General features: G+C 35.0%; 1 protein-coding gene across 1 annotated transcript; it reads left to right on the plus strand.

The window, feature by feature from the left end:
• Positions 1–2,319: 2,319 nt before the first annotated feature.
• Positions 2,320–148,514, plus strand: LOC150105987 (cholinephosphotransferase 1-like). The gene is made up of 9 exons (XM_090394607.1): positions 2,320–2,556; positions 25,147–25,294; positions 33,997–34,138; positions 41,978–42,062; positions 61,960–62,091; positions 74,495–74,653; positions 93,629–93,754; positions 124,464–124,638; positions 148,384–148,514. Exons 1-9 carry the CDS (start codon positions 2,320–2,322, stop codon positions 148,512–148,514), a joined length of 1,335 nt encoding a protein of 444 aa, XP_090250733.1.
• The last annotated feature ends 139,844 nt before the right edge of the window (positions 148,515–288,358 follow it).

Genomic DNA, 288,358 nt, shown 5'->3' on the forward strand with positions numbered 1-288,358 from the left:
CACTTTGTAAAAATTATAGATGCGTGTCAAGATTTCAGGTGATTCTTGTGTGGATGATTATTAAGAGTTGTCTTAAATAGGAGAGATAATTTTATTTTAGAAATTATATTCTCAATGAGAGCTTTGAATGAATATTTTAATCTCTTATAAAGTCACTTTCTATTATCAACTGATAGTGATGATTATCTTTTCATTCAGTCAGTAATGGCGATGCCTTTGAGTTCTGAACGTCTTGGGTTTAAATTCCGTCTCTGACGCGAAAATCCTTTTTAAAGTTTCAACAGAAGATGAGTAGCTAGTCTCATATGAACTGGCAAGGCGTCCCTGAAACTCGGGTTTTTCGACCTGCAATCAGTCACATGAGCATGAAGAACATACGTATGCAAGTGATAGATATAATACACTGGCTTTCGCTTTAATTCAAAAGGATCACAACTGCTTTTCATGCTAGGTGCATTTTGTATTGCTAGCAGTTTTTCATTCATGACTAAAAAAAAAAAAAATCAAAGCTATTATTATTATTTCTTAAACATAAAAATTAGAAGAAATCTTTCCTTTAGAATACTGAATTGTTGTTAATAGATTCCAAGATATATTAATATAAAAACATTAAAAATATTTAACTGGTTTCATCTTTATTCCGATTAATAACATTGCGCATATTCTTAGTTTTTTTATTCAGTATTTTTTTTTTAAATATTAGAATTAACAGTTTAAAAAAGTAACAGTTTTAATATTGTTTAATGCCTATAGCTTTGTGGTGTCATCATCTTTGTTGGATTGTCATAAGTTCTCTTGTAGATGCTGAAGAGAATAACGTTTTTTTCTGGGCCTTTTTCATTCACGTTCCCAATTAGTCGATCTTTGGTGCAGGCAAGTAGGTTTTTCTTTGGGCAACACTGATTTTTAATTCCACAAGTCAGAAAATTTTATCACAGAACTCACATTATTTCAGACAATAATATACAAACCAGGGTTCAGGATTCACGAAATGATGGTAAATATTTCAGTGCGTGCTTTTTTAAGGCCGATATGGATAAAAATTAACTTAGACTGGTTGACTGCTAAACTTGGAGACTGGCTGTGCACCGATTTCTAATTAAGAATGAACGACAACATAGTACTTCATTTGGAGAATAAATAGGTGTTAGATGATTTATTTATTTTTATTATTATTGTTATATAACGCCTCCAAGGAGTCCAAAGACTCATAGAGGGAGGGCACCTGCTCTACAATTCTCCGTCTCCACCACTCCATTAACCGCAACTACCGTCATATACACCAGCGCCATCTACCGCTGACCACCACCACTATCTTCACAAATCACAAACATCCATGCCCAGGCGGGTGAACAGATACGCTAACCACTCGGCCAACCAGGCCGGCTAGAAACTGAACCGGACGTTTTTATTTTAGTATTAAACATAATTTCTTTACTGCTGTGCTTATCATAATATTACAGATAATAATAACACTTGTTCGCCTCAGAACTATCGATCTCTACTAGTATTATTATTCTTTGTATATAACTTACCCATTTGAAAGTTACTTTATTGACTGGTCATGGATACCAGAATTCACAATTCACTGATGATAAATGAGAAATTTTCTACCTATTATAACATGACTACCCAGTTATCACTAGGAAAATGATAAAAAATTAACAGAAATGAATATCTTATCGAATGAGTTTTATTTGGAAACGAACAACATACCCTTATTTTGTCTCTCGATTTAACATCACATTTAGATGAAGTAAATGATGATCAGCTTAAATTATCTATGTTTTTGAGTTAAGGTAGATTAGAATGAATCTTGTTCAAATATCTTAATTATAAGACAAAAATCTACTAAATCCGCTTTCTTATTTTTTATTTTTTTTAATAAAAATCTTTCTCTACGAAAGTGATAGAAACTTTCCATACATAATCGTATATACACACATCCACAAGAAACGATGAACCCAACCTTCTTTTAATTGCAGTCTCATTGGTTTTTCCTTCATGCTTAAAATCACAACGGCTGTTACACTAAACTTTGATTAGATTATCACATCTCAGGAAACAAGATATCGAAGCGACCTACAAGTGACGTATAAGTAAAAAGCTTTCACGACACTGCACCGACCATTCTGATACGTGAGCTGCCACTTTGCAGGAGCGCCCCTAACGGAAAATGCTTAAAATTTCACAAAAAATACTGTATTATGTGTTATGCTGTACGGCGTAGGTTTTTGTGCATTGTGTTTGTTGTGTGATAGTAAGGGTTGTACCTTTGACAGTGTACAAAAAGAAAGAAGGAGAGAGTAAATCGTGACAATGATATTTAGTTCGAGTGACATATTATCGCCAGCTCAGTTGAAAAAAATAACAGAACACAAGTATAGTTCTTCAGGTTCTACGTTATTAGACCCGTGTATGCAACCCTTCTGGAACTGGCTTGTAACAAAGTTGCCTTTATGGGTTGCACCAAACTTATTGACTGTCGCCGGTCTTATAGTAAATATTCTTACATCTTTATTACTCGTATATTACAGTCCTGACGCTTCTCAGCCGGTAAGTTAGCATCCTAGATAAACATTTCGCTATATTTCTTTGCAGCGATGTGAACTATAATAGCTTCGAAAATGATTTCACATGCAGGAAGGGATTGTGGATATTAAGTGATATATATTATAGCGCGCCATTCAAGTTTGTTAACTTGCACTATTAGCACATGTTACAAAAGTAATGTTGATGCATTGATGCTGTTGACTGCTTTAACATAAATATATTGATGAAGTAATACGTTTAAATTCTTTTTCCCTATATAGTATATAGAATCGTTAATTAATAAACTTAATAATTTTTTAAATATACCAAGTATTAGTATTGTAGATATTTTGAAAACCAATTAAAAGGCAGCGTATTAAAAGTTTACCACATGAAAACAAGTGGAGACCTTTAAAAACAGAATCACCGGTAGAAGGCCTTTTTTTGATAACACGTGACGTCACATATGTTACTCTCAGTGTCGTGGTCTTGCTGTTGACAGTTTTTTTATTTATTTATTTTGATACATTTGAATTAAAATTTAGTGTTTACATAGTGTTAAATTAAGCAACTAATGATGTAACAATGTTTTAAGGAAGACTAAAGCTTACATGTTATTGTAAGAAAGTACACGCAGTGTTCTTGCTGTATATTGTGATAATCAGTCTCACGTAGTTCAGAATTAACCACTATTTCCGAACTTGCTAGATTTATCAGTCACCGGTGCTCATAAAACTAATATTTCCCATTTTGTTTTTATTAAGAGTAAGTTCATTAAATCTGGAAGTTTGACTTCATTGGGAGTGCAGCAGGAAAATGAATTTTCATTAGTTTTGACCAATTGTACTTATTCGCCTTTCCTGAATAATTCCCTTTCACGTTAAGCTTCATTGCGTACTGGGTTGGCAACTGCAATAATCCATTCTTATTTGATTTTGGGTCTCGTGCACTGCATAATCTTACGTAGCCTACTACCTCATATGCAAGGAAGCAACTTGCATGTCAACATCAGAACACAGAATTCTCAAGAACAACGCGCCTTTGATTATTTCATATAGTCATCAACATTAAAACTATCGTTATTACTGTAATGTATCAACTTTTCACTAAAAAGGTGTTGTTTATGAATAAAACAGATCAACAATTGAAAATGAAACTTTTTCATAAGTAAACAAAAGAATTTCACATAAAGGTATCTTCAAATTACAAGGATACAAGTTACACTAAATTAGTACTTTCTAAATATATCTAGGCTTCCTTGAATTTGCTTTGGTATTTATTATTATTATTACCCCAAGACCTCATGGAGTCAAAGACTCATCTAGGAGGTTATCAAACAAACAGCTCCATCATGCCATGCTTTAAACACACTGAAATCCTTTGCAGACACCACACTCTCAGGCAAGGCATTCCAATCATTCACAACTCTGCATGAAAACAACCTGCCTTTCATTCCCCTACTCACACTCTCCTTGTACAGCTTCTAGGGATGACCTCTGGTTCTCCCCAGATCTCCCACTGTTTTCTGTAGAACCTCTCCAGCATTGATCCTATAACAACCCCTTAATAACTTGTCTCTATCATATCTCCCCATCCTCCTCCTGTCCACAAGACTCTGCAAGTTGCATCTTCTCAATTTTTCCTCATACTCAACATTCCAGAGGTCAGAAACTAAACTACCTTAGTCAGTCACCTCTGGACCCTCTCCAACATCTCTTTATCCTTCTGAAAACCAGGTGACCAAATCTGGACACAATAGTCCATGTGTGGCCTAATCAAAGCCTTATACAATGGAACAAGAATCTCCCTACTTCTACAAGTCAGTGTCCTCTGCAACATTCCCAGAAGCCTTTGTGTTGTCTTCACAATTTTTGCTATGTGTCCCCTAAATTTCAGATCCTTATCCACTATCACCCCCAGATCTCTTATTTCCTCCACCTCCGACAATATATCCTCACCAAGCATAAATTCTACATCCTATTTTTGTTTTCCAAATTTTAAAACCTTACATTTGCAACATTGAACTAGCATTCCCATTCCCGTGCCAATCACTCAATTTATTCAAGTCTTGTAAGGCCACAACATCCCCTCTACTCTTCATGGTTTGTCCCAACTTTGCATTAGCAAAGTTGGGACAAATAGTTATAAGATTCTTTTTCCATTGCAATATGAATTTTGGGGTGGGCTGTTTAGATAAGTAACAAAAGAATTCAATATGTCTTGTCTATGGGGGCCAAATGGCAAACACATCAACAAGGTGTAACCACACTAAGGGCTTGTGTTATGCCTGTGGTAAGTGACTTGTTAGCAGTACCATTAGTCTGTGTGTAGATTTTCCTTGGCATGTGAAGTAACTTGCATGCATAGTAAATTTGAATAAGTTGAAGATATTAGAGAGGAAATTAGACTTTATTAATTCAAGAGTCTTTATTAGTGGTACATTAGTTAATAGATATAACATTGTAACTAACCATTATGTCATATTTTTTAAGGATGTGATTTTTAATTAGTGATTTGAAATGGACAGAATGTTTTTATGAAAGTAGAGGAGTTGCCAGTAAAATAAAGGGAGGGGGGGACAAGCTACTATTCTAACTTTTGAGCAAGTTTATAAGTAGGACTCTGTATGCTATCAACTACAGAGCATAGGGGAATATTGGATTTTTGAAGTTTAGGTACCCTTTATCTCTTCCATGCATCAATGACCTCAGGAGCTCTGCCATTGGTAGCTACATACATTTTGTATGGGTTAGGTTTGTGCAAAAGAAAGATAAAAATAGAAAAGTGAAAATATATATGTATATACATAAAATATACTAAAACTAATTGCTAAAAAATCACAAATTTAAGTTCAATTTTGTCTCTAATCCATTGGATTGTGTCTAGCCTGCAACAGGTCAATCAGTGTGCTCTGAAAACTCTGCATTGGTTAGTCCTGAGTAATATGATTGATGGTCTGTTGACCAGCACCACAGTCACATGTTGGATATTGATGCAGGCCCCACTTGTACATCATGGTAGCACATCTGGCATGGCCTGTCCTCAGGTGGTTAAGTGTGCTCCATTGCCATCTAGACAGGTCAAAGCCAGGGCTCTCTATTGTGCGCCCTGTAATGATGTGTCCATTTTTTATTTTTGTTTTAGGAGAATATGTATCTGGTTGCTGATTTTTCCAGTTGCAGGACTTTAAGCGAATAGGTAGTAGATTTTGGAGGTCCTCATGGATGAGTAAGTTATTTCCCATACATTTTATCCATTCACTGTTAGCAGCAGCTTTCCTCCTTATGTCTAGTGGTATGATGTTCGAGAGTGTTGGTAGCCAGTCAACAAGTGCAGATTTTATGCAACCCGTGATGATTCTCATGGTATCATTAAGTTGCATGTCAACGTTGCTGATGAATACCACACTAGAGCACAGTATTCTTCACAAGAGCACACTAGGGCATGGGCAGCAGATTTTAAAGTGTTGGCTCCTGTCCCCCCCCCCACCCTGAACGCACAAGCTTCCTGATGATATTCCTAGTTTTTAGCGCTTTTGGCCGACATTTTCCAGGTGTTTCTTGAAGGTTAAAGAGCAATCTAAGGTGACTTCAAGATATTTTGGGTTAGGGTTGTGTTTCAAAGTCTCCCCTCTGAATGAGCCCTTCAGCTGTTTATCAGCTTGATGATTGTTCAAGTGAAATGTGCAAACTTCAGTCTTGGAGGGATTTGGGCAAAGACACCATTTGGTGTAATACTTGTACAGAACTGAGCACAGTCTCAGCCTCTTTCAGGTGTTTAGTCTGAGTTGCCAATGCCAGATCGTCTACGTATGCGAACTTTTGGGAGGGGGTTTGTGGCATGTCACTAATGTATAAATTAAAGAGGAGCGGAGCTAGCACAGAGCTTTGTGGTAATCCATTTTTAGTACTTTAAAGTGGCTATTTTTACCATTCAGTTGTACCTTGAATTTGCACTTTGATGTCATGTGCTTTACAATCTTAATCATCTTTGGGACTTGTATTATAATTGTAAATTTCAGTTTAGTCATTTCACCCAAACTCTGTCGTATGCAGTGCACATATCTATGAATGCTACTGAGGTTTTAAGGCCTTGTTGGAAACCAGTTTCGATATGTGTAGTAAGGGAAAGTACTTGGTTACAGCAGCTGTGAGGGTCTCTGAATCCAGCTTGTTCATTTGATGCTATGTCATTGATCAAAGGGTAAATTCGATTATAGAGTAATCATTCAAAATGTTTATAGGGAATACTTAGTTAACATATTGGTCAGTAGCTTGCTGCATCAGTAGGCTCTTTTTCAGGTTTTAGGATGGCTATAACTTTGCCCCTCAGGAACTCCTTTGGGATGTACCTGCTTTCTAGAATTTTACAGAAAAACTGTCAAAGCCACTTATGAGCATTATTTCCAAAATGTTTAATGAACTCAGGGTATATACCATCCAAGCCTGCTGCTTTGTTATTTTTTCAGTAATTTAAATGCTTGAATCAGTTTGTTTTCAGTGAATGGCATTGAGAGGTGGTTATTTTGTTTGACACTTCTATAACATGGATATATTTGGTCCTAATTTCTTTAGAATAGGATGCACTAATCTTTATGTTTAGATGTTTGCTGGATTCTAGTTGCTATGTCTTTAGGAGTGATCTGTATGACTTTCTGCTTAGAAACTGATGCAGCTCCAAGTTTTTGGAGAAAGGCCCAAGCCTTGCAGCTAGAGTGGGTGAAGTTTTCGGTTGTGGTTTTCTAATGTTGCTGTCATTGTTCATTAAGCATTTCTAAAATTATTTTTTCTAATTTCATTATCTAGATCTTTTTTGTATTTTTAGAATAGTTCCTCAGTTTCAGGAGACCAGCATGGGATGTGCTGTTTCCAGAAACCTCTTGGTGTACATTGTTTTGCAGCACCTATCAGTACTCCTACAAAATATTTGTAATTTTTGACTTCAGGTTGGACCCAACAGATTTCATTTTTTAGATTTAATGTTAGATTTAATTTGTTTAGAGTACTGTTCCCAGTTAGCTTTGCAAATATTGCATTTTTGGTCTTTCCACACACATTGTATAATCAGGATTTGTGTTTCTGTAATGATAATAACATGTTTATGTTGAGATCATGGAAAGTTTTCAAGTACTTTCCTATCAGTGGGTAAAGGATTATCCTCGGTGTTGCAAGTGACAAAGCAGAGGTCAGGGTTTGAGTCTTTCTTCCATCTACCTGATTTAAAAGTTCCAGAGGCGTTTGCATCAAAAACCAGTGATAGCCCAAGGCTTTCAGCCATTCCATCAGTCTAGTACATTGATACAATAGCCCCAGGAGTAATGTTGACTGTTAAAATCTCCTATGTAGACTGCTGGTTGTTGATGAGCAGGAAGAGCTGGGAATAACCAAGTCTGTTTTGGTTGTTTTGTAAACTGACACTATGGTTGTGCCAGCTGCCTTTGCCATGATAATCTCAATGTTATGATTAGAAAAAAAGATAGTATTTTGTTTTCCATGTTCTCTCACACATAGATGGCAGTACCATATATTGGTGACAGGATGTAGTGTACTGACCTGTAGCCAGTGATGTTAGCTCTTGTGGTAATCTCATCTTTGCTGATATGTTGCTCCTGGACAGAGATTACATCGATGTTATTGTCTGCAGATTTTTCCAATTAGTTCTTATAGAAGATCCTGCAAATTAATATAGAAGGTTCCTCCCGAGCCAAAGCTCGGGAGGTACCTTCTATATTAATTTGCAGGATCCCTAAGGTGAATTCAGTTCCCTTATTTTTTGGTCAGTTTTGGAACCTTTTCAAAAAGGTCTACTTCATTTCTTCCTCTTACACTTTCCTTTCATTTTGCACATATTAGCTGGGAGGTCAAAGAAATGACAGCTTCCAATAGTCGTGAAAGTTTAGCTGCCAAAGACGTCACCATGGTGCACCACAAGGAGAAAATATTTCACGACAATTTAGCACCCATTGGTAGCTAAACTACTGGTAGGGCTTCTCTAGCTGGACAGGTCGATAGGTAGGTGTCAGACTGAGATACTCTGATCCTCTAGGGTGAAGGTTTTGTTTAAGGCTGGTTACCTTACTGTGTAAAAAATTTCTACAACTCAGATGCTTTAAATGGAAAATTAATCAGACAGAAACAAGGGATAAATGTCCAAGAAAGGATAAAGGTAAACGATTAGGAATCTTAGACATTTTAAAAGTAGCCACATGGAATGTGCGAAGCATAATAACAAAGTAATTAGAATTGGCAAACAACTAAAAATATTATTGTCATTATTATTTTGAGACAGGGCACTTCCACTGAGTCCTTTGCTCATCAGAGGTCTATTTAAAAAAAAAAAAAATAGGTATTGACAATTATTGACAATCAATAATTGTCAATACCTACACAGTTGTCTGTCATATTTGCCTTGAAATCATTCACTGACATAGCACACACAACTGACTCTGGCGATGTATTCAACTCATTCACCACTCCAAGCAAAAATCAAGTCCTCACTCCCTTGCTAACCACACTCTTACTCAATTTACATGCAAGACTAGTTTTCTCACATTATTCATGTACCAAAATATTTCATAAACCTGCTAAGTAATTTATATGTCTCTGTCATATCTCCTCCTATCTGATAATCTGCTAATCAACCTAACCCACAAATCTTCAATCTCTTCTCATATGGAGCATCCTACAGTTCTATCACCATCTTAGTTACTTGCATCTGAATCCATTCCACTTCATCCACATCTCCAAGAAATCCAAGTAACTAAATTTGTGCGCAATAATCCAGATGAGGCCTTATCAAAGCCTCTGTGTGTTCCTCAATAAATGGATAATCCCACGAGCTGTTGTAGCCACTTTTGCAATATGTTCTCTAAATTTTTTCCCTATCCACCAACACCCACAATTCCTAGCTTCATTAAGTTCCTGGAGTACAAGCTTATCAATATGGTGAAAAGCTAGTAGTCTTTTCACTCTGAAATGCATAATCTTACACTTTGCCACATTCAGTTGGCATCCATTCTCATTTGCCCATACTCCAGTCTATTTAAATCATCCTATAAAATATCAACATCATTTTTAAATCGAATTTCGATTTAAATATCAACATTGAATTTAAATTCGGTTGATACAGGTAGTGCACCCTCTATGGCCATTTTCTTTTTACATCCTAAGCCACCTACAAAAATTTAGGTTAAGAATTTAGGGATACACAACACGTTAAAATAATTACTTGACTTAATATTAGGAAAGTAATATTTGATGTTTTGACCTCTGTATTGAGGTCATCATCAGAAAAATACATATGTATAAGAACCAAGCTGCATGCTACTGCACTATGCAACTGTATTTATTTAAATTTGATTGATTTCAGTTCGATTCAGCCGAATTTAAATAAAAATACAGTTGCATAAAATTTCCCAAAATTTTGAAAACATTAATTATCAGAGGTCCCACTTTACATCCTATGCTACCTACAAATGCTCATAGGCTCACCACCTAGATAGGACTTTAGAGTCACCCATGTGTTTCGCTTATTGTGTTATATTTGAGTGTGTTACAAATTATTTGTACTCCCTGAACATGTCTCAGTGACTGAGATGAAACATTGGGAGCATTAAAATTTAGTTTTTAATTCTTTTATAGTGTTGTAAATATTCTATCAAACCTCCAGCTTGAAGAGTTGCAAAGATTATGTTAAGATTATGGGATTTAGATTGAGAACAGATTGTATGTGGATTACAGACTGGTTAACAGGAGAAAGAAGGATGATATGATAGAGATCTATAAACTTGTGAATGGGTATTATAGGATATCGTCTGATGAAATTTTTCATTATATGGAAGGTGGGGAGAGAACACGGGAGCATCCATGGAAGTTAAGTTTGTTTGCAGTCAAGAAAGGGGTAAAAGCTAGGTTTTCTCTCACAGAGCAGTAGGTGAGTGGAATAGTTTGCCTTTAGGGGGAAGTGAGTGCATCTAAGTGTGAATGAATTTAAGAGAAAGTATGACAGCTGGTTTTTTTTTGGTGATTTATAGCCTTCCTCGACTCCCTGAAGATTTCAGATAATAATAACTACATAAACAGTTAAATGAATGTAATAAAAATGACATTCGTTTATGCATAAACGAATGTAATAAAAATGACATTCGTTTATGCATATTAATAGCAGGAGATTGTATGTTAGAGTTGAAAATAATCTAATCCCAAATGTCTTAGCAAAATATGGAGACATTTACATGAATAACAATGGTCAAGAACTATTAGACTTCTGTATTTTCAATAATGTTAAAATAAATAATACTTTTTTCAAAAAAAAATAATATAAATAAATATATGTGGAATGGCAGAGGAACAAGATCAATAATTGATTATATCATTACTGATCTGAAACTAGCTCCACATATGTGAGATGTATGTTTACAAAGGAAATGAAATTTTCTCAGATTATTACTGGAGAAAGGAAGTAAATAAGAAAAATCAAGAAATAAAACAAGTACATCTGTTACAAGAAGAAAGCATCAGAATGTTATATCCATCACGATTGACAGATTACCAAAAAGAAGCCAAAATCAATGAAGATATAGTATAATGGAAAATGGAAAACCTTAATAAAGTTAATTTATAAAACTGCCTTTGCCTTGGAAAGACAAACTATTAAAGAGAAAAACATTAAACATTTGGAACACAGATATAGAAAATCCAATAAAAGAAAACCAAATGGCCTGTGAATTATTCTTTAAAAATATGCAAAGGAAACAGAAAAAAATATACAAAAAACAAAATATAGGTAAAACCATAGCACAGAAAGCTCACCAAGATTTTTGGGACAGATTTATTAATAAAATAAAAGACATATTCTACAGAATATTAAGGAAATTAAACAACAAAGAAAGAGATATAGCACAAATCAACTTAATATAAGGAAAACAACGGATAGAACATTATAAAAATTTATGGTATAACCCAAATTTAATAACAGAAAATAATAATCAAGAAATCACTACTGTCAGCCTTGTTGGCCTAGTGGTTAGTGCAGGGGTGGCCAACCTATATGATTTATATATATATATATATATATATATATATAAACACACAATTAACCTACCACTGAATTCTAGAGTGCGCACTTATTATACTTGTTTGATCTTGAAGCAACAGGCACCGGCAAATGCTGATATGCATCACCAGTTACTCGATCAGTTTACAGCTAACTGTCGTCATAATGTTCGATGAACTTCTGATTCGATGTGAGTGAACAATTCTGTGTTTTCAAACTTATGTTTTTATTAACAGTTCTTTAAGTTTAAGATAAGATTTCTGTTTTCATGAAGGCTTAATATAGTTCTGTAAATTATTATTATTATTATTAAACAAGACCTCATGGAGTCAAAGACTCATCTAGGAGGTCCTTTTATCTCACACACATCTCATCATACTGGGTCTTAAACACATTCAAACTCCTTGCAGACACCACACTCTCAGGCAAGGCATTCCAATCATTCACAACTCTGCACGAAAAAAACCTGCCACTCACTCCCCTATTCACACCCTCTTTATACAGTTTCCAGGGATGACCTCTGGTTCTCCCCTGATCTCCCACTATTCTCTGTAGAACTTCTCCACCATTGATCCTATAACAACCCCTTACCAAATTTAAAAATAATTTTTTTTTCATTTTGAATGCGCATGTCAAGTTCTTGCCTGCTCCCTTAATTTGCTGATACTGAAACCTGCAGTTATTTGGTGTATTTGTATGTGTGTGTTTTTATGTTTTTTTTAATACAATCTCTTTCCTTTTTATTTATGTATAGTAGATTTATTCCTAAAATTTAACTGATCATCAGCAAAGCTTTCGTAATGAGGATGTTTAGGTTGTGTGTGTGATTGCCAGTTGATTGACTGTTTTATGGCAGGAAGTGATCTCGTATTTCATTTGACATAATATATTACAAGAGAGAGACGAAAACACTCTATGAAAAAAGATATATATATAATATTTTTAAACTTATTGAGCTTATAGAAAATATTAGGCCTTCATGAAAACAGGAATCTTATCTTAAACTTGTAGAACTGTTTTTCATAATGTTTAAAACCATAAAATAATTTAAATAAATTATTTAATAATAAGCTTTACTTTTTGAAATAATTTTTTTTTACAGTCAGTTACCCATTACTTTGCAAAAGAAAATGAACAGAAGAAAAGCAGAAGGTGATAGCAAATGCCAGTTTAATGAACTGTGGGAAAATTAGTTCTTATTTAAGCACTCTCTCAGATAATAGAAGACATGATCTTAACAGACACTATAGAAAACATCAAGCTGAATTAGAAGAAAAACTGAAGTTGGTTCCTGGATCTGAGTTGCGGAAAGAATAGGTGGTTAAGAAAAAGGAAGAAATAAAAAAAGAGACAAAATATATTTGTGAAACAAAGTTGTGAAAGTGTGGCATTGTTGGAGGCGTCTTATGAAATTGCCTTTGTGTTGGCTAAAAAACACAAGCCTTTCTCTGATGGAGAGGAAGTTGTTAAGCCCTGTCTCGAAAAATTTACAAAATGTCTTGGTGATAAGAATGTTGTAAGAAAAGTAAACCAAATTGCTCTGTCCATGCAAACAATTACAAGACGCATTGAAGAACTTTCCCATGATGTTACTGAGCAATTAAAAGACCATGTTCATGCTTGTGCTTTCTTTTCTTTAGCCTTGGACGAATCCACTGACATATGTGATGTAGCCCAATTAAGCATTTTTATAAGAAGAATTGATGGTAATTTTAACATCTTTGAAGAACTTATCAGTCTTGAGTCACTTCATGGAAAAACCAGAGGGTCAGACATATTTGACAAAGTAAAGGCATGTCTAGAAAATCAACAACTAGATTCTAGTAAGCTCATCAGTGTGTGTGCACTGATGGAGCACCATCAATGATAGGTAGAGTTTCTGGGACTGTAACTTGACTTGAAAGATTTTTAGGTCGTTCTCTACTAAAGTATCACTGTATTATACATGAAGAATTTCTGTGTGGAAAAACTCTAAATTTGAGGCATGTTATGATACCAGTTGTAAAGTGTGTGAATAAAATTAGAGCAAGAGGGTTAAACAGAAGAGAATTCAGAGAATATTGTGAACTGCTAGATATGGAATATGGTGATCTCATCCTTCATTGTGAGGTGCGCTGGCTTTCTAAAGGACAAGTTCTCAGTAGATTTTGGAAGCTGAAAGAAAGTGTTCGTAATTTTCTGGAAGAGAGGATGAGCTGCATGAGGAAAAAGCCCTGTTGTGTGATGAGAAATGGCTATTTGATTTAGCATTTTTAGTTGATGTTACCAGCCACCTCAGTTATCTAAATTTGAAACTGCAGGGCAAGAACAAATTGCTGCCTGGTTTAGTAAATGACATCAGTGCATTCAAAATAAAATTAAAACTGTTCCTCTCAGTTAGAAAATGGGGATTTAAGTCAATTTCCACATTTAAAAGAACATAGTGAATCTGTTGAAAATAATGACAACTTTACAGAATATGCTGAGAAACTCAGATTATTACAAGAGTCCTTTAACATTCGTTTTAGCGACTTTGCCGAAGAAGGAGACTGCATGCTTGCATTTATAAATCCCTTTTCACTTACTGAACAAAAAATCTTGACGATGCCTAGTAACATACAAATGGAACTTATTGATCTCAGAACCAATTCTTTATTGAAAATGAAATTTAATGAACTTCCATCACTCCCACATGCTTTTGATATAATTAATTTCTGGCAATCGTTGCCCTGTGAACATTTTCCAGAACTAAGAAAATTTGCTCAGAGTTATATCTGTCATTTTGGAACTACATACGGATGCGAACAAGCATTTTCATAAATGAAAATGATTAAGAACAAACTATGGTTGCGACTGACTGATTCAAATTTGAAAAACTATTTGATGCTTTCTGTAACTGATTTAACTCCAAACATTACAAGCTTAGCAAAAGCAAAGCAATTTCAAAAGTCAATAAAATAATTAATGTTTATCTTGTCTTTATATGAAATCCTTTTATTTAAAACTGCTAAAAGTGTCTATATTATCATATATATAATAAATTATTTTATGCATAACTGTTAAATATATCCATATTACCATATTTTAAAAGCACTGAAAAGTGGTATAAGTTTGTATGGCGCATCTTAACTAAAAAATGAAAAAATTGACGCATGAACTATAAAAGGTTGGCCACCCCTGGGTTAGCATATCCGCTTTCCAGCCAAAAGGCTGCGGGTTCGAATCCCGCCGTGGGCATGGATGTTTGTGATTGTCTGTGGAAATACTAGTGGTGGTCGGCAGTAGATGGCATTGGCGTAGTAGTGGTCAGTTGGAGGATTGAGTGGTGGAGACAGAGCTGTAGAGCAGGTGACCTCCCTCGATGAGTCTTTAGACTCCCTGGAGGTGTTAAATAATAATATAGAACACCAGTTAGATTAGAAAAACTAAAAGAAGCAATAAAGGTATAAAAAAATAGAAAATCATCTGTGAATAAGATGGCATAAATAGTACTTTGGAAATATAGTGGAGAATATTTAATCAAAGATTCTTAAATTAATAAATAGCTCTTGGTGGAAATGTGAGGTTCCATCAAATTGGTCAAACGCTAAGGTTATATCTATATTTAAGAAATGAGACAGATAATTGTAGAAATTACAGAGGAATAATATTATTAATTACTGGTTAGAAAAGTTACACTAAAATTCTGAATAAAAGACTTAGAAACATTGCATACCATTTACTTGCAGAAGAACAAAATGGTTTGAACATGGAAGATCATGTATTATTATTATTATTATTATTATTATTATTATTATTACTACTTAGGCCTCCAAGGAGTCAAAAGACTTTTCGTGGGAGGTCCTTCCTAGGAAACACAAGTCTATCAAGACTCATCATGGGAGGTCCCTCCTAGGAAACACCGTCTATCATACCGCTCCTTAAACTCATTGATCGTTCTCGCTCTCACCACTCCATCAGGCAATGCATTCCACGGTTCAACCACCCTCCATGCAAAGAAACCACTCCTCACCCTCTTTCTCATAGTTTCCTTTTGTAACTACTAGGGATGGTCCCTTGTCATGACTCCTTCCCGCTGTTCAACCAAGCGAAAGAACTCCCCAGTGTCAACCCTGTAACCACCTCTCAACAGTTTAAAAGTCTCAATCATATATCACCTATCCTTCTTCTATCCACTAAACTCTGCAGTCCACATCGTTTACCTGGTAATAACCAGGTAAACGTCTATTACCTGCCTTTGTACCCACTTCACAGTGAATTTATCCCCTTCAAATCCTGGGGACCAAATCTGAGAACAATAGTCTAAGTGTGGTCTGATCAAGATCTTATACAATGGAATGATAACTCTTTTATCTCTGCAGGTCAGCGTCCTTCTTATTATTGCAGCAATCTTCTGTATTACCTTCACCACCTTTGCAGTATGTCCCATGAATTTCAGGTTTCTATCAATCATCAACCCCAGATCTCTTGTCTCTCCTACTTCCTCCAGTATAGCTCCTCCAATAAGAGTTTGCAGCATCCCATCGATGTGTTCCAAACCTCAAGACTTCACATTTTGCTGTATTAAACCGATATTCCCATTCATTTGTCCATCTGTCTAGCTTATTCAAATCCTCTTGCAGGACTACTACATCTGCACTATTACTAATAACCCTTCCCAGCTTCACATCATCTGCAAACAACTGAATATCCCCCCCCCCTGCAATCCACTGACAATATCATTGATATAAAGGTTAAACAATATAGGTCCCAGTACTGAGCCCTGTGGGACCCCACATGTAACCCTCTGCCTCCTTGAAACTGCCCCACCATACCCAACTCTCTGATACCTATCGGACAGCCAAACTGACATCCAAACCCATGTGCTGCAACTTAAATATCAGCTTATCATGTGGCACCCTGTCAAATGCCTTTGCTAAATCCAAGAAAATGGCAGTGTATGCCTTTCCCTCATCTACTGCTCATGTAACTTTATTATAAAAGGTTAGCATATTACTAAAAAAAAAAGAGCACCTCCCTCACAAATCCATGTTGACTCTCACAGATAACGTTACCCTCATCTGCCCAATGTTGTATATGGTCTCTAACTAATTTCTCCAATATAATAAATTTAGTTTAATCCTTTATCCAAGTGTGAGCAAACAAAGTTTGCGTCTGAAAGTATCTTCCGGAGGGTAAGGTGGTACAACACCAGGGCAACTCCTTGCAAAGGTGGAGCAAGATACCAACACTCCTATCTCAGTATCTCCCATAATGCAAAACACATCTCCTTGCAGATATGTCTAATGTTATGCATTAAGGGAAGGGCCACTAAATAGTGGCCCTTCCCTTAATGTATTTCTTTGGATTTTAGGGCCAATCTCTTATCATATTCCACTTTTGTCTTTCTTACCATACTAGTCACTCTCCTGGCCTGTGTATTATATTCTTCATGCGTCTGCTGTTCACCTGTCTTCTATAGCCTCTTTTTCACATGCAGTTCCTGTTTAATATTGTTTGTCATCCACTTTACACCAAATTATGTCCTCTTCTTCACTTTTGGAATACAGCTTACTATTGCTGCTAACAAATATTCCTTCACAATTTCCCAAGCACTAATTATATCCCCTCCTGGCCTTCCAATTCCCCCCCTCCTGAAACTTCTCCAAGTTGATGTCTAAGAATATTATAATCAGCTGCCTTATAATTCCACATATGTTCCCCTTTTTTTTGATACTCCTGCATGTCTATTCATCTTCCAAGACAAAACCACATGATTACCTGGGTGGTTGATGGAGAGATATCAAAGGGTAGTTTATTCAGGAGTAGAGTCCAAAAGACGGCCTGTGACTAGTGGTGTGCTACAGGGTTCTGTTCTTGGACCACTGCTGTTTAATCTGTTCATTAACGATATAGGGAACGGTCTAAGTGGGACAGTTCATCTGTTCGCTGATGATGCAAAGTTGGGTAGGGCGATAGTGAATGCAGAAGATGTCAAAGTCTTGCAAGATGACTTAGATCGATTGGAGTTCTGGACTAAGGAGAATGGATGTCAATTTAATGTGACAAAATGTAAGGTTATGCATTTCGGAGTGAAAAGATTAGCAGCAGTATACCACATTGGTGGAACTGTACTCCAAGAGATTGATGAGGCCAGGGACTTGGGAGTGTTGGTGGATAGGGAGATGAAGTTTAGGGGGCACATTGCGAAAGTAGCTAAATCAGCTCATCAACTCACTTGGTTGTTGAAAAATACCTTGACAAGCAAGAGACAAGCAAGTTATTGTACCTCTGTACCGAGCCCTGATAAGACCTCATCTCGACTACTGTGCCCAGATTTGGTCACCTCGGTTCCTTCTTGATGGGGAGGAGGTGGAGAGGATCCAGAGGCGAGTGACTAAGATAATAGCAGGTCTATGGAATGAACCATATGAGAACAGGTTGAAGATTTGTGGGTTGCAGAGACTAGTTGATGGGCAGAAAAGGGGAGATATGATTGAGACATTCAAATTGCTAAAGGGATTCTATAGGATTAATTCAGAGGATATTTTTGAGATCAGGACTGGTGGTGGGAGAACTAGGGGACACCCATGGAAGCTGGGCAAGAGCATGGGTAGCAGGGGTGTTAGAGCTGGGTTCTTTACTTTTAGAGTGGTAAATGAGTGGAATAAGCTGCCAGAGTCTGTTGTGGGTGCTATGACAGTGAGCAAGTTCAAGGCAAGGTATGATAGATACTGTGAGAATGTTGAACAGTTGTGTGAACATGATGTTTAGGGCCTCCCTCGATGAGTCTAAGGACTCCCTGGAATAGCCCGTAGTAATAATAATAATTACTCTCTCCAACTGGTGGGAGAGATGTCATCTCAGTTATTATCAACTCTTCTGATGCTATGACCAAATCCAACACTCTTGAACCGCTTGTTCCCTCTATTACATCTTGCCTAAGACATTTGTCCCTCAAGAATTCTAGAAATTAATTCCATTCCCTTATTGATACATGCATCTTCCTCTCCCCAATTTATACTGCTGTAGTTAAAATCTCCCATAACAATCATTCTTCTTGCACTTGCTAAGCTCAACTGTCTGAACATCTCCTGTTCCCCACCCTCTGTGCTCCTTGGTTCGTAGCAACATCCCACTGTATATCCCATCTTGCATATCTCCACCTCACACCATATGCTTTCAAAATCATTAGTGTCAATGCCTTCCAAAGCCTCCACTCTTAGAGGACATAAGTCGTCAATTATAATTGACGACTTATGTCTCAATATTATGGAGTACTGCCTATGATAATTATCATAGGCAGTACTCCACCACCACGCTTTCCCTTCCTATCGTGCTGAAAAATGTTGTATCCATTTTTCAGTACCCATTCCTACCATGTGCCTTCAAGGGGGTGTACAGGACATGATAGTATTACATGAAAAATTTACATTACTAACTTCTTATCTACAATTTTCCTCCATATAAGTCTGTTATATCAAGACTCCAACGTTCTTCTTCTTCTTTAGCATTCTGCAATTGATCAGGTTCTTCTTTTAGTAACAGCAACTTTCCTTCCACTCTCTTCTGTTTTGAGCCTTCTCTTTCAAGGTTGTGTACCTGTCTCCATTGAGCATGTCATCTAGCATTGTTTTCCTTACTCTTCCTCTGTGTCTTTTTCCTTCGATGGCATCTCTGATGATTCCATTCCCTCTCAGAATATGTCCGATCCAGTTTCCCTTGCTTCTTTTTATCCTCCTTAACAGACTTCTTTCTTCTTCTACTCTTTTTAAGACCTCTTCATTAGTTATTTTATCTGTCCATTTGATTTTTTCCATCCTTCTCCAAATCCACATCTCAAAGCTTTCCAAAATCTTAATTTCTTCTTTCTTCAATGTCCAAGTTTCAGATACATAGAGGACAACACTACACACATAACATTTTATTAGTCTTTTCTTTAGGTTTCTATCCATTTTACTTCTGAATAAATTCCATTTTCTATTAAAGGCATCTCTTCCCATCGCTATTCTTGCTTTTATGTCACTTTTACATCTTCCATCACTGCTAATAACACTTCCTAGATATTTAAATGTCTTTACTTGATTCAGTTTTTCTCCATTTATTCTGATATCCATATTTGCCTCTTTCCTTACTATTTTCATCACCTTTGTTTTTCTGATGTTAATTTTCATTCCATAATTGATACAGGATTCCAGTAATCTGTTCAACAGATGTTGTAGTCCTGTTTCAGTATTTGATAGTAATGCCTTGTATTTTATATTTCTATCTTCTAATGCACTTTTTACCATATCAATCCACCTATATATTGGTCCTCCTCTTGGTCTTTTTCTGCTACCTGGTGGAGAAAACTTGTTTTGCTAATCTTTCTTTTCCCATTCTTTTTAAGTGACCATATCAAATGAAATTAGCTCTGCTAATGCATTCCTGGACACTGATAATGTCAAGTTCTTTCCTAATATCCTTGTTTTTAATATGATATTGTCATTGATGCCATCTGTTCATGCCCCTAATCTTACTCAGGACTCTCATATCTGCAGTCTCTAGTCTTTGGTCAAGTGTTTTACTTCTAACCCAGCTCTCAGATCCATAAGTTAAAATTGGCTTGAACACTGTCTTGTATACAGCTGTTCTGACTGATGTGTTTTGACTAATTTCTCTCTTATTCCATATAAATTTATTCAGTTGACTTCCTACCATACCAGCTTTGTTGATTCATCTATTTCCCTATTTAATTTACCATCTTCACTAATAAGTAGCTGAAATGTTTCACTTGTTCTTTAGGTTCTCCATTCACAATGCAGTTGATATTTTCAATGTTTCTGCTTATCTTGATTGTCTTTGTCTTGTTATTGCTGACCTTCATACCATATCTATTACAACAATATTTCAATTTAGTCAGGAAATCTTGCAGACTTGTAGATGATTTATTTAGAAATATAACATCATCTACATAAAGCAAAGAGCTGACATTAGCATATCGAATTTTGACATCGGGTTTAATACCACTTTCTTTCATAATGTGATCCATATAGATAATTAATAACAGAGGGGATAATGTACATCCTTGTCTCATACCAGATTTAACATTAAACCATCTTCCTGTACTTCCTTCAATTCTAACTTCTGACTTATAACTCAAATAAAGACTAAATATTGCATGATATAATGTCCCATTGTCACCATATAACTGTAGCATATTGAATAGCATCTCTCTTGGCATCTTGTCATATGCCTTTTCTAGAACAACAAAACTTAAATACAGATCTTTGTTATATTCCCATGATTTCTTTAATATTTGTTGTAAAGTGAAGATCTGATCTCGACAGTCTCTATTTTGCCTGAATCCAGCTTGTTCTTCACCAAGCTTTTCTTCCACAATTCTTCTAAAGTATACTTCCGTAAATCTTACCAGGAACACTCAGTAGAGAAATACCTCTGTAATTCTCGCATTTAGTTTTATTTCCCTTTTTATATATGGATACTATGAGAGCTCTATTCCAATCATCTGGAATTTGTCCCTCTGTCCAGGCCTTCTGAACTATGCAGTGCAGCCACTGTAAGCCTTTTACAGTGGCTGCACTTTCATAATGTGAGCATTTCTGGTCAAATATCATCTACCCATGCTACCTTTCCACATTTCTGGCCTTTGTTTTTTCTACTTCAAGTATAAATATGTATTCCTGATTGCATGCCTGGTCAGGTTTTTTTTATTACTGTGCTGTCATCACTGCTACTTTCATTTAGCAATTTTTCGAAGTAATTATTCCATACTTTAAGGATATCTTTTTCTCCAGTTTTCATGTCACCTTTATCATCTCTAATTCCCTTTACAGCACCCTTTCTTCCATTTTTGAACTTTTTCAATAACCTCCAGAATATCTTGTGACCTTCTTGATATTTATTTTCTATGTTCTTACCAAAGTCTTCCCATGACTTTTGTTGAACCAGTTTTACACATTGTTTAGCTTTCTTACATTTGTCTCTATATTCTCTAAGAGCACAAGCTGACTTATTTGCCAGGAACTTTTGATATGCTTTCTTCTTTTCCTTCACTGCCTCTTTAACTTTTTGTGTCCCCCATGGAGTTCTGATTTTTCTATCCTTGCAGACAACCTCACCATATGCCTCTCTGGCTGAATCAATCAGTGCTTTCTTCATGACTTGTCACTGAATCACCAAGGTTTGATTCCTGTTCTCAAACTCTTTAATTTTTTCTTGAATAATGTTTGTGCATTTTAGTCTACAGTTCATATCTGAGAACTGCTGAACTTCTATTCGCTTTAAAACTTTCTTATATGTTCTTCTTTTTGATATGAAATTCAATTTTATCCTGCTCAAGACTAAATGGTGATCACTTCCAATTTCAAATCCTCTGTACTCTCTGGTGTCCTGCACCAGGGAGAAAACATCACTATCAACAGTAACATAGTCAATGAGACTTTTCTTATTCCTTTCCTCTTCTCTCCATGTGAATTTGTGTAAATTTTTATGTTGGAACATGGTGTTAGTAATAATTAGTCCATGTCCTGATCAGAAATCCAACAGGTATTTGCCATTATTATTAGCTTTGCTCTTTTCTCCAAATTTTTCTAAATTATTTTTGTATGTCTTATAATCATTTCCTTCTACACTATTTAGATTCCCAAAAAGGACCAAGTTTTCCTCTTTCATTGTGTCAGTTGCTTTCCATAAGCCTCAAAAAATTCCTCCACGTCTACCTTAGTAGAACCTTCTGTGAGACCATTGGCACAAATAACTCTCATTGGACTTCCCCATTCTGATATTGCCCACATCGCTCTACTTGAGACTGCCTGCCATTCAAGAAGATTAGCCTCGTATTTAGTATTGAATACTATGGCTATGCCTTCTTTTCCTTGATTGTCATTGCCTGAATATAACATTTTGTATTTACTGCTCAGGAACATCTCACTAGTTTGTCTTTTTTGTTTCAGTCACCTCTATTCTGTCAATCTGGTACTTATCTAATTCCACAACTAACTCCATTTCTTTGCCATTCAGGCTTCTTATGTTGATAGTACTGATCTTGAACTCTGGGATGTTGAAATGGGGTGGGTTTTAGGATTTGTTCCAGTAGCTGACTTTTTGCTGTTTGTTCTGGTTCTCTGGTGAAAACAAAGTAGTGTCAAACTATAGGCCACTGTATGTATACCAAGTGTAGTGGTGAAATTGTTAGAGAGACTGGTTAGGGACAGAATGTAAATATGGATTAATGAGAATGGAAGGCTTGGCTTTTGAGAGAGAGCAGCATGGATTTGTTAGAGGAAGGTCATGCTTTAGTAACTTAGTTACATTTTATAATAGAGTGACAATCATATTGGATGGCAGGAGATGCTTATACCGTGATTTATTTGGATTTTGTTAAAACAACATTTGATTGAGTACCACATGATTAACTGCTGTGGAACTTGGTCAGGATGGGGTTGGTTGGATAGTCATTTGGTAGCTTGGTTACCAAATGACTGTTATGGGAGATTATTATGTAACTATTATCCATTATGGGAGTTATTAAGACAGTTAGTGATGAGAGCTTGGTCCACCTTTACTCTAGTCCCTCAGTCCTGAAGATACTTCAGGCACAACTTTGTTTGCTTACACTTGGATAAAGGATTAAACTAAATATAAATGCATTTCTGCAGGATGCTAACCCGCAGAGATAAAAGAGTTATCATTCTGTTGTATAAGACCCTGATCAGACCACACTTAGACATTGTTCTCAGATTTGGTGCCCTTGATTTGAAGGGGATAAATTAACTGTGGAAAGAGTACAGAGACAGATAACAAAGATGGTTTCAGGACTCTACAATGTTAGTTTTGAGGATCGACTGAGGGACTGTGGACTGTAGATAGAAGGAGATGTGATGTGATCAAGACTTTTAAACTGTTGAGAGGCAGTTACTGGGTTGACAATAGGGAGTTCTTTCACTTGGTGGAATAGCAGGAAGTAGCGATGACAAGGGGCCATCCCTGGAAGTTACGAAAGGAAGCTGTGAGCAGGAGGGTAAGGAGTGGTTTCTTTGTGTGGAGGGTAGTTGAATCGTGGAATGCATTGCCTGATAGAGTGGTGAGAGCAAGAGCAGTCAATGAGTTCAAGGAGTGATATGATAGACTTTGTGTTTTGTAGGAAGATCCTCCTATGATGAGTCTCATGACTTCATGGAGGCCTGAATAATAATAATATCTGTTGGATTCACAGTGGTATCCTTTATCTTGATGGAATCTTTTGAGTTCTTCTTGATGACAGAAGCTGTTTTTCCACTGAAGGGTTAGAGATTTCATTATACACTTTGCTAGATTTTATATAAGAATGCCTAGCATGTAAATCAGTCTTAATAGGATGATAAACTTCTTTATGAATTTTAAGTGGCCCATAAGTTCATTTCACAATTGAGTATTTCAATGTTATTAGTATGTGACACATCCAAGGACTTGTTGTGGGAGGGTAATCTACTCACTACAACTCACTCTTTTAACTACTTAATCCTTCCAACTACTCGACCATAATCAGCACACGATGCATTTATGATTCACTGCCACCAATAGTATTTTTTGTCTGTAAATTGTGTTTTCATGGCCAGTTAACCTGTATATGGAATGAAAAACTAGAGTTAATAATAACTGATATGGAGTTAGTATGCTACTAACTCCATATCAGATTAGGCTAGTTGTAAAGACCCTTGGTCAGGTTGTTTTGTCTTATTATTAGTACTCCATCAATGTATGTTCATCTTCTAAAGTGTTGCTATTATTTAGTAAGTTCATCATCTTATTTTGATCATTGTTAGAATTCTAGTTTCTTCAATTTCACAGAATTAATTGAAGAAAACAGGATACTTTCTTTTCTGGATGTGCTAATCTCAGTCATGTCATATAAAACAGATCCTCTCTCTCTCTTTATACAGGAAAAATATTTCAACACTACCATATATTTACATGCTACTTCTCACCATCACCCTGCCCACAAGCAAGGTATCATAAAGATCCTTAAAGACAGAGCATGTATGATATCTAGCATGTATGGATTACCTTAGATATTTAGAATGTCTTTCTAAAATTTGGTGAATAATTTGAGTTTGGTTTTAATTGGACCATTTGTAGTGGCCAAATTACCCAAAATAAAATGTCTAGAATGCACAAGCCAAAAATTTGTCAGCAGGTCAAAAACACACCCACCCAAAACTTCGACACACATCGGATTTTTCAAAACCGTTTCATAATTTTTTTCCCTGAGGAATAACCTAATGGGATTAATAAAATTTAGGATAACTTTGTCTTTTAATAGCCGTTTTAATGGTTCAATTAGGCAAAACCAAATAATTTTTGTAGTTCATATACTAAAAGCAGCTGTAGGTTTAATGTAATAATAAGGAATGATATTACTGTATTAGAATGGTTTTACAAAACACTCTATTTTTAGATTTTTTACACACATTCATTTCTTTACTTATTTCTTTTGTTTCCTGTTATATATTTTCTGAAGTTCATGAATTCTTTATCCTATTATTTGTTTTAATATTTTAATTCATATTGAAATAATATAATAAAACAACTTTTTGATAATAATGTTTGTTTTTATATTAGGTACCAAGATGGGCATTTATACTTAGTGCTTTTGGACTTTTTATTTATCAAACTCTAGATGCTTGTGATGGAAAACAAGCAAGAAGAACAAATACTAGTTCTCCTCTAGGCGAGTTGTTTGATCATGGCTGTGATTCAATATCTACAGGTGAGTGATCAGTAATTATATGAAATTAACTTTTTAAGCTTTATCACTATTTAACCTAAATCAGCTAATTAACTTTGCGACCCAGCTGACCAAATTATACTCAGTATTAGCTTAAATCACATGCATATGATGGTTATAACATAATGAGAATAGTTTTTGCCATGAGTGCAGCATGTGCATGTCTGATGGAATGTGAAGGATGTGTTTGTAGAGAGAATAAACAGGAGATGAGACATGTTGGCCTGTAGAAAGTGTGATGTTTTGTTGGATTATAAGTTATTACAAATATGAAACAGACTGCCAGAATGAAAATTAGCATCATTGTGGGAGCAAAAGACTATATGAATCATGGAAAAAAAGCATTGAAAGAAGAGACAAAAGCAAGTGAGACTGTGGAAATGAAAGAAAGTAAGAATGAGAAAGCCAAAGCAAGCAATGAGGTGGAATTGAAAGAATGGAATGGAAGAACAACAGGGAGTGAGACTATAGGAATGACAGAGTACAGTTTTCTGAATGCAAGATCTAAAGAGAAAGTTGATCAGCATGAGAAATGAGATGAGGAATACATGCAGCGAGATTAGACTTTTGGTGGATAGGAATGGAAAGTTAAATGAGATTTAATGCTGCTGGGGCATCACCTGGTTAAACAAGGTCCCCACTGTTTTTGTCAGGGAACCAGGGTGAACAGTTAAAAATCCAATACTGGAACAAGCTCCAACTCAAAATATAGAAGAAGAATAAATCCAACATCAGGAGAACCAAAGATAGGAACCATCAATATAAGGAGTATTAATGGAAAGAAAATCGAACTGCAGAAGAATTGAAAAAGCACCACATGGACATAATTGGCATTACTGAGACAAAGAAGACAAAATATAGGTGATATCTTATTAAATAATAAGTATAGGATGTTGTTTTCAGGCAATAATGATCATGGAAAGGATGGAGTAGCAATAGTATTCAACACCAAACATGCAGATAATCTTCTTGATTAGAAGGCAGTTTCAAGTACAGTTATGCAGGAAAACTTCAAAGTGGATAAATGACCAATGAAATTTATTTGTGCCAATGGTTACACAGAAGGTTCCCCTAAGGAAAAAAGGAAAGAAATTTTTTTGAGTCATTAGAACAGGCAGCTGACATAAAGAAAATGGAAAAATTGTTCCTTGTTAGAGATCCGAACAGCAGAGTAGGAGATGAATCCTGCCAGGCATATTAGGAACATTTTTATTTGTTAGATGCTGAATGATACTGATCTGCATATAGAGAAATTTATATTATCCTGCACCACCCTATATTCAGACTAGTCTATATAATATAGAGGAGTCAATCATCAATTAACTTTTTCACTTTATACAGGCAGAGGTTAATATTATCATTTGAGGCTTCCGCAAGGTCCGATATTTTTTTATGAGCGGTGCAATAAAGGAGAATCAGGCAAACACCAAATTAGAATCAATAAAACAAAACATTTAATGGAGGGTTATGTAACATGTACATTAAGTATAACTTTGAAAACAAGATAATGCAAATCAACTTAGTTCAGGTATTCATAACAAACATAAAACATTAGGCATCAGACATCCAGCTATCAATTCTACATTCTTCCGAATAATTAAAATGGTTCACACAGTTCAATGTTATAGAGTCTTACAGTAAATACTCTTATAGTAGAACTCTCTAATTCTCTCTTAGTCAACAAACACTTAATTCAATCATGAGGCAGTTATCACTTCAAAGGGGGAAACAATTTAAAGCTCCATACTTCGGCTAATTTTAGTAGAATGCCACAGTTAATGTTAAGATATATCAGGCAGAGCTAACTCTTATTTCTTCACGCTGAAATATAAAAAAAATGGACTGCTCTTACCGGGTTACATCCTTTGCACATCGGATTCACTATAGGCATACTTAAAACTGAAGTTAACTATCACTTTGAAGTAACACTATTCAAAGGGAATCTTCACTATATAACTGAAATATTAAACATAGAGATTCACAAGTCTTGATGCACTCGTTTTAGGTAATCTATTTATTCCTTGTTTTCTTTTATGCATTAAATTTAGCCTTCCACTATTCTTACTCAGAACAATTGGAATTCGTCGTAATTTTAGAATTCCGTGTAAATATTCCTAATTGCCTATTAATTTCCCAGTTCCTTCCTAATCTATTTACAACATATCCAATTCCCTTTGCTGCCACCCGTTACTTTACTCCTTGCTGTCCTGAATGCTTCTCCCCTTGTTTACTTTCGTTTTCCAATAAAATACCTTCATTCTTCCCACCAAAATCTGGTTCTAGCCAGTTCAGCTCATATCAACTCCTTCTCCCTTCGAATACCGTAGCTCATGCTCCATGCACGCGCTATCTAAAATTAACTCCGTTTCCTTGACAACAGCCTATCAAATGCATTCAGAAGAATTACATAAAATTATATTTTGCATACAGAAACAAAATAAAAGGATATTTTACAATTCAAATAATATACATTTAAATATGATAAACACAAATTCTTATAATATATTTGCACAGCTTCTTATAATATTAACACAGGAATAAATAGAATAATTTGAATGACATTTTAACACAGAGTTCTTTCATTACTAATACATATCTCAAAATTATATAATTAAACAGCAATAAATAAACTCAAAGTAATTATATGAATACTAATTTACAAGCAAGAGATTAAAATCAAATAATATTTACAAGTCTTATGACATGGTGGATTATGTTAAATGTGAATGAAGTATTAAAACATACAAAATATCTTCATTCACAATTTAACAATATCCATACTTGAAGTAGAAAAAGCCATCAAAGGCTTGAAATGTGGAAAGGCAGCAGGAGTAGATGATATTCTACCAGAAATGCTGAAGTATGGTGGTATAAAAGTCTTACAGTGGCGGCTGCACTGCATAGTTCAGAAAGCCTGGACAGAGGGACGAATTCCCGATGATTGGAGTAGAGCTCTAATAGTGCCCATATATAAAAAGGGAAATAAAACTGAATGTGAGAATTACAGAGGTATTTCCTGGCAAGATCTATGCAAGTATACATGAGAAACAGTTAAGAAGCTGGATTCAGGCCAAATACAGGCTGTCAGGATCAGATCTTCACTTTACGACAAATAGTCGAGAAAGCATGGGAATATAACAAAGATCTGTATTTATGTTTTGTCGATCTGGAAAAGGCATATGACAAGGTGCCAAGAGAGGAGCTATTCAATACGCTACAGTTATATGGTGTCAGTGGGGCATTATATCATGCAATACTTAGTCTGTATTTGAGTTGTAAGTCGGCAGTTAGAATTGAAGTACAGGAAGATGGTTTAATGTTAAATCTGGTGTGAGACAAGGATGTACATTATCCCCTCTGTTATTCATTATCTATATGGATCACATTATGAAGGAAAGTTGTATTAAACATGATATCAGAATTGGAGATGTTAATGTCAGCTCTTTCTTTATGTGGACGATGTTATACTTCCGAATAAATCTGCTACAAATTTTGAAAGATTCCCTGACTAAATTGAATAACTGTTGTAATAGATGTGATATGAAGGTCAGCAATAACAAGACAAAGACAATTAAGATAAGCAGAAACGTTGAAAATATCAACTGCATTGTGAATGGAGAACCTAAAGAACAAGTGAAACATTTCAGCTACTTAAGCATGATTTTTAGTAAAGATGGTAAATTAAATATGGAAATAGACAACAGAATCAACAAAGCTGGTATGGTGGAAAGTCAATTGAATAAATTCATATGGAATAAGAAAGAAATTAGTCGGAACACTAAATTAGCTGTATACAAGACAGTGTTCAAACCGTCTAGACTTGACCAAAGACTAGAGACTGCAGATATGAAAGTCCTGAAAAAGATTACTGGCGTGAATAGATGGCATCAATGGCAATATCAGATTAAAAACGAGGATATTAAGAAAGTACTTGACATTGTCAGCATCCAGGAATGCGTTAGCAGAGCTAATCTCAGGTAGTATGGTCACTTAAACAGAATTGGTGAGGAAAGATTAGCAAAACAAGTGTTCTCTGCCAGGTTGGCAAGAAAACGACCCAGAGGAAGACCAAGATATAGGTGGATTGATACGGTACAACGTGCCTTAGACGATAGAAATATAAGATCCGGTAACGATAATATTGGAGTCTTGACAAGTAATAGACTGATTTGGAGGAAAATTGTAGATAGGAAGTTAGTAATGATGTCAATTTTTCATGTAGTACTATCATATCCTGTACACCCCCTGAGGGTATATGTCAGGAATTTGATGATGATGAGAAAATAAGGTAGAATGTAAAAATTATAGAACAATTGCCATGATAAGTCACCTTAGTAAAGTGATGATGATCATATTGACAGAAAGATTGAGAACACAATTGGAAGCATACCTTGCAGACGAGCAAGCAGGATTTAGGAAGGATGGAACTACAATTCAACAGATTTTGACAATGAGGGTAATAGCAGAGAAAGCTAGGAGAAAAAACAAAAACATATATACGTGCTTTGTTGATTTTCAGAAAGCATTTGACAGTATTGACCAGAAAGTGACATTAGCAGTTCTGGAATCCTATGGAATTGATTACAAAAACTAAGAGCTATATTAAAAGATGTTTATCAGAATGCATTTGCAGCAGTTAGAATAGGTGATGATTTGGAGAAATGGTTTAAAACAAGCAGAGGTATTAGACAGGGAGACCCAATATCACCAAGCATTTTCATCGCACATTTAGAAAGAGCAATGGACAAACTGAAGGAAGATGCCAAAGGAATATCTGTACACGGAATGAGAATTAACAATCTGAGATTTGGAGATGGCATTGTTATTATTGAAGAAGACGAAAGAGAACTACAAAAAACACTGAAACTGTTAAACGAGGAAGGAAAGAGATTTGGACTTTGAACTTGGAAAAACAAAGACAATGGTATTTGGTGAGAAGAACATGAAACAAAAGATACAAGTGGAACTGATATAGAAAATGTAGAACAATTCACATATTTGGGAAGTAAACTGACATATGACTTGGACTGTAAAAAAAGAAATAAAGATAGGATTGCAAAGGGAAGAACAAATCTGAAGGCCATGGATAACATCTGGAAAAGTAAATGATCAGCCTGCAAACAAAACTAAGAGTACTGGAAACATGCATCTTCAGTGGTGTACTGTATGGATCTGAAACATGGGTAATAAATAAGGAATCAAGAAAAAGAATTTTGGCATTTGAAAGAACTTGTTACAGGAAGATTCTAAGAATAGAATGGGTGCAGAAAATCACCAATGAAGAGCTCTATCAGAAGATACAACCAAAACAGAATCTAATGCAGAAGATTATAAAACGGAAGCTGCAATTATTTGGACACATCTGTAGAATGAGTGAGGACCAGAAGATAAAGACATTTATGTTTGGTATTTTGGATGGTTTAAACAGAAGAGGTAGACCATACAAAGAATGGATAGACGATATAAAAGAGTGGTGTGGAATGGGTGTACAAAAACTGCGAATAATTTAAAAGAAGCAATTCAAAAACAGAAAAAAAAAGTAAACAAAATCACAGTTGTAGTAGGTACTAACAACTTAACTGGCGATAAGTTTAGTATGAGAGAGGACATGAAAGGGTTGTTCGAAGAGGCGAGAATGAAGAGTGAGAAAGTGAAAATCATCAGTATTTTACCTCGGTATGATAAAAATGAATTAAGAAGGGCTATGATGGCAAACGATTCAATGAATAGGCTGTGTAGAAGGAATGGATGTAAGATTTTGGATATGTGGAGTGAGTTTGAGAGACGATTGGATTTGTATAAGAGGGATGGCCTATGCCTGAATGTGTTCAGTATCAAGAGTTTAGAAAAACTAATAACTGGTATGAGACAATCTAAAACAGAGAGTCAGGGAAACTAAATTATAAGAGAGGAATGGTGTGAACGTGAGTCTAAGAGCGACAATGTTATATAACTGTGTGAATGGGCTTTGTTATGGAAATGTTGACAAGGAGAGAATGATTTCAGCTTTGTGTTTGTCAAGTTCGGACCCATCAAACATGTGCAAAGATGTCTACATGTATAAGTCATTAGAAAATAATAGAGATCTGCAAGTTGTCCAACTGTAATAGGCAGACTGCAGACAAGACTATAGAAAAGAACAAACAGGTAGATTATTATGTCTGTACACAAATGATAGGAGTATGAAACAAAGGGGTAGTTTGTTGTTTGTAGTTTGTTGATTGTAGTTTGTTGCCTTAGTATGTTGCTACCTCAGATTGTAGGTATTAGTGAGACCTGGCTATCAGAATCAGACTGGTATTGAGTATCAAGGGTACAGTATTTTTAGGAAGGGTAGAGAGGATAGGAGAGGAGGGGGACATGCTGCTAATGATATCAGATGACTTGAATCCAGTTAGAGTTGAGACCTATGATTGTAATACTACTACTACTACAGGTGCAAACAAAGTTTGCACCTGAAGTATCTTTCAGGACTGGGGGAACCCGTGGCAAAGGTGGTATGACTTCACATCACCTGCCTTAGTATCCCATAATGCAAAGCATATCTCCTTGTGGACATGTATAATGCTATGCATTATTATGGAAGGGTCACTACCTGCCACGAGTTGCCCCAGTCCTGAAAGATACTTCAGGTGCAAACTTTGTTTGCTTACACTTGGATAATGGATTAAACTAAGTATATAATTTCTTGGTATCTTTAATTTATACTATAACCAAGTGAAAACCTTTCAACTATCGATCTCTAATCCAGAGTATTTTATTAATAAGGTGTGATACCTTTTGGTAACTCATATAGGAAAGTATAACTTCTGCATTACTTCAACTTTAGTATCTCACCTCTGGGTCTGGCTCCCACTGATGAGACCTCAATAAAGGTTGAAACCGGTTGGGGGACTATTATGAGTTCGCTCTCTTAAGGTTTTTGCCTTAAGGGAGCACTTTGAGTCTCTGGGGAAAGTGTTTTCCAGCACGGCCCGGTGAGGGGCTTTGTCGGTGAATGCTTTTCTTCGGAATATGAGTGGTTCTGCTCGGTGGTGGTGGTGGGTGGAAGGCCATCACTGTGTGGAGCCAACGCTGAGATGGACAGTCTTTAGCCCACAATTGAGTGGCCTAGGGATCGTCCGAATTTTTAGAGACGCCTTTACTTATTCATAAGGTTGAAACCAGTCTGGGTAGTGACCCTTCCCATAATGCATAGCATTATACATGTCTGCAAGGAGATGTGCTTTGCATTATGGGATACTAAGGCAAGTGATATGAAGTCATACCACCTTTGCCATGAGTTGCTCCTGTCCTGAAAGATACTTCAGCTGTAAACTTTGTTTGCTTGCACTTGGATAATGGATTAAACCAAGTATATAATTTCTTATCTTTAATTTATAATACATAGTGGGGTGTTGTTACAGACCTGGTGGATTTGTTGAGGTTAGGATAGCTTCGTAAGGTAGAAGCAGATTTAAGGAAAAGTAGTAATGTAGTTCCGGCATGCATAATTGTTATGTTTTTTTTTATTCCCTGATAATGGCAATTTGACTTTGCTAAAATGTTGGAAGTATTAATTAAAATTATTTTGGTCAAGGTAGTAGCCTACATTGTAATTTCCTTAAAAAAAAAAAATGCAGCTATGAATAGTGAGCATATAAGCTATTGTATGTATAAGCCTTACCACTGGTACATAAAGCATTGAACATCTTCATTATTTGTTTGGTAATTATGCAAAATTGATTATGGTAATAGTTAAAGTGATATAAAGAGCTTGCAAGATGATTTGAAGAACCTCTGTAGCCCAGTTGGTATAGACCCTTTGGTTGAAAAGACCTGGATTTGATTCCCATCCATGATGCAAGGATCTTTTATCAGATCTTTTTGACTAAAAGTGAATTAGCCGCTTTCATAGGAGGTTGAGAGTTTTTTTCTCCTGGAAACTCAGGTTTTTCGTACCTCAAAACAGGCAAACTGGTCCTGTGAACATGCACATTTACAGACATAAATACTTATTGTAGGGCAAAGAGGGCAACAGGTAACCATCTTGTTCCACAATCATTATTCCTTAGTAAAATAGCATATTGCTATCTAATCAATTGTCGACAAAGTGCAAGGTTTAGGTGAAGAGAAGGATGATTTCAATATGCTGTAACAGTATGGACAAAAGATAATGGGCACCAGTTATTCATGTTAGAGGCTTAACATATTTTTGTCTTATGTTTATTTAAGAATGAGACATTCTCAGTTTGAAATCATTGATATTTAGTATGTAGAATATATATATATAAATAAATATATATATAACATAAGTTTAATGACTATTACCGAGAGAAAAGATGGCAAGATATATTTAACAAGATACTACTAGTTTACTAGTTTCGTTACAAGAACATCAAGAAGATGTTCTTGTAACGAAACTAGTAAACTAGTAGTATCTTGTTAAATATATCTTGCCATCTTTTCTCTCGGTAATAGTCATTAAACTTATGTTATAATATTCCAACCGAGTTAAAATTAATTGTCAAAATATATATATATATATATATATATATATATATATATATATATATAATTTAAAGTGAATATTCAGCGCTAATTTATGTATTTGTTTTGTCGCTTTTATGAGGGAAAATTTAATAAGGAATTGTGTGACAGAATTTTAACTAATACTGTTTTTTTTCTCCTTTCTTTGTGTCTAGTGTTTGTTTCTCTTGGAGTATGTGTGGCTGTTCAGTTAGGAACTTATCCTTCATGGATGTTCTTTCAGTGTATTATAGCAATGACACTTTTTTATTGTGCACATTGGCAGACATATGTATCTGGAACATTAAGATTTGGAAAGTAAGTGAAGCACTTTCTTGCATTTTTTCAGTAAAATTTGAATAATTTAATTTTAATATTATTATTATTATTATTATTTAAGCCTCCAAGGAGTCAAAAGACTCATCGTGGGAGGTCTCTCCTAGGAAACACAAAGTCTGTCATACCACTCCTTAAACTCATTGACCGTTCTTGCTCTCACCACTCTATCAGGCAATGCATTCCACAGTTCAACCACCCTTCGTGCAAAGAAAAAACCACTCCTCACCCTCTTGCTCACAATTTCCTTTCATAACTTCCAGGGATGGCCCCTTGTCATCACTCATTCCTGCTGTTCAACCAAGCGAAAGAACTCCCCAGTGTCAACCTTGTAACCACCTCTCAACAGTTTAAAAGTCTCAGTCATATCACCTCTCCTTCTTCTATCCACCAAACTCTGCAGTCCACATTCCCTCAGCCGATCCTCATAACTAACATCGTACAGTCTTGAAACTGTCTTTGTTATCTGCCTCTGTACCCTTTCCAAAGTTAATTTATCCCCTTCAAATACTGGGGACCAAATCTGAGAACAGTAGTCTTAAGTGCGGTCTGATCAGGGTCTTATACAACAGAATGATAACTCTTTTATCTCTGCAGGTCAGTGTCCTTCTCATTATTGCAGCAATCCTCTGTGTTACCTTCATCACCTTTGCAATATGTCCCTTGAATTTCAGGTTTCTATCAATCATCAACCCCAGATCTCTTGTCTCCCCTACATCCTCCAGTATATCTCCTCCAATAGAATATGCAGCATCCCATCGATGTGTCCCAAACCTCAAGACCTCACATTTTGCTGCATTAAACTGACATCCCCATTCATTTGCCTATCTGTCTAGCTTATTCAAATCCTCTTGTATGACTACCACATCTGCACTATTACTAATAACCCAGCTTCGCATCATCTGCAAACAACTGAATATCCCCCTGCAATCTACTGACAATGTCAGTGATATAAAGGTTAAACAATATAGGTCCTAGTACTGAGCCCTCTGGGACCCCACTCGTAACCCTCTGCCTCCTTGAAACTGCCCCACCATACACAACTCTCTGATACCTATCAGACAGCCAATCCTGAATCCAGTTGACCAAACTGACATTCAAACCCAATATAAATGACTTAATGAAAATTCCAGATTTTTGTTTTGTTTAGAAAAGAAAAATGCATCGACTCTCACTATAGCAAATGCAAGTATAACAAACTATCTATAGCAAAGATCCAAGGAATGATCTCTAGGGTACACCACTGGTCACCTAAAATCTGAAGATGCATATCAGGAAATGATGTATGAATGAATTGTGAATTACTTCTCTGATGTCTTCCTTTTTTCTTATTTATCCCACTGATGCCACCTGTTTACTCTCTTAATGTTCTTGAGAATTTTAGTGCACTTTCTAATATTCAGTTAACTGTTTTATTTCTGACAGTTAACTGTTTTATTTCTGCTAACAGATAACAAATAAGCTATACTTATTTTGTTATCTGTTACTATATTTAATTTGCCATCTCTACTAAATATTTTGCATAAATGGTTGTAATGTTTTACATGTTCTGTATTCTTCCTACTAACAGTACAGTTTTTTTTCTTCATGTTTCTGCTATTTTCACAATTTTCATCTTTTTTTTTTGTTTATTTTTGTACCAAAATTTTGTTATTACATTAGATATTCCATTTAATTTAGATACTAGAGATTTGTACTGGATTTGTTTAGGACTCTAACATCGTCTGCATAAATAGCTGAGTTTAATATCTCTGATTTTTATATCATATTTAATCGATGTTTTTTTCATAATATTATCCATGTAGACAATGAATAACACAGGAGATAGGTTGCACACTTTAATTGATTATCATATCACACCATCTTCCTGTATATCTTTTCACTTCTAACAATTGACTTACAATTCAATAGAGGACATATACTGTTTCTGATATAGCTATCTGATCGATAGCTAGGTTTTACTAAAACCAGCAATCTTTGGTCGCAACTTATTCATCAAAGCAACAAACTCAACCTCTTCGTTCCTGATTCTTGTGGCATTTGTATAACATAACAAGCTACCACGTGGCTTTTTCTTATACTTACATCTATAGTCTGTTTGTCCCAGTTGTGCAATTATCTCTTCCCCCCCCCCCCCAGATACACACTCAAAACATTTCTGAACCTAAAGTGTACATTTCCATCCTTCTGTCAGATATGGAACCATGCTATGACATTCATATCATTATAATGTTTGCATACCATAGCTGAACTTGCACACATACTCTTCCTCCTATGAAGATCTAGTTTCCCTCACTCTCTGCATTAGATCTCACCCAATAACTATTTTCTCCAAGTTTCTGATACTAAATCCATTCAAGTGCATGTTCTCTCTCTCATACAAGACTTTCCTCTCATCACATCAAATTAGTTTATTATTATATTGGCATCTCCATTGAGTTCAAAGACTCATTGCAGGAGACTCAATCTATCATACCTCTCCTTGAACCCATTAACATTCAAAGTACTCGTAACTGACTCTGGCAACCCTTTGACTCATTCACAACTCTCCAAGCAAAAAATCTAGTCCTTACACCCCCTACTAGAGGAAAGTATAACCATACCTTTAAATAATAATTATAATACCGGAATTTACTCATGTAAAATATTATTTATTAGTATAATTTTCGCCTGAGTATCACAGGCATCTTCAGTACAAAGCTGATAGAACATTTGTCAGTTATGGCAATTCCAAAAGGCACCACCTTAAGTGGCTAATGTAAGATAACTGAAAAAGGTCATTAAATTTCCTAACTTATTAAAAAATAATAAAATAAAATAAATAATTAAGTAAAATAATATATATATGTAATTTGTGTGTGTGTACACATACACAAATTAAAAAAAGTTAGTACTTTTTAAATCAGCTAATCTTTCTTATCTCCCACAAAGGGGATAGACATAGACCATCGGGTCTGTTTAAGTTAGGAGAGTGAAGTAAAGTTTCATGTTTCTTTATAAAGTTGTTCTATGAGGAACTATTTTTGTGAAGGACTTTTGTCTTGTTCCAATGAACTCTGTGGCTAGTATTAATGGCATGCATGGTTATTCAAGATAGAATAGAACATGAGAGAAAAATGTCTCTATTACTTTGAGACTATTCAACTTACAGGCCCCTCACATCAGATCCTCCTGGTAGTCAATTGAAAAGACTTAATTCTCTTATAGATAATGTCTACATGGGATGAAGATCAAAAGAAAAAACTTAAAACCTTCTTTGGTCGTCCACCTAGATTGTATGGTTTTCCAAAAGCTCATAAACCAGGTATTCCATTAAGACCAGTTGTAGACTGTATAGGTTGTCCCACTCATAAAATTTCAAAATTTTTATCAAATTTACTCACTTCTTCAACTAGAAAAACTGCTACTTATATAAAAAAATACTTTGGATTTCAAAAATAAAATTTCGGATCTTCATTTGAATGCTTTGGATATTATGATTAGTTTAGATGTTGTTTCTTATTTACTAATGTTCCTTTATCTGACAGCATTGAATTACTACAACAAGAATTTCCTTCAGACATTGTTAAAATATTTGATTTTGTAATACATTCTGGTTATTTTTCTTTTTAAAAACAAGTTATATCATCAAATCGAAGGAACAGCAATGAGCAATCCTCTTTCTCCTGCTATCGCCAACTTCTTTATGGAGCACTTTGAACAACGTATTTTTGACAACATTTCACCTAGATCTATTCATTGGCTCAGATATGTACATGATATTTTTGTTATCTGGAATGGCTCTTCTTATGAATTACAACAGTTTCTCTCTAAATTAAATAAACTTCATCCAAGGATAAAATTTACCCTAGAGGAATCTTCGCCAACCAGATAGTAGCCTATATTTCTCTGTTTTTAGGAAGAAGACTCATACAGGCCATTATATCCATGCTGAATCTCATCACCATCCCAGTCAAAAGGCTGGAACTATTAAAACACTGGTTCATCGGACCCACACTGTTCTTCAGATGAGTTATTACAGAAAGAATTGCAAATTATTTTTTCAACTTTTTTGTCTAATGGTTATAAGAATACATTCATCAAAAGAGCTTTTAGTAGTTTTGGTATCTCTACCTCTTCAAATACAGAAGAAATAACTCATATTCCTGTTCCTTATGTGCAAGGCATTTGCGAATGCATAGCAAAAGTTTTAAAACCACTAAATATTTTTGTTGCCTCTTGCCCAATCAGAAAAATCTCCATCTTTTCACTTCTCTAAAGGACAAGCTTCCACATCTCAGTCATCCAGGTGTCTACCAGATTCCTTGCTCTTGTGGATTATCTTATTTTGGAGAAACAGGAAGGTCTGCTTTTGTTTGGCTAGAAGAACACAAGTCTTATATTGAATACCTTGAACCTGAACAGTCTGGACTTGCACTTGTTCATAGTGGAGGGGACCTACCAGTGATGGTACTGGTCCTTTTCATTCTTCCTCTTTTCTTTGCTTTTCTTTCCATATTCTTTGCTCTACTTCTCCTGAGTCTGAGTCTTTTTGACTATCCTTTTTTCAGACCACCATGACTGGGATCCAACGCCCTGCTGCCATATTTGCCATGCGGTGCAACTTGTGGACATATGGAAAGGGGGATCCTGGTAGTCTTGCATGACTTTGGACCCTGCTTCGGCAAGACAGGTGGTCCTGGATGGCCCATCCAGGATCAATCAGCTAGTAGGCTTGCCTGCAAGGGTCAATGGTGTTGTAGTAAGTCTCTCACCCCATGGTCGGGGGTCAGGATCCTAGGCTTGCTGTAGTGCTGGTATAGCGTCCAGGTTAGCCCTGGCGTTCCACTCCTGAGTGCAGTCATTGCTTGCCAGGTAGTGGGCATCCATGTGTGGCTCCGTGGTGGGTGGGGAACTCTGGCGCCGAACCAAAAACTCCTTGAACATGAATCCATCATCCTCATATGTTTCAGGGACCCTAACAAAGTCCCAACCAAGTACTGATACTGTAGATATGGCATATGGAAACAGAAGTAAGAAACAAAAGGTACACAATACTAGAAAAATGCACCAACATTTTTAATCATTTATGCTACAGGTGAAAAACCAATAGGGAAAATGTCACCTTTTTTTATTCAAAAGGTTTTAGGACTGGCAGGACCCCAAAACTTAAGAAATTGCATGTCAGCAACATTCCGAGAAACTGCTGAGAGCAACAACAATGGGTGGAATGGAAATTACAATAACACTCATAAAACACTCAATTCATGTAGAGGAGTGATATCAGAATGGGATCTCCTTGATGTTCCTGATGAGGAGATATGTTCATAACTTAAAGATCAAGAAGTGGTGGGTGAGGCGCATTCTGATACGTAGGGATGGTCGTAGGGATCATCCTTACTTTTGATATACCTAAACCTCCAACATCTGTAAAAGCAGAGTATCTCAGCTGTCCTGTTAGAATGTACATCCATAACCCACTGAGATGCTTTAAATGTCAGAGATATGGACATGCACAAACTGTCATGGTTCTACTACCTGTGCTCAATGTGGTAGTAAAGAACATGTCAGGGAGATCATCCAGCTTACTCTCATGCATGTCAGAAATAGAAAGACGAAAAAGAAATACAAAGAATGAAAACAGAGCAAAACATAGCATATCACTATGACATCATAGTGCAAAACATATGTGTTTTGCATTATGGGAGATACTGAGATAGAAGTGATGTTAGCTTGCCCCACCTTTGCAAAGAGTTGCCCGGTGTTGTACCATCTTACTCCAGTCCTGAAGATACTTTCAGGCACAAACTTTGCTTGCTCACACTTGGATAAAGGATTAAACTAAATATATTATAGTCTAACCAAGTGAAAAATAAACTTTCAACATGATGACCCTAATATGAAGGTCAATATTGGGAAATTAAAATAGTTATTTATAACACTGTTGTAAAGTCCATAATTTCTAAAATGAATGCTGATCACCATGCAACACTAAAAGAAAGTATTTCTTATTAACCTATAATATTGTATCATTATAGGTTAATAAGAATGTGATATCTTGTCATGTAAAACAGGATTATAGCATTGGATTTTTTTTTTCTTCACCAAAGGGTCAGGCCAGTAGAATAATGGGTGATGAATTAGTGTTACTTTGGCATACTATTTGAATCATAATGTAACTTCTTTCTTTGTATGTATGTGTGTGTGTGTGTGTATATATATATATATATATATATATATATATATATATATATGAGTGTGTGTTTGTGTGTACTTCACAAGATGACTGTAATATGAAAGTCAGAATGTCAGAAAATTAGTTATTTTACTTAACACGGTAGTAGTTTCCATACTTTCTGAAACTTTAAAAGAAAGTATGGGAAAACTTGTCTAGTTTCATTTATGAAAGTATTATTCTAATTGCATTTGACTTATTCTTATATAATAGAAGTGGGAGATAAATGAGAAACTTGTTTTAAATTTGAATATTTTTGAAAGATATAGTGCCCATCTTACATTTATGATTAGCTTTGATTTGAAAATTAACATAACTTAAGCAAAATAAGCTAGTAAAAAGTAAAAGAAGGAAGGAAAATGGAAGAATCTTTTCCATATTCATGCAGGTCATTCATATGATGGAGCTATAAACCCTAAGGATTGTCTATCATCATTTATCTGAACAGTAATACCCATCTTACGACACTTTGCTTTACAATGATCTGCTCATGTGACCGTTTTCAATTATGACTAAGCCCATTTATACGACATTTCATTCAATCATACAATGGTTTAGTGATATGATGCTCTTGCAAATGAACCGATGCACAGTTTTTGTGGACTGTTTATGACATCATAACTTGCTACACGTTTCTTTATTTTGGTTCAGTGAAACAAATTTCTTTGTTTCACTGTGAATTATAAGCTGTCTATAACTATTATTTTATTGTTGTTAATAATGGCAAAAAAAACCAACAAAAAAATCAAAATAAGGGCACTGTTATTTCTAGTGAAAAGAAGAAGGTGCGTATACCTATTACATTAGTTACTAGGATTAATATGATTAAATTCAGAATAGTGGCATGTTGAACACCGAGATAGACTGCAGGCTAAATTTACCTCATGCTACTCTTTAAAGTGAAAAGTGCTACAGTAGTTAATACTATAGTTATCCTCCTTAAAACTGACAATCTTATTGCCAAAGTGGGAAAACTTTTGATGGTGTAGATTGATGACCAAACTGGTTGGCACTGATCCCTTCAGCAAAGCTATTCTGAATAACTTATTCGTTTGCAAAAAAGTATTCTAAATTTTTCATTTGCATAACTGACCTAAATAAAGCATTTATTACATCATTCATGCACTTATATGACTTGCATAACTTAAAAATGTTATTAAATCATTACATGCAGCTACAAGTGGGCGGGGGGGGGAGAGGCAGTGATTTGGTATATGACGATGGTCTGGAACCTAATATTGTATGACCAGGGTATGCCTATATTTATAAAAAAAAAATAAATAAGCTACATAATTTACCAAGCTCTACTGATAACCATATATATTTTAATGATTATTAGTATTAATGATCTCATAAGTGCATTTAATACATATCTTGAAGTCATTTTAAGATAATTGTCAATAAAACTGTTTCTTTTACATGTTAAAATACAGGTCAATATCATTTTATTTGTATTGTTAGTGATACTCATAGTTTTAATGCCTCTTCATTATTTTGAAATGCCCTAGCATCACTATATTTGTTCTTACACAGTAAAATTTAGGTCACTGTTTACATACTGACACAAAATACATTATGCAGGCTGTTAATTAATTTTTTTTTTTCAGATTTGATGTTACAGAAGCACAATTTATAATTATGTTAATCCATGTTATATCAGCAGTTTTTGGACCAGCAATATGGGAAATACAGGTAAGAATTTCTGTTATATTAAAACATTAAGTATGTTGAATAGTTGTATAAATTTTCACCGAGTCTGTAAAGAGCTTTTGTAATAATAGAAAGATTTTTATACAGTGTTCTCCTACCTACAAAAGGTTTTTGTAAACATGTAGTACATTCATACTGTGAGTAGACTAAGGATTTTTTGTTTTATTAATTTTATGTTTTTTGTATTTTTTTATGGGGAAGGAGATATAATTAAGGGTTAAGAATAATAACTGAGCTTAAAAATGAGTAAGCTAATTTTGATTTATGTGTTAGCGTATTTTTAGTAAGATTGGCATCTAAACTGCTTAAGCATAATTTTAATTGTTATGAAAGTATTCCTTTCTTTTTTCTTTTAGAATTTTTTTCATACTGTTAATTCTTTAAACCTTTATGTGAAGAAGGAATTGCTGTTTTATCTGATAGAATTTGGCTGGAGATTAAGAACAATATTTTGCGGTCAATCATGTTTTCGTTCTTATTCAGAATTATGGCCGTAACAGCTGAGGCTATGAGGACAGTATATCATGTTTGCTAATTGCATGTGCTATTCTGGGGGAGAGTGCTGTTTTTTGATGAAAAACCAGACTTTCCAGGAGGAAACACCCTTGTATGAAACTGGCTAATTTACCTTCAGTTGAAAAGTTCTTATAAAGATTCTTTGCATCCTAGATGGGTTTGAACTTATTTTTTGGTTGTGTTTCCAACTAAAGGGAGTCACTCACATAAGAAAGAATGATAAAAATGGAAAAGTGTTTTGTTTGGCAAAGTAATATATTATAGTATAGAAGAAATTATATTCTTAGACATGTAGAAAGGTTTATGTGTTGGCAGTATATTTTAGTTTATTTTAATGGTATTGATTACAACATAGAATGATAAGAAAATAATTATTATTTATTAACTTATTAGCTGATATTTTGTTGGTATTATATCCAGCATCTTAAGTGCACAAGAACAGTTTGTCACAGTATATGATACAAAACAATTTGGTGTAACAGTGGGATTAGTTTAAAAAAATTGTAACAAACAACACAGGGAACTTAAGTCCTAATTGGCACCATGTCTTTTTGGAAAAAGATAGAGAAAACAAATATTAATTATTGAGGGTTTATTTTTCACTTGGTTAGACTATAATAAGTTTAGCTTAATCCTTTATCCAAGTGTGAGCAAACAAAGCTTGCACCTGAAAGTATCTTCAGGACTGGGGTAATGTAGTACAACACCAAGGCAACTTGTTGCAAAGGTGGAGAAAGCCCTCATCACTCCTATATCAGTATCTCCCATAATGCAAAACACATCTCCTTGAGGACATGTGTAATGCTATGCATTAAGGCAAGGGCCACTACCCATACCGGTTTTGACCTTTATTGAGGTCTCGTCAGTGGGAGCCAGGCCCGGTAGTGGAGACACCAAGGCAGAAGCAATGAGAGGTCATCTCAACCTATAGGAGTTGCCAAAGGGTGTACAACCTTATATAAGGTTGTACTTTCAGGCGCAAGCTTTGTTTGCTCACTTAAATATTAATTAGATCTTAAATTGACTGTCTCCCAAATTTTTGGTAAATTTATACAGCCTTACTTGTTGAGGTTTGGAGTATGTTTTAAAGCTGCTGCTGATTCCAAAAACAATCTCCCTGACATATGACTTCTGTGTAGCACTTTGGTTTACTTCCATTTGATCCTGTGTAAAGGGCTATCCAAGGCATGGTCTACTAGAACCCAACTTGCCATAATGATAGTGTCAAATTTATTTTGTGTGTTCACCAAGGCAGATGTCAACATTTCTTCCTTTCAGTCCATAGTAATCTAGGTCATAAGAACAGGGTACTTCATAAACTCCTGGATGTGATAAAGAAGAGAGTTTGTTCTTAGATGAATGGATGGGAGTTTTCAATTTGACATATGGTTTAAATATGGTGTGTAGCTAATATTTATTAAGCACTCTAGATATCTTTTCAGATGTGCTTTGAATGTATGGAATGGTAACAGTATTGTTGTACTCTTGTGTAATAGACAATAGAGGTGATTTGCATGGAGCATTTAGTATTTTTGCTATCCTGTGGGATTATAAAGTGTGATGCAGGTGAATGAGTTCAGTGGTAAGAGCATTGTCATTGGAACAGATAGCTCTAGCTCCGTGAGTTAGTGTTTTTAGGATACCATACTGTTGAGCTGGGTGATGGTGTGAATGTTTGTGCAAATATCTCTCTCTCTATGCATAGGTTTTCTATAAACGTGAAAAAAGATAATGAATTATCAGGAAGCCATGTGATTAGTGTATCTAGAAAGGGCAGACAGTCATTAGTTTCCTTTTCCATTGTGAAGTGGATTTTATGGTGTTGGCTACTTAAATGCACTAAAAATGTATCCAATGTGTGTGGACCATGTTGCCAAATGACAAACACATCATCAGCATAGCACAGCCAAACCAATAGTTTGAGAATGGCTGTATTTATAGCTAAGTTTTCCAAGTGTTCTATGTAGAAATTGGCTGAAGGAGGAGAAAGGGAGGGGGGGGGGCATTGCTGGCCCATTTAGTTATTTGTATATTGTCCCTTTCCATGCAAAATAACCTGCATATACTGTAACTTTAAATAATTCAAATATATCTGCAGGAGGGGGGGATGTGACTTTAGCAATCAAGAGTTTCAATTAATGGTACATTGGTAAATAGTTAAGTAATATCAAAACTAATCATTACATCTGGATTTTTTTAAGATATGATTTTCTATTATATGTTTTAGGTGAACAAAATTTTTAACAAAGGAGGAAGAATTATTTGTGTGTGTGTGTGTGGGGGGGGGTTGCTAGTAATTTAGCTAAATGTTTAGCAAGTTTGTATGACTGTTTATATTATCCACAATTGGGCATATAGTACCTTGTTTGTGAATTTTAGGTGCTCTATATATTCTGGGTGTTTTAACATGAAAAAGCATGAATCTTTTAACTGTGTCTTTTGGCCAGGAAGTTACTTTTTTCAATAATTTGTGAACTTTTATTCTTTGGAGAGTTAGTAGGATCATGATCTATGATTTGGTATGTAGACTAATCTTGTAAAAAGTATGTGCATTTTGTTTTCATATTCAGCTAAATTCATCACCACAGTTGCATTACCTTTTTCTGCTTTAGTTGTAACAATATTGTTACAACTAGTCCCGCTGTTATACCAAATTGTTGTTTCATGTTCTGTGACAAACTGTTCTTGTGTTCTGAAGATACTAGATATAATACCAGCGAAATATCAGCTAGTAAGTTAAGAAAAGAATCAATATTTATTATCTATGTTGTAAATATTACCATTAAAATAAATTAATTATATTATTGTTGTGTACTGTATTCTAACCAAGCATATACATTACTAATATTATTAACACCAGGAATAAGGAGGAAGGGGTTTTTGGTAATGGTTATTCTATTTGGCTGTAAATTATAGACATTAATTAGACTTAGTTGACAGGTAGATACATTCATGATATAATACCTTCTATTTTCATATATTGTATTTCAGGACAGAGATAATAGGAAGGGGGTATTTGTTGCTGATGATAGTAGAAGAATTGTTATGAATGAGAATATAGATTTGGCCAGATGGTATTAGTAGAATTATGGAATAGTGCATTTAAGGTAATTGATATGAGATAGCAGCCAATAGGACAAAATATATAGTTTGCATTGCTTTAGGCCTGAGATGCAAAGGAAGATTTAGGTGGAATGTATAATCAAATTAGCCCATTGAGCACAGGACAAGTCATTTTTATACAAGATTTGAACTGTGGGAATGTAGATTGGAAGGAGTAAAGGGAACACTGGATGAAGAAAATAGAATTTTGTAGCTACAGAAGAATAATTCCCTAAAAGAGCATGTAGTGGTGGAACCTTAGGTTTAAATATAATGGATTTAGTGCATCGGTCTCCCTTTCTTTTATGTGAATTCCATTTTCAAAAGGTTCTAAACCTGTTGTAAGTTAGTACCGTGCATGTGTGTGTGTGGGGGGGGTGTAAAGATTAGATAATTAGGAAATACCACTCTAGTGACCAAACATGAAACTTTGTTTAAAAAAAAAAAAAACTTCAGGCCTCTAGTAAGCAGGAGTCTCACACTGCACATAGTTTCCACCACCTAAAGAATCCACAGACATCCATACCTGTGGTGAGATTTAACTTATGACTTATTGGTTTGAGAGTTGAAGCACTATGTTTGGCCATCTAGGCTTCAGAGATTGAGAATAATGATTAGGCATTCTCGACATGGATGTGTAAGCTGCATTGAAGGAGGAGCAGACACGAAACTGCAGATCAGATAATGATGACAGACTTAGAAAGCAGTTCTAAGAACTACAGTTTTCTGTAGTTCTTAGAACTGCTTTCTACAATTAAATTTCTACAAGTAAAGAAACACCTATTCTCAACAGTCTGAACACCGGATCTATAATTGAACTTCAGTGAACATCATTTCAACATTACCTCCAAGAAGCATAATCAGTCTGGAATAATAATAAGCTTGATAACAGAGCATGAAATTGCAAATGCTATCCACAGGATAACTGCTGGATGATACTAAATTATTGCATGCATTCCTATATATACAAATATCTTTTAAAAGTGCTGAAATCCTTCCACATCAGCTTTATCTCAACCTTAATGATGGATTTTACATGACAAAACTTTGGAAAATTATTATCAATAATTATACCTTTTAATTGCTATCCTTCTGAAATTTTTTCATGTGACTGCTCTAAAATACAAATCAATACAATATAATAAATGCTTATATTCTTAAGGGGCACTCCTGATCAAACGTTAATTCATTTTTTTGTGAAATTCCCTTTATGGTGGTACCACAGTGTTATTCCTGTTTTTAAAAATTTTCCTCCTCATCATCAAATTCTTGACATGTACCCTCACGGGGTGTGCAGGATATGATAGTACTACATGAAAAATTTACATCATTACTAACTTCTTATCTACAATTTTCCTCCAAATCAACCTGGTACTTGTCAAGAATCTGATATTATCATTATCAGATCTTATATTTCTATCATCTAAAGCACATTGTAAAGTATCAATCCACCTATATCTTGGTCTTCCTCTGGGTCGTTTTCCTTCCAACCTTGCAGAGAACACTTGTTTTGTTAATCTTTTCGTGCCCATTCTGTTTAAGTGACCAATACCACCTGAGATTAGCTCTGCTAACACATTCCTGGATGCCGACAATGTTGAGTTTTTCCTAATATCCTCGTTTTTAATATGATATTGCCATTGATGCCATCTGTTCAAGCCTCTAATCTTTCTCAGACTCTCATATCTGCTGTCTTTGGTCAAGTGTTTTACTTCTGACCCAGCTCTCAGATCCATAAGTTAAAACTGGTTTGAACACTGTCTTGTATACAGCTAATTTAGTGTTCCGACTAATTTCTCTCTTATTCCATATGAATTTATTCAGTTGACTTTCCACCATACCAGCTTTATTGATTCTGTTGTCTATTTCCATATATAATTTACCATCTTCACTAAAAATCGTGCCTAAGTGGCTGAAATGTTTTACTTGTTACACAGGTTCCCCGTTCACAACACAGTTGACATTTTTAACAATTCTACCTATTTTCATTGTCTTTGTCTTTTTAATGCTGACCTTCATACCATATCTATTACAACAGTTATTCAATTTAGTCAGGGAATCTTGCAAACTTGTAGTGGATTTATTCAGAAGTATAACATTGTCCGCATAAAGCAAAGAGCTGACATTAACATATCCAATTTTAATATCATGTTTAATACCACTTTCCTTCATAATGTGATCCATGTAGATAATGAATAACAGAGGGGATAATGTACATCCTTGTCTCACATCAGATTTAACATTGAACCATCTTCCTATACTTCCTTCAGTTCTAACTGCCAACTTACAACTCAAATACAGACTAAGTATTGCTTAATATAATGCCCCATTGACACCATATAACTATAGCGTATTGAATATCTTCTCTCTTGGCACTTTGTCATATGTCTTTTCCAGATCAACAAAACTTAAATCCAGATCTTTGTTATATTCCCATGCTTTCTCAACTATTTGTCGTAAAGTGAAGGTCTGATCCTGACAGCCTCTGTTTGGCCTGAATCCAGCTTGTTCTTCACCAAGGTTTTCTTCCACAATTTCATGCATTTTTAATCTTTACTTGATTCCCTTCTGCTAAAAAAGAAATTTTTTCCCCATGCATTTTAATCTATTTTATGCTACAGTTTAGTCTTAAATTCCTCTTGTAATTTATTATTATTTTATGAGTTCGGTTTATAATTTTATATTTACTAACGATGTATCATCAAAATTTATGTTCCAAGAAAAGTTTATTAAAGTTAACAAGACAAGAACATGAAGATCTACCCCAAGGTACGTCTTGAGTATACATCATTTATGTTATTATTTTTGTAGGGTATGTCTGATTATATGTAATTTATGTTTAATTTTTATTTATAAAAATCACACGAAAAGCCAGCATTTTTATACCAGGTGTGCCTTTAAGAATATAAGCATTTGCTATATGGTATCGATATCTTTTAATATTATATAATTAATAATGTTTTTTAAATATATCTGTTCTCAACACACTCACTCTCTCTTTATTTATTTGATTCTCATAGTATCATTTCACCTGCCTATATTACGACTGCATACAAAAAAATAAATAAACAAATAAAAATTAACGATCCTGTTCTTCATGTACAGGTTTTCGAATTTCCCACTGTAATATACTACACTGAAGATGATTCACAATACATGTATCAAATATCTACTATAATTAAGGCCTTAGCCAATTAAATGTTTAACAGTGATTAAGTTTTAACTCTATTTCAGCAAATTGTTCAGGTCTCAGCATTGACAGGGTTCCAAGGGAGTGGAAAGAGGACATGTTAGTTCTTAGATAGAGGATCCAAAATAGAATTAGGAACTTATATAAACGAATCAGGATTTCTGAAATGTTGAGGAACAAAACAATGGAAGTGGCAGGAAACAGAACAAAGTGAATTGTGGGATATAGGACAATGGAATGGTGGAAAATCATACACTGATAATAGAACACAAAGAATTGGCAGGAACGAAAGATAACGAACACAAAACAATACACAAAAGGTATAAATGAAAAAAAAAACAAAAACAAAAAAAACCCAGAAGAGTATGAAAATGTGGAACTGTTATTTATATCTTTAAATAAGGTTAGCTTAAATTAATGTCACTTACCTTAAATCTTCATAATGTGCTAAATATGTGACCTCTGTATACCATTCATCAGAAATTCTGAATCAGAGTAGTGTTTACCTTATGGATAACGAATCTTTAGAACATACAATGAGCTCTTATCCACACAAACTTCATAACTTTTAATTAAGCTTTAAATTAAGGAAATACTGTATATTGTTCCACTTTCTTTAATTTAATTGACAGAGTAATATATTATTAGTATAGAAGATATTATATTCTTCTTTTGAAGAATATATTTTAAAGTCTGTCTGTTTTAAGAGAACAGTATCAATTTATGCTGGCTGTCCATTATTTGGTCACAGTTTAATTAGAAGCTAACTTGTTCACTATCTGCTCCAGTCACTTTCAATATCTTCCTCCACTCCTTAAGCTGACTAATGCAGATTAATATTCATCACTGTGATCCTCTCTTTCTCTTTATAATTGGAGGAGGCCGGTTATAAAGGTACCCGACTGCTGAAGCTTTTAGATTATTTTTGATTTTTAATGGTACAGACTTGCATGTGTTTAGTTCTTTATGAAGATTCCAGGTAAGTAACATGCTGAAATTTAAATGCCAATTTTGAATTTTTATTTTTTATAATTATATATACTTTATTTTCTTTATTATTGTTGGCATTTTTGTTTGTACTTTTCACATAATTTTGCATTCTTTTCATATGGTTCTTGGCAATCTTTTGTGTTTTGCATCAGTGTACGATTCTGTACTATTTCTTTTGTTCTGTTTCCCACTATTTCTTTTGTTCTGTTTCCCACTATTTCCTTTGTTTATGTATGGTTTCTGCCATTTCCATTATTTCATGGGAATGGAGTTTGGTGTGGGAGGAAATCAGTCTTTTTTCCCTAAATCCACTGTAGCAAACCTTTCATTAAAAAAATAAAAAATTTCTGGTCCCTATGAGTTTGCTATAGTAATTGTTTACTGTAATAATTTAAAAAAAAAATATATATATATATATACGTACATTCTTTTAACTTATTTTTAATTTATGGATCTGAGAGCTGGGTCAGAAGTAAAATACTTGACCAAAGACTAGAGACCGCAGATATGAGAGTCCTGAGAAAGAATTAGAAGCATGAACAGATGGCATCAATGGCAATATCATATTAAAAACAAGGATATTAGGAAAGAACTTGACATTGTCGGCATCCAGGAATGCGTTAGCAGAGCTAATCTCATGTGGTATGGTCACTTTAACAGAATGGGAGAGGAAAGATTAGCAAAACAAGTGTTCTCTGCCAGGTTGGCAGGAAAACGACCCAGAGGAAGACCAAGATATAGGTGGATGGATATGGTACAAAGTGCCTTAGACGATAGAAATAAGATCTGATAATGTTGGAGTCTTGACAAGTAACAGACTGATTTGGAGGAAAATTGTAGATAGGAAGTTGGTAATTATGTAAATTTTTCATGTAGTACTATCATATCATGTACACTCCTTGAGGGTACATGTCAGGAATTTGATGATGATGATGATAATATATATATATATATATATATATATATATATATAATCATAATAAAATATATATATATACATATATATATATTTTTTTTTTTTTTGTTTAAAAATTGAATGACTAGAAACCAAGAAAAGTTAAAACAAAGTTTAATAGCACAACTAGTTTCAGCTTGTATCAGTCTTTTTTAGGTGCACATTAAAAAAAGAAATAACCAGTAAAAACATAGAGGAAATAACTATGAATACCACGAAAAGTTAGCGTAAATATTTCAATGTTGAAGCATTGAAGTCTGTGCATTCAAAACTGTTCTCTCGTTGGCTTCATTGTTGGCCATATGCATGTGTATAGCATCTCGAGAATGTCAGTATTGGATCGTAGCACAATAACAGTCTGAAAGGTTATAACTCAGGTTGTTGTTGAGATGTAAGGGGTTGAGAATGATTTCTTTAGATTCTGTTATCTTCCTATAGTATTTCCTCTGTTTTTTACTGATTATTTCTTTTTTAATGGGCACCTGAAGGCTGATACAAGCTAAAACTAGTTGTGCTGTTAAACTTCGTTTTCACTTTTCTCAGTTTCTAGTCATTCAATTTTTTTAAAAAAATGTATATCAACCGAGTAAATCAATCTTCCTACATATATATGTATGTATGTATGTATGTATATATATATATTCTAAGGACAGTTCAGTTTACTACTTGTTGCCATGCATATCCACTGCGATGGAATGCTCCAGGGAAGCATATGTTGGTTTCAATAATAATAACAATTTACTATATAGATAACTTCACAGGTGCCCCCTAGTGGGCTAAATTGGGTTGTCTTGGCTGTTGGGCTGAAGATCTCATGATGCAAGCTTCCCAAATCATGCACCCAAATTTGTTGGTTTGGGAAGTTTTTTTAGAGCTGAGGCTGATTCCATGAACAATCTTTCGTATTTATATTTACTGTGGTATAGTGAAGTGGTTTTCTTCCAACATATTCTGTGGCGGATATCCAGAGCATGGTCTGCAAGCCCAGAATGGCTTTATTGGTGAAACCTGATGTAGTCTTTGTGTGTTCAGATATCCTGATATTAACTGTTTTGCCTGTTTGGCCATAATAGGACAGTTCACAGCTCTCAAGGGACCTGGTATACACCAGGTAGCTCTAGGGGAAGTGGCTGGTCTTTGGTGGAGCGGATAAGGGATGCCAATTTCTTATGTGGTTTGTAACAGGTTGTCAGGTCATATTTTTTTAGGATTTTGGTTAACTTTTCGGAGGTGCTCCGGATGTAAGGAATGGTGATAGATTTAGTGTAATCTTTGTTATGAATGGGGGGGGGATGGGGAGGGTTGTCGTTAACCGGTTTTAATATTTTCTGGACTTTTTTTGGGTTGTAGCCATTGGCTTAGAACGTGTTAAGGATGTGCTAAAGATTTCAGTGTTAACCCAATAGCAGAAATTGATCAAATTTTCTTCAATTTTTGATATTTGATTGTTTCATTACCGAAGTCAAGTTTTCAGCTTTCCTAAATCTGTGAATAACAAATAGGGAGGTCCATAAACATATCAAATGGAGTCACTGTAAAAAAAAGACCTCTGTTTATTTTACCTGGCAGTGGTCTTGTGGTTTTTGGTAAGACAGAGTGATCTTATTTTCTTAAATAGGTTCTGTCCTAATTTTTAGAAAAGTCTTCAAATCTATTAAAACTGGATCACTAATTTTTTCCACAAAGACCAGCAGATCCTCTTTCACATTCAGGATATATAAATTCTACACAAATGCAACACTGCATTCTGTAAAAATTTTTTATTTAAATTTTGAATAAAAATTCTGATTTAATTTTTTACAGTTTGGTGTAATAATCTTTATTAGTCTAATAACTGTTTTGCAGCCTGACTGCATAATATTTATTTGACATTTCCTCTCATAAAAAATAAAATAAAATAATCAAAATAAATAAAAAAGATTTCTAAACAATAAATTGCATGATAACCACAGTAATCGACTTTAATGAAATGAAAGTACAGATATTTCATACTGAAAATAACAGTACATCATCAGTGTGTAGAAACAAGCAAATCAAAGGAATAGGAATACAAGGTACATACAGCAATTGGTGGTTTACCAATTAAACCTGTTGCTGCATGCTAGAAATTAATATTAATAAATAATATTGTTAAAAATATTATTAAAAACTGTTTTTGATGGTTACATAAGATAAAAATCTCCGAAACTTTTGGGAGAGAGAGAGAGAGAGAGGCAGTAGTTCTGATTCAGATTTGGCCAATGTAAAACTGCTTCACAACTTTCTTTGAATAGGCATTCATATTTAAACTTGCTTTTATGGAGAAGATGAGCTTCATCCCACTGGATACTGTGTTTTCGTGTCAATACTATGAATAACAAAAGACCAGACCAGACTTTTGAGGTTTCATGTATTCAATATAATATTGATGTTCATTAATTCTTTTTTTTTCCACAGAATGGCCTATTTGTTCAAAATATGTTAGATTACATTCACAAGGTATCGAGTAAATCCAGCTAATGATAGAGGTGACAGTTTGTCTTTTGTAGATGGCAACAGATGAGAAATTTTGTTGATAAGAAAATATGTAGGAATGAGATGATGATACTTCAGAATTCTTCCAATCCATTTAGAGATGCCAGAAATATATGGGATTGGAACCCTGCAGTCTTGAAGAATCCTGAGGTGTTGGAACATAGGAGTCAATTATCTGTGGATTGATTAGGGTTGTTGGAACATAGGAGTCAATTATCTGCTGGATTTGATTAGGGTTGTAACTATTAAATTCCATTAACGTTATGATAGTGAATTGTTGTAAGCTTGAGGAAGAGGAGCACACCTTATGTGTTCTATTAATTATAAATTATAAAGACTTGATAACACCAAATTTTTGAGAGATGTGAAGAGCAAACTTTTGGTGAATGTTACTGCCAGTAAAAGTAGGTTTTCGATAAACACTGGTTGATAAATTACCGGAGGCTATGCATGTAAGAAGGATGTCCAAGAATGGTAAACTACCAGCCTTTTCTTTTTTTCCATGGTGAATTGAATGCATGGGTGAAGGCTATTGATCTGTTGTAGGAAAGTGGTAAGTTCATTTTCAGAATGAAGCCAAACAGCAAAGACATCATCAACATAACCAATGAGAGGGTTAGGGATGAATGAATGAGAACAAGGTATCTTCTGGATGGTTCAAAAAATAGTTTGCTAAAGGTGGAGACAGAGGGCTACCCATGGCAGTACCTTCAACTTGGCAATAGATGTTGTTTTTCCAGCTGAAATATCCTGATTGTATAACAAATTCAAAACCCTTTGCAATATCAGGAGGATTATCATCATATAATAAATTAATAGTGTCAGGAATGTTGATAAAGAGGGAAACAATGTCAAAGTTGACTAACAAATCCAACTGTTGTATTTGAATATCCTTGATTTTCTCAAGAAAATGTGTGGAATTCTTGATTAATGATCTGGATCAGTTTCTCAAACATTTTTGATGACGGAACGCTTCACAAATCCTGAAAATTTCACGGAACACCTTGGTTATTTTGTAATGTATAAATTAATAATTAATTGGTAATTTAGCTGTTTTTTTATTATTAATCAATAATTGATAATTAATTAAATATCAATTAAACCATTAAATTAATTTGTGCTGACAAATTAATTTAAAAATGACAAATTCCAGAACTTCTAGTGGAACACCTATTCACCTTCCACGGAACACTAGTGTTCCGGGAACACCGGTTAAGAACCACTGATCTGGATTGTCCAGTATGGGCAGTTAATAAACGTGACAGAAATTTAGCAATTCTGTAGGTAGGAGTCAGTACAATTCACGATGGGTCTTACTGGATAACCTTCTTTATGAATTTTTGAGAGAAATTTTTATATTCCTGTTCCTTTGATTTGCTTGTTTCTACACACTGATGATGTATTGTTATTTTCAGTACGGAATATCTGTACTTTCATTTAGGTTAATTACTATGGTTATCGTGTAATTTATTGTTTATAGTCATGTCACAGGTACCTTTTAAAGATCATGTTTTTTCTGCATGAAAACTCATGTTTGACTGACTATGCTGTTAATAACAAATAATGTGAACTTATGGGAACAGAACAAGGTGATACATATGAGGTTCCATAAGTTTCTGGCCTGACTAACATTTAGAGGTGATGGAAAGAAAACAACTGTGTCACTTTTCAACATAGTCTTCCTTTACTTCAACACACCTTTCACATCTTAGAATTAACATTTATATGCTCTTGAAAAAATAGTCTGTACTTTTGTCTGCAAAATGTCTCTAAAACTGCATCATTCACCTCACTGCATCTGCAAATTTTCTTCCTTGAAGGTCTTTCTTCAATTTCGAGAAGAGGTAGTAGTCACTTGGTGCTAGATCTGAGCTGTAGGGGTGTTCAATCTCCTGGAAGCCACAGTCCTTCACTGCAGCCTTCGCAACAATAGTGTATGGACTGGAACATTGTCATGAAGCAGGCGAACACCATGACTCAGCATTCCTCGCCTCTACTCCTTTATGACGTCACGCAGTTTGTGCAGGAGTGAAGCATAATATTCTGCATTCACAGTGGTATTCCTTTCCTTGAAGGTCAATGAAGAGAATTCCCCAGCAATCCCAAAAGATTGTTGCCATGATCTTCTTGCCATACTGAGTGACTTTGGCTTTTCTTGGCAATGCTTTTTCTTGTTTGCATCATGTCATGAATTCCCTTTTGGAAAGAGGGTCAAAATGAAGAACCATGGTTTCATTCCTGGTGACAATGGATTCCAGCATTTCTCTCTGATTACCTTGGCAGAGCTCTAAAACTTGCAGGAACAGTTCACACGATACTCCTTCTGAATTGAAGAGAGAAGTTGGGCATCCACCTAGCACTGACCTTTATCATGCGAAGCTTCTCATGAGTGATTCAAAAGAAAGTCGACAAGAGACTTGACAAGAGAAACATTTTCCTCAGTCATCACTTCCACAGGCCGAACATCATGAGGATCATCTTCGATGCTCTCTCTTCCTAGGCAAAACTGTTTAGCCCATTCCTTCACGGTGGAATATGAAGAAGCTTCTCCCATAAAGACCATCCAGTCGCTGTTTGATAGCACGTGGAGAAAGCCCTTCTTTGGGGAAAAGTTTATCATCGTCAAATTCCTGACATGTACCCTCTAGGGGTGTACAGGATATGATAGTACTATATGAAAAACTTACATCATTACTAACTTCCTATCTACAATTTTCCTCCAAATCAATCTGTTACCTGTCAAGACTCCAACATTATCGGATCTTTTTACTGTATCAATCCACCTATACCTTGGTCTTCCTCTGGGTCTTTTTTCTGGCAACTTGGGAGAGAACACTTGTTTTGCTCATCCGTCTTCTCCCATTCTATTAAAGTGACCATACCACCTGAGATTTTCTCTTAACGCATACCTGGATGCTGACAATGTCAAGTTCTTTCCTAATATCTTCGTTTTTAATATGATGTTGCCATTGATGCCATCTGTTCATGCTCCTAATCTTTCTCAGGACTCTAGTCTTGGTCAAGTGTTTTACTTCTGACCAGCTCTCAGATCCATAAGTTAAAATTGGTTTGAACACTGTCTTGTATACAGCTAGTTTAGTGTTTTGACTAATTTCTCTCTTATTTCATATAAATTTATTCAGTTGACTTCCTGCCATACCAGCTTTGTTGATTCTGTTGTGTATTTCCATATTTAATTTACTGTCTTCAATAAACATTGTGCCTAAGTAGCTGAAATGTTTTACTTGTACTATAGGTTCTCCATTCACAATGCAGTTGATATTTTCAATGCTCAGGGAAATCTTGCAGACTTGTACTGGATTTATTTAGACATATAACATCATCCGCATAAAGCAAAGAGCTGACATTAACATCTCCAATTTTGATATCAGGTTTAATACCACTTTCCTTCATAATGTTGATCCATATAGATAATGAATAACAGAGGATAACGTACAATCTTGTCTGACACCAGATTTAACATTAAGCCACCTTCCTGTACTTCTTCAGTTCTAACTGCTCCCTTACAACTCCAAGACTATGTATTGCTTGGTATAATGCTCTATTGACACCATACATCTGTAGTGTTTTGAATAGCTTTTCTCTTGACACCTTGTCATACGCCTTTTCCAGATCTATAAAACTTAAATACAGATCTTTGTTATATTCCCATGGTTTCTCAACTATTTGTTGTAAAGTGAAAATCTGATCCTGACAGCCTCTATTTGGCCTGAATTCAGCTTGTTCTTCACCAAACTTCCCTTCCATAATCCTTCTGAACTGTTTCTTAAGTATACTTGCATAAAATCTCACCAGGAATACTCAGTAGGGAAATATCTCTTTAATTCTCACATTGTTTTATTTTCCTTTTTATACATGGATACTATGAGAGCTTTACTCTAATCATCTGGAATTCGTCCCTCTGTCCAGACATTCTGAACTATACACTGCAGCCACTGTAAGACTTTTATACTTCCATTCTTGAACATTTCTGGTCAGATATCATCTACTTCAGCCACCTTTCCACATTTCAGGTTTTTGATGGCTTTTTTCTACTTCATGGATATGTATTCAGGACTCCATGCCTGTTGAGTGTTTTTTACCACTGTGCTGGCACTGATTTTTTCATTTACTAATTTTTTGAGTTATTACTCCATACATCAAGGATATCTTTTTCTTCAGTTTTCATGTCACAGCAGGTACTTAATTTTTAACATTACAGCCACTTAGCTTGTGAAATGAGTGCTTCCAACTGAATGACGCAGGTAAGGAGTTGAAACTGGTACGCTAATCTCCCAATAGATGGTGCTTGTCATGTACGGCATTTTAAAATTGGTGCAAATTTTGTATGTCAGGCTGGAAACTTTTCAATCTTAACTTGTACAACTAAATTCAAATTTGAATGCCTTTTCAAGGAATCACTTGATGCTCTTATCTTATGACTACTGGTTAGAGACATGGTAGCCACTTCAAACAAGTTACTTAGTCTCTAATCAGTTGGTAGTATGAATCTGTGGTTGAAGGTCTGTAGCAGATACTCATAATCCGTCTGCTTAGCTTGTAGCATACTGAGTAATGCTTTCTAATTTGCAAAATACAGCAGTAACCAACTAGGGACTCCAGGCTTGATCCACTTGTAGTAGTACAATCCTATTATACCTGCAAAAAATCCTTATGTTTGTATAACTATTTTCCAAAATGCTTCTGTATCATTTTTTTTTTTTTTTTTTCTGTGTTCTCAAAGAGATTTATTAGGCACTATAATAATACAACACAGTTACTATGTTATTTCTAGTTTACAATAAGCAGTTTTCTTTCAAACTGGCCTATTATTTATGACGACTCTTCCGTAATCAACCTTATTTTCTGGCTTGTAAAGTATACTCGTAACTGTATCAGATGCACAGAGAAGATCAGATATCAGAGCTGTTTAATCTTCTGTAATTTTTGCATTAAAGAGCTGTTTTACTGTAGTCATTTCTTAGTCTGTGTTTTTAAGTAACCATACCAGCTTAGATATCTCTGCTTATGTCCATCTTTTAATATTAATACCAGTGAGCTGTTTTGTTTAACATAAACAATATCAGACTATTTTCTGATATCTTTGTTTTTAATATATTCTGTTCCTGGGGCCATCTATATTACCTTTTTTTTTTCCTCCTCAGAACTTCCATTGTGGTCTAGAGTCTTTGATCAACTGTTGTATTGCTAACCATTTTCTCATCATTATCAAATTCCTGCCGTGTACTCTCACAGGGTGTACAGAATATGACAGTGCTACCATTTTCTCAGAATTGGTTATAGTACTATCTTTCATACTACTGGTTTGGCATTTTGCTGATTTTTTATCTTGTTTCCATTCAACTACCTACAGTATAACTAGAATTCCATACTGGTCTTATTTATTTTATTATCTACAATTAACTTTCACCGTAGCAGACTCATGGAGACCAAAATAGTGTTTATAATGGAAGTTTTACCGTAGTGAATTTTTTTTACTTTCATGATATTGGAAATTTGGCTTGGATTTTTTAATGATTTGTTATATTTGTTATTTTTAGTGATTCACTTGTTAACATGTTTGCTATAGCAAGAACTAATGAAATTACTCTAAAAATTGTTCATTGAGATAAGCAATGATAGAGCAAGGATAGAAAATATTCAGGAGAAGTACATTTATGAATATCTATCAGTACTTGAAATAAAAAAAGCTATCAGAAATCTACATCATGGAAGTGCAGCTGAAGGTAGATGATATTTGGTCAAAATCTACAATTATGGAAAAAGTTATATTTTTCAATGATTGCAGAATGTCAGGTGTCAGAAGGTTGAATTCCAAATGACTGGAGCTCAGAGGATTCATCATCTATAAAAAAAAAAAGGAAAAAAGAATTTCAGTTCCTCCTTATTTAGTGTTCCAGGTAAGATTTATGCCACTATAATTTTTGAGAAGATACTAAGAAAAATTATGAAAGAGAAACTTTGAGATGTGGATTCAAGTAAAATAAGGATTGTCTTGATCAGATTTTTACTTTACAATATGCAGATGAGAAATTGTGGAAATATAACAAGAATGAGAGCAATTAGCTATTGGCTTTTATAAACTATCTTCTTGTATCCCCTTTCATTTCAGCTCTTTACTTTACTTTATGCAAATATTATGGGCATAAATCTAATACAAGACTTTGAAATGCATTAACTAAATTGAATCACTGCTATAGCAAATTTAGTTAGAAAATCAGCAATAAAATGGCAGATATTATAAGATAGTCTGGAAAACATCAAGACTAGAGACCAGATAAGAGTGTTCTGAGTAAATTAATTAAGGGAGTAATACATGGTATCAGTGACTAAATTGTGTTGCAAATTAAGATAATAGAAATGAACAGAATATCATTAGCTTGAATTCAAGAATGTGTGAGTATGGCTAATCTTTAGTGTTTGGTCACTTAAGCAAAATATAAGTTATGAAAAAAATGCTTAATACCAGAAAGACCAGAAAAAGGCTTAGAGGAAGTTCTACATATATGCAGATTGATGTGCTTAGTAGATGCAACTGAAGATCTGAAAAATAGCAGATTTTGAAAAGGAAAAAAAAAAAAATATATATATATATATATTGCATCATGGTAATTAATGATGGAAACAATTATAGTAGATATGCACTACAGTGAACAAAACTATAATAAAATGATGTGCTCTGATGAACTATGGAAAAAAAAAAAAAAGACAACTTAAGTGTCATAGAACCTGCTATTTTAAGTTCACTGTTGCAAACAGTAACAGCATGAAACCTTCAGGAGAATGAACTGAATTTCCTCACAAATGATTTGCAATCTTTATCACAAAATACAGCTGTCGGGACTAATGTGAGAAGTTATGCATAAAACTATTTGGATTTTGTATTAAAACTAGAAAATAAAAGAAAGGAGAAAGTTATATCTTCTTCCTTTCCATTAATTAAGCCTAGTGGCCTGTTATGGACTCTTCCCATCTTCTTTTTCAAGTCCATCCTCTATTCCTTTTCCCTTGAGGTCTATATTTCTGTATCTCTCTGGGGAGTCTTCATTCTTTCTGTATGTTGTCTCCATCTCACTCTATAAAGATCAATGTTGTCTAAAACATATCACCTGAAGTTTCTTTAAGATATTATTTCTTTTGAAGTCTAGCTATTACATCCAGCTGTTTTGCACTTGAAGCTCAATTTAGAGCTTATCAGCCTTTTTTTTAATTTTTTTTTTTAATCTGCTTGAGATTAAATATCTGATTAATAGTTTTTGTTATCCCTATCTAATTGGTTATTTTATGTTGCATGTCTTTTTCTCTTTCATAAGATAAGTGGTAGCCTAGATATTTGAATGTATTAACCTGTTCTATAATATCATCATTGATGCAAATTTTGCTTCTAATTGGGTCTTGGCCTTTGAATGCCATGACTTTCGTTGACTATTATTTCCCATTCTTAATTCCCCTTGAAATTTCAAAATTAGCATATCATGCAGTTTTTTATCTTTTAGTGGTAACAGCGCAACTCGATAAAATTTCCGCTCGTTACTGGTTTTGGAATTAATTCATTTCAAAAATTGGACTCCTTCCCTTCCAATAGGCAGTTCATTGACATGGTAGTCTACGGGAGACCACAGCGGACCCATTAATGTGCAAGCAGGCACCTCGGCTACCCTCACATCCCCCCTTCTGGTGGCATCACATCTGGTTGCAAACAAAGATGAGATACCTGCTCATGCATCGATGTGTCCGCTACAGTCACCCCATAGACTTCCATGTTACAGAAACGACCGTTGAAGACAAAAGAGTCTGATTGAAGATTTTCATTAATTCAAAATCTAATGATTCTCCGAAAGTCTAGTTGGTTGCGCTGTGAGATAGATAGATAGATAGAGATAAGATATTCTTTGGGATGCAATTCTGAATTTTTCCAGGGGAATTAAAAATGGGAAATCATAACCAAAGAGGGGTAGCAATAGACGACATCCTTGTCGGACACCTGCATATATGTTCTGTGATTCATATTTGGTTGGATTTTGTTGTTCTTGGAAAGTTATATCTAAAGTCACTAAACAAAGTTGTGGTAAATAGAGCAAAGGGAATGCTAGGAAACAGAACACGAAATTGTGAGAAATTGTACATTAATAATAGCAACCTACATAATGCACACAAAACAACAACATGGAAAAAGTGCAAATGCAGACAGTAATGGGAGATATACCTGGAAGGATATGATATTTTAAAAATTTAAATCAAGGATTAATATTTAAAGTTTGTATTGTTCGATCAGCCTAAATTAATGTTACATACCCAAAATCTTTATAATGAACTGTCTTGTAAGAACTTTATTATACTGCCACATCCTGATTTGGACTGCATTTATAAATTACTCCACACACACATTATATAAAAAACAATTAAAAAAAACCTTAGCACATTCATGTCATCACTAGTACCTGGCTTTCTACCTTTTGTGGTGGGAGTCAATAAAAAATAAATATTATTCTGATTTGTTAATTTCATTATGGTTATAAAATCTGCATTGTGCATCCACACACATATTATTACTTTTTTTCTTTCTTTTTTTTTAATTTTTTTATTCATAGATTCCAGCCATTTATTTAGCAACAAAGTTAATACCTGTATTTATTGGAATAATAGCAGCTTCGGTGGCCTTTTACAGTTACTTTACTACAATTTTTACCGGTGGAGCAGGCAAAAATGGATCAACCGTGGCAGTAAGTTTTATTGAATAATCAGTTTGCTTAAAAAAATCCTTTTATCAATTGCCTTTATCCTGATTTCATTCATTGACCAGCCATAAGAGGTCTAAAAACATTCCTGTTAGTATTCCTGTTAAGTTCTAATTCTTGGAAGGAGTTTTTTTGAATTATTTTATCTTTTTAAACATAAGAGTTCATCTGTGACAGTAGCACGAACTCCATTAAGTACACAAATTTCACCAGTACTAAATTTATTTTGAGGCTGTTTTTATGTTTGCTTGTCTCAGTGCCCAGAGGGAAACCAAATCTACTGACACAACTTAAAACTAATTAACTCAGAGCTTGGGGTGGGGGGAAATAGATAACAAGTGAGACAGGTACTGACTGATCACCACTGTGGCCAGCATACATAATACAAGATTATTAATACTGACTAACATAATGCATATACAAGAAATTACTATACATGTAAATTACCTAAAGACAAAGAATTTCACATAAAAAATATATATATTTCATCACCATCATCTCATTGCATTGTCATAGCGAATGCCCATAAAAGAATGTACAGTTACAGAGTTAATTCTTTCTATCCCTCCCTCCACTCAGCAACTTGACACTGTTAGGAACCCATGAGACAAAATGTAAACAGCCAGTAAGCAGCAGAGTACATGACATGTTATGACAATTTCTTTTTACTTTTATGTAATGTAAAAAGAAATTTCCTAAAATAAAAATTAAATTGTGATATTTATATGAAAATTGCCTTATTGCGCATATAAAATGAATACATTATTCATGTACAGTGAATATAAAAAGTGTATGTAAAAAATATAATGAAATAATAAATAAACCTATGAATACACACATGACTGTTTATAAGGCAGCAAACAGGAGTTATATGGAAATAGTTAGTTTACTGAAAGACATATTTCATCTTTAAGACTTCTTCAGGTGTAAGAAAAGAAAACTAATAGATCAACAAACAGTAAAAGATTGGCAAGGTATAGACCACTATAGACTTATTGTTTGATTTCAATGATTGAAAATTAGGACCAGACATGTCTTCATTGTCCGGCACATTGAGTCTGTTCACACGTGTTTGACTAGCTGTATCTAGGAGGTATTCCAGCAAATCAGTATTAGGATTTAACCCTCTCATGCATAAGGACCTCATATGAGGACACATAAAAATGATGTACTCTGATGAGGACATCATTTTTAACATATACAGGGCACAAATTTAGCAAAATAAATAATTCATGGTAATACTGTAAGATTAAATGGTACTGTTATAAAATATATACACATTTACACAAGAATATTATTTAATTTGCCAAATATTTCAGTCTGAATATTACAGACCATCTTCAGTGGCTACATAGGAATAGTTTTAAAAAACAAGGCGGAATATGAACAATGATCATTCACAAATAGAATGAGCTGCGTGATGTCATATCGCTAAGTATTAAAAGAGTAAACATTTTTTTATCAGAGTCATGATTAAATTAAAGATATTAATACAGAAATTCATGTAATAATCTTAAATAACATTAGACTAATATAGGAAATAATAAAATAAATAAAATAAATTTATGTGTTATCCTGATTAAACTTTCCCAAATTTTTGATACAGATATACAGTCATTACGATTCAAGTTAGGACGTTGAAGTAAGGCCTTCACACTTTCTTTAAATAAACATTCAAATTTATAGCGACATCTGTGTAGGAGGCGAGTCTTGGACCAAAGGATGTTGTGGCTTGTTTCTATTCTGTGCTGAATTAATCCAGTTTTCTCGGGTTTGTTGTGTTGAATGGATGATTGATGCTCTTGAATTCTTTTTTCTATAGAGCATCCAGTTTGTCCAAAGTAGGAAAAATTACAGTTACAAGGAACTTGATAAACATCAGGTAGAGACATAGTTGAGCGTTTATCTTTAGAAGAAGGAAAATGAGTAGAGATTTCTGTATAGATAGGTGTATAAGTGGCTGTTGAATCATATTTCTTCAGAATTCTTGAAATTGGTTCTGAAATCTCGGAAATGTCAGGAATTGGAACTCAACGTATTGAATCTTTGCTGTTTTGTGTTGAATTGTAAGAATCGAAAAGATGTTGTGTACTCTTTTCAGAGAAGTCATTTAGTTCCATTTGATGTTTGATAGTCAAAGGTTCTTTCTGTAATAAATGAGAAGTTGAACAATTAGTTTTGGCTCGTCGGATTAAACATTTTATGATTCCTGTTTTTTGACAAGGATGATTGGCAGATTCTTTAAGAATATAACGACCTGTGAAAGTTGGTTTTCTGTAAACTGTTGTTGTAAGAATACCTGAAGGTGAACGGATGAGGAGGATTTCTAAAAATGATAACTCGTTGTCTTTTTCAATCTCCATGGTAAACTTTATACGAGGAAGTAAGGAATTGATACTACTTAAAAAGGAAGGTAAGGAGTCTCTGTTATGAGGCCATATAGCAAAGATGTCATCTATGTATCTCATGCAAAACGATGGTTGAGGGAATATAGATGAGAGCAGGACTTCTTCTAGATGTTCCAAATAAAAGTTGGCTAGAGCAGGAGAGAGAGGACTTTCCATGGCTGTTCCTTCCACATGGTTGTAAAGTTTGTTTTGACATAAGAAATATCCAGAGTTCATTACGAAATCAAATAACTTTATAATGTCTTGTGGGAAGATGTCAGCAAGTAATTCTAAAGTCTCATTGAGAGGTACATTCGTATATAAAGATTCTATATCAAAGCTAACCATAAGATCTGTAGGTTGGAATGCGATATTTTTCAATTTATTTAAGAAATCCGAAGAGTTTTTCAAAAAAGAGCATGAGTTGCCTATGTGTGATTTCAATAATTTAGCTAGATATTTGGCTATGCGATAAGTAGGAGAATCAATACAATCCACTATAGGGTGAAGAGGAATATCTGTCTTATGTATTTTAGGTAGACCATGAAACCTAGGAGGCCTTGCAAAATGAGTATTTTGTCTTTCAATCGTGTCTACATCCAAACTTATGACCTCATCTTGCAGGGAGTTTAATTTCTTCAGTTGTCTGTTGGTTGGATCGCGATTGAGTTCTTGGTAAGTTGAGCGATCTCAAAGTAAAGGGGAAAGTTTTCTTCTATAGTTTGAAGAGTTCATAATTACTGTTGCTTTCCCCTTGTCAGCTTTAGTAATGATGAGGTGACTGTTGCTTCTTAAGGAATGTAGTGCTTTCTTTTCAGAAGGAGATATGTTCGAAGGAGGAAGCTTGGCTTTAAGTAGCGAAGAAGCAACTTCTAGGCAGAGCGCATTGGCTTTTTCACTTGAAAGATGAATGAGGTTCAGTTCGATGTTAACTAAGCAATCTAGATATGGAATCTTTTTAGGGACTATACAGAATTCATATAATTCATATATATAATTGAGTTTTGATTATATATAGAGAATCATTGTACATAATGTACTTAGATGAGATAATGTTTTAGGAGTGTTATTATGAGTCTTTTGAAATGTCATTGGATCCTAAACATTTAAATATACTTAAATTTAAACCCTAGTATTAATTTGTTATAATGCCTCCTAACTATAGCTAGCTAATGTAAGTGTGAACATGCACAACGTGCAGAACAATGAACGTGTCTAGATATAATTTGAAATCATTAGAATTCTACATAACTCTATAGTGGTTGTTATTTTGTTAATATTTAACTGTTTGTTTGCCTGTTTGTATTTTTCACACCTGTAGGTCTTATGTAAATAAGACAAAACATGTTTTTCAATAAACTAATTATTTCTGTATAACTTCAGTTTACTGCCTTATAAACTGTCATTCACATCCGAATAAAGTTTACATGCAAATATAAAATATATACATAAATAGAAACATAGGGAGCCTCTGTTGCTCAGTTGGTTTTAATAAGGCCCTTTAGTTTGGAAAGTTAGGGTAGTATCCCAGTTAGCCAATCTCATATGGAGGAATTGTGTGTGTGTTCTCCTGCAGATCAGGAGAACGCACACACAATTGATGTAAAGTCATGATCCAGCAACTCGTATATAGAGGCTAATCTTTACATCAATTGCCTTAGTATCTCATAATGCAATGCACACATCCTTAGACATGTAAGGATATGTGCATGTCATCATGGGAGCCACATCTAGAAGTGATAGCAAGGTTGAAGTTTTGCAGAAGTCATATTTCAAGTGAAAAAACTTTCAACATCTATAGGTGTGACACCTTTTTGCTACTTGCATATGGAAATATCACGATGTTAGTATCACGGTCATGAAGTTACTTCATGTGCAAACTTTGCTTGCTTACATTTGGATAAAGGATGAAACCAAGAATATAATTTCTTGGCATCTTTAATTTATAATATAACCTAGTCGTAAAACTTTCAACATCTATTTCATTCTTTATATCAGGCATGTCTGAACACCTCAATGTTTTTTTTTTTAAAAAAATTTGATTTTCGTATAATTTTTAAGCCAATAGAGTAATATAATTTTAGCCTGAATAGAGCAACTGTTCCTGCAGTTGCTCTATTCAGGCTATAGACATATCACACTATAGACATCTGATAATCAGAACCTAAGGATTACATTCTTTTTCTTCAAGCTGAAAAATCTGGCCTTGCGGAACACAATTTCTGTTAGCTGCAGGACTCTATCGAACAAATTTATTATTTGCAAGCCATTTCAAATTTGAGAGACTCTTCAAAGAATGCTATGAAGCCCTTTTTATTCAATCTAATCTAAGTTGCAATGATGGTTTATAAAACTTTTGAAATTTTGGGAAATGGTGGCTCAAATTTTTTGGCATCTTTAATTTATAAAGAATGAAAGTTCTCTTGACATCTTAGGTGATCGCCTTCTCGCGTTCATCATGCAATATATTCAAATCTTTAGCAACAGTTAGCATTGTCGCCAAAGATTCAAATTAGTAAATGACTAATGAGAAGTGAAAGCCGAGTGCAAAGTGGACAGCAGTGGTAGGCTGGTAGAGATAGCACTGCTATGAAGACGTGCATATGATTGGTGTGGTATTAACAAAAGATCGCACGACTCAACGACAAAGGCAAGCCCACTATTGTTGAGTTAATATATTGATTCTCTTCAACTGAATTCCAAAATATCTGCAACTGCCATAACAACATTCAGTATCTATTTCTTAAAATCTTAAACTTTTTTTTGTGTGCGAGGTATATACGAAACTTTTGAATTTATTTTTTCATAAAGTAAAATCAGGGGTGCAAGGTATACATGAGGGCGAGTTATATTCGAGTAAATACGGTATGCGTAAAAAAGAAAGTCTCTTTAATGTATACATTATTCCACTGTTTACCTATGAAAGTGAGATATGGGCAACAAGTAAAATACAGGAAGACAGGTCACATGTGGCCCAAAGAGACTTGAAGAGAAGAATGCTCCACATAACAAAAAAAAAAAAAAAAAAAAAAAAAAGGAGGAGAATAAGAAATATTAGAATTAGAAATATATTTTTTAGAAATTAGAAATAGAATTACAATTATATCCCAAAAAAGATGACAAAATACAAGAATGGGTGAAATATATAGAAGAATTCTTTACTGATGACAGACAGAACCCAGAAAATACTTATGAACACAAATCTACACAAATGGCCCTGAGTTACTGGAGTCCCTTAAATGGGACCAGGGTGCGAAGAATCCCCAGGCTCAACATGGTGCGCTCAGTAAAACTAGGAACCTGGAATGTCAGAACCTTGTATGAAGCAGGTAAGCTAAGAAATGCTATCCAAGAAATGAAAAGACTTGAAATTGGAATTTTAGGAATGAGTGAAGTTTGGTGGCCAGGATCAGGCAAAACTCAAGTCGATGACATGACAATGTATCACTCTGGAAGTTGTGAAAACAACCATCAAAACGGATTTGGAATAATAATAAAGAGATCAATAAGTCACTGTTGAGCTTCATCCCTTACTCAGATAGGATGATGTTATTAAAACTGAAAGGACAACCACTAGATGTTAATCTTATACAAGTCTATGCCCCTACTGCTGACAAGAGTGATACCGAGATTGAAGAATTTTATGATCAATTAAAAGAACTAATGAAAAATACAAAAAAGCATGATATTAACATAGTCATGGGTGATTTCAATACTAAAGTTGGGAAAGGTAGAAGTGGAGATGTAGTTGGTGAACATGGACTGGGCACAAGAAATGAAGAGGTGACCGTCTTTTTAAATTCTGCCAGGAAGAGGAGCTAATAATCACAAACACATGGTTTAAGCTACCACCTCGAAGATTGTATACTTGACGATCACCATAGGATAATAATGGGAATATAGTCAGAAACCAAATTGATTACTTACTAATTAATCAACGATTTTGAAGTTCTATAAAGAGTACAAAAACATATCCTAGTGCAGATATTGCTTCTGATCATAACCTACTGGTGGCAGAGTTACAACTTAGACTGAAAGCTATGCTTAAGAAACATCAATAAAAAAAGGTTTGATTTGGGAAAATTAAAAAACACAGAGATAAGAAGCAAATTGAGTCAAGATCTGAATCAAGTGCTAGCACGTATCAAGAATGATGACATTATGAGGGTTGATGAATCGTGGGACAAATTGAAATCTGTCTTCATAGAGAAATGTACCAATACCTTATGTCCTAATAGAGCAGTAAAAAAGAAAGATTGGATGACTGATGAAATTCTTTCTCTCATGGATCAACGCAGATCATATAAAAATCATAATCCAACAAAATATACAGAGGTTCAGAAAATTATTAAACACAAGATCAAAAAAGCAAAAGAAATCTGGATGAATGAAAAATGTAAAGAAATAGAAATTCTACAGAAAAAACATGACAATTTTAATCTACACAAAAAGATGAAAGAGACCTCAGGTATATATAAGAAAAAACAATTCTGTATCCTTCGAAACAAAAAGGGAGAAATTATATCCAAAAAGGATGACAAAATACAAGAATGGGTGAAATATATAGAAGAACTCTTTACTGATGACAGACAGAACCCAGAAAATACTTATGAACATATGGAAGGTCCATGCATTCTAAAATCAGAGGTAGAATGTGCATTGAACTCAGCTAAAAATGGTAAAGCCCTAGGACCAGATAGAATACTGGCAGAAATAGTAAAGTTATTAGAAGGTGACAACATTAACATATTAGTAAAGCTATTTAATAAGATCTACGATACAGGCATAATCCCTCAAGACTGGTTACAGTCGACCTTCATCATACTACCTAAAAAAGTAAATGCGAAAACTTGTAATGACTATAGAATGATCAGCCTAATGAGTCATGTTCTCAAAATGTTTCTGAAAATAATTCAAAAAAGAATATACAGAAAATGTGAAGACACCATCAGTGATACCCAATTCGGCTTTAGAAACGGCTTGGGAACAAGAGAGGCTCTTTTCTGTTCTCAGATCTTATTTCAAAAATGTATTGACCAAAACAAGGTAATATTCATTTGCTTCATCGACTTCGAGAAAGCATTTGACAAAGTCCAACATGCTAAAATGATTGTACTATTAAAAAGAATTGGATTAGATGGTAAAGACATCAGGATCATTGAAAACTTATTTTGGAACCAAAAGGCATCTGTTCAAGTTGATGACGTTATTACAGACTCCATTAACATCAAACGAGGAGTAAGGCAAGGATGTGTGCTGTCACCACTTCTTTTTAACATCTACTCAGAAGCCATATTTCAGAAAGTCTTGGAAGGAAGAAAGGAAGGGATTAGTGTAAATGGTGAAATCATCAGTAACATCCGATATGCCGATGATACAGCTCTTCTGGCTGACAATATTCAGGATCTTCAAAATCTTTTGGAGCTAATAAATGCAGAGAGTGAAAAAATGGGATTAAAAATAAATATCGCCAAAACTAAATTCATGGTCATAAGTAAGAAACCAATTCTTAATTTAGCACTTTCTTTAAATAGGAAACAAATAGAAAGAGTGGCAAAGTTTAAATATCTCGGATGCTGGTTAAATGAAGATTGCAATCCAGAAATGGAAATCAAAGTTAGAATTGAAATGGCAAGAAAAAATTTTCTCTTGATGAAATCAACACTGTGTAACTGCAGTTTAAACTTAGAGCTTAGAGTACGCATGGTTAAATGCTATGTATGGTCTGTACTGCTGTACGGTGCAGAAACTTGGACCTTGAAGACAACATCAATAAAAAGACTTGAAGCCTTTGAGATGTGGTTATACAGACGAATGTTAAAAATCCCATGGACAGCAAAAACGTCCAATCAGGAAGTACTGAAACAAATGGGGAAATCACGTGAACTTTTAGATACCATAAAAAGAAGGAAAACTGCATATCTTGGTCACCTACTTCGTAATGAAAAATATAAGATACTTCAATTGATTATAAAAGGGAAGATAAATGGAAGAAGAGGACAAGGAAGACGAAGAAAATCTTGGCTGGCAGATATCAGACAGTGGACTGGTATGAACTCTGAGAGACTGCTCAGAATAGCTGAGAATCGCTCAAAATTTGCCAAGGTGGTCGCTGACCTCCGATAGGAGATGGCACTCAAAGAAGAAGAAGAATTAGAAAGATGACTTGAGCAGAAGATATTGTGAAGTGTTGTAAAGCATGTAAATGGAGATGGGCTGGCCATATTAGTAGACTTCCAGGTGAAAGATAGAAAAAATAAGTACTGAGTGGATACCAAGAACAGGGAAGGTTACCAAGGAACAAGTGGAGGGGGATGATCTACAAAGGTTTGACTTGAGATAGTGAACATTGGCTAAAGACAGAACTGGAAAGTTAAGGGAGAGGCCTATATCCAGCAGTAGAGGGGAAAGAGGCTAAAGAAGAAAATGTCAGTGAGAATGTTGACCTCCTTCAGTGTCTTACTCCTTGGAGGACTGGCATTAACAATATCAAAACATTACTGCATGATTTATAATTTGATACACAGAGAGAAAGACTCGTAGAAATTTGAAAGAATGTCTGATATGATGTATTGCAGAGTACAGTGTAAGCTCTAATAATTTTATCTACCTTAGCTTTATCTGGGGGTGCTTAAGGGTCAAAGCTGTATAACTGAGAGGAGACCTCCACATAGCCTTTAAAAGAATGCAGAGAACCGACCAAGGCTTCTGACCTAAAGTCCAATCCTCACCTTCTCGTGGTGCACCCTGTTGGGTATCTACCTGGATTCTGAACGAACGAGGATGGGCTGGCAATTTGGGATTTAGCTGACCAAACTGTATTCTTATTGGCTTAAAACAAAATACAAAATGATGGTACAACATGACAAAATTTCATGCTGACTGGGGCATACTATCAACATAACAAGCCTGAATGGCAAAGAAATGGAGCTAGCTGAGGAATTAGATAAGTACCGGATTGACATAAGGGTGATTAAAACAAAAAAGACAAAAACTGATGAGATCTTCCTGAGCAATAAATACAAAATGTTATATTCAGGCAATGACAATCAAGGAAAAGAAGGAGTAGCCATAGTATTCAACACTAAATACGAGGCTAATCTTCTTGAATGGCAGGCAGTCTCAAATAGGGTGATGTGGGCAAATATAAGAATGGGGAAATTGACAATGAGACTTATTTGTGCATATGGTCCCACAGAAGGTTCTACTAAGGGAGAAGTGGAGGAATTTTTTGAGGCTTTAGAGAAAGCAACTGACACAATGAAAAAGGAAAAGTTGGTCCTTGTTGGGGATCTAAATAACAGAGTAGGAAACGATTGTTAGACATACAAAAATATTTTGGGAAAATTTGGAGAAAAGAGCAAAGCTAATAATAATGGCAAATACCTGTTGGATTTATGCTCAGGACATGGACTGATTATTACTAACACCATGTTCCAACATAAAAATGTGTACAAATTCACATGGAGAGAAGAGGCAAGGAATAAGAAAAGTCTCATTGACTATGTTATTGTTGATAGTGGTGTTTTCTCCCTGGTACAGGACACCAGAGTGTACAGAGGATTTTAAATTGGAAGTGATCACTATTTAGTCTTGAGCAGGATAAAATTTAATTTCATATTGAAAAGAATAACATGTAACAAAGTTTTAAAGTGAATAAAAGTCAAGCAGCTCTCAGATGTGAACTGTAGACTAAAATACACAAAGATTATTGAAGAAATAATGAAAGTGTTTGAGAACAGGAACCAAACCTTGGAGATTCAGTTGCAAACCTTGAAGAAAACCCTGATTGATTCAGCCAGAGAGGCATGTGGTGAGATAGTCTGCAAGGATAGAAAAATCAGAACTCCATGGTGGACACAGGAAGTTAAAGAGGCAGTGAAGGAAAAGAAGAAAGCATATCAAAAGTTCCTGGCAAATAAGTCTGCTTTTTCTCTTAGAGAATATAGAGACAAAGGTAAGAAAGCAAAACACTGTGTAAAACTAGCTAAACAAAAGTCATGGGAGGACTTTGGCAAGAACATAGAAAATAAATATCAAGAAGGTGATAAGATATTCTGGAGGTTGTTGAAGAAGCTTAGAAATGGAGGAAAGAGTGCTGTAAAGGGAGTTAGAGATGATAACAGTGACATGAAAATGGGAGAAAAAGATATCCTTGAAGTATGGAGTAATTACTTCAAAAAATTGCTAAATGAAACAAGCAGTGAATCCTGTACACCCCTTGCACTCAACAGGCATACAGTCAGGAATACATATCCATACTTGAAATAGAAAAAGCCATAAAAGGCTTGAAATGTGGAAAGGCAGCAGGATGATATTCGACCAGAAATGCTGAAGTATGGTGGTATAAAGGTCTTACAGTGGCTGCACTGCATAGTTCAGAAAGCCTGGACAGAGGGAGGAATTCCTGATGACCGGAGTAGAGCTCTCATAATACCCATATATAAAAAGGGAAATAAAACCAAATGTGAGAAGCACAGAGGTATTTCCCTACTGAGTGTTCCTGGCAAGATCTATGCAAGTGTACTTGAGAAACGGTTGAAAAGAATTGTGGAAGAAAAGCTTGGTGAAGAACAAGCTGGATTCAGGACAAATAGAGGCTGTCAGGATCTTCACTTTATGACAGATAGTTGAGAAGTCATGGGAATATAACAAAGATCTATACTTAAATTTTGTTGATCTGGAAAAGGCATATGACAAGGTGCCAAGAGAGAAGCTATTCAATACGCTGCAGTTATATGGTGTCAATGGGGCATTATATCAAGAAATACTTAGTCTTTATTTGAGTTGTAAGTCAGCAGTTAGAATTGAAGGAAGTACAGGAAGATGGTTTAATGTTAAATCTGGTGTGAGACAAGGATGTACATTATCCCCTCTGTTATTCATTATCTATATGGATCATATTATGAAGGAAAGTGGTATTAAACCTGATATCAAAATTGGAGATGTTAATGTCAGCTCTTTGCTTTATGCGGATGATGTTATACTTCTAAATAAATCCGCTACAAGTCTGCAAGATTCTCTGACTAAATTGAATAGCTGTTGTAATAGATATGGTATGAATGTCAGCAATAAAAAGACAAAGACGATGAATATAGGCAGAATCATTGAATATGTCACCTGCATTGTGAACGGAGAACTTGTGGAACAAGTAAAACATTTTAGCTACTTAGGCGCGATTTTTAATGAAGATTGTAAATTAAATATGGAAATAGACAATAGAATCAACAAAGCTGGTATGGTAGGAAGTCAATTGAATAAATTCATATGGAATAAGAGAGAAATTAGTCAGAACACTAAATTAGCTGTATACAAGACAGTGTTCAAACCAGTTTTAACTTATGGATCTGAGAGCTGGGTCAGAAGTAAAACACTTGACCAAAGACTAGAGACTGCAGATATTACCGTCCTGAGAAAGATTACAGGTGTGAACAGATGGCATCAATTGCAATATCATATTAAAAATGAGGATATTAGGAAAGAACTTGACATTGTCAGTATCCAGGAATGCGTTAGCAGAGTTAATATCAGGTGATATGGTCACTTAAACAGAATTGGTGAGGAAAGATTAGCAAAACAAGCGTTCTCTGCCAGATTAGCAGGAAAATGACCGAAAGGAAGACCAAGATATTGGTGGATTGATACGGTAGAAAGTGCCTTAGACGATAGAAATATAAGATCTGATAATGTTGGAGTCTTGGCAAGTAACAGACTGATTTGGAGGAAAATTGTAGATAGGAAGTTAGTAATGATGTAAATTTTTCATGTAGTACTATCATATCCTGTACACCCCTTGAGGGTACATGGCAGGAATTTGATGCTGATAGTTTTATCTGATAAAAACTACTCTGTAAAAAACATGCTGTGAAACATGTATTACGTTATTGTATTCAGTTAAGCTTATTTGTTGTGAATGCTAGAATCTGGTTCTTGTTTGTTAATTTATTTTATGATGATAAGTGCCAACTTCTTTATTTATTTATTTATTTATTATCTTATAGGGAACAAGTATCCTATCACCATTCATTCCTATGGGACTTGTAGTAATTCCAGCCTTCATCATTTACCAAAAATCAGTTACAAATATTTATGAGAACCATCCATGTTTGTATATATTGGCATTTGGTATGGTGGCAGCTAAAGTTACAAATAGGTTGGTGGTAAGTACCATTGTAATTTGTAGAATTTCTTCACTGCACGTTAATCCCTCAAGTTTACTTTGGATTTGAACGATTACAGTGATTTCTCAATTATTTTGTAGTATTTGTTGAGTTGCAGGTAATTTAATCAAGAGTATGGTATGGCTAACTGTGTGCTCAATTGGATGGTGCTGTTCTCGGAGTTACGTGACATTCCAGTCCATTCAAGAGTGGTTAATTACGTTTCTGGTTTCTAAGAGTTGATAATTGAGAGATCACTTATTGTAACTGCACAGTCATGATCTAAATCTGTCATCATCCTTATGCCTATCTTACATTAAAATATCATAAACCTTATATTGTCATTGGAGATGGAAATAACAATGTTTTCTTTCTGCAAATCAAACAAACTGGGTTAAAAGTTATGTGCATCTGTAGATGTAATAAATGAGCATGTCATTAATTGCCTCATCCATTGGGTGACAAATGACTCGCTATAGAGACCTGATAGAGACCAATGGACTACTTTCTAGGTGAAAGTTCTACCACTGTGAATTTCCTTCGTTATTATGGGGTTTGATTGGGATGTTTAGGTTCCATGTTATGAATTCCTCAATTCTAATTCTCTAGTGAGAATTAGAATTGTCTGTAAAATACTGCTAGATTGTATGAATTAATGAAAGAAGGTGATTATCTCTCCGAATTGTACTAATGGTGGCAAATCATTGTTAGTATTAATCAAGTGATTCTAGCTCATGGAAATATATATAGATGATGAGGTGATGGCCTGATAATGTGAACTCCCTTCAAATTGGTGTTGATTTAAGCTCTACTGGCCGAGGTGGATGAAATAGTGAGACCAACTTGCACTTCTTATCCATGTTATTCAATAGGTGTTACAGAATCGTACCCAGATTTATATGGGCTTATATATACGATGTGGCCTGTTGAGGGGTTAATGATATCAGTGACCTTCAAATGAGTGTTGCTGTTATCAATGTCTACAGGAAAAAAAAATTGAAATTTGCCTTCTATCTCATGCAGTTTGTTTAGGACGTGGAACAGCATGCTTTGCACAGGAGACTTGCAGTAGCAAATTCCTCATGATTACAAACCAGTATATGTGTAATTTTTTGGATACATGCATGCCTTCCAAGGCCTATGGTGATAGTTTTTAATATGTATTTTGATATGTAATTCAGTTATACGTTAAATGCAAATGTATCAGGGATGCTTAAGGGTTAAAATAGGATAACTGGGGAGCATCCTGCATCTCCACATAGCCTTTTAAGGAATATGGAAAACTCACTGTGGCTTCTTACCTGATTTCCAGTCCCTACCTTCTGGTTGTGCATCTTATTAGTAGGTATCTACCTGGATACTGAACAAATGAGAACAGGCTGAAAATTTAGGATTTAGCGAACCAAATTGTATTTTTATTTCTTAACCAAAATACAGAATGATAGAATATAACGGAGTTTCATGCCAGCATACACATTGCTCAGGTAAACTCAGCCCACTGTTTCCATAAGGAAACCGTGGGCTGGAACACTAAATTAGCTGTATACAAGACAGTGTTCAAACCAGTTTTAACTTATGGATCTGAGAGCTGGGTCAGAAGTAAAACACTTGACCAAAGACTAGAGACTGCAGATATGAGAGTCCTGAGAAAGATTAGAGGCGTGAACAGATGGCATCAATGGCAATATCATATTAAAAACGAGGATATTAGGAAAGAACTTGACATTGTCAGCATCCAGGAATGCGTTAGCAGAGCTAATCTCATGTGGTATGGTCACTTTAACAGAATGGGAGAGGAAAGATTAGCAAAACAAGTGTTCTCTGCCAGGTTGGCAGGAAAACGACCCAGAGGAAGACCAAGATATAGGTGGATGGATATGGTACAAAGTGCCTTAGACGATAGAAATAAGATCTGATAATGTTGGAGTCTTGACAAGTAACAGACTGATTTGGAGGAAAATTGTAGATAGGAAGTTGGTAATTATGTAAATTTTTCATGTAGTACTATCATATCATGTACACCCTTGAGGGTACATGGCAGGAATTTGATGATGATGAAAGCTTAATAAGTACTTGATGGATTCCTGTTGATGTTGTGGATATCACTCATCATCTATATGGATCACATTTTGAAGAAAAGTAGTATTAAACCCAATGTCAGAATTTTAAATGTTCATCTCAGCTCTTTATTTTATGTAGATTTTCAATAAATTCAGTATAAGTCTGCAGGATTCCCTGAGTGAACATAACTGCTGTAATAAATTTGGTATGAAAATTACCACAGAGAGAGAGAGAGAGAGAGACTGAATATAAATAGAAACATTGAAAACATCAATGCATCTTGAATGGAGACCCTATAGAACAAGTAAAACATTTCATCTAGCACAATTTTTATTGAAGATGGCAAACTAAATATGTAAATAGACAATATAATTAGCAATGATTGTATGTCAGGAAGTCAACTGAATAAAATTGTATTGAGTAAGAGAGAAATTAGTCAAAAAAATAAATTAGCTCAGTGTTCAAACCAATTTTAACTTATGGATCTGAGAGTTGGGTTAGAAATAAAACACTTGATCCAAGATTAGAGACCACAGATGTGAGAGTTCGGAGTAAGATTAGGGGCATCAGTGGCAGTATCATATTAAAAATGTGGATATTAGGAAAGAACTTGACATTGTCAGCATTCTTGAATGTGTTAGCAAAGCTAATCTCAACTGGTATTGTCACTTAAATAGAGAGAGAAGATTAAGAAAACAAGTATTCTTTGCCAGGATAGCGGGGAAAAAAAGATACAGAGGAAGACCAGGATATAGGTGGATTGGTACAGTAAGAATTGCCTTAGAAAGCAGAAATATAAAATCTGATAATATTTCCGGGTTGAGAGATAACAGATTTAGCAACAGTTTTCCTAAGAATTGCATGATATGCCTATGAATAGTTTTCCTGAAAATTGTTAGTAAAGTCAGGAATTTGATGATGACATTATTATAATTATTATTGTTATTACGGGCAACTCCAAGGAGTCCTTAGACTCATCGAGAAAGGTCCTAACATGTCAAGAACAACTATTCAACATTCACACAGTATCTATCATACCTTGCCTTGAACTCATTCATAGTCATGGCACCCACAACAGACTCTGGCGGCTTATTCCACTCATTCACCACTCTCCAAGTAAAAAACCTAGCTCTAACTCTCTTGCCCAGCTTCCATGTATGGGGCCCCTAGTCCTCCCACCACCAGTCCTATTCTCAAAAATATCTTCTGAATTAATCTTATAGAAACCCTTCAGTAATTTGAATTTCTCAATCATATCACCCCTTTTCTGCCTATCAACCAATTTCTGCAACCCACAAATCTTCAACCTGTTCTCACAAAGTTCATTCCATAAACTTGCCACCTCCCCACCTCCTCCCCATCAAGAAGAAACCCTGGTGCCCAAATTTGGGCATAGTAGTCTAGATGGGGTCTTATCAAGGCTCGACACAGAGGAACAATAACCTGTTTGTCTCTGCTTGTTAAAGCATTTTTCAGCAACCAAGTGATTTGATGAGCTGATTTAGCCACTTTTGCGATGTGCCCCCTAAACTTCAACTCCTTAAAAAATCACTAAATGGAGGCGTGGGCATGGGCTAGTCATTACTAATATGATGTTAGAGCATGAAGATGAGTACACAAGTTCACATAGTGAGAGAGAGAGAGAGAAAGAGAGAGAGAGAGAGAATAAAGAAGGTTCTCATTAACTATTTTATTGTTAATAGCAATATTTTCATGTGTTGGACATTAAGGAGGGAAGATTTAAACACTGATTCAGCCAGGAAAGCTGGTAAAGTAGTTTGCAAGGATAGAGAAATCAGAAATTGATGGTTGACCCAGTAAATTAAAGAGGCAGTCATGGAAAAGAAGAAAGCATATTGAAAGTTTCTAGTGTATATATCAGCATGTTCTTGGAGAAAAGAAAGGGAAAAATGTAAGAAAGCAAAGGAATGTGTAAAGACAGATAGTCACGGGAGGACTTAGGCATGAATAGAAGATAATATCAAGAAAATAGCAAAATGTTCTAGAGCAGAGGTCGGCAACGCAGTGCCATCGTGCCCACAGTGAATTTTTAGTGCGCCCTCAGAGAAATTATTGTAAACTGCTTTGGAGCATGCAGCGGTAATTTTGCAGCATAGATCGCAGTATATCTGAGAGATACATTCATTACTAGTATGTGCTACAATGCAAGAAAACATAAAGAAAATACACTGCAAATATAATACATGATGGTACAAATTAAGTGAATATTGAATCCAACATTATTTCATAGCCGAATATAAAAACTACAAGAGTTTCATGCCAAATATATAGAAACTAAAAGTTTTGGCAGATGCAAGTATAAGTAGTGCCTTACGGGCAACTCATAATAAAGGTGGAGCAAGCTCCAGACCTCTTTCCTTAGTATTTTCCATAAATGTAAAGCACATTTTGCAGAGGTCAGCAACCTTTTTAATATGAAGAGTGCAATATAAAATTTGAAAATTACGGAGGACTCATGACATAGACAATTTTTTGTGTCTTGTCTATATCTTTATTTTTTTCAGTGTCTGTCTTTATGAAACCCTATTAAGTTTTGATCATATCACTATATGTATAGTACATAATATGTACTACATATTATGTTCACTGTGTAAAAAATTAAATTTATGATTTTTCTTTTCGACTTTTATGTATTTATATTTATGGGTTCTATTAGTCAATCTTAATTAAACAATTTTAACTTTTTAAAAATTTATTTGATCTGAAATTTCGACATTGATTTATAAAATATGGTGCCTTATGGGCAACTCGTAGTAAAGGTGGAGCAAACTCCACACTTCTTTCCTTAGTATTTTCCATAAATGCAAAGTACATCTTGCAGAGGGACATGTATGATAATTATTGAATCCAACATTATTTCATAGCCGAATATAGAAACTACAAGAGTTTTGTGCCGAATATATAGAAACTAAAAGAGTTTTGGCGGATGGAAGCATAAGTAGTGCCTTATGGGCAACTCGTAGTAAAGGTGGAGCAAGCTCCAGACCTCTTTCCTTAGTATTTTCCATAAATGTAAAGCACATCTTGCAGAGGTCAGCAACCTTTTTAACGTGAAGAGCACAATATAAAATTTGAAAATTACAGAGGGCTCATGACACAGGCATTTTTTCTCTCATTTCAGGTTTAGAAATTCTATGATTAGTTGTTTTTAAGAAAAATGAGATTTCAAATTTTAACATTATTTTATTTACCTCGCTTTTACAACATATTTTTGTCACATATGAATGAATATAAAATACTATAAAAAATAAAAATAAAAAATGAATACAAAAAGAATATTCATGTTAACAATTAGCATGTATCTGTCAGATCAGATGCAAGCGCCTTGCTTTATCAATCATAATGGCAAATGTATTTGTTTATTATGCAATAATAGTGTGGCTATTTCTAAAAAAAGTAATATAGAAAGATATTTCAAAACCATTCATGCCATTTGTAATTTTAAGTTTAATTATTTAAATCAGGAGGAGTCGGCAGTGCAGCACCCACGAGCATCATGGTGCCTGCAGTATTGTGCCCTTCATATTAAAAAGGTTGCCGACCACTTGTCTAGAGGCTATTGAAAATGCTTAAAAATGGAAGAAAGAGTCCTGTAAAAAGAATCATATAATAAAGATGAGACATGGAAACAGAAGATAGATATTCTAGATATGTGGAGTAATTACTTTGAAAGATTGCTGAATGAAACAAGAAGTAACAGAACAGTGGTTGAAAATAATCAAGCAGAATGCAATCAGGAGCACATATATACTTGGGTAGAAAAAGCCATCAAAAACCTAATCATCATCAAATTCCTGATATATACCCTCAAGGAGTGTACAGGATATGATAATACTACATGAAAAATTACATGATTACTAACTTCCTATCTACAATTTTTCTCCAAATCAGTCTGTTACCTGTCAAGACTCCAACATTGGTCTTCCTCTCGGTCTTTGTCCTGCCAACCAGACAGAGAACACTTGTTTTGCTAATATGGTCACTTAAACAGACTGTAGAGGAAAGATTAGCGAAACAAGTGTTCTCTGCCAGGTTGGCAGGAAAAAGACCCAGAGGAAGACCAAGATATAGGTGGATTGATACCACCTGAGATTAGCTCTGCCAGCCTGGTTGGCTGAGTGGTTAGCGTATCTGTTCTCCAGCCAAAAAGCTGCAGGTTCGAATCCCGCTGTGGGCATGGATGTTTGTGATCGTCTGTGAAAGCACTAGTGGTGGTAGTCGGCGGTAGATGGCATTGGTGTTAGATAATGAAGGTTGGTGGAGTAGTGAGATGTAGAGCTGTAGAGTTGATGCCCTGCCTCGATGAGTCTTTGGACTCCTTGGAGGTGTGATATAATAATAATAAAAAACTCATTCCTGAATGCTGACAATGTCAAGTTCTTTCCTAATATCCTCGTTTTTAATATGATATTGCTATCAATGCCATCTGTTCATGCTCCTAATCTTTCTCAGGACTTGCATATCTTCAGCCTCTAGTCTTTGGTTAAGTGTTTTACTTCTGACCCAACTCTCAGATCCATAAGTTAAAATTGGCTTGAATACTGTCTTGTATATAGCTGATTTAGTGATTTGGCTAATTTCTCTCTTATTCCATATAAATTTATTCAGTTGACTTCCTTCCTACCAGCTTTGTTGATTCTGTTGTCTATTTTCATATTTAATTTACCGTCTTCACTTAAAATTGTGCTTAAGTAGCTGAAATGTTTTACTTCTTCTGTAGGTTCTCCATTCACAATGCGTTTGTGAATGGAGAACCCATTCCGAAATTGAATTGGAATTGTTTGCTTATAATAATACTACAGTCTGCTACTTGTCATGTCACAAAAACATGAGGTGAATATTATATTAGGTCATGAATAAAAAAAAAAAAAAAGCAAATAATAAAGAATTATAACTTAATACCTGAACACATTCATCTGATTTTTTATTAATTTGAACCCCCCCCCCCCCCACATAATAAAAATGATCTGATGAAATCCAAAACTTGAATCACATCGATATATTCTAGTATACATCGTAAATCCCAAATTCTATTAAATTATTTTTAGATAGAGTTGTATTGTTGTAATTTATAATTTGAGACATTTTGCTCTTACTGTAAATGCATATTATAAGTCACCTGACAATGAACAGATAGAAATGGCAAAGAATGGTGAAACAAGCATCAGTCACCAACAGGCATTGGACCCATGGGCAGTGATGCTCATGTTGGTGCAAAATGCATCTAAAAAGTCAGTATTGTAAGCTTTGGCCATCAGTTGCAAATGCAGGATATCCATAGGTCCAATGGCTGCATTTTGGTGAAAATTTCATGAAAGCTATTTTTAGTTTCAGTATTTTTAAGTTTTTAGCATTTTTTTAAACCTGTACCCATGTCACAAGTGGCATCTTGAAAACTATATATTATTATTATCTGAGACCTGCAAGGAGTCAAGAACTCATTGAGGAAGGCTATAAATCATACACACCAACTGTAATACCTTCTCTTGAATTCATTCACACTACCTCTAAGGGCAAACTGTTCCACTCACTCACTGCTCTGTGAGAGAAAAACCTAGCTCTTACCCCTTTCTTGACTGCGAAGAAACTTAACTTCCCTGGATGCCTCTGTGTTCTTTCCCCACCTTCCATATAACGAAAAATTTCATTAGATGATATTCTATATAACAAATTTACGTTTATAAACATTTATAAACCTTTATCACATCACCCCTCTTTTTCCTGTTTACTAGGGTCTGCAATCCACTTACAATCTGTCCTCATAATCTAAATTCCACAAACTGGATATAATCTTTATAACTCTTCTTTGTATCTTTTTAACAGCTTCTTTATCCCCTTGGAACCTGGCAGACCAAATCTGCACAGAATAATCTAGTTGCAGTCTTATCAAGGCCTTATAAAGAGGCAAATATGATTTTCTTATCCTTACATGTCAAGGATAAGGATAATTGTGATGTCACTTTAACATCGCAATTATCTTCTGAGTTCTCATATTTGTAAATTTAGGGACACAAAAACAGACTTGTTGAACAGATTATTTTATTAATTACTAACAAAATAAAACTTGACGTTTCGACCCCTGTATCGAGGTCATCATCGAAAGAATACAAGTGTATAAGGACCCAAGCTACATGCTCATGCCTTATATACCGGTAAACTCCTTGAGTTTACCGGTATACACTTGTACACTTATTCTTCCTTATGCACTTGTATTCTTTCGATGATGACCTCAATACAGGGGTCGAAACGTCAAGTTTTATTTTGTTAGTAATTAATAAAATAATCTGTTCAACACGTGTGTTTTTGTGTCCCTAAATTTACAAATATGAGTGCTGATCACAATGTAACCTTAAAAGAAAGAATTTTCTGAGTTCTATTTGCAACGTTTGCTATGTGACCTTTGAAATTCTAAGTCCTATCCATAATTATGCCTAGATCCCTACCGTTATCAGTTTCTTGTAGCATAACCCTGCTAATTTAATATTCTGTTAGAAATCTCATCACACTAAATTGCATAACTTTACACTTACTAATATTAAACTGGTAGCCATTTTCTTTTGCCCAATTTTCCATCCTATTCAAATCAGTTTTAAGTGCTGAATATCAGTAGCATCCTTGATTGCCCTTGCCTATCTTCTCATCATCAGTGAAAAATTGCATGTCACCTGTTAGACCCTTCCTAATGTCATTGATGTATAAATTGAACAACAATGGCTCAAGGGCTGCACCCTGAGGTTCACCACTGGTTACCTTTTAAATTTTAAATCACTTCTTATGGTATCATTCCTGAACTGAGAGTCAAGTTATATCATATTTATTGGAAAATAATTCACACTTTTTTTCCCAAAATTAAAGCTAAAAAATCTGTCGCGAGATATATGCGAGGACTTTCGGAAACTAAACTTTTCAGAAAAAAAAATGAAAAAATGGGTATGACTTACCAAAAATCTCCTACTTGCTATCCCTACTTCTGGCCTCCAGACTGGTTTCCTTGTGTGCATTGTCAAAGTCATCATCATCAAATTCCTGACATTTACCCTCAAGGGGTGTACAGTGTATGATAGTACCACATGAAAAATTTACATCATTACTAACTTCCTATCTACAATTTTCCTCCAAATCAGTCTGTTACTTGTCAAGACTCAAATATTATCATTATCAGATCTTATATTTCTATCATCTAAGGCACATTGTACCATATCAATCCACCTATATCTTGTTCTTCCTCTGGGTCGTTTTCCTGCCAACCTGACAGAGAACACTTGTTTTGCTAATCTTTCCTTGCCCAATCTGTTTAAGTGACCATACCACCTGAGATTAGCTCTGCTAACGCATTCCTGGATGCCGACAATGTCAAGTTCTTTCCTAATATCCTCGTTTTTAATATGATGTTGCAATTGATGCCATCTGTTCATGCCTCTAATCTTTCTCAGGACTCTAATATCTGCGGTCTCTAGTCTTTGGTCAAGTATTTTACTTCTGACCCAGCTCTCAGATCCATAAGTTAAAACTGGTTTGAGCACTGTCTTGTATACAGCTAATTTAGTGTTCTGACTAATTTCTCTCTTATTCCATATGAATTTATTCAATTGACTTCCTACTGTACAGCTTTCATAATTCTGTTGTCTATTTCCATATTTAATTTACCATCTTCAGTAAAAATCGTGCCTAAGTAGCTGAAATGTTTTACTTGTTCCACAGGTTACCTGTTCACAACACAGTTGACATTTTCAGCAATTCTACCTATTTTCATTGTCTTTGTCTTTTTAATGCTGACCTTCATACCATATCTATTACAACAGTTATTCAATTTAGTCCGCGAATCTTGCAAACTTGTAGTGGATTTATTTAGAAGTATAACATCTTCCACATAAAGCAAAGAGCTGACATTAACATCTCCAATTCTGATATCATGTTTAATACCATTTTCCTTCCTAATGTGATCCATATAGATAATGAATAACAGAGGGGATAATGTACTTCCTTGTCTCACAATTGATTTAACATTAAACCTTCTTCCCGTACTTCTTTCAATTCTAACTGCTGACTTACAACTCAAATACAGACTACGTATTGCTTGATATAATGCCCTATTGACACCATATACCTGTAGCATATTGAATATCTTCTTTCTTGGCACCTTGTCATATGCCTTTTCCAGATCGACAAAACTTAAATATAGATCTTTGTTATATTCCCATGCTTTCTCAACTATTTGTTGTAAAGTGAAGATCTGATCCTGACAGCCTCTATTTGGCCTGCATCCAGCTTGTTCTTCAAGATTTTCTTCCACAATTCTTCTCAACCGTTTCTCAAGTATACTTGCATAGATCTGCCAGGAACACTCAGTAGGGAAATACTTCTGTAATTCTCACATTCAGTTTTATTTCTCTTTTTATATATGGGTACTATGAGAGCTCTACTCCAATCATCGGGAATTCCTCCCTCTGTCCAAGCTTTCTGAACTATGCAGTGCAGCCTCTGTAAGACTCTTATACCACCATACTTCAGCATTTCTGGTCGAATATCATCTACTCCTGCTGCCTTTCCACATTTCAAGCCTTTGATGGCTTTTTGTACTTCAAGTATGGATATCCATTCCTGACTGGTGCCTGTTGAGTGTTTTTTACCACTGTGCTATCACTGCTTGTTTCATTTAGCAATTTTTTGAAGTAATTACTCCATACTTCAAGGATATCTTTTTCTCCCATTTTCATGTCACTGTTATCATCTCTAACTCCCTTTACAGCACTCTTTCCTCCATTTCTAAGCTTCTTCAACAACCTCCAGAATATCTTACCACCCTCTTGATATTTATTTTCTATGTTCTTGCCAAAGTCCTCCCATGACTTTTGTTTAGCTAGTTTTACACAGTGTTTCGCTTTCTTACCTTTGTCTCGATATTCTCTAAGAGAAAAAGCGGACTTATTTGCCAGGAACTTTTGATATGCTTTCTTCTTTTCCTTCACTGCCTCTTTAACTTCCTGTGTCCACCATGGAGTTCTGATTTTTCTATCCTTGCAGACAACCTCATCACATGCCTCTCTGGCTGAATCAATCAGGGTTTTCTTCAAGGCCTGCCACTGAATCTCCAAGGTTTGGTTCCTGTTCTCAAACTCTTTCATTTTTTCTTCAATAATCTTTGTGTATTTTAGTCTACAGTTCATATCTGAGAGCTGCTCAACTTTTATTCACTTTAAAACTTTCTTACATGTTATTCTTTTCAATATGAAATTAAATTTTATCCTGCTCAAGACCAAATAGTGATTGCTTCCAATTTCGAATCCTCTGTACATTCTGGTGTCCTGCACCTGGGAGAAAACATCACTATCAACAATAACATAGTCAATGAGACTTTTCTTATTCCTTGCCTCTTCTCTCCATGTGAATTTGTGCACATTTTTATGTTGGAACATGGTATTAGTAATAACCAGTCCATGTCCTGAGCATAAATCCAACAGGTATTTGCCATTATTATTGGGTTTGCTCGTTTCTCCAAATTTTCCTAAAATATTTTTGTCTGACAATCATTTCCTACTCTGCTATTTAGATCCCTCCCTAACAAGGACCAACTTTTCCTTTTTCATTGTGTCAGTTGCTTTTTCTAAAGCATCAAAAAATCTACCCAAATAATATCATCAGGGCATTAGAGATGCCAGTTTTTAAAAAACTCTTTGCAATCATTTCTGACAAAATGATTTCCCAATCTCTCAGAATCTGGTTGCACAACAACTCTAATGATGGTCTCTTAATCAGAAGCTATCCCATATGAGGAGAGATCATGTTGAAATAAGGCCACTGGCCATTTGTCCCAAATTGTTCTAATCCAATCTTGAATCAATCTAGTACCGTCGATCTTTTTTCTTGGACTTTTACATGAATTTCAGGAGGAAATTTCCCCTTCAGCATTGTTTTCCTTTTGAATATTATGTAAGGAATATTATCTACTTCATCATCTGCAGTAATTGTGAACATGATTGTGTATCACTGTTTTTCATTTCCAATTGTGCCTGTTATCACACTTTTTTTCACTGTTTTTTGTTATTGTTGTTTGGTGCACCATGTCAGAATCATACTCAAAATCTTTCTAGCATTCTTTGGCAAAGGGGTATTCTTCAACGAAGGAAAAGACTTTTCTCTTTCATGAAGCTTGTGAACCAACCTTGGCTCACTTTCAGGTCTGTGCAACTAATGCCTCATTTTGTAGCTAAATCACATGCTTTGAAATATAACATTTCATGCGAAACACAGCAACCATCTTTATGCAAACCTAACAGATGTCCGAGGACCACGTTTAGGTCCTTGGAATGCTTTTCTTGACTTATTGGTGCTTTCTAATGTTTGTGTTTACACCAATATCGCACATTAAAGTCAGTTATTGTAAACTCACGCCGTACTGCTCGATTGCCATGTTTTTCTGCAAAATCAATAACTGAGTTTAAAACCAGCACTGTAACTTGAACATTTTGCCATATTAATTTACAAGACTTGAGATAGATAATGAATAATTCTTCATGAATGACTAATGAGAAGTGAAAGCAGAGCATGAAACAGACAGCAGTAGTAGACCAGTAGAGATAGAGCTGCTAATGAAGATGTGCATATGATTGGTGCAGTATTAACAAAATATCGTATGACCCATTGATAAAGGCAAGAGCTGACAGTTGTTGATTTAAAATGCTAATTCTTTTCACCTGAATTCCATAATATCTGAAACTGCATAACAACATTCACTGTATATTTCTTAGTTTTAACACATTCACGATGGGATGGTGTTGCCTTTTATTATTCCAACGGAACTTCTCATTTTCAATTTCTTTTTTTGTAAAGTAAAAGGGGGGGGATACGGGAGGGTGAGTTATTCGAGTAAATAAGGTACAAAGAAGTGAAAGGCCTAGCCAGTTCGGCTGAACATTCCTTTAGCAAACATGCTGATATTCCATCAGTTCCTATTGACAAATTCTTATTCAGGTTATGCGACAGCTATTCAACCTAATTTTCCTTCACCTCTAACTCTTCATCCATTGCAGCAGTAGTACTGCACCATTTTACCTACACTTGGTTGTTATATCTTATCAAAGTGAAGACTCATTAATTGAGCAATGTCAGCTTCTGATACTAGAGTATCAGAAGCTGACATTCTGCATTCAATAAAGTTATTCTTCCAAATTCATTCTTTCTTTTGCTTGTGGCATAAAGGAAAAATTCTTTTGGATTGCCTTCGGCCTTCATAGCCAGTTTCTTTAAATACTCCGATTTAGCTTTCCACACAATAGTCGTTGCTTTTCTGACCAGAGCTTTATATATTTCATCACTCCTCTCACTCTTATTGTTTCCACATCATCATCTTGTGGATCTCTTGCTTAATAAGATTGCTCATCCATTTCACTCCCACCTATTTATTCTTCGAACACTGGGGGGTATATTCAATACCACCTCGTTTGAGCACTTTTTCAAAAAATTTCCATGCATAATCTGACATTTTTCCTATTCAGTAAGTGATACCATGGGACCAAAGATAATATTCTCCTGAGTTGATCATAATTCCCAGCTTTGTAGTTCAGCATGTAACCTGTTCTAATGGGAACATCAATATAATTGGATACTTACCAAGAAAGCATAGCATGATCACTGTCACCAACTGGTGATAAAATAGTCGTATTCTTAAGAGACCCCTTCTGATGCTATGAATAAATCCAACACTCTTTGACCTCGAGTTCCTTCTTTCACATGCTGCTTGAAAAAGTTGTCTCTTCATTCTTATCACGAGATTTCTCTTTTGCTCAATCAATGTTTGATTAATTAAAGTCATCCATAATGATCACTTGTTTATTACCCATAAAGCTGAATTGTCTATGCATTTCTTCGTTCCTGCAACTGATCCACCAGGTCTGTAGTAACACCCCACCGTATATTTCATTCTTTTAGCCTCCACTTCACACCAGATAGCCTCAAACTCACTGCTACATGGAACATTTACTGTCATTGTTTTCTTGCATTTCTACCCTAACTGGACTTAAGTTGTCTGATATTAGTAGTACTCCCCCCCCCTTCCTATCCCTTCTGTCATTCCTAAAAACACTACACCCATTACACTTGATCCCAGTTACCATATCTGATTCTGATAGCCAGGTTTCGCTAATGCCAACAATCTTAGGCCACATTGTGTGCAATACAGCAACGATCTCAACTCCTTTGTTTCTGATGCTCCTGTCATTTATGTACAGACATAACAAATTACTATCTAACCTATTCATAATTAGATATGCAATCTATTTTGCCTTGTAGAACTTTATCTTTTCCTTCCCCAGACGTATTTAAAAGGTCCAAATCCAAAGCATATTTTCCACCCCTTTGCCAGAATTTTCACATACATTTTTCCCATTCCTTCCTTGATGATCTAGTTTTACTGACTCTGCATAAGGTCTCATACCAATAAGTAATTTTTCCAGGGTCCTGATGCCAAATGAATTCAAGTGTAGGCCATCCCTCTTATACAAGTCTTTTCTGCCATTAAACTCACATCTATTTCTTCTGTACAGCCTGTGCACGGAATTATTTGCTATCATTGCCCTCCTTGTTTACTCAGTACTGTCGTATCTAGATAAACCTACAATTTTTACTCTCTCGCGCATTTCTTTCTTGCTTCTTCCAGTTCCAGTAGACCTTTCACATCTTTTCTCATATTATATTTGTCGCTATACAAATTATTAGTTCCTTCCAGAACTACCATCTCTTTTACTTTTCTGTTTTTCAATTATTTGTTTACATCTTTAATTTTTGTCCCCAGGAAACTAGTGACTCCTTTGGCAAGTGCAAATTTTAAAATTGAATCACCATAGCATATTACCTTTTTTTGTAGATTTTAATTGACTCACCTTGTTGTTATTAATGTTATAGGCCATATATTAAGGAATATATTGTCAATGGAAGCATGGTCATCACATATTACTTTAAAATATAACCCATTATATGAGATTTGTTTGACAGTGCAAGTAAAGTTTCTAGAGGTCTTGGTTAGATTTACAATCCCAAATCTTTATTGATGCCCATGTAAAATAAGGTCTTTTGTGCCAGCCATTGTAAAATAATGTTAATTATTTAAATTTAATTAACTATGTCTGAACTTAACTTTTACTTTACTTTATTCAGCTTCACTAAGTTAGGACTATAAACTTCTTTAACACAAACTTCTCAAGGTTAGGCTTAAGTTCGCTTAACCTATACCTCACAATGTTAATCTTCACTTTGACCAATTTCTGTCCTCCCCTGCTATTAAACAAACTTTGTGTTATAAGTAAGTCTAATGCATGCAGTTCCTCACTCTTGCACAAAATCAAATTAGGAAATTTATTATTATTTTTTCTGACTGCACCACCTATTTTGATTAAATATTGTTTGAAAGATAGGGTGAGGAAAACAGGAATTAATCACAAAGTAAATATATATATTAATTCTCTATATGCAAGTCGTGACTTGTATCTTATTATGCCCGCAGGTTCGTTAATTTTTTTTTTTTCGAGATAATGCATTGGCTAAGGAATAAAACCAGGTAATTACAAAACAAAACATTTATTTTTGATCTAGAGCAATAGCTACGGAGCACATAATTACTGAGAATTTCACTCAAAAGTTTTAACACACTAAAAATTGCAATTTTAGCAACAGAACGTACTGTGTGTTCACTACCAAAAGAAACTCATTGTACATTAAAATTGGCTTGCAAGCTAATATAATTCTTCCTATCACACTTAAGCTTACAAGTTAACATTATTCTTCCTATAAGAATTTGTAACATAATATTCTTCCAGCCACATTCCCGATTTTATCACATACACTCTCTTAAATTAAACATACTTAACAACACATAATCTTCCCTCAACTTATAACCAAGTTACCACCTGTTTGCATGTAATATCTCGCAATCACACATGATTCCAAGGCACGTTCTCTTAGCAAAATACAATTTAAATTATTACTTACTTGCAAATTATTACTTTCTGGGGTTCTGCTGTAGCTACCCGGAATCTAGAGAGAGGGCTGGCAGCTGAAAAACATGAGGCGTCAGTGGAGGGAAGAACAAGCCTCCTGGATGAAAGGAAGGAGCCCCAAGGAAGTTGAAAGTAAAAGGCCTAAAAAGTCCCGAGCCAAGAGGCGCATTCGCCTTTTATGCAGATTTTCAGCCATTTGTTCTCAATGATGAATTACCGGGTTTAGCCAGTAGCGAAAATGACGGCAATGCTAGCCATTCGACCATACGATCTTTGAATGGTACTTATCACCACTAATTTGGCTTAATCCCTACTAGCTTTACTAACAGGTCAAATGTATGTGCATTCTTACAGCAAATTTTATAACATATTATTTAATACATTTTTCTTTCATAATTTCAATTAAAAAAGTGGAAAATCTATAGCGAAAAATTTACAAAGTTTAATTTCTTGCGAGAGATTTTGCACTCAAATAAATATCTATATAGAAGACTGGAAAGCTATTTTAAAAAAAAAAAAATGGATAAAGTTAAGGTAAGAATACCCAGCATTCGTACTAAAATAAAAATTGTGTGGACATGTAAAAATGAACTTAGCTTAGCAACCCTGAGGATGCAAATTAGGGAAGGGAAGACTGACACCCGCTTAATCTCAGAGCTCTACTTTTACTGGAAGAGTAATTATTAAAATTTTCCTACCATATTCTTACTACTTACCATAGAGTGAATGAAAAGAAGGAAAGCATTAATGTATGTGAAAAGTGTATTGATAGGTTAACACAATTAGAAATGGGAGCTAGAGTTAGGACTATAGTAGAAGAGCTTCGGCAAGAGTTTGTGAAAATGAAAAGTGAAATGAAACATCTGGAAATGAGATTAAACACCAAAGGAAGAAATTGGCTGATAGGAATGAGAAGGAGGAAGTTAGTTTGTGTTATAAACAGAGTCAAAGGATAATCATATATCCTTGTATGGGGACTCAATCATTAGAGGTGTTTTGACTGTAAAGCACACAAAACATGCTTTTCTGGTGGAACAATGAAACAAATAACTAATGCTTTGCAGAGAAGGAAAGAGTGAGCATCACAATTGGTGGTAGTTGTGTGAAAAAATGACTTAGTTTGTGAAAAAAGAATGTTGATAGAGACTTGAGGTTTCTATCAGCAGATAAAGAATAACAGTTATAGAAAAGTCATTAGTGTGTTGACCATATATGATAGTGTTGAGAAGGAGAGCAGAGATAATAAATAGCAAGATGGCTAAGTTGTGTGAAGCAAAATGAGGTGGGGGGGTTCATTTTGTGAATCTGTGGAATGAATTTGAAGGAAAGTTAGAGTGTTTTAAGCTGATGGATTGCATTTGAATAGGTTTGGTGTTGGGCATTTAGAAAGGTTTGCTGAGAAGCACAGAGTTGAGAGGTTAACGTAGTAAATGATTTGAAGGTACTAGTGAAACAGGATAGCACAGCTAAACTGGTTGTATGACAGGAGGAAGATGGATAAAGGTTGAAGATGTGGTTGTAGCAGCATAAAGTGATGGAATACATAAAGGTAAGGATGAGAGAGATATGAATGGCAATCAGAGTCAGGATTAGCATGATTTGTCCCTCACAATTAGCATTATTTAGTGAGTGGTCAGATCGAAGAGAGAGGTCTGGTATAGCGGCTAGAATAGAGAATGTTGGTGCTGGTAGAATGGCTTCAAAGACACAGCGATTGTTATATTTTGTATACAAATATAAGGAGTATTTGAAATGAGAGAGCTGAGTTTGTTGCATCGATTGAGTCAGCATGCCTAAATATAATGGGTATAGGTGAAACTTAGTTGTCTGAGGATGATGTGATGTCAGGAATTGAAATTTAAGGATACACAATTTTCCAGAAGGATAGTAAGGTGAAAAGATGAGAGGGAATATTGTTTAGTAATTGCAGAGGAATTGTGCCTACAAAGTGTTGAAGTTGATAGTGCATGTGCAGATTTTGTATTCTGTGTGGTGTGAAGTTGAAATTTACTGGCTAGTATATCTGATAGGATGCTGTCATAGGCCAGGGAATGTAGAGAGTACAGACTGAAATGCTTAGGCAAATTGGTTGGGCATGTAAAAAGAAGGTGATCCTGATGGGAGACTTTAATTACATGAATATAGAAGGGAAGGAGGAGATAGTATATGGGAACAAGGAGAGTGAGCTTGTTGAATTTCTGAGGGATAAATATCTTAAGCAGCATGTGAAGCAATTAAGAGGCTTTAGTGTTTTGGATTTGGTGATAACTTCTCATATCACCGATGAGGTATTGACACTGCCGTCAGTTGGTGAGAGTGATCATGTGGTGCTTGTTTTGGAAGTGGTGAAACAAGAAAAGGTTACTGCCAAAAACGGATATATGTGAAAGCATAAGATCGGTCCAAGTATGGTCTGACCTATGTTAACACAGGGAGTGTTAAGGATTTTAAGATTCATTCAGTATGATAGATATGTTGTCAGTTGAACTGAACCTCCCATAATAGGTTGTAGTAATAGTAGTAGTAATAATATGTTGAAGCCAACTAGTTTTCTCTTTCTTGGTCTTTTTTTTTTATATTATACTTGAATGGGATGTTATTTTCCATACTACATCTGGATTTGTTAGTATTTCATCATCCTCGTTAAAAGGCATCAGTTATTAGAATGTTAGATTTAAATGATAATTGCAAATAACTAATTTAAAAGTAATTAAAATAATTTTTGAATATTTTTGCTTGAGTTATGCATATGCAGGAATATTAATACATTGAAATGCTGTGGATGTTAATTTGTATAAATTCCTATATAAAAATTCATTTGTGCATTTATATATTATTTTATGGAAGAAATGCATACATGCATATTGCTTCATATTAATTAGTTCATCTACTTCAATTTCAGATTGCCCACATGACAAAAAGTGAGATGGACTACCTTGATTCAGTGCTTGTTGGTCCTGGAATGCTGTTTCTAAATCAGTATTTCAACACATTTTGTAATGAATATATTGTGTTATGGCTGTGTCTGGTAAGTTTCTGCCATGATTGGTATTAATAAGAAGAACAATACAACAGTAATGTTTTGCACTTGTTAAAATTTCTCACTTAAACTATGAACTAAACTCGGATATCTTTGTAAATGGCTTGAGACAAAAGCTCCAGTCTTCATTCACAGCCTACACTGAAGGCTGTAATAATGGCAGGACCCCTTATTAACAGCATTAAGTTTGATTGGAAAAGGCTAAATGTAGAAACCCACCTTTTGCAGCAATGCCAGCCATGTCTTTTAGCCCTTTTGAGAAAATAAAAAAATAAATAAAAAAAGTAGGGATATAAGTGTCTATTATCAAGACTATTAACCTATTGCTCCCACCTCATTGCTATCTGAAGTAATGAAGGAGGTTACCAACAATCAGCTTGTTCAACACCTTGAAACCTGTCAACTAATCAGTAACCACCAGTATAGATTCTGTTTATCCACAGCATCGCCTTGCCTATATCATCACCTGCCTCTGGACATACCATGGAAAAGTTTGGATATACTCGTGATATTAGTTTTGCCATTTTGAAAGTATTTGGAAGGGTCTGATATGGAGGACTGTGCAGCAGATTGCCATCTTATGAAGTGCATCCATCTTTTGTGATTGGATTACTAGATTTCTCGTGTTGTTCACGTATCGATGGTAGAGAGTATATTCAGTCTTTAGATTTTACTGCTTATGCATGTATTTCAGTATGGATGTTGATACAAAGGTTGATCCCACATTCTCACAACTGCAACATCCCTGCACTGTATGATTTGCTTGCGATCTCTTTAGAGTGAATCAAAAAAGAAAAACAGATTTGGACTTGCTCCTGAGGACATGATAAAAATTGTGATAACTACCGAAAAGAAATAATGAAAACCTTTCTACAGTGGAATTGTCATGGATTTCGATAAAATGAAAACATCATGGCTCTTATAGAAGTATAAACTGATATGCTTCTGTCTGCAGGAAGCATACCTGAAGCCCAGTGATGATCCAGTATTATGAAACATAATTAAAAGAAACACATGTATTAACCACAGTGAAAATTATTTAATTGTAAATATTTCCTCCTAAGTATCTTAGGACATCATCAGTACAGTAGTTTAAAACAATAATAGGAATAATATACAGTTAGGGCGCATGATTACAATAGAATCTCATTAAATGTGCGTAATGTGTTACAGAAGTAAAAAAACATGAACATTTATACAAAGAAAATTCTGAAGCCCTACTACACAGACCAAACTTAAACTGCAACGACGTTCTTACTATTCCTAAAGTATGGGAAATTGTCATACAAAATTGTGTTAAATAATTTATTATTTTATTTTATTTTTATTATTTTTTTTTTTACTTCTGTAACACGTTACGCACATTTAATGAGATTCTATTGTAATCATGCGCCCTAACTGTATGTTATTCCTATTATTGTTTTAAACTACTGTACTGATGATATCTTAAGATACTTAGGATGAAATATTTACAATTAAATAATTTTCACTGTGGTTAATATGTGTATTTCTTTTAATTATGATTGCACCACAGGTTTCTTTATTTAAAAAAGTATTATGAAACATAACTATCATCCCTAAGGAGAGGACAAGGAGGAGTCGCCATTCTAGTGTGCAACTCTTCCTGCAAGTCCCACTGAATACCAACGTACAGGCAGTTGCCATCCAACTCTTTTGGAACTCTTATAACATTATGCTACATTTACCTCTTCCTGCAACAGATATCCCTCAGGATGACCTTGATAATAATAATGTCATACTTTTAATGAGAAATTTAAATGGACATGGAGTAGTGCCCAAACATCACAGGAAGAATTTTGAAGTGTATGCTTGACGACAATAATCTGCCTTTTGAATACTGGAAGCAACATCTTCCTTATGCCTTCCTGAACATTCACTGCTGTTGACTGAACCATCTGCTCACCTTCTATCTTCCCGCTGTTCAAGTAGGAAACTGAAGACAATTTCTATGAGAGTGACCATTTTCTCGTGATATCTACCTTTTTACATGGGCAACGTGTACTACATCTTGGATATCATGATGGAAAATTGAGCAAGCTGGCTGCCTTACCTTCTCTGCTTTAGCAGCTCATTTCCTATCAAGTGATATAGTGAATCCCAATAAACCATCATTCAATTGCTCCGACCTGCTGCCCATGTAAGATCATGGGGGGAAAAAAGGCTAATTCTTGTCTTTTATATTTTCCAGTGAGAAAAAAAAACTTTTTTTTTCTTTCTTTTTTTTTCCCCCAAGAAATTGATCTGACTTCTGTGAATATCATTCTATAACTAATCAAGTCCAACTGGAAGCAAAAATGCATATGACATTGCTTGGAATTTGGAATATCGAAGGACTACACAATTTTATTTTCAATAAGAAATGCTTTTTATTTAGATGATTTTACCATCTTCTGTCATTCATGTAATATGAGGATAATAGAAAGACAGATGTAGCAAGCCATTGAGCATCTTTCAAAATGGACACTTGCAATGGGTTCAATTTTCCTGGAATTTTTTGCAGAAGACAGGTTGGCTGCATTTTTGTCATAAATGTAATCTTCATCCTCACCCAGAACTCAAGCTAAGACAGTCTTTAATCCCAGTTGCATCAGAGGCCTTAGAGGCTCATATTAAACTCTTTGTCCTCTCTCATACGTGAGTTGTGAAATTAGTGCTGTAAAAAAGCTATTAACAGTTTTTGCACTCTGTCTTCCACTTCTTGGATCTTTGTACAGGGCACTGATTTTTAGATCAAAACTTGATTATTGTCCCAAGTCTATGCTTCTGACAGAGAGTGTTCTGCGATGGCTGGATCCTATTACCATCAGGCCAAAAGAATTACAACTGAAGCACTTCGAACTTCGCTAATCCTTAGTTGAGGCAAATAACACCTTTGTTGCTTTGTTAACAGCTGTCTCTGTTATATTTCTATGAAAATAAAATCCCTGCCAGACCATCCATGTGGCTTACTATTTTTTGCCCATGGTGGAGAATCTGTATGGTACTCACCAGACTGCCATACAATCCTTTGGTTTATGAATAAAAGCCCTCTTACAAGCTTTAGATATTGGGGCTGAGAACATATCACAGATGCCACTAAATACACTACTGACATGGCATTCATACATACCACCACCATACAGTTTTCTTTCTATGAGTTACCCAAATTCTCCATCAGTAGCTCTTTCAAGTGCAGAGAATTGAATATTCTGATTTTGTGCAAAATCAGAGGCCCTATTGGGATCTTCTGCTGTGCAGATCCCACTAGAATGTCACAGTTTTACTGCTGAGCTGTGTGCGATAGAGCATGCATTAAAATACATAAGTTTGTATAGTTACCAGCATGTATAATGTATTTTGATTCATAAAGTTCTCTATAGGCAATAAAATGTCTAGAGCTGCAGGAACATCCAGGGATCTCTTGAATTCAACTTGTCTTCTCTCACTTATGGAAGCTACACTTAGGTGTATGCTTCTTTGGATTCTACGCTACATGAAACTGAAGCTGCAGATCCTGCGGTTAGGTCAGCTCATTTGTCAAGTTTCCACCATATATGCCTGTACCTCACACCAATTACAGGCAGATCACAAAAAGAACCTTTTATCCCAGTGGCAGTCAATCGTATATTGGAAAGACCAATAACAAGCTTCCATGGTCATCTCCAGTGAATTGGCAACCATTGTTCTTCCACTTTCTGTTGCACATGTTAATAAAGAGCAGCAGCTACCCTACATCCCTTTACCTGGTTGAACCTGCTTCTCATCTTCCTCTTTTATTCCATCCACCTCTGTCCTCTGGAATAGCCTTCCTCATGAAGTATTCCCAAACAACTACAACCTGCAGGTCTTCAAAAAACTATCACTAAACTTCTATCTCACTCCTCATCTGCACCCCACACACATCACTGATATGCTTATAGATCTTGCAACTCTTGTGTTTGGGACCAATATATATTTAAAAAAAAAAAGAGAGAGAAAAGAAGAAGCTCTATGGAGCCAAGCCTAATTGAATTGTGATAGTCTACTCTAAGCAGGGTCTGACTTGTTTTTGCTTGGCTTTGCATAGGTCACAGTCATCTTACACACTCTTTCCTGTTGAGGGACAGTGACATACGTATGTGTGAATTGGGTGGTAATGGATTCTAGTCAGTTTCAGTTATATTTATTATTTGTATGAGCCCTGTAAACTCGGGTAGATTTTATCAAATTAATCAGCATTACCCTGTCTTTAAAAGTTTTGCAATGTATATCATCTTATATAAATTATGTACATATTAGTTTTTATTAATATAATTTAGTGTACATATGCTTTTAACACCTGGATTTTTCTGAAAAATTTTATGAATTTTTCTACACTTATTGTTATACTCCTTTTTATATTTATTTCTACCTACCTTTTACATTTGTTTTATGTATCTATATTTATTTCTGTTTAAGCTGACTAGTCAAGGCCAGCTCGCTTCTTGGACTGATACCTATCCCCAGCCTCTCCTGACTGAGCAAACCTGTTACTCCCATTCATCTCTCATTCTTTTTACTTCTGTTCTCTGAAATAACCTTCTCTATGAAGTATTCCCCAAACACTACAACCTCTTCAAAAATACATAGACTGTTTGGTCAATCGTATGGATCACATTATGAAGGAAGGTGGTATTAGGCATGATATCAAAATTGGAGATGTTAATGTCAGCTCTTTGCTTTATGCGGATGATGTTATACTTCTAAATAAATCTGTTACAAGTCTGCAAGATTCTCTGACTAAATTGAATAGCTGTTGTAATAGATATGGTATGAAGGTCAGCAATAAAAAGACAAAGACAATGGAAATAGGCAGAATCATTGAAGGTGTCGACTGTGTTGTGGATGGAGAACCTGTGGAACAGGTGGAGCATTTCAGCTGTTTAGGCATGATTTTTTACTGAGGATAGTAAATTAAATATGGAAATGGACAACAGAGTCGGCAAGGCTGGTGTGGTGGGGGGTCAATTGAATAAATTCATATGGAGTGAGAGAGCAATTGGTCGGAACACTGAATTGGCTGTGTGCGGGACAGTGTTCAAACCAGTTTTAATTTATGGATCTGAGAGCTGGGTCAGAAGTAAAACACTTGACCAAAGACTAGAGACCGCAGATATGAGAGTCCTGAGAAAGATTAGAAGCATGAACAGATGGCATCAATGGCAGTATCATATTAAAAACGAGGATATTAGGAAAGAACTTGACATTGTCAGCATCCAGGAATGTGTTAGCAGAGGTAATCTCAGGTGGTATGGTCACTTAAACAGAATGGGCGAGGAAAGATTTGCAAAACAAGTGTTCTCTGCCAGGTTGGCAGCAAAACGACCCAGAGGAAGACCAAGATATAGGTGGATTGATACGGTACAAAGTGCCTTAGACGATAGAAATATAAGATCTGATAATGTTGGAGTCTTGACAAGTAACAGACTGATTTGGAGGAAAATTGTAGATAGGAAATTAATAATGATGTAATTTTTTTCATGTAGTACTATCATATCCTGTACACCCCTTGAGGGTACATGGCAGGAATTTGATGATGATGATGATGAGGTATGTTATACTTATCATACGTTGGCAACACATCGAGAAGAATATCTCGATCTAAATAAGATCTAAATAAGAAAGATTTGCAAAACAAGTGTTCTCTGCCAGGTTGGCAGCTAAATGACCCAGAGGAAGACCAAGATATAGGTGGATGGATATGGTACAAAGTGCCTTAGACGATAGAAATATAAGATCTGATAATGTTGGAGTCTTGACAAGTAACAGACTGATTTGGAGGAAAATTGTAGATAGGAAATTAATAATGATGTAATTTTTTTCATGTAGTACTATCATATCCTGTACACCCCTTGAGGGTACATGGCAGGAATTTGATGATGATGATGAGGTATGTTATTCTTATTATACGTTGGCAACACATCGAGAAGAATATCTCGATCTAAATAAGAAAAGTAATAAGGAAATTGCTTTTCTTTCACATCCAAAATGGAATTATATCCATTCTTCTTTATGATTGAGTAACTTTATAAAATTATTCCACGTGTTACATCTATTTCTTTATTTGGAAAAACGAAACATTTTAGCTGACTGATTTTAATAAATATTAAAATCAGTCAGTATCAGAACAGCCTTCAAACCAGTTAACACATTACAAAATTTCCTCTTCCTCTAAAGACAAAGTTCCATTTTATAAACATCCTGGAGTATACAAGATTCTGCATTCGTGTGGATAGGTATATGTAGGCCAAACTGGGAGAAGTTTTGAAATCCATAAAAAAGAACATGCAAGCGATATTGAAAACAAAAGGAAAGGAAAAAAGCATATCTCACAGTATACATTCTCAAAGAATGTCACAGTAAAATTGGCATGCATCCTCTGTGCCTTACTTAAAAGAGAATTACTTCAACATATTGTTCAAGGAGTCTTCCGTGGTCATTCGCTCAACAGGCACACTAAATAGTCAAGGATTGATTATTCTTTGTGACATTTGGAAATCATTAATTAATATGTGTAACATTCAAGGTCTCTTATATGCTAGCAATTACATGAAGAATTTACACAACAATGTAAAGACTGCACATAACATGCCTAATGGTACGCATGATTAAACTATCATTCCGGTCTGTTTCAGTTTATAGGAATAACAGCTGTTGGTAAACATTTATTTTATTTTTTTGTTTTTTACTTATGCTAAATAATTTCCTGAAGAGATTGTCAGCCATTTAGACAGCAAAGCATGTCATAGAAATACATTGTGTTAATAAAAATGTGTACCAGTTAAAACATGGTTATTTATTAAGTTAAATGTAAATCTACTCATAATAAATTATCTAAAAATATTACTTTTTTTCTTGACTCCTGCCCACACACATCATTGATTTTTCTATAGGCTTTGATATGTGTATAAGAGAAATTAAAAAAAAAAAAAAAGTAGATGAAGGGTTGTATGGTTAATTATGTTCTTTTAAAGGAATTGTGAAACTGTTTAATTTTGTATTTTTGAAAGAATTCACTGGTAATATCACGAGAGAGAGAGAGAAGTTTTTCTTGGTTCACCTTTGTTTTAGTGTGCTATTTAAATTAGTGGTACTCAATGCTGATATGATAGTGATACTAATTACGTAATCATAATAAAATAACTTATTGAATGATTTTAAAGACAAAGTAGCCATGATATAATGAAGCCTCCCTTAAAAACTGTGGCACTGTGTCTGTTGTTGTGTCCCAATTTACGATTATTAGGCTTTCAACTATCCTTACATGTGAAACTACTTGTCTTTGTTCAAATCTTATTTATATACGAGATATCACCCAAATACAAATATTCAAGCTTCTTTTCCCCTTAGTGTCCCTAAATATTTATTTTATACTGCGGCTTTCAGGACAGAAATTGTTTAAGATATAAAATTCCAAAACAAGGAGCAATATATGTCTGAGTGTGAAACTAATATGCAGTCATGACCTTTTTCTTGTAACTTAACAAATCCCCCCCCCCTACGTGATTAGGTTCGTACGTTGTTACAAGTGGTGCATTGAGTGCCCATCTCAGACAACTGTATTTTCAATGAACAAAAGTTTATTGAACTCTTAAACATGGTACAATTCATTCTTTGTCAAATAAAACTCAATTCAATACTAAGCATATATAATACAAATTTTCACTAGCTAAACACAATTATTAGGTTAAGATCCTACACGAGAATTGTGATCATATCGCCATAACAGATTCTATACACATAAACATGTATAATTCTAGAACTAGTTGATCCTTTGTCTAACCCCTTACTGGTTTGATCACACTATAATTCTGTATTTCTAGGACATATATAATCAGTTACTCTAATTTTCTCACTAAGACAATATGGATTAAATTTTTATTCTTTTGATGAGCTAATACACACCTTTGACCTTTAAAACTCTCTTGATTAAAATACAATGTACATGCATTAATCTCTAGGCACATGAATTACATATTAATCAATAATAACAAGCTCATTTTTATTCTAGTTTGACATGTACTAAAGTCCTAGTATAATTCTCATTAATCCTTTCAACTGTTCAGTAATTGAACAATGACTACAGTTACATATGATTTGAATCGACACGAGATTTTACAGTACCTTTTGACTTGGGTCTTCTACGCTGGTCTCTACCTTCTTCCGATATTTTACCTTCCTAGGATGAACTCTTCTATAACTTATCACTCCTAAGTTCTTTTGGCACTAAGATGGGATTTCACAATCTTTACCTTACATTCTTCAATCAAGGACATACATAGGATCATCTATTCTATGGCTGTGAAATTCACACTTTATAGAATTTTCTTTCTCTCATTACGACCACTGGACGATGAAACACACTGACATTATCTTCTCTCCTTTTAACTAAACGGCTTCCCTCATCCCTCATTTCTTACAATAGGAACACGGAATCGAATTCTCGCACACTTTGTTTCCTTATTGTGTCGGACAGAGAAAACTCCTAACCCGTCACGCGTGAGACCTCTATGAAGACTCGTGAAGAAAAACTCTGAGGAAAAAAGCCTCGTGGGGGGGGGGGTCCTAACCCTTTTATATGATGACCCCTACCGTCACCTTCAATTTCTTTTCTTCCCCCCTTACTGGAGTCTATTTCACTGACCAATTAGAGTGGCTTTTTTCTGCCAAAACATCATGCGGCTGTGTGCACGTGACTGACATGTGACGAAGTCTCAATTCGGGAATTATGACCTTGAGCTTTGGTTTTTGTTTAAGCTGACCTCTATGTCATCTATACTAAATTAACCCCCTTTCCAAAATTTTCTAAGAATTAACTCGAATCTTTAATCTCTTATTTCAAGTGTAAAAACTAGCCTCTCGCATACAAAATCCTATGACTAATCTTCTTTGCTTTACTTAACCTTATTTTATCATATCACAACTGTAATAAAATTCCCTTCCTTTTTTTTTTTTTTTTTATTTAGTTCAACAAACAATTTCAGCTATATTTTTCACTTTCAACTATATGTTTTTCTTCCTGGGATGCTTAAGGGTCAAAGCTGTATAACTGAGAGGAGACCTCCACATAGCCTTTAAAGGAATGCGGAGAACCGACCAGGGCTTCTGACCTAATGTCCAATCCTCACCTTCTCGTGGTGCACCCTGTTGGGTATCTACTTTGATACTGAACGAACGAGGATGGGCTGGCAATTTGGGATTTAGCCGACCAAATTGTATTCTTATTGGTTAAACCAAAATAAAAAATGATGGTACAACATGACAAAATTTCATGCCGGCTGGGGCGTCGCCCGGTTAAACAAGGCCCCCGTTGTTTTCGCCAGGGAACCAGGGCGAACAGCGAAAAGTCAGCTACTGGAACAAATCTGAAAACAAACCCCAACTCAACATCACCAGAGTTAAAGATCGGTACTATCAACGTAAGAAGCCTGAATGGCAAAGAAATGGAGCTAGCTGAGGAATTAGATAAGTACCAGATCGACATAATAGGGGTGACTGAAACAAAAAAGACCAAAACTGGTGAGATCTTTCTGAGCAATAAATACAAAATGTTATATTCAGGCAATAACAATCAAGGAAAAGAAGGAGTAGCCATAGTATTCAACATAAAATACGAGGCTAATCTTCTTGAATGGCAGTCAGTCTCAAGTAGAGTAATGTGGGCAAATATGAGAATGGGGAACTGGACAATGAGACTTATTTGTGCCTATGGTCCCACAGAAGGTTCTACTAAGGTAGAAGTGGAGGAATTTTTTGAGGCTTTAGAAAAAGCAACTGACACAATGAAAAAGGAAAAGTTGGTCCTTGTTGGGGATCTAAATAGTAGAGTAGGAAATGATTGTGAGACATACAAAAATATTTTGGGAAAATTTGGAGAAAAGAGCAAAGCTAATAATAATGGGAAATATTTGTTGGATTTCTGCTCAGGACATGGACTGGTTATTACTAACACCATGTTCCAACATAAAAATGTGCACAAATTCACATGGAGAGAAGAGGCTAGGAATAAGAAAAGTCTCATTGACTATGTTATTGTTGATAGTGATGTTTTCTCCCTGGTGCAGGACACCAGAGTGTACAGAGGATTTGAAATTGGAAGTGATCACTATTTAGTCTTGAGCAGGATAAAATTGAATTTCATATTGAAAAGAATAACATGTAAGAAAGTTTTAAAGCGAATAAAAGTTGAGCAGCTCTCAGATGTAAACTGTAGACTAAAATACAGAAATATTATTAAAAAGAAAATGAAAGAGTTTGAGAACAGGAATCAAACCTTGGAGATTCAGTGGCAAACTCTGAAGGAAACATTGATTGATTCTGCCAGAGAGGCATGTGGTGAGGTTGTGTGCAAAGATAAAAAAATCAGAACTCCCTGGTGGACACAGGAAGTTAAAGAGGCAGTGAAGGAAAAGAAGAAAGCATATCAAAAGTTCCTGGCAAATAAGTCAGCTTTTACTCTTACAGAATACAGAGACAAATGTAAGAAAGCTAAACAGTGTGTAAAACTAGCTAAACAAAAGTCATGGGAGGACTTTGGCAAGAATATAGAAAATAAATATCAAGAAGGTGGCAAAATATTCTGGAGGTTGTTGAAGAAGCTTAGGAATGGAGGAAAGAGTGCTGTAAAAGGAATTAGAGATGATAAAGGTGAAGTGAAAACAGGAGAAAAAGATATCCTTGAAGTATGGAGTAATTACTTTGAAAAACTGCTAAATGAAACAAGCAGTGATGATAGCACAGTGGTAAAAAACACTGACCAGGCATGCAGTCAGGAATACATATCCATACTTGAAGTAGAAAAAGCCATCAAAGGCTTGAAATGTGGAAAGGCAGCAGGAGTAGATGATATTCGACCAGAAATGCTGAAGTATGGTGGTATAAGAGTCTTACAGTGGCTGCACTGCATAGTTCAGAAAGCCTGGACAGAGGGACGAATTCCCGATGATTGGAGTAGAGCTCTCATAGTACCCATATATAAAAAGGGAAATAAAACTGAATGTGAGAATTACAGAGGTATTTCCCTACTGAGTGTTCCTGGCAAGATCTATGCAAGTATACTTGAGAAACGGTTGAGAAGAATTGTGGAAGAAAAGCTTGGTGAAGAACAAGCTGGATTCAGGCCAAATACAGGCTGTCAGGATCAGATCTTCACTTTACGACAAATAGTCGAGAAAGCATGGGAATATAACAAAGATCTGTATTTAAGTTTTGTCGATTTGGAAAAGGCATATGACAAGGTGCCAAGAGAGAAGCTATTCAATACGCTGCAGTTATATGGTGTCAATGGGGCATTATATCAAGCAATACTTAGTCTTTATTTGAGTTGTGAGTCAGCAGTTAGAATTGAAGGAAGTACAGGAAGATGGTTTAATGTTAAATCTGGTGTGAGACAAGGATGTACATTATCCCCTCTGTTATTCATTATCTATATGGATCACATTATGAAGGAATGTGGTATTAAACCTGATATCAAAATTGGAGATGTTAATGTCAGCTCTTTGCTTTATGCGGATGATGTTATACTTCTAAATAAATCCACTACAAGTCTGCAAGATTCTCTGACTAAATTGAATAGCTGTTGTAATAGATATGGTATGAAGGTCAGCAATAAAAAGACAAAGACAATGAAAATAGGCAGAATCATTGAAAATGTCAACTGTGTTGTGAATGGAGAACCTGTGGAACAAGTAAAACATTTCAGCTACTTAGGCACAATTTTTACTGAAGATGGTAAACTAAATATAGAAATAGACAACAGAATCAGCAAAGCTGGTATCGTGGGAAGTCAATTGAATAAATTCATATGGAATAAGAAAGAAATTAGTCGGAACACTAAATTAGCTGTATACAAGACTGTGTTCAAACCAATTTTAACTTATGGATCTGAGAGCTGGGTCGGAAGTAAAACACTTGACCAAAGACTAGAGACCGCAGATATGAGAGTCCTGAGAAAGATTAGAGGCGTGAACAAATGGCATGAATGGCAATATCATATTAAAAATGAGGATATTAGAAAAGAACTTGACATTGTCAGCATCCAGGAATGCGTTAGCAGAGCTAATCTCAGATGGTATGGTCACTTAAATAGAATGGGAGAGGAAAGATTAGCAAAACAAGTGTTCTCTGCCAGGTTGGCAGGGAAACGACCCAGAGGAAGACCAAGATATAGGTGGATTGATACGGTACAAAGTGCCTTAGGCGATAGATATATAAGATCTGATAATGTTGGAGTCTTGACAAGTAACAGACTGATTTGGAGGAAAATTGTAGATAGGAAGTTAGTAATGATGTAATTTTTTCATGTAGTACTGTCATATCCTGTACACCCCTTGAGGGTACATGGCAGGAATTTGATGATGATGATGATGATGTTTTTCTTCCTTTTTATTTTTTGTATTCATTACTTTCAAAGGCTCTTAACGATATCTGCTTAGGAACAAGCTTGCTTACTTAGTTATCTATACAGGGTTTTTATTTCTTCTCTTGTTACATCATGATAACTGAAAATTTCACATTCTTAAGTTATCAGGGTGTAACACTGTAATGTACTCTTGAGAACATTTGGCTTTCTATTGGGAAGACTCAGGCTTTAATCTTGTCTAAGTTCTGAGTAATCTTTATAAGCACATTTCACTCAAAAGTAATCTTAACCAGTCTGATTTCTGTCACTCTTCCATTCTCTCAGAAACTATGGTGAAGGTAATCATCAGCCAACTTCTGCACCACCTTGAAACCCACCAACTGATTAGTGACCAGTGATATGGATTCCACCATTCTTTATTTATCTATAGCCGATCTTCTGACCTTCACAACCTTCCTCTGCACTCAAGCCATGGTAAAATCAGAGAAACTAATATGGTCACTCTCAATATTTCAAAAGCATTTGATCTGGTTTGGCACAAGGACATACTTAGGACATTCACACTATGTGGTCTGCATTCTGCCCTCTGCAACTGGATTCCCAGCTTTTCTCACTGTTCACTACAAGTCTTGGTGGATGGTTACCTCTCCTCAAATTTTCTCATTAATCCAGGAGTATCCTAGTGTTCTATACTTTCACCCACTCTTTCTCCTGTATATTTGTATACATAAATGACCTGCACTTACAGACTTCAAATCCTGTCCATATTGCAGATGACAGTATACTGTATTCCTCTTTTTCATTTGAAAACGTTCTGTTGTCCAGTTGTTAACAATCTCGCGATCTACCATGACAAGTATCGACACTGATCATCTCACTATATTTCAGGATAAGGACACTGTAGACTTCAATGCTACCAAAACTCAGTCCTATCTGCTCTCTCACAAGAAAGATCTTGCATCTCTTCTCCTAACTTTCAGTAATTCCTAAATATTCAAACACAACCAGATTTCTCTTCTTGGATTGACCTCCAACCTTTCGTGGCAAAAAAATGTCTCAGCCATAGCTTCTGCAGCTTCCAAACAACTCTATAACGAGATACTACTTCACACTCATACAGTTGATAACTTTATACAATCCCCAAAAAATCTGCCAGCGATGGAATATTGCTTACTCATTTATTGTGGTGCACCAATATCCTCTCTAAGATTGCTCATTGCTGTCCAGAAAATGTTTCTCTCTCTCTCTCAATTCTCAAATCCACTTCAGTCCCTCTCTCATGGATATTTAGTTTCTGCCTTATGCTTGTTCTTTTGATACTTTCATAGAGGTACTCTGCTGAATTGGCCACTATCATTGTTCCACATTCCTCCAAATAACAAGAGCCATGCTAACCAACACCCATTTACAGTCACACTTGAAACTCACTAAACCACCATCTTTTTCATTTTATGAACGTCTGTTCTTTTGAAAACAGCTTCCCTTGCTCTGTCTTCTGTTATAGATCCTATGACCTTTTGTGTGTGGGTCAGATAAAAAAAAAAAAAGATGCCAGGGTTTCTATAATCAGAAAAATTAGTTTTTATAAATACTGTTACAACTTCTGCACACCCCTATGCTTCTCATGTGAGCTCAGTTCCATTAGTGGCACTGTTTTGCAGCCGGCATTTTGGTGTTTATCAGTAGGAAGATTTATTTTCCACTTGGTTAGACTATAATAAATTTAGTTTAATCCTTTATCCAAGCGTAAGCAAACAAAGTTTGTGCCTGAAGTATCTTCAGAACTGAGGTAACTCGTAGTAAAGGTGGACCAAGCGCTCATCACTCATTGTCTCAGTATCTCCCATAATGCAAAGCACATCTCCTTGCGGACATGTATAATGGAGTATAAAGGAGTGATGAGAACTTGGTCCACCTTTACTACGAGTTGCCTCAGTCCTGAAGATACTTCAGGTGCAAACTTTGTTTGCTTAAGCTTGGATAAAGGATTAAACTAAATTTATTATTTACTAATTTACTTTTATAGTTCGCCCACCGATTAGAGGTCCCTCGACACTTCTGCGCATCTCAGAAAAAGGAGAACCCATTCCGATAATAGGGTAATCAGTCCGTATTGTGGGATAAGTTGTTTATTATTACTGGTCGGAAAATTAACTTCTCTTTTATGATTATTGTAGTTAACTATGTTGCTTGTATAACAGTTGGAAAATTTTACCTATAAAGCATGTAATTTCGTGTGTTGGCGACCAATTCGGACGTCCTTCAGCATGAATCGACCCTTTCTTTCTCCCCTTCAGCATGAATCGACTATTCTTGGAAAGACGCGAAGCAGGGACCTACAAATGGTGGGCGAACTATACTGTTGTATGCATATACTAGTTATTTACAGACAATAATGTACAGATCTCAAGTCTTAGATGGTTCAGTATAATTCTATCCAACTCCAGTGGCTTTACTCTATTTTAACTCTTTTTGCTGCAAGCTGATTTTCATTCATCATGAGAGGATGAATGAAAATTCATCCTCTCATGATGTGATTTTTTGAAATTTCTGTGGACTGTATTTGAATTATAGAATTACTGTGACGCTGTGCACACTAAATAACATTGCTGTGTGGCATTTTGTTATGTGTAGAAAAATAAAAACACAGTATATATATCAAATTAGTCAATGATTACTTGGACCTGAATGTATTGCATTAAAAAATAAAAGGATATATGAAATTATGCAATAACCGGAGAGTATCAGGAGTTTTGTTGACTTTGGTTACTCAGTCAAGATATGTATGATATTTTATCCCCCTCCAAAAATAAAATAAAAATAAAAAATCAGCATTGGGCATTGCTCACTCTCCAATTATTTTCTGATTGTTTCAGGTTAATATGACTATACCTTAAACGCTAACATTTTTTCATTTTCTTTTTATATATATCCCTGCTGTGGATTCCAATGAATTTTTTTTTTAAGGGGAATGAGTTAAGAATCAGACAGGTTAAAAAAATAGAAGCATTTTGAATTAAGAAACAGATGGGATTGGATAACAGACTCGTGAGTTATCAGCAAGTTGTATGCGGGAGTCCAGTGTTCTCAAAAGAAAATGGTCGGTAGTAGTGTGCTGCAGTTTCTATTTTTTTCACAGATGAAAGGTAATAGAGCTTATAGCAAACAATTGCTGTGAGGGCAGGGTCAGGAATATAGTAATCTGTTGATATTCTTCCTGAACTTCTGAAGATCCACACAATTGAGGTGGACGGAACAAAAGATGACTGGGAGTAGCAGGTTCAGTGAGTATAGTTAGACTGTAATAGGATGTTGAGAAGCAATAGCATAAATTCCTGTAGATCTGACAGAAATATGAGGCATAATGGATGCTAATTCTGCTGAACAGTGGCCATGGATATATCTGTAGAAGAGACACAATGCAGGAAGTGATCTATGGGAACATGGTTGAAGAGAGTTTGTAAGAGAAGTGTGTCATTTATCAACTGGACTGTCCTCTTCTGAACAGCATCAAGAATTTTTAGGGCAGTCTTAGGTGCACCATCCCATACATGAGAGCAATATTCCAATGTTAATTGGATTTGGGATTTATGCAGAGTAAGTAGCTGTTTGGCAGAGAAATAGGATCATGACTGGAAAAAGATGCCAAGTTTTTTGGAAGCTGTTGATGCTACAGAAATGATATGATTGTGCCAGGAAAGGTTTAGAGTAAGAAACCTTCATGGTTACATGGTGATCAGCACCATCCTCATTCATTATAATGAATGAGAAGGAGAGTTAGTGAATGGAATGCATTGCTTGAGAGTGTGGTGAATACAGACTTGTTGAACGAGTAAGGCAGTTTGATTACCTTTGTATGATAGTGTGCACTTCCTGCGTTGAGTCTTTAAATTCATGGGATTTTTATTTTTACCACTTTATTAATAATAATGAAGTGGTAGAAATAAAGTTTAAATTATATTTATAAGCCATGATATCATTTTTAAATTATAACAATAATGGATATTATGAACCTTTTTCTTATTTAATTCTCCAGCACATCACCACATTTTTATACTGTTTCAAGTTTACTTACCAAATGATATTTTATGATTTCTGAATATACCCCCCCCCCCCCCATATGGGATACTTGTTCATGGTGGAGGGCATCTCCCATTGATGGTACCCACCATTCTTTTTCTTTTTATACCTCCATATTCTTTTTTCTACTTTATTGGAGTCATTTTTTTATTATCCTGACTTCCAGAACACTGTCACTGGGATCTAACACACTTCCACCGTGTTTCAGTGCAGTGTGACATGAAGACATTTGGAAAGTGGGATCCTAGTCTTCCATTACTTTTGTTCCATATCTCGGCAAGATGGGTTGTTCTCTGGTCTGGCCAGGATCATTTAACTGGTGTGTGTTTGTCTGCAGGTGTCAGCAGTATTGCACTAACTCTCTTAGCCCCCCCCCCCCCCTAACGTTCAGGAACAGGATCTAAGATTTTCTGCATTGCTGGTATAGCATCTCAAGATCAGATTTTCACTTTAAGACAGGTAGTTGAGAAATCATGGAAATATAACAGGGATCTGTACTTAAGTTTTACAATTATATAGGGTGAATGGAACATTATACAGAGCACTAAACACAGCTTATGTTTAAGTTGTCAGTCAGCAGTTATAATTTAGTTTAGTGCAAGTCTTCCAGATTCCAAACTGAATAATAGCTGTAACAAATAACAAATTTGGTATGAAAATCAACAATAAAAAGACCAAAACTATGAAAATAGGCAGGGGCATAGAAAACTTCGGCTGCATTCTGAATGGAGATCCTATAGAACAGTGGTTCTCAAACTTTTTGAAGTCGGGGCGCATTTAAAATCCTACAAATAATTGTAGGCGCACTATATACAAATTTCTGAGAAATATGTTATAATAATTAAGTAAAATATTACAGAAAAAAATAATGCGATAAAACAAAATTGAAACATACCTTAAGTTTATTCATTCTTGTGTTTATGAGAAACATGAGCCTGATGTGTCCTAGTGATTGCTTCAATGTTTGGGCACATATTTGAAAGGCAAACTCTCATTTCCTCGTCAATACATTGAAGAGTTCCTCTCTTTTTACACTTATTGTAGTGAGGGTAGAAAATCCTAATTCACATAAATATGATGTTGAAAATTGTAGTAAAATGCTCAAAGAGCTTTTTTAGATATTGACACATATTCTTCTTTTATAAAAATCCAAAAGGCTTCAAGAGACAATTCCTTATGTTTAATCATCAACCCACGATCAGTGGATATACTGCCAGTTCTTCTGTTAATGTTAAACCAAAATCACTTGAAGTTTCTATAAATGGGTTTCTAATCCAATCGTATTGTTCAGTGTTAAGCGATGGAAATTAAGAACTCAATTTTTCTTCTAAACTTTTTAAATGTTCAACTATTATCGGAAGTGTTTCATTTATGCAAATGTTACTTACCAATGGAAACATTTCCAAATTACTTTAACAGCTTTTCTTTTCCAAATCTGTAGTTTTCTCTGAAACGCTTTCATTTTGTCAGTAGATGTGAGAATATTTTCTTCTTTCCCTTGCATGCTATATTCAAAATATTGAGCTGCTGAAATATATCGGCCAAATACTGTAACCTGGCAATCCAAAATTTGCACCGAAGGAGGTTACGAAAATGTAATTGTTTCATCTCTTCAAAAAACGCAAGAAGTTCTTGTCGTAGCTCGTGTACATGGGTAAGTACTTTCCCCCTTGACAGCCACCTCACCTCAGTGTGTAAAAGCAGCTGTCTGTGTTGTGAATCCATATCGATACAAAGCTTTTCGAATAAACGCGATTTGACAGGTCTTGTTTTAATAAAGTTTACCATCTGAACAACTTGATCTTAAACTTCTCTTAATTTTTCTCCCAATGTTTTTGCCATCAAGGCCTCCCTATGAAGAAAGCAGTGAGTTACGATAACATTCTCATTTTCTTTTTTTTACAAAAGATGCAAGGCCCTTAACACAGCCTACCATGGAAGGGGCTGCATCTGTACAAATGCCTGCACACGACTTCCATGTTAACTGCCATTTATCAAGATAGCTATTCAAAATGTTAAAAACGTCCTTACCTTTTGTAGACACACTTAATTCTTTGCAAAAAAGAAACTGATTTACTATTTGATCTCCATTAATAAAACGGATGAATGCTAAGAGTTGCGGCTTGTGGGTAATGTCTGTTGACTCATCAACTTGCAATGCAAATTTTGAATACTGAAGTTTATTACTGCATACATTTTTCTCGATATCAGAAGACATTTCTATAATATGCCTGTGAACTGTATCATTGGACAGAGGAATCTTGCTTATTTTCATTGCTGCTTCATTTCCTAGCATTGTCATGACCATTTTTTTGCATGCAGGCAAAATAAGTGACTCACCTAAAGTATGATCTTTCATATTTTTTGCTATCAGTTCTGAGACTTGATAAGAAGCGATTTGAGCTTTATCAGAAACATTCATTATACTTCTAAAAGAATTTGCCGCTTTTGTTTGCTGTTCAGACAATCTCTTGAAAAAACTTTTCAAGATTTTCCCCTGCAATATGTTCTGCCATGGGATGGCTGTAAGTTCACTCCGAAGCTTGTTATAATTACCTAACCTGTAGTTCCGTATGTACCCCTTCTTAAGAGAGAAATCCACAAATTTTGCAACCTCCCAAGTCAATACCACATGATCGCTTTCACCAATTGGAGGTAACGAGGATACCTTATTTATGCATATGTCCTCTGAACTAATGACCAGGTCCAACACTCTCACACCGTGAGTCCCTTCAGTTATGTGTTGTTTCAAGTATGAATTCCATTTCCTTTTTGCCACAGAGTAAGGTGTCTTCGTTACCTCCAATTGGTGAGAGCGATCATGTAGTATTGATATTTCCTCCTTCCAATTGATATTACCATAATTAAAATCCCCCATAATAATCACTAATCCTGCACTCATTGCACTATTTGCTGATGCATGACTTCACTATCACTGGCCTATAGCAGCAACCAACTGTATATTTGGTTGCATTGGTCACTATTTCACACCAAACCACCTCGAAATGAACTATCATTCACACGTCTATCTTCTTGATATACTACTTTCTTTGGCTACAACTCATCAGCTATCATCGACAGTACTCCTCTCCCTGTTCTATCTTCTCTAACCTCCCTGAAAATACTGTATCCATCACATTCAATTCCAGTAACCACATCTTCTGCTGACAGCCAAGTTTAACTAATGCCTACAACTTTTGGTGAGATTGCACTGACTAATGCCAAAAATTCTTCCCTGTTATTTCAAATGCTTCTTGCATTAGTATACAAAAATTGCAAATTCCCTTTAGTTCTTATACCAGCTTTAGAACTGATATACATGTCACTAATTTCAGTAGTCCCATGCCGATTTTTATCCACTCTATTCTGCAATTTATTCCATGAATAAGGATCAACAAATATACATTCACTGCATGAGTTTCTCCCTCTTACACTCAACCTTTTCAATTTTAGTTTCCCTGCCAATTACTTCAGCTTGTTCAGAAAACAGTAACTTCTTCAATTGCTTATGACCTTCCATGTTCAGATGATGTACGTAGGCTGTTCAATAAGTAATAAGACTAATTTTACTGTTGCGAAACCACTCATCACAATATTAATTTCTTTGGAATAAAGAAATGTTGCTGTCTGTATTAACAAGAGAGGTTGATGGTGTACATGGCTGCTGTGCCAGAGTGTCATGTGACTAAATGCAAGCTTGTTTCGGCGTGCCTGTGAGTGATTAAATTTTGTGTGCATTTGCAAAAATCGGCATCGGACAAGCTTAAGAAGTTGTCACCTTCTTGTTCCAGTCTTTCTTTCCATTATGTGCACGCATCCACTCGATGCTGCATTTGCTCCAGTGTCAAGAGTTTGGGAATCCATCGGGCGCAAACACATTTCAGTCCCAACTGAGTGAACACTTCCCACAGAAATATTCAGGACAACATGCAGCTGGCATACTGTAATTCTGCGATCCTCCTTGATGATAATTGCTGCTGTGTTGATCATTGTCTCTGTGATGGACGTTGAAGGTCTTCCCTCACGTTCAAGATCTTTCACATTTTGCCTTCCTTCCTTAAACGTTTTATGCCAACAAAAAACACTTGCCCTCTACATTGTTTCATCGTTGACAGCTTTGCGTATCATGCTAAAAGTATCTGATGCCGATTTTTGCAAACACACACAAAATGTAATCGCATAACGCTGTTCCAAGGATGCTTCCATTTCGACAACTGGTCGTGGTCCATAGGCATGTCGAAACAAGCTTGCGTTTAGTCACGTGACACTCTGGCACATCAGCCCGTATACGCCATCTATCAACCTCTTTTGTTAATACAGACAGCAACATTTCTTTATTCCAAAGAAATTAATATTGTGATGAGTGGTTTCGCAACAGTAAAATTAGTCTTATTACTTATTGAACAGCCCTCGTATTAAACATTTTTCCAGAGGAGGAAGAAATGGACACTGGCAATCCATATTTCTTAAAATCACTTGACAAATACAAGCTAGACAATATTAAACCATTAACCTCTTAGAAATTATTATTATTATTATTACAGGCAACTCCGAGGAGTACTTAGACTCATCGAGGCAGGCCCTAAACATCATGGCAAGAACAGCTATTAACATCCACACAGTATCTATCATACTTTGCCTTGAACTCACTCACAGTCATGGCAACCACAACAGGTTATTCCACTCATTTACCACACTCCAAATAAAAAACCTAGTTCTAACACCCTTGCTAACCACACTCTTGCCCAGTTTCCATGGATGGCCCCTAGTCCTTCCACCACTAGTCCTGTTCTGAAAAATATCCTCTGAATTAATTTTATAGAAACCCTTCAGTAATTTGAATATCTCAATCATATCACCCCTTTTCTGCCTATCAACCAATTTCTGCAACCCACAAATCTTCATCCTGTTCTCATAAGGTTCATTCCATAGACCTGCTATCATCTTGGTCACTTGCCTCTGAATCCTCTCCACCTCCTCTCCATCAAGAAGAAACCTTGGCGCCGAAATCTGGGCAGAGTAGTCTAGATGGGGTCTTATCAAGGCTCGATACAGAGGAACATTAACTTGCTTGTCTCTGCTCGACAAAGTATTCTTCAGTAACAAGTGATTTGATGAGCTGATTTAGCCACTTTTGCAATGTGCCCCCTAAACCTCAACTCCCTATCCACCAGCACTCCCAAATCCCTGGCCTCTTCGATCTCCTGGAGTACAGTTCCACCAATGTGGTATACTGCTGCTAATCTTTTCGTCCCAAAATGCATAACCTTACACTTTGCCTCATTAAATTGACATCCATTCTCCTTAGCCCAGTCCTCCAATCTATCCAAATCATCCTGCAAAATTTTGACATCATGTGCATTCACTATTGTTCTACCCAACTTTGTATCATCAGCAAACAAATGAACAGTCCCTCTCAGATCCTTTCCTATATCGTTAATGAACAAATTTAATAGTAGTGGTCCAAGAACAGAACCCTGCGGCACACCACTAGTCACACCTGAATAAACTACTCTCTGATATCTCTCCATCAACCACCCTCCTATCCATCTCACCAACTCTGTATCCATCCCAATATGCTGCAGTTTACTGATTAGAATTCCATGTGGTATCTTGTCAAAGGCCTTAGCAAGCTCCAGCAGTATCACTGTATACCCATTACCCTTATCCAGTTCAGCCGTCACTGTGTTATAAAACGTGAGCAAGTTAGTGAGGCATGATCTACCCTTCACAAAACCATGCTATCCCCCATACAGTATCCCATTTTCATCTGTCCATTCCTGTATTTTCCTCTTGACTACTTTCTCCAAGAATTAGATAACGACTCCTGATATGCTGATCGGTTGGTTGTTTTCAACAGCAGTCTTGGAACCTCCTTTATGCAGTGGAACTATTTTCCCCCTCTTTCCACCCCCTCGGGACTAACCCAGTCCCGAGACTCAAACAAAATGGTCAAGGGCACTGACAATTCTTTAGCCGCTTCACGTAAGACCCAAGCTGGTATACCATCCAATCCCACAGATGTATTCACATTAAGGTTTTGTAATATGCTATTCACCTCCATTTCATTCACCTCAGTTCCTGTATAAGCTATTGGTTCTTTCATTCCTGCAATATCACCACCTGGATCAGATACTCTTGCAAAGTGCCCGCTCAGTAATTCCACTATATCAACTGATTCAGTTATCTCCCTACCATCGGCATTCTTTAAAATCATTCTGCTGTATATACATTTTTACTTGCAACGTATCAAAAAGTCTGTTTGGGATTCTCTTTTGCTTGCGTGGCTAATTTCCTTTCATAATCCGCTTTTGCTTTTCTTACCACACTCGTTACCCTTCTAGCCTGTACTTTATACTGTTCATGAGCCTGCAGGTTACCTTTCTCCTTAAATTCTCTCCACAGTTGTTTCTTTTTTTGCAGCTCAAGCTTAATGGTGTTATTCATCCATTTAACCCCTACTTGATTTACTATCTGGACTATAGGTATACAGTCAGCCATTACCTCCTTCAAACGCTCCTTTACCGCTTCCCATGCACTATCAATCTCGAGCCCTTGTAGTTTTACATGCCATGGCACTGAACCAAGCAATCTCCTAAGCTTGTCATACTTTCCAGCCCAGTAATTCCACATGTACCCTTTCTTAATTGAAAATTCCACACATTTAGCCACCTCCCAGGTCAAGACCTTATGATCACTCTCACCAATTGGTGGCAACGTGGTCATATTCATTACAGTCAACTTCTCAGATGCAATTACTAGGTCAAGCACTCTCGAACTAGTATATTCTATTACATGCTGTCTCAGGTAGTTATCCCTTAATAACTGCATAAAATCCAATTCCTTTCTCCCATGTGTCCTCTCCTCCTTCCACTCAATGTTACCATAGTTGAAGTCTCCCATAATAAATACCCTCCTTCCACTCATTGCATTCTATTTATCTATGCATACTATCTCCACCATCTATTCCATCACCTGGTCTATAGCAGCACCCAACTGTATATTTTGTTCTGCTAGTCTCAATCTCACACCAAATAGCCTCAAATGTGCTCTCTTCACTATCCTGAAGTTCAACTTCAATTCTCCTTGGCTGCAGTTCATCAACTATCATCAATAACACTCCTCCCCTATTCTTTTCTCTCTGTCCTTCCTTATTAGGAACAAGAAGGAAGACTTTTTGGCCTTGGTTGGCTCTTCCTGGCCACAGGTTATTGGCATTAGTGAGACATGGCTGACAGAAGATGATATAGCTAGTGGGAAGGGTATAGTGTGTCAGCCTTGTCTCACTAATGCCAATAACCTGTGGCCAGGAAGAGCCAACCAAGGCCAAAAATTCTTCCTTCTTTTTCCTAATACTCCTGGCATTAGTAAACATGAAGTGCAGAAGCCTGTTAGTCCCACCCCTATCTTGATGCATTACACTAACTATCCCATTCTGATTTGTAGGAAAAAGAGTAGGAAAACTCTTGTACTGTGGAAGTGTTCTGGATTCCACCAAAATATCGGTGTTACCAAGGTGCTTCTGAAAAACACAAACCTTTGGAGACATATTTAAACCCAGTGTGAATTTGTTTGGGAGAGTGAATTTCGATTTAGAGTGACTGACCTGCACAGGGAGATAGAGGAGCTGAAAGAGGAGATGGAATGTCTTGGGAGAAGTATGATAAGTATGAAAGATGAGATTAGAAGAATGGAAGAGATAAATGCAAGGCAAATCGGAGTAGGGGAGAGAGAGTTTTGGGAATGAAAGGAGAGAAATTTGTGAATGATAAAAGAGGAGAGAATGGAATTGGATATGGAAATGGAGAGAATGGAAACAGGAGAGAGAGAGGTATGGGAGTGCTAGAAGAGGAGAAAATGGAAACAGTAGGGGAGAGAGGTATGGGAATGCTAGAAGATGAGAGAATGGAAACAGTAGGAGAGACGGAATGAGAGGGGTATGGTAGTGCTAGAAGAGGAGAGAATGGAATGAGAGAGGGGTATGGGAGTGCTAGAAGAGGAGAAAATGGAAACAGTAGGAGAGAGGGAATGCTAAAAGAGGAGAGAACGGAAACAGTTGGAGAGATGGAATGAGAGAGAGGTATGGGAGTGCTAGAAGAGGAGAAAATGGAAACAGTAGGAGAGAGGGAATGGTAAGAGGTATAATGTATGGGGACTCAATGATCCGTGGTGTTCAAGATAGGATGCGTGAGGAGTGTTTGCCAGGAGGAACAATAGAAAGGGTGGCTTTGGCAGATAAGAGAGGTGAAATGGTGGATGAAATGATTGTGATGATGGGAACAAATGACTTGAGTGGTGGTGTAAATAGGGCAGCGAGAAATAAGAGATTCTTGCTTGAGGTGGTACAAAAGAAGACACAAAGAGGAAAGATAGTGCGTGTGTTGCCTAGGTATGATAATGATGAACTGGGCAGAAGAGCAGTAATATTGCATGACATAATAGCTAGAATGTGTGACAAGAGAGGACTGGAATATGTGGATGCTTGGAGTGCATTTGAGGACATAGAGGAATTGTATGCAAGAGACCACTTACATTTGAATGAGGAAGGACGTAGGCATCTGGAGAGATTGCTGTTCTGAAAAAGTCAGTGTGTCCCAGAGAGGATGGTAGTAGGGGTGGCCTCTTGTGGGAATGGGTACTTAGGAGAAGAGGGACGACATCAGGCAACACTGAGCCCAGTGGAATCTAGAGGGGATAATGCTGGGTATAGAAACAATGGCATTTATATGCTATATACTAATGCCAGGAGTATCCAGAATAAGGGAGAGGAATTGCTGGTGCACAGAGCATCAGCCTGGCCAAAAATTATTGGGATCACTGAGACGTGGTTGACAGAAGAGGATGTAATAACAGGAATAGAAGTTGCTGGGTACAGCATTTTTCGGCAGGATAGGAAGGAAAAGCGTGGTGGTGGAGTACTGCTTATGATAAGTGACGACCTATGTCCTCTAAGAGTGGAGACTTTGGAAGGCAGTGACACTAATGATTTTGAAAGCATATGGTGTGAGGTAGAGGTGGGCAAGACAGGATATTTAGTGGGGTGTTGCTACAGACCCAGGAGTACAGAAGGTGGGAACCAGGAAATGTTTAGACAGTTGAAGTTTGGCAAGTGCAAGAAGAATGATTGTTATGGGAGATTTTAACTACAGTAGTATAAACTGGGTAGAGGAAGATGTATGTAGCAATAAAGGAATGGAATTTATAGAATTCTTGAGGGACAAATGTCTTAGGCAACATGTAATAGAGGGAACAAGAGGTTCAAGAGTTTTGGATTTGGTTATAGCATCAGAAGAGTTGATAATAATGAGATGACATCTCTCCCACCAGTTGGAGAGAGTGACCATATGGTTTTGACTTGGAAAAATGAATAGACATGCAGGAGTATCAAAGAGGCGGGAACGTATGTGGAATTATAAGCAGTATAATAGTCTAAGACGTCAACTTGGGGAAGTTTCATGGAGGGAGGAATTGGAAGGCCGGGATATCATTAGTGCATGGGAAATTATGAAAGAATATTTGTTAGCAGCAATGGTAAGTTGTATACCATGAGTGAACAAGAGGACACAATTTGGAGTAAAGTGGATGACAAACAATATTAAACAGGAATTGCATGCGAAAAAGCGGCTGTGGAAGAAATATAAGGAAACAGGTGAAGAGAAGATGCATGAAGAGTATAAGACACAGGTCAGAAGAGTGACTAGTATGGTAAGGAAGACGAAACTGGAATATATGAGAGGAGATTAGCCCTAAGATCCAAAGAAAATCCTAGGGAATTTTTTAGATTATGTGGCCAGTAGGAGGAGAAATAACTGTAGAAGAATGATATTGTGGGAGGGATAAAAATGGGAATAGAGTGACTGATGCAGAGGACATAGTGGAATTGTTCAATGAACACTTTATTGGAGTATTTCATCCTAGAGGAGTCAGTTTTAATGCTAGAGGGGTAGGGCAGGTTCCAGGTTTAGAGGTACAGGAGGAGAGTATGTTTCAAATACCGAGTACTCTGGATGTCGGTAAAGCTGTGGGACTGGATGGTATTTCACCACGAGTTTTGAGAATGTGCTAGGGAACTGACAGTGCCTTTGACCTGGCTTGTCAGTGAAAGTCTGGCTGCTGGAAAGGTGCCCATGGAATGGAAGGAAGGTAAGATAGTGCGATTGCATAAGGGCAGTAGCAGACTGGAAGTGTCTAATTATAGATCAGTTTGTGTGTCATCAGTAGTTAGTAAGATCATGGAGAAAGCAGTGAAGGACCGTATACAACATTGGGCAGATGAGGGTAACGTTATCTGTGAGAGTCAACATGGATTTGTGAAGGGATGCTCTTGTTTTAGCAATATGCTAGCCTTTTATGATAAAGTTACAAGAGAATTAGATGAGGGAAAGGCATATACTGCCATTTTCTTAGACTTAGTGAAGGCATTTGACAGGGTGCCACATGATAAGCTGATATTTAAGTTGCAGCACATGGGTCTGGATGTCAGATTGGTCAACTGGATTCAGGATTGGCTGTCTGATAGGTATCAGAGAGTTGTGTATGGTGGGGCAGTTTCAAGGAAGCAGAGGGTTACAAGTGGGGTCCCACAGGGCTCAGTACTGGGACCTATATTGTTTAACCTTTATATCAATGAATATTGTCAATGGATGCAAGGGGATATTCAGTTGTTTGCAGATGATGCGAAGCTGGGAAGGATTATTAGTAATAGTGCAGATGCGGCAGCCCTGTAAGACGATTTGAATAAGCTAGATACAGCTTTAGAATAAGCTAGAATAAGAAGCTAGATGTAGATGGGCATATGAATGGGGGTATCTGTTTAATACAGCAAAATGTCAAGTCTTTAGGTTTGGGAAACATCGATGGGACACTGCATACTCTATGGGAGGAGTTATACTGGAGGAAGTAGGGGAGACAAGAGATCTGGGGGTGATTGATAGAAACCTGAAATTCAAGGGACATATTGCAAAGGTGGTGAAGGTAACACAGAGGATTGCTGCAATAATGAGAAGGACACTCACCTGCAGAGAAAAAAGAGTTATCATTTCATTGTATAAGACCCTGATCAGACCAAACTTGGACTATTGTTCTCAGATTTGGTCCCCAGGATTTGAAGGGGATAAATTAACTGTGGAAAGGCGAATAACAAATCTGCCTTTGTATCCTTTCAGGACTGTACAATGAAAGTTATGAGGATCGGCTGAGGGAATGTGAACTGCAGAGTTTGGTGGATAGAAGAAAGAGAGGTGATATGATTGAGACTTTTAAACTGTTGAGAGGTGGTTACAGGATCGACACTGGGGAGTTCTTTCGCTTTGTTGAACAGCAGGAAGGAGTGATGACAAGAGGCCATCCCCGGAAGTTACGAAAGGAAACTGTAAGCAAGAGGGTGAGGAGTGATTTCTTTGCATGGAGGGTGGTTGAACCATGGAATGCATTGCCTGATGGAGTGGTGAGAGCGAAAACGGTCAATGAGTTCAAGGAGTGGTATGATAGACTTTGTGTTTCTTAGGGGGGACTTCCCCTCGATGAGTCTTGATAGACTTTGTGTTTTTTAGGAATGACCTCTCAAGATGAGTCTTTAGACTCCATGGGGGGGCCTGAATAATAATAATAATAATAATAAAGACACTTAAACACATTTCACTATTATTCATAAGGACAGATCTGGACTTAGCATTAAATTTTGATTACTTATTAATGATGCAGTAATGGATGCATTTAGTAGATTGTATTGTTCAGGCTGCAACAACTGCATTTCCAAAATCATCTTGATTTCCACAACATCCAAAGCTATGATGGAATCATGAGTGCCAAGTAGTAGCCAAAATAAGGTCATAACAGAGCATGGGGTATATTTCAGAGAAATCCTACTACATCAAATCTCTTAAGTTTTAAATGTGCTTGGGTCAAAGCACACCATGTTAGATGTGAGTCAGAAACAATCTTGAATCCAGATTACAATACAATACAGTTTGCAATAAGAATGAACAGATGCTATGTTATATGTATGCTATGTTATATCAAGCAATTGGAGCTTTGACAGATAAGATTAATTTGGAGGAAATTGTTGATTGGAAGTCAGTGACAGCATAACTTTTCATGTGGTACTATCATAATATCCTGTACACTTGCCAAGGGTACATATCAGGAATTTGATGATGATGGTCAACATCAAGCAAATATATGGAATTTATTAAATAACTCCAGTATATTTCATCCAGTGTAACATGGGCATCTTCAGGGAGAGAAAAGATCAGTTAACTACATATATTCAAAACATGAATCACAAGATATGAATCATATATAGTATGTGCTTAATAGCTAGTGTCTTGGTCACAGCTGAGTTGACTATAATTTGGTGTGAAAAGAATTCCCATATCCTTCTTAAAAGGAATGGCTGAACAAATAGCACAGATTCTATACACTTCCTTCAAACTGGTCTTCTCTTCTACCATATACTAAGGACAAATTACCACCTCTCCTTGCCAGATGTCTGTCAAGTTCCTCTTCATGTCAGTTTTTTTTAAGTTAGGATGGACTGGCTCTTCTTGAATCTTCTGAAATGAAGAGTAAGATTCTTCATTCCAGATTCATATTTTGATCATGTTCCTTGAAACTGGAAACCGTACAAAATCATCAGAATCTTAAATGTTCTGATTGTATGCCAGTTTCAGAGTTCTGGTAAGTGATTGCAATTGACTTTTTTTTTATGGCAGACATGATCAGAAGCCTCAGGAATATTGAATATTCCAGATGTGCTACAGAGGGAGTCGGTTATGGTATTTTTTCTTTTTCGCTTGAGATGAGGTGTACTCTATCTATCTATCTGTTAAGGTATATATGACACCTTTTTTCTATGCACATGATGTGACTGCATGCAGGTGACATAATTTACATAGAACAAACATTCTGTGAAAGACAGGTTCTTATATTTGTTTTCTTTCTGTATACAGCATAAGTTAGCTTCATTAGTTGGAAATAGAGACAGAATAACCAAAAACAGGTATGAGGTGTTGTCCTCAAGTTTTCATATTTTGGGCAGGGACACCACAGGATTAACACCTGAACCAATTATCACAGGGCTTAGTTTGCATTCTGACAGTGTGGCTAACATCTTTTTTTTTTTTTTTTTAAGCTGTTTATAATAACAGTAAATGGTGTTGATCAAATATGATAAAGTAAATGAAACATGAAAATACCATGTAGACATTTTTTCAACACAAAACCACAAAGTTTTAAAAGTACATTAATAGGTACTTTTTATTTGTTTCTTTTGTATGAAAGACAAAGCTTGCAGTGGTTCAGTGTAAGTTCTGCTAATATGCTTGTTATACAATTGCTATAGCAAACTTATAGCGATCAAAGATAAGGTTTATTGTGAAATATTTGCTGCAGCATCCCTTAGAGGGACAGTGATTTTATAGAACTTCAGGGAACCTTTTGGTAGTTTCAGTGCATTTGCCTTTTTTAAAATGGTTTCCACCCATGAAAGGTTTTACGTAAACCTATGGTACATTCGTGTCATGGGTGAGCTCGGGATTTTTATTTATTTTTTTATTTTATTTTTTTATTTTTTGCATTGTCCAAAAACCCTACTCTAAAGACCAACATGGAACTTTTCAAGCTACTTTGGTCTCCAGTAAGCCAGGTGATGGTCTCACACTTGTTAATAAAATTCATCTCTCACCTAAAGACAATTGCAAACATCCATGCCAATGTCAAGATCTGAATCCTCAAGCTGTTGGTTGGAGAATTGATATTCTAACCACTTGGCCAACCAGGCAGGCAAAACATTGTTACTGTAGCAATGTTTGCTTTTGTTGAGGATTGACTGTACTGTTTATGGTTGATTAGAGATTATCATCATTTTGATTTATTTTTAAGTATGTGTTTGTGATATTAAGTCAGCCAGTCAAAGGGTACTAGCATTAACAGTACCAGTACCCTTTGACTGGTACTGTTAGTACCCTTTGCTGGGTACTGGCATTAACAGCTGCAGTTATATTAATTGCCTCATAAAAGGAAATGAAGCCTGTATAATTTGTGAATCTTCCAGCCGAGTTTTAATAGAAGTTAGTAAATGATTAAATCTAGTGTTGTGTGTGCAAGCACATATGTAAAATTCTCTTTCATTATAGATGTTTTAATTTCTACAAATTTTTTGTGGTTTTTGTATGTGGATAAATGGAGTGTTCTTTAAATTACAGATAAGGATTTACCTTTTGTGTTTTCTCTTTACAGGTATATTCTACAGCTGATCTTCTTCATCATTGTACAATAGTTTGTAACCAGATATGTTCACATCTCCATATTAGTTTGTTTTCCATCAGCCCAAGAGGTCCTTCCATGCAGCTTGATGGAAATGCTGTTTATCATCATCTGCCAATTGAGGACTCTTCCTTTAATGTTATTAATGGTATGGGAAGGATAAAACCATGTCTTCATAAACGTTGATGAAGTTTAGATTTTAGTTATTTGCTGCATCATCCACATTTCATAAACTAACAATGTTCTTAAGTGTGATTTCTTCCCTCCCCTCTCTTGTGTATATTTTCCAAGAATGAGAGGAACTTTCTTAAGTATGTAGCATATACAAACTTCATTCCATCTGCATCATTTGATGCTCAAAGAAATTGCTATTTTTTATTGGTATTTACACTCCTCTGGTTTGTTACAGGCTATTTAAAATGCATGTTTTTGCCAAATATTTTGATGTGATGTAAATAGGATTACATATGTATTGAGATCTAAAATCTCTTTGTACAGTAACTATTGATAGCTAATTATTTTTAAATATTTCAGATGCCTATTTTATAAAAAAATGTCTGAAATCCCTCTTTCTATTCATCATGTATTTAAAGAAATGAAATTTTCATACGTCTTTAAACTATTAAATATGCCAAAACTCTTTTGGGTATATGATTTAGTGACAAATTTATATATAAACATGTTTTCGACACTTTACATTGATGATGAACATTATTTATTGCGACATTTCTGATCAAGAAGTTTTGGTCATCTTCATTATAATGAGCTTAATTTTTCTACTATGCCTGCCATATACTCTTAAAACATACTTGAAAATTGGTTATCATAAATTTTCAAGGAAATGAACAGAAAAATTGTAAAGTGAGAGAAAAACAAGAAAATTCTTATTCATCACTTAACCCAGAACCTATTGGCCAACAGTATTTTTAGAAATAATAAAATTTCTCTCTTGCTTGCTCTCTTTCTCATCCACTTTTATATATGTATATCAAGAAATCATGTTTATTAGTCTGAATTTGTTAAAAGAAAGCTTTTTGTAGTGGTCACAGGTTATAATATGTCTTTTTGATTTCTTGAGAACTATTCAATGTATATGTATTCTGAATATTTAGAGTAACTATTTTGAAAATTAGACCTGAAAAAAGAAAATATACAGCTAAAATTAGGAATGACTATGCAGTCTTATTTATTTTGATCTGATTTCTATTCTATATATGAGATGTTTCATCTGCATTGTCTTAATTACTTAAGTCTTAACAAAACCCTCAGTGGGTATTTATTTAAAATGCTAATTATCTATCTTGAGGTAAACTTTTTCATTGTTTAATGTACTGAATCATTTTAGTTTTGGTTTTTTATTCCTAATTTATAAGAAAAAATGCTTTGTCGTTCTTTTCCCCTTTGATCTTTGTAATTAGCCAGTGGTCATAATAGTTTCAGATTAAGTTTTGTATAAAATTATTTCCTTGATATTCATTTTACAAAAATTCTGATTTTGATTTTCCTACATCTTGGCTTTCTTGCATATAGTCTTTTAAGATAAACAATGTACATGTGTATCTGAAACATAATTTTTTAATAATTTAGCTTGGGGACCAAACTACTTAAAATTATAATTAATTTAATGTTAACATATCCTGTCTTCTTGCACCTGTAAAACAGGGCTTCAAGTGCAGTTCAGACAATTCATTTAATTTGCATATTATTATAAAATGATAATTTTAGAATGATCTACAACAGTCATTAAACCTGATTTTAAGTTTTAAGTTCCATTCTATCAGAACTCAGTATAACTACTGAATTTCATAATGAGTGGAATTCTGTGATCTGAACGAAACTATTGATAAGGTGGTGGTGGGGGGGGTATTTTTTTTATTTTAGTTTTGTTATTTCTGGTTATATTTTAACACCATTTGATAATAAATACTAATATCTTAATATCTAAAACAAGTATAACAATCTGTAAGTTTTCAGGTTGTATTAAGAAATGATTCACTGGTCAGTTAACTGAATGGATGGATTTTGGTTTCATGGTGACATCTGACTCCATGTGTCAGAGGCCACATGGAATCAGAGGACAGGCAAAACTGTTAGACATTCAACATAAAACCACCAGTGAACTGTGGTTTTAGTTATTTGAAGCTTAGATAACTCAGAGATCACTGTATCCTTTAAAAGGGAAATTAAATGAGAAAAAAAAAAGTTTTTTTTAATATCAGTTAGAATATTTTCTTGAATATACGCTTTTTTTTAATAAATCAGTCTTGGCAAATCATGCCCATATAATTTGATGGCTCCAGATAGTTAGCATCCCGATGTAAACATGGCAGTTACTATTCCTTAAATGTCTTTCATTCGTATTTTATTTTTGTTGAGATTGTGTATTATATTATAAATGTAAGTATATTTATTTATGTAGATATTTTGATTTTCTATTTTAGAAAATAAAATCTTGTCATATGGACTTCCTTTTATATTGGTATAAAATTATGGATATCATAGTGAATACAAATAATTAATTAATTGTAATTATGAATTGTTATTTATCTACTGATGTGAGACCTGGATATTTGTAGTGAGAATGGAGGATTTGATTTCAGCTTTTGAAAGGAAAATCTTTAGAAAAATATATGGTCCAGTGAATGATAATGGTCTTTGGGGGATCAGAATTACAGAAAATGTCTTCTGATATTTGATTTAGTCTTATTATTGTCATAAGTAAATTGCAGTTCATAGTCGAATAATAACTTGAATGTGAAGTTAGTACTTCATTTTTAAATTATTATATGCATATTTTTTTTGTTTTTAATTTATATAATCATAGTAATTTGAGCTTCCACATGTTAAATAATAAGTATAGTTTCCCTTGTTTCCATGAAAAGCAAAGAGCATAGTTGTTTTTTATGAAAACTATACTTACTAACTTTTGGAAGAATAATAATGTCAGTGCAGAAGTAGCAAAGACTAAATAGACAGTGGACTGAAACAGACAAAAACAAAGAATTTATTTGTCCAAGTAGAAAGTTTAAATTTTATGGTTGAAAACCACATAGCATTACTATGAAAAAGAAAAAATATATATTTGGCTATGTTACCCCTTTATATTGAGAATATATAAATGCTGCAGTTTAGTATTTATTATTATTATTATATGTGTGTGCATATTTTTTTCCCTTCATGTGAATCCCACCTGTGAGAGATAAATCTAATGTTATGTTTAATACCATGGGTAGACTAAGAGTTGTATAATTTGACTCTTCTTGAAACCAGATATTTTACTTTTTCAAGCTACCTTAGACCTTCAGTAAGCTGGGTGGTAGGCTCACCAGGCTTCTAAATCATCCATCACATCATTCCAAACACCCATACCACAGTGTAATGTTTTGATAACATTTTGTGATACATTGGTTATAAATGAATATTTGTGGTGTTAAAGTGAATAGCAATAGTTTGAAAATACTGAAATTTTTATATTAATTTCCAATCATACACATACTGTCCAGCCACAGATGCTAGACTCCTCGACATTTTTGTGCATGGCAGAAGGCGAATCCATTCTGATGATAGGTAATCAATGATGAGTGTTTATTATTATATGTCATAAAATTGGCTTTTCTTTTATGAGAATTCTAGTTTTTAAAGTGGTAACTAATTTGCTTGTACAACAGTTGGAAACTTTTATGTATAAAGTATGTGATTTTGCAAGTTGATGAATTCGTACATTGCCTCATTCCTTTCTCCCCTTCAACATGAATCGACTTCTTGGCACTGTGCCACATGCATGGTTCTTGCATGTGTGGTTGGACAGTACCAGGGATTGCATAATATATGATACATCAATTCTTGGGCAGACAGAAGTTATTAAGACAGCTCAAGTAACACAGTAAGCTGATTTGGAAGTTCTATCCCGATCTGTATTCTTACCAAAGTCTTTCCGTGATTTTTTTTTTTTTAACTATTTTTACCCGAAGCGTTTAGTTCTATTACATTTTCTCTGTATTCTTTTGCATCATTTGCCAACTTACTTGAAATTTTGATATGTTTTTTTCTTTTCTAGCCAGGACCGCCTGTTTAACTTCGCGTGTACACTGTGGAGCTCAGATTTTTCTCTCCTTGCAGACAATTTCACTATGTTAAAATGTTGTTTCTATAGGATTTATTCTTAATTTATTTATTTTCTTAAGTCTATCCTTTCTTACCTAAAACCTTATTCATTCAAAATCATACCGGCTGCTCTATTGTTATATATTTACCTTTCATTATTTATTCTTTCTTCTCTTACTTTAATCTTATTCTTATATCTAGGATTGTTTCCTCTTTGGATACTGGCGAATTTATATTTTGCTGTGCCAGCCAGTAATCCTATAGTAGAAAAGATCCTTACTCAGGGAGACAATACTAGATTCTTAGCTTTCTTGCACAATATCTTATTTAAACTGCCGTATAGATTCAGATTATTGCAGTCGTGACCTAAATCTATATTTATATTCACTCTCTAAATCCTTCCCGCCAAAATAGGTTCTATTTTTATAAGTGGTAATTTGGAATCGTAATCAGGCATGACTCAGGTTCAGGTAAATATGACATGTCTATTGGAATATCTAAAACACAATACAAAATTCATACACTCAATTATGCTCAATACTAAATAAAACTCGAACTAAGAGATTAACACATTCTAAACTAATTAAATGTTATAAGGCATGCTAAACACAGTAACTGCACATTGGGATATGGATAGCAAATGATATGAAGTTAAGCTAAATTCCTTTCAGTAGTATTACTCGTAAGAGAAAACTAAAAAACATTCTAATGTCACTGAGATGCTAAATTCTACTATTCTTATCGCATTAAATTAATTCTATCACATACAAAATTTACAAAAGATCTCTTCCAAACAATTCTTCTTACTCTCAAAGGAGGTTAACTTTCTAATTTGAGACTGTCCACAGAGTTCTTTAGAATACAGTTCTTAATTTCATATTTGTAAACAATCTTCTCTCTTCTAATGAACTTTCACACAAAATTAGAGTAATTGCACCTTACCGAGCTTTTTCCGTGTTGTTCTGCACCACGTGTACGTCTGGATACTTCTCATGTATTGGCTGTCCATACGCCAACGTAGGGGTTACACTATCTTCATTATTTCTGCCGAAAACAGACTCGATCTCTGCATTTTAGGAACATTTTGATGGGACTTTTCAGCGACGGCTTGATTCTGCTAGGACTGGAAATTTTAGCTTCAGCTTTGCATAGAATCCTACTTCATTTTAAGAACACTCGCAGTCCGACATCTTATTACAGACTTCACTCCCCCCCTTATGCGAAACTGCCCGCTAACTTCTGAACCACCAAAACAGGAAAACGTTACGACCAGAGAGAGAGAGAGTCTTCCGATATGGGCTCAACCCCTTATATTCTTCTATAGAGCACCCTCTTTTCTCAGTCCCCTTTTTGCACAAGGCCTTTATCTTTTCACCGCTTCGGGTTCATCCTTCGTTTTTACGACGCTGCTATACTTGGATTCACAGAATACGTGACACCGTAATTTTCCGAGTAAGCTATAGCCACTAGCGTTAACGCTGTACACGTGTAGCTTTATGCCTTCCAGGAATTATTACTTAGCAACTTTTTAGATGATTCACAGTAAATTTTACGTAGCTTAAGTGAGGCTTAAATTTAAATCAGATTATCTCTCTTTTTAGACATACTTTAAAATGAAATCTTGCACAATCACCACAGCTTAAATATAAGGTACTTAAAATAAAGAATACAAATTTTACATAAAGTGAAGAGGTTTCACTTTTAATTACAACTGATGTGCAGGTATTTCTCTTTGCCAGCAAGTTTTATATGTTAGGTTCTAAATGAATGATTTCTTTCCAAGATTCCTTCATTTAGGATTTAACAACTACATGCCTTCCTGAGTTGAATCAATATAAGAGTTTCTCACTGAGACCCCAAGGTTTTATTCTTTTGTTCCAAACTCTTTCATTTTTTTAAATAATATTTGTGTATTTGAATCTACAATTCATCATAAAATCTGTAAAAAAAATATATATATATATTAAGAGTTTTCCTCTTTCTTGTGTCTTCATTTTCTGTGAATTTATGCACATTTTTATGTGCATAAATCTTACCCATAAATTTATGTCCTGGACAGAAATCCTGCAGTTCATTATCGTTCGCTTTTCTCCAAATTTTCCCAAAACATTTCTGTATGCTTGGTATATGTTTCTTACCCTGCTGTTTAGATCTCAACAACGAACCAACCTTTTCATTTTCTTCGTGTCAAGAAGTATTCTGTGGGACCATAGCACAAATAAGAATTTTTTAAGCTATTTTTATCCAAAGTTTTTAACTCTCTTACATTTTCTCTGTATTCTCGTGCATCATTTGCCAACTTACTTGCTAGGAAATTTTGATATGCTTCAATTCCCTATTTTGAATTTGCCTACAAAACACTGCTTTAAATTGCCTTCTAATGAAATTTATTTTCCTGTTTGGTATTGTATGCTATAAGTACTCCTTTCTTACCCTGATTACTGTTGCCTAAATAAAGCATTCTGTATTTATTATTTAGCAGGTAGTTTTCATCATTTCAGTAATGCCAATTATGTCTATTTGGGATTTTTGTAGTTCTTCTGCCAATTTGATTTCCTTTCCTTCAATACTTCTTAACATTGCTTGTAACTATCTTGAATTCTGCTAGCATTGATTTTGAGGTTGATGAGTTCGTTCCATTAGCTGATTTTTACTCTCATTTCTTTACCCTTTTTACCTTAGATGAAACCAGCAGAAGCTTTGTTTAACCATGTAATACTGCAATTGGCATGAAATTTCATCATGTCATAGCATTTATTTCATAGAAATTAGGTTTCTATGAAATAAAATTTTTTAGCATAGGTAAAGAGAAGATGATAAATGTTCTGAAATCAGTCATAGATGCTTACTATGTTTATTTGGGTCATTCTTCATAAGTGCTTTTCAGCTGAAAGTGAGTTAGTCAGACCTTCTGTTACTATGTTTATTTGGGTCATTCTTCATAAGTGCTTTTCAGCTGAAAGTGAGTTAGTCAGACCTTGAACTTGTTTTAATTCTGCAAAACACACCATCCATAGAACACTTACACTTAACAGATATAAACTAGCTTTGTGGTCTTAGTTTGGGCAAATTCCAATCAAAGTGATTTGTGCACTCATGAATTCTTGCACACCACAAAAATACATGAATAACCAGATAAAATTTCAAGATACAGTGTACATTTTAAGGTCACAACTACTATTTGTTTTCTGTTCTTAATTCATTCATATAACTTGCAATTACTTATGACTGTCAGTTTGTGGGAATTGTGTCCCACTCCAGTGAATGTTTTTTTTTTTTTTTTTTTTGTTAGGTACACTTCTCATGAGATGTGGAAATAAGCATTCATTAAAATAAATACTTTTTCACAAATTCTAATTTAAATTTCAATAAACTAAAAACTTGTATAGAATGTTATATTTATACCAATTATAGCAAGATATATCTATCTTCTTCATCCATCCTTTCTGACCTTTCATGGTTAGCAGCCTGTCACAGCCAAGTAACTTGGTTTCTTAATAATTCTGATGGTGTTTAATTAATGATAAGGTAGTTTGTTATCTGCACTGGCTGTAAATTTCATGTTTTTCTGGCTGGTTTGCCAATTTTTCAGGGTGAAAAACTTGTGTTTTTCAACCTGAAAATGATGGTATGGTACATTGCGCCCTTAGATTGGAATAGGCCTAAGTTCGATTCTCGTCATGACGGGAGGAATCTTCAAGTGGACTTTTATAATTGAAGGTGAGTTAGCCAATCTCATACAGAGGTAGCAGGGTTTTTTCTCCCAGAAATTCGGGTTTTTCATCCCACATACAGAAAATCGGCCCTTCAGAACACGCAGTTTTTTACAGACAATAGATACTAGTTGTGTGGTGAGTGGTGGTGGGCGGCAGATGCCAATGATGGAGATGATTGGTAGTAGAGGTTCGGTGTAGTGGTGGAGACAGTTGTATAGTAGGTGTCCTCCCATGATGAGTCTTTGGACTCCTTGGAGGTGTCACGAATAATAATAATAGTGATATATTATATTCTGCAAGTCGGCCAGAGGTATGAGGTGCTGGAAAATAAATCTACACAACTTACTCAAGTGAAATACACCATTAGAAGGAAGACTTTAAAAGATTTAGTACTAGTATCCAATGGGATCTCTGTGGTAGCTCGACATCCATCAAAGCATTTTTATAGTAGTTCTGCTGACAAAAGGTTAGAAACCTATTATCATACTTTTAGTACCATGGGTGCACTATGGTTTAAATAATCAGGGAATGCTGTTCTAGAGACAAACAGTACTTTTTTCAAGCAACTTCTTTCAGTAAGCAAGATGGTGATCTTAAACTGCGTGTGAAAGTTATCTCCCACCAGAGAATTTCGCAAACATCCATGTCCAATTTGGGATTTGAATCTACAGATAGGTTGGTTGGTGCTTGTTCATTTGAGTTTTCACTTCTCTTTTCAAACATAATAATGTTTGTTTGCTATCTTGCTGAAGAGAAATGCTGCCCCATCATCAAAACAAATTTTGGGTATATAGGTTTTATCTGCTCTAAGATGATCTATCACATCACAGCAAAATTCATACACCATTATATTGGTATAGTTTCTATAATAATTATCTCATCCTACATTCCTGTAGACATAAAAATTTTTCTGATGATCTTTAATAATGCTTACTGCATTATATGCATTTTGTGACTAGCTCAATATATAACTGCAGAGAGGAACATCGAACACTAGTAGCTATTTCTATACTACCAGCTAGTCTGAACTTTTTTTTTTTTTTTTTTTACAGATGCAGACAGTGTATCTTGAAATTTTCCATACTTTCTTGCAAATCGAATTTGTGCATAAATAGGGTTTTTATGGAAGTACTGATTACTGTTAAACTGTAGTTACAAGTATTATGGAACAGAACTGAAGTATAACAAAATGTTTTTCGTTGTTGCCATTAACTGCCATGCTAAAGTTATGTTTCTAGTAACCATTGAGTTGATCACTGCATCCCCATGCTTTTTTTTTTAATTTTATGTTCTCTTTCCAGTGGTGTCATTCTTTCTTTCAGTGTGATTGAATGGTAAACAGCACTCATTATGTAAATTTATGGAATTAATTACATTGTAAGATAATTATAATTTTCAAATTATCTCAGAAATTTAAAGGCCATCATTCTTCTTTAGATTTGGTTGTCTTATGAAAATAACACGACTCTTTAAATTTTCTTTTAAACCATGCTCTTGAGTCATAAGTTTCATTTATGTATGGCATTTGTTTTTAAATACATTTTCAAAATCATACACCTGTTTTGCATGAACTATTTTGGACAGTGGTTTGACTTTTTTTTTCTAAATATTTGAATTATGAGAAAAGTAATAATAAATTACTTTTCCTAATTTATGCATGTATCTTGTGTGTAAATCTGGTATTCATGGAATTTTCTAATTATCACTTTTAGATGAAACTGGATATTTGTTCATACTGACAAAATGCATTGCTGTTTAATCATGCATCTGAAATATACAGCATTCTTCTTGTTTCACCCAATTTGATTTACTTTTACATATAATTCATTAGGAAGGTGTAAATTTAAGTCTCCATCTCAGATTATCTAATAACTTTAAGAAGCATTTGAACTATAAAAGTTAACATTCAATAATTGATACTGCAAACCTCAATTTTCTAGATATTTAGTAATTTTAATGTTTGTGAAGTATTTTTCTTATATATGTATCATCAGAGCTGTATTTGTATCAGACAAATATATTTAAAATATTTTTGAAAATTAGCACTTTGATATCTGATGTACTTAAATGGTAAGCAGAGTATTCAGGTACTTTCAGAAAGTACTTATTAATTGATATTCATTTTTAGAGCACTTTCCCCAGCTGTGTATATTTATGCATCATCATTAAGCTAAATATAATATTACATTACTAGTGCATATTTGGTTACTAAAAAATTAGGAATCTAATTTTTACTGAAAAATAGGAATCAGAATGGCAAACAAAAACCAAATATTTTTGTTTGTCATTCCTAAATGGTGATAATGTTCTGTGATAATTTGTGTTAATAAACATGCACAATCTTATTTTATTGTTAATTTGTTATTCTCTCTCTCTCTCTCTCGAGAGAGAGAGAGAGAGAGAGTGGTGGTTAGTGATATTCTCAGATATGAAATATATTAAAAAAATAATTTAAGAATCATTTATGACAATAGGTTATATAAAATTGCAAATTGTCACCTGCAGATCTAAAGCTAATTATACATAAGAAGAAAGTGCACATTATCCAAATAATCCATGTAATAAGTTCTTGTTTGCTTCTAGTCTTTTTGGGTGTCTTTCTAAATTAAGTGAATTCTTTTTATCTAGCATTTGTTTTTCTACTAACAAAAAAAAGTTGACTTTTATTGTCCTAGAATTATTTCCAAAAGTGCAAATATTGATAATTTTATTTTATATTTAAAATCTTACATGTAGTTATAATTCCAAATTCATAGCATATATTAAAGTTGTTTTATTTTTTCTTGACTTATTTCTTTAACATTTTATTTATTCTTGACTTCTTATTCTATATCATTTTATGATTATGACTATAATGATTATAAGCACATAGTTCAGTATACTTATTATCTTTATTATTTACTCCTAATAAGATTATCATGAAGTTTTGCAAAAATGAAGGCATAGCTATTTTGTAAAAATATCTTGATTTTGGAGTGATATGTATTTACAGTATTAAAAATTTTACTCTCTTGTTTTAAGATTCAATTAAAGATTTCTAAATATTTTGAAAACTCAGAACAGTCCAGTTATAATTATGTCCATACCTTTTAAATAAGAAGTGTCTATCCACAGGGTAACTGGAAAATAACTTGCTATACCTAAAAATTGATATTTTAATTGTACTGCAGTGTTGAATAAGTGGTTTTTTAAACATGCACTTTTCTGCAGAGGTGGTCCTGACTGACTTTCATTTTCCAATAATCATAATTCTTACAAATTTGATCTTATAGTAAATTATTCACCTCTAATGTTTTACTTTTAAATTTATATATGTAAATGTTGATAATTTAAAACGTTGGTTGATATACTCATGTAATGTTTTTGTATCTATCTCTGTTTTTTCACTTCTGTGTAATGCACCTGATGAAGTAATCTAGAAAGACGAAACTAGTAGTGCCTTTAGAAATAAATTAGTAATTTTCGATTTTATCATTTAGCTATATAGTTATATATAAACATTTCTTGCAGAGAGAGAGATGCCACAACGTCTACAGTAAATCAATGCCAAGTGTGGGTTAGGGTCAAGAGCAAAGTAATCTGTTGATATTCTTCTTGGAAGGGTTGGAAGTTATAGTCCTTGAAAAATACTTTGTGGGGAAATTATTCCATTGAACTTGAAGTGGATATATATAATAACATAATGGATGCTAGTTCTGCTAATCAGTGACCGGTTTGGTCAGTTTGCAGCTCAAATGTAAAATGTGGTTGTGCAGCTGCTGCTCATGGTTTAGCAGAAATGGGGACATAATGGATGCTAGTTCTGCTAATCAGTGACCATAGAAATATCTCTAGAAGGGACAATGTAGAAATTGATCATCTATGAGGCAGTGGCTAGATTCATCATCAATCAGCTGAAATGCTCTCTTTTGGACTGCATGAAGAATTTTCAGAGAAGTCTTAGGGAACTATCCAAATATAAGAGCAGTATTCCAGCAGTTGGGCAGACTTGAGATTTGTACAGAGTAAGCAACTAGGCAGGAGAGAGAAGTAATGTCTTGAGAAAAACATTCAAGATTTCTGGAAGCTTGAAGATGGTATAGAAGTGATACAATTATGTCAGGAAAGACTAGGAGTAAGAGTCAGTCTAAGAAGAGAGAGATCTGGTTTTGATTATTAAGTTGAGCATTATCAATAATAAGTGGATAATAACTAAGTCCTTTTTTGTGACAGAATTGTGTTTTGGAAGCATTGGAGGTGACTAGGTTGTAATAGATGATCTAGAAGCTTATGATGTGTGAGCAGTGCAAGGTTTATCATACAAGTAGGATGAGTGGAGAGTGTTGTCATCAGCAAAACTGAACAGGTTTATAGGTCAGTGAGAGCCATATCATTTATATATCTAAAGAAGTGGGTTGGTGAAATAACAGAGCTCTGAGGAGTACTGCATTAGTAGGAAATCTGAAGAGAACACCTCCCAACATTAAACATAGTAAATGACCAGAGAGAAAATTAGCAATCCAGTTTCAAAGGGAGGAGGACAGACCATAATATGGCAATTTACTTAGTAATCCTCATGCCAAACTCTATCAAATGTCATGGAAATGTCAAGTGCATCAACAAAGATTTCTCCCAACTTTTCCATGTCATATCTCCAGAATATTACCTCCATTACTTTGTACAGTGCTGAGGTCACAACAGCAGGTTGATAGTGATGGCAAGCACTTATCTTCCTTTTTATTGGCTGTATGTGAATTTGCTTTCAAGTTATTGGGCAGGTGCCATCTGTAATATAGTGTATAATGATAAAGAACAGGTGTTAGTTCAGAAATGCATCTCTTTCAATATCATAGAAGTAGGATGAGTGGAGAGTGTTGTCATCAGCAAAACTGTGAACAGGTCTATAGGTCTTTCAATATGTATATATTTAAAATGTATTGTTTAATTTAGTTTGTCTAATCCATTCATTTCTCAGAAGACACAAATTTTATGAATTAGCCCAAAACTTAAATTATCCAGGAGTGACATTTCTGTCTTCTGAAACATTGAAAATAGGTAAATACTGTATCACTTATTCTGATATCCTCCAGTAATATGAATAATTGAACAGATATTAGTTCACATTGTGGTGACTACACAGTATATTGTTACTAACTGCAAAAAATTATGGCATATAATTTTGGAGTGTAGTCAAATTGTCCACCCACAGTAAGAATGGAGTATAGGTTTACCAAATAACCTGTTGTGGGTGGGAGCAACATTTAAAAAAAGAAGAAAAGAAGTCAAACAGCTAAATTTGGTTTGATTAGCCAGTCTGATTTAGATTTTTATCAGCTCCTAATTTACATTTTCTGCACCTTAATGATATGATCTAATACAGTCGTCGATATCGACCCCCCCCCCCCCCCAGGGGTCGATATAACTTTGTTAGGGGTCGATTCGGGCTCAGGGGTCGATTGGGGGTCAATAGAAAAATATAAGACATTATTGTACAGGTAATATTTAATTCGGTTAACTTGGATTACCTCCATCCTGAATGACAATGCAATTAAGAGTGAATCATGGGAACATTGACAAGAATAGGACCTGTAAGATAGAGCAAGGTCATAAAAATAGTTACGGAGGCCAATCTAGTAGGCCAAAATGATGTATTTACTAATAAACGGATGTGGTGGTTCCCGGCCGGCGTGGCAGGAGTGACATTGCAACATGTGCATGGTTGCTTATTTACTTATACTTACACATATTCGAACCCAGTCTCATTTTTGCGCATCGACATAGAAGTGAGCGTTAATGTTCTAAAATTCATCAACATGCATATTAGGTAATATTAAAATTACGTAATAGTAAAATAGAGGAGGTCGATAAAAAGTCAAGAAACTCTTGAAAGGGTCAATGGTCAAAGAAGTTTGGCGACCCCTGGTCTAATATTAAGGCTTAGAAAATTTTAATTGGCTAAATTTTTTTCCTTAACTTCTAAGATTGAGCTTTATTGAAACATGGCAGTTAAGAAATATTGCTGATATGATTTTTTGTTTTTATTTTTTTTTTAACTTGGCATTTTTTGCTATAAAAAGTGTATATTTATAACACTATATTTTTTTTAATATTCTAATAATACTTAATACTTCATAATACTTAATTTGACATATTCACAATGAAATTTAAGAAGTAGTAATTTAATACTGACTAAACCGATATGCAGATGCTTTGGAATAAGTTTTAGCTAATGTAGAAAAAGAAAACAAGTAAACTAAGTTTAAATAAACAGATCATGTTCAACAATCTGCTATAAGTCCTAAGCAAGCAATGCATGCCAGAATGATGTATCTATTAGAATTCATTTAAAAGAATTTGGAGGGAAAAATGTGTTGAAGAAAAATCTATTGATTTATGCATTGCTGTGACATTTGCCTACTCCTTTAAAATGCTGAAGTTATTACAATTCAAACTGGGGAAATGTATGAGAGTTTCTGAAAGGGAACATGTGTACACAAAAAAGAAAAGTGGATTGTTAATATGAAACTCCATATTCCATCAAATATATTTTAACAGAAGCTTTCCATCAATGATACATAGGTTAATTCACAAGGGAGAACATCGAACAGTGTTTTTTTTTTTTTTTTTTTTTTTTTTTTTTAATAAGAGCAGTAAGCTAAAAGGATGATATCTGACTTACTAATATAAAGAAGTTATATGCTCACTTTGGTGAATCTCCTTGTTTCTATGGCTTACCAAAAATCCATAAAGATTTCCACTAAGACCTGTAAATTGTATTGATTTCCTTACCTATCACATTGCAAAGTTTTTCAACCTAACATGAGCACTCATCTGGTGAGTGCTCATGTTAGGTTGATCTCAGTCCTTTATTAAAAATTCATATTTTTTTGCGAAAATCAGACTTGTCTTTATATCCTACTGTTATTATCATCAGTTTTGAGGGTGCATCATTGTTCACAAATGATCCATTGGCTGAAAACTCTTCAATTTTTATCTCAAAACTTTCCTTCTGACATGATAAAGGAACTTTGACATGCATTTTAGTTACTTCAGTTTGAAGAACAATTTACAAGCAGGTTGAAGGCTTGTAAATGGGAAATCCCCTTTCACCTATAATTTCTTCCATTCATTCTGAGCCTTCCTTTTGTACTTGTGTATATTCACCACTGTCTGGACAATATCAAATAACTCATCTTCTTCTTTGGTGCATCAATCCGAAAATTGGTAAATATAGCAGCACATCACAACATCCTGTATTGTGACTTCCTTTTTATCTCTTCATAACTCTTAGCGCCAGTTAGCATCATTGTTATTTATATATGAAATTCTTGGTCTGCCTTGTGGCCTCTTTCTTTCTACAGTCCCCTCCATTATTTCTGTAATCAGTCCCCCATGCCTCAAATGGCTAGTTAGGCTTTTTCTTCTATTATTGATGTGTTTCATTAATGACCGCTCTTCATGAACTATATTCAGAACTTCTTCATTACTTTTCTTTTCTGTCCAACTAATTTTCATCATCTTTCTCCAGCACCAAATTTCAAATGCCTCCAACTTTTTCATGTCTTGTTTTGTTAGAGTCCAGGCCTCACAACCATATAATGCAATGCTCCGTATGTATGTTTTCACTAGCCTTTTTTTGAGCTGGATGCTAAGTCCTTTACTGGTAAAAATGTTTCTTCTGTTATAGAATGCTTTTTTTAGCTAGGATTATTCATGCTTTAATATCTGATTGGTTTCTTCCATCTTCTGTGATAAGACTTCCAAGATATTTAAAAGAGGATACCTGTTGTAGTAGGTTATTATTTATTTCCAGGTTTATTTTCATTGGATTTGCTTTACTTGTAATTAATAATTTTGTTTTCTTATAATTAATTTTTAGGCTGTACTGTGTGAAGATTTCTTCCATCTTTGTTAGGGTGACTTTCAGTTTATTTTCGTTATCAGCTAAAACTGCTATATCATCCGCAAACCATAGCCAGTTGATATCAATTCCATTTATCTTAGTTCCGGTTTCTATTAGTTCTTTCAGTTTATTTATTGCATCTTCAATGTACAGATTAAACAATATGGGTGAAAGAGAGCACCCCTGTCTTACACCTCTACGTATTTTTGTTATTGCGGTTTTTGTTGTATTGCTGGCTGCTTCTATTAGGGCTTCTTGATGCTTGTAAAGATTAAATATGAGCCTTCTATCTCTCCAATCTACCTTTATTGTTTTTAGCAGGTGAAACATTTGATTCCTGTCAATTCTTTCATCTTCTATCTAAGAAAGATTATCAGAGTATTTTGATTTTTCTCCAATCTTCTTTCAATAACTGTTCTTAGAGCTAGGATTGCTTCTCTTGTCCCCTGCTGTTTCCTGAATCCAAACTGGTCATTACCAACATGCTTCAATCTTCTTTGTTAGTGTCGTTTTTGTATAATTTTGAGTAGTATTTTTGAAGCATGTGATATTAAGCTTATTGTTCGATGATTTTCGCACTTGTTTGCATTATTTACTTTAGGAATGGATATGATAGAGCATTGTGTAAAATCTTTGGGGATGATCCCTGTTTCATAAATATCCTTTATGATCTTGAAAAGGTATGACTTATGTTTCTGAGTATTTTATTAATTCTGAGGGGATGTTATCAGTGTCTGGTGCCTTATTGGCTGACAATTCATTCAGTGCCCATTCAAATTCATCTTTTAATATAGTTGGACCAATTTCTTCCATATCAAGTCTTGTTTCATCTTCTATAGCCTTGGCATCTAGATCTTTTCCACTATATAGATCTTCTAAGTACTCCTTCCATCTTCCGAAATTTCTTCCTTATCTATAAGTATGTTCCCCTGTTTATTTTTGATAATTGTACTTCGTGTCTTGTTTTGCTGGCTTATTCCTTTTATAATGTTAAGCTTTATCGATTCATCCAGTCTTTGTTAGATCTTCTATTTCTTTACATTTCTCTGTAAACCATTGTTCTTTTGCTTCTTTACACTTTCTATTTATCATATTTTTTATATGTTTATATTTGTCTTTGCTGCTTTCTTCCTTTAGGGAGGTTTTGTATTTTCTTCTTTGATCTATTAGATCTAGAATGTCCTGGGTGATCCATGGTTTTTTATTTGCTTCTTCCTTAATCCTATGCAGTCATTGGCGGCCTTGATGATTGTATCCTTCAAATGAGTCCATTTTTCCTCTATGTTTTTCTTTTCTCTCTCTCCAGTTTTAATGCTTTCATCAGTTTTTGGTTTAGAGTTTCTATGGTTTTCCTCTGTTTTCAGGTTACTTATGTTCCATTTGGGCCTTTTCCTTGGTTGTGACAACTTTTTAAATTTCAGATTACATTTCAATAAAACCAAATTGTGGTCACTATCAACATCAGCTCCTGGGTAACTTTTGCATGATTTTACTTGATTTTTAAATCTATTTCTTGTCATAATATAATCTATTTTGTACCTTTCTATATCCCCTGGCATTTTCCAAGTATACCTTCTTCTTTTTGGTACCTCATACCAGGTATTATTAATGATCAGATTGAATTGGTGGCAGAACTCCAAAAGTCTATCTCCTCTTTCATTTCGACATCCAAGTCCATGTTTTCCCACCTCTCTACCATCTTTGCCTTCACCAATGACTGCATTCCAATCCCCCATGACAATAAGATTATCTTCCTTCTTGGTCAGTTTGATTAGACTCTCAATATCTACATATACTCTCTCAACTTCATCATCACTGTGGTTGCTAGTAGTATTATTTGTACTTCAAATAAGTACACTCTTATAAATACTTTTTTCTTTGCACCAAGCTCATTTCTTACTTACCATTAAAGATAAACTCTTACCATTGTAAGAGTTTATTCATAGTAACTACTTTTTATAAATAACATTATATAATTTTTCAAAAGTGATGATTCATGGTATCAGTGAACTTCTTCTTTGTGTATACCTGTTCTCCTTCAAGTTACCTATCACAAATATTTAGTCCAAAAGTAGGTTCAGAAGCTCTCATAAGTGAGAGCTTGCGTCTGAACTTGCTACAAATGTTCATGATTTTAGCTGATTCTGTGTAAGTAGCATTGTATTCTGTGATTTGTTGAGATGAATATAATCCTAGAATATAATTCTCTGTGGGCTAGCCAGTTTCACCAAAATATGCGTTCTTAATTGAGGACAGACAAGCCAGGTTAAGTTATTAGTCATTCACATGTTCAAAAGTGGTGACTAGATGAAATCACTTTAGTTTTTTCAACATATGTAGTTGTGATGTAAAAGATTAGAATTCTTTCTTTTGGTATGTATTTCTGGGTAACTTTGGGCTTATAACATCTTGATGACAAGAAATTCATGATTAAGTGAATTATCTATGGAAAAAATGTTGTAGTTTCTTCTTAATATTGTTTGGCTTCTCTATATTTCTGTGTTAGATGATGGGCTGAGTTTTTTATGGACTTGAGTTGTCTGTGAAAGTGGCTCACAATATACAGAGAGGGAGAGACCTCTCTTTCTCTGTTTGAACCTTACTTAGTATTACATTACATCTATAAATTCTAAACAAGTATCTTTTTCCTGTTCTTATGTGAACTTCCAGCAGTGAAAACTTAATTTTTTTTTTAAAATCTTGCTTTGAAGCTGCAAATAATAATTGTTTAAAAGTTCCTTTAAATGGATTTTAATAGTTTTAGGACCACATCTTCTGATAGAGAAAGAGTTCTAGTGTTTTACATCACAACTACATATGTTGAAAAAACTAAAACTAAAGTGATTTCATCTAGTCACCACTTTTGAACCTGTGAATGACTAATAACTTAACCTGGCATGTCTGTCCTCAATTAAGAAGGCATATTTTGGTGAAACTGGGTAGCCCACAGAGAACACTAGGATTATATTATTTTATTTTTATTTCGGGCAACTCCAAGGAGTCGACAGACTCATCTAGGGAGGCCCTAACATGTCAAGAACAACTATTTGACATTCACACAGTATCTATCATACCATGAACTCATTCACAGTCATAGCACTCACAACAGACTCTGGCAGCTTATTCCACTCATTCACCACTCTCCAAGTAAAAAACCTAGCTCTAACACCCCTGCTAACCACATTCTTGCCCAGCTTCCATGTATGGCCCCTAGTCCTCCCACGACTAGTTCTATTCTCAAAAATATCTTCTGGATTAATCTGATAGAAACCCTTTAGTAATTTGAATGTCTCAATCATATCACCCCTTTTCCGCCTATCAACCAATTTTTGCAACCCACAAATCTTCAACCTGTTCTCATAAGGTTCATTCCATAGACCTGCTATCATCTTGGTCACTCGTCTCTGGATCCTCTCCACCTCCTCCCCATCAAGAAGAAACCCTGCCGCCCATATCTGGGCTCTAGATGGGGTCTTATCAAGGTTCGATACAGAGGAACAATAAGTTGTTTGTCTCTGTTTGTTAAAGTATTTTTTAGAAGCCAAGTGATTTGATCAGCTGATTTAGCCACTTTTGTGATGTGCCCCCTAAACTTCAACTCCCTATCCACCAACACTCCCAAATCCCTGGCACCATCAATCTCCTGGAGTATGGTTCCACCAATTCATCTCAACAAATCACAGAATCCACAACACTTGTTCAAGACTGGACAGCTCATTGTTAAGCACGTTATCATTGTTTATTTCAACTTAGTGTACTTTTTTTTTTCTATACAGAGTGTGAAATAGAACACTTATTTAAAAATATTTATATATCACTAATCTGATATGGATGCTCAGATGCTGATTATCACTCATGTTGATTAGTGAGAAAAAAAGAAAAAAAACATCTAAAGCTAATTAACTAAATTTATTTAGCTAATTAGCTTGGTTAACATGCCAGCATTTTGCCTTGTTAACCAAGGCATTTTAATGAGCATAAAGAAATATATTGAGTATCTGCAGGTACACTAGTCAAACACAAACTGATTGTAAGAAGTGAGCTCCTACAATCCTACCTGTGCTCTCTGTGAACACTATGATGGACATTCGTTAAAGGTTTATGGTAACAGTGTGATACAGCTGAATTTAAGTTTGGGGATGTTGTAGTGCTGTGACAGAATCCAGAAATAGTTTCTCTGATTTAAATCTATTTCTGTATAAGAGGTTTTTTTCATCGTCAGTTATCCTGGAATGACTGTAGTATAGATGGAGATATATTCCTTGTTCTGCTAGATGGATATTGGCAGTTTTTCCTATTTGTTAACATAAGCTTTTAGGAGCAAGGGATAATGTAGACCCTCATGATCCCAGATGGTGGAGAGGATGTTTAGGTGAGTGGGTGAGAGTAACTAATTTTTGGTAAGGCCTGAAGGAGGTCTGTATTTTTTTGTAACTAAGGCAAAATGTTGGCTTAGTAATCTAATTAGCTAAATAAATTTAGTTTTTTATGTGGTTCTCACCCATGAAAGGTTATTTGCAAACCTATAGTACATTTGTACTATGGGTGGGTGGGTTGGGCTAAGGATATTTATATTTTTGTATTTCGAAAAAAATTTTATATTTTTTACATAGTCTAGAAACCCTGCTCTAGAGACCATACTTGAAACTTTTATCAAGCCACTTGCGAGGCCTCCAATAAGTGGAGCAGTAGTCTCACATGGGGCAATAAAATTCATCTCCCAACTAAGTTAATTATTAGCTTTAGATGTTTATTTGGGTATCAGTTTAATCACTATACACAACTAGTTATTCTTAATTTTACTTGTAGTTAATGTTTTTAAAATTTTTTTCTAAGGGTACTTCATTAGTTGGACATGATTTAATAAAATATTTTGCCTTGCTTATGTGTAGGTCCTGAGTTTATATTTGTAGCTGACTCCTCATGTTTAAGTGAACATTGGCATAACTTGGTACTTGAAAGAATAAACCACACACACACAAAAAAACTGTGTAATTTCTCCTCATTTCAGTATGTTTTGTAAAATATTCATCAAATGGATGGGAGAGAAGGTCTTATTATCTTTCCTAGTTATAGAAACTTTTGAGTGCTTAAAATTGGAATGATAAGAACAGGAAGCAACTCCAGTTGTGCATTGAAGTATGCATTTTTTAAAATTTTTTTTTTTTAATATTTTGAATATTTTTTTCCTCTTAATTGTTTAATATAGCAACACCTTCACAGCAAATTACTCTACATCATTCAAACATTTTACAAAAGTACATCAAGCAACAGAGAAATATTCTTGATCTCAAGTCTTTTTCCCTCCAAAAAAAAATGTTAGGTTTTTAACTGTGAGAAGTGATCCTGTCTATTCATTTTCTAAGTATTCATAAAAAAATTCCTGGAAGATGTATATTTGCAAATGATTCTCCAGAGAGCATATGAACAAATGCATGTAAAACAAAGTAAAAAATATATGCAACTTTTTTTTTACTTAAATTGTCCTCATTATTTTGAAACGAAACTTGCAGTTCACAAAATCTGTCATGTGCCAGATTTTATTATGTAAATATGGTAAGTATGTAAGGAGATAAGAGTAAAATGAAAATTGCTGATTAGCATAAACTTGTGTTAAGGCTACAGCAAGTGGAATCTTGCATATTTTCTCTCATTGCTGCTGGTTTAACTTGGCATTGGTAGTATTGCTTGATTACCAATCCACATTTCATCATTGACAAATCCAAAAATTATTTTACTTTGGTCTTTATGCTTGGTTTCTGAACAAATTCATTTTAAAAACCACTTTAAAAAATATTGTTCATTGTACTATGTGTTCTAGTTGATTTCTTATCTAATATTATTCTGTACTCAAATGGCTGTTATTATGTCTGGGTTCTCTTTTGTTACTTAAAGAGTACATTTAGAATTGCTGCATTTAGAATTATTATTCATAGAAGTACATAAACCACATCTTCATAGCATGCAAAAGGAACCAAATATTCATTTTATTTTATTTTATTTTAATACTTGGTTTCTTTTGCATGTTATGAAGAAGTGGTTTGTCATTTCATGAATAATGGTGTTTTAAAGTAATATATGCATATTTTGGATTAATGTTTTTGATGTTCTCTGGTATCCTTGTTGGGGATGGGGTGGTCTTCTTTGTAACTAGATTTATGCTTCAGTTACATTTAATTTAAATTGTAATTAAAGCACTAACACCAAATTCTACATTAGTAACAGCCTATTTTTTAGATGCTAGATGCATTCAGCCAGTGAGGTTAGAACTAATGTATAACTTACATAATGAGATAAATATATGAATTAAAAACTTTCCCAAGGTAATATTAATTCATTAATATTCATTAATTCATAAATATTTGCATTGTTAAAACAGTATTTCCTTTGCTTAAACCTGTTTTCCAAATGCTGTTCTACAAAAACCTGGAATTCCATAAAAAAGAATAATGTAGTATACCTCAAATACGAAAAGAATTTGCTAAAAAGAACCTGTTCATTGAAAACATGAAATAGTAATGAGTTCTTTTTTTTGTGTGTTACTTTTATACTAACATGTGATTTATTGTATGTGGAATCATTGCAGCTTATTTCTGTTCAGTTTATTGTATTATTCTCTTCACTTATTTTGGCATTTTCTCAGCTGTATATATAAAATAATGATATTGGGAGTTTACATAATTTTTTAAAGAGTTAAAAAGGGTGCCATGGCCATATTAAATGGGAAACACTACTTTAAACTGTAATTAGGCTAATCAGTAACTGTGATTCAATAAGATAAATGTAATAGATTTTTCTTAAACTTCTGTTACTAGTTTAATAAATATATATTTATGCAAACAGTAAAAGGTTAAAAATGATATTCTTTAAACATAGAGCAATGCAGTACATCTTAAATTTTTAACAGTAAATTTGTTATCAAACATATGCAGAGAGTAATCGAATTAAAATAAGTATATTTTTAATATGTTTGTAATTTTGCAATGGAAAGTCTAGAATTCTTAAAATGTGTGTGAGTTGTATCTTTCTGATTAATTTATTTGTTTTCTACTATTGCACATATAATTTTAGAATGTTTCATGGGCTGTTGATTATATGAAAGAGTAATAACATATGTTTCTGTGTTGAAAAATACTATGAAATGTGAGTTGCATTGAGAAAGAATTTTTTAATATTTATATGGTTGAAATACATTGTTAGTAATGTTGTAATGATGGATTTGCATATACTGAGATATCTTTGAGATTTAGGGTATATGAAATATTGGAATGAAGTACATGTTTTGTGTATTCATGCTGTATATCTTTTTTGTATATTGCACATCTAGTCCACTTTTGTTTATTTTATCTGAAAATAATTCATATCTTGTCAGAGTCAATAAAATTTTTAAAAAATGTATCATTTGTAATTTCTGTACTCTTTCTTTTATCCTGTTACATACCAGAACATTAAATGCTGTGCTCTGAATATGTGGTAAATTTTATTATTACTATTACGTGACACCTCCAAGGAGTCCAAGTTCTTTAAACATAGAGCAATGCAATACATCTTTAATTTATTAAGAGTAAATGTGTTATCAAACATATGCAGAGGGTGATCAAATTAAAATAAGTATTTTTAATATGTTTGTAATTTTGCAATTGAAAGTGACACCTCCAAGGAGTCCAAGGACTCATTGCAGGAGGGCACTCCACTCCACACACCCATCTCACCACAAAAATATAAAGGTAATCTACAAGTGATTAAATATAGCAATTAAATCCCACTGAGTCTTTGACTCCATAAAGGTCTACTGATGATAAAAATCATTTTGTGTCCACTTAAGAGGAAATTCAGTTAATGTTACAGATTAATACAATTTGTATTAATTGTAACATTAATATAATATTGATTACTGTTAATTACTTATCACTGTTACAGATTAATATTAATTTCTAATAGTGATACTATGCTTAATAAATAGAAATCTAACTAAAAATATTTAAAGATTTCATTTCTGAAATGTGTATTTTACATAAAGTATTCCTTCTTAATTTCACATTTCAAGTTTCATATTTTAATTATTTTTTAAATAAAAACTTTAGTTTTATCATTTTCTAATTTCATGTTTTAATTAATAAGAAATGGATGTTCATAGGGTGTGTAAGGTTGCAAACCCTTATATCTACTTGTTTTCCTTTTATGGTTATAGATGAAACATCTGAAACTGCAGAGCTTCTCTCACATGAACAGCCTCCACCCTATCAGCATCCATTTCTGGAAAGAGTAGGAGATGTTGAAGAGCCTAGCCCAAAAGAAGAATCTAATACCAAAGTAATATAATGTGATTTAGTATTGTAATTCTTATTAAGTCTTTGTTTTTTCCTATTCCCAGATGCTTCGCTGAAGGGACAAAATATTTATTTAAATTGTTACAGTGGTATTTATATGGATAAGTGTTTTTTTTAGGTAACCAGTTTAAGATATGTAAGCAGTTTCAACAAAGCTTAGATATATTTCTCCTTCCCTTCCCAAACACCAACTGGATATTAAATTTCTATACAGCAGTTAAATGATGTAGAATGTCTTGATATGTTGTTATGTAGTAAATTAATTTATATGTCAAATGACTGCCATGCTGGCATCGCTCATTTCAGTAGTGAAGTTTCTTTAAAATTCATTTGTATAGAAGATTAATTTTCTATTTATATATCTTTTAAAAATGTACATAAAGTATTTATATAAGTCTAAACTAACAAGGTCTGAAGAAGAAAAGCACTTCTGAGAAGCTGCTTACATATTTCAATATTTGTCTTTTAAATAAGAGTTCATAATTAAAGGTAGATTTTAGAACATGAGTACCATCATGATATTACTAAACTTTCTTGTGGAGATCGTGAAAAAGTACATTTGAAAATAACAAAACTCTCTTAAACAGGGATAATTATTGAAGACCCTTGCTGTTGAAATACTTTTTTTTTTTTTGAGTTCATATGCTTGGGAAAAAAAAAAAACTTGTTTAATAATAACCTGTTAGAGTAAGCATTAATCTTATTAAATACATTGTCCACTATTTATAATGTATAAATCAAGTTCCTTTTTATTTTTATTGACCTCTGTTAATTTTTTTATATGCAAAAAGGAAAACCAGAAAACTTAGCTATTGTTATAGTGACAAAGTAAAGGTTTTATTAATTCAGAAAAATATTAATCAAATGTACATAAAAACAAGGTAGAAAACAATATATATGAAATCAGGAATAAAATATTTTATATATAAATTTATATACTTGACATACTAACCACTCATCATCCAGCTTGTATGAAACCTGTATCTCAGCTGACTGGTCACTCAGTAACAAGTTAATAGCTGTTATCTAGCTCATCAGAGATGATTGGCTTGTAGTATGAACTGGAATTTGAGACACGCCAGATACATGTCAGTTATTGTAACAGAATTGATAATGATTAATCCTTTCACGACCATGGGACATATGTGTTTCCCTCATAAAACCTTAATTGTGTAAGTAAATCAAAATAATGTCAATATTTTTTCCGGCAAATACATAATCTGGAATGTATTTTTGATAATTTTATTACTGGAAACCCTACGTTAGTGCCATCTGTCAAAAGAAAGTTTCACAGCAAATTGTACTTTCAGAGTGCGGCATATTCAGAACTTTTCATAAGTTTTTGCATGGAATATTGTTTGTTATATGTTTATGGTGTAATATTTTCATTTGATGGTAAGTAAATAATAGTATTATGTGTTTCAATAAAATTTTGAAATAATATTCCATAAAAACTAGTAAAAACATAAAGGGACACCATTGTCATTATGGACGTAAAGGGGTGCATTTTACAAGTAAATTACTCGTTGTTGTAATCGGTGTTATTTTATTTATTTTACCCACTTTTGTATTTGATTTGTCTTTTTATCATTACAGACATGTCGAGAAAAGGGTGTAAGCAGTTTGAACTAAAAGATAATGAAATTTTGCAGTGTTTAGTAGTAGAAAATAGCGATGATGAAAACACACTAGAACTCTATGAGGAAGACCAGGTATTTATAACTCAGGATGTGGATGCAGGGATTTCTATGGTTGAAATTGAAGACCTGGCACAAAACATGTTGGAATTATCAGCAATAGAACCTGAAACAGAAAATAGACTGCAAGTAAGTGGCTCTACATTCATATGGAAAAAAAATACATATGTACCAAATAGTTTTCCTGATGTTGATTATATCTTCGGAGAAGTTCAGATTTGCAGAGACAGAGATGAAGATTCGTTATTGATAACCATTGAAATTTTTTATTTGACTACTAACTTCGAAGATTTAGTTAGAAAAATAAGAGTTGAATCTATACGGTACACTGAGCAGAATGGAACACAATACACAGTCGATGATGATGAAATGAAAGCCTATCTCGGTATGAATTTGGTGATGGGTTATCATGTTTTGCCATTGAGAGATTACTGTGGTCTATTGATCCAGATATGAGCGTTCCCTACATTGCAAATGTAATGCCTAGAAATAGGTTTGAAAATATCTGCAAAAAACTTACACTTTTGCAACAATGAAGACCAACCAGATAGAAATAGTGTTAACTAACTATGACAGAGCATATAAAATCGGGCCTGTAATGAATCATCTGAACAGTTCTTTTCAAAAAGCGATGAATAACACCAAAACACAATCCATTGACGAGCATATGATAAAATTTAAGGGGCACAATATTATTATTATTATTATTATTAAACAAGACCTCATGGAGTCAAAGACTCATCTAGGAGGTCCTTTTATCTCACACACATCTCATCATACCGGGTCTTAAACACATTCAAACTCCTTGCAGACACCACACTCTTAGGCAAGGCATTCCAATCATTCACAACTCTGCACGAAAAAAACCTGCCTCTCACTCCCCTACTCACACCCTCTTTATACAGTTTCCAGGTGTGACCTCTGGTTCTCCCCTGATCTCCCACTATTTTCTGTAGAACTTCTCCACCATTGATCCTATAACAACCCCTTACCAACTTGTAGGTCTCTATCATATCTCCCCTCTTCCTTCTCTCCACTAGACTCTGCAAATTACATCTTTTCAATCTTTCCTCATACTCAACATTCCAGAGGTCAGAAACTACCTTAGTCAGTCGCCTTTGGACCCTTTCCAACATCTTTTCATCCTTCTGAAAACCAGGTGACCAAATCTGGGCACAATAGTCCATGTGTGGCCTAATCAAAGCCTTATACAATGGAACAAGAATCTCCCTACTTCTACACGTCAGTGTCCTCCTCATCATTCCCAGAAGTCTTTGTGTTGTCTTCACGATTTTGGCGATGTGTCCCCTAAATTTTAGATCCTTATCCTCTATCACTCCCAGATCTCTTATTTCCTCTACTTCCAACAATATATTCTCACCAAGCATAAATTCTGCATCCCATCTTTGTTTTCCAAATTTTAAAACCTTACATTTTGCAACATTGAACTCGCATCCCCATTTGCTTGCCCAATCACTCAATTTATTCAAGTCTTGCAAGGCCACAACATCTTCACTACTCTTTATGGTTCGTCCCAACTTTGCATCATCTGCAAACAACTGAATATCTCCATCCAAATCTTCGCCAATATCATTAATATACAAGTTAAATAGTAATAGCCCTAAAACAGATCCCTGAGGCACTCCACTAGTGACTTTCCTTTTCCTGGATATTGTACCCCCATACACAACTTGTTGATACCTATCAGATAGCCAGTCTCCAATCCAATGCACTAATCTAATATCCAACCCCATCTGCTCTAGTTTGACTGTCAACTTATCATGAGGTACTCTATCAAAAGCTTTTGCAAAATCCAAGTATATTACTGTGTATCCTTCTCCTCTGTCCAAGGAAGCAGTCACTTTATTGTAATAAGTAGATTACTAAAACACGACCTCCCTTTAGCAAATCCATGCTGTCCATCAAAGATTATACCATTGTTGTCAACCCAACTCTGGATCCTAGTTCTCACAAGCTTCTCCAACAACTTAACCACAACACCTGACACACAGATAGGCCTATAGTTTGATGCTTGAGTTCGATCACCTCCTTTATGAAGTGGCACAATCTTGCCCTCCTTCCACTCTTTAGGGACTTGACCAAGTGCAAGACTCGTATTAAAAAAATATGTCAAGGCAGGTGTCAACTCTCTGACACATTCCTTCAGAATACGCGGTGATATATTATCAAGCCCCACAGCCTTATTTACATCTAGTTTACTCAACTCCCCGAACACCTCTTGCTCACTTACAGTCAGTCTCTCCTCCCCATCATCAACTGCTCTTAATCTCTCCATGAAGTCACATTCACAAGATTGAAAGATCTTTATGAACTGCTCATTAAGTATCTCCACCACACATTCTGCAACAGCTGTCTTTATACCATTTCCTCCAATCAATGTCATCCTTCCATAATCATTCTTTCTTTTGCTGGCTACATATCGAAAGAACTCCCTAGGATTCTTTTTAGCTTCATTAGCTAACTGCTGTTCATACCTCTCTTTAGCTACTCTCACCAACCAAGTCACTCTCCTTGCCTGGTCTTTGTAGAACTCATGAAATTGGTTACTTCCACTTCTCTTATGCTGCCTCCACAATGCCCTTTTTCTCTGTATTGCATGCTTAATCTCTTTATTCATCCATCTCACACCTAACTTATTTAACCTTCTCACCCGTGGTATACATTTAGACATTGCATCCACTAAATATTTTTTGAAAATCCCCCCAAGCTGCATTGATCTCTTTTCCAGCTAACTCCTCATTCCATGCTACACCTGCAAGCTGTCTCCTGAGCTCTTCATAATCACCCCCCTTGTAGTTCCACATATACCCTTTTTTCACAGGGGTCCTTGCACTGCTGGCAACCACCCAGGTAATCACCTCATGGTCATTCTCACCAATTGGTGGATGATTTGATACCTCATTGATAATTACATCCTCCGATGAGATGACCAAATCCAAGACCCTTAATCCTCTTGTGCCCTCTGTTACATACTGTCTGAGGTAGTTATCCCTCAAAAACTCAAGAAACTAATTTTCTTTACTTCCAGTTGCTATCTCTTCATTCCAGTCTATATTGCCATAATTAAAATCACCCATAATGATCACCCTTTTCTTATTTGCTTGGCTTATTTGACTATACATTTCACTATCACCACCATCCACATTACCAGGTCTATAACAACATCCCACCAAGTATTTGATTTTATTCACCTCTATCTCACACCATACAGCCTCAAAACCACTGGCCCCATTTCCCTCTTGCATCTCTACCTTGTATGGACATAACTCTTTCTCTATCATCAATAGCACTCCCCCTCCCTTTTTACCCCTTCTATCCTCACGAAACACATCATACCTTTCCATCTCTATTCCTGTCAGGATGTCATCCTCATCTAACCATGTCTCACTTATTCTGACAATCTCTGGGTGCACAGACGCAATTAGTGCAACCATTTCATCCGCCTTGTTTCTTATACTTCTAGCATTGGTATACAAACACAACAACTCATTTCTGGATCTACAGCTAGTTCCACTGATACCACTCACTCGATGTGATCTCTCCATGCTGGACTGGGGCCATTTCCCTTTCTGCTTCTTCATTTTAGAACCCTTTGCAATTCCATCTGTTTCCTTTTGATCCCTGATCATCCCATTACTTTCCTGCCTACACATTCTCTCACCTCCTCTTGGAGCATCCACCTTTCTCACGCTGTGTATCCCTGTCCACCCTGAGCCTCCCCGTTTCCCTGCTCCTCTTGCACACCCATTCTCTCATTTTCTATACTCATACCACTCACTTCCACATTCATTTCCACTCCTTCAATCTCTCCTGTCTTACTCTCCTGCAACAGTATATCAGAAATAAACCTATAAGATGGGGTTTCAAAATGTGGTGCACAACTGATGCTAAAATGGGCTATTTATTTGAATTCGATCTGTACGCTGGGAAAAATATCATCAGAAACTGAATATGGGTTAAGCAAATCGGTTTTTGTTGATTTATGTACTGTTATGTTTAGTAAAATGTGGTTGAAGCCAATACATAAATTTTAGTAATTTTAATTTATTTGCAACCCTTTACGTCCATTGGGACACATGTGTCCCATGAAATTGTATAAAACCTATGATTGTTTCCTACATAATGATGATGTTTTATGTTAAATAGATACCTAATAAAGTCATTTTAATACCTAAAAACTTTGTATTACTTCATAAGTCCTTCTGGTCCTGAAAGGGTTAAAAGTATAATTTAAAAAAAATATTTTTTTTTAAATGATTAACATACAGGTAGTTTGAAATAAAATGTACTAAAATTACAAATTCAAAATCTTTTATGTTACTAATTTAATAAGCCAAAAGGCTATTTTACCGGCGAATATGTTAATAGAAAGGGGGATGGTAAATCCCTTTATGTTTTTATAGCCGGGTACGAAACTCGGATCGAAATCCATAGTTTCCTGCCGAAAAACCTATCGGCGAGTCCAAGTGTAAATGATCACTTGGGTAGTACAACAGCGGGGCAACTCCATGCAAAGGTGGAGCAAGCTCCGTCACTAACTTTAGTATTCTCCTTTAACCCAGCTCCTAAGAGATGTATAAATATTGTTTTACATTATGAGAAGAGATCACTACCCAGACCGGTTTCAACCTTTTTTGAGGTCTCATCAGTGAGTAGGTAGACCTGGAATATCAAGGTTTTAAGTGAACATGAACTTACATACTTTTACTATCGAATTGCCGAAGTGGTGTACTCCTATACTTATTGTTAATTACTAATTTAATAAGCCGAAAGGCTATTTTACCGGCGAATATGTTAATAGAAAGGGGGATGGTAAATCCCTTTATGTTTTTATAGCCGGGTACGAAACTCGGATCGAAATCCATAGAGTTTCCTGCCAAAAAAACTATCGGCGAGTCCAAGTGTAAATGATCACTTGGGTAGTACAACACTTCGGCAATTCGATAGTAGAGGTATGTAAGTTCATGTTCACTTAAGACCTTGATATTCCAGGTCTACCTTCTCACTGATGAGACCTCAAAAAAGGTTGAAACCGGTCTGGGTGGTGAGATCTTCTCATAATGTAAAACAATATTTATACATCTCTTAGGAGCTGGGTTTTACATTATGAGAGAATATTAAAGTTAGTGACGGAGCTTGCTCCACCTTTGCATGGAGTTGCCCTGGTGATGTACTACCCAAGTGATCATTTACACTTGGACTCGCCGATAGTTTTTTGGCAGGAAACTCTATGGATTTCGATCCGAGTTTCGTACCCGGCTATAAAAACATAAAGGGATTTACCATCCCCCTTTCTATTAATCTTTTATGTTATTTGATAAAATTTTAGTTCATGTTATGAATTATAATTCATACTTGAAAGGTAAGGTTTTACTTTTCAGGATGAAATTTTCCATTTGTATATTGGAATTATTAGACTAAAGGATTTTTTGGTTATAATGCTGCTTGTCTGTGTTTTCCATTCCCTGATTGTACTATAATTATACATTTTTCTGAAGTCAGTATATCCATAATTGCTAGTCATTATTAAATCATCATATTTTGACAATTATCTTTTTTTTCCTTAACTCATGATTTCTTTATTCTAGAATGTAACATACCCTATATATACTTTTTTTTCTTCTTGTTTTTAATATAGAAATTTGCAGTTCTAATGAAGTATAAACAGCTGCTATTATTAACTGATTTTAGTTACATAAATTGTTTTATTAATTCAGTTGTTTTCTTTAAAATATTAACACAATATATATTTTTAATATGTGAGGTGTGGTTATCAAATAACGAGACTGGTTGCAAAAATATCCACAATTTTGGTTGCAAAAATGTTGTTTATTATCACAATTGTACAACTTAATTGTTATCCCCTTCAACATACTCCCCTCCTTTATTTGTACACCGTTGCATATGAATTTTCCATTGTTGGAAGCAGTGCTGCAAGTCATCAGGTGTTATCTGCTTCATTAGCACTGCCGTTTTCTCCTTTACTTCATCCACTGACTGAAAATGGGTGCCCTTCTATGCGGATTTCAACTTTGGGAAAAGGTAAAAGTCGCATGGAGCTAGTCTGGCAAGTAAGGTGGATGGTCCAACACTGTATTCTTCTTATCAGCCAGATACTGCTTTACAGACGGTGCCCTGTAGGCTGGAGCATTGTCCTGATGGAGAATCCAAGCGTTGTTCTTCCACAGATCGGGTCTCTTCTTCCTCACTTGTTCTCTCAGCTTGGCCAGAACCTCAAGGTATGTTGGTTAACTGTCTGACCCTCTGGTACCCATTCAAACATTATCACGTCATTGATATTTCAAAAAAAAAAAAAAAAAAAAAACGATCAGCATTGCCTTCGGCTTTGACATGCTCATTCTAGGTGACGTGGGAGGTTTCCAGTGCATCAATTGTCTCTTTGTTTCTGGATTGTACTGGAAAATCCACGTCTCATCACACGTGATGATCCTCTCCTGTAAGTCTGGCTTCACTGTAGCTGGACTTGCAGTGAATGAGGTAAAGGAGAAAACGACAGCGCTACTGAAGCAGATAACACCTGATGATTTGAAGCACTGCTTCCAACAGTGGAAAATTTGTATGCAACGGTGGATAGAGTAGGGGAGTATGTTGAAGTAGATAACAATTAAATTGTACAATTGTAATAATAAACCACATTTTTGCAGCCAGTCTCATTATTTAATAGCCACACCTCGTACATAATATACTAGATTGACTTTAAGGAAATCCATTGCATTATAATTAGTTCTTAAAAGTATGATAAATTTAATTTTTCACCTGTACTTCAATTCAGATTACAATTTAACAATTAATGACTGATTAGCCTACTGTAAGAGCATTTAGTTAGATTAATAGTTTGACACACTGTTCTATATACTTAGTTGTCATGTTAAATAGGAGTATTAATCCAGTTTCTACTATTATAGATTAATTTTATAAAGTAATTATTATTATTATATTCTCCCTCCTCCATAAACAGAATATAAAGACATTTTTCATAAAAATAAGTATTTGAAAAAATGGACATTAGCTTTAAATCCCTTTGCAAAGGTTACAGAATTTATATACAGGTATATCATACCATTGAGGATGGATTCCTAAGAATCATGAAAATGATTCAACAGATTGCAATGCTGCAACTTAAATGAATAGTAACAGCGTATGTTGCCGTCTGCTATGATCACTTCCATTCATATTAAAATAGCAGTGCCTTTAACTTCAAAAATGCATTATGAAATAAAATTTATGTAAAATTAATAAGTTAATGAATTTTTCAGAATCCATAATACTGTAGTTAGTATAGTATTAAATATATCAATAAGATTTTTATTGATATATTTATTAAAAATTCCTGGCATTACTTATTTTAAAATAGTTTTGAAGTAGGACAATTTTTAAGGATTATTATTACTTTTTTTTTTTATTTCTCAAATTTCACTAATTCTGAATTTCTTGAATTTGGAAATGTAGATTTAGAATTTTTTTAAAATCTTTTATAATAGTTTTTTAACACTTATTCTGCATATTTTCTAAGTTACACACATGCTGCTTGGAAAGAATTTAATGAACATCATAGTGTGAAGAACAAACAGCCATGGCCAACTTAATAAGATGCAGGACCTTTCACTGGGATGACTGCAGCAATTCTATGGGGCATACTTTCCACAGCGTACAATAATGATCAATTAGAATTTTTGATCATTTTTCCTGTAGGCATGTAGTGAGGTCCTGGACTGTTGTGGGCAGATGTCCCTTGACCTCACCTGATGCTGCAGTTTTATCCCACATATGTTCAGTATGGTTGAGGTCAGGGCTTTGCAGAAGTCTGGTGTGGTGATTTTCATGTCCATAAACCATCCAGTTAAAGTAGCAGCCTTATGACTCAGTACATTGTCTCGGTGAAAGGGACAATGGTCATTTCTATAGAAATGCCACAAAGTTGGAACCATTGCATTGTCCAAAATGTTCAGACACCTTTTGGAGTTATGTTCAATGTTCTTGTCACCATAAACAGAGGTCCGAGGCCAACCTAGAAAAAACAAGACCATACCATCACACAGCCACTCTGAATTTCTTAGTTGGGGTTATGCACTCTGTTAAGAGATGTTCACTGGTCATCTGAAACACCCGTCCATCTGCTTGGTAGAGGGTGTTGTGTGATTTGTTGCTCCAGAACACAGCTTTTCAAACTTCCACATCCCACTGTACATGATCTTTGCTCCACTGAAGGTGATGCTGCATGTTGGTTTGGGTAACGTTGGGCTTGCATATTGCAGTCCTACCATGGAAACCCATGTTGTGAGGCTTGGTTCTGAATGTTTTTGTGCAGATTCCATCTCAGTATGGTATCACTGATTGTTGACCTGGAATAACCCAATTTGTCAAACAGATAGGCATCATGACATCCTATCACAACACCTCTTTCAAACTCTATCAGTTGCACTGACTTGGAGCATCATATTCCTTCAATTTATACCGGCTACAAACACGACTCATTGCATGGCACGATGCACCTTGCCTATGAGGTGTCCATTGACATTCTTTGTAAACAATGTATATAAATAAAGATTTTGAGAATAACAAAATGTATTTTGCATTTTGAGAATAACAAAACGAATTGCCATTCATTGAGAAATGTTTCCATAGCTGTCTTCTATTCTTGTTGCTAATGGAAAGAGACTGACCATGCTTATTGCATGGAAAGAGAATAAGAGAAGGTTCTCTAATTACTATGAATAATGTGTACAGGAAGTTAATTTTATTGAAAAAAACATATTCTTTATAATAACAATGATAACTAATAACTCACTGATCACATTTGTGTAACTATGTGCTGCCTATATGCAGTGTTTTTTGTTTTTCCGTAGTTGAAAGTTTGCAATTAGTGCAAGAAATTAGTGCTGCAATTAGTATTGCAAGCAGAGGCATAGCTGGGGGGGGGGGTCCGCCCTGGGCAGCATTTTGAACTTTTGCAGTTAATTCTAAAATACAAATACAGTCTCGAGAACTTAGTTCCAAATATTGGAACTTTCCTGCGAATTTTCCTCACAATTGCTGTAAGTGTTGCTAGTTGTGAGAGGAGTTTTTCTAAATTAAAATGATTAAGAATTACTTACATTACTATGAAATAGACTTTGCCAATATCATCGATTTTGTTAACAGAGAAGCAAGAAAAATAACATTTTAGAATGTTGAAATTAAAGTTTTACTTCAAAAATAAACATAGTGTTTTAATTTATTTCCCTATACGTCATTTTGACGTATAGGGAAATAAACAGGGAAATCAACTCACACCAAAAACACTACTTTTTGTAGTGTTTTTGGTGTGTGTTGAGAGGGGTGGCGAACTCAGGGACTGCCCCAGGCAGTAAAAGCTCTAGCTACACCACTGATCAAGAAAAATGAAAGCTGAGATGACAAATTCTTTCTCATCCCAGTTTTTTGATCTGAAGCATTCAAATCTTAAGTCCACAATGATAACTTTGAATGTTTGCCTATACACTTTATAATCAACAGTACAGGAAGCATGCTTTTGAAATGAAATAGAATGACAGCATTAATTGGAGTTTTTGCTTTCCCTTGCTGCTACAATCAGAATAGTGCTTTAGGTGTTTTGCTGTGATTGTGCAATGAACTGATGCTAGATGAACCAAGATTAGGCAATCTTGGTACATTTAGTTTCTTAATAAATAATAACATTAATAGTACAAAACTAACAGTATGCTCCAAAAAAAAAAAAAAGTTGATACATATGTAACACTTAATATTTTAATAGTGAAGTACAACTCTACATGATTAGATTTTTTTTTTTTTTTTTGCATGTACTTCTGTTCGTTAAATTATAAATATGAGCTCCAGAAGACATTTTATGATCACACTCACATTGAAGTATAGGATAAATTAAGTTTCAGCATGTACACATGCTTTAACTTATTTTACCATTATTGACCATATCACCTAATTGCAGCATAATAGCTATTTAACGGATGCAGCATGTGTAAAACATATTTTTGAAGTCTTCATGAAAACCTTTAAAATCGTGTCATTTAATGTTTGAGTGGGGGGGGGGGATTACACCCTCTGAGAAGCCTCCCTCTCACAAGGGCCAATGTAGATCAAAAACTCTTCAGTTCTTTAAGTTAGGCTCTCAGAAGAAACTGTGCCAAGTTCTGTAACCGCAGCTTTTAATATTTAGGACATAATTCGCATTTCCTTATTTGTTAAGGCACATTTGGAAATATTTTTGTTTCAAAAAGTGCGTTAAAGCATTATTGGCTTATTTTATTTACCAAACTAATGACTATATACACTGTGTATGCATGTCTAGCTGTTTCTTTTGACATTACTTGTATTTCATTTCTAAGAGCATTGGGAAAGCTGTTACCCACCATTTGAATGAAATGCATGACTGCAAGAAGAGAGCTGATGTGTTCCCATGTGAATTAATAACCTCATGCAAATTTTTTTCAAACTAACATATCCATTAGCATAAGTGGATAAACAAGTCAGTAATATGTCTTATTTGAATATGTTAGTTGATGAGAAGTGCAAAAAGTATAGTGTAGTATAGTAAAGTAAAACATAAGATATATGATAGGGTAATAACAATGATTAGTGAAATGGTATAAAATTTAATATAAAATTTTTATAGGAAATTTAAAGAAATTTAAATATTTTTAGAAATTTTTTTTTATTAAATTTTCAGTATAAAACTTTGAGTTGACCTACAGCAGGGATGGATAGTGGGCATATATAATTTTTGTAACCTAACATAGTGCGATGGATAATTTTTGTAACCTAATTATTCTATTAAAGCATTACATAATGCCTTTCAAATTGTTGCTGTGCTTGGACAACTGGTTTTATGTACACTTGTAAATCTGACATTAACTGGTGATGACATTATAAGCAACATATGTAGAATAAATAATGAATGATAAGCTGCACCATGATTTACTTCATACTGATGCTTTATGTACTGCCTCTTTTGAGGTTAAAAAAAAAAATTAACATTAGCGGACCTTTAGTCACTCCTATTGGTTCAAAGTTTAAAAACAAAAACAGAAAAAAAAATTCAGGTTGATTTCATTAGCAAGTTGCATTTTTTTTTATTTAATTCACCTTCCTATTACTGTTGTGAAATCCATCCATGTAAATAAATCATTCAAACATAAAAATCATAAATATGAAATGTTTTACACTTTGCTGTCATAAAATTTCTTTGGTAGTTTTAGTAATTTTCATTCCATGTTGAAATATAAGTATTAATCGAAGTAAGATTATAGTATATCTTCTTTCTTATCATTTTTATATGAACTTATCTGTGATATTTTAGAAAGAAATGTTCTTTCTATGGAAGTGTATAAGCATTTTTAAAAAAAAAACTTTAAAAGTAATAAAGCACTTAGTCGATGATTAAAATTTTATAAAGTTTTTTTAATATGATTAATTTTTGTTAGCAGAAAAATTGTTGAGAGTTTCCATGTGGAATTCAAGAAAAGTTGTCTGATTTGTTGGCTGTTATATATTCAACATATAATCAAATAAAGGTGAATTTCTTTTCTTACAGAGTTGTAGAGTGAATTATGTGGCAATGTGTAACTTTCCTGTTTCTGTCTTGCTAAATCAGAGGTTCAAACATGATGGTAATCATTTAATTCAAAATGCATAATATGTCTTAGAACTTCACAGTTACAGTATGAATGATGTTTACAATAGCAAAGAAAGTGCAGATGCTATTTGTTACATATGCTGTTAGTCAAATCTTGTGACATAAATATGAGAAACAAACGAAACTCTGGAGATTGCTTTTGCCAGTACTTCTCTCTCTCTCTCCCTGTCTATCTCTCTCTATCTCAATACTTTTTTAATATGTGTGTCTTTGTAATTTGGAATGTAAATTGTGAATGACCAGTCAGTCAGATTTACACTTTTTAGTATTCTAGACACATTACATGAGCATATTGTCATCCACTGTTAATTATTTATTCTTTGTGGATTTTCCTTGACATATCCAAAACAGAATGGCTGTCATGAATTATTGGGTTCAGTTATTTGAATGCACTGAAAATTATATATTTCATAAGCAGAAAATAGCAAGGCTTTTATGGGAATAGAGCATCCCTTGTAATGCATCCTATAGGCTAAAAATCAAATTTTAATCATTTAAAATTTTATTATATTAGAGTATTAGACATACGTGGATATGTATTTTTTGTAGGTGGAAGGAGAAACGATTACATGGAAGGGAATGGAATTTATACACTTACTGAGAGATAATTACCTTGCAGCAGCAGATGATGGAGGGGACTTGGGATGCAAGAGCATTAGACCTGTTTATAGGATCAGAAGACCTGTCGATAACTAATGTAGCTACGCTGCCTCCAATTGGGGATAGTGATCATGTGATGACTTGGGAGAGAGCAAAATGTGATTATTAATTAACTTAAGGAATTCACAGCATGCACTAGAATATAAATTAAAATTAAACTTGAATATATATTTCCAATATTTTGGCAATGTCACGTTGCTATCTTCAATCATCATCATCAAATTCCTGACATATACCCTCAACGGGTGTACAGGATATGATAGTACTACATTAAAAATTTACATATTATTAACTTCCTATCTACAATTTTCCTCCAAATAAGTCTGTTACTTGTCAAGACCCTAACATTATCAGAACTTAAATTTCTATTGTCTAAGGCACTTTGTACCGTATCAATCCACCTATATCTTGGTCTTCCTCTGGGTTGTTTTCCTGCCAACCTGGCAGAGAACACTTGTTTTGCTAATCTTTCCTTGCCCATTTTGTTTAAGTGACCATACCATCTGAGATTAGCTCTGCTAACGCATTCCTAGATGCTGACAATGTCAAGTTCTTTCCAATATCCTCATTTTTAATATGATATTGCCATTGATGTCATCTGCTCATGCCTCTAATCTTTCTCAGGACTCTAATATCTGCAGTCTCTAGTCAAGTGTTTTACTTCTGACCCAGCTCTCAGATCCATGAGTTAAAACTGGTTTGAACACTGTCTTGTATATAGCTAATTTAGTGTTCCAGCTAATTTCTCTCTTATTCCATATGAATTTATTCAATTGACTTCCCACCATACCAGCTTTGTTGATGCTGTTGTCTATTTCCATATTTAATTTACTATCGTGCCTAAGTAGCTTAAATGTTTTACTTCTTCCATAAGTTACCTGTTCACAACACAGTTGACATTTTCAGCAATTCTGCCTATTTTCATTGTCTTTGTCTTTTTAATGCTGACCTTCATACCATATCTATTACAACAGTTATTCAATTTAGTCAAGCAATCTTGCAGACTCGTAGTGGATTTATTTAGAAGTATAACATCGTCCGCATAAAGCAAAGAGCTGACATTAACATCTCCAATTTTGATATCACGTTTAATACCACTTTCTTTCATATTATGATCCATATAGATAATGAATAACAGAAGGGATAATGTACATCCTTGTCTCACACCAGATTTAATGTTAAACTATCTTCCTGTACTTCCTTCAACTCTAACTGCTGACTTACAACTCAAATAAAGACTAAGTATTGCTTGATATAATGCTCCATTGGCACCATATAACTGTAGTGTATCGAATAGCTTTTCTCTTGGCACCTTGTCATATGCCTTTTCCAGATCGACAAAACTTAAATACAGATCTTTGTTATATTCCCATGCTTTCTCAACTATTTGATGTAAAGTGAAGATCTGATCCTGACAGCTCTATTTGGCCTGAATCCAGCTTGTTCTTCACCAAGCTTTTCTTCCACAATTCTTCTCAACTGTTTCTCAAGTACACTTGCATAGATCTTGCCAGGAACACTCAGTAAAGAAATACCTCTGTAATTCTCAAATTCAGTTTTATTTCCCTGTATATATATTGGTACTATTAGAGCTCTACTCCAGTCATCTGGAATTCGTCCCTCTGTCCAGGCTTTCTGAACTATAGTGCAGCAACTGTAAGACTTTTATACCACCATACTTCAGCATTTCTGGTCGAATATCATCCTGCTGCCTTTCCACATTTCAAGCCTTTTATGGATTTTTCTATTTCAAGTATGGATATGTATTCCTGACTGTATGCCTGTTGAGTGTTTTTTACCACTGTGCTATCACTGCTTGTTTCATTAACATTTTTTTGAAGTAATTACTCCATACTTAAAGCATATCTTTTTCTCCCATTTTCATGTCACTGTTATCATCTCTAACTCCCTTTACAGCACTCTTTCCTCCATTTCTAAGCTTCTTCAACAACCTCCAGAATATCTTATCACCTTCTTGATATTTATTTTCTATGTTCTTGCCAAAGTCCTCCCATGACTTTTGTTTAGCTAGTTTTACACAGTGTTTCGCTTTCTTACCTTTGTCTCTATATTCTCTAAGAGAAAAAGCGGACTTATTTGCCAGGAACTTTTGATATGCTTTCTTCTTTTCCTTCACTGCCTCTTTAACTTCCTGTGTAAACCATGGAGTTCTGATTTTTCTATCCTTGCAGACTATCTCACCACATGGCTCTCCGGCTGAATCAATCTGGGTTTTCTTCAAGGTTTGCCACTGAATCTCCAAGGTTTGGTTCCTGTTCTTAAACACTTTCATTATTTCTTCAATAATCTTTGTGTATTTTAGTCTACAGTTCACATCTGAGAGCTGCTTGACTTTTATTCACTTTAAAACTTTGTTACATGTTATTCTTTTCAATATGAAATTAAATTTTATCCTGCTCAAGACTAAATAGTGATCACTTCCAATTTCAAATCCTCTGTACACTCTGGTGTCCTGCACCAGTTAGAAAATATCACTATCAACAATAACATAGTCAATGAGACTTTTCTTATTCCTTGCTTCTTCTCTCCATGCGAATTTGTGCACATTTTTATGTTGGAACATGGTGTTAGTAATAACCAGGCCATGTCCTGAGCAGAAATCCAATAGGTATTTGCCATTATTATTAGCTTTGCTGTTTTCTCCAAATTTTCTCAAAATATTTTTGTATATCTGACAATCATTTCCTACTCTGCTATTTAGATCCCCAACAAGGACCAACTTTTCCTTTTTCATTGTGTCAGTTACTTTTTCTAAAGCATCAAAAAATTCCTCCACTTCTACCTTAGTAAACCTTCTGTGGGACCATAGGCACAAATAAGTCTCATTGTCCAATTCCCCATTCAGATATTAGCCCACATCACTCTACTTGAGACTGCCTGCCATTCAAGAAGATTAGCCTCGTATTTAGTGTTGAATACTATGGCGCTACTCCTTTTCCTTGATTTTCATTGCCTGAATATAACATTTTGTATTTATTGCTCAGAAAGATCTCACCAGTTTTGGTCTTTTTTGTTTTAGCCACCCTTATTATGTCGATCTGTACTTATCTAATTCCTCAGCTAGCTCCATTTCTTTGCCATTCAGGCTTCTTACGTTGATAGTACCGATCTTTAACTCTGGTGATGTTGAGTTGGGGTGTGCTTTCAGATTTGTTTCAGTAGCTGACTTTTCGCTGTTCGCTATGCTTCCCTCACTAAAACAACGGGGGGCCTTGTTTAACCGGGCAATGCCCCAGCTGGCATGAAATTTTGTCATGTTATATCATCATTTTGTATATTGGTTTAAGCCAATAAGAATACAGTTTGATCGGCTAAATCCCAAATTGCCAGCCCATCCTCGTTGGTTCAGTATCCAGGTAGATACCCAACAGGGTGCACCACGAGAAGGTGAGGATTGGACATTAGTTCAGAAGCCCTGGTTGGTTCTCCGCATTCCTTTAAAGGCTATGTGGAGGTCTCTTCTCCGTTATACAGCTTTAACCCTTAAGCACCCTCTGCCATCGTCAAAGGATCTTAAAATAAAGACACATGCATACAGGCACTACATACAGTAAATGAGGAAGAAGCGAGGAAGCTATTGTTTCTCCTAAAAGTCCTGATGGTGTTCCCTAGCGGGCTATGTAAGTATTGTTGGCTGTTGTGCTGAAGGTCTCCTGATGTATGTCTCCCAAATTTAGGGCAGTTTCATGCAACCAAATTTCTTGAGGTTTGGCATGTTTTTTAGGGATGAGGCTGATTCCATAAATAGTCGTTCAAATTTGAACTTTCTATGGTGTATTATTATGGCTTTTTTCCACCGTATTCTGTGGCGTGTATCCAGAGCATGGTCTGCAAGACCAGAATGGCTATACTAGTAAAAAAAAGATGTAGTCCTTGTGTTCTGAAATTCTGATATTCACTGTTCTGCCTGTTTGGCCAAAGTAGGACTGCTTACAGCTGCAATGGACTTGGTGTACACCAGTTAGGTCTAGGGGAAGTGGTTGGTCTTTAGTGGAGTGGATAAGGGTTGCCAATTTGGTCTGTAACACGAGGTCAAGTCATGTTTTTTTAAGATTTTTGTGATTTTTTCCAAGGTGCCTCGAATGTAGGGAATGGTGATGGATTTAGAATAATCTTTGTTGTGAAGGGGGGGGTTTAACTGGTGTCAATGTTTTTTGGATTTTTTCAGGGGGGGGGATAGCAATTGGCTGAGAAAGTGTTGAAGATGCGATTTAGTTCAGTGGTGAGGGCATTGTCATTTGAACAGATTAGTTTAGCCCTGTTGTATAGTGTTTTAATAACCCCATATTGTTGTGAGGGGGGGGGGAATTGTTGGTGAATGTATCTTCCTGTATGGGTGGGTTTTCTGTAAACTGAGAAAACCAAGGTTCCATTAGGCTGGCAGGTGACTAGTGTGTCTAGGAAAGGGAGGCTGTTATTTTCCTCTTTTTCCAGGGTGAACTTGATTCTGGGGTGTTGGTTGTTTAAGTGTGTTAAGAAGGAGAGGAGTGTGTCAGAGCCATGTGGCCAAATAGTGAACACATCAATGTAGCAAAGCCATATGGTTGGTTTTTTTGTGAGGCAGAGTTTAAGGCTTTCTCTTCAAAAGTCTCCATAAGAAGTTGGCCAAGGGTGGGGAGAGTGGTGAACCCATAGCTGTCCCCCTCTATTTGTTTGTAGAATTTTCCCTGCCAAATGAAATAGCCTGAGTTCATTGTGAACTGAAGTAGGGCTGAGATATTGGGAGGAAATTTAGCTTGGATTAGCTCTAAGTTTCCTTGAGTGGGACATTTGTGAATAAGGAGGAGATGTCGAAACTGACTATTATGTCAGTATGTTGGAGTGTAAGGTTTTTCTATGCTGGCTTTGAAGTGGGCTTAGTTTTTTATGTGTGATGGTGTGTTGCCAGTATATAGTGAGAGCGTTTTGGTCAAATGTTTAGCTAATTTGTATGTGGGGGAATCAGTGCCATCCACTATGGGACGTAATCGCACATTTTCTTTATGTATTTTTGGGAGTTCATATATATACGGGGGGGGGTTACTCTATACCCCCATATGATATATTGGGGGGTATGCATAAATACAATATAGTTAAACGGTTTTAATTTGTTAGTAACACTTCCACAGGCCAAGAAGTGACCTTCTTAATGCACCAATGGAGTTTTCTAATTTGTGAGTTGGTGGGATTGTATTCAGTAGGGAGGTAAGTAGCCTGATCTAATAATAGAGCATTAAGCTTACCTGTGTAGTCTGTTTGGTTAAGTGCTATGGTGGTGTTTCCCTTATCTGCTTTAGCGATTTTTATCTCTTTGTTTTCTTCATTTCCTGCAGAGCTTTATATTCACTATTGGATATGTTGGTTTTTTGGTGGTCTTGCTTTGGTGAGAACACAAGCTACAACCAGTCTGATATCATTGGCGATGTGGTTTGGAAGGTGACAGATCACTCGTTCAATCTGGATCATAATATCCTCGGCTGGTATTTTTTTGGGGGCAGTGGCAAAGTTGTGGCCACATGAAAGGGTGCTGAGTGCTGCAGGCTTCAACATAACTGAAGAAAGGTTGACTACAGTGTTAGTTGAAAATTAATACACCGTAGCAAGTTCAAATTTTAAAGACTTTCATGGAATCAGCTTCATCCCTAAGAAACATGCCAAACCTCAAGAAATTTGGTTGCATGAGACTTCCCCAAATTTGGGAGACGTACATCAGGAGACCTTCAGCCCAATGTCCAAGAATACTTACATAGCCTGATAGGGGACACCTTCAGAACTGTTAGGAGAAACAATAGCTTCCTCGCTTCTTCCTCATTTACTGTATGTAGTGCCTGCGTGCACGTGTCTTTATTTTAAGTTCCTTTGAAGATGGCAACGTGACGTTGCTGAAATATTGTAAATATATATTAAAGTTTAATTTATATTCTAGTGTACTGTGAATTCCTTAAGTTAATTAATAATCATGTGTAACCAGCGTATAAGCCTTTTTAAGAGATAGCAAAACATATGGAAATTTCAGTTGAGTATATGTGGAACTACAAGGCAGGTGATTACAACAAGCTTAGGATGCAGCTTGAAGCAGTGCCTTGGTATGAAGATCTGCAAGAGAAGAATGTTCACAGTGGATGGAGGATAGTCAAGGGGTATCTGGAGGAAGCTATATCAGACTTGTATACCCAATGTCAGGAGGTTAAATCAAGTAGGTGTGAGATGGATGAGTAGTATCAGTAAGCATGAGTTGTAAAAAAAGAATGTTGTGGAACGTATATAAAGGGAAAAGTGACCAGCATGCTCATGAACAGTACAACGGTAAAGCAAGAAAGGTGACTGACATGGTAAAAAAGGTGAAATCTGATTATGAGAAATTAGCTGAACAGGCCAAATGAAATGCCAAATAATTCTTTCATTATGTGGCAAGGAAGAAGGATAATTTTAATCAGTGCTGATGGTAGAGAGAGATGATGGAGACAGACAAAATATTTGAGCTACTGAGTTACTGCTTTGCAAAGGTATATCATCCAAGTGAGGATATTGCTGTGGCAGAGATGACATTGAGTGACTTGAGAACAAAGGTTGATGAATTGGAAATACTTACGATATTGCAGAATCTCAATGCAAATAAAGCTGTGGGATTAGATGGGAATATCGGCCTACATTTTACAAGAATGTGCATGGGAACAGGCAATGCCTTTGACTAGGCTGTTTAAATCTCAGCTCTGGCAAAATCCCATGGGAGTGGAGGAGGGAAAAATAATTTCTTTGTATAAAGGCAAATCTAAGTCTATGATAGTGAATCATAGACCATTTGGAATCTCCAGGAGTGGTGGTAAAAGTACTTGAAAAGTTAGTCAGAAAAAGAATTCAAGAATGGATGGATGGATGGATAAGAAGATGATACTCTATGATGCAGCATGGCTTTGTGAAAGGTTGATCTTGGCTATGTAATTTACTAACTTTTTATATAAGAGTGACAGCTAAGTTGCTTCCTGACAATAGATATGAGGGTTACTGATGGACAGATACCAACAAAGTTGTACATGCAGAACAGAATCCAGGAGAAAGCAGGTGACCAGTGAGCTGAAAGGCTCTGTGCTTGACCACAACTGTTTAATTTATACATAAATGATATAGGAAATAATTTGAGGCTAGATGTGCAATTGTTTGCTGATGATGCAAAGTTGTGAAGGGCAAGAGTTAATCGCAGTGATGTAGTGAGTTTGCAGGATGATTTAAATAGGCTGACAATTTGACCAGTACATAATGGATGTCAATTTAATCTGAAAAAGTGTAAAGTTATGCATTTTAGGATTTAAAAAAAATTATAAGCTGTGTACCACATTGAATCAAAATTTAATGAAAATATTTCAGAACTGCTGTCTACACAGTTGCAAAACCAAAATGAACCCTCTAAATGGAATAGACTATAAGCAGCTATCATAACAACTACTAAAAACCACATCAATAAACAAGAAGAAAGAAAGAAAAAACCATGGATAACTCAAGAGGTAATCAACCTTATTGATGAAAGAAGAACATGGAAAAGAGGAGCAAATGAAGAAGAAAGGTTAAGATGTAAAACATTGGATAAAAGAATCAAACAGTTATGTAAACGATTGAAAGAAAACTGGATAAATAGGCAGTGCACTGAGATAGAGGAATTACAAAATAGGAACAAAACCAGAGAAGCATTCCTGAAAGTGAAAGAACTTAATGGAAAAACAAAACTCACACAGTCTAATAACATCAAAGATGGAAACATACTCATTGATAAGGAAAAGTTAAATGGAAGATGGGTGGAGTATAAGAAAGGAGGTAGAACATATAATTAAGAATCTTCCTAATAATAAATCCCCTGGATGTGATAATATTCCGGCTGAGCTGCTGAAAGCTTTGACTGGCAATAATAACTATTTAGTGGAATCCATTCAGGACATCTATAAAACAATACAATTACCTGAAGTTTTTACAACATCTATCTGTATACCAATTCCAAAGAAACATAATGCACAAAATTGTGAAGATTACAGAACTGTGAGCCTAATATCTCATTGCATCTAAAATTATTTTAGCCTTCGTTAACAAACAAATTGAAAGCACCATAAGCAGTGAATTGAGTGAACAACAGAAAGGCTTCAGAAGAGGAATGGGAACCATTAATGCTATCCTGGAACTAAAAATATAATAGAAAGATCACTTGAAAGAAATGGGAACATTTACATATGCTTCATAGACTTTCAGAAGGCTTTTGACCAGGTAAAACATAATAAAATGTTCAATATATTAGATAAATTAGACATAGAAGATATGTACTTAAGATTATAAAAATGATTTACACCAAACAGAAAATGCAGTTGTTTAACTCTGAGACTTCTGAAGTGAAAATAAAAGGAGGGGTTAGACAAGGTTGTATCCTTTCACCAAATCTATTTAATATCTATAGTGAGACAGTGATGAAAAAGATTGAAAAACAAAAAACAGGAATTAGTATCAATGGTATAAAATACAACAATCTTAGATATGCTGATGATACCATTCTAATAACATTGGTTTTTTTTGCATTAATCAAATTACTGCAGCTACTAGTTGAAGAAGGTAAAGAATTTGGATTAGATATTAATGCAAAAAAAACCAAATTTATGAAAATCTCAAAAGAAAGCAGATCTGAGCCAGAAATATTCATAAACAATATGAAAATTGAACATACAACAGAATACAAATATTTAGGCACCTACTTTACTGCAGATGGAAAGCAAGATAAAGAAATAAAAATAAGAACATCCATAGCTAAAGATGCATTCTGGAAAAATAAAGATCTGCTCAGAAGTTTTGAGAGTATCGAGACAAAGAAAAGAATGATAAGAACATTAGTGTGGCCAATTTTCACATATGGAAGTGAAACCTGGATATTCAAGAAGAGAGTAAGGCAACAGATAATGGCCTTTGAAATGTGGTGCTATAGGAGAGCTCTGAAAATCCCATGGACAGAACATGTGACAAATACAGATGTCCTACAGAGAATGAGAACACAGAGATCTTTATTACAGGAAATGATCCAGAGAAAGATGAGATTGGCAGGGCATGTACTGAGATGTTCAGCGGGACAGAGGATATTAACAGTTTTAGAAGGAAAAATTATGGGAAAAGGATCAAGAAGCAAAAAACGAAGGACATGGCTTGAAGATATAAGATCATGGACAGGATTGCATGGCTATGCAGAAACAAAAAGGAAAGCCGCCAACAGAGAAAACTGGAAGGACGTGGTGCTGCACCTTCTCACTGAGGAAGCTACATGAAGAAGAAGTGCCACATTGGGGGAACTATAGTCCAGAAAACTAATGAAGCCAGGGATTTGGGAGTAGTAGGTAGAGAGTTGAAGTTTAGAGGTTATATTGCTAAGGTAGCCAGGATACCTCACAGGATTACTTTGTTATTGAAGAAGACATTAACATGCAGAGATAAGGGAGTTAATCTTCTTCTTTATAAAGCCTTGATACAAACACATCTAGATTACTCTGCTCAGGTCTGGTCACCTGGGTTTCTTGTTGATGAAGACGTGTGGTGGAGAGGATCCATAAGCAAGTAACAAAGATGGTGAGTTGTCTGTGGAATACACCTATGTGGATAGATTGAGAGTTTGTAGGTTACAAAAGTTGGTTCATAGGTAAAAGAGAGAGGATATGATAGTATCATTTAAGATTTTTAAGGAATTTTATATGATTAATACAGAGGAAATATTTTAGCACTTGGTTAGCAAGGATGTGAGGACTAGTTTCTGCTTAGAGAGTGGCGAATGTGAGTGGAATGGGTTGCTAGAGTCAGTTATGAGTGCTTTGTTAATGGATTCAAGAAGTGGTACAATAGATATTGTGTGGATAGTTTGGGGGTCTCCTAAGGTGAGTAATTGGGCTCCATGGGGGTACCTGTACAATAGTAGTAATATTTTCATTATGGTGATGAAATTAATTTGAATTGACCAAATACACATGAATGATTTATATCAAAAAATAGTGTGCAAAGGAGAGTGGGGCATGTTATTCTCTACTGTTTCATTTCTGTATACATAAAAACATATCTCATCTTAATTTCCTTTAATTGCTCAGTGAGTAATACTTTGACACCTTGAATTATGGTCCAATTAGTTAGTCTGAATGTAGTCATCATCAAATTCTTGACATGTACCGTCAAGGAGTGTACAGGATATTATGAGTAGTACTACATGAAGAACTTGCATCATTACTAACTTCACATCAACAATTTTCCTCAAAACTAATCTATTATTTGCCAAGACTTCAACATTATCAGATCCTATATTGCTGTATTCTAAGGCACTTTTTGTGTATCAAAATACCTATATCTTGGTCTTCCTCTGGGTCTTTTTTCTGCCAACTTAGCAGAGAACACTTGTTTTGATAATCTTTCTTCTCATTCTGTTAAAGTTGACATATCACCTGAGATTAGCTCAGCTAACACATTTTTGGATGCTAATAATGTCAAGTTCTTTTCTGATATCCTATTTTTTAATATGATGCTGCCATTGATGGCATTTGTTCATGCCCCTAATCTTTCTCAGCACTCTGTGGTCTCTAGTCTTTGGTCAAGTGTTTTTATTTCTACCCACAACTCTCAGATCCATAAGTTAAAATTGGTTTGAACATTTCTTGTATACAGCTAATTTAGTGTTTTGACTAATTTCTCTCTTATTCCATATAAATTTATTAATTTGACTTCCCCATACTAGCATTGTTGATTCTATTGTCTATTTCCATATTTAATTTACCATCTTCACTAAAAATCATTCCGGAGTAGCTGAAATCTTTTAGATGTTCGATAGGTTCTCGATTCATGATGCATTTGATATTTTCAATGTTTCTGCCTATTTTCATTGTCTTTGTCTTGCTATTGCTGATTTTCATGCCATATTTATTACAACAGTTATTCAATTTAGTCAGGGAAGCTTGCAGACTTGTAGTGGATTTATTTAGAGGTATAACATTGTCTGTATAAAGCAAAGAGCTGAGATTAACATCTCCAATTTTGATATCAGGTTTAATACCACTTTTCTGCATAATGTGATCCATATAGATAATAACAGAGGAGGATAATGTACATCCTTCCTGACACCAAATTTAACATTAAACCATCTTTCTGTACTTCCTTCAATTCTAACTGCTGACTTACAACTCTAAGACTAAGTATTGCCTGCTCTCTTTCCCAAATACCACAGGGGGGGGGGCCTTGTTTAATCAGGTGATGCCCCAGCCAGCATGAAAATCTGTCATGTTGTATTATACTTAAGACCAACCACTTCTCCTAGACCTACCTTATGTATACCAGGTCCCTTGCAGCTGTAAACTGTCTTACTTTGGCCAAACATTCATTGAAGAAAAAGCCTTAGCCTCTGCCCCGCAAAAACCAACCATATGGCTTCGCTACATTGATAATGTGTTCGCTATTTGGCCACATGACTCTGAAACACTCCTCTCCTTCTTAACACACTTAAACAACCAACACCCCAGAATGAAGTTCACCCTGGAAAAAGAGGAAAACAACAGCCTCCCTTTCCTAGACACACTAGTCACCCGCCAGCGTGATGGAACCTTGGTTATCTCAGTTTATAGAAAACCCACCCATACAGGCAGATACATTCGCCAACAATTCCCCCCTCCCTCCCTCACAACAATATGGAGTGGTGAAAACACTATACAACAGGGCTAAACTAACCTGTGCTAATGACATGGCCCTAAACACTGAACTAAATCACATCCTCTACACTTTCTCAGCCAATGGTCCCCCCCCCCCCCCAAAAAAAAAAAAAATATTAAAACCTACAAACCACAGCCCCCCCTCCACAACAAGGATTGCTCTAAATCCATCACCATTCCCTACATCTGAGGCACCTCAGAAAAAATTACCAAAATCTTTAAAAAACATGACCTGACCTCCTGTTACAGGCCATACAGAAAATTGGCATCTCTTATCTGCTCCACTAAAGACCAACCACTTCCCCTAGACCTACCTGGTGTATACTAGGTCCCTTGCAGCTGTAAACTGTCTTACTTTGGCCAAACAGGCAGAACAGCGAATATCAGAATTTCTGAACACAAGGACTACATCTGTTTTCACAAGTACAGCCATTCTGGTCTTGCAGTCCATGCTCTGGATACACGCCACAGAATACGGTGGAAAAAAGCTACAGTAATACACCGTACCAAATACAAATTCGAAAGACTATTTATGGAATCAGCCTCAGACCTAAGAAACTCTCCAAACCCCAACAAATTTGGTTGTATACGACTGCCCCAAATTTGGGAGGCTTACATCAGCGGACCTTCAGTCCAAAGGCCAAGAACACCTACTTAGCCTGCTAGAGGCACCATCAGGACTTTTAGGAGAACAGTAGCTTCATCTCTTCATTCTCAGTTGCTGTGTTATAGTGCCTATGTGCACGTCCTTTTTTTGTAAGTTCCTTTTGAAGATGGCAACGTGACGTTGCCGAAATATCAGAAATATTTATTAAAGTATAATTTAATTTATATTCGTATCTACGTTGTTCAATTCCTTATGTGATTTAATAATGCATAACCAACGTATAAGCCTGTCTATGAGAATTTTCATGTTGTACCATCATTTTATTTGTGGTTTAAGCCAATAAGAATACGATTTGGTCAGCTATATATCCGAAATTGCCAGCCCATCCTTGTTTGTTCAGTTTCCAGGGTGCATCACGAGAAGGTGAGGATTGAACATTAGTCCAGAAGCCCTGGTTGGTTGGTTGGTTCTCTGCATTCCTTTAAAGGCTATATGGAGGTCTCCTCTCAGTTATACAGCTTTGAATCTTTAGCACCGCTTTCATTGGTCTGAATCTTGTTACTTGAATGTTCACAATGGCTATGCTGAATAATTTGTGTCAGCCTTACCCATTTGTTTGGTGTGCTTGATCAGAAGTTAAGTCACAAATCATCTATTGATAGGTTGTTATTTAGAAATTCAGCTGAAACAAATGAAACAGCTATAAGGATATATTATGTCTGTTATGGATGTTCTTGTCTTGTTTACTGGGTTTTTTTATGATCAAAAGAAATTTGTGTAATAGAAAAACTGTGCCACCTCTCTGTGAGCCTTGCAAACTTGCCTTCTGTTGAAAACTCCTTACAAAAGTTCTCCATATCATTGATATTGTCAGTTATTGATTGATAATGGTGCCAAAATTAGCAATGAATAGTTGTGTTAGAAGTATGCTTTGTATTTGTGAAAAGCAATGTGAAAATTTATGAACATACAAATTGAAAATAAAAATGACAAAAAAAGTCTGACAAACAAATACAATAATTCCTTAATGGAAGTGTGATTGATTAGTGAACTTCATGAATTAACATGGTATAATCTGTCATATGATGTCTGGCAAAAGGCGGCTTATATTTTCAAATGACTGTGTGTGAAATTGTTTTGCAAATTGAATGGCAACACATGCGCACCATTAAAACCACCTGAATTTATTTGAGCTATCACTGGATGAACAAGTTATTATTATTTGACACCTCCAGAGTCCAAGGACTCATTGGAACCTGCTCTACAACTCCATCTCCACCATTTAATCACCAACTGACCTCAACTACACCAACGCCATCTACTGCAGACCACCAATTGTATTTTCACAGACAATCACAAACATCCATGCCCACGGCAGGATTTGAACCTGCAGCCTGGTTAGCAGACCAGATAGCTTATCCACTCTGCCAACCAGGCCAGCAAAATATATACTGAGCCAGAAAAACAAAAAATGAAATTAGTAGTGTCTATGCTCAAAAGAAGCAAAAGATAATACTTTAGAGGGAAAATTTCAGGTAATAAAAATATTTGAAATGGTGATAGTAAAGTGAAATTAAGCAAAGATTTAGGAATAATAGACAGATATAAGGGAAAAGGTAAAATTTTGACTTCAGCAAGTTTTGATACCAATAAGAATAGAAGCACATTACCAAGATGAAATAGAATGTCATCAATTTGGATTGAAGATTGTAACCAAAAATTAATTCCTCTTAGTACTTCCAAAAATTTTCTGTCTAAGAAAGAAAAATTTTAACCTATATAGTTTCAAAAGATCAAGTAACTCTTTCATTAGCAGATAATAGAGATTTCAAATTGAATCCTATGATGGTGTATTGTACACTGAAAATTCTTTCTAGAGCTCTGAGACTATAACCATCAAAATCACAGGTGACAAAATACGTTTTGAAGCTGTTCTTGTATGTCAGATGAAAATTATTGCGAGAATAATCCTAATTTTAAAGTTTTATTGATGGATAATTCCCTCTACTTCACTGAACTTATTGAGTTGTGTGAAAATGCTAAGGTGGAATTTTACCACTAAATCCATCATTATTGCATATGGACCTAGAAATGAAGATGGATTTGAGGAGGGGAAAATGACAGACAGACACTAGAAAGTAGTGTATATGGTGGAGTAGAATCTAGGAGAATGAGGATGACTGGTGGAATACCTCATGGTTATGTACTAGGGCCACTATTTAAATTTGTATATGAATGATATATATGGAAAGATTTAAGGAGGGATATTCAGTTATTTGCTGATGATTCAAAAGGCAATAGTTGACAAAGGTGATGTATATATCCAGCAGGATTATAATGTAAATAAATTGGCATTGTGGGCAAAGGATAATGATTAAGTTGACAATGTTGCAAAATGTAAGGTTAAGCTCTTCAGAGTGAAAAGGTGTAATTACTATATATCACATTGATGGAGCTGGATTGGAGGAGAAAATTAATGAGGCTAGTAACTTGGAAGTAGTGGTAGTTGAAAAATACACTAACAAGTAAAGATAGGGAAATCATAGCCGTATCTCTCTTTACAAGGCTATGATTTGACCTCATCTTGACTACTGTGCACTGATTTGGTCACCCAGGTTTCTTGGGGATCAGGAGATGGAGAGGATTCAGAGATGAATGACCAAACTGGTGACAGGTTGAAGGTGTGTGGGTTGCCAAGTTTAGTTGATAGGCTGAAAAAAGGGGAACATGGTAGAAACATAAGTTATTAAAGGGGTTCTTGAAAATCGACACAAAGGAAATTTTTCAGTAAGTTATGAATGAAGAGAGAATTAGGTCACCCCTGGAAGTTGGGCAAGAGTGTGTTGATTAGGGTTTTTTGCTTGGAGTGTGGTAATTGAGTGGAATGGATTTGTGAGAATTAGTTGTTAGTGCCTTGACAATGAATGAGTTTAAAGAAGTTTTTTTTTTATTGCTTCCATCCACAAAAGGTCATTTTTAAACTCGCAGTACAATTTGTAAGTATTCATGAGTAAGCTAAGGATATTTTTCTATTTTTTTTTTTATCAGTTATATATTGGTATTTTTACACAGTCCAGAAACTCAGTTCTAGAGACCAAACCTGGAACTTTTTCAAACCACTTCAGGTTTCCAGTAAGTGGGGGGGAGGATCTCACACCAGGTAATGAAATCCATCTCCTACCTAAAGACAATCACAAACATTCATGCCCATGGCAGGATTCGAACCCGCAGGTTTGAGCACAAGTACGCTAACTACTCAGCCAACCAGGTTGACTAAGGTATGATAGATGCGGTGTATATAAAAGTTAGTGTGGATCTCCCGCTATTAGTTTTCTGACTCCGTGAAAATACCCATATATAATAGATGAAGGCATGCAATCTACAAATAACTTTTCCACAGACAATTAAAGTTTCAATAAGAGACGTGGCAGTTTTATCACCAGAATATGAAAAATTGTGCTATAAGAGATGTCATTGAAAATATTCATGAATCATTGCATGAATTGATATCAAGCAATAGGAAAGTGCTTTGGAAATATGTTTTGACACATTGTGCAAATGATTTTGTTGACTTTCTGAAGAAAATGGTTGATGTTATTGAAAATATAACTAACATTGAAAGAAAACTTGGTTTTATGTCCATTATAAATGTATTTGGACATTATAAATGTTTCTAAATTACTTGAATTGCATTCAGAAGACCTTAGTAATGATGACTGCCATGACTTAGATGACCAGTCTGCATACAAAGATGCAGATGCCAAAGATTGTGAAGCAGACAAAAAGGTGTAGGCAAAGGAAAGAATAATTATAAAAGAATTTGATATGATTCTAACATTGAGTTGAGCAAAGTATTCAAGTCTGTCAAAACTTGAAAAAAGCCTGTTAACATCAGGTGTACACAGAAAATAGAAAGAATAGATTGCTCAAGCTATTGTGGCAGTATTTCTCAAATACACTTAGTTTTCTAAGTGTATTTGTTTATTATACAGTACAAACGATTATTATACAAAGTAATATTTTTAATTATCGCAATCAACCCTTCTTTGTAATTTTTAGTCTCCTTCACAGGTGTAATGCAATTAAAAAATGGTAAAAAATGTGATTTTAAAAAATATTAGCAAATATTTTTAAAGTTCATGTACCAATTCTAATTTTTTTGTATTGGATATCATACTGTTAGTGTGATTTCGTTTAACATGGTGCTTTCTCTGGAGATATTAATGAACAGATTGCTGGAACTGCAGCTGATGAAGAAAGCAATACAGTAACTTCTGTTAGTATATAATATATGTTACCTTCACCTTACATAAAACTAAAAATTGCACATAAAAGTAAAGTTTGTTTTGGGTATCTGCTTAGTAAATGTTCTGCTCTTTCAAAATTTAAAGACTGGATTTTTGTAATTCCTGCAGATATAGAAATTGACTTTAGTTGAACAGTCTGAAAGAACAGTGAAGGGTGATCTAAAGTCGTTTTAGGAAATAGCAGGGTGCCTGCCAGATTACTAAGGTTTTGAATCAGTTCATGCTATATTGAATTCATAAGGAGACTGGAGTAATTTTGTTGTAGTGGATAATTTACTATAGTGAATTTTTGTCCATTTCATCCATATAGCTGTTTGGTAGGGATTTTTTTTTTTCTTTTTAAGTTTATCCACCCACAGTCTCATAGTGCTCTGCTATGCCTATGAGACTGGGTGGATAAACTCAAAACAAGTCCCAACCAAACAGCTATATGGAGGAAATATATCAGTTAATTTATAGTGTTATTGAAATCTTGTTTCAGTTTCTATGAGCACTTCACATCCTTGACATATAAAGTCTTCAAGGCCAATATGGTGGTTAATGGAGTTTGCTATTATGAGAATGAACTTATGATTAACAATATACAGATTAAGGAATGAATTAAACTTTGGACTGTTTTATTGAAAATAATAGGGACATGGAGACAGCATTGCTTTCTGGGAAGATTAATATTAATATGATGCTGCTGGCCTGCTTATAACTAAGCTATGCTAATTCACTTATTAGAACCTAAACAAATCTTAAAAAGTTTAAATTTTGCATACTTCTGATGTAAACATGAATTTAATTTGACTTTTATGTATAGCCTGTGTATATAGATTTGTAAAACCTATATATATATACACACACATACATCTTCAAGGGCCCATCTTTCCTAATTGGTTTGTGGGGGCAACAGCTGCAAGAGGAACTTCCAATGGTCACGATCCTCTGCCACCAAGCTCAGGTGTTCCGGTGAGATTCCCAAACGTGTGCACCCAAGGTTTTGGATAATCTATCCAGCGAGTCCTTGGCCTTCCACATGACCTCCCACCCTCTGGCTTGGCAAAGAGGGCCTGCTGAGGGAGCCTCTCTTGTGGCATTCTGACCAGGTGCCTGTACCAACGTAACCGATCTCTCAACACAGAGAAGCAGCGGTTGAGTATTGATATTTTCCCGACTTGCAGAGCTTCTGACTCTGTCGAGTCTTGTCACCCCTGCAACCCCTTGAAGGAACCTCATTTCAGCCGCTTGAATTCGTGTCCACATTCTTTCGGTCATTACCCAACTCTCATGACCATAGGTGAGGATGGAGACGTAGACTGTATTGAAGACAGCCAGCTTTGCCTTCTGGCTTAACTCCCGCTTCAATACTACCGAACGGCCAAGCTCCCGCAATATTGAACTTGCTAAGCCAATTCAAGTATCTAGCTCTACGTACCATTTTCCATCATTCGTGAATATGGACCCAAAGTATTTAAACTTCTCTGCCTGCCTCATTGGGACTCCACTTACATGTAGAGTGAACTGGGATGGTTGTCTTGAGACCACAAATGTTTCAGTTTTGGCCACATTGATCTTCATTCTGGCATCTGCACAAAGAGCTACAAACCTATCCAGGGTCTGCTGGAGGTCATCTGTGAAAGAGCTAAGCAGAACTAGGTCATCTGCAAAAAGCAGACATCCAATGCTACATCTTCCAATTCTGACACACTGTCTCGGCTGTGCCTATCAATCTAGTCTATAAATATTATGAAAAGGAGGAGTGACAGAACACACCCTTGGCAGAGGCCAACGGAGACTGTGAAAGGTTCAGACGTCGTGCTGTTTACCCTGACACAAAACTGGGCATTCATACAGGGACTTGATGGCAGCTAATAGTTGGCCATCCACTCCATACTCCTGTACTACTTGCCAAAGCTTATTCCAAGGAACCCGGTCATATGCCTTCTCCAAGTCCACAAAACGTGTAGACATTCTTGGCATATTCCCAAGATTTCTCAAAGACTTGCCTTAAAGTGAAGATTTGGTCAGTTGTGCTTCTACCAGGATGAAAGCCACATTGTCCTTCCTGGAACTTTGACTCAACTATGCTCCTGCACTGTCTTTCCAAACACCTAGCATACACTTTCCCAGGCAGGCTGAGCAGAGAGATGCCACGATAGTTACTGCAATCCTTCTGGTCTCCCTTCTTGAGGACTGGTATTATTATGCCTGTCTGCCATTGCTTTGGTGCTCGCCCAGATATCCAAGCAGCCTGACACACCCGAGTCAGCCAGAGAACACAGTCTCAATTTAAGGCTTTTAGCATTTCGGGTCGAATTTCATTGCCAGTAGCCTTGCCCGATTTTAGCGATTTTATTGCTAAATAGACCTCTTCTGCTGTGAAACTAGTCATTGCCCCGATCTGCACCTCTTGGATGTCCACAACTGCTGGGCTACCCGGGTTAAGAAGGCTCTCAAAGTATTCCCTCCATTTGTGGAGAATATCCTTCTCGGTTGTTAAAAGTGCACCATCAGAGGCCTTAATTGCCCTTGCTGTGCACGATTTCCTCCCTTGAAGGTGGCAGATGGTCTGCCAGAATACTTTGTTTGCATTTGCATAGGATGAGTCTAATCTTTTTCCAAAGGATTCCCAAGCCTTCTGCTTTGCTGTCTTTACTGCCTCAGCATTCCACAAATGCATCTCAGGTGACCTGACCCTAAGCCATGTTAGGTAGGATTCCTTTTTTGCCCGGACAGTTTTTTGGACTTCTTGGTTCCACCAAGGTGTCCTTTTGGTGGCCAAGGTGTCCGTTTCCATGCTGAGCCGCTTTCTGCCACAGCATGAGAGTGCAGAGGCAGTGACAGTTCTTCTGAATATATATATAAATTATTTTGCCCTTTGTTATGAGTTGGTTCTCCAGATTTTTTACTTTCAGAGATTGAAATAGATTTTTAACATAATGAGATACTCTCTGTTTTGAAGCATATTTTGTTGCATCCTTTCTCTGCCCCAAATATAGGTTTGAGGCAGAGAAAGGATGCAACAAAATATCCATAGTTTGCCTATCCATTGTTTACCAGTTCTCAGATGAGGGCAGTCTGCTTAATAGATTCTCTCAACTTTTCTCCAGTTGCTTTCTCACAGATGCTTTGTTTTTACAGTTTTTTGGTAGATATTTTCATGGATGCTGCTCCAATGAACTGGCAACCATTATTCCATCACTTTCCTCTGACAATATGTAACAACATGAGCAGTTGTTAGTCAGATCCATATGTGGTGCAGCTTAGCACTTATCAAACCAACTTTTCACTTGACCTGTTTTCCCCAATGATTACAACCTTCAACTTTTCATATGAAAATTCATCCTTTCTTCATTCAGTACTTGCTTTTCTCTCTCTCTCTCTCTCTCTCAGCTTTTGTGTTATGGATTTTGTGACTTCCTGCATTATTTGAACTGTAAAATGTAATGATATATGTGCAAAAATCACTGTTTCAGCTTGAATGTATTTTGAATTGCAGATGTGGTAGATTATTGTTACAAAAGTTAATAATGGGTGATGGATTTATGTACCAGAAGATGCAGCTTATATGTATGTAATTGCCATGCCCTCTGCAAGGTACAATTCCCACAAAAACATTTAGGTTTTGAAATACAAACTGGGCTTTGCCAAAGAGATCTTCTCTCACTTTTCTTGTTCAATTTACCAATGGGGAGAAAAAAAAAGAAAAAAGTGATTAGAGATCTAAATGAACAAATGAGGATGGAAATGAAAAATATTCTGTTGCCTTATGCTGATGACATCGTTATCCTTGGAGCCTCGTCAGGATGTTAATACAAACTACATCTAATTTAATTAAAGTGTGCCTATAGGTCTTATTGTAAACCAGGAAAAGACTAAATGTGTATGCATTTCAGTGACCCATCAGGAACAATTCAACTTGGTTGTCAATGATTGATTATATCTTTGAGGAAGTAGGTCATTTTAACTGAGCTAAATTATCTGCATCAAAAGAAGAGAAAAGAATTAAGGCAAAATTATGGATATTTTGTAAGTCCTAAAATCTAGAATATTATTGAGAAAATCTAAAGAAAAAATTGTATTAATCTGTCTGTGGCTAGTATTAACATGGTTATTGGAATGGAATGCCATTGGATGTTGTGTGTGTGTGTGTGTGTGCAGGTAGTGTGAATGAATTCAAGAATAGGTTTGACAGCTGGTGCAAATACTATGGCCTCCCTCGATGAGTTTCTGACTCCCTGGAGGTCTTTCTTAATAATAATAAAAAAAAATAATATCATTTGTGAACTTAAATTGTACATATTTGGTCTAATGTATTAAAATTAAGAACTTTTATTGCTAAAAGACCATAAGATATAATGATAAAATATACAAAGAGCCAACAAGATTCACTAGCCACTGTCTAGAATTTTCAAGGCTGTACTGGTGTAAAAACAAATGCATCAAGTTACATGAAAAACATACACTTTAGTAACTGCTAGGCCGTTACATTTGATAATTCATGTTTGATGGTGTGCATGCGTTCGAATGCTTCAGTCAGAATCTGGTACATGACCACGTGTTGTGTAGTTTTTTGCATATTGTAGTTCTGTTAAACTGAGAGGAATGATGAGATTTAACCACAGGCAATAATTTAAATAGAAATCAAGGTATTATTTTATCATTATATCTTATGGTCTTTTAGCTGTAAAAGTTCTTAATAATATCATTCATTAAAGCATAATGGTCATCCTTTATGAAACACAAAAACTGGCAAAGCAATCTCAATTTAAACCAGAATAATCGCGTTTTCATGATTAGTGATGCATTAGTTCAGCTGATCAAGACTCTTTCTACATCACTATCCTAAATCAACTGGCCAGCAACAACTTTGCAAATAACCATAACCGATGTCACTCAAGAGAAAATTATGGAAAATTGATTAGTTAGCTAATACTTCTATCACATCAATGTATTCACCCCGTAAAGTGAGTACCACCCCTACACCATCAAAAGATAACTGACTAGACATTACTTTAATTAAATATGAGCTCACTGAAGAAGCAAAATCTGCACTAGAACTGAACCAGAGCATAAACTAAATTATGGATTCATGAATAGTAAATCAACAAATGCAGAACACCACTATCCACATAATGTACATGTGCACACACATTAGCTGCAAAACATTCCAGGATATATACACAAGAAATCAACTAGATGGCCAAGAAATAAAGAAAAAAATAAGGCATTGCCTTAATCTTAATAGTATAATGTACTCGTATGCACCCATCCACAATTTTTTTTACTTCGAAGATATACTTTAGGGAGGAAAAATCAAAAACTTGCTGAAGATCTACCCCCAAATCAAAGAGATGATTATGATTTAGTAACATGAAACATGATCAGGAAATGAATAGGAGAATGCCCAAGAATTACTACTAAAAATATCCAAGAGCAGCCTTTTCAGTTATGCTGCAAACCTAAAACAAAACCAACACTGATGTATTTCATTGAGCAAGATGACTTCACAGTGGAAGAAACAGCGTTGGCAACTAAAATACTCAAAATACAAATCAGAACAGGAATTGAAGTAATCATATCTGCCAGTATAAATGACAACTTTTGCCTTCTAAAAACATCTAAGGCCAATAATGCTTACAGAGAATTTAAGAATCCTGTGAACTCTGTGTAGAGAAATTACAAATAGATAGGGCACCCTGGTAATTGTTCATGAATTACAAAAGCTAACCATTATTTCCCTTTTAACTCTAAGTGTATTTTCTTACTTCCTCAGCTGCGACTGATAGTAAGCAAGTTTACTGAAACTAATAAGTTCTATTTTTCTATGCATTGGTACCAACTGTTATTAAAAATAGCATATGTCTACTACCACCCTTATTTATTTATTTATTTTTTTAAACGTTAAGTTCAGGAAACAAGGTGATTCACAAGGCAAATTGTTAATTGTCTTGTATATTTTCTAATGTAGCATTTTCAGTTGAAATATATTTTAAATTGAGAAACAAATAAAACTTATTATTACTGTGTAAGGCATAATACCAGATAGGATCATGAGCAGAAGTTGGTGACAATTAGATGCAGTATTTTCTTTACAGAAGTCTAGAAAATCATCTTTAGGAACTATTGGTGGTGTTGTAGGGTATAAACCTACTGTCCATAGCTTGACTATAATAAATACATAATCTTTGGATTTATTGTGATTATGTATTTTGATTTCTATTGGCTTATTCGTGAAACATTTTTTGTTTAGTGAGATATCTCTGGCATGGGCAAGCGGTTTTTTTCTCCTGAAAACTCAAGAAAATCGACCGTAGAACCCACATTATTTCGGACGGTAACATATCCTGTTAGGGTTATGTACCAAGAAATGGCAGCACTTTTTTGCTCGTCTCTTCATCGGTGCGCCTATAATTAGTGATAGATATGGGCCTACTATCTCTGATTGGCTACCAGTGGAGATTGAACTGCCCACTCAGTCTCCAAAAATTAGATAGGGCTAAATGGCCTCGCCTACTCCCGTATACGGGAATAAAAAGGCGTTAGCTGATTTTTTTTTATCGGAATATTAAAAGTTCTCTGGTACAATTGCTTTGGAAAAATAACGAATTCAAACAAAAAGAAAGTGCACATATGTTATCTAGCAGTATTTTATTTATTTTTTTTTGTGTGTGTGTGGATGATAATTTGGAAGGGGGGGGGAGTTAGCCATTAAAGGCGAATTAATTCTGTTAAGAAAATTTTTGAAATAAAATTTCATTTTCATGCATGCACCTATACATGTTTCGAAAGATAAAGTGTAGGGAAAATATCGCTAAAGCTGCCGCATAATATCAAAATTAGCCGAAAATATGTACATAACAGTTGACTTCATAACTGCCATTTATTTCGATTTGTAGTGAGTGATTATGGGAGAATCCAAGAAAGTTGAAATGCAAATACCTACAGATTACGTTATAAAAAGTATGCATTACATGATGATTCAAGATTTACGTATGATTCTCTATAAAGCAAAATTTAAAAGTGCGAACCTTCGCGCAATCTGTGAACTAACCTTCGAACTAAGATTATGAATAAAAAGGAAAACTTAATTTAGAACAGATGGAGGCTGTATTCATTTTTAGATTCGGATTTTCATGAATTTATAAAATAATCGTTTAACAAAAATAATTATCTCCAATCAAGTGCTGGGAGAATTTTAAAATGTATTGGCGTTTAAAATAATTAGCTAAAAAATTAATAGTGACATTGATCTAACATAGTGATACAATATAAAGTGAAGAAAGTATGAAAGGATTTATTTTGCACTGGCATTAAAAACTATAATTACGATAAAAACAAGCAGCAAAAAATTAATATAACTCATAGGTATTTAGTCTGATATAACTTAGATTCCGATTACCGAGTAAACGGCAAGCAACTGCATTTCTTGCTGTAGGCAAATGAACGTAGCTACTACGTATGCCAGGTAATCTAGTTAAGTGTTCTTTCAACGTGAAGGATTATTGCCCCTTCTAATGGACATGACGGTCAAACTGCTTCTTATCCATGTTCTTTCAACAGGTGGACAGAATATTATCCAGGTTTGCTGGACGTGTATATATGTCCAGCAAAGAAGTGGTATGCTTACATGAATTTTATGGAATACAGGAGTTCCTTTTAATTTTATATTCTAAGGAAAGAGCAATGTATTTCAAAGGGAGGCCTCACAAATTTTTCAGCTGCCTCTAGTTTTTATATTATGAATTTAATATTTAAAAATAAGTATTTTATTTTGCAACTATAACTACACTTTTTTTTATTATCTCCACTATAAAAAAAATCGCGTTTTTTTCCCTCCAAAGTTATCAGTATCAGTTGGAAGTGACATCACTAAAAGATATCAGCAAATGAGGAGGTCACTCATCTCCACTAGTCTGAGCAGACATTTTCTGCGGGAGAGAGGGATGAAGGGTTAGAATATGGGGTGGGGAGCATTGCAGGGGAGCGTTGCTTTCTTTTTTTTTTTGCTCTGCATTTATCAGTATCAGTTGGAGGTTTGTTTTTTTTTCCTCCAAAGTTATCAGTATCAGTTGGAGGTGACATCACTAAAAGGTATCTGCAAATGATGAGCTCGCTCATCTCCACTAGCCTGAGCAGACATCTTCTGGAGGAGAGGGGGAATAGTGGGATGATGGGGTTAGGGGTGAGGTGGGGGAGCATTGCAGGGAAGACCTCTATCACCCTGTTGACTACCTTTTCACTTCTGCCACCTAATGCTATTTTTTTTCTCATCCCAACAATTTCGGACATATGAGTGAGAGAACTAGTCACATGGTCTAACTTCAAAAACACTTTTTGAGGATAAAATACTTAACATAATAAGGACAAATAATATAGAATTCCCTTCGAGCCACAGAGATAAGAGTTGCCCTATGATGTCTCAAAGTAAGATAATCTCACATCAACATCCTATCCAACAGCATGTAGAAACATGTCCGTGAATCATCTGCACAAAAATTTCATTTTCGAAGGAACTTTCAGGATTAAGGGTCAGGTAAACAGTACTATAATGAAAAACAAATGAGTCAAGTGTCTTTGCAGTTATGGCAATTCGTTCATCCAGTGCAGCTATAGTATTGTGTTGTGGTGATTTGTATACAGGAAAGTAAAGTAAAATAATGGTTGAGCCACAAAAGTCATTGAAATTTTCTTTCCTCAGGAAAATAGCACAAGACAAAACTCTTCGGATAGCTCTAAAAGGATGGAAACCGATTATTATTTTAGAACACATGTACATTGTGATGTATTTATCCAGGACCACTTGGTTTCACCAAAAATGTACAACATTGGTAATCATTTACCATTTTTGGAAACTGAATTACCAGCTATTCGTATCATGGGGAAAATTATAGCTAATCACTTAAATTCTTCAATGGTAAAATTAGACTTTCAAGATTTTATCCAATTCGATAAAGATTATTTATTTTGGGACATTTGCAAACATTTTACGAAAACTATTTGTGTATATTTGGTGACAAAAGAATACATAGAATCTTTAGGGAGGCATGGTGTCATTTCCAGAGTGACACAATATCAAATGTAATCTGTGGTTACCATGGTATCTGATTTAAAAACTTTTGCATGACTAGCTATTTTGATGTAATGTAACCAAGAAACAGTGAGTAACAAACATTTTATTCATTGAACTCTGGAAAATGTTAAGAGTGTAAACTAAATATTGTGAAATATTTTTAGGTAATTACATGTTTTGAATTTTTCTCTGTGAATATACTTGTAATTAGTATTTCAGCAAAATAAAATATGCATTTGTAAACTTAAATGAGCAGTGTGCTTTTGTTGTTCTATTTTTACACAGTAAATTTTTACTCAGTTATTCTGATTACAAATTGATATTTAAATCCTCAACTTTATACCTTAACGCAATTCTGTGTAATTATTGTAAAAAAATTACCACTGTGAAATTAATGGCAAGAATGAGGGGGGAAGTGTTGAAAACTAATATCCATGTAATTGATTATTTTAGAAATTGTCTAATGCTACCTATCGACATTTTTGAGTTATCTGAAAACAATTCGTTCACATAATCGAAAATTCGAACTGTTAGAATTTGGTTGTTTTAGAGAGACAGCAGATTATTAACCCAAAAAAGTGACTTAAACTCTTAAAGTTTGGTACAGAAAAAATGTTTGTACTTTCCAGATAACAGAAATACAAATTTTACCTTTTCCTACACAAAGTAAGATAAAAACACACCAACAGTATATCCAACAGCATGCAAAACATGCCGTTGAGTCATCTGCACAAGAGGTTAATTTTTGAAGGAACAGCTAGGGTAGGGCATAGTAAGGGTAAACAGTACTATAAGAAAAAAACCATAGAGTCGAATGACTTTGGACTTAAGGTGATCATTCATCCACTGCAGCTACAGTAATAAATTTCCAATGATCACCAAATGAAAATTAACTTTCAGGTGAGAGTCACATTGCCAAAACCACATGATGGCAATTCCACAAACATGGGAAGAACCTTTGAACAACAGTGCAAATTTAACAATAAGAAGATTAAGGAACAAAAAATATATTGTATTTTTCACTTTATTTATTTTCTGTATGTTAGATTCAGTAAATACAATTTGTAAATATTTCACTCAAAGAAAATGTGTAAATTGAAATGAACAAATTGGGTGTCGTTGATGTGTTATACAAATTTGAGTAAGACCATAACATTTTCTTCCTTGTGAAATTTCATGCCACGAATTAACCAGACTTTTTTTTTTTGACTCAGTGAAATAAAAGTCTTATTTGTTCATGCAAGCCCCAAATATTTCAAGAAACTCAACTCTTGGAAGCAAAAGGAATAATCAGGTATTAATTTAATAGCCAGAATTTTAGTGGAGAAGATTTCACCTGAAAAGTCACAATACTCTTAGAATTTAGTTAATTTACAGAGAGAGACATTAGATATTTTAAACCAACACATTACTACAACTCTAAAAAAAGATTGCTGTAGAATAAAGGTATTGTAGTGTGCAGATAAAATCAAGTGAATCAGCATGCATATATCAAATAATACTCATCATTGGAAGAGAAAATAAAAACAAAAAACATTAACGAACTTAATAGTCAGACCTCCTCTTCATTTAAATGATACCAAATGATGAAAACAATATTTGCATGAATTTCAAAACTTTGAAAAAGCTGAATAATTTCTTGTTTAGTGTCATCATAAATATTTATTTGAAGGTAAACTTTTTTTTTTTCTTTCTTTCTTTCTTTCTGAGCTAGTTTTCATTTGAAATAAGAATAAATAATTATTTATTTGTATTGGAAAGAATATCTAATAAAATAATTGTCTTAAAATATATATATAAATATCCCTACTGTGAAATAAATATCGGGCTGAGAGGACAAAAGTCAATTGGGACTAACGGAAATGAGCTTTACATAATTGAACTGTCTAAAAACCATAGTTCAACTTGTTTTGGATTGTCACATGGAGAAAAATCATGTGAATTATACGTAAGCACCAGTGGAAATCATACACTATGAACATCAGTGCAAATGTGAAATCATAAGAATAAAAGAAAAAAAATACTGTCTTTTTCACTTTATTTAATTTCTGTATGTTAGATTCAGTAAATACAATTTGTTAATAATATTACAGTCAAATAAAAAGTAACATACAAATTAACAAAGTATATATATTACCGAGCTAATATTAATTTGAAATAAATTCCAGTTTCCTAGCTACACAAAATATAAATCATCGAACAAGCCATCTACGTGAAAATAATAAGTGTGTAAAATCCTTAATCAGGAATGAATAATTTTAGGATATGTGTCATCACAATCATGTGAATGCTAATCACTTAGTCATATGCAAGTGTTTGAGAAAGATCCACCATGGGAAGATGATACTTTTTTAACAACACCGCAACTCATATATTACAGGATGGGATTAATACAAACAAAGTGTGATAGAGGTCGAAAACTAGGACCGGAAATTAATGAGTCATCTTCAAGAAAACGAACGGAACAAAACGTGTGGAATTCTAAACGATGTAGTCAACTATATTGTTTTACTTTTCAGACTATTTACAATCTAACTGTGAAATTGACGAGGAAATTCGAAAGGAAATTATTTGTCATCTAAAATCAATAAATGCGTAAATAAATGAACACTGTCCGCAATTAAAAGATCACATTAACTATTGGGATTTCAATACTAACAATATCACAGCAAAAGCAATGGAACCATCTACTTCGGTTTATGAAAATCTCATCGATCTGACATCAAACAGACAAAAGTTAAATTTAACTTTTATTTGGTTTAACCAGGTTTAATTAAACGACTTTTCGTGTGACTTATTTTTATATCTATTTTTGGTTTGTGATTGTGTCTTTTATCAGGTCAAAAGCTTTCCAAGCAGCAGCCTTTTTTGCCTCTATTTATTTCATCTGAGATACCATTGTCCATTTTATCTTAATTAAACGTAGTTCTCCACTCCGTCTATGACTTTATGTTGCAATTTGATTTCGTAGTGATGACAGTATTCATTTTTCATTCTCTTTACCTTTCGGGTGTGTGTGTGTGGGGGGGGGATTTGTAATCATGCCATTCAAAAGTGCAAATCAGTTTCATTCAATATTATTTCTGTTTCAGGCAGTTAACGAATTATGAGAGCCACATGAGCAACAAACAGAAGAATTTTAAAATTCTCTCTACCTCTATTTAAACTTTCATCCTGATTTGTATTTTTAAGAATGTTTTCTAGATTTACCATAAAAGGTTAGGGAGATACCATGCCTTACTTCTCTCCCTAGAGATATTTCAAATTGCTTATTAGCCAGATGATTCTATTGAATAATCTGGGTTTTACAAACCGTGCATACATTTTGAATTAACCTGATATGGCTTTTCATCGCCTTGATATTTTAGTGGCTGGAAAATTTCTTTATGTTGTACTGTGTCGAATTCTTCATTGAAATCAATAAATATCAAAGTGAAAGATAATATTCTCTGCATTTTTCTATTAGCTAGTTTATTGTATGTATATGATCGATTATGAGGAATCCATTCTTAAATTCTGCTTGCTCTTTCCTATTTTTATACAGTGTTTCTTAAATTCTATTTAATATGGTATCGTGAATATTTTATAGAGGTGAGACAGGAGAACTACTGGTCCATATATATCAATATTCTCTTTGTCTTCTTTGTTATGGAGGATGCTTTGTTTTAGATGATTACCATTCCTCGGGTTTTCTACCCTCATTTAGATACCAAACGAACCTTGTTGCTAGAGCTTTATAAAGATACTTATGAAGGTACCTTCGTACCTTCGTATCTTCTTTTCTTATTTGATCTGTCCCTAGTGCTTTATCTGCTTTCATCTCATTGAGGACGTACTCTACCTCTTCTTGCAGTATTTTTGGTGCTTTGGTTTACCAGTTAACTTTATTATAGCGATATTTTGTGTGGATGAGTAGAGCATACTGTCGTAATTCTTGGCGATTTTTTCATTTCTCTACTGTTTTTTCCTTGATATTTTTATCATCTAGGAGAGCTAGTATTACTATTTGTTTCATCCTTATTTGAATTTCTACCTTTCTTAAGTTTCTTTGTTTTTCTACTGCATCTTGTAGTTTATTTATTCTAAATTTGATGTAATATTCTTGTACCTTTATTTTTAGAATCCTTCAAGTAGTTTCTTTTACGTAGCAGTTCGAGAGATTCTTGGCTGAGACGCTCCGTGTGATTCTTTTCTGTCCCAATTTCTGCTTGTGCTTTACACAGCTTTTGTTGGTTGAATGTGATCAAGCTCCAATCAATTTGCTTTACCAATTTACGAAAATGTTTCGTCTTATTATATTTTCATTGTTTATGGTTTGATATTACGCGTATTTTTGTTTCATGACTCGTGTCTATATGAAGAACAGTCTATTATCTGAATGTACATCCCAGTACATTTGTCCAATTGTTCTTTAAGAGCCCCGTTTAATAAAAGTGTTCATTATATAAAGCCTCTCTGCTTCAAAACAGTTTGCCAAACGCTCTCCTCTTTCATTTCCATCATTCCAAATGAACACACATATTTATCTCCAAGTTTTCGCCTTGAAATCTTCACATACTACTGTATATGAGCTTTTCATAAATTTTTTTCAAAGTTTTTTTATGCAATCTAATAAATATCCGTCTCGTATTATGAATTGATTTGAACCTGCATCTTTCTATCGGAAGGAAATCATCGTCATTGACTGCCTTTGCCGTATTAGGAGACGTTGCTGATTGAAGCTTATTTAGAACCAACAAAGGCATAAATATCACCAGGTCTGCTGAAAGTTGACCTATTTTGGAAACATTTTCAACTATTCTTACCTACCTATATACTAAATGCAGTTGAGCATCATATAATATGTGATGGAATCGTTAATAACATGTGAAGATTTATGTTCGATATAAACCTCAATCTTTTTTTTTTCTTTTTTGAATAAGAAGATTTTCATAATTGTTGATTCACAGTCACTTTTCTCGGAAGAATATTTAGGAAAAAAGGATTGTCATGCGATATCAACATTATATAGAGATTCAATTCTAAATATAATTCATCACTGATTGATGGGCGATGTTGCACGTGTGAGACACTTTAGATTAAGTATGTGACGAAAATATTTAGTTACGAAATAATTTGTAACGCCACTGTGATGATGATTGATGTTGACGGTATTAGTACGATACAGAGTTCAATTTTCCTTTTTGGAATCAATAGCACACAAATGCAAATATGACTACGAAATTTCTTGCTAGCTTATGACTGGCAAGATCAGCAGTTTTCAAAATAGTATTTTCCTAAACCATAGAAAAGTAATGCTACAGTATCAAATGAAACGTTTAAGAAGAATAAGATTCCGGAGGATTATATAAATAAATACCATTTCCATCAACGAAATATTAAACACTTAATTGTTTACCATCAGTTTTCTTCTACCATGAAGGTAGAAGAAAACGTGACATAAAACTTCATGATACCCGAGTAGAAGAATAAAAGCAATGATGGCCACATGTCTCATGACGATTCGTAACTTCTGAGATGCATCATGGAACTCTAGTTGGAAAGTCTAATAAATAAAACTGAGATCAGCGCAAGTAACAGTATGTATATACAAACGTGAGAAAGGAAGTGAATTAGTAAGAGTGCAGTTGTAAATCTTATTCGGAGTTCTTTACTTTCGTCTCAGTACTATTTAGGCTTTAGTAGAAAAATAATACCTAAAAGAAAGACTGTAGTTCTAATACTGGCTGATATTATAATCTATAAATCAATCTCGAATTTGTTTCTTGCACTGGTGTAGTTTCTTGCACTACGGATATAATAAACCTGTCTCCGTTTTAATTGCTTTGGATAATCTAAACAACCAACTTCTACTTTATGCACTAAACTTCCGTTATGAATTAGCACACTGCTGGCTAACGTCCAATAAGAGGAGTCTAGTCCCAATCTCAAGAGATTCATCAATATATAGAATGTAATATAAAATATAAGTCCAGAGGAAGCTATTTCCGTTTCCCATAAAAAAGTAGGTTATGTCTCTTTGATCTCTAACATTTTCTGCATAAGGCAAAGGGTGATTGTTTAGCTGACTGATTAGATAACCTAAAGCAGCAACGAAGAGAGTTAATTATAAGAGTAAATTGTGATGTTCTCTATCCAATTTGCCTTTTACAATGGATTAAAATCCCTGGGCTTCCTCTATATGAAGCTAAAACTTATTGTGTTAGTACAAAAGACTAATATAATTTGCTCTTAGACAAGTTTTCATAAAAAGAGCGTAGGAGGCCACTTAATCTAATAAATATCGAACATAACCGGAAAATATACTTCAGAATTGTATCCGGTGTCTCACTGATAGAGATTCGTTGTTGATCAGTGTGCAATATGATTTTATTATGAAATATTCATTTATGACAAACGTGCTTATTATTATTTATTTTATTTTATTTTGTGAACTTATGGTGAATAGGATAATAACTATAATATTATTTATTTACATTTCAGCAGAACATTTGATAGCACGCACGCACACACTTTCCTTGTCTTTCTTTCATTGTGGAAACATATCATTGTAGTTACCGATTTTGCAAATCCTTTATCGATAACAAAAGCCTTTGTGTGGATTTTCACTCATTGGAAAACGAAATTTATACCAAAACTGACACTATGATAGTTTGCGTGTTATTCTGAATAGTTGCTGTTACATTGAATAAAATATTGTGCAACATGTGTTGGGCTGCATTTCTAAAATGCGGCTTTCGATTTTTCCTTCTTTCGTGAGCACGTTTTCCTTCACCGTATTAACAGTCGCATTTCAGACTTCGTAGTAGACGGTAAAAAGATATCCTTCTGGTGACAAAATGAGTCCTCATGCATGGAATTCTGAATTTTTCAAGACGTTTAACACAGTAGCCCGCGTTCACGTTGTCTTTGGAAGTTTTTTCATTCGAGGCATCACAGCTAAAGACGTAATGGGTTCGAGTATCAAAAGATGCGGATTCTTGGTGTTCTACATGGTATGTTGGATCATAATGAGCGTGGCAGTTTTGATATTTCTCATCATTCACTTTTCCAATAAAAATGATTTTTTAAGTGTTCTGATCTTACCTGATATTATTTTATCCTGCTCAATGATGGTAATTGCAATTACCTGCAGACTTACTTTGTATTTCCACCTTTCTCGATTTCTGAAGTTAGTTAAAGATTGCTGTTCGTTAGAACAGGAATTATCCTTCTCCATAGCATATTATCGTTCTCTAAGAGTCTTTAGAATCGTCTCAGTAAGTGTTGGTATTGGGAGTATTGTGATTGTGTTCGTTCTATATCTAATTCGGTTTTTTATTTCTGCTGAAGCTACCATTTTGGGGAACCTTAAAGCAGTAGGTTATACTTTGCTATACACATTGATTGACTGCACAAGTATTATTCCACAGAGTGTAATCTCTACATGGATTATGTTTTTTGCAATTTTCTATCGTTTTTCTTTTCGCTCCATAACAATCGCAATTGCTCAGCTGCAGCATCAAGGTTTATCGTTTTCCGAAATGGGTCAACATTTGCAGATGCTCCGCCTGCGTTATATGTCTTGTTATCGGCTCGTAGAAGCTACTGATTCAATTATGGCACCCGCCATATTGATATTATACGCATCTCAGGGCATGTGGTGTTCAGTTGTGTTATATGATTTATTTCGAATGATACAAGGCGAGAAATTTGCAGTCAATGGTATTGTAGAGGTGCTCATATATCTCTTTGAAATTTCCCTTTCAGCAGTGAATATGATTTTACCAGCTATTATAGCAGACGCCACTGCAAATGAGGTCAGTTTGGAGAATTATTTTTAGATTGTAATCATTTATGTAAACTACTAATATAAAGCACTTTTAAAGCTTTCCCGAGTTAAGATTACAAATGTTAAAATATTACATTTGTTAGATGATCACGAAATTACTAAATCATTTGTTTCTGTTATTGTTACCATAAATATTAGTTCTGCACAATACATCTCTCAACGTTCGATTTCAGGCAAAGAAAATTCATGAAAATCTTTCGGAAATGAGACTTCTGCATCTCCCTTCAAGTGATTGTGATCAAGTAAGTGATATTTTCCTTTACAATTCTGATAGCAACTTATTTCAAGTACTTAATTTGCTTGTGTATGTTGAAACGTTTTTAAATTTAATTTAAATTCATTCCCTATTACATCTGGAATTTTACCACTTGGGAAATGATTTGTCAGATTAAATTGTGTGGAATTTTTTTAAGACGTCATGGGCTAAAACATACACTTATTGTTTACCTTACTAAACGCTAATATTTTCTTAGTTTTAAAACTGTTGTGTAGTACGAATAATCAGAACAAATCAGTAACACGTAACACTTGAAATTATGGTAATATGTTAAATATGAGGAACAGAACAGATGTTGTGGCCTAAAAGATTTGAATAGTTTGAGTAAATGAGCAAAACAAAGTGGATGCCAGTTCAATGTTGAGTAATGTAAGGTTTATATGTTGAAGAAACAAAGATGGTCTAGGCTAAGTGGGGATGTATTATTGAAGGTGGAAAAATAACAGATCTTAGGGTGATGGTGGAAAAGAATCTACAATCCAGAGGACATATTGCCAACACTGTTGATTGATGAGCAGAAAGCTGACTTGTAGAAGTAAGGGGAATCTGGTTCCATTGTATAAGCTCTGATTAGGCCACATATGAACTTCTGTGCATAGATTTGGTCATCTGGTTTTCCAAAGGATGGAGATATGCTGGAGTGAGTCCAGAGGCGATTTATCATAATATTTTCTGATGGCTTGAATATTGAGTATGAAAAAAAAAATGCTTTACAAAGACAAGTGGATATGCTGAAAAAGGGGGTGTTATCATATACCTGCAAGTTGTTAAGGGGGGTGTATAGGATTAACGTTGAAAAGCTTGTTCACACACTCCTCATACAGCATCCAAGGATGAATGCTGTATAAGGACTGTGTGAACAAGGGAATGAGAAGCAAGTTTTTTGCATGGAGAGTTGTAAATGATAGGAATGACTTGTCTGACAGTGTGGTGCATGCAGAGAAGTTGAATGTGTTTAAGGCAAGGTATGATGAGCTGACTGTATGACAAAGGGACATCTCACGGTGAGTCTCCATGGGATATTATTATTATTATTATTATTATTATTATTATTATTATTATTATTATTATTATTATTATTATTATTATTATTGAGATGCTAGATTCTCTTCCCAACAACACTGCCTCCGAAACCATAAAACGCAGTTTCATGAAAGACGCAAAACCTATCCAACAACTAGCAAATGACTTTAACCAATACTTTGCAGATTCCATCCAAGAACTTCACAGAAAAATTCCCCCAATCACAAAACGAGACCCTCCACTTGTACCGCGATCAAAACCGACATTATTGTTCCCAACCATAAAAGAAGCAGAACTTCTCTCAGCAATACATCAAATCAAACCAAACAAAGGCCCAGGAATAGATGGTATCAGACCTAAAGATATAAAGCAACATGCAACTAGTTTAAGTCCTATCCTACTAAAACTAATAAATAAAATATTTAAAACAGGACAGATATCAAGTATGCTAAAGACCGCCATAATTACACCCATATACAAACAAGGAAAAATAAATTTAATCAGCAATTACAGACCCATAGCAACATTACCAATTATCAATCAAATTATGGAGCGGATCATACTGAAGAAACTCACAGCATACACTGAGATCTTTAATATTATCCCCAAAACACAATATGGTTTTCAGAAAAATAAGGGAACAACATCTCTCTTGGAAGTCTTTACAGACGTAATTAATACCGCCTTAGACAAAAAAAATAGCCATGCTAGTCTTTATAGATCGAACCAAAGCATTCGATACACTCACACATCAAACCTTGTTAGAAAAGCTGAGGCATGTTGGAATAGACGGGCCTCTTCACAGGTGGTTTACAAACTACCTCCAAAATAGAAAGCATATCACAAGTATCGGATCAAACCGAAGCAGAGCGCTACCAGTAACCTGTTGAGTGCCACAGGGAGCTGTACTCTCCCCAACTCTATTCAACATTTACACGCACGATATTAATCAGTTACCACTCAAAGGTAAGATATTCCAGTAAGCAGACGATACAGCAATAATATCCATCCATAATAACGCAAGCATAGCCCAAACAAATATGCAACATGATATAAATCTGATCATAGACTGGCTCACGAAAAACTCCATACACCTAAACTCAGAAAAGACAAATTAATGATATTCAGAAATCCACTGACTCGACCAGTTGATAACAAATATATAACCATCCAACATCCATTTTCCAACATAAAAAACACACAGAACAGCAAAACCACTACAATCACTCAGGTTGAAACGATACGATACCTTGGAATTTACCTCGATGCAGATATGAACTGGAATAGCCGTATAAAACATCTACACAACAAACTCTGAACAATAAGTGGCAAACTCTACAGATTAAAAGACATAGTTCCGATACGCCTAAAAACACTAATATAAAAAGCACTATGCCAAAATATACTAAGATACGCTATAACAACGTATGCTTTCTGTGCACCCTACAAATTAAATAGATTAATGTCGCTACAGTACAAATTGACAGAACTGATCTTTTGGGAACAAAGAGAAAATCACGACCTTATAAACATTGCAATGGCAGAACACAAAATACTGACAGCTAAACATTTATGTCACTATGCAGCCTTGCTAAAACATTATTTCGATGCCAACTACAGGACAGTTAGAAATACATACCGTATAACAAGACCTCAGACTACTAATTATATCACATATAAATACAATAATCACTACGGAAGGGCCACGCGAAACTTTTACATCCCAGACATGATAAACAAATTACCTTTTGAATACAGAAACCTTACAAACTACAATAGCCTGAAAAGAGCTCTAAAGACATACTACGAACAAGTAACACGCACCCAAAATACCATACAAACTTAATGAGACACAATATATTCGCTCAGGCTTCCAGTTCAGCGACGCATCAGTACATTCCAATTTATTGTGTGTGTGTGTGGGGGGGGGGGGGGGTGCGCGTGTGTGAGTGCGTGCGTGCGCGTGCGTGAACGTGTGAGTGTGCGCGCGCGAATTTCTCAATCATAGATTCCGTAGCATCCTAACACAGCAAAAAAAAAAAAAAAAAACAATACATAATAACCAACTGGTGTCATCCTCAGATAAGCTTACATTTAAGCTTCGAGTATGAAAGGAAAAAAAAAATTAGTTCTCATCCAAGATGTATCATATGTAACCAGCATGTAATGTACGTATCACAACCAAACCAATGTATGTATTATATGTAAACCAATGTACGTAATGTAAATATCACATGTAAACAAATGTAAGTAATGTATCATATGTAAACAAATGAATGTAATATATATAATAATTGTAACAAATGTATGTAATGTATATAATAACTGTAACAAATGTATGCAATGTAAAAAAAAAATATTTTAAAAGTAAATAATTTATTTTTTAAATAACAAATAATTATGAAAATAAGGACACATAATATTCAGATTGCATATGAATAAATACTGTTGTATAATCACACCGTTTCAAACTTGAAAAAAAAAATAGTAAACCACAACATGTAATATTATACAACTTATGTAACTCTGAACAATATAATTGTAAATTATTATTATGATTGTTACCTAAAAAAAAACTGTTATCATCATTACTATTTAAATCTCATTATATGTAGCACAAAGTGCTGAACCTTGCAAAATAATATACTGAATACATGATCATTGTACATATGTAATTATGTATGTACATTGTACATATTTGAAAGAACAAAAAAAAAATAAATATTATTATTATTATTATTATTATTATTATTTTATGACTCATTATAAATAATAAAGTAACATAACAATTCTGGAAATAAATTAATATTTTCTTAGCCACTGAAGACTTTTTCAGAAAGTACAACCAATGCAAGTGCAAAATGCCTGTATACTGGGGGTCATGTCTGCATTTCGCGGACCCTCGTGGTTGTTCCGCCGAATACAATTTAAGAAGCACTGCAAGAAAGGCACTCATGTTTGGCAATGTTAGGTCGCTACCGATTTCAAAATGTTAGGATTAAAACAGTTGCAATTCCCTTTTTAAGGTATACATATTGAATATACATATTGAATAATATGTATATTCCCCCACATACATATTGAATAATTTTATTGTATTTTAAATTTCTTATATATTTTTTTGTAACTTAATTACTAGTTTGGATGGGAGAAAATGATTTTGTATAAATATTTAATATGAAAGCAGTTTATATATTATTGTTTGTGCTATCTTTCCGCTGAACAGAGATATGAAGCAACATGTAATAAATCGATCTAATAAAAAAAGGTTTATCTTTTTAAACTTGACCCAAGACGAATTTTTCATCGTACTGGAGGATTCCATCCTACGTAATATGATCTGCAAACAAAATGCTCCGTTTATAAAATGGAAACCATGTTGCCTGACCATTGGACGAGTGGTAGGCCATTGCATATAATACCTAAATGAAGCTAGAATGAGAGGACGTTCGAAAAGAGGGCACAGTTTATTTCCAACTGCACTTTGTTGGTTCTTGCTGAAATATTTCAACCTTTCATACATGTCAGACTAATACGAATGTATTTGGTGGACTAGTTGTAGACTTGTGTTCAGTAATCCCATTGAATACTTTCTTTACCGTAATGTAAAATAGTCATTCAAGTATAGGATATTTTCAGTTTCATAAGTAATTAAGCAGAAAATAATTTTTTTATAAAAGTTATTTAAATATACTGAAATGTTCTGCAGGTGTTGGCCTTTCAACTTGTGTGCACAAACTTCCAGCCTACTTTCACTGGATCCGGGTTCTTTAGAGTGACTCGTTCCTTCATACTTGGAGTAAGTATGAATAGGTATTTTGAAAAATGTATGATGCAGAGATTGATATTTTCTATAACAGGGGTGTTCAAACCCGTCGATCGCGATCGACCGGTCGATCGTGGAGCGATTTTTGGTCGATCTCTCGTGCATTCCTCCTTACTTACAAATTTAATTAAAACTGAAAACATAATATTTTATTTATCATTATTTTGTATTATTTTTAATTCGCTTTAAGTGTATTGTTATTGTTTATTTATTTTTCGTTGAAATTGTCAAATCAGTAGTTTTCTTATAAGTGCGGGTAAATGAATTAATTTGGATCAGTGGAAGTCAAACAGCGAGCCGAGTGAATACCATTATAAGCAAAGTGTAAAAACTCGATTGTAGCTTAAATATTAAATATTCCAAAGCATATTACATCGATTTTTTTACTTAGGTTAAGTCCCATGTGAATATTGTAAAAAAATAAACTTGGTTTGTCTCGGTATAGTTTGTATTAGATGTTTTTGTAAATAACTCTTTTGAAGCTAACTGTATATACTGCTTTAATAAGAATATGCTGGAGTATTAAAAACAAAGCCAATGTTTTTTTCGCCGAAGCTGTACATGGGGGCATTAGAAAGATTGTTATTGAAACTTATATGTATGAGAAAGGCTTGCAGGCTCTAAGTGTAAACATTTCCGAAGTCAGTCTGAAAGAGTTCAAACAACTTTCCGATGGCCGGCAACTTACAACCAAAAGAAAGCGGAGGAGAACAAATGGCGTGCCGAACTTGAAGCTTAAGATGAAAGACTCATACCGATTCTCTGGGGGTTTGCCAAACTTCATGCGAGGTCTCAGAGGAGGCCTAATACAAAGGGACTGAAGCAAGCAGAAGTGGTTCCGGTTCCAGAATCGCTGTCAGAGAGGAGGTCGCCCGGTCCAGAGTCGCCGTCAGAGAGACAGAGAGGCTGCTCAGATCCACGTTGCTTGAGAGAATAGGAGTTTCCTGCTTCCAGAAAGGAGCTTCTCGGTTCGAGACGTCGCTAGAGAGAAACTATTTCTAGGCCGCAGACAAGGTTTGAAATTGCCGAAAGGAAGAGTTCCAATTGCCGGAGAAAAGTTTCCAGGCCAGGTTAATGTCAGACATTCACCAGTGTGTTGCGTCTTCATTACAATTTGATGAGTCAAACGACTTCATTGATATTGCTCAGTTAATGGTATTTATTCACATGGTATTTCAAGATTATTCAAGTAAAGAAGAATGTTTGAAAATTATACCATTATTGGGAAGGACTAGGGGAGAAGACATTTTTTCGGCATTTGATGAATTTGTGAAACAACACAAACTTCCGCTTTTTAAACTTGTGTCTATTACCACTGATGGTGCTCCTGCAATGATAGGTAATAAATCAGGCTTCATTTCATTATGTAAAAACGATGACAAATATATCCAGTTATTTTAACGTACCACTGTATTATTCACCAACAAGTACTGTGTAGTAAAAGATTAAACACAAAAGATGTTTTGGATATTATATTTAAAATTGTAAATTCTGTTCGAGGAAATGCCCTGCAACGGCGGTTATTTAAATTACAGGCAGATGGATAGGGAAAGTCTGTTTTACAATAATGTTCGCTGGCTCAGCAGAAGTCAATTTTTAGAAAGATTTCTTGTATTAATTAAGGACATAAAATTTTTTCTTGATGAAAAAGGAGATATTTATCCATAATTGAGTGATAAAAGATGGTTGTTATACTTATCATTTTTAGTAGATTTCTGTACGGAATTAAGCAATTTATATTTAAAGTTACAAGGTAGAAATAAAAATTTAATTGACATCTGGATGTTTATTTTTCACTTGGTTAGACTATAATAAATTTACTTTAATCCTTTATCCAAGTGAAAGCAAATAATGTTTGTGCCTGAAAATATCTTCAGGACTGGGGTAAGGTAGTGCAACACCAGGCAACTCCGAGCAAATCCTATGAAAGTCTAGCTCTGCCTTGGAGACAGGATTATGGGAGATGCTGAGACAAGGAGTGATGAGAGATCGGTCCACAATTGATCGGAGTTGCCTGGTGTTGCACTACCTTACCCCAGTCCTGAAGATATTTTCAGGCACAAACTTTGTTTGCTTACCATTTGGATAAAGAATTAAACTAATTTTTTTATAGTCTAACCAAGTGAAAAATAAACTTCCAACATCTTTCTATAAATCCGGAGTAATTCAATAATAAGGTGATACACCTGCTGGCAACTCCTATAGGTAAATATGACCTCTACTATTGCTTCTGACTTAGTATCTCTTGAGAGTGAAAATGGCGTTTTGCCTAGTGCTCATACATCTGATTCGCGATTCTGATATTTGATATAAAATGTGATTTAATGAACTCAACAAATATTTTTACTGACAGTTAATAGTCCTACTGATATAGTCAACCGGTTTGGTTCTTGTATAGGCTCATAAAAACTAATTCAGTAGGTAAGTTAACCTTTTTTTTCCGAAGCAACGGCGATACGCTAGGCCTACTGCCATCAGCATCGCCATTGTTTCATTGCATCAGTTATTATTTTAGAAACTACCTATTTTCACAATACGGTAGATAGAAATGGAAAGCATGTCCTGTTCTCCAGAACAAAACGTGGGTCCAACCACAGACCTGCCGTACGAGGAACTCACCTTCAAACAGCTCCTGGCTATTTTCAAGCATATTGGAAATCTGCTACACACAAAATGGCCAGGTAAGGTAGTAGTTCATGAAATCCAAGAAGTTGATACGGACGACGTTCAACTTCTTGAACTACTCCAAGACAACGCTACTGAAAAAAACCACAATGGCTGAAGATCATTCCCGTACTGACCACACTGATTTCCAGGAGGTTCGCGCAAGCAAAAGCGCAAAACTGTGACCTCCGAAACACCAATTATAGATGTCATGGAAGAAGATGGCTCTGCCCCAGACTCACCTACCTCCGCAAGAGAAAAGATCCCCCCGATTATCCTGCGTGAGAAGAACAAATGGATGACTCTAAAGAGCATAATGAACAACCTAAAGATCTCATATAACAATGCAAAGAATATCACAGATGGTGTAAAAATTCACCCTAAAACTGTCACAGACTATCGTAGGTTAACAGCAGAACTAAATTCCAGAGGAATTCAGTACCATACTTTCTCACTCGGTTCGGAAAAAAATCTCAAGGTTGTGATTAGAGGCGTGCCTGAGGATGTCTCCACCGATGAAATCATCACAGACCTGCACTCAAGTGATTTACCACCTATCAAGGTCAGCAGGATGACCAGGAGGGACAAGACTCCAATGCCATTAGTGCTGATCGAGATCAGTCAAACCTATAAACACATATATGACTTGACAACCATCTGTGGATTAAAAATCTCGGTAGAACCGTTAAGGAAGAGAGCTTCTACTGGGCAATGCCATAGATGTCAAAAGTTTGGGCATGCCCAGAAAATGTGTAGGGCCGAATTTAAATGTTTGAAGTGTGGGGTTGGTCACCCAACCAACACCTGTTCTAAATCAAAATCTACCCCTGCTAAATGTGCCAATTGTGGCGGTCCTCACACATCCAACTACAGAGGATGTTTGTACAATCCACGTAACAGGAAATCTGAAGAGGGACCATTCTCTCCTTCCATCAGCTCGCCTACATCTGCGGCTACTTCACAGTCTCCTAAAGTACAGAATAAAAACTCAGAAGCCCATCTGTTGAAAACTGAGGTCCCTCAAAAAACGACTCTAAGCTGGCAGCCCAGGACATATGCGGATGTAACCCGCCCTAAACAGACATCCCTTGAACAGTCAACATCACGCCCAAATATGACAGCTATCATTACTGCGTCCCTGGCAAATATGCTATTAGATTTCAGCAGATCTAATCCTTCACAAAGCTCTACTAACAGATTTCTAAAAGATACTCAAGTCATAATTTCAGCGCTCACTAATGAACGGTAAAAAATTAAAACCAGAAGCCCTAGAGATAATAGCCTGGAATGCAAACGGCTTAAGAAATGAGATCCTAAAACTCCAAAATTTTGCCCACAGACATCGGCCAGATCTTCTACTAATAAATTAAACGCATCTAAGACCAGCAGACAATCCCAAAATCTATGGATATCAGTCGTATAGAACTGACAGATCAACCCACAGAGGTGGAGGCACGGAAATTTTCATCAAAAATTTTATCTCTCATCACTCCATAAACATTCCTACTACCTCCAATCTTGAGATCACTGGCATCGAGATTCTCACGAGCTCAGTAGGCAAATTAAAAATTTTTGCAGCATACCATCCACCACAAAAAGCACTACTACCTTCTGATTTGAACGCCATATTTGACACTGGAGAGCCTACCATTGTGGCAGATGATTTAAATGCCAAGCATTCTACCTGGAATAGCCACTCCACTAACAAAAATGGACAGATACTACAAAAATGGACAGATACTACAGAACTATGCTGATTTCAACAACCTTCACGTAATAGGCCCTGCTGATCCCACCCATCACAACACCTATGGTAGGGCCGATGTATTGGACATAGCCATACTGCAGCACATCAGACTCCAATACAATCTAATAACAATCAATGATTTATCATCAGATTATAATCCAATAAGGTTAAAATTAGGAAATCTTGAAAAATCATCCCCACCCCCTCACTCATTTATTCCTTGGGAAAGGCTCTCCAAGATGCTCCCGAAATATATTGGACCTGTTCCCATCATTAAATCAAAAGAGGAAATTGACATAGCTGTCAAAAATCTAACAGAACAGATTACAGCAGCCTGTACAGCAGTTACTACCCCTGCAACCACCCACAAGTCCAACCACCTGCCTGAAGATACTATGAATCTGATTAGGGAAAAAAATAAGGCTAGAAAAAGATACCATAACACTAGGGCGCCACAAGATAAACGGATCTTAAATAGGTTAAATTCTGCAGTGAGAGGTGCACTCGCAGCTCATAGAACTCAACTCTGGGAAGAAAAACTGACCTCCATCTCCGCTGACAGCCACTCTGTATGGAATCTTATCCGAAAGATCAAGAACAAAAATAAACCTCTTCCCCCTCTGCAAACAGATTCAGGTCTCATCCACACCGATGCTGATAAAGCTGAGGCAATAGCGAATCATCTTGAAAATCAATGCAAACCTGCATACAGTCACCTTGACATTAGTCATATCTACAAGATACACCGTAATGTCAGATATTCACTCAAGTCTGCTCCCACACATTCTACTCAAATCACACCCACCTCACCTGCTGAAATATATGCTATTATTCAGAAATTCAAAAATAAAAAGGCTCCCGGACCCGACGGCATCTCCAACAAAGTTATAAAACTTCTACCTCGCAAAGCTATTGTTCATTTGGTAAACATAATCAACTCCATACTTCACTACAAGTATTTCCCTTCCTACTGGAAATTGGCATACGTTGTTCCAATTCATAAACCTGGAAAGGATCCCACTCTGCCACAGAATTACAGACCAATCAGTCTCATTTCTAATCTCGGAAAAATAGCTGAAAAGGTAATTCTTACTAGGCTTCAAGATTCTGTACTACTGTTAAACATCCTGCCTGAGGAGCAGTTTGGTTTCAGACAGTTGCATAGTACCACACAACAAATACACAGATTGGTGGAACATATCATCACAGGTTTTAACTGGCGCAATGCACTGGGGCTGTTTTCCTAGACTTAGCCAGTGCATTTGACAAGGTTTGGCATTATGGTTTACTATACAAGCTTATATCATCCGGCATCTCAATCGGAATCATCCAACTCTTAAAGACGTACCTCTGCGATAGGTGCATGCAAGTGAGACTAAGTGGAGTGGTGTCCTCACAGAAACACATCTTGGCTGGAGTTCCACAAGGGTCCTTACTAGCACCAATACTATTCTCCTTATACCTGCATGATATACCACACAACCCATTATCTTCAATTAAAGCTCTTCATGCTGATGACACAGCGATATTGGCCAGATCATTAAAGCCTCACCTAGCCATCAAGAAACTGCAAGAAAACCTACTGCAAATAGAGCAATATTTTGCCAAATGGCGTCTCCAGGTGAATCCTCAGAAGAGCGTAGCCGTCTTATTCTCTAGAAGATCAGTGCTTCCCAAAGAAGATATTCTCCTCTTTAACACAAAAATTCAGTGGAAAACAGAGATCAAGTACCTTGGTGTAGTAATGGACAGTAAACTGACTTTCAACTCCCATATCAAGACTCTCTGTGCAAACACATCCAAAACCATAGCCCAGCTCTATCCGCTAATAAACAGAAACAGCAAACTGAGCACCAGAATCAAACTTCTCATATACAAACTGATGGTTCGTCCAATACTCACTTATGCCTCACCGGCCTGGAGCCATACTTCAAACTCAAATATCATTAAATTACAACGCATTCAGAACAAGTGTCTTAGAATGATCCCGGGCGCTACATGGTTCATCCGAACTGTCCAACTGCACCGCGACACGGAGGTCCCCTATATTTACACCTTCATGCGGACTATAGCAACCAAATTCTTTTCAAAGGCAAGTGTGCATCCTAACAGACTGATCAAACTGGCAGCTGACTATGATGCAACGGACTATTCTAAGCACAAACGACCTAAAGCCATCCTAAATCCCCTCATTGAGGATTAATCTCCTAGCCCAATCAGGGCGAGCAATATAGCTCATAAACTCTTTCCACTCACAGTCTCTGTTAAGATAGCTGGGAATATGAAAAGCTTTTGCTTCACCCGTTAAGCTAGTAATGTTACTGACTTAGTATCTCCATGTTTGGGTCTGCCTCCATTGCTGTCATTTGGCAGTATGCACATGAAAAATTCCCAGTATTACCTGATATTGCGCGAAAAATTCTGTCTTGTTTCGGATCGACATACTTGTCAGAATCCGCTTTTTCAAATATGACAGTCATAAAAAATCCATCAAGAAACCAAATTACAAATGATCGTTTGGATGATTATCTGCGATTGGCCACTTCTTCATATCAACTTGACTATGAAAATATTGCGAGGTCCAAACAATGCCAAATTTCATATAATTTTTTTTTTAAACAACCAGCATTTCCTATAACTAGTGAGTTTGTAATCAATCTGTTGTTTTTTCCAACTTTGTTTTTCCAAAATAGAGAAATAAATATTTTATTCCAATATATATATATATATATTTTTTTCTTTTTCTTTTTTTTTTCTTGTATTAAAATAATAATTAAAAGTGATAAATAAATTTTTAAATACACAAATAAAGCTTTTAGTTGTGTATTTTTTTAAGTTGTTTAATTTTAGTTGTTTATTTGCGCGTAATCAGATATCAGGTTGGGGGAAACGTGATCTATATAAGAGAGTAGATCGCCGAATAACTTTTTATAGAAAAGAAGCTCGCATAGTAATAAAGGTTGAAAATATATTTTGACTGTGGTATTACAAAGCAGGTTCTAATATAAAAGTTCAATTCATATAATTTTAATTAATCTAAATAATCAAACGATAACTTTTTTTATTATTTTCTCTTCTTTTAGATGTTTGGTGCGATCCTCACCTATATTATAGTGCTATTGCAGTTTCAGACGAGTTCCACCCAAATGTGAACAAGAAATGCAGAAAACGAACATTGACTCCTAAATAAAGAGGATACAGTTCCTAAAATCCACTCTTCACAATGATGAGATTCTATGGAGAGTTTCATCTCCAAAAGGATGTAATCATCGATATCATGAATTAATTTTAAAATCTCACTTTACGCAACTGTGTTTTAAGTGTGTATGTTTGTATGGCACAATTACAAGTCACAATTTAATGCTTTATTCCATCTTTTTCTTAATAACTCTCCTTAGCATTCTGAAATTATATATAAAACAAGAATGAATTTATATTTAAATAACTAAAATAAGTAAATGATACGGTATTTGAACTGCTTTAACCATGGGTTTGAAGCAGATGGAACTCACTTAGTTTATTTTTGTTAATACATTTATGCAAGTTTCAACTGTTATTATTTTTTTATGCAACAATCCCAGTTAAAAACTATTGAAAATACGAAACACCTGATGTATGCCCTGTAATTCATCACTGATGACTTTGAATTACAGCATATCCAACAAATAGCTTAGAGGATTTATAAGTAAGAAAAATTCAACGATTGGTTCATTCCAACTTGACCTTTGCAGTATTTCTATTCTGAATATGATACCAGTGGCATGTTAGGGATGGCTTAGATTGAATGAAATTTCAGTAGAAGCAACAAAGACCACAAAACCAGTGTGTTGTCATTCTAAGCATGTACCTGGGAGGTTGTGGAAAGTTCTGATAAACACGGAACAAAAATGATATTTACGCAAATGATATAACCACAAGAAAGAACAAATGAGGATATAAAAATCTAAGTGGTTATGTCAGCTGCTTTTATACCATTTTTATTCTAGGTGTTTATCAGAAATTCTTAGAACACCCCCACCCCCCTCATCGTAGATGATATTAATGTAAATATGCGCGAATTATAGAATACTTGTATAATACTTTATCATTACATTTGTATTGGGGAATATATAACATGAGTGGATTTGGCAGAACACAAATGATTCTTCGGAGGAAGATTTCAGAATATTCATTGCTTTGGGATTTTTTCATATGCGCAAGTTTACAAGGGAAAGTTGACTTGACTGCTCCATAAATAACATAAATAACAAACTGGTGTAAGGGGTTTACATTTTTTAAAGTAGGCAGCTGGTATGCACCCATTTCACTATTGCTTTGGCTGCGTGCATTGCCCACGAAATTTGTGTTACAGGTGATCTTTCTTGCCTTGTGGGTTATGTTTTCGCTCTCCAATATGTCGTAAGCGCCAAATGTTTTGAGGTCACTGATGTCTGTAAATATCTTCAGGTGTAGATTTTCATCACCTGGTGTTTCGTCACTTCGTGGAAAAAGAAAACTTAATTACCACCGCCAAAAATCGACTAACTCTAGAATGAATATAGCCTAGAATAAGTTCTTCCGCTGATAGGCATTGAAAACATTTTTCCCCCTGTAATCTTATGATCATTGAACGTATGAATCTGTAAAGACATCGGAAGACACAGATCACGCTCAACTATTCCGTCAATTTGTATAAGGCATAGATATCTTCATCTTCGTTAGTACTTGAAAATGACTAAGCAATTTCGCTCAGAATTTCAGAAGCTCGATTTCTCTAACTTATATTCCATCTTCTGAAAGCTAAGTTTAGTAATGGAAAGACTACGTTGCACACTGACTATTACCTGTCCAATTTCAGAACCAACAGAAATTATAATGAATGTGTAAGCTTCGTAAAGGATGTTGAGGCTAATTTATAGACCAAACATGGAAATCGTTTAGGGCATTTAGGATCTCCAGTAGGTATGGCTCATCTCACATCTTTTATAGAAATCCATCTCTTACTTACAAGTTGTTTCCGAGATATCTTTCAAGGGTTGAAGAATGGGAAGAATGGTTACGAGATCATTCTGAAAAATTGTGTAAAGGTGAGATGTGCAAGAGACTGCATGGTATAACACTTTTGTAGACAGTGGTGTAAGGGGAATGTATTGCCGATGAGGTGGTGTATGCCGATCAACTAATTTAATTGTAGGAATGACTGATATTATAGCTATTAGATTGATTCATACTCATTCCCTCGATGATACACGATTCCTGTAGTTTTGTTTTATTCTTTTTTTTTTCAATATTGATTTCTGAAATATTTACAGAATTACAATAATCATCTTTAGTGACATTCCAGCTTGTAATTTTTAAAAATTCAGCATTAAGTGCAGCATTTGTGATTCATTTTCTACATTACATTTCAATGAACATTTTGGATAATAATACTTTTTTTGCATAAATATTACAACACGTGTTCTTCTAATATTAACAATCAAGATTACATTGAATTTTTGAATAATGGATAACAATAATAATAATATGATAATGTCTCAGATATATTAAATACATATGATTATTACAGACATTTATTTGCATGTTTCCAAATTATGTATAAAATGACAAATTTTCTATTTTTATCTTACAGAGTATTTACATATTTAAAATTAATGCATATTACACTTGCTGCTCTGAAAATTATACTGCACGCCGTTAATCACACATTATTTCTTTTCAACTTTCTTTCTTTCGATACAAATTCATATACTTTCTATGTATGTATATATATATATATATATATATATATATATATATATATATATATATATATATATATATATATATATATCTATATATATATATATATATAAACCTACATATCATTCTATGCAAACACATCAAACCAAAGCTTGGGTTAGATTTTATCAAAAGAGCGGGATTATCCTTCACTATTTGTGTTGTTGTTACTGTTTATGGATAGGATGTATGCATTGGATGCTAGTGATTTGTGATGTGTATATTAGTGTTAATGGTACATTAACTTTGCTGGTATATTTTCCAGAGTTCGTTTTATAATATTCCTAGTTATCTATGTATTTTAAATTTCTTGGTAGCTTTGAGTAGCGTGAGTATCTGATGTGATCTCACCAAAGAAAGCATATGAGTTGTTGAAGGTTGTAAGGATGTGGAGAGTTGTTGTGGGTCGTGTTAAACGATATGTATTTCTATTGTTTCGATAGGTAATGTTGAAGTAATTCCTTTGTAATATTATGTAGTATTTCAGGTTTTTAATGATCAGGATTCTGTGTCTCGCCATGTACTGGTCGGATATTGGTTGTTATGTATAAGGTGTCCAAATCTCTGTTGACACAATTTTCCTATGTAATATTTCTAATTTTGTTAGGCGGCTGTTTGATGTATTTGCATAGTCTGTTATACCGTATCTGAGTAGCAATTTGAAGATACCGTGATATAGGAGTTTTTTTTTTAATTTTAAATGGAATAAAGTCTTTTACTTGGAATAGTTTCGCTGCGATGATACGGAGTTTCGTGTGTAGGTATTCTATATGTTTTGTCCATTTAAGGTGGCAATCTATGTACAGCCGAAGATATTTTGCCTGTGATACAGATTTCAATTCGGGACATTGCAGGATTCTTTTGTTGTTAAAACAGCGATATGTGTGACAATGTATCGATAGTGCTGCGGGGCGCATATTTCTTTGATTGTGTATTATCAACGTCTGTTTTGGTGCCATTGATTACAATTGCGTTTTTGTAGAAGTATGTTGTTATTTCATTTAGGTCTTGTTGTGCTTTGGAGAGAGCCGTGTTGATGTCTGTGTGGATTTTATTCGTGCTGCCATATAATCCATACGCTATCATATGCGTACTGAAATATTTGACTTCTTATGGCCAGGTTATGAACATCGTTAATGTATATGTTGAACAGAGTGGGTGATAATATGGCGCCTTGAGGGACACCGTGTTTTATTTGTATACCCCGGCTGTAGCATGTACCTGTTTTTGCTACTTGTGTTCTGTTTCAGAGATAGTTCCTGAACCAGGTGTGCAGTGTTCCTCTTATATCTATCGAGTATAGTTTGTTGAGTAGTATGTCATGTTCAAGTGTATCAAGTGATTTGGTTAAGTCAAGCAGTATAACGCGGCGTACTTGTTTTTGGCAAGAGCTTTGTTTATTGCGTCGGCGATGTCTCCTAATAAAGTGATGGTGCTTTTTGTTCTCTGAAAGCCGTATTGGTTTTGTGAGATGATGTTGTACTTCTTTGTATTTTCTATCGCCATGTACTGGTCGGATATTGGCAGTTGTGTATAAGGTGTCCAAATTACTGTTGACACAATTTTACTATGTAATATTTCTAATTTTGTTAGTTGGCTGTTTGATGTGTTTGCACAGACTGTTGTACTGTATCTGAGTAGGGATTCGCAGATACTGTGATATAGGAATATCACAGACTACAGAACTATCACGTAGATAGTTCTGTAGTCTGGTGTGAGTTATTTTTTCTAGAATATTTGAAATGACTGTAGGATAGCTATTGGTCTGTAGTTCTGAGTATCGTTTCTTTTACCATGTTTGTAAATTGGCGTGTTTGAAAAAAAAATAATAATAATAAAATAATAATAGTGATCCAATACACAGCTAGCATAATAAATTGGAGAAGAGAAGACCTGGGCAAACTGGAACGCAAAACTAGAAACGTAATGACTATGGATCATGCATTTCATCCACGAAATGATATTGACCGGTTATACCTACCAAGGAGAATAGGTGGACGGGATCTGCTGCAATTGAGACAGACTGTGGAGGAAGAACAAATTAGGTTAAGAAGTTACATCGACCATAGTTCTGAGCCAATGCTTCAATGAATTACACAAGAGGGTCTTCTAAAAGCAATAGGAAACAAATTCGATTACAAAAAGGAACAACAAAATAACCGATATGCGCGGTGGAAAAATAAACCCTTGAATGGCCATGTTTTCGAGATACTGAGGAGAAAATTGACGTGAACAAGAGGTGGCAATGGCTACAATATGGATACAGTATAAAAGAGATAGAAAGGTTTATTCTAGCATCTCAAGAACAGGCATTAAAAACTAATGCAATGAAAGAAAAAATTCTGAACATCAGTAATAACAGCAAATACAGGTTATGCGATCAGAGAGATGAGAATGTAGCACATCTAATCAGTGCCTGCAACAAAATAGCTCATTTTAATACAATGAAACCTGTGGTGAATTCATCACTAAAAAACACAGGTAAAAACCACAGTGACAAGTTTTAATACGTAAATATTTCATCCCACGTACTGAGGAGGTCCAAGATATTTGGGATGAAATATTTACGTATTATAACATATCACTGTGGGTTAGTAGGTGTGTTTTTTTTAGTGAAAATAGCTCAAATTGATTATAAATACCGCCATGATCAAGCGGCCAAAATAATTTATTGGCATGTATGCATAAAATATGGCTTTCCCACTTCTGATAACTGGTGGCAGCATAAAATAAAGACATTATTGGAAAACGAAAGAGCAAAAATTCTCTGTGACTTTAGAATACAAATTGATCGGCATTTGGAACACAATAGACCTGACATCACAATTATCGAACATCGACAGGTTTGGATTATCGGTATAACAGTACCCACTGATAACAACATTAACAACAAAGAACTGGAAAAAATGACTAAATATCGAGATCTGGCAATCGAAGTTGGCCCACAGTGGCTTGAATACACCAAAGTCATTCCAATAGTTATCAGTGCACTTGGTGCAATTTCAAAGAAGCCGTCCAACTATTTACAGTAATTAAAAATCAAGGAAGTGACTCTATATGAGACCAACAATAAACAGCATTTCTAGGAACAGTACATATTTTACCTGAGGGACTATTCTTAGATTCTTGGGTAGAATTTGAATTTTTCTGTATCACCAATCAATTGTTGTTCAAATGATATCTTGTTTTGACTGTGTATCAATAATAATAATAATAATAATAATAATAATAATAATAATAATAATAATAATAATAATAATAATATAATAATAATAATAAAACATCTCCTGAAGTCAAGACTCATCAAGGGAGGCAATAGTAAGATGCATTCTATCAGAGATAATGTTTATCACACCTTGTCTTAATTGGTTCAATGTGTGCGCAGTCGCCATCTCGTTTGGCAATAAATTATATTCGCTACCACTCCCCATGGAAAACGTAATGCTGCATGACTTTTACATGGTCACACTTTTATACACTTCCAAGAATGACCTCTTGTCTCGATCCCCTTACCTCCTTCAACCCTTTGAAAAGTCTCCTTGGTATTTATTTGATAAGTACCCCTTAACAATTTGTATGTCTCAGTCATATAGCCCTCTTCTACTTATTTACTAAAGCCTGCAATTGACACTCTCTCAATCTGTCTTCATAGTCAGTTTTCCACAATCCCAATATTGCTTTTGTCATCAGCCTTTGAACGCTTTCCACAGCTTGCTTCTCACCTCGCCACGTCGGTGGCCAAATCGATGCTCAGTAGTCCAGATGTAGTCGAATCAAAGCCTTGTACAGCGAAATGACCTTATTCTTATCTCTACTTGTCAGTACCCTTCTCAGTATGCTGACATTTCTTTGTGCTGTTTTTATCACTTTTGCAATGTTTCCCCTGAACTTTAATTCTTTATCCAATCCTAAGATTCTTCGCTTCCTCCACCTCCTCCAATACCTCTCCAATGTAATACACTGATAATATTAGATATGATATATGGGTTAATATTAGATATAATATGATATTACATCTCTTAAGCTGTAAAAATATTAATAATATAATATAATAACAATCATTATTTCTATTTATGTCATTCATTAGTTATTATTAAATTATTCTAATTTTCTATTACGAATAAATTACTTCTTGAATTCAGACATAATGCTGAGAGTCGGGGAGAGTAGATCATCTTGCGAGAAAGCTCCGAACTTGCACATAAGTTCACCTGGTGTGTGCCGCCAGCCGCATATATAATACGGATGTAGCAGTTATGAAATATAAGTAAAAGAGTGCGAGGAGTTATGAAATATATAAAGTGAAGGTCACGAAAATTTACGACTATTGTACGGTAAGCTAAGTTGGTATTATATATATATATATATATATATATATATATATACATAATCCTGTTTGCCTACCCTTATCTTACTATTGGATGATAATGGACAGATAGCCCTTACATTCCAAGGCGATGATCATCCGTGAATTCTACTACAGAAGCTAAATATAGTACTATTTTATGACACCTCAGATCTTCAGTGAGCATGGTCAAAATCTCAGACTTCACAAAAAGTGAGTCTAGTGCGAAATTTGGAGTATTTGTGCAGTAGACATAATTCAGCAGAACTGTTAATCAGCACAGAAGAAAACAGAAGGTGAAAAATATCAAAACACGAGTAGAATTTACAATGATAAGAGAGAGAGAGAGAGAGAGAGAGATGTGATTCGTTACTAACTACTATTTTCTCTTCAAAGAGATTAGGAAGTGCTTCCTTTTTAAATTATTTGAAGAACAAGATAGACATATTTTCAGATTTAATCACACTTGTAAATGGAACATCATTGACCTGTTTGCACTAAGTAGAACTTAGATGATGAACCTTAATTGAGCACGAACAACTAAAGACACTAATCGATAAAGGAAAATATTGCAATATCAGCCGAAGGAAAATATTGCAATATCAGAACAAATGTCAAAAACAACAGCGTCGTATCGACTTTGTTCTTGTTCTCTGATTGCGGTGGATACGTTGTGGTCACCCGTATTGTCTCGACAGTGAACACATAAATAACAGTACGAAAGATAAAGGAGCTTGACATACAGGCTTTATATTTGGTGACAGCAAGCACGAAAGGACAAGCGAATACCGTTCTAACTTCTACATTATTTGTATTGTCGAGGTTTAATTTATATCCGTTCCTGTATGGGTATATGTAAGTACAGTTCCCGTATGATAAACGAACGTTCACTTTGAAATTGGCACCATAATTCGACGAGCGAGCCGTTATCTTCATCCTGAAGGGAGATGAAACGGAAACTGCTGAAACGTCAATAACTATCTTTTAGTATCCCCTACCGGAACATCATATCCGGTTGCGAATGGATGGAAGGAAAAGCGTCTATCTTCAGCACTTTTTCGATCTCCATATTAACACTCGCATTTCAGACTTGCAGTAAACAGCAAAAGATACATTTTTGGTGACAAAATGTGTTCTCATGCATCTAATTCGGAATTATTCAAGATCTTTCACATAGTGGCACCCATCCACGTTGTCTTTGGATGTTTTTTCAGAGTCATCACAGCTAAATCACGAAATGGGTTTGAGTATCAACAAATGTTGATTCTTGGTCTTCTACATGGTATGTTAGATCATAATAACCGTGGGACTTTTGATATTTTTTTATCACGTCTTACTTTTTCAAACTTGAAGGTAAAAGATGAAAAAACTTAAGTATTTTCATCTTTCCTGATTTCATTTTATTATACTCAGTGGTGGTGGTGGTATTTGCAGTTACTTGTAGACTTACTTCGTATTTCCACAGTTCTCGCTTTCGGAATTCAATTAAAGAAACATAAGGAACTAGATTATTCTTTGCAATTTACATTGATTGGGTGTACAAATTTATTCTCCAAACGGTAATCTTTAATGAATTATGTATTTTTTTTGCAATTTTTATCATTTTTCTTTTCACTCCATAGCTGTGACATTTTCTGAGGTGCCGCATCAAGGATTAGCATTTGCAGAGCTGGGTTAATATTTGCAGATACTCCGCCTGCGTTATTTGATTTGTTATCGGCTTGTAGAAGAAACTGATTCAATTATATCGCCCCGTATATTGATATTATACGCATCTCAGAGAATTTTGTGCTTAATACGGTTACAAGATAGATGCATTTGAAAAGAAGCAATCCACATCTATCAAGAAGTGATCCGATACTTCTTTGATATTTCCCGTTCTGCACTTGTTCTGCACTCGCTGTATCTTAATAATGTTAGTATTAGAGGTGTGGCTCCAGGCTGGAGAGGCATAGGTGATTATAGGACGAATCGACATCTGGTATAGCTGCAATTTGATTCTGTTGCTGAGTTTGCTATTTCTATTAATTAGCGGGTAGATCTGAGCTATGGCTTTAGATGCTTTTGCACATGCAGACTTGATATGTTGGTTGAAAGATAGCTTTTTGTCGAGAATCACACCCAGGTAATTTGTTTCTTTCTGCCAGGGAATTTTAGTATTGAATAGTAACACATCTCCAGCAGGAGACATTGGCCTTTTTGAGAAGAGAACCGCTGAGCTTTTCAGGGGATTGACTTCCAATCTCCACTTGGAGAACCAACCCTCCAGCTTTAGAAGATTTTCTTGAAGCTTTCTAGTAACGAAGTGGGGTCTGAGAGATCTGGTTAGTATTGCCGTATCGTTCGCATACAGTGCTAAAATGGAAGTCATCGGATTGTGTGGGATGACTGACATGTATACAGAAAACAGCAATGGAGCCAGTAGAGATCCCTGCGGCACTCCAGCAAAGATATGGCGCTGGGACGATGTAGAACCGTTAATTTTAACTTGCATTGATCTATTCTGAAGATAAGAACGGATTAGATGAACCATTTTTAGTGAGATACCGGCTGAGATAAGTTTGTGCAGGAGTCCAAAATGCCAGATTTTGTCAAATGCTTTAGATAGGTCTAGGAATACCGCACCTGTGCACTGGCGCCAGTTGTAGCTGGTGGTGATATATTCCACAATTCTGTGGATTTGCTGGGTAGTTAAAAATTTTTTTTCATTTAAATTCAAAGCTTATCTGGATTTTTAAATGGTGGTAGATGATTGGCAAGATTAAATTATGTGGATTTGGTGAATACGTCATGGTCTGACACTTTCAATTATTCTTTATCATACTTAACGTTAATGTGTTCTAAATTTTACAACTATTGCGACGTATTGAAACTTTGATAATATACGATAATAATTTTGATAATATCGTATATAGTTAGAAGATTATGTTCTTTAAACGCAGTAGAATAGCATACTGCGTTTATAAACAATATGATAAGCCATATTGTTTATAAGGGAAATAGTGACAGTAAATAACATTAGAAACAAGTATTGTATTTTAATCACGATGTATTGAGGACTTCAGCATGTTGAACACCTGAGATCCCCTATCGATGTGTAAAGCTGCTGTTTGACGACATCAGAAGTTTGAATACGTGACACTTCGAATATAATTAAGTAGGATAGATAAATGATAGCTGCTTTTTAAATGTGATGTGTAAGGAGACTATTGAGGACTTTTTTTTAAACCAAAAGGAAGAAAACTGGATTGGTTCTAAAGAGCATCAATAGAACTTTAGGATTTCTAAAGAACATGAACACCACACATAGAAATAATGGAAGGAAGACTCCCCAGAACAGTAATAGATGATAAAGTGCCTGGAAAAATCGAAGTGGCACACTCTCTGAGGTGAATGAATGGAGTGTCTGAAGGAAATGGTCTTCAAATAATCCATACCTCAAGAAAAACCTGTAGTTTAGAAATGTTAAAATTATTTCATGTTACAAGTAATGTTTGGAGGCAAAAGAGAAACTTGGGTGCGAGTGAAGAAGTTCGAGTTAACTCTTTTTCCAAAGAACAATCGCCTCTTGATTCAGAGCTATCAAAGATAAGATTAGGAATCATAATATAGAAATGTTGAAGATTAAATCTAGGCTTTTGCATCCTGAAGAAAGATGAAGATTCATGTGATAAATAAATCAAACACGCTTAGCATCTTTTAAAACTTAGTCTAAGAGGAATTCTTCGTCGTCCCAGACGCTTCTATTCTATCTAGTACGATCTGCAAACAAGAAGCTCGATTTTATGACTGGAAACTACGTTGCTTGACTCTGGTAGGCCATTGGACGTCATAAATAAAGGAAGATGGAATGAAATATTTCAGCAATCTGAGATTGCCTAATTCAACCTTGAACAGTCATAAATATTCCTTCCCCTACTGAAAATATTCCAGCCTAGGTCCTTCTGAAAAGAGGACACGGATGATTCCCAATTGCACTATATTATTGCTGAAAGAGTTCAACTTTTCATGTATGCCAGAATACTATGAATGTATATCGTAGACTAGTGGTAGAGGGAAGTAAACACATTGAATACTTTCTCTCCCATAATGAAATATAGCCAAAAAAGTATAGCATATTTTCATTTCCATAAGTTATTAAGCAGAATATTTCATTCTTATTCAAATCATTTAACTATAAATTAAACGTTCTATAGGTCTTTCAACATGTGTGCACAAACTTCCAGCCTACCTGCACGATCCAAGATCTTTCGAGTGACTCTTTCTTCATTCTGGCGTAAGTATGAATAATATTTAGAAAAATCGATTGTAAAGATTAAGATTTTCTATAAGAAATATATTAGAGTATTTTATCACGACTAACGGAAATGTTCAATCGTTTATGTCCATAAAGTTCCGGTACAGTAGAAATACAAATCGAAGTTCGTTCGGAATTTATAAGAAATAAATTTTGAATGCAAAGCAGGTTTTAATATGAAAGCATAATTCATATTCCTTTCATGTAGTTGAATAATTTACTAATTATTTTGACTTCTTGTTCTTTTAGATGTTTGGTGCGATTCTCACCTATATTATAGTGCTAATGAAATTCCAGAGAGAGAGAGAGAGAGAGAGAGAAAGAGAGTGGGGAAAGAAGATAGTGAGTTAATTTTTAAATGAGAGGAATGAGAGTTGGATACATATGTTCGAATCCATTCTTTACAATGATGAGTTTCTATGAAGAGATCGTTCTCCAAATGGATGCATTCATTAATATCATAATTTAATTTTTAAATCTCACTGTACTCAACTGTGCCTTAAGTGTGTTTTTTTGTATGTCGTAATTACATACATTGCGATATATTTAAAATTAATGAATTTTTCAATCTTTTACGTAACTGCCTCAGAGTTACCAAATAAAACCACGAAATAACTCGGCTTAGACGTCTGAACCTATACATTAACCACTCGGCCAGCCTGGCAGGTCGAGTAGTTATCGCATCCGCTCTCCAGCCAAAATGCTGCGGGTTCGAATCCCGCTGTGGGCATGGATGTTTGTGTTTGTCTGTGGAAATACTAGTGATGTTAGTCGGCGGTAGACAGCGTTGGTATAGTTGCGGTCATTTGATGGATTGAGTGGTGAAGACAGAGTTGCAGAGCAGGTGCTCTTCCTCGATCAGTCTTTGGAATCCCTGGAGGTGTGAAATAATAATAATCATAAAATGTATATATAACAACTAACTTAAATAAGTAAATAAGTAAATGAAATGGATCAAATTCAGTTTATCTTCAATTAATGAAAATATGCAGGTTATTATTATTAGTATTATTGTTATTCTGATTAAGTAAAAGTCTCAGCCAAAAACGTTTGTGGTATTTTCTGTTCTGAATATGATACCCATGATCGTGTTTAGGAAGGCTTTGATCGGATGAAATTACAGTAGAATGAACTAAAATTACGACACCAGTGCGTTGCCTTTTTAAAATCATGTGTTGATTCTCTATCAGGTTTGCCTGTTTATCAAGATGAAGAATTCTTCTACTTATGTATAAAACTCAGTAACGTAGAAAAGCCCCGGTAAAAGCTTTCCCCATTCAACATGGGATTTCAGCTGTCTTTCGAATGCTGGGCAAATATTACAATCATTCTACGTATACAAGTGCTATGGTAAACATTTTTATGAAAGTAACTACTTCATTTATTGTCAATAAAGATTTATATGTTAAAGATGTCGAATAATTGCAAAAAAGCAACACTTACTGAAGGTCAGTGTTGCGTTTTATGAATTAAATAAATTAAATGAATTAAAGATTTTTAAGGGAGATTGAAAAATTCTTCCATCTCGTGATTCTAAACCCTAAAACTGTCATGTTTCTTCGTAATAATATGAGCTCTACTCTTTGTTTTTGGAGATGGTGAGCTTAAAATCAAGTTTCCGGGTGGAACAAAAACGGGAAATGACCGAAGAATGATCCATAAAAGATCTTACAGGGGGGACAAGAGTCGAATTGAGTTATCAGACAGAAAACATAGAATTAAAGAACTGATGGTCAGAGAACCATTTTGCAACACATAACCTGTCTGCATTACTTAATTTCCCATTTACACTGTACGCATCTATCATCGTCTTCCCATAAATGGTATGCTGGTGTAAAAAAACCGAAGGACGAAACCATTTTTGAATATTAATACTGAAACATCAGACGAATCAGCTTGTAGCGATTTGTATAACTGACGATTTAGAGTAGAAAGCGGATTCACATTCAAATTTTCGAATTGTGTGCAAAGGATTACGTGGTATCACTCAATAGGATAAAAGCCAAAAGTTGAAGGAAGCTCTTGTCGTGAAGGAATAAAGTTTGCAAACTTGTTTGTCTTGTATTGTCACAAAGGCATCATCTAGATCAGATTTTCAAACGTGTTACGCGTAATCCTACAGTTCCGCCGATAACATTTGGGGTTCCGTGATAAAATTAGTTTTTGAACTCTAATTACTAATTTAAAATATGTATGAAAATTTTATTTAAACGAAGTTTCACAAATTTCAATATATCCGTTGAATCAAGTAGTAGATGAATGAATCGATTCTTGCATTCGATTCTCCCACCACTATTTGAGTCATATCACCTGACGAAATCATTTGTAGTGAGGTAAAGCTTAGCGGTGCAGTATACGAAGGTCTTGTCAGTCATAGGTCGGTGGTGTTTTGTACTGCAATAATTTTGTGATCTTTTGTACTTTTCATATAAAAATAAAGTGGGCATCGTATAAATTAATAATATTACGATTGTATATGCTCCAAATTAAAATATCTTGCATCGTTGGTCGATCCAAGTGTAGCAAGCAGTTCACGTTTCTTGTGACAAGGAGACTGGTAAAGGGAATACTGACGAAAATAGAGATCAAGGCACTAGCGTTACTTGTGTAGCAGATGAATCAAGGAAAAAGGAAGTGTCGTATGTCAATACTAAAACATCGCTAATTCATAAATAACGTAAATTCGACTCCAGTTATTTATTACTTCGATTCAGCATAATATAATATGTGATGTAATCGCTACGTTTTCGAAAGGAGTGTTAAGGGTACTGGTTGCCTTTATGCACAACATGTCGAGATTTATGTTCGATGTAAACCTCAATCTTTATATTTTGAAGAAAATAGATTTTCTTAATTACTGATTTAAAATAGATTTTCTCGGAAGAATATTTCGGAAAATGGATTGTCATTCAACATGAACATTATTAGAGATATTCAATGCTTCTAAATATAATTCATCACTGATTGATGGGCGATGGTGTTATGCACTTGTCAGATAATTTCGATTAAGTATTTAACGAAAATAGTTACGAAATAAATTATAAGTATACGTCACAATGATGATGATTGATGTTGACAGTATTATTACAATATCAATTTTACTTTTTGGAACCAATAGCAACACAAATACGTAATACTCAAAATACAGAAATGAGACTACGAAATTTAGTTCTTAGTCGTATTTGTATTTGTGTTTCCATTTGCTTATAACTGGCTAGAGTAGCAGCCTTCAAATGAGTATTTTCGTAGACTATAGAAAAGTAATGCTACAGTCTCAAATCAAACATGAAGGAAGAAAAAGAGATTCTGGAGGTTTCTATAAAGATCAAACGTTATGAATCGTCATGAATCAATTGCTAATCATTGTTTACCTTCATAAATTATAATAATATAACTGATGAAGGTAGAAGAAAACTTGACAAAGAAAATTAATAATACACGAGTAGAAGAATAAAAGCAATGATGGCGACATGTTTCATGGCAATTCATAACTTCTGTGATGCCTCATGGAAATCTAGTTCAAAGTATGATAAATTAAACTGAGATTCGTACAAGTGACAGTATGTAAATGCAACCGTGAGAAAGGAAGCGAATTAGTAAGAGTGCAGTTGTAAATCTTATTCTGAGTTCTTTACTTTCTGCTCAGTATTAATTAGGCTTTTGTCGAAAAATAATACCTAAAAGAAAGACTCTGCAGTTCTAATACTGGCTGATATTGGGATCTATAAATCAATCTCAGAATTTGTTTCTTGCACTAGCGTACTTTCTTTCACTAGAGATATAATAAACCTGTCTCCGCGTTAATTGCTTTGGATAATCTAAACAACCAATCAACCTCTACTTTATGCACTAAACGTCCCTTTTGGATTAGCCTACTGTTGGTTAACCTCCAAACAGAAGGGTCTAGTTCGACAAGAGATTCATCAATATATAACGTGAAATACATGAATTAAATAAGTTCAGAAGAAGCTTTGTCATTTCCTATAAAAAGTACGTCATGTCAGTTTCATCTCTAAATTTTTCTGCATAACCCAAAGAGTTTTGGGGTAGCTGGCTGATTAGATTCCTAAATCAACAATGAAGAGCTACAAAAAGGATATTTATGTTTGTAAATTGTGAAGTTCTCTATGCAATTTGCATTTCAAAATGGATTAAAAGCACTAAGGTTTCTTCATATGAAACTCAAACTTATTATATTGGTATAAATGTCTTTTGTACTAATATAATAGGAAATTCGTAGAGAACTTGTGGAAAAGCAAATTACAAAAGTAATTTGCTGCTCATGAAAAGGCCATTGTAGGCCACTTAATGTTGAACATTAGCGGAAAATATACTTCAGAATAGTACTCGGTTCTCATTGATAGAAATCCTTTGTTGATCGGTTTGCAATAATAATTTATTAAGGAATATTCATTTTTGATGAGATTGCCAATTTTGTTATGTGAATTGGTAGCACTAGGATAATAACTATAATATTTTTTACATATACTTTCCTGTACTCTTTTTTCTTTCATTGTGGAAACATATCACTGTATTTATGATTTCGTAAATCTTTCATTGATTTCAAAGTCTTTGTATGGCGTTTCACTCATAGGAAAACGAAATTTATTCTAAGAACTGACACTATGATAGTTTGAGTGTTATTTGAATGGTAGCCATTACATTGAATTAAATGTTATGTAATATACGTTGGACTATATTACTGAAGTGCGGCTTTTCTGAGCACTTTTTTGAACTCCGTATTAAATCTCGCATTTCAGATTCTGTATCAGACAGTATAAGATATCGTTCTGTCGGGAAAATGTGTTCCCATGCATCTAGTTCAGAATTTTTCAAAACCTTTCGTACAGTAGCCCGCACCCACGTTGTCTTTGGAACTTTTTTCATTCGAGGCATCACAGCTAAAGACGTAATGGGTTTGAATATCAAAAGATGCGGATTCTTGGTGTTCTACATGGTATGTTGGATCATAATGACTGTGGTACATTTAATTTTACTCACCATTCTACATTATTCCGATAATGATGATTTGTTAAGCATTTTGTTTCTACCTGATATCATTTTATTCTGGTCGGTGACGATACTTGCAGTTACCTGCAGACTTACTTTGTATTTCCACCGTTTTGGCTTTCTGAAGTTAGTTAAAGATTGTTGTTCGTTAGAACAGAAATTATCTTTCCCTATAGCATATTATCGTTCTCTGAGAGTGTTTAGAATAATTTCAATAAGCATTAGTATTGGGAGTATTGTAATTATCTTAGTTCTGTATCTAACCTTGAATATTATGTCTATCGGATCTACCTTTTCAGGAATCCTTGAAGCAGTTGGTGATGCTTTGCTATTTACAATAGTTGACTATACAAATTTAATTTCACAAAATGTCATCTCTGCGTGGATTATGTTTTTTGCAATTTTCTTTAGATTTTGTTTTCGATCCATAGCTATCACGATTTCTCAGCTGCAGCAGCAAGGATCAGCATTTTTCGAGCTCGGTCAACATTTGCAGACACTTCGCCTGCGTTATATGACATGTTATCGGCTTGTAGAAGCAACCGATTCAGTTATGTCGCCCACCATATTGATATTATACGCATATCAGGGCATATGGTGTTCAGTTGTGTTATATAATTTATTTCAAGTAATACAAGGCGAGAAATTTGGAGTCAATAGTATTGTAGAAGTGCTCATATATCTCTTTGAAATTTCCCTTTCAGCAGTGAATATGATTTTACCAGCTATTTTAGTAGACGATATTGCAAATGAGGTAAGGGTTTTTCAGAATTATTTTAGATTGCAAAATTTATGTAAACTATTATTTTTACAGCTTTTTTTGCCCGTTTTCGTTTAGGAGTGTCCCTTATTTTAAATACATTTACTTTTTACTCAAGAATTCTTAGGGTATTATAGGTGTATATTAAGGGTAAATACATGCAGATTAATAGAGAAAGAAATTTTGCACGTATCTTGTTTGGATGTTAGGATGTCTTCGTTCTCCATACTTCTGCTCTTAGGCTGTTAACAAAGGGGTTAGGAAAGGTTTTGGGTGTTTGAGGCAAGGTGGGAAAATTAATTAGAAAACACGGTTTTTTTTAACATAACATCACCTATCGTGATCGGAACATTTCGGGATAAGTTCCGTTGACGATAGCACGATCGAAACGGCACCATGTTAACGCTCTCATTCGCCCCGTTTCCCATAAAACCCTTCTCCAAAGAAGCGCCCTTAAATATAATAATATATATAAACGTGTATATATTATTTAAAAATCCCCGGGTTTTCTAATTAATCTTCCTCAAACATCCCCGCCCACACCACACACGATTCCCCCCCCCTTTAACAGCCGAACAGCAGAAGTATGGAGAACGAATACATCCTAACATCCAAACAAGGTATGTGCAAAGCTTCTTCCTTTATTAGTTTGCATTTATTTTCCCTTAAAATATACTTATAATACCCTAAGAATTCTTGAGTAAAAAGGCAATGCATTTAAAATAAGGGACACTCCTAAACGAAAACGGGCAAAAAAAGCTGTAAAAATAATAGTTTTGAAGAGAAGTAACATGGGAATTTCCCAGAAATAATACCTTTATGTAAACTGTTAATATAAAGCACCTTTAAACGTTTCTCTAGTTAAGATTGCAAATGTTAAAATATTAGGTTTGCTAGATAATCGCGAAATTAATAATTCAGTTTGTTAAGTCATTCTTGCAATAATTTTAAGATCTGCACAGTTCATCTCTCAATGATCCATTTCAGGCAAAGAAAATTCATCAAAATATTTCGAAAATGAGACTTCAGCATCTCCGTTCTACCGACTGCGAACAAGTAAGTGGCAGTTTCATTTACAATTCTGATAGCAACAGATTTCAAGTACTTAATTTGTTTATGTACGTTAAAACCTTTATTTGTTTAAATGCAAGTCCAAATCTAGATTTTTACCACTTGGTAGATGATTTGTCAGATTAAATTCTGTAGATGTTATGATTATATAATGGGCTAAAATTTACAATTATTCTTAGTCATACTAAACGTAAATATTTTATTAGTTTTAAAACTGTTGTTTAGTACGTATAATCAGACCAAATCTGTAACATCATTTGACATTTCCGTAATAGGATAAATATGAGAAATAGAACAGATGTTGTGGCATAAAAGAAGATTTGAATAGATTGTGTGAATGCGCAAGGAAGTGGGTAGATGAGTGGAATGTTGTAAAAATGTAAACTTGGGGTGAAAAAATTGAAAAAACAAAAATGGAATGTAGAATTGACGCTTGGAGAGGAAGGTGCAGAAAATAAGGGACCTTGGGTCGAAGGTGGATACGGATCTAAAATTTAGAGGATATATTGCAAACAGCGTGAGGACAACAGAACGAATTCTGAGGATATGGATGATACTTAATTGTAGAAGACAGGAGAACCTGGTTCCATTGTTTTTTTGAGATTTTTCATAAAATAGTGGAAGAGCTAGAAATCATCATTTGAAGCTGTATAATGAGGGTGTGAACAGGGGGGAGTGATAAGCAGGTTTTTTTGCATCGAGAGCTGCGAATGATTGGAACGTCTTCTCTGATAGTGTGGTGTCCGAAAGAATTTCAACGTGTTTAAGATATGGTATGATGAGCTGGATGTATGACAAAGGGACATCGTAGATGAGTCTTTGACTCCTTGGAATATAAGTGTATTACTAATTAATTAATCAGTGGTATATAATTCAGTAATATATAATTCTGTTATATATTAGAATTGATCACAGCATGGAACTGTGACAAATGGATTGCCAACTTTCATATTATCACCAAAGCACAATACAATTTTCAGAAAAATAAGTTAACAACATCTGTCTTGGAAGATTTCACGGAAGCAATTAATGTCGCCTTCGATAAAAACAAAATTGTCATGGTAGTTTTTATCCATTTGGCACACTCACACATCAAACCTTATCAGAAAAGCTGAGACATGTTGGAAAAGATTTACCTCTGCATAGGTGGTTTAGAAACTACCTTCAAAATAGAAAATAGATCACACGTATTGGGTCAAACCAAAGTGGAGAATAATCTGTGGAGCCACAGGGAGCCTGTTCTCTCCCCAACTCTATTCAACATTTAGATGCACGGAATTAACCGACTACCTCTTAAAGTAAAAATCTCCCCAGACGATACATGTATGATATCCATCCATAATAATGAAAGCATATCCCTAACAAATATACACAATGAGATAAATCTGCCATTTATCTCATTGTGCATACCATTCTTGGCTCACCAAAAACTCCATACACCTATACTCTGACAAGACAAAATTAATGATAATCAGAAATCCTCTGAGAAACGATTTTAGTACTGTTTTATTCCTTACAACACTTAAGAATGTTGAAATTCAATCTTTCGTAATGGAAAATTGGAAGATTTCGTAATGGAAGTTTCGAAATTCGTAATGGAAGATTCGTAATGGAACGAAATTTGTAATGGAAGATAATTTTTCTTGAGAAAAATTATCTTCCATTACGAATAAAAACTACTTAGCTGATTGAAACATTAAAGTAGACATTGGCTATTTAAATTAATCATTTATCATTCACAGAGTCTTCGAGAAAACAAACCAAATTTATCAAAATGATGTACTTAATTGTTCTCAGATAACAATGGGTATCCAGATAAAAAAAAAAATAAATATATATAAACCAGCCCATGAACACACAGGCCACAGTCATAAATACTTACGGCAAGGAAGGCAGCGGGAAACCAAATTGCATCACTATGTCCCTAGTAATCAGCTGCAACTCTCTCAAAGAGAGGAAGCCAGCTATCCAACATCCAGTCTCCAACATAAAAAAACACACAGAGAACAGTAATACCAAATCATAACTGAGGTTAAAACAATTCGACACCTTGGAATTTACTTTGATGCAGATATGAACTGGAACGGGCACACTGTGCTGCCAGAAAGTCATCTACAAAACAAAATCCAAACAATAAAATAAGTGACAAACTCTACATCTTAAAAGACATAGTTCCCAGAAGCCTAAAATCACTAATATAGAAAGCACTATACCAAAATATACTAAGATACGCTATAACAACGTTTGCGTTCTGTGCACACTACAAAGTAAACAGATTAATGCAACTACAGTACAAAATTATAATATTTTGGGAACAACGATACAATACCGGATTTATATACACTGCAATGTCAAAACACAAAATACTAACCGCAAAACACTAATGTTACTATGCAGATATGCAAAAATATTATTTCAGTGCCAACTACAGGACAGTCAGAAATACGTACCGTATAACAAGATCTAAGACAACTAATTAGGTCACATATAAATATAATATTTACTACGGAAAGGCCACTCGAAGCTTCTACATCCCAGTCATACTAAATAAACTCTTCTTCAGCTTCTTCCTATCCAGGTTCTAGGCCAAGTGGTCTGTTCCTGACCTAGTCCATGTTCTTGTTGGCCGTCCCACTTAAGATCATTTTTGGTAACCTTCCTCTCTGCATTCATCCTATATGGTCTAGCCAGTTTTTCCTATATTTAATCACTGAGTCTGTTATGTAATTAATTTTAAGATTTTTAATTATTTCACTATTTCATTTTTTTATCTAATAGTTTTAGTTTTTCTGTTTTTCTAAGGAATTTCATTTCTGCTGCCTTAATTCTTTCAATTACAAGAACGAGCTTGGCACACCCTGGGTACGTGAGCTAAGTGTGACCTCCTTCACTCTTAGTCATACTTCTTTCCTATATTGTTCTGCGTCTTGATTCCTCTTACTTTTCCTATACTAACATCTATAGGGACACGATACTATAATCTTTTCTCTCCTAACTTCTAACTTTGGAGGGGGTTCCTCCACTCTCCCCTGAAGCTATTAGAGTAATCGAGGGCTAAGGGGAATTTCATTTTCCTTTAATAATCACTAACCAAGGCAAGCTTGAGGACCTTAAGGTGGCATCCCCACCAACAAGGTAGACTGAAGGTTGCCAGTAACCCCTTCAGTTGAATTGAAACTCACTAAAAAGACTCATGACAATGTTAAATAAACTACCCTTTCAATACAGGAAACTTCCAAACTACAATAGCCTGAAAAGAGCCTTAAGGACATATTGAACAAGAAATACGCACCTTACACACCTTACAAAATTAGTGAAACACACTATATTAGTTCGGTCTTTCCAAATTATTTTTTTTTGTGTGTGTGTGTGTGTGTGTATGTGTGTGTGTGAATCCCTGCGTGTGCGTGTGAATGAATTTCTTATCCTACTGCAGTAGTGAATATCAGACATATCAAACATCAGCTTACGTCCATCACAGAAATCAAATAAACAATAAATAACCGGTGTTATCTTCGGATAAGCTTACTAAAAACCTTCAAGGATACAAGCTGAGATATTAGATCTCAACCGAGATCAACACAAAGAAAAAAAGTTATTGCATTTATGTTCTGCACTTACATCGCTTATACACATTAAAACAAAAATTGTAAATATATAATTTATTTTTATGTATAAATACTGTAAAAATGCAATCTTATTCAACCGGAAAATTAGTATGAATTTCTTTCTTAAAAAAACCAGAAGAATACGATTTGTGCAAGCATAATATATAAGCATAAGTTTAATAATAAAAATTATACGAATTTTTATAGAAATCTAATGTGGAAAATGAACCACAATATGCAGTACTTAGATTCTGTACTTTGTAAAATAACATGTTGGAATATCATTCTAGATGATTATTGTATATAGCTAAATATTCCTGCGATCAATTTCTTGCTGTATCAACAGAGGACCTTCGGAAAAGAGGTTGCAATTAATTTCCAACTGCACTTTGTTGGTTGTTGCAAAAGTAGTTCATCCTCACAAATATATATCAGAATACTATAAATATTTATTTTTATATAAATTATTTAAATATACTGAAATGTTCTGTAGGTGTTGGCCTTTCAACACGTGTGCGCAAACTTCCAGCCTACTTTCACCGGATCCGGGTTCTTTCGATTGAATCGTTCATTCATACTTGGCGTAAGTATTAATAAGTACAGTATTTCAAAACATTTATGATGTAAAGCTTAAGATTTTCTATAAGAAATATATTAGAGTATTATATTACAATTAACGGAAATGTGCAATTATTTTATTTCATATGCACCTAAATATTCTAACGAGTATTTTTTTCTTCTTCTTTCAGATGTTTGGGGCGATCCTCACTTATATTATAGTGCTATTGCAGTTTCAGTAGAGTTCCTCCAAAATGTGAAGAAGAAAGAGGGAAAACCAACATTCTCTCCTAAATAAAGAGGATACAGTTCCTTAAATCCACTCTTCACAATGATGAGATTCAATGGAGAGAGTCTTCTCCAAAAGGATGTATTCATCGATATCATCAATTAATTTTAAAATTCCACTTTACTTAACTGTGTTTAAGTGTGTATTTTTGTACTGCTTCATTACATTTGTCGCAATTTAATGCATTATTCCATCTGTTTCTTAATAACTCATCTTTGAAGTCTTAATTCATTTATAGCAAGAATGAATTTATATTTAAATAACTTAAGTTACTGATACGGTATTTGAATCGTTTTAACCATGGTTTTTAAGCAGATGGATCTCAAGTAGTTTATATTTGATTAATAAAATTATGCAAGTTTTTCTTGTTATTATTTTTAAAGTAGCAATCCCAGCCAAAAACTGTTGAAAACACGAAACATCTGATGTATGTCCGGTAATTCATCACTGAGCACTTCGAATTAAAGAGCATCCAAGAAATGGCTTAGACGAGTTATAAGATAAATTAAACAATGATTGGTTCATTCCAACTTGATATTTACAGTATTTTATGTTATGAATATGATACCAGTGACATGTTCATGGATGGCTTGGAATGGGTGAAATTGCAGTAGAAGCAACTCCGACCACGAAACTCGTGCCTTGTCTTTTAGAAGCATGTACAAGGGAGAAGCTAGAAAGTCCCGATAAACACTTACAACAAAATAATACTCACCCAACTGATATAACCACAAGAAAGAACGAATGAGGATTTAAAAATATAAGTGGTTATATCGGTTGTTTTAATATCATTTTTGTTCTTGGTGTTTATCAGAGCTTTCCGGACTCGCCACTTGTAGATGATATTAATATAACATTATACTGTAATTGTATCACGCTTTATCATTACATTTGTATTGGAGAATAGCATTAACGGATTTGTCTGAACAGAAATAACTATATGCAGGAAAAATCTGAGAATCTTCATATGCTTTGGGTGTTTGCATATGATGAACTTTACACGGGAAAGTTGACTTAAGTGTTAATCAGAAAATAAAATAAAATAAATATTGAAGTCGTGTAAAGGATTTACAGTCTCTAAAGTAGGCTCAATTCTTTTATTCGCAAATTTGGGAAGGCAGCAGGTTTGCATCTTTCAATAAATACTTGCTGTCTTCCATCTTTCGTTCGATAAAATTTGGGATTCCGTAATAAACTAGTAATTAGATCTAAAAATAATTTAGATCTAATTACTAGTTTAAAATATGTATGAAAATTTTATTTAAGTAAATTTTAGCCAATTTCAATACAATACGTTGAGTTAAGTGGTGGATGAATGAATGAAATACTTGCATTCCATTCTCTCACCAATATTTCAGTCATATCACCTAACGAAATCATCTGTACTGAGGGGAGGCGTAGCGGTGCAGTATACGAAGGGCTTGTCAGTCATAGTTCCCTTGTGTTTTGCAGTGCAATAATTTTTTGATTTTATGTATTTTCATATCAAAATAAACCGGGCATCGTACAAATTTATAATATTACGATTGTGTATACCCCAAATTAAAATATCTTGGATCTTTGGTCGAGAGGAGTTTAAAGAAAAGTGTAGCGAGCAGTTCACATGTTTCTTGTGACAAGGAGACTGGTAAAGGGAATACTGACGAAAATACAGATCAAGATAGCGTGACTTGTGTAGCAGATGAATCAAGGAAAAGGGAAGTATCGTATATCAATACTAAAACATCGCTAAGTCATAAAGAACGTAAATTCGACTCGAGTTATTTATTACTTGGATTCACGATCACAGGAGATCCCGAGGCCCCTGATGATTATGTATATTATGCAATAAGATTTGATCAAATAGTTCGTTAGCACTAGCTAAATTGCGCAGACATTTTTAAAGGAACCATTCAGAATATAAATATAAAGATTTCAAATTTTTTGAAAGAACACTCGAGTCTCTTTACAAAACTAAACATTTTACGTCAAAAATGTTGTCGGATAACGAAAGGGCAACAATGGCTTCCTACAAATTAAGCTATCATGTAGCGCCTGCAGGTGGAGCTCATACAATTTCTGAGACTCTCATAAAACCATTCACCAAAGCTGTTGTTCAGTGCATGTTCGATGAGAAACCCTGTTAATAAATTGATAACATTTCTTTCTCAAATACTGCTTTCATGATATAGCTGAGAATATTGAGCAGGAACTTCAGATTTGATTCATGCGTGAGTACTCTTTACAATTAGATGATGTAACGGGCGTTGCAATCCCATCAATTTTATTAGTTTTTGTTCGTTATTACAACAATAATTCAATTGAAGAAGACGTATTACCCTGTGGAAATTTACAACCCAATACAACAGGAGAAATGATATTGAAAGGTATCGACGATTTTATGAAGACTCGTGGAATAAGTTGGAAGAAATGTGTCGATGTATGTAGCGATGGTGCGAAATCAATGATAGGACCTGAGCAGTAACTCGAAGTAAAAATGCTGCTAAAATGTACGAGAAGTCACTGTATTCTTCATAGACATGCATTGGTTGCTCGAATTATCGCTTCATCTTCAAAATGTATTTTAAATGAAATAGTGAAAATTATTAACTTTGTGAAAACACAACCGTTAAAACAAGATTTTGTGTTTGAACACAAAAGATAATTTACGATCATTATTACAAAAGTTGCAATAGTGGATCATGGCTGTTGAAAAAAAAAGGTCCCATTTCCGAATTTGAATTACTTTTTACAGGAATCGAACTGTGAAATTGACGAAGAAATTCGAAAAGAAATTATTTGTCATCTAAAATCAATAAATGCGTAATTAAATGAACAGTGTCCTCTACTAAAAGATCACAATTACTATTCGGATTTCAATCCTTTCAATATTACAGCAAAACCAGAGGAACCATCTACTTAAGAATATGAATATCTCATCGATTTGACATCAACAGCCAAGTTAAATTTAATGAGGTTTAATTAAACGAGTGGTGTGACTTATTTTTATATCTATTTTTGGTTTTTGATTGTGTCTTTTATCCGGTAAAAAGCTTCCCAAGCAGCAGCCTTTTTTGCTTCTATTTATTACATCTTAGATACCATTGTCCATTTTGCTTACTATATATTGCAATTTGATTTAGTAATCATGGCAATAATCATTTTTCTTTCTCTTTTTCTTTCTCTTTGTCTTTTCAGTGTGTGTGTGTGTGGGGGAGGGGGGAACAGTATAGTTCAGTTTCATTCACTATTATTTCTGGTTCAGGCAGTAAATGAATTATCAGAGCCACATGAACAGCAACCAGGAGAATTTTAAAATTCTCTCTATCTATATTTAAACCTTCATCCAGATTTGTGTTTTTAAGAATATTTTGTAGATATACCGTAAAAATATTGGGGAGATACCTTGCTTTACTTCTCTCCCTAGAGGTATTTCAAAGTGCTTATTACCTTATTATCCAGATTACTTTATTGAATAATCTGGGTTTTACAAACCGTGCATACATTTTGAATTAATCTGATGTGGCGTTTCATTGCCTTGATGTTTTTGTGCCTGGAAAACTGCTATATGTTGAACTGTGGTGAATTCTTTATTGAAATCGATAAATAGCATAGCGAAAGATAATATTTTCTGCATTTTTCGATTAGCTAGTTTATTGTATGTGTATGATCGATTGTGAGGAATCCATTCTTAAATTCCGCTTGCTCTTTGCTATTTTCATATAGCGTTTTTTAAATTCTATTTAATATGGTCTCGTGAATGTTTTATAGAGGTGAGACAGGAGGCCTATTGGTCCATAGATATCAATATTCTCTTTGTCTTCTTTGTTATGGATGATGCTTTGTTTTAGATTATTACCCTTACTCGGATTTTCTACCCTCATTTAGTCACCAAACGAACCTTACTTACCTATATATTAAATGCAGTTGAGCATAATATAATATGTGATGGAATCGTTAACAACATGTCAAGATTTATATTCGATGTAAACCTCAATCTTTACTTTTTGAAGAAATCGATTTTCATAATTGCTGATTCACAATCGCTTTTCTCGGTATAATGGAAATATTGGAAAAAGGATTGTTATTCAATATGAACATTATATAGAGATTCAATTCTAAATATAATTCATCACTGATTGATGGACGATGGTTTAATTCACGTGTGAGACAATTTAGATTAAGTATGTGACGAAAATTTGACATGGTGTTAGGGCCTCCATCGATGAATCTTTCGACTTCTTGGAGTTGCCCGGAACAATAATAATAATAATAGTGACCAAGATGATAGCAGGTCTGTGGAATGAACCTTATGAGAATAGGTTGAAGATTTGTGGGTTACAGAGATTGGACGATAGGCGAATGAGGGGTGATACGATTGAGACATTCAAATTACTGAAGGGTTTCTATAAGATAGATCCAGAAGATATTTTTGAAAATGACTGGTAGTGGGAGGACTATGGGCCATGCATGGAAGCTGGGAAAGAGCGTGGTTTACAAGGGTGTTAGAGCTAGGTTTTATACTTGGAGAGTGGTGAACGAGTGGAATAAGCTTCCAGAGTCTGTTGTGGTATGATAGATACTGTGTCAATGTCGAATAGTTGTTCTTGACATGATGTTAGGGCTTCCCTCGATGAGTCTGTCGACTCCTTGGAGTTGCCCGGAACAATAGTAATAATAATAATAATAAAATATTTAGTTACGAAATAATTTGTATGGCCACTTTGATGATGATTGATGTTGACGGTATTAGTACGACACGCAGTTCAATTTTTCTTTTTGGAATCAATAGCACACAAATGAAAATACGACTACGAAATTTCTTGCTATCTTATGACTGCCAAGATCAGCAGCTTTCAAAATAGTATTTTCCTAAAGCATAGAAAAGTAATTCTACAGTATCAAATGAAACATTTAGGAAGAAAAAGAGATTCCGGAGGATTATATAAATAAATAACATTTCCACCAAGGAAATATTTAATACTTCATTGTTTAATAATATTCATTGTTTACCATCAGTTTTCTACCATGAAGGTAGAAGAAAACTTGACATATAAAATTCATGATAACCGAGTAGAAGAATGGCACATGACGATTCATAACTTCTGAGAGACATAATGGAACTTTAGTTGGAACGTGTAATAAATAAAACTGAGATCAGTACAAGTAAGAGTATGTAAATACAACCGTGGGAAAGGAAGTGAATTAGTAAGAGTGCAGTTTTAAATCTTATTCTGAGTTCTTTACTTTCTTCTTAGTACGATTTAGGCTTTTTTTGAAAAATAATACATAAAAGAAAGACTCTGCTGTTCTAATACTGGCTGATATTAGGATCTCTAAATCAATCTCCCAATTTGTTTCTTGCACTGCGGATATAACAAACCTGTCTCCGTTTTAATTGCTTTCGATAATTTAAACAGCCATCAATTCTACTTTGTGCACTAAACGTCCCTTATGAATTAGCATACAACTGGTTAACGTCCAATCAGAAGGGTCTAGTCCCAATATCAAGAGATTCATCAATATATAACATGTAACACAAGATATAAGTCCAGAGGAAGCTATTTCCGTTTCCATAAAAAAGTAGTTTATGTCTCTTTTATATCTCTAATATTTTCTGCATAAGGCAAAGGGTGGTTGGCTTGCTGGCTGGTTAGATTACATAAATCAGCAACGAAGAGAGTGCATTGTATTAGTAAATTGTTGTTCTCTGTCCAATGTGTATTTTACAATAGATTAAAAGCCCTGTGCTTCCTACATATGAGACTAAAACTTATTGTGTTAGTACAAAAGATCAATATAATTTGCTCTTCGACGAGGTTTCATAAAAAGACCGTTGTAGACCACTTAATGTAATAAATATCGAACGTAACCGGAAAATATACTTCAGAATAGTATCCGGTGTCTCACTGATAGAGATCCGTTGTTGATCAGTGTGCAATAGGATTTTATTATGAAACATTCATTTATAACAAACGTGCTTATTATTATTATTTTTTTGTTTGTGAACTGGTGGTAACTAGGATAATAACTATAATATCATTTATTTAGACTTCAGCAGAACATTTAATAGCGCTCGCACACATACGTACCTGTCTTCTTTTTTTCATTGTGGAAACATATCACTGTAATTACCGATTTCGTAAATCATTTATTGATTTCAAAGCCTTTGTGTGGATTTTCACTCCTTGGTAAACGAAATTTATTCCAAGAACTGACACTAAGATAAATTGCGTGTTATGTGAATAGCTGCTGTTACACTGAATAAAATATTGTGCAACATGTGTTGGGCTGCATTTCTAAAATGCGGCTTTCGATTTTTCCTTCTTTCGTGAGCATGTTTTCCATCTTCGTATTAACAGTCGCATTTGAGACTCTGTAGTAGACAGTAAAAAGATATCCTTCTGGTGATAAAATGAGTCGTCATGCATCTAATTCTGAATTTTTCAAAACCTTTCACACAGTAGCCCGCACCCACGTTGTCTTTGGAATTTTTTTCATTCGAGGTATCAGAACTAAAGACGTAATGGATTTGAGTACCAAAAGATGCCGATTCTTGGTCTTCTACATGGTATGTTGGATCATAATGAGTGTTGCAGTTTTGATATTTCTCATCATTAATCACTTTTCCGATAAAAATGATTTATTTAGCGTTCTGATCTTACCTGATATCATTTTAGTGGGCTCAGCGATGGTACTTGCAGTTACCTGCAGACTTACTTTGTATTTCCACCGTTTTAGATTTCTGAAGTTAGTTAAAGATTGCTGTTCGTTAGAACAGGAATTATCCTTCCCCATAGCTTATTATCGTTCTCGAAGAGTCTTCAGAATCGTTTTACTAAGCATTGTTATTGGGATTACTGTGATTTTTTTCGTTCTGTATCTAATCTGGTTTTCTATCTCTTTTGAACCTACATTTCGGGAAACCTTAAGGCAGTAGGTTATACTTTACTATATACATTGATTGACTGTACAAGTATTATTCCACAGACTTAATCTCTACATGGATTATGTTTTTTGCAATTTTATATCGTTTTCGTTTCGCTCCATAACTATCGCAATTGCTCAGCTGCAGCATCAAGGATTAGCGTTTTCCGAAATGGGTCAACGTTTGCAGAAACTCCGCATGCGTTATGTGACTTGTTATCGGCTTGTAGAAGCAACCGATTCAGTTATGTCGCCCACCATATTGATATATTACGCATCTCAGTGTATTTGGTGTTCAGTTCTGTTATATGATTTATTCCGAATGATACAAGGCGAAAAATTTGCAGTCAATAGAATTGTAGAAGTGCTCATATATCTCTTTGAAATTTCCTTTTCAGCAGTGAATGTGATATCACCAGCTATTATAGCAGACGCCACTGCAAATGAGGTAAGTTTGGAGAATTATTTTTAGATTTTAATCATTCATGTAAACTGTTAATATAAAGCACTTTTAAAGGTTACCCGAATTAAGATTACAAATGTTAAAATATTACATTTGTTAGATGATCGCGAAGTTAATAATTCATTTGTTTTAGTCCTTGCCATAAATTTTAGTTTTGCGCAATTCATCTCTCAACATTCATGAAAATCTTTCGGAAATGAGACTTTAGCATCTCCATTTTACTAACTGTGAACAAGTAAGTGATATTTTCATTTACAATTCTGAAAGCAACTTATTTCAAGTACTTAATTTGTTTGTGTATGTTAAAACGTTTTTAAATTTAATTTAAATTCATTCCCTATTACATCTGGAATTTTTCCACTTGGTAAATGATTTGTCAGATTAAATTGTGTGGATTTGGTTTAGACCTCACGGGTTGAAACATACATGTATTGGTTATCTTGCTAAAAGCTAATATTTTCTTAGTTTTAAAACTGTTCTGTAGTACGAATAATCAGAACAAATCAGTAACATGTAACACTTGAAATTATGGTAATATTGGGTAAATATGAGAAACAGAACAGATGTTGTGGCTTAAATGACTTGAATAGTTTGAATAAATGAGCATACAAATGGGGATGCCAGTTCAATGTTCAGAAATGCAAGGTTTTAAAAGTTGAAGAAACAAAGATGATCTAGGCTAGGGATCTGGGGATGTATTATTGAAGGTGGAGAAATAATATATCTTAGGGTGATGAAAAAGGATCTACAATCCAGAGGGGACATATTGCCAACACTGTGAGGTGAGGATAACAAAACGAATTCAGTGAATGATGAGAGGACGCTGAATTGTAGAAGTAAGGAGAATCTGGTTCCATTGTATAAGCTCTGATTAGGCCACATATGAACTACTCTGCATAGATTTGGTCACGTGGTTTTCTAAAGGATGGAGAGAGATGCTGGAGTGAACCTAGAGGCGATTGATCAAAATAGTTTCTGATGTCTTGAATATTGAGTATGAAAAAAAATTGCTTTAAGACTAGTGGTTATGGGGAAAAAGGGGGTGTCATCATAGACCTGCAAGTTACTAAGGGGATTGCTATAGGATTAACGTCGAGAAGCTTGTTCACACACTTTTTATGCTGCATCTATCTCTGGATGCGCTATAAGGAGTGTGTGAACAAGGGAATGAGAAGCAAGTTTTTTTTGCATGGAGAGTTGTGAAAGATAGTAATCGATTGCCTGAGAGTGTGGTGCATACAGAGAAGTTGAATGTGTTTAAGGCAAGGTATGATGAGCTGTGTGTATGACAAAGGGACCTCTCACGATGAGTCTTTGTCTCCATGGGATATTATTATTATTATTATAATTATAATAATAATAATTATTATTATTATAATTTTGTGACTCATGATAAATGATGAAGTAAAATAACAGTTCTAGAAATAAATTAATATCTTCTTAGCCACTGACGATTTTTTCAGAAAGTACAGCCAATGCAATGTGCTAAATGTCTGTATGCTGTGGATCATCTGTATATTTCGCGGACCCTCGTGGTTGTTCCGCCGAATGCAATTTAAGAAGCACTGTACTAGAGGCACTCATTTTTGGCAATGTTAGACCCCACCGACTTCAAAATGTTATAATTAAAACAGTTGTTATTCCCTTTGGAAGGTGTAGCACACATACATATTGAATAATTCTATTGAATTTTAAATTTCTTACATATTTTTTGTAACTTTATTACTAGTTCCGATGGGAGGAAATAATTTTTTATAAGTTAAGGGATATTACATCCCATATTGTTTCATAGCCGAATAAGAAACTCAAAGAGTTCATGCCGAATATAGAAACTATATAAAGTTCGGCGAATCCAAGGACTCGCCGACCTTTATATAGTTTAATAATTTCACGTCGCTGAATTAACGCCTTTGGCTCTTCATATAATTAGTAATTTATTAGGATGCCTTCTTGGCAATTCTTATTGTAGAGTATGTAAGTTCTGTTCGCTACAAACTTGGTATTATCCAGAACAAATGCCTAACAATGGCTTTTAATGCCCCTTGGTTCATGAGAAACCTCCAGTTACACCAGGAAGCCAACCTTCCAGATATCAACACGTATATGACAGGAATTGCAGAAAAATTCTTCACAGACACAGATAATAACCGAAATCAGCTAATTCAACAGGCAGCAGACTGCAAACCCTCAGATCATTTCAAACATAAAAAACCAAAATCCTCCATCGCAAGATAAAGCTAAAATAGCTTACAATGCTCACAATGAGCGGGTAATTTCCCAAAATAATCTTCGCATACACAAGCTAAAATCAGATGAAGGGATAAAGAGTCAAGGACTAGGTCCATCTCCCAAAGAAGTTCCAAGTTCCAAACCTATTATCAACTAGGTCTACCCACTCACTGATAAGACCTCAATAAAGGTTGAAACCGGTCTAGGTAGTGACCTCTCATAATGTAGACCAGTGATCAGTTCCTAGGAGCTGGGTTTCACACATTATGGGTAAATACCAAGAATAGGGATCGGAGCTTGCACCAACCTTACTATGAGTTGCCTCGGTGTTGCACTACCAAATGGGTTATGTGTTGCACTATCCAGGTATTTGCTTACGCTTGGACTCACCGAACTTTATATAGTTTCTATATTCGGCATGAAACTCTTTGAGTTTCTTATTCGGCTATGAAACAATAAGGGATGTGATATCCCTTAACTTAAATAATTTCACGTCGCCGAATTGAAGCCTTTGGCTCTTCATATAATTAGTAATTTTGTATAAATATTTAATATGAAAGCAGTTTATGTATTACTGTTTGTGCTAACTGCCCCATTGAACAGTGGTATGAAGGACCATATAATAAATCGATCGAATAATAAGGTTTATCTCTTTAAACTTGGCCCAAGACGAATTTTTCATCGTACTGGAGGATTCGATCCTACGTAAAAAGATCTGCAAACAAAAGGCCCTGTTTATAAAATGGAAACCATGTTACCTAACCATTGGACAGGTGGTAGGCCATTGGACATAATCCCCAAATGAAGATAGAATGAGAGGACATTCGAAAAGAGGGCACAGTTTATTTCAAACTGCACTTTGTTTGTTGTTGCTGAAATATTTCAACCTTTCACATATGTCAGAATAATATGAATGTATTAGTGGACTAGTTGTAGACTTGTGGGCAGTAATCACATTGAGTACTTTCTTTACCATAATGATAAATAGTCATTCAAGTATAGGATATTTTCAGTATTTCATAAGTAATTAAGCAGAATATTTTATTTGTATAAAAGTTATTTAAATATACTGAAATGTTCTGCAGGTGTTGACCTTTCAACTTGTGCGCACAAATTTCCAGCCTACTTTCACTGGATCCGGGTTCTTTAGAGTGACTCGTTCCTTCATACTTGACGTAAGTATGAATAAGTATTTTGAAAAAGGTATGATGCATAGAGTAATATTGCCGATAAGATATATATTCGAGTATTTTATCGCAATTAAGAGAAATGTTCAATCATATTATTTCCAGAATCTTCGGTTACAGTAGAAATACAAATAGATGCGTTGTTAGAAAATATATTTTAACTGTGCTATTACAAAGCAGGTTCAAGCCCAGCCATTGGGGAGGGCGAGTTAGTCCATCTCAGTGCCGGTCCCAAGCCTGGATAAATGGGGAGGGTTGGCGTCAGGAAGGGATGAAATGTCGAATAACAGAGAAAGGACAACGGTTAGGGCATCCCCTAACCGTTGTCCTTTCCGTAAGCGACGCGCAGTTCTGTCGCCCGAGGACTGTGAGAAGTGGTCTTGGGATACCGAACCAAGGACGGGTTCGGCCAAATAAGCGAGTCCAACAGAAGGAGACAGTGTGTAAAGTAGGAATCGGGTCGCTGAATGTGGGTTCAATGAATGAGAAGAGTAAGGAGATAGTAGACATGATGATATGAAGGAAGCTGAAGAATTGCGCGTGCAGGAGACGAGGTGGAAGGGCAATAAAGCAAAGGAGCTGGCAGAAAGATATAAACTGTTTTACAGCGGGGTGAATGAGAATGGAAGAAATGGGGTTGGAATCATCATCGACAAGGAGCTGAAGGGTGGAGTCTGCGAGGTATGCCGGAAGAACGATCGGATTATGAGTGTTAAAGTTGAGATTGTAGGAAGCGTGGCTGTGATAGTGTGTGGATACACTCCACAAATATGTTGTAATGAGGAGGAGAAAGAGGCATTCTGGAGAGAACTAGACCAGGTAGTTATAGGAATCCCTGATGGTGAGAGAGTGATCGTCGGAGGAGACCTGAATGGGAATGTAGGAAGGCGACGTAGTGATGAAGCAAGGGTGCACGGGGGTTGGAGTAGTGGTGAAAGAAATGAAGAAGGCAAAAGAATCGTAAAGCATGCTGTGGCCTTCGACCTGGCTATAGCTAACACGTGGTTTAAGAAGAGAGTTGGACACCTGATAACTTATAACAGCGGGGATAGGATGCGTCAGATTGACTCTATTATGTGCAGAAGGAAACATCTGAAGGAGGTGAAAAACCGTAAAATGATTAACGGAGAAAGTGTAGCGGCACAGCAGGTTGATTGTGGTAGACTGTGATATAAAAGGGGAAAAGAAGAATAGATGGAAGTTACCAGAGGATGTCGAAAAATGGTGCGTCGTAAATAGTCGGAATATTAGTAACATCAGGAAAGGGGCCACCCGAGGATGAGGAGGCATGGTGATGGATTGAGGAGGTGCAGTTGGAGATCAGGGAAAAGAAAAAGGGCCTAGGCATGTTAGGGGATCTGATGAGGAAAATAGCCCAACAGGAAAAGATACCAGGGGAATGGAGGAAAAGCATTCTCGTCCCAATCTACAAAGGAAAAGGAGATGTTCAAGATTGTGACAACTATAGAGGGATCAGCTGATGTCACACACGTTGAAGACATGGGAAAGAGTATTTGAGATTGCTCCATCAAGATTGCTCCATCAGGGATCAACTCTGAGCCCCTACCTCTTTGATCTGGTCATGGATGTACTAGTGGAGGACGTCAAGAAGGAGAGGAAGATGGAGGTGGCGGAGACGCGGATGTTGAGATGGATGAGTGGTGTGACAAAGAAGGACAGAAAAAGGAATGACTACATCAGAGGGACGATCAAGGTGGGACCGATCGGTAAGTAGGTACAAGAAAGTAGGCTGAGGTGGTTCGTTCATGTAGAGAGAAGGAGTAAGGAGTATGTTGGTAAACGAATGGAGCGTATGGAGGTGGAGGGAAGGAGGAAAAGAGGCAGGACCAAACTCAGATGGAGGGATAAGGTGGCAGAGGATCTTAGGGAGAAAGGATGGAGTATGGAAGATGCCTTGTACAGTAGAATCTATAAGAAGAAGAATAAAGATGTAAACGCCGACCCCGTTTAACACCGGATAAATCATAGCGAAAGAAGAAGAAGAAGAAGATTACAAAGCAGGTTCTAATATAAAAGTTCAATTCATATAATTTTAATTAACCTACATATTCTAACGATAATATTTTTATTATTTTCTCTTATTTTAGATGTTTGGTGCGATCCTCAGCTATATTATAGTGCTATTGCAGTTTCATACGAGTTTCTCCCAAATGTAAACAAGAAATGCGGAAAACCAATTGATTCCTAAATAAAGAGGATACAGTTCCTTAAATCCACTCTTCACAATGATGAGATTCTATGGAGAGTTTCATCTCAAAAAGAATGTAATCATCGATACCATAAATTAATTTTTAAACCTCACATTACCCAACTGTGTTTTAAGGGTGTATTTTTGTATGGCGTCATAACCTGTCACAATTTAATGCATTATTCCATCTTTTTCTTAATACCTCTCCTTAGAAATCTGAAATTATATATAAAACAAGAATGAATTTATATTTAAATAACTTAAATAAGTAAATGATAAGTATTTGAACTGCTTTAACCATGGGTTTGAAGCAAATGGAACTCACGTAGTTTATCATTGTTAATAAAATGATGCAAGTTTCAACTGTTATTATTTTTTAAGTAACAATCCCAGCTAAAAACTATTGAAAATACGAAACATCTGATATATTCCCTTTAATTCTTCACTGAGGACTTCAAATTAAAGCACATCCAACAACTAGCTTATACGATTTATAAGTAACATAAATTAAACAATGATTGGTTCATTCCAATTCGCTCTCCAATATGTCGTATTGGAGAGCGAATTGGAATGAATGCATTATTCCAAGTTGTATGTGACCTGATGTTTCGTCACTTCGAGGAAAACAAAAACTTGATTACCACCGCAAAAAATCTACTAACTCTAGAAAGAAAATAGCCTAGAATAAGCTCTTCCGCTGATAGACATTGAAAACATTTTCCCCCCCTGTAATCTTATGATCATTGAACGTATGAATTTGTAAAGACAGCGGAATACACAGATCACGCTCAACTATTCCGTGAATTTGTATAAGGCATGGATATCTTCATCTTCGTAAGTACTTGAAAATGAATACAATATAATGCTGTGTATTACAATGTCATGTGACGAAAGTACCTTTTTTCCAGTTGTATGTGACCTAAGCAATTTCACTTGCTCAGATTTTCAGCAGCTCAATTTCTCTAACCTATATTCCATCTTCTGAAAGCTAAGTTTAGTGATGGAAAGACTACCTTTCACACTGACTATTATGTTTCCAGTTTCAGAAACAACAGAAATTATAATGAATCTGTAAGCTTCGTAAAGGATGTTAAGGCTATTTTATAGACCAAACATGGAAATGATTTAGGGCATTTAAGATCTCCAGTAGGTATGGCTCATCTCACATCTTTTATAGAAATCCATCTCTTACTTACAAGTTGTTTTCGAGATATCTTTCAAGGGTTGAAGAATGGGAAGAATGGTTACGAGATCATTCTGGAAAATTGTGTAAAGGTGGGATGTGTAAGAGAGTGAATGGTATAGCACTTTTGTAGACAGTGGTGTATGCCGATCAGCTAATTTAATGGGTGGAATGACTAATATTATCTATTAGATTGATTCCTACTCATTCCCTCGATAATACGTGATTCCTGGAGTTTATATATATATATATATATATTCCTGGAGTTTATATTCCAGTCTATGCAAACACATCAAACCAAAGCTTGGGTTAGCTTTTATGAAAAGAGTGGGATTAGCCTTCACTATTTATGTTGTTGTCATTGTTTATGGATGGGAAGTAGGCACTGGATGATGGTGATTTACGATGTGTATATTAGTGTTAATGGTATTTTAACTTTGTTGGTATATTTTCCAGAGTTCGTGTTTTAATATTCTGTAGTTATTTATGTGTTTTAAAATTTCTTCATAGGATTGAGTAGCGTTAGTATCTGATGTGATCTTACCAAAGAACCACATGAGTTGTTGAAGAGCGTAGGGATGTAGAGAATTGTGGGTTGTGTTAAATTATATGTGTTTCTGTTGTTTCGATATCTATCGTTGAAGTAATTCCTTAGTAATATTATGTAGTGTTTCAGGTTTTTAATGCTCAGGATTCTGTGTCTCGCCATGTACTGGTCGGATATTGGTTGTTGTGCATAAGGTGTACAAATTTCTGTTGACACAATTTTCCTATGTAATATTTCTAATTTTGCCAGGCGGCTGTTTGATGTGTTTGTTATACCGTATCTGAATAGGAATTCGCAGATACCGTGATATAGGAGTTTTTTATTTTATTTTAAACGTTGATGTGGAATAGTTTCGCTGCAATGATGCGGAGTTTAGTGTGTAGGTATTCTATATGTTTTGTCCATTTAAGGTGGTAATCTATGTACAGACGAAGGTATTTTGCATGTGATACAGATTTGAATTCTGGACATTGGCAGGATTTTTTTGTTGTTAAAACAGCGATATGTATGACAGTGTATCGATAATGGTGCGGGGCCCAAGTTTCTTTGGTTGTGTATTATCAAGATCTGTGTTTTGGTGCCATTGATTACAATTGCATTTTGGCAGAAGTATGTTGTTATTTCATTTAGGTCCTGTTGTGCTTTGCAGAGAGCCGTGTTGATGTCTGTGTGGATTATATGCGTACTGCCATATAATCCATGCGCTGTCATATGCGTACTGAAATATTTGACTTCTTATGGTCAGGTTATGAACATCGTTAATGTAGATGTTGAACAGAGTGGGTGATAATATGGCGTCTTGAGGGACACCGCGTTTTATTTATATACTCCGGCTGCGACATGTACCTATTTTTGTTACTTGTGTTCTGTTTCAGAGATAGTTCCTGAACGAGGTATGCAGTGGTCCTCTTATACGTATCGAGTATAGTTTGTTGAGTAGTATGTGATGTTCAAGTGTATCAAATGATTTGGTTAAGTCAAGGGTCAAGCAGTATAACGTTTATTGCGTCGGCGATGTCTTCTAATAAAGTGATGGTACTAGTTGTTCTCTGAAAGCCGTCTTGGTTTTGTGAGATGATGTTGTACTTCTTTGTATTCTGTGTATCGCCATGTACTGGTAGGATATTGGCTGTTGTGTATAAGGTGACGTGTTTCACTGTTGACACAATTTTACTATGTAATATCTCTAATTTTGTTAGGCGGCTGTTTGATGTGTTTGCACAGACTATTGTACTGTATTTCAGTAGGGATTCCCAGATACTGTGATATAGGAATATCACAGACTACAGAACTATCACGTAGATAGTTCTCCAGTCTGGTGTGTGTGTTATCTAGAATTTTTGAAATGACTGGTATAAAGCTATTGGTCTGTAGTTCTGAGTATCGTTTCTTTTACCATGTTTGTAAATTTGCGTGTTTGAAAAAAAAAGTAATAATAAATAATAATAATAATAGTGATCCGATACACAGCTAGCATAATAGATTGGACAAATGAAGAACTGAGTAAACTGGAACACAAAACTAGAAAAGTAATGACTATGGATCATGATTTCATCCACGAAATGATATTGACCGGTTATACCTACCAAGGAGAATAGGTGGACGAACTCTGCTGCAAGTTATACAGACTGTGAAGGAAGAAGAAATTAGGTTAAGAAGTTACATCGACCATAGCACTGAGCCAATGCTTCAATCAATTATACAAGGGGGGTCTTCTAAAAGGGACAGGAAACAAATCCGATTACAAAAAGGAACAACAAAATAACCGATATGCGCGATGGAAAAATAAACCCTCGCATGGCCAATTTCTTCGAGATACTGAGGAAAAAATTGGCGTGAAAAAGACGTGGCAATGGGTACAATATGGATACATTAAAAAAGAAACAGAAAGGTTTATTCTAGCAGCTCAAGAACAGGCATTACAAACTAATGCAATGAAAGCAAAAATTCTGAACATCAGTAATAACAGCAAAGGCAGGTTATGCGATCAGAAAGATGACACTGTAGAACATCTAATCAGTACCTGCAACAAAATAGTTCATTTTAATACAATGAAACCTGTGGTGAATTCGTCACTAAAAGAACACGTACTAACCACAGTGAAAAGTTTTAATACGTAAATATTTCATCCCAAGTAATGAGGAGGTCCCAAGATATTTGGGATGAAATATTTACGTATTAAAACCTATCGCTGTAATTAGTACGTGTGTTTTTTTAGTGAAAATAGCTCAAATTGACTATAAATACCGCCATGTTCAAGTGGCCAAAATAATTTATTGGCATACATCCAAAAAATATGGCTTTGATACTTCTGATAACTGGTAGCAGCATAAAATAGAGACAGCATTGGAAAACCAAAGAGCAAAAATTCTTTGGGACTTTGGAATACAAACTGATCAGCATTTGGAACACAATAGACCTGACATCACAATTATCGAACATCGACAGGTTTGGATTATCGGTATAACAGTACCCACTGATAACAACATTAACAACAAAGAACTGGAAAAAATTACTAAATATCGAGATCCGGCAATCGAAGTTGGCCGACTGTGGCTTAAATACACCAAAGGCATTCCAATAGTTATCGGTGCACTTGGTGGAACTTCAAAGAAGCTTTACAACTATTTATAGCAATTAGAAATCAAGGATGTGACTCTATATGCGACTTACAAAAAAGAGCATTTCTAGGTACAGTACATATTTTACGAAGCTACCTGACAAAATGTTGTTAGATTCTTGGTTATAATTTGAATTGTTCTGTATCACCAATCAATTGTTGTTCAAATGACATCTTGTTTTGACTGTGTATCAATTATGATAATATAATAATAATAATAATAATAATAATAATAATAATAATAATAATAATAATAATAATAATAATAATCATCATCATCTTCGTCATCAAATTGCTGACATAAACCCTCAAGGAGTGTACAGGATATGATAGTACTAATTGAAAAATTTACCTCATTACCAACTTCCTATCTACAATTTTCCTCCAAATCAGTCTGTTACTTGAAGTAATAAATATCAAGAGGTAATAAACATCATCCGAGACCTCTTTCCTCTAGACATCACACAGATGTTTAGACAACGCCTTCAATCTAATTTCTTCAAGGGTAACAACACCATATACCAACAATTAGAAGGCCTAGCAATGGGAAACCCACTATCACCATCTTGCCATTGATCCCATCTGTTCACGCCTCTAATCTTTCTCAGGACTCTCATATCTGCGGTCTCTAGTCTTTAGTCAAGTGTTTTACTTCTGAGCCAGCTCTCAGATCCATAAGTTAAAATTGGTTTGAACACGGTATTGTATACAGCTAATTTAGTGTTCCGGCTAATTTCTCTCTTATTCCAAATGAATTTATTCAATTGACTTCCCACTATACCAGCTTTGCTGATTCTGTTGTCTATTTCTATATTTAATTTACCATCTTCAGTAAAAATGATGCCTAAGTTGCTGAAATGTTTTACTTGTTCCACAGATTCTCCGTTCACAACACAGTTGACATTTTCAACAATTCTTCCTATTTTCATTGTCTTTGTCTTTTTAATGCTGACTACCTTCATACCATATCTATTACAACAGTTATTCAGTTTAGTCCGGGAATCTTGCAAACTTGTAGCGGATTTATTTAGAAGTATAACATCGTCCGCATAAAGCAAAGAGCTGACATTAACATCTCCAATTTTGATATCATGTTTAATACCACTTTCCTTCCTAATGTGATCCATATAGATAATGAATAACAGAGGGGATAATGTACATCCTTGTATCATACCAGATTTAACATTAAACCATCTTGCTGTACATCCTTAAATTCTAACTGCTGACTTATAACTCAAATAAAGACAAAGTGTTGCTTCATATAATGTCCCATTGACACCCTATAACTGTAGTGTATTGAATAGCTTCTCTCTTGGCACCTTGTCATATGCCTTTTCCAAATCGACAAAACTTAAATACAGATCTTTGTTATATTCCCATGACTTCTCCACTATTTGTCATAAAGTGAAGATCCTGACAACCTCTATTTGGCCTGAATCCAGCTTGTTCTTCACCAAGCTTTTCTTCCACAATTCTCTTCAACCGTTTCTCAGGTATACTTGCATAGATCTGACCAGGAACACTCAGTAGGGAAATACCTCTGTAATTCTCACATTCAGTTTTATTTCCCTTTTTATATATGGGTACTATGAGAGCTAGGGAGACCACCAGAAGAGGGCATCCGAAAAAAAAGTCGATTGGAGAAGTCAAAAGGGAAGACAACGCTGATTTGTTTCTACGAATCCAATGGCATTATCCACAAAGAATTCGTTCCGCCTGGATAATCATTGAATGGGGAGTTTTATCTCGAAGTTTTCAAGCGATTGATAGCGAGAATATATCGGGTATGTCATGGATATCGTTATGACCGACCGTTCATCAAAAAACACTGTCACTCTTTGTAGTATAAATCGGCTTCTAATAAAACAAAAGTCATAAACAGTTGATACAACACTAATAAAGGTTGCCGCTTTCGATAACAAAAAGATACAACAGGTGGCGCCACTAGTTTATTGTATTTTAGAAATGTTCGGTTTCTTTTTGTACAAAGCATGTATGTCCCTTGAACTTCAATTCTTTATCCAATCCTAAGATTCTTCGCTTCCTCCACCTCTTCCAATACCTCTCCATTATAATACATCGATAATATTAGATATAATACACGAGATAATATTAGATGCAATATGATATTACATCTTGTAAGCTGTAATATCATTAATAAAATAATATAATCATCATCATCATGCCTATCAAGGATTTAGGCCTAGCATGGCCTGTTCAGGCCTTGAAGTCATCGTTGAATCGTTTAAGAGAACGTCCTCGTTTTCTTTTTCCTAATGGCTTGTACTTTAAGGATTATTTTGGTAATCTTTCAGTTTTCATTCTTTGAACGTGTTCCATCCATTTATGTTTATATTTTTTAATTTTTTCTATTACTGGTTCTTGGTTTAATTCTTTTAAAATTTCTTCGTTTCTTTTGTGATCAAATAGGATACACTTTGCAGTTTTTCTCATAAACTTCATCTCTGCTGTTAATCTTTGTTTGTTTTTTGTTTTATTGTCCAGATTTCGCTTCCATATATTAAGACTCGTAGGGCTAATGTATTGTATACTTTTAGTGTGGTTTGTTTTTGAACTAGGTTTGGTTGAAATATAGAGTTAATTACAGCTGTTATTTTTAAATATTTTGCAATTTTTGCGTTTATATCTTTTTCATTTTCATATGTGATCATACATCCTAGGTAGTTAAATGAATTTACCTGTTCTAAGATCTTGTTATTTATTACTATTTTAGTTCTTGCTGGATCTTTTCCTTTAAAGGCCTAAGTTTTTGATTTTTCTGTTGATATTATCATACCATAATCTTTGGATATCTCATTTAGATCTAAAATAGCTTCTGTAAGTTATATTCAGAATTTGTAATTATTATTTGGTCGTCGGCAAAGAGGAGAGTGTTTAAGTTTACTGTAGGAAAAAGTTTAATTCCTTGATGTAAATTTTTATTCCATTTTATTATTATTTTATTTAAGTAGATATTAAAAAGAGTTGCTGAGAGGGGAAATCCCTGTCGGACCCCTTGGTTTATCTCTCTCGTATATGATACCTCGTGATTTAATCTTATTTGTATTTGATTATTTTCATATACAGGGTGTTCGGGATAAATTTGACATATTTATAATTAATTATATTTTTCCGTAAGTTACATGTATTAACACACACTTCTCTTCATTTAAAAGTTTGGACCCTTCTTCATTCATATACAAGATGTCAGAAAGGATGGATAGCTGGAACCCACCTGAATCATGGAAGAGAATAACTTGTATCATGATGATTCGTGCCCGCCATCAAAATAAGGATATTACGACTGCTGCCCAATGCTCCCTGAATACAGTAAAAACAATCAGGCATGAACTAGAGACTTGCAATGGTGACTACGAGGATGTAGCAAGAAGAAAGATCCCTAGCAGACGATCTGATTGCGTTCGTACAGCAGAATTCCTCGCAAATCTGCAGGAACAGGTGTTGAAGAACCCTGGCATTGGAATTCGGGCTTTGTTCGTGGAGTTGCTAACTGTAGTCAAGCCCTGGATAACAAGGGTAGCCAATGCTAGGCCGTATGTATGGCAGCAGGATTCGGCCCCTTGCCACACCTCTGGGAAAAGTCAAAAATGGTTGTCTGAAAATTTCTACGACTTCACCAGTCCAAATGTTTGGCCTCCAAACTCCCCAGACCTTAACCCCATGGATTATTTTGTATGGGGCGCAGTTGAAAAAGACACCAATCGCACTTCCAGTAATACAAAAGCCCAGTTAATGGATAAAATTAAAACAGTTTTTGCGGCCCTTCCCAGGGAGACTGTAGCATCAGCTTGTTCGAGGTTCCGAAGCAGAATTGAAGCTGTGATCGATGCTAATGGTGGTTATTTTGAGTAAATCTTGTTGATAGTATTGTAATTAACTCTGCCTGTAATGTTTTTTTGTCAATTCATTAAATTTAATAGATACAAAGAAGATTTTCTTTTTCCTTACGAAACTCTCAAATTTATCCCGAACACCCTGTATACTTGTGATAGCTTTTAGGATATTATTTGGTATTTGTCTTTCTTTTAATATGTTAAATAATATGTTTCTTTTAACCTTGTCAAATGCTTTTTCAAAGTCAATAAATGTATGTGTGTCTAAATTGTATTCTCTTCTTTTTTCTATTATTACATTTAGGCAAAAGGCCGGGTCTATACATGATCGTCCGTTTCTAAATCCATTCTGTACTTCTAAAATAAAGTTTTCGGAATATTTCATTAGTTTGCTATTTAAGATTATGCTAAATATTTTGTAACAGGAATTTAGTATACTGGTACCTCTATAATTTTTAGGGTCATCTCTATTACATTTTTTAAAGAAAGGAATCACAATTACTTTTTTCCATTCTATTTGGTGGATACCAGTTGAGTAAATTTTATTTAAAAATAATAAGAATCTTTCTTTGAATCCTGTTCCTGCGTATTTATATAGTTCTGAACCTACCATATCTTCTCCAGGTGATTTTCCGTTTCTCGTTTCTTTCAGGCTGATTTCTAATTCTTCTTCAGTTATTTCGTTTTCATTTTCATTAATTGTTTGCCAGTTGTCTTTTTTAAAATATTTTTCTGTTCACAGTTCTGTGTAGTAATTTAGAAATTCTTCTAATTTAAATTCAGTGTTTGATTTTATGTTTTTTTTTGTATGTGTGTCTGCATTTAAGTGTTTCAAAATCTTATATACATTGGTCTTATTTTATATAAATCATGTTTTAAATTAGAAACAAATTTGTTCCATGATTCTCTATGTCTTTTTGTGACTTCTCTTTTAGGTAAAGCTCTTATTCTTTTATATTTTATTTCATCTTCTAATATTTTACTGCTTAACCATTTGTGATAGGATTCTTTTTTCTTTTTGATTATTTCTTTGATTGTATCATCCCAATTTATCAGTTTTTTTCCTTTTATTGGATTTTTTGGTCTTTCCTAAGCTTTCATTTGCTGCTGCATTTAGTAACGTTTTTATATTAAGCCATTCTATTTCTATTTCTTCATTTCGTTTTATTTTATCTAGATATTGGTTAATTCTTTGTTCATATAGCCATTGTACATTTGTGTCATTCAATAATCTAGTTTTATAAACAAATGTTTCAATTTCAAGCCAGAAGAAGATTCTATTCTTTAGTTAATGGGTGCTCATTTCACTAAAATCTGTCAAAGTACGGATTATATATATCTTTACTACGGAGATATATAAGGTGTTTTGAAGTGCTGAGCTTTTGATCAGATATAGTATATGTTATAGTCGAATAGGATATAGTATACAGAGTGTGTGAACTAAATTCGTGATCAGTGCATCTGCAAATGGATTAGGATCGTCTTCAACCAAACAACTAAAGAAAGTGCATGGAAGAAAATCCGAACATTGTAAGTAAATTTTCTATTTACTATTACCCATCCACTGCCAACTAACAGTAGCATACTGGCAGAACCAAATGGAGGAACTAACATTAACAAACTTTAATTATGACCAACTAATAACACTCTTCAGGAAGATAGGTTTAGAACTGGAAACCAGATATCCGGGCACTGTAACACTCATACAATCAGCACCAAACGACGAAGGAACTCTTGGCCCCACCGACTTAGAAGTTGCACAACCAGAACCCTCCCCACAAGAACACTACTCTAACTCATAAGACAAGACTGAAGCTTTCGAAGTAATAAACAGAAACAAACGACGAAAGGTCACGGACACAGTGGAACAGGAAACACCAATGGACGCATCATCCAACACAAAAAAGAACGCATCCCTCCAGTTATCCTCCGATCGAAGGAAAAATGGACGGAGACAGCAAATATCATGAAACACAGCGAGATCAAGTTCTCTGCATCAAGAAATACAGCAGAGGGAATACGAATACAACCCGAAACAGTAACAGACTTCAGAAACCTCACTAAAAATCTAGACGACTCACTGATTCCTTACCATACGTTCGCATTAAGAAGCGAGAAAAACTTAAAAGTTGTAATAAGAGGAGTAGTAGACTCAATCACAACCGATGAAGTTAAAGCAGACCTAACAAGACAGGGCTTTGCACCCATAAAAGTCTCCAGAATGCACAAGGGAGACAAAACCCCGATGCCGTTAATCCTAATAGAGATCGAAAAAGACAAACGCGACATATACAATCTAAGAACAGTGTGCGACGTGATCATCAGAATGGAACCACTTCGAAGGAGGGCATCAACCGGACAGTGCCACCGATGCCAAAAGTACGGACACGCCCAGAGCCGATGCAAGGCAGAGTTCAGATGCCTGAAGTGTGGAGACAAACACCCCACAGCTTCCTGTACTAAACCCCGTACAACTCCAACAAAATATGCAAACTGTGACGGCCCGCACCCTGCAAATTATAAGGGATGTCCTAAACACCCAACCAACGAAGTGACAATACGGAAAGCAAGAGATCCAATCTCCACAACAGATACCAACAAACACATGCCACCCACATCAAAACCAGTAATTCCCACGACTACCCGCGTAAACGCAACATACGCCGATATAGTAAGAACAAACCAAGAACCCCCCACCTAACCAACCACCCAACTCAGCCAAAATAACAGCCGCCCAAGGCGAAATGTTACTTATTCAGTAAGACAAACCCCATCTAAGACTCAACAAAACACTTCATGAAAAACGCACAAGTAATCTTCTCTACCCTCACTCATGAATAACACAATCAACACCAACAATTCACTGCATATAATATATTGGAACGCAAACGGCATACTCAACAAAATGCACGAACTAAGAGAATTCATACAACGCATTGACACAGACATACTACTAATAAACGAAACTCGCCTGCGCCCATCAGACAACCCAAAACTAAGAAACTACCACCTATTCAGAACGGACAGAACAACAGCCAGAGGTGGAGGAACAGCTATCTTCATCAGAAAACAACTCAGATTTAAAGAAATACCCCCCCCCCAGCTCACAACCGTAGAAGTCACAGGACTACAAGTTACCTAGCCAACACAAACAGTCTCAAAATTTACGCCACATACAACTCACCAAACAAACACATATCTACCACAGACCTGTCGCAGCTTTTAAACAATAATGCAACCATTATAATGGCTGGTGACTTAAACGCTAAACACACGGCATGGTATAGCAGGATTGCAAACAAAAGCGGCAAAATCCTAAACAATTTCATAGGTAACAGGAACATTGTAGTGGCGGGACCGATCGAACCAACACACTAAGGCACGATCGGGCAACCAGACGTATTAGACATCGTTATCCTGAAAAACGTGAACCATCAATACCAGCTAATAACAATAAACGATCTAAGCTCAGACCATAACCCAGTCCTACTTCAGCCGGGTGCTATACCAGACGAAACAACAACAAACCCTACAACCACAAACTGGACACAACTACCCACAAAAATCAAGGACACTATAGGACCTATACCTACCATCTCCACGAAACAAGATATCGAAACTGCAGTCTCCAACCTAGAAAAACAAATAACGCTAAGTCTAGCAGTAGTAACCTCGATTACATACAGCAAGAAACCAAACCAACTCCCAGAAGACATCAGAAAACTCATTCGGCACAAAAACAAAATACGCAGATAATATCACAAAACACTAGCTCCACAAGACCGACAAGAACTCAACAAAGCCACTCAACTAATCTGCTATGCAATCAAAGATTTCCGTAACGAACACTGGGAAAACACACTCCGATCTTTACAACCAAATGACCAAGCACTGTGGAAACTCCTCAAAGGCCTTCGCAACACGTCAAGCTACGTACCACCAATTCATGGGGAACGCGGTACGGTCTACCGCGATGACGAAAAAGCGGAAGCTTTCGCCGACAGCCTAGAGCTACAATTCAGCCCCAACTACAAGAACGTAGACCTAACATTTATCACAATAATACACCGACAGATGCGGCATGCACTAAGGCACCACAACCAGCAACCGAATATCCGCCCATCTGCAAAAGAAATACTCGAAATAATTAAACACCTTAAAAATAAAAAAGCGCCGGGTCCAGACAAAATCACGAACAAAATAATCAAACATCTACCACACAAAGCACTCATGCACATAGTTGCCATCACAAACGCGATGCTCAGGCTCAGCTATTTCCCAAACCGTTGGAAGACTGCAGACGTAATCCTGATCCCCAAACCAGGAAAATACCCGAACTTCCCACAAAATTACCGACCCATCACTCTCCTCTCCTGCCTCGGAAAAATATCCGAAAAAGTAATCCTGACCAGATTACAAGAAATAGCCGCCAAGAAAAACATCATCCCAGACGAACAATTCGGGTTCAGACCACACCACAGCACGGTACAACAAGTACCATGTACCAACAAGTACAAAGAATCACAGAATACATCACACACGGTTTCAATTGGAAACAACAAACCGGTGCCATTTTTCTCGACATAGCCAAAGCTTTCGACAAAGTATGGCACATCGGCCTCCTACATAAACTACTAACAGCAAAAGTACCAATACATCTAGTCTTCCTGATCAGCTCATACTTAAAAAACAGAAAATTCTGAGTAAAAATACAAGGAATAATATCCACTGAACGCAAAATCATAGCGGGAGTCCCACAAGACTCACTACTTTCCCCCCTACTATTTGCCATCTACATGGCTGATATCCCACAGAACAAGACAACGTTTTCTGCCTACTACGCAGACGACACAGCCATTTTAACCAGATTACTAAGCCCAAAACTGATAACAGAACGACTACAAACCGCAGCAAATGAACTTGAACTCTGGTTCAAAAACTGGAGGATCGACGTAAACGGAGACAAAAGCACTGTAATACTGTTCACACGAAGAAAAAAATCCCCCCCACCCACAACTCAGTAAACATATTCAACAAAACAATCCCATGGGTAACATCAACGAAATACCTAGGAATACAACTTGACAAAGAACTACATTTCAATACCCACATTGCTCACATATGCGCCAAAGCAAACACAGTCATAGCCCAAACATACCCACTAACCAACAGACGCAGCTGCTTAAGCATAGACAACAAACTACTCATCTACAAGTCAACAATAAGACCCATAATAACATACGGATCACCCGCGTGGAGTCACACAGCACCTTACAACATCAAAAAAACTCCAAAAATACAAAACAAATGTCTAAGAATGTCATTTGACGCCCCATGGTTCATACGAATCACACAACTCCATCGAGAAGCAAATATACCGACAATTCTCAAATTCCTCCAACAAACGGCCACAAGTTACTTCACACAAGCAGCCACCCACCCAAAACAACTAATAAGGATAGCAACACATTATAATGAACATGATACAATGAAACACAAAAGCCCCAAAACAATCCTGCTATTCCAAAGCTAACTATAAACCACACAGCCCGAATAGGGCGAGCACTTGCTCAATAACTACCTCCCCTCCCTCAAGAGACAGACACACAAGACAAAGGGAGTAAAAGCCAAGGGCTTGGTTCTCCATCACACCAGTTTAAGTCACAAAACAAAGGAGTTTGACTTCCAGGCTTTATGTATGGTGACAACAAGTACGAAAGGAGAAGCGAATACCCTTCTAATTTCTACGTTATTTGTGTTATCGAGGTGGTTTAATTTGTATCCGTTCCTGTATGGGTATATGTAAGTACAGTTCCTGTATGGTAAACGAACGTTCACTTTGAAATTGGCACCATAATTCGACGAGCGAGCTGTTATCCTCGTCCGGAATGGAAATGAAAAGGAAGTTGCTCAAACGTCAATAACTGTCTTATCATATCCCCTACCGGAACGTTATATCCGGTTGCGAACGGATGGAAGGAAAAGCGTCTATCTTCAGCACTTTTTCGATCTCCGTATTAACACTCGCATTTCAGACTCAGCAGTAAACAGCAAAATATATCTTTTTGGTGACGAAATGTGTTCTCATGAATCTAATTCTGAATAATTGAAAATATTTTGCACAGTAGCCCGCATTCAAGTTGTCTTTGGAAGATTTTTCATTCGAGTCATCAGCGCTAAAGACGAAATGGGTTTGAGTATCAACAGATGTGGATTCTTGGTCTTCTATATGGCATGCTGGATCATAATAACCATGGGACGTTTGATATTTTTTAATCACGCCTTACTTTTTCAAACTTGAAGGAGATTTGTTAAGCATTTTTATCTTTCCTGATTTCATTTTATTATGCTCAGTGATGGTGATATTTGCAGTTACTTGTAGACTTACTTCGTATTTCCACCGTTCTTTCTGAAGTTAGTTAAAGAAACATATGGAACTAGATTATTCTTTGCAATTTACATTGATTGCGTATACACATTTCATTCTCCAAACTGTAATCTCTAAAGGATTATGTGTTTTTTTTTGGCAATTTATATCATTTTTCTTTTCGCTCCATAGCTGTCATAATTTCTAAGCTATAGCATGAGGGCTTAGCATTTGGAGAGCTGGGTCAGCATTTGAAGATACTCCGCTTGCGTTATATGACATGTTATCGGTTTGTAAAACCAACTAATTTAGTTATATCGCCTAGAATATTGATATTATACGCATCTCAGGGAATTTGGTACTTAATGCGGTTACAAGATACATTTGAAAAGAAGCAATCCACATCTATCAAGAAGTGATCAGATACCTCTTTGATATTTCTCTTTCAGCAGCGAGTATGATTTTATCAATTATTGTAGTAGATGCTGCTGCAAATGAAGTCACTCTTTTAAGAATTATTTTCATTTTAAAATATTTATGTAAACTGTTAATATAAAACACTTTTAAAGACTTCCAGTGTTAATATTACAAATGTTAAAGTATTACTTTCGCAAGATGTCAGTGTCTACCGTCAATTGTAAATTTCAGTTCTGCACTGATCATCTCTCAATGTCCGATTTTAGTCAAAAAAAAAAATTAATGAAAAACTTTCGCAAATGAGACTTCAGCATCTCCCTTCTACTACCTGTGAACAAGTAAGTGATATTTTCATTTACAATTCTGATAGCAACACATTTCAAAGACCTACTTTCTTTGTGTGTGTATGTCAAAACGTTTTTTTCATTGAAATTCAAAGCCTATCTGGATTTTTAACTGGCGATGGATGATTGGCAAGATTAAGTTATGTGGATTTGGTGATTACCTCATGGGCTCACACTTTCCGTCATTCTTTATCATACTTAACGTTAATGTTTTGTATGTTTTACAACTATTGCGACGTATCGAAATTTTGATAATATACGATAATAATTTTGATAATATCGTATATAGTCAGAAGATTATGTTCTTTACACGCATTACAACAGCAAGATAAGCCATAAGGTTTATAAGGGAAATATTAACAGTAAATAACCTGGGAAACAAGTATTGTATATTTATGACGATGTATTGAGGACGTTAGCATGTTGAACTTCTGAGATCCATTATCGATGTGAAAAGCTGCTGTTTGACGACATCAGTTCGCGAATACTTGACACTTCGGATATAATTAAGTAGGATGGATAAATGGTAGCTGCTTTTTAAATGTGATCTGTAAAAGACTTTATTTAAATCAAAAGGAAGAAAAATGGATCGGTTTTAGAAAGCGTCAGTAGAACTTTAGGTTATGTTAAGAGCATGAACAGCATACATAGAAATAATAGAAGGAAGATTCCTCAGAAGAGTACTAGATGGTAAAGCTCCTGGATAAATCGAAGTGATAGATCTCAGAGAGATCTGAGATGAATGAATGGAGTGTCTGGAGGGAATAATCTTCGAATAAACCATACCTCAAGAAAAACCTACAGTTCGGCGAGCGGTGAGATTTCGTTTGGCACATCACTGAGGTAAAGTGTGATGGTTGTTACAAAACCTTTACGGGATATGCAGTATATTGGTTTTCTACTCAAGAGAAAATGAAGACTGTAAAACATAATAGAGTGCTATTTGTGGATACTAAATAGACGCTATATTTTCATTGAATTCTGCATGTAACTAATCTACAAATGGGTGATCAGTATTTAAATACAGGATTAGCTAATATTTAAAATAAAAAAATACGCAATTAATATAGAAATTAATATAGAAATGTTGTGAAGAAGATTAAATCTAGGATTTTACATCCTGAAGAAAGATCAAGATTCATCTAATAAATGAATCAAAAAGCTTACCATCTTTTTAAAATTCGTTTAAGACGAATTCTTCGTCGTCCCCGACGAGTCTATTCTTCCTAGTACGATCTGCAAACAAGAAGCCCGTTTTTATAACTGGAAACTACGTTGCTTGACTCTGGTAGGAAATTGGACGTCATACGTAAAGGAAGATGGAATGAAATATTTCAACAGTCTGAGATTGCATAATTCAACCTGCCCACGGCTGGTTCGAATCCCGCCGTGGGCATGGATGTTTGCATTGTCTATGGAAATACTTGTGATGTTAGTCGGCGGTAGACAGCATTGGCATAGTTGCGGTCAGTTGGTGGATTGAGTGGTGGAGACAGAGTTGTAGAGCAGGTGCTCTCCATCGATGAGTCTTTGGAATCCTTGGAGGGTCAAATAATAATAATAAAAAAAACATATATAACAACTAACTTAAATAAGTAAATGGTACAGCATTTGAATCGTTTAACGATGGGTTTAAATCAAATGGATCAAATGCAGTTTATCTTCAATTAATGAAAATATGCAAGTTATTATTATTATTCTGATTAAGTAAACGTCTCAGCCAAAAACGTTTGTGGTATTTTCTGTTCTGAATATGATACCCACGATCGTGTTTAGGAAGGCTTTGATGGATGAAATTACAGTAGAATGAACTAAAATCATGACACCAGTGCGTTGCCTTTTTAAAATCATGTATTGATTCTCTAACAGGTTTGCCTGTTTATCATGATGAAAAATTCTTCTACTTATGTATAAAACTCAGTAACGTAGAAAAGCCCCGGTAAAATCTTTCCCCATTCAACATGGGATTTCAACTATGTCTTTCGAATGTAGGGCAATCATTACAATCATTCTACGTATACAAGTGCGTATACAAGTGCTGTGGTAAACATTTTTATGAAAGTAACTGCTTCTTTTATTGTCAATAAAAATTTATAAGATAAAGATGTCGAATAATTGCAAAAACGCAACACTTACTGAAGGTCAGTGTTGCGTTTTATGAATTAAATAAAGTAAACGAATTAAAGGGTTTAAGGGGAGATTGAAAATTGCTTCCATCTCGTGATTCTAAACCCTAACACTGTCATGTTTATTCGTAATAATATGAGCTCTACTGTCTGTATTTGGAGATGGAGAGCTTAAAATCATGTTTACGGTGGAAAAAAACGGGAAATGACTGAAGAATGATCCACAAAAGATCTTATCAGGGGGACAAGAGTCGAATTGAGTTATCAAACAGAAAACATAGAGTTAAAGAATTCATGGTCAGAGAACCATTTTGCTACACACAATATAATGTCTGCATAACTTAATTTCCCCTCTACACTGTAATCTATCATCTACACATCTACAATCTACACATCTATCATCTTCTTCCCATAAATTGTATGCTAGTGTAAAAAAACTGAAGGACGAAACTATTTTTGAAGATTAATACTGTAAATTCAGACGAATCGGCTGGTAGCAATTTGTATAACTGACGATTTCGAGTAGAAAGCGGGTACACATTCAAATTTTCGAATTGTTCGCAAAGGATTACGTGGTATCACTCAACAGGATAAAAGCCAAATGTTGCGCTAAGCGATTTGTGTTTGAAGGAAGCGCTTTTCGTGAAGGAATAAAGTTCGCAAACTTGTTTGTCTTGTAATGTATCAAAGACATCATCTAGATCAGAGTTTCCAACGTGTTCCGCGTATTCCTACGGTACCGCCGATAAAATTTGTGTTCCTTAATAAAATTAGTTTTTGAGCTCTAATCACTAATTTAAAATATGTATAAACATTTTATTTAAATAATGTTTCACAAATTGCAATATATCCGTTGAATCAAGTGGTGGATTAATGAATCGAATACTTGCATTCGATTCTCCCAACACTATTTGAGTCATATCACCTGACGAAATCATCTGTATGAGGTAAAGCTTAGCGGTGCAGTATACGAAGGTCTTGTCAGTCATAGGTCGGTGGTGTTTTGTACTGCAATAATTTTGTGATCTTTTGTACTTTTCATATAAAAATAAAGTGGGCATCGTATAAATTTATAATATTACGATTGTGTATGCTCAAATTAAAATGTCTTGGATCGTTGGTCGATCCAAGTGTAGCAAGCAGTTCACATGTTTCTTGTGAGAAGGAGACTGGTAAAGGGAATGCAGACGATAATACAGATCAAGGCACTAGCGTTACTTGTGTAGCAGATGAATCAAGATAAAGGGAAGTGTCGTATGTCAATACGAAAACATCGCGAAATCATAAAGAACGTAAATACGACTGGAGTTATTTATTAATTCGATTCACGACCACAGGAAACCCAGGGGCCCCTGGTGGTTATGTATATTATGCAATAAGATATTATCAAATAGTTCCTTAGCAGTAGCTAAATTGCGCAGACATTTTGAAAGGAAGCATTCAGAATATCAAAATAAAGATGCGAAATTGTTTGAAAGAACGGTCGAGTCTCTTAACAAAATTAAATATTTTATGTCGAAAATATTGTCGGATAACGAAAGAACAACAATGGCTTCCTACAAAGTAAGCTACCATGTAGCGCCTGCAGGTGGCGCTCATACAGTTTCTGAACTTCTCATAAAACCATGCATCAAAGTTGTTGTTCAGTGCAAGTGTCGATGTATGTAGCGAAGGTGCGAAGTCAATGAAGGGACGTGGGCAGTAACACGAATTAAAAATGCCGGTAAAAGGAGAAGTCACTGTGTTCTTCATAGACATGCACTGGTTGAACGAAATATCCCCTCATCTTTAAAATGTAATTTAGATGAAATAGTGAAAATTATTAACTTTGTGGAAACACAACTTAAAACAAGATCATGTGTTTCAACACAAAAGATAAATTATGATCATTATTACGAAAGTTACAATGGAACTTGCTGTTATAATAAAAAAGGATCCATTTCCGACTTTGAATGACATTTTACAGGAATCGAACTGTGCATTTGACAAGGAAATTCGGAAAGAAATTATTTGTCATCTAAAATCAATAAATGCTTAATTAAATGTACACTGTCCTCTACTAAAAGATCACAATTACTATTGGGATTTCAATCCTTTCAATATCATAGCAAAACCAGAGGAACCATCTACTTCAGTTTATGTAAATCTCATCGATCTGACATCAAACAGCCAAATAAAAGTAACATTTTATGAAGTTTAATTAAACAAGCTTTGGTGTGACTTATTTTTATATCTGTTTTTGGTTCGTGGTTGTGTCTTTTATCCGGTAAAAAGCTTTCCAAGCAGCAGCCTTTCTTGTCTCTATTTATTTCATCTGCCATGCCATTGTTCATTTTGTCTTAAATAAACGTAGTTCTCCACACCGTATAAGACTTTCGTCATGACAGTATTCATTTTTCATTCTCTTTGCCTTTTCGGGTGTGTGTGTGTGTGTGTGTGTGTGTGTGTGTGTGTGTCGGTGGGTGGGGGATGGATTTGTAATCCTGCCATCCAGCAGTGCATGTCAGTTTCATTCAATATTATTTCTACTTCAGGCAGTTAATGAATTATCAGAGCCACATGAGAAGCAAACAGGAGAATTTTAAAAGTCTCTCTATCTCTATTTAAACCTTCATCCACATTTGTGTTTTTAAGACTATTTTCTAGAGTTATCCTAAAAAGATTGGAGAGATACCTTGCCTTACTTCTTTCCCTAGAGATATTTCACAGTGCTTATTATCTTATTATCCAGATGACTTTATTGAATAATCTGGATTTTACAAACCCTGCATACATTTTGAATTAACCTGATATAGCTTTTCATTGCATTGATCGTTTAGTGCTTGGAAAGCTTCTTTATGTTGTACTGTGTCAAATTCTTCATAGAAATCGATAAAGAGCAAAATGAAAGATAATATGTCTGTATTTTTCTGTTAGTTTATTTTATGTATATGATTGATTGTGGAGAAACCTATCTTAAATCCTCCTTGCTTTTTCATATTTTCATACAATGTTTTTTAAATTCTATTTAATACGGTTCTTCTGCATATTTTTTAGAGGTGAGACAGGAGCATATTGTCCATACATGTCAATATCCTCTTTGTCTTTTTTTTTTGTTATGGACGATGCTTTGTTTTATATGATTGCTATTCCTCAAGTATTCTATCATCATTTAGATACCAAGCAATCCTTGTTGCTGGAGCTTTATAAAGATACTTATAATGTTGCCTTGGTATTTTTGTTTACTTATTTCTTCTGTCCGTAGTGATTTGTCTACTTTCACCTCATTAAGGACATACTCTACCTCTTCTGGCAGTAATTTTGGTGCTTCGTTTTACCAATTCCCTTTATTGGAGTGACATTTTGTGTGGATGAGTAGAGCATAATGTAGTAATTTCATTGCTTGTTATTCCATTTGAAGTTCTCCACGACCACCTTCATCAAGAGTGTTTAATAAAAGTGTTCACTATATAAAGCCTCTCTGCTTTTAAACAGTTTGCCAAACGCTCTCCTCTTTCATTTCAATCATCTATTCCAAATGAATCGACATATTTATCTCCAAGCTGGCATTTACCAGATTTGGCCTTGAAATCTCCACAGACTATTGTATATGTGCTTTTCCTAATTTTTTTTTCAATTTTCTTTATGCAATCTAATAAATATCAGTCTCTTATTATGAATTGATTTGAACCTGCATCTTTCTATCGAAGGACATCATCGTCATTGACTGCCTTTGCCAAATGTAGGTCAAATGTCAGCAGACTTGGTGAATAAGCTTCCATAAACAACGTCTGAAAACATTTTCAACTATTCTCACTTACCTATATACTAAATGCAGTTGAGCATAATATCCACTAATACATGATCTAATCGCTACGTTTTCGAAAGGAGTGTTAAGGGTACTGGTTGCCTTTATGCACAACATGTCGAGATTTATGTTCGATGAAAATCTCAATCTTTATTTTTTGAAGAAAATAGCTTTTCATAATTGCTGATTTACAATAGGTTTTCTCGGAAGAATATTTCGGAAAAAGGATTGTCATTCAGCATGAACGTTATTATAGAGAATCAATGCATCTAAATATAATTCATCACTCATTAATGGGCGATGGTGTTATGCACTTGTCAGAGAATTTGGATTAAGTATTTGACGAAAATATTTAGTTACGAAATAATTTATAAGGCCACAATGATGAAGATTGACGTTGACGGTATTATTACGATACGCAGTTCAATTTTCCTTTTTGGAACCAATAGCAACACAAATACATAATACACGAATACGACTAAGAAATTTATTTCTTAGTCGTATTCGTGTATGTATTTGTGTTATACATAATATAAATACGTTGTGTTATAAATAACACAAATACAAATACGACTAAGAAATTTATTTCTTAGTCGTATTTGTATTTGTGTTTCCATTTGCTTATAAATAGCTAGAGCAGCAGCCTTGAAATCAGTATTTTTTTCGTGTTTACGAAAATACTAATTTCAAGAAATTTATAGAAAAGTAATGCTACCGTCTTATATGAAACATTTAGGAAGAAAAAGAGATTCTGGAGAATCTCTTTTTCTTCCTAAATTTCTCTTAAAGATCAAAAGTTATGAATCGTCAAAAAACAGGTGCCCATCATTGTTTACCGTCATCAGCTATAATAATATAACTGATGAAAGTAGAAGAAAACTTGACAAAGAAAATTCATAATACACGAGTAGAAGAATAAACGCAATGATGGTCATATGTCTCATGACGATACATAACTTCTGAGATGCCTCATGGAACTCTAGTTGGAAAGTCTAATAAACTAAACTGAGATTCGTACAAGTGACAGTATGTAAATGCAAATGTGGGAAAGGAAGTGAATTAATAAGAGTGCATGTAAATCTCATTCTGAGTTCTTTACTTTATGCTCAGTATTAATTAGGCTTTTGTCGAAAAATAATACCTAAAAGAAAGACTCTGCAGTTCTAATACTGGCTGATATTGGGATCTATAAATCAATCTCCGAATTTGTTTCTCGCACTAGTGTAGTTTCTTTCACTACAGATATAATAAACCTGTCTCCGTTTTAATTGCTTTGGATAATCTAAACAACCAAACAACTTCCACTTAATGCACTACTAGTTAATGTAGCATACTACTGGTTAACGTCCAATCAGTAGAGTCTATTCCCAATGTCAAGAGATTCATCAATATATAACGTGAAATACATGAAATAAAATAAGTTCAGAAGAAGCTTTTTCATTTCCTATAAAAAGTACGTGATGTCAGTTTCATGTCTAACTTTTACTGCATAAACCAAAGGGTTTTTGGGTAGCTGGCTTATTAGATTCCTAAATCAACAACGAAGAGCTACGAGAAGGATGAATTATATTTGTAAATTGTGAAGTTCTCTATCCAATTTGCATTTCAAAATGGATTAAAAGCACTAAGGTTTCTTCATATGAAACTCAAACTTATTATATTAGTACAAATGTCCTTTGTGCTAATATAATAGGAAATTCATAGAGAACTCGTAGAAAAGCTAATTGCAAAAGTAATTTCCTTCTCATGAAAAGACCATTCTAGGCCACTTAATGCTGAACATTAGCGGAAAATATACTTCAGAATAGTACCCGGTTCTCATTGATAGAAATCCTTTGTTGATCGGTGCGCAATAATATTTTATTAAACAACATGCATTTAGGAAAAACTTGCTTATTTTTTTTTTTTGTGAATTCATAGTCACTAGGATAATGACTATAATATTTTTTATTTAGATTTCACCAGAAGATTTGGTAGCACAAGCGCACATACTTTCCTCTACTCTTTTTTTTGTCATTGTGGATATATATCACTGTATTTACGATTTCGTAAATCTTTTATTGATTTCAAAGCTTTTGTATGGCTTTTCAATCATAGGAAAACGAAATTTATTCCAAGAACTGACACTATGATAGTTTGAGTGTTATTTGATTGGTAGCCATTACATTGAATTAAATGGTGTTTAACATACCTTGGACTATATTACTGAAGTGCGGCTTTTCTGAGCACATTTTTGATCTTCGTGTTAACACTCGCATTTCAGATTCTGTATCAGACAGTATAAGATATCGTTCTGTTGGCAAAATGTGTTCCCATGCATCTAGTTCAGAATTTTTCAAAACCTTTCGTACAGTAGCCCGCACTCACGTTGTCTTTGGAACTTTTTTCATTCGAGGCATCACAGCTAAAGATGTAATGGGTTTGAGTATCAAAAGATGCGGATTCTTGGTCTTCTACATGGTATGTTGGATCATAATGACTGTGGTACTTTTCATTTTACTCAACATTCTACATTTTTCCAATCATGATGATTTGTTAAGCATTTTGATCCTACCTGATATCATTTTATCCTCGTCGGTGATGGTACTTGCAGTTACCTGCAGACTAACTTTGTATTTTCGCCGTTCTGGCTTTCTGAAGTTAGTTAAAGACTGTTGTTCGTTAGAACAGGAATTATCATTCCCTATAGAATATTATCGTTCTCTGAGAGTCTTTAGAATAATTACAATAAGCACTGGTATTGGGACTATTGTAATTATCTTAGTTCTGTATCTAACCTGGAATATTATATCTATCGGATCTACCTTTTCAGGGATCCTTGAAGCAGTTGGTGATGCTTTGCTGTTTACATTGGTTGACTGTACAAATTTTATTTCACAAAATGTCATCTCTGCGTGGATTATATTTTTTGCAATTTTCTTTAGATTTTCTTTTCGCTCCATAGCTGTCATGATTTCTCAGCTGCAGCATCAAGGATCAGCATTTTTCGAGCTCGGTCAACATTTGCAGTTACTTCGTCTGCGTTATATGACTTGTTATCGGCTTGTAGAAGCAACCGATTCAGTTATGTCGCCCACCATATTGATATTATACGCATCTCAGGGCATGTGGTGTTCAGTTCAGTTATATGATTTATTTCGAATGATACAAGGCGAGAAATTTGCAGTCAATAGAATTGTAGAAGTGCTCATATATCTCTTTGAAATTTCACTTTCAGCAGTGAATATGATTTTACCAGCTATTATAGCAGACGCCACTGCAAATGAGGTAAGGATTTTTCAGAATTCTTTTTGAATGCAAATATTTATATAAACTATTATTTTTACAGCTATTTTTGCCTGTTTTCGTATAGGAGTGTCCTTTATTTTAAATACATTGGCTTTGTACTCACGAATTCTTAGGGTAATATAAGTGTATTTTAAGGTAAATATATGCAGACTAATAAAGGAAGAAATTTTGCGCATACCTTGTTTGGATGTTAGGATGTCTTCGTTTTCCATACTTCTGCTGTTAGGCTATTAACAAGGGGGGGTAAGAAACGTGGTGGGTGATTGAGGCAAGGTGGGAAGATTAATTAGAAAACTCGGTTTTTTAAATAATATATATATATATAAGGACGCTTCTTTGGGTAAGAGGACGGGTTTTATGGGAGACAGGACAAGGGGAAGCGTTAACAGTGTGCCAACCGTTTCGATCGTACTATCGTCATCGGAACATTTCGGGATAAGTTCCGATGACGACAGCTCGATCGAAACGGCTCGCACCCTGTTAACGCTCTCCCCCGCTCCGTTTCCCATAAAACCCTTCCCCCCAAAAGCGCCCTTAAATATAATAATATATATAAATGTATGTCTATTATTTAAAAAAACGACGGGTTTTCTAATTAATCTTCCCACCTTGCCTCAAACCCCCCCCCCACGATTCATACCCCCCACCTTTTAACAGCCGAACTGCAGAAATATGGAGAAAGAACGAATACATCCTAACATCCAAACAAGGTATGTGCAAAATTTCTTCCTTTATTATTCTGCATATATTGCATATATTTAACCTTAAAATACACTTATAATACCCTAAGAATTCTTGAGTAACACCAATGTATTATAAATAAGAGACACGCCTGAACGAAAACAAACAAAAATAGCTGTAAAAATAATAGTTTTGAAGAGAAGTAACATGGGAATTTCCCAGAAATAATACCTTTATGTAAACTGTTAATATAAAGCACTTTTAAAGGTTTCCTGAGTTAAGATTACAAATGTTTAAATATTACGTTTGATAGATAATAGCGAAATTACTAATTCAGTGGGTTCAGTCATTCTTGCAATAATTTTAAGTTCTGCCCAGTTCATCTCTCACTGATCGATTTCAGGCAAAGAAAATTCATCAAAATCTTTCGGGCATGAGACTTCTGCATCTCCCTTCTACTGACTGCGAACAAGTAAGTGGTATTTTCATTTACAATTCTGATAGAAACAGATTTCAAGTACTTAATTTGTTTGTGTATGTTAAAACTTTTTTTCATTTAAATGCAAGTCCAAATATAGATTTTTACCACTTGGTACATGATTTATCAGATCAAATTCTGTATATTTTGTGATAATGTAATGGGCTGAAACTTACAATTATTCTTTTTCATTCTAAACGTTACTATTTTCTTAGTTTTAAAACTATTGTTCAGTGCGCATAATCAGACCAAATCAGTAATATGTACCATTTGAAATTTTGGTAGCATGGTAAATATGAGGAATAGAACAGATGTTGTGGCCTAAAAGAAGATTTGAATAGATTGAGTGAATGCGTAAAGAAGCGGGGGAGATGAGTGGAATGTTGAAAAATGTAAGGTTGGGGTTAAAAAATTGAAAAAACAAAAATGGAATGTAGAATTGACGCTTGGCGGGGAAGGTGGAGGAAATAATAGACCTTGGGTCGAAGATAGATACGGATCTAAAATTTAGAGGACATATTGCAAACACTGTGATGATGAGGACAACACAACGAATTCTGGGAATGATGTTGATGATACTTCCTTGTAGAAGACAGGAGGATCTGGTTCCATTGTTTTTTTGAGGTTTTTCATGAAATAGATAGTGGAAGAGCTAGAAATCATCCCTTGAAATTGTATAAGGAGGGTGTGAGCAGGGGAGTGAGAAGCAGATTTTTTGCATCGAGAGCTGCGAATGATTGGATCGCATTCTCTGAGAGTGTGGTGTCTGAAAGAATTTCAAATTGTTTAAGACATGGTATGATGATCTGGTTGTATGACAAAGGGACATCGTAGATGAGTCTTTGACTTGAGGGGATATAAGTGTATTATTAATGAATTAATTAGTTGTATATAATTCAATAATATATAATTCTATTATATATTAGAATTGATCACAGCATGGAACTGTGGTCAATGGACGATGTTCAGAAAAATAAGTTAACAACATCTCTCTTGGAAGATTTTACGGAAGCAATTAATGTCACCTTCGATAAAAACAAAATTGTCATGGTAGTCTTTATCCATTTGATTAAAGCGTTTGGTACACTCACACATAAAACCTTATTAGAAAAGCTGAGACATGTTGGAAAAGATGGACCTCTGCACAGGTGGTTTCGAAACTACCTTAAAAATAGAAAATAGATCACACGCATTGGGTCAAACCGAAGCGGAGAGTAACCTGTCTACAGGGAGCCTCTTTTCTCCCCAACTCTATTCAACATTTAGATGCATGATATTTATTGTATTTATGTAAATATTCCTGCGACCAATTTCTTGCTGTACCAACAGAGCACTTTGGGAAAAGAGGGTGCAATTAATTTCCAACTGCACTATGTTGGTTGTTGCAAAAGTAGTTCACCCTCACACATATATATCAAAATACTATGTATATTTATTTTTATATACATTATTTAAATATCCTGAAATGTTCTGTAGGTGTTGGTCTTTCAACACGTGTGTGCAAACTTCCAGCCTACTTTCACCGGATCCGGGTTCTTTCGAGTGACTCGTTCATTCATACTTGGCGTAAGTATCAATAAGTACAGTATTTCAAAACATTTATGATGTAAAGGTTAAGATTTTCTATAAGAAATATATTAGAGTATTATATTACAATTACCGGAAATATTCAATTATTTTATTTTATTTTATTTCATATCCTCCTATGAAATAAAATAAATACTCTAACGAATATTTTCTTCTTCTTTTAGATGTTTGGGGCAATCCTCACCTATATTATAGTGCTATTGCAGTTTCATTCGAGTTCCCCCAAAATGTGAAGAAGAAAGAGGAAAAACCAACATTCTTTCCTAAATAAAGAGGATACAGTTCCTTAAATCCACTATTCACATTGATGAAATTCAATGGAGAGTTTCTCCTCCAAAATGATGCATTCATTGATATCATCAATTAGTTTAAAAATTTCACTTTACTTAACTGTGTTTAAGTGTGTATTTTTGTATGGCGTCATTACAAGTCGTCACAATTTAATGCATTATTCCATCTTTTCCTTAATAACTCTCCTTAGAAATCTGAAATTATATATATTAAACAAGAATGAATTTATATTTAAATAACTTAAATAAGTCACTGATACGGTATTTGAATAATTTTAACAATGGTTTTAAAGCAGATGGATCTCAAGCAGTTTATATTTAATTAATAAAATTATGCAAGTTTTTCTTGTTATTATTTTTAAAGTTGCAATCCCAGGCAAAAACTGATGAAAACACGAAACATCTGACGTATATCCAGTAATTCATCACTGTGCACTTCGAATTAAAGGACAACCAACAAATCACTTAGACTATTTATAAGATAAATTGAACAATAATTGGTTCATTCCAACTTGATATTTACAGTATTTTATGTTATGAATATGATACCAGTGACATGTTCATGGATGGCTTGGAATGGGTGAAATTGCAGTAGAAGCAACTCAGACCACGAAACTCGTGCCTTGTCTTTTAGAAGCATGTACGAGGGAGAAGCTAGAAAGTCCCGATAAACACTTACAACAAAATAATACTCACCCAACTGATATAACCACAAGAAAGAACGAATGAGGATTTAAAAATATAAGTGGTTATATCAGTGGTTTTAATATCATTTTTGTTCTTGGTGTTTATCAGAGCTTTCCGGACTCGCCACTTGTAGATGATATTAATATAACATTATACTGTAATTGTATCACGCTTTATCATTACATTTGTATTGGAGAAAAACATTAAAGGATTTCTCTGAACAAAAATGAATATTTGCAGGAAAATCTCGGAATATTCATATGCTTTGGGTGTTTGCATATGCTCAACTTTACACGGAAAAGTTGACTTAAGTGTTCCTCAGAAAACAAATAAAATAAATATTAAAGTCGTGTAAATGGTTTACAGTCTCTAAAGTAGGCTGAATTCTTTTATTCCCAAATTTGAGGAGGCAACTGCTTTGCATCTTTCAATAAAGGCTTGCTGGCTTGCATCTTTCGTTCGATATAATTTGGGGTTCCGTATAAACTTAGTTTTTTTAGCTCTAATTACTAGTGAAATATGTATGAAAATTTTATTTAGATATAGGGGTACCAATTTTAATTTCAATAAAATACGTTGAGTTAAGTGGTGGTTGAATGAAGGGAATACTTGAATTCCATTCTCCCACCACCATTTGAGTCATATCACCTAACGAAATCATCTATACTGAGGGGAGGGGTAGCGGTGCAGTATACGAAGGACTTTTCAGTCATAGTTCCCTTGCGTTTTACAGTGCAATAATTTTTTGATCTTATGTACTTTTCATATCAAAATAAACTGTGCACCGTATAAATTTATAATATTACGACTGTGTAAACCCCAAATTAAAATATCTTGGATCGCTGGTCGAGAACAGTTTTAAAGCAAAGTGTAGCAAGCAGTTCACATGTTTCTTCTTGACAAGGAGATTCGTAAAGCGGATACTGACGAAAATACAGATCAAGGCACTAGCGTTACTTGTGTAAGAGATGAATCAAGGAAAAGGGAAGTGTCGTATGTCAATACTAAAACATTGATAAGTCATAAAGAACGTAAATACTACTCAAAATATTTATTACTTGAATTCACGACCACAGGATATCCTGAGGCCCCTAATGCTTATGTATATTATGCAATAAGATCTTATCAAATATTTCGTTAGCACTAGCTAAATTGCGCAGATATTTTGAAAGGAACCATTCAGAATATAAATATAAAGATGCCAAATTTTTTGAAAGAACAGTCGAGTCTCTTGACAAAACTAAATAATTTATGTCAAAAATATTTTCGGATTACGAAAGGGCAACAATGGCTTCCTACAAATTAAGCTACCATGTAGCGCCTGCAGATGGAGCTCATATAATTTCTGAGACTCTCTTAAAACCATTCATCAAAGGTGTGGTTCAGTGCATGTTCGATGAAAAACCCTGTTAACAAATTGGTAACATTTCTTTCTCAAATACTGCTTTCATGATATGGCTGGGAATATTTAGCAGGAACTTATTTTCCGACTTGAGTCATGCAATGAGTACTCTTTACAATTAGGTGATATAACGGACGTTGCAAACCTATTAATTTCATTAGTTTTTGTTCGTTATTACTACAATAATTCAATTGAAGAAGACGTGTTACGCTGTGGAAATTTAAAACCCAATACAACAGGAGAAATGATATTGAAATGCATCGAGGATTTTATGAAGACTGGTGGAATAAGTTGGAAGAAATGTGTCGATGCATGTAGTGATGGTGTGAAATCAATAATAGGACCTGAACAGTAACTAGAAGTAAAAATGCTGCTAAAATGTACGAGAAGTCACTGTGTTCTTCTAGAAATGAATTGGTTGCTTGAATTATCGCTTCCTCTTTAAAATGTATTTTAGATGAAGTAGTGAAAATTACTAACTTCGCGAAAATACAACCCTTAACACAAAATATTGTGTTTCAACACAAAATATAAATTATTGTCATTATTACAAAAGTTATAGTGGATCATGGCTATTGAAAAAAAAATATCAATTTCAGAATTTGAATGACTTTTTACAGGAATCGAACTGTGAAATTGACGAGGAAATTCGAAAAGAAATTATCTGTCATCTAAAATCAGTAAATGCGTAATTAAATGAACAGTGTCCTCTACTAAAAGATCACAATTACTATTGGGATTTCAATCCTTTCAATATCATAGCAAAACCAGAGAACCAGCCACTTCAGTTTATGAAAATCTCATCGATCTGACATCAAACAGCCAAATAAATGTTACATTTAATGAAGTGTAATTAAACATTGGTGTGACTTATTTTTTTACCTGTTTTTGGTTTGTGATTGTGTCTTTTATCCGGTAAAAAGCTTTCCAATACGCAGCCTTTTTTGCCTCTATTTATTTAACCATTTTGTCTTAAATAATCATAGTTCTCCACAGCGTCTATGGCTTTATATTGCAATTTGATTTAGTAATCATGACAGCATTCATTTTTTATTCTGTTTTTTTTCCAGTATGTGTGTGTGTGGGGGGGGAGAGGGTGGATTGTACAAGTCAGTTTCATTCAATATTATTTCTACTTCAGGCAGTTAATGAATTATCAGAGCCACATGAGCAGCAATCAGGAGAATTTTAAAATTCTCTCTATCTATATTTAAACCTTCAATCAGATTTTTGTTTTTAAGAATGTTTTGTAGAGATGCCGTAAAAATATTGGGGAGATACTTTGCTTTACTTCTCTCCCTACAGGTATTTTAAAGTGCTTATTACCTTATTATCCAGATTACTTTATTGAATAATTTGGGTTTTGCAAACGTTTAAATTTTGAATAAATCTGATATGGCGTTTCATTGTCTTGATATTTTAGTGCCTGAAAAAACTTCTTTATGTTGTACTATGTCGAATTCTTTATTGAAATAGATAAATAGCAAAGTGAAAGATAACATTATCTGCATTTTGTATGATCGATTGTGAGGAATCCATTCTTAAATTCTGCTTGCTCTTTGCTATTTTCATACAGTGTTTTTTAAATTCTATTTAATATGGTCTCGTGAATGTTTTACAGAGGTGAGACAGGAAACCTATTGGTCCACAGATATCAATATTCTCTTTGTCTTCTTTGTTATGGATGATGCTTTGTTTTAAATGATTACCATTCCTCGGGTTTTCTACCCTCATTTAGATACCAAACGAACCTTGTTGCTAGAGCTTTATAAAGATACTTATGAATGTCCCTTCGTATCTTCTTGTCTTATTTCATCTGTCCCTAGTGCTTTATCTACTTTCATCTCATTGAGGACATTCTCTACCTCTTCCGGCAGTATGTTTTTTGCGTTGTTTTACCAGTTAACTTTATTGGAGTGATATTTTGTGTGGATGAGTAGAGTATACCGTCGTAATTCCGGGCTATTTTTTCTATTTCTCTTCTGTTTTTTCCTTGATATTCTGCTCATCTAGGAGAGCTAGTATTACTATTTGTTTCATCCTTATTTGAATAGGTTTCTTTGGTCTTCTGTTGCTGCATCTTGTAGTTTATTTATTTTAAAATTGATGTAATATTCTTGTACATTTATTTGCAGATTCCTTCAAGTTGGTTGTTTTACGTAGCAGTTCGAGAGATTCTTGGCTGAGACGCTCCGTGTGATTCTTTTCTGTCCCAATTTCTGCCTGTGCTTTATTCTGCTTTTGTTAGTTAAATGTGGTCAAGCTCCAATCAATCTGCTTTACCAATTTACGAAAATGTTTCGTCTTATTACATTTTCGTTGTTTGTGGTTTGATATTACGCGTACCTGTCTCGTCTCTATAAGAAGAACAACCTATTATCTGATTGTACATCACAGTAGGTTTGTACAATTGTTCCAAGCATTTTTTTATGTTTCTTTTGTAATTTTTCATAATGGAGTCAATTTCATTGTTTATTATTCCATTTGGAGATCTCCATGTCCACCTTCTTCAAGAGAGCCATGTTTAATAAAATATGTTTTCATTCATCAAAGTGTTCATTATATAAAGCCTATCTGCTTCAAAACAGTTTCCCAAACGCTATCCTCTTTCATTTCAATCATCTATTCCAAATGAATCCACTTATTTATCTACGAGATGACATTAGCAGTTTTGGCCTTGAAATCTCCACAGACTATTGTATATGTGCTTTTCATATTTTTTTTTTCCAATTTTTTTATGCAGTCTAATAAATATATGTCTCGTATTATGAATTGCTTTGAACCTGCGGCTTTCTATCGGAAGGAAATCATCGTCATTGACTGCCTTTGTCGTATTAGGAGACGTTGCTGATCGAAGCTTATTTAGAACCTAGAAGAGCATAAATATCACCAGGTCTGCTGAAATTTGACCTAAGTGGGAAAGATTTTCAACTATTCTTTCTTACCTATATATTAAATGCAATTGAGCATCATATAATATGGGATGGAATCGTTAACAACATGTCAAGATTTATGTTCGATGTAAACCTAAATCTTTACTTTTTGAAGAAAATAGATTATTCATAATTGGTGATTCACAATCGCTTTTTTTCGGTATAATGGATATCTTGGAAAAAGGATTGTCATTCAGTATGAACCTTATATAGAGAATCAATTCTAAATATAATTCATCACTGATTGATGGGCGATGGTGTAATGCACGTGTGAGGCAATTTCGATTAAGTATGTGACGAAAATATTTAGTTGCGAACTAATTTGTAAGCCCACTTTGATGATGATTGATGTTGACGGTATTATTACGAACGTAGTTCAATTTTCCTTTTTGAAACCAATAGCACACAAATGAAAATACGACTACGTAATTTCTTGCTAGCTTATGACTGGCAAGATCAACAGCTTTCAAAATTTTATTATCCTAAACCATAGAAAAGTAATTCTACAATATCAAATGAAATATTTAGGAAGGAAAAGAGATTCTGGAGGATTATATAAATAAATAACATTTTCACCAACGAAATATTTAACACTTCGTTGTTTAATAATATTCATTGTTTACCACCAGTTTTCTTCTACCATGAAGGTAGAAGAAAACTTGACATAGAAAATTCATGATACATGACTAGAAGAATGGCACATGACGAATCATAACTTCTTAGATGCATTCATGGAACTTTAGTTGGGACGTGTAATAAATAAATCTGAGATCAGTACAAGTAACACTATGTAAATATATCCGTGGTAAAGGAAGCAAATTAGTAAGAGTGCAGTTGTAAATCTTATTCTTAGTTCTTTACTTTCTTCTCAGTACTATTTAGGCTTTTGTCGAAAAATAATACATAAAAGAAAGATTCTGCAGTTCTAATACTGGCTGATATTAGGATCTCTAAATCAATCCCCCAATTTGTTTCTTGCAGTAGTGTAGTGTCTTGTACTACGGATATAATAAAATTAAATATATTTATTTAATTTACCTGATAAATTATCATATTATTATTATATATTATTCAAAAATTCTGTGCAGTCTTCATTGTTAATATTAGAAGAACACGTGTTGTAAATATAGATGTAAAAAGTATTATTATCAAAATTTTAATTCAAATGCAATGTAGAAAAAAATCACGTATGCAGCACTAAGTGCTGTAATTTGTAAAAATTACAAGTTTCAATGTCACTAAACCTGATTATTGTAATTGTGTAAACATTTTAGAAATCAACATACTTACTTTAAAAATATTTGATCATTGCAAAAAAATGATTTTTATCTATTGTAAATACAGCATTGTAAATACATTATTGCAATTGCAAAAAAATCCAGCATTCTTTTTACAGTTTATACATGTTTATATAGTTGTACTTAATCTGAGTTATATATTTGTGAATACTCTATATATGTATATATGAATAACAATAAACTTATTCTATTATTCTATTCTTTCATTATTATTATTATTATTATTATTATTATTATTATTATTATTAATTTGTCTATATGCGTGATGAAAAAAGTCAAGTTTCCTGGAGAAAATAAACCGTACTATAATACCTCCATGTGAGATCGGCTAATAACCTTCAACTGAAAAAACCCATACGAAAAATATGAAAATAGAAAGGGTTTCTGTAGTGTAGTCACACTGGATGAAATTCAAGTATCGTTTGTTTAACTCGCTATAGCTCATTCGTGCAAAGTTATTCCCTCACCTTCTAGTTAATAGATTGAAATACGTCATCAATATCGTTATATCAATTTTTCTATGGAGTTTATTATCACTAGAATTCTTCCCACCAATGTAAGCTTTCTCAACAAGGCTGGAACATGCATTACATTTACGGTATTTAATTTGTTTATTCTAAAAAAAAAAAGTCTTCCGACTTACCACTCGGTCTCTAAGGTTTTTTTTGGAGTTTCAAACAAACTCTTTCATTTCTTTTCCAATAATATTTCAATCATTTCAGGGCTTGTAGTTAGAGCACCGCTCTCTCCAAAATTGGCAGTAAACTTGCACAATTCTTGCTGATTATCGATCAGTTAAAACCAGAACATGTAAAAAAGAAGTACTTGTAATAAATAAACAAAAGTCGAGAGTCTTCCATTCTTAAAAAAACGCACGCTATTATATGTTCACTGGCCATTAAATACTATGGAAGGAGCGCGCAGGTATATATTTGCTGTTCGGCTGCACACAAAACCTGGAGCATCTAGTTAGTTTCGTATTTTTTAATGAATATTACTTCTAAATTACTACCGATATACCTCTGAGAAATATCACCGAAATAATTGCACGTTTTCTAATTACAGCTTCTAAATATCTATTCCTAATGCCTACCCTCATCTCCTTTTAAAAAATACCGAACTAATCGCACCAAGCAATGCAATTCATGGAATGTGCTTGTGACTATTTTCGCGTTTCTGTCTACGCCAATGGTTGTTCCGCTTTGATTCATATTTTTTTATATGATGCCAAATTTTATTCCTCTCAAAAAAAAAAAAAAAAAAAACACTCCATGTGTACTGATGTACAAGGTTGGTCTGGAAAGTTCTCTGCCTCGACCATAGATGACAACACTATCGGTAAGATTTTTTTTTCAAAGTTTTTCCCTAAGCATATATGAGAAATTGCAAATTATTCTATCAAGTTTGTTTTATACACTGTCTGAAGCAAAAGTGTTGTCTGTATCCCTTGAAATGGATAAAATTGAGTATTGTGCGATTCAAAAATTCTTTGTAAGAAAAGGTTTAACGCCAAAAGAAATTCATTCGAGGTTCATAAAAGTTTATGGGCACTCTTCTCCTTCGTTTCCAACAATTAGGAAATGAGCTGCGGAGTTTAAACGTGGCCGCATCGGCTTTGAAGATAATCCACCTGAAGGACGTCCAAAAAGTGTAACAACACCAGACATCATTGATCAAGTGCATGATATGATATTGTATGACAAGCGAGTCAAAGTGCGTGAAATTGCTGAGACTATAAGCATTTCAAAAGAACGTGTAGGATATATTTTGCATGAAGAATACTTTGCGCAAGACGGGTGCCGTGCTTGCTTACAGCAAATCTAAAACGAACTCGCAAGAAAATCTCTAAACTTATGTGCTTGGAGCGTTTTAACAAGAATCAAACTGATTTTTTGCGCCGATTTATTACTATGGATGAGACTGTGGATTCACCATTACCCACCAGAATCCAAACAACAGTCAAAACAGTGGACAGAAGCCGGTTGTTCAGTGCCAAAGTTGGTTCCATCACCAGGAAAGGTCATGGCCGTCGGTGTTTTGGGAATGCTAAAGGCATTTTGTTTATTGATTATCTTGAAAAGGATAAAACAATAACGGGGTATATTATTCCGAACTTTTAACAAGACTAGTCGAAAAGATTCGTGAGAAAAGACCCGTTTGCAGAAGAAAATAATCATCTTTCATCAGGTCAATGCACCTGCCCACAAAGGTGTTTCAGCAATGGGAAAATTAAGGGATCCGTACTATGAATTGTTGGAACATCCACCTATTCCACAGATTTAGCTCCATCTGATTTCTTTCTCTTCACAAAACTAAAATTCTTCCTCGCTGGTCAACGTTTTTCTTCGAATCAAGTGGTGATTGCAGTTGTAAAGAGGTATTTTGCAGATCTTAGTGAGGACCATTACAGGGACTGGATAATGGCACTGGAGCATCGCTGGAATAAATGTATTAATCTGAAGGGAGATTATGTTGAAAATAAAAATAATTTTGAAATTATAAATTCGTTTTTTCATTGTTAGGCCGAGAACCGTTTCAGACCACACTCGTATACCGAACCTGTGGGTATCGATTGGTAGAAAGCTAATTTTCTACAGTTGCCTTACAAGGGGATTCGACTATAAGACACGGTACTCATATGAAAAGGAAGTAAGGGACGTAAGCAGAGTTAAAAATGGAAATGATTCGGGATTTTTTTAAACAAGAATAAAGTATAATATGTGGACCCAACTGAGTACTCTTACCTGATTTCGTTAACTACAGCCTTTCACATACCCTGAATTTTAAATTAATATACTGCTCAAGTTAATGCTGATATCTTTTCCTCAATGTTACATGTTATGTCAGATGACATCGATATTAATAATATTAAGTCATTAGATGCAGTAGTGGTGGAAGTAGTAATAATAGTATGTATCTTACGTAAACCACATATGATTGGAGCCTCGTGTTAAGACTAAAGGTCTAATTGGATATTCATATTGCGGAATTTTCAGAAATCTTCAGTTCAGTAATGATTGGAAAATATGCGTTTTATTTCCTGCTTTAGATTGAATTTAGTTTTTAATTTCAGATACTTTTTTATTCTGTTGTTGAGATCTAAGATTAAATTCTTGTCCTTATAAGTTCACTATATTTTTTATTACTGCCAAGCGCCGCAGGGATTAAAAAAACGAAGTGGGTCTTGTTTGAATTACTTTTAATCCTTAAGAAAATACCTTTGGAATGTTTAATATGAATAAGATTGTTTATTACTTTATTGGCTCTAAGCTATGAATAGAGTCAATAAGCAAAGATGCTTAGGTGTGCCAACAGGAGAGTATTTGACACTTAATCATTCAGTGGCAAGAGACGTTACTCGAATCCACTAAATGATTAAGTCTAGAATGAAGATTGAATGTTTCTCAACTTCTCTTCTTTCTTTCTTCGAGTTCTGTTCCTCCCTCTCAATTTCTTCCTTAGAAACATGGCAGGAAATTTTAAATCCCATAATAAAGTAATTTTTGAAGTTTAAGACCGACGGAATGCGAGAACTGGATAAGAAATTACAGTAGAAAATTTCCTTCTTGGTCTAGTATTTTTATAGGCATATTTTAGATGTATCAGTGAAACAACATCCTTTGCCTTGAGTCACACGGAACTCAATCTAAACAAGTTAATAAACTTAGAGATATTTCTAGAATGCACGAAGAAAAACGATAGTACAAATTCTTTGTTATGATTTCTGCTTCTCTTTCTACATCTCATCTGGATCTCTTTCTGCTAGAACAACTTCTCTATAAATATTAGTGATATTCTTGGAGCATTTTTAAATTAATCACTATCATTGACGCTTTTGGTGTAAATCGAAAATTAACGTAACACCTGCAAGGACTCATCGCAGGAGAGCACTCTACTCCACTCCGCCACGCACAGCTAACCGTCTCCCCTACTACCTAATTCTCCTGCTACACACAATTATAATCAATGGCCCATCACAACCACTAACAGTATCTTTTATCCATAAGTTGCATGTGTGTGTTTCATGGCCGATTTACTTGTACACGGGATGAAAAAAAACCCGAATTTCCTGGAGAAAAAACCCTGCTACATCCGTAAGTGATGAACTAACTCATCGTCAAAAGAAAAAGTCCATGTAAAGATTACTCTGGTCACGACAAGATTCGAAGTCACATGTTTTCCAATCGAAGAGTGCAATGTACTGTCGTTCTCATTAGTAAAGAGAACATTGATAGAACTTTGGGCCTGTAGAGAGACGCATTCCCAACCCTCCCTAATTATTATTATTATTATCTGAGACCTCCAAGGAGTCAAGGACTCATCGAGGGAGACTGTAAATTATCCAACCCAGCTGTCATACCTTCCCTTAAATTCATTTACACTAGATGTACTCACTACCCTAAGGCTAAATAATGTAGCTGGTAAAAGTCTTCTTGCCGCATTAAACTAGATTTGATTAGCTGTCTTGATAATAAGAATGAAAACAGTAGAATAATCTGAAGTGCTTAATTAAAGAAAGCCCTGTAATTGTCCTTTCAATTCGTATACTTTTGAAGAGAATTTCATTCGATAATCTCGTGTGATATTGAGAAAGCATTAAATAATTTACATTCTCAACAGTTATGAAATAGTCAGCACTTATCACCCTTCTAAACTGCAATGAAACAAAGTTCTATTTCTCCGTATTTGTTCTTTTCTGAGTTATTTGCATGAGGTATTACTTATTTTTATATAAATGAGGTAAAACTGTACAGAAAGAAACTAACGAAATCAGTTTAACGATGAAACCTTAATATATGCACTTATTACTATGATAATTCTCACTTCACACTAAACTACACTAACCACTTTTGCATGTTTGTATATGCAGCGTATTTTTAATTAAAGTATGCAATCTGTAGAGAATACCAGTAGAGGACCCTCTCCCCTCATTCTCGGATTTTGATAATTAAAAAAAAGTTCAAAAATGACCGATAGGGGAAATATGACGCTATGGGCAGAAGAAAATTATATGAACGAAAGCCGGTTGGTATGCGATTGTGAATTGATTCAGAGTCAATGATAAACATAAGCAAAGTTATTTGAAGATGCCTGTTTCGCTTATTTCATAAAATAATATCATTCAAAAAACATATCATATACAGCAGACAAACTACAAGGAGACTCGGATGATCTATGCAGGTGACGTTCAATTTTTTGGCCTCTGTGCAGGACCAATAACTGATAGAGCCATCCAGCATTGTCTTCAGCGAATCACAGCTGATTTCTCCAAAGATTACTCATATGACGTGTAATGTTGTCTTTCAAATTTGTAGGTGAAGAACTTTGCCGCGATACATCATGCTTTTGAAATAACCCCAAAGCTAAAATTCACAGGAGTTAACATCTCTTCAATGTGGTGGCCATTTTAGAATACAGGAGCGAATGATTTCTGACTCATTTCTAAATTTGACACAATAATTGTTGAACGTCCTATATGTGGAGGTGGTCTTTGTCGCATCAACTTTCTTATGTCCAGTCATCCTCTTTGCTGCAGTTGTAAACGAGGGAAAGTCAGCCTCTCTCTCTCTCTCCTTCGTTAGTATCCCCTAACAGTAAACGAGGTTTGCAAAATTCATTGTATTTTCTCGATCACAGCGAGATAAGAACGAATATTCAAGCGCCACCTTCCCCTTATCGGTCATTTTTGAACTACGTTTTATTTAAAATGTCTTCCCCAATGATCTGGTTAGGTATCCACCAAGTTCGAGTGTAATTGGTCTACTGGTTTTCGGTACAGATTTCTCTGAGTAGGAGTACACGAAATGAAACACCCCCTCTCTTCTCTCTCTCTCTGTGTGCGTGTGTGTGTGTGTGGAGATCCCTTCTCATAGAGCTCAGGATTGGGTAATCCAAAATGTCTAAAACTACACAGGGAAGTTCAATTGCAACACTACTTAGAAACGGACAGCACGTATGAGACCTGCTCTACAACTGGGGTAGCACAAGCAGTATAGAAGTTCCCACAATGCATGCTTTTGGAGCTTTCTTCCTTACGCAGACGACGGCGATGTATAATTATTGGCATTACCATAGGTTGAAGGTATTAGCTTGCTGATTATACAACCAAAGACAATCCGCGTGTTACCTTTAATAGAAAAGGAGCTAACGTGAGATTATGTGAATATCCTCATCGGTAGACTATCCAATGAGAGTTTGGTTCACGTTAATTTCCCCAAATTCACATTGAGCACGGAATATCTGTAAGTCTGGAAACAGATTTTACAGAAATGGAAATGAAAATTGTTTGCAGAAGACTGCCGGCAATTATCAAACAGCTGATGTAGAGTGAATTAAACTCGCTGACGTCTTTCATCAGAACCTGCGAAGTGAATGAAAAGGACAGATAGAATCCTGCTGTTTTTGCCATAGATCTAAAGCAGGAGTGTTGATGGGTGCTACTGTTATCTCTACTATTTCCATATTTAACGACATATAAATATTTGGAACTATAACTGCCAATCTGTAGCTGTTCATCTTATGAAATATTAAAATCCTCTTATGGAATATCATAACTTGAAAATTCTGGGATTACATTATAGATAGTAAGTAACGGGGTGTTATGATTGTGGAAATGATGAAATATTATATTGAATATTAATTGTACTTTAGAATGCAAATTGTTTAAAAAGATAAAGCTGTCTATTTTAAGACATTATCTCTTCATTTTTTGGTATTTTAAGGTGAGGGAGATGTTAGCAAAATTGCGAGTAGGGTTGATTCCGCGAAGTTTCTTGAGCCGAGTTTCTATTTAGTACAATGCTAGTCTGATAAACTCACTGAGCAATGAATTTATCATGTAGTATTTTTTGCTTTATTGTGGTCTTCTGTACAAGAATAATACCAAAATCTAAAATATTGTTTTAATTCTTCTCTTCATATCACAGTATGTAAACATGAAGACGTTAGGTATCAAATATCTTGAAATTTACGTATCTATTCCAAGGATTTACTTAAGAAAACTATCGAATTCAGTTGTACCAGAACTCTTTCCATAAATTATTTAAATTTAGAAAGGATTCCCTGCCATAAAACTTTGAAAGCTCTTCAACAAGGAGCAGTTTCATCCTTTCACAGAAGAGTAAAACAGAGAACCCTCCTTGGCTTTACTAACTGATATACTCTATAAATAGCTATTTAAAATATATTTTTTCTGTAAACAAATCTATTGCGCAATAATGAGCTTAAATTCTTCTTATATAACTTTACCCACATATCTTATTTTTGTATATTATTATTGCAGCTTAAGGGATTTTCCTCATTGGGAGGAAACTATCTAATGTGGTGCACTCTGTTGTAAGGAAAATTAATTAATCAGCGTGTGATACAGAGGCGGATAGTACCAGACATCTTGTGAAAACAACATGAAGCAATTGGTTATAACGTAATTTGTCTGTTTATTACTGTCTGAGGGACGAAAAATCTGATCTTCCGGGAGACAAAAAACACTCTACCGTATGAGACCGCCTAACTAATCTTTAGTCGAAAGAAACCACATGAACTCCTCACGCCATAGACGGGAATCGAACAATGATCTCTGCAATAAAGTTCATCGTCAACACCGATTGATTTACCTCTTATTGAAAGGAAAATGTATTGGCTATCGTCGTGAATGAGAGAGAGAGAGAGAGAGAGAGAGAGAGAGAGATGAAATTGAAAAGAAACAGAAAGAAACATTCTGAAAGTTTGGTCTCCCTTCCTGAAGATTGACTGCATTAATTTCAAAGAAATGAAATCCGAAGATGAACAGTAGGCAAATTCATTATTCTGCAGATATGATTCCCCTTGACACACTGACCTCAAAATATATTTGCTGCTCAACTCAGTGCGATTCATTTATTACAATGCAAAGCAAACAAAAAATAATCCTTAATGCTGTATTGAAATTTCAAAAAGATCAAATTATAAGAAACGAAAGTACTTATAGATTAAAAACTGCTAAATGTGTCTCGTTACTTTGCTCATGGATCTTTCGTAATCATCCATATTAGTGCATGCAGGATATTGTTCAGTTGATGGAGCCATTTCTCTCTTTTATTCTTTCGTTCTTGTGTTATGTCCTCAGGAAGAGAAACAAATAATATAGTGGCTTTTCTAAATGTAACTTCTGATGTCTCAGATGGTTTGAGGTTTGTCCCCCATAGTAATTTATGAATAACCAATGCGCGTGTCATCCTTCTGTATACACAGGAGTAGTGAATTCCATGTTACTCAGAAGTAAGCCAAAAATTCATATTTATGCAACTGAATGTGCAAAAAACATTCCCGAAAATCTCATTCTCAGACTGCAGCATTAGAAAACGAATGAAATATTATTTTCCCCAGTTCTAGTGAAAGAACTCCCCTTATCTTTTTTATTCATCTCTTAGAACTTTTGTATTTCTAACATATTAATCGATCTGAAACCTTATATATTAAAATTATATATTATATATTAAAATAATAATGCACTTGTATAGCTGCTGTTATGAAACATTACTTACTCCCAATTTACCCAAACAAACAAACAAACAAACAGCTAATTTCGTAAATTGTTTTGTGTGTGTGCGTGTGTGTGTGCGTGTGTGTGTGTGTGTGTGTGTGTGTGTGTGTGTGTGTGTGTGTGTGTGTGTGTGTGTTTGTTTTTGCATACTCTTTTCCTTACACGCCTTACCGGTGAATCTGTGGTCATCCAATCGTTTTCTCAATACAAACTGGATCTAATATTAGCAATGACAATTTTTATCTCCTGTGAATTCAAGCCATTACATGACATTTGATGCACGCGCCTCGGATCAAATTTTTGCGTTAGCTATAAAGATTACACTTTCTAACAGGGTGATTTCACGCAGTAAATTTTTACAACTGCAGGATTGCACAGCATCGCGATTAGTGATCTATTAATTGATTAACTTAACTAAATGATCAGAGTAAATTATTGAATAAAATTAATAAACAATTAAGTAATAATGAATTCTATAACGCTTTTTATTCCAAAAGGGCAAAACTGAATTCTTTAGCTTTAAGTAAGTGTTTGTGGATTCGAGTGACATACGGTCTCCATCCTTCAGTTTTGTCGATTTAGATTGAGGCTATCAAAAAAATCCAGACTTTCAGGAATTACATCAGAAAAGTGCCTCCATCATGTGATCTTAAACGCTAACAGGTATTTATTATGCCCGAAATAGTGTCTGTGCTTCTATCAATTCTGAAACTGTTTGCTTAAAAATCAGTGTTTCCTGGAGGCAAAACCCACTTGCCTCAGCCAAGGAAGGCTGAGGCAAGTGGGTTTTTTGGCTGGTTCCCAAGGAAGTTGGGAACCAGCCAAATTAAGATTTAAAATAAGTTATTTTGTGACTAGAATCTTTTCTAACTGTTATAAAAATTAATTAAAAACAAAACAAAACAGGTAATACCTCTTATTTCCCCTATAGGAAGTAGGCATGCACCGATTTAACCCTATCTAACGGCTCTCCTATACAGCAACCAGATATATTAAACCTCATATATTAAAGTCATCCCTGAACGTGTGGTAAAAATTATGAAAACATATCATCTCTTGCTACATATAAACCAATCAAACAAACTATGACCTGCAAAAGTATGTAGTTTGTCTTGTGGAGAAGGCAAATAACAGTTTGTCTTGTCAAAATGACAAACTGCTATCAATGATGCTGCCTGTCGTAAATCAAGTACCGTAATCGTGCAACTTATCTTTGGACAAACAGGAAGATCTGTAAGTACACGTACCTATGAACACCAAGACCACATCCTGTTTATCAAACTTGACGTTGCACAACATGGAATTGAAAACACTAACCACCGGAACTGATATATAAACCTGAACGTTAATACAAAGAAATTGATGAAGTCTTACTTCATCGACCTAACCTCAATATTAACAACTGCTGTTTTCAACTGTATTATATACGTATCTAATTTTTTATATATAATTTAAAACTTATTTTAGCTATTTTTATCCCAATATTTCCATTTCACTCCATGAACACGCAACTGCATACATAGAGGGATTCAATTTAACGAATCTACTGTTTGTTTATTCAACTGCTTATTGTTGTTCGTACCGATCTCTACCGGTACGTATGACGTATATAACCTTGTCCCTGGCTCATAGGATTTACTCGCTCT

Source organism: Typopeltis vanoorti, chromosome 6 (assembly GCF_054136105.1).
Source record: "Typopeltis vanoorti isolate ZY-2024b chromosome 6, IOZ_Tvanoo_1.0, whole genome shotgun sequence".
In the NCBI taxonomy this organism is placed as follows: domain Eukaryota; kingdom Metazoa; phylum Arthropoda; class Arachnida; order Uropygi; family Thelyphonidae; genus Typopeltis; species Typopeltis vanoorti.

What these genes read in the sequence shown, in the direction of transcription:
- LOC150105987 (XM_090394607.1), top strand. Translation starts at nt 2,320, where the DNA reads ATGATATTTAGTTCGAGTGACATATTATCGCCAGCTCAGTTGAAAAAA. An exon ending in GTCCTGACGCTTCTCAGCCG is followed by an intron (nt 2,557 to 25,146) that starts GTAAGTTAGCAT and finishes TTTTTATATTAG; the next exon opens with GTACCAAGATGGGCATTTAT. An exon ending in AAGTTACAAATAGGTTGGTG is followed by an intron (nt 74,654 to 93,628) that starts GTAAGTACCATT and finishes CTTCAATTTCAG; the next exon opens with ATTGCCCACATGACAAAAAG.